The sequence below is a fragment of the Pseudophryne corroboree genome, chromosome 9, assembly GCF_028390025.1.
Source record: "Pseudophryne corroboree isolate aPseCor3 chromosome 9, aPseCor3.hap2, whole genome shotgun sequence".
In the NCBI taxonomy this organism is placed as follows: domain Eukaryota; kingdom Metazoa; phylum Chordata; class Amphibia; order Anura; family Myobatrachidae; genus Pseudophryne; species Pseudophryne corroboree.
In genome coordinates this window covers 246137254-246425611 of record NC_086452.1, presented here as the reverse complement: position 1 = coordinate 246425611, position 288358 = coordinate 246137254, and the positions used below count along the sequence as shown (strand labels likewise).

General features: G+C 44.9%; 1 long non-coding RNA gene across 2 annotated transcripts; it reads right to left on the bottom strand.

The window, feature by feature from the left end:
- Positions 1–93591: 93591 nt before the first annotated feature.
- Positions 93592–260188, bottom strand: LOC134956944 (uncharacterized). 2 transcript variants are annotated; one of them, XR_010186322.1, is made up of 3 exons: positions 260045–260188; positions 206348–206501; positions 93592–93830 (listed from the first exon to the last, which is right to left on the bottom strand). It is a non-coding gene; the product is annotated as an uncharacterized LOC134956944 (long non-coding RNA). The 2 variants fall into 2 exon arrangements; XR_010186323.1 differs by lacking the exon at positions 93592–93830 and adding an exon at positions 191652–192159.
- Positions 260189–288358: the final 28170 nt, after the last annotated feature.

Sequence of the window (288358 nt, the reverse complement as noted above, 5' to 3'; positions counted from 1 at the left end):
GCAGGTATGGGCTGAACAGGAGAGGACAACAAAGTTTTGAAACCTGGTTAGGTGGAAGGGGGCTAGGGAGGAGGAACCTGAACTAATAATAAGACATGGTGCATTGACTGTTTTGGAGGTGAAGTGAGGGGCAAAATTAAGTAAACTAAGAGAAGAGGAGGGTGAAGGGAGTTAAATGGAATGAAGGTTGGAGGCTGAAGAGGAAATGAGGGATGCAAATCAGTATTGTTTAGTGAATGAGAGAGTAGAGCTACTGTATTTGATGAAAGAATGAACTTGAAGTGAAGGAAGTCAGCAAGAGCATGTCACTTTTTTGAAAAGATGCCTAGCAGGCTAAAGCACTTTTGGAGAAGAGTGCCAGGATTTGGGATGGGACGATCAGAGATTTATGGTAACAGCTATGGCAGCAGATTCAAGGGCAGTAGTGAGGGCATGGTTATAAAAAGAAGACAGCTTGGCCATGGTAGGCGAGGGGGCAGAAGGGAAACTAGAATAAACTGGTGAGATCAAGGTCATCAAGATTTTGTTAGTAACAGTGGATTATGAGAAGTAGGTTGAGTAGCGTAAGGGTTTTGCTGAAGGAAACATACCAGTGAACTGTGCTCTACTGTACCTAAAAATATATGAAAAAGCAAGATATATGTGTATAAAAATATCTCAGCAATACTTTTGCACAAAATATGGGCTAGGACCCTTGGTCTGGTTCTTTTATCTCCAACTACGACACTGGGTACATAGCACTGCATACATCCAGTTTACCTTTCGTTCCCCCCACTCAGATTATTAGCTAGACAAACAACTCCCTCCTGCCATGGGGTTATATCTTTCTGGAATAGTTGTCTCTCCCCCACCCTTCCCCGGACCTTTAGACAAATCCCCAAAACATCTACAATAGGAAAAGGATCTCCAACACACATTCATACCTAAACAATGAGAAATAATCCCCCCTCACCTCTTTCTCAATGTCCTCTTGTATTAACATACTGAAATGCATATTAAACTTATACATAGACTATACTTGACCTCTACACAACTCCATATATTTTAGTTTACATGCTCTACATTTTGTTGGCACCTATGGCATCAGGAAGGAACAATAATACGCCCTTTTTGTGGGAGGTGTATGGCCTTATAAAAGATATATTGAGTATACTTCTCTCCCCAGATCTTACCTTAGCCTTACTTCCTAATATCCCCGGGCAGTCCCAAAGGATGAGTATTATCTACTTTACTTGGACTTATCTTGATTTCTGCCAGGGCTACCATTTCCCAACACTGGATTTCCTCTTCTCCTTCCCTGTTTGCTAAATTCATATCCAAAACTCAGTTTAACTTGAGATGAAAACCAGAGATGTTGCATACTCCATGTCCCACTACTCCCCCTTTTTTAACTGTTTTTTTTTTCTGCCATACATTACCTACAGTATGCAACAGAGGCTAAGGGTGCTCTTCCCATGGACTTGGTCACAAATTGTCCCTCTGTTCCACTCAACCTGAATTAGACTTCAGAAGCTGGATCTCCTACCTGAACGGCTATTGTTTATTCTCAAATGTTTCAGCTAGAGATGAGCGCCTGAAATTTTTCGGGTTTTGTGTTTTGGTTTTGGGTTCGGTTCCGCGGCCGTGTTTTGGGTTCGAACGCGTTTTGGCAAAACCTCACCGAATTATTTTTGTCGGATTCGGGTGTGTTTTGGATTCGGGTGTTTTTTTCCAAAAACACTAAAAAACAGCTTAAATCATAGAATTTGGGGGTCATTTTGATCCCAAAGTATTATTAACCTCAAAAACCATAATTTACACTCATTTTCAGTCTATTCTGAATACCTCACACCTCACAATATTATTTTTAGTCCTAAAATTTGCACTGAGGTCGTTGTGTGAGTAAGATAAGCGACCCTAGTGGCCGACACAAACACCGGGCCCATCTAGGAGTGGCACTGCAGTGTCACGCAGGATGTCCCTTCCAAAAAACCCTCCCCAAACAGCACATGACGCAAAGAAAAAAAGAGGCGCAATGAGGTAGCTGTGTGAGTAAGATTAGCGACCCTAGTGGCCGACACAAACACCGGGCCCATCTAGGAGTGGCACTGCAGTGTCACGCAGGATGGCCCTTCCAAAAAACCCTCCCCAAACAGCACATGACGCAAAGAAAAAAAGAGGCGCAATGAGGTAGCTGTGTGAGTAAGATTAGCGACCCTAGTGGCCGACACAAACACCGGGCCCATCTAGGAGTGGCACTGCAGTGTCACGCAGGATGGACCTTCCAAAAAACCCTCCCCAAACAGCACATGACGCAAAGAAAAAAAGAGGCGCAATGAGGTAGCTGTGTGAGTAAGATTAGCGACCCTAGTGGCCGACACAAACACCGGGCCCATCTAGGAGTGGCACTGCAGTGTCACGCAGGATGGCCCCTCCAAAAAACCCTCCCCAAACAGCACATGACGCAAAGAAAAAAAGAGGCGCAATGAGGTAGCTGTGTGAGTAAGATTAGCGACCCTAGTGGCCGACACAAACACCGGGCCCATCTAGGAGTGGCACTGCAGTGTCACGCAGGATGTCCCTTCCAAAAAACCCTCCCCAAACAGCACATGACGCAAAGAAAAAAAGAGGCTTTTTACTGATATTTGGTGTTTTGGATTTGACATGCTCTGTACTATGACATTGGGCATCGGCCTTGGCAGACGACGTTGCTGGCATTTCATCGTCTCGGCCATGACTAGTGGCAGCAGCTTCAGCACGAGGTGGAAGTGGATCTTGATCTTTCCCTAATTTTGGAACCTCAACATTTTTGTTCTCCATATTTTAATAGGCACAACTAAAAGGCACCTCAGGTAAACAATGGAGATGGATGGATTGGATACTAGTATACAATTATGGACGGGCTGCCGAGTGCCGACACAGAGGTAGCCACAGCCGTGAACTACCGCACTGTACTGTGTCTGCTGCTAATATATAGACTGGTTGATAAAGAGATAGTATACTCGTAACTAGTATGTATGTATAAAGAAAGAAAAAAAAACCACGGTTAGGTGGTATATACAATTATGGACGGGCTGCCGAGTGCCGACACAGAGGTAGCCACAGCCGTGAACTACCGCACTGTACTGTGTCTGCTGCTAATATATAGACTGGTTGATAAAGAGATAGTATACTCGTAACTAGTATGTATGTATAAAGAAAGAAAAAAAAACCACGGTTAGGTGGTATATACAATTATGGACGGGCTGCCGAGTGCCGACACAGAGGTAGCCACAGCCGTGAACTACCGCACTGTACTGTGTCTGCTGCTAATATATAGACTGGTTGATAAAGAGATAGTATACTCGTAACTAGTATGTATGTATAAAGAAAGAAAAAAAAACCACGGTTAGGTCACTGGTATATACAATTATGGACGGGCTGCCGAGTGCCGACACAGAGGTAGCCACAGCCGTGAACTACCGCACTGTACTGTGTCTGCTGCTAATATATAGACTGGTTGATAAAGAGATAGTATACTCGTAACTAGTATGTATGTATAAAGAAAGAAAAAAAAACCACGGTTAGGTCACTGGTATATACAATTATGGACGGGCTGCCGAGTGCCGACACAGAGGTAGCCACAGCCGTGAACTACCGCACTGTACTGTGTCTGCTGCTAATATAGACTGGTTGATAAAGAGATAGTATACTACTAATATTATATACTGGTGGTCAGGTCACTGGTCACTAGTCACACTGGCAGTGGCACTCCTGCAGCAAAAGTGTGCACTGTTTAATTTTAATATAATATTATGTACTCCTGGCTCCTGCTATAACCTATAACTGGCACTGCAGTAGTGCTCCCCAGTCTCCCCCACAATTATAAGCTGTGTGAGCTGAGCAGTCAGACAGATATATAATATATATAGATGATGCAGCACACTGGCCTGAGCCTGAGCAGTGCACACAGATATGGTATGTATGTGACTGAGTCACTGTGTGCTGTGTATCGCTTTTTTCAGGCAGAGAACGGATTATAAATAAAAGTGGTGGTCACTGGTCACTATCAGCAAAACTCTGCACTGTACACTACTGAGTACTCCTAATGCTCCCCAAAATTAGTAAATCAAGTGTCTAAACGGAGAGGACGCCAGCCACGTCCTCTCCCTATCAATCTCAATGCACGTGTGAAAATGGCGGCGACGCGCGGCTCCTTATATAGAATCCGAGTCTCGCGATAGAATCCGAGCCTCGCGAGAATCCGACAGCGTCATGATGACGTTCGGGCGCGCTCGGGTTAACCGAGCAAGGCGGGAAGATCCGAGTCGCTCGGACCCGTGAAAAAAAACATGAAGTTCTGGCGGGTTCGGATTCAGAGAAACCGAACCCGCTCATCTCTATGTTTCACCTCATACTATATTTTTACAAATTGTCTAAATAGTTTTAGTCTGATCAAATTTGTCTTCTTATACATTATATACTCGATGTTGTACGTTAGCATACATTGGTGCAGATGTAATAAGCCTGAAGAAGAGATAAAGAAGTGATAAGTGGAAGGTGATAATGCACAAGCCAATCATTACAGGTTTGAAAAATGACCATTAAGAGCTGAATGGCTGGTGCGTTATCACCTTCCACTTATCACTTCTTTATCACTGCTTTATCACATCTCCAGGCTTAACACATCTGCCCCATTATGCATTTTCCCTTCCCACTTTTACCCCATCTATTGTCTCCTTTTCATTTTTTGTGTGTACTCAGTAAAAATATGTTATTGGAAAAAAACATTTTCAGCAAGACCGATAATATAAAAAAGACATTTAGAGACATAATGTAACACATATAGATCAAATACAAGTCCAAAAATTATGATACAATAAGTATAAATTTACAGCTTCTTAGATGTAAATGTATCTTATAATGTCTCCACAAATAGTACTTCCAGTAAGGGGAGCAACCCCTTTAAGAAACAAGGTTTTAAAATCCTTTGTGTATAAAAACCTTTAAACAGGGGTTGCAATATTGCTACCCTCTTAAATCCAAGAGATCATATATATTCTAGTGATGTGCACCGGACATTTTTCGGGTTTTGTGTTTTGGTTTTGGATTCGGTTCTGCAGGCGTGTTTTGGATTCGGACGCGTTTTGGCAAAACCTCACTGAAAATATTTTATCGGATTCGGGTGTGTTTTGGATTCGGGTGTTTTTTACAAAAAACCCTAAAAAACTTCTTAAATAATAGAATTTGGGGGTCATTTTGATCCCATAGTATTATTAACCTCAATAACCATAATTTCCACTCATTTCCAGTCTATTCTGAACACCTCACACCTCACAATATTATTTTTAGTCCTAAAATTTGCACCGAGGTCGCTGGATGGCTAAGCTAAGCGACACAAGTGGCCGACACAAACACCTGGCCCATCTAGGAGTGGCACTGCAGTGTCAGGCAGGATGGCACTTCAAAAAAATTGTCCCCAAACAGCACATGATGCAAAGAAAAAAAGAGGCGCACCAAGGTCGCTGTGTGACTAAGCTAAGCGACACAAGTGGCCGACACAAACACCTGGCCCATCTAGGAGTGGCACTGCAGTGTTAGGCAGGATGGCACTTCAAAAAAATTGTCCCCAAACAGCACATGATGCAAAGAAAAAAAGAGGCGCACCAAGGTCGCTGTGTGACTAAGCTAAGCGACACAAGTGGCCGACACAAACACCTGGCCCATCTAGGAGTGGCACTGCAGTGTCCGGCAGGATGGCACTTTAAAAAAATTGTCCCCAAACAGCACATGATGCAAAGAAAAATTAAAGAAAAAAGAGGTGCAAGATGGAATTGTCCTTGGGCCCTCCCACCCACCCTTATGTTGTATAAACAGGACATGCACACTTTAACGAACCCATCATTTCAGCGACAGGGTCTGCCACACGACTGTGACTGAAATGACTGGTTGGTTTGGGCCCCCACCAAAAAAAGAAGCAATCAATCTCTCCTTGCACAAACTGGCTCTACAGAGGCAAGATGTCCACCTTATCATCATCCTCCGATTCCTCACCCCTTTCACTGTGTACATCCCCCTCCTCACAGATTATTAATTTGTCCCCAATGGAATCCACCATCTCAGGTCCCTGTGTACTTTGTGGAGGCAATTGCTGCTGGTGAATGTCTCCACGGAGGAATTGATTATAATTCATTTTGATGAACATCATCTTCTACACATTTTCTGGAAGTAACCTCGTACGCCGATTGCTGACAAGGTGAGCGGCTGCACTAAGCACTCTTTCGGAGTACACACTGGAGGGAGGGCAACTTAGGTAGAATAAAGCCAGTTTGTGCAAGGGCCTCCAAATTGCCTCTTTTTCCTGCCAGTATACGTACGGACTGTCTGACGTGCCTACTTGGATGCGGTCACTCATATAATCCTCCACCATTCTTTCAATGGTGAGAGAATCATATGAAGTGACAGTAGACGACATGTCAGTAATCATTGGCAGGTCCTTCAGTCCGGACCAGATGTCAGCACTCGCTCCAGACTGCCCTGCATCACCGCCAGCGGGTGGGCTCGGAATTCTTAGCCTTGTGAAGGAGGAGATGTTGACGGGTCACATTCCGCTTGACTTGACAATTTTCTCACCAGCAGGTCTTTGAACCTCTGCAGACTTGTGTCTGCCGGAAAGAGAGATACAACGTAGGTTTTAAATCTAGGATCGAGCACGGTGGCCAAAATGTAGTGCTCTGATTTCAACAGATTGACCACCCGTGAATCCTGGTTAAGCGAATTAAGGGCTCCATCCACAAGTCCCACATGCCTAGCGGAATCGCTCTGTTTTAGCTCCTTCTTCAATGTCTCCAGCTTCTTCTGCAAAAGCCTGATGAGGGGAATGACCTGACTCAGGCTGGCAGTGTCTGAACTGACTTCACGTGTGGCAAGTTCAAAGGGTTGCAGAACCTTTCACAACGTTGAAATCATTCTCCACTGCGCTTGAGTCAGGTGCATTCCCCCTCCTTTGCCTATATCGTGGGCAGATGTATAGGCTTGAATGGCCTTTTGCTGCTCCTCCATCCTCTGAAGCATATAGAGGGTTGAATTCCACCTCGTTACCACCTCTTGCTTCAGATGATGGCAGGGCAGGTTCAGGACTGTTTGGTGGTGCTCCAGTCTTCTGTACGCGGTGGCTGAATGCCGAAAGTGGCCCACAATTCTTCTGGCCACCGACAGCATCTCTTGCACGCCCCTGTCGTTTTTTTAAATAATTCTGCTCCACCAAATTCAATGTATGTGCAAAACATGGGACGTGCTGGAATTTGCCCAGATGTAATGCACGCACAGTATTGCTGGCGTTGTCCGATGTCACAAATCCCCAAGAGAGTCCAATTAGGGTAAGCCATTCTGCGATGATCTTCCTCAGTTGCCGTAAGAGGTTGTCAGCTGTGTGCCTCTTCTGGAAAGCGGTGATACAAAGCGTAGCCTGCCTAGGAACGAGTTGGCGTTTGCAAGATGCTGCTACTGGTGCCGCCGCTGCTGTTCTTGCTGCGGGAGGCAATACATCTACCCAGTGGGCTGTCACAGTCATATAGTCCTGAGTCTGCCCTGCTCCACTTGTCCACATGTCCGTGGTTAAGTGGACATTAGGTACAACTGCATTTTTTAGGACACTGGTGACTCTTTTTCTGAGGTCTGTGTACATTTTTGGTATCGCCTGCCTAGAGAAATGGAACCTAGATGGTATTTGGTACCGGGGACACAGTACCTCAATCAAGTCTCTAGTTGCCTCTGAATTAACGGTGGATACCGGAACCACGTTTCTCACCGCCCAGGCTGCCAAGGCCTGAGTTATCCGCTTTGCAGCAGGATGACTGCTGTGATATTTCATCTTCCTCGCAAAGGACTGTTGGACAGTCAATTGCTTACTGGAAGTAGTACAAGTGGTCTTCCGACTTCCCCTCTGGGATGACAATCGATTCCCAGCAGCTACAACAGCAGCGCCAGCAGCAGTAGGTGTTACACTCAAGGATGCATCGGAGGAATCCCAGGCAGGAGAGGACTCGTCAGAATTGCCAGTGACATGGCTTGCAGGACTATTGGCTTTCCTGGGTAAGGAGGAAATTGACACTGAGAGAATTGGTGGTGTGGTTTGCAGGAGCTTGGTTACAAGAGGAAGGGATTTAGTGGTCAGTGGACAGCTTCCGCTGTCACCCAAAGTTTTTGAACTTGTCACTGACTTATGATGAATGCGCTGCAGGTGACGTATAAGGGAAGATGTTCCGAGGTGGTTAACGTCCTTACCCCTACTTATTACAGCTTGACAAAGGCAACACACGGCTTGACACCTGTTGTCCGCATTTGTGTTGAAATAATTCCACACCGAAGAGTGGATTTTTTTTGTATTTTGACCAGGCATGTCAATGGCCATATTCGTCCCACGGACAACAGGTGTCTCCCCGGGTGCCTGACTTAAACAAACCACCTCACCATCAGAATCCTCCTTGTCAATTTCCTCCCCAGCGCCAGCAACACCCATATCCTCAGCCTGGTGTACTTCAACAGTGACATCTTCAATTTGACTATCAGGAACTGGACTGCGGGTGCTCCTTCCAGCACTTGCAGGGGGCGTGCAAATGGTGGAAGGCGCAAGCTCTTCCCGTCCAGTGTTGGGAAGGTCAGGCATCGCAATCGACACAATTGCACTCTCCTTGGGGATTTGTGATTTAGAAGAACGCACAGTTCTTTGCTGTGCTTTTGCCAGCTTAAGTCATTTCATTTTTCTAGCGAGAGGATGAGTGCTTCCATCCTCATGTGAATCTGAACCACTAGCCATGAACATAGGCCAGGGCCTCAACCGTTCCTTGCCACTCCATGTCGTAAATGGCATATTGGCAAGATTACGCTTCTCATCAGATGCTATCAATTTTGATTTATGGGTCATTTTACTGAACTATTGTTTTTTGGATTTTACATGCTCTCTACTATGACATTGGGCATCGGCCTTGGCAGACGACGTTGATGGCGTTTCATCGTCTCGGCCATGACTAGTGGCAGCAGCTTCAGCACGAGGTGGAAGTGGATCTTGATCTTTCCCTATTTTAACCTCCACATTTTTGTTCTCCATTTTTTAATGTGTGGAATTATATGCCAGTATCAATCGCAATGGCCTACTACTATATATACTGCGCACACCTGAAATGCACCACAGGTATGGATGGATAGTATACTTGACGACACAGAGGTAGGTTGAGCAGTGGCCTTCCGTACCGTACTGCTATATATACTGGTGGTCACTGTCAACAAACTGCAAAACTAAAATGCACCACAGGTATAGAATCTAGATGGATAGTATACTTGACGACACAGAGGTAGGTAGAGCAGTGGCCTTCCGTACCATACTGCTATATATACTGGTGGTCACTGTGTCAGCAAACTGCAAAACTAAAATGCACCACAGGTATAGAATCTAGATGGATAGTATACTTAATGACGACACAGAGGTAGGTACAGCAGTGGCCTTCCGTACCGTACTGCTATATATAGTATACTGGTGGTTACTGTGTCAGCAAACTGCAAAACTAAAATGCACCACAGGTATAGAATGTAGATGGATAGTATACTTAATGACGACACAGAGGTAGGTACAGCAGCGGCCTTCCATACCGTACTGCTATATATAGTATACTGGTGGTCACTGTGTCAGCAAACTGCACAACTGAAATGCACCACAGGTATAGAATCTAGATGGATAGTATACTTAATGACGACACAGAGGTAGGTACAGCAGTGGCCTACTGTACTGTAATGCTATATATTATATACTGGTGGTCACTGGTCAGCAAAACTCTGCACTGTACTCCTCCTATATAATATTATACTGGTGGTCCCCAGTCCCCACAATAAAGCAGCACACTGAGCACAGATATGGAGTGTTTTTCAGGCAGACAACGTATACTGGTGGTCACTGTTAGCAAAACTCTGCACTGTACTTCTGCTATATAATACAGCTGCTCCCCAGTCCCCACAATTAAGCAGTGTGAGCACAGATATATGCAGCACACTGAGCACAGATATGGAGTGTTTTTCAGGCAGACAACGTATACTGGTGGTCACTGGTCAGCTAAACTCTGCACTGTACTCCTGCTATATAATACAGCTGCTCCCCAGTCCCCACAATTAAGCAGTGTGAGCACAGATATATGCAGCACACTGAGCACAGATATGGAGCATTTTTTTCAGGCAGAGAACGGATAACTGGTGGTCACTGATCAGCAAAACTCTGCACTGTACTCCTCCTATATTATACTGCTGCTCCCCAGCCCTCCCCACAATTAAGCAATAATGCACAATCAAGTTCAACAATAATGGAGAGGACGCCAGCCACGTCCTCTCCCTAACAATTCCAATGCACGAGTGAAAATGGCGGCGAGGCGCGGCTGCTTATATAGAATCCGAATCTCGCGAGAATCTGACAGCGGGATGATGACGTTCGGGCGCGCTCGGGTTAAACGAGCCATACGGGAGAATCCGAGTATGGCTCGGACCCGTGTAAAAATTGTGAAGTTCGGGGGGGTTCGGTTTCCGAGAAACCAAACCCGCTCATCACTAATATATTCCCTACATTCAGTAGAGCCGTATATTAGCGTATAAGATACAAAGTTGCTAATAAAATTCCATATTACTAGCAGTGTTTTGTTTGACTGAATCATGCAGTCTTTTTTGCGCAGATAAAAAGTTAAAACACACAATATAGGCAATCGGGCTGACTGCAAGATGTAAAAGATTTTTAGGGACAGATTCAAATCAGATCGCACCTGCTATTATCCATCTAAAGTGATGGGAGATAGAAGGTTGATATTTAAATGTACCCTGTTATCGCGCTGATCACACTCATTACAGTCTGGTCGACTAAACCCAACTAAAGTAATGGGCGCGATCCTAACTCAAATGGGTCTCTTTACACGCATTTAAGCTCACTACCTCCAGGGGTAGTGAGCTGAAATGAAGTTGTCACACCTGTTGGCAGTAACATTATAATACTAACAGTGGGCGCGATCGTGGCCAGGAGTGGGGATGGAACATTTGAATCCTGCCCACATTGTTCAATCACACTTCCCCATTGGATACCAACATCAAACCCACTGTGTTACCTTTCCCGGTTGAATACAGTGCATCCGGAAAGAATTCACAGCACTTCACTTTTTCCACATTTTGTTATGTTACAGCCTTATTTCAAAATGGAATAAATTTATTTTTTCCCTCCAAATTCTACACACAATGCCCCATAATGACAATGTAAAAATTTTTTTTTTTGAGATTTTTGTAAATTCATTAAAAATAAAAGAAATCACATGTACATAAGTATTCATAGGCTTTGCCATTAATCTCAAAATTGAGCTCAGGTGCATCCTGATCATCCTTGAGATGTTCCTACAGCTTAATTGGAGTCCAACTGTGGTAAATTCAGTTGATTGGGCATGACTTGGAATGGCACACTCCTCTCTATATAAGATCCCACACTTGACAGTGCATGTCTGAGCACAAACCAAGCATGAAATCAAAGGAATTGTCTGTAGGCCTCTGAGAAAGGATTGTCTCGAGGCACAAATCTGGGGAAGGATACAGAAAAATATCTGCTGCTTTGAAAGTCCCAATATGCACAATGGATTCCATCATCCGTAAATGGAAGAAACTTGGAAACACCAGGATTCTTCTTAGAGCTGGCCGGCCATCTATATTGAGCGATTTGTGGAGAAGGGCCCTAGTCAGGAAGGTGACCAAGAACCCAATGGTCACTCTGTCAGAGCTACAGCATTCCTCTGTGGAGAGTGGAGAACCTTCCAGAAGGACAACCATCTCTGCAGCAATCCACTAATCAGGCCTGTATGGTAAAGTGGCCAGACAGAAGCCACTCCCTAGTAAAAAGCACATGGCAGCCCACCTGGAGTTTGCCAAAATGCACCTGAAGGACTCTCAGACCACGAGAAACAAAATTATCTGGTCTGATTAGACAAAGACTGAACTCTTTGGCCTGAATGCCAGGCGTCATGTTTGGAGGAAACCAGGTACCGCTCATCACCAGGCCAATACCATCACTACAGTGAAGCATGGTGTTGGCAGCATCATGCTGTGGTGATGTTTTTCAGCAGCAGGAACTAGGAGACTAGTCAGGATAGAGGGAAAGATGAATGCAACAATATACAGAGACATCCTGGATGAATACCTTCTCCAGAGCGCTCTAGACCTCAGACTGGAGTGACAGTTTATCTTTCAGCAGGACAACGATCCTAAGCACACAGCCAAGATATCAAAGGAGTGGCTTCAGGACAACTCTGTGAATGTCCTTGAGTGGGCCAGCCAGAGCCCATGCTTGAATCCAATTGAACATCTCTGGACCGATCTGAAAATGGCTGTGTACCGATGCTTTCCATTCAACCAGATGGAGCTTGAGAGATGCTGCAAAGAGAAATGGGCAAAACTGCCCAAAGATAGATGTGCCAAGCTTGTGGCATCATATTCAAAAAGACTTGAGGCTGTAATTGCTGCCAAAAATGGATCAACAAAGTATTGAGTATAGGCTGTGATTACTTGTGTACATGTGATTTCTTAGATTTTTATTTTTAATAAATTTGCAAAAATCTCAAAAAAAACTTTTTTTACGTTTTCATTATAAGGTATTGTGTGTACAATTTTGAGGGAAAAAGGAATTTATTCCAGTTTTGAATAAGACTGTAACATAACAAAATGTGGAAAAAGTGAAGCGCTGTGAATACTTTCCGGATGCACTGTATGCTTAAAATGTGTGGTGGTTGTGATTCATGGGTCTGATCACTCATACCACTTTCAGATCCCAAATGCCGGTTCGCACCTGGGAATTGGAAACGGGTCCTTCCCAGAGGTGCAACCTGGCATTGGACCCTGAGAACTGGCTTCTCGACCTGGCAATATGGCTGGTCGGGTTGCCATTGGTGGTGGGTGCAGAGTCAGCGCTGGGAGATGAGATCATCTCTGTGCCGCCTCTCCCTATGCTGTGAATGGTTACCGGGTTGCATCGACCCGGGTAACCCGTTCACACTGCACTTGACATAGTAATAACCCGCAAATAACCTTTATTTATTCCCTGGTTGAATTACCAGGTCAGATGACCCGTGAATTTGGTAGTGAACCTTTCACACTGCACAGTGACCTGTGTCGACCCGGCAATATACTGGGTTGATACCAGGCTATTTGTACGGTCTGAAAGGGGTATGAGAGTACTCTGCGTCCTGATGCTGTGATCAGTCTCTGTGGATGTCGGCTTTGCAAACCTGCTGTCAATGGTCTGCTCAAAGCAGATCTGCCTCTAATGTGTTTCTTCACTTTTGGTAATTTCCATTTCTCTGACGTCCTAGTGGATGCTGGGACTCCGTCAGGACCATGGGGATTAGCGGCTCCGCAGGAGACAGGGCACAAAAATAAAAGCTTTAGGACTAGGTGGTGTGCACTGGCTCCTCCCCCTATGACCCTCCTCCAAGCCTCAGTTAGGTTTTTGTGCCCGTCCGAGCAGGGTGCAATCTAGGTGGCTCTCCTAAAGAGCTGCTTAGAAAAAGTTATTAGGTTTTTTATTTTCAGTGAGTCCTGCTGGCAACAGGCTCACTGCAACGAGGGACTTAGGGGAGAAGAAGTGAACTCACCTGCGTGCAGGATGGATTGGCTTCTTAGGCTACTGGACACCATTAGCTCCAGAGGGATCGAACACAGGCCCAGCCATGGAGTCCGGTCCCGGAGCCGTGCCGCCGACCCCCTTGCAGATGCCGAAAAGTGAAGAGGTCCAGAAACCGGCGGCAGAAGACTTTTCAGTCTTCATGAGGTAGCGCACAGCACTGCAGCTGTGCGCCATTGTTGTCAGCACACTTCACACCAGCGGTCACTGAGGGTGCAGGGCGCTGGGGGGGGGGGGGGCGCCCTGGGCAGCAATGATAATACCTTGTTCTGGCTAAAAATACATCACATATAGCCCCTGGGGCTATATGGATGTATTTAACCCCTGCCAGGTCTCACAAACACCGGGAGAAGAGCCCGCCGAAATAGGGGGCGGGGCCTATCTCCTCAGCACACAGCGCCATTTCCCTGCACAGCTCCGCTGCGAGGAAGGCTCCCAGGACTCTCCTCTGCACTGCACTACAGAAACAGGGTAAAAAAACAGAGAGGGGGGGCACTTTTTTGGCGATATTGATATATTAAGCTGCTATAAAGGAAACAACACTTCTGTAGGGTTGTTCCTATATATTTATAGCGCTTGGGTGTGTGCTGGCAAACTCTCCCTCTGTCTCCCCAAAGGGCTAGTGGGGTCCTGTCTTCGATAAGAGCATTCCCTGTGTGTCTGCTGTGTGTCGGTACGTGTGTGTCGACATGTATGAGGACGATGTTGGTGTGGAGGCGGAGCAATTGCCGGTAATGGTGATGTCACCCCCTAGGGAGTCGACACCGGAATGGATGGCTTTGTTTATGGAATTACGTGATAATGTCAGCACGTTACAAAAATCAGTTGACGACATGAGACGGCCGGCAAACCAATTAGTACCTGTCCAGGCGTCTCAGACACCGTCAGGGGCTGTAAAACACCCTTTACCTCAGTCGGTCGACACAGACCCAGACACGGACACCGAATCTAGTGTCGACGGTGAAGAAACAAACGTATTTTCCAGTAGGGCCACACGTTATATGATCACGGCAATGAAGGAGGCTTTGCATATCTCTGATACTGCAAGTACCACAAAAAGGGGTATTATGTGGGGTCTGAAAAAACTACCTGTAGTTTTTCCTGAATCAGAGGAATTGAATGAAGTGTGTGATGAAGCGTGGGTTAACCCCGATAGAAAACTGCTAATTTCAAAGAAGTTATTGGCATTATATCCTTTCCCGCCAGAGGTTAGGGCGCGCTGGGAAACACCCCCTAGGGTGGATAAGGCACTCACACGCTTATCAAAACAAGTGGCGTTACCGTCTCCTGAAACGGCCGCCCTCAAGGATCCAGCTGATAGGAGGCTGGAAACTACCCTGAAAAGTATATACACTCATACTGGTGTTATACTGCGACCAGCCATCGCCTCAGCATGGATGTGCAGTGCTGGGGTGGTTTGGTCGGATTCCCTGACTGAAAATATTGATACCCTGGATAGGGACAGTATTTTATTGACTATAGAGCAATTAAAGGAAGCTTTTCTTTATATGCGAGATGCTCAGAGGGATATTTGCACTCTGGCATCGAGAGTAAGTGCGATGTCCATATCTGCCAGAAGAAGTTTATGGACGCGACAGTGGTCAGGTGATGCGGATTCCAAACGGCATATGGTAGTATTGCCGTATAAAGGGGAGGAATTATTTGGGGTCGGTCTATCGGATTTGGTGGCCACGGCAACAGCCGGGAAATCCACCTTTTTACCTCAGGTCCCCTCCCAACAGAAAAAGACACCTTCTTTTCAGCCGCAGTCCTTTCGTTCCTATAAGAACAAGCGGGCAAAAGGACAGTCATATCTGCCCCGAGGCAAAGGAAAGGGTAAGAGAGTGCACCAAGCAGCTCCCTCCCAGGAGCAGAAGCCCTCCCCGGCTTCTGCAAAGCCCTCAGCATGACGTTGGGGCTTTACAAGCGGACTCAGGGGCGGTGGGGGGTCGACTCAAGAATTTCAGCGCACAGTGGGCTCACTCACAGGTGGACCCCTGGATCCTGCAGGTAGTATCTCAGGGTTACAGGTTGGAATTCGAGAAGTCTCCCCCTCGCCGGTTCCTAAAGTCTGCTCTGCCAACGTCTCCCTCAGACAGGGCGACGGTATTGGAAGCCATTCACAAGCTGTATTCTCAGCAGGTGATAGTCAAGGTACCCCTCCTACAACAGGGAAAGGGGTATTATTCCACACTATTTGTGGTACCGAAGCCGGACGGCTCGGTAAGACCTATTCTAAATCTGAAATCTTTGAACCTGTACATACAAAAATTCAAGTTCAAGATGGAGTCACTCAGAGCAGTGATAGCGAATCTGGAAGAAGGGGACTTTATGGTGTCCCTGGACATCAAGGATGCTTACCTGCATGTCCCAATTTGCCCTTCACATCAAGGGTACCTCAGGTTCGTGGTGCAAAACTGTCATTATCAGTTTCAGACGCTGTCGTTTGGATTGTCCACGGCACCTCGGGTCTTTACCAAGGTAATGGCCGAAATGATGTTTCTTCTGCGAAGAAAAGGCGTATTAATTATCCCTTACTTGGACGATCTCCTGATAAGGGCAAGGTCCAGAGAACAGCTGGAGGACGTAGTAGCACTAACCCAAGTAGTGCTGCAACAGCACGGGTGGATTCTGAATTTTCCAAAATCTCAATTGACCCCGACGACACGTCTGCTGTTCCTGGGAATGATTCTGGACACGGTTCAGAAAAAGGTGTTTCTTCCGGAGGAGAAAGCCAGGGAGTTATCCGAACTTGTCAGGAACCTCCTAAAACCAGGAAAAGTGTCTGTGCATCAATGCACAAGAGTCCTGGGAAAAATGGTGGCTTCTTACGAAGCGATTCCATTCGGCAGATTCCACGCACAAACTTTTCAGTGGGATCTGCTGGACAAATGGTCCGGATCGCATCTGCAGATGCATCAGTGGATAACTTTGTCTCCACGGACAAGGGTGTCTCTTCTGTGGTGGTTGCAGAGTGCTCATCTGTTAGAGGGCCGCAGATTCGGCATACAGGACTGGGTCCTGGTGACCACGGATGCCAGTCTGAGAGGCTGGGGAGCGGTCACACAGGGAAGAAACTTCCAGGGAGTGTGGTCAAGCCTGGAGATGTCTCTTCACATAAATATACTGGAGCTAAGAGCGATTTACAATGCTCTAAGCCTGGCAAAACCCCTGCTTCAGGGTCAGCCGGTGTTGATCCAGTCGGACAACATCACGGCAGTCGCCCACGTAAACAGACAGGGCGGCACAAGAAGCAGGAGGGCAATGGCAGAAGCTGCAAGGATTCTTCGCTGGGCGGAAGATCATGTGATAGCACTGTCAGCAGTGTTCATTCCGGGAGTGGACAACTGGGAAGCGGACTTCCTCAGCAGACACGATCTACACCCGGGAGAGTGGGGACTTCATCCAGAAGTCTTCCACATGATTGTGAACCGTTGGGAAAAACCACAACAAAAAACTGGACAGGTATTGCGCCAGGTCAAGAGACCCTCAGGCAATAGCTGTGGACGCTCTGGTAACACCGTGGGTGTTCCAGTCAGTGTATGTGTTTCCTCCTCTGCCTCTCATACCAAAAGTACTGAGAATTATACGGCAAAGGGGAGTAAGAACGATACTCGTGGCTCCGGATTGGCCAAGAAGAACTTGGTACCCGGAACTTCAGGAGATGCTCACGGAAGATCCGTGGCCTCTACCTCTAAGACGGGACCTGCTTCAGCAGGGACCGTGTCTATTCCAAGACTTACCGCGGCTGCGTTTGACGGCATGGCGGTTGAACGCCGAATTCTAAGGGAAAAAGGCATTCCGGAAGAGGTCATCCCTACCCTGGTAAAAGCCAGGAAGGAGGTGACTGCACAACATTATCACCGCATTTGGAGAAAATATGTTGCGTGGTGTGAGGCCAGGAAGGCCCCGACGGAGGAATTTCAACTGGGTCGATTCCTACATTTCCTGCAAACAGGATTGTCTATGGGCCTCAAATTAGGGTCCATTAAGGTTCAAATTTCGGCCCTGTCGATTTTCTTGCAGAAAGAATTGGCTTCAGTTCCTGAAGTCCAGACTTTTGTAAAAGGAGTACTACATATACAGCCCCCGGTTGTGCCCCCAGTGGCTCCGTGGGATCTTAATGTAGTTTTGGATTTTCTCAAATCCCATTGGTTTGAGCCACTCAAATCGGTGGATTTGAAATATCTTACATGGAAAGTAACCATGCTACTGGCCCTGGCTTCAGCCAGGAGAGTGTCAGAATTGGCGGCTTTATCGTATAAAAGCCCATATCTGATTTTCCATTCGGACAGGGCAGAACTGCGGACGCGTCCTCAGTTTCTGCCTAAGGTGGTTTCAGCGTTTCACCTGAACCAGCCTATTGTGGTGCCTGCGGCTACTAGCGATTTGGAGGATTCCAAGTTGCTGGACGTTGTCAGGGCATTGAAAATATATATTTCAAGGACGGCTGGAGTCAGAAAATCTGACTCGCTGTTTATACTGTATGCACCCAACAAGCTGGGTGCTCCTGCTTCTAAGCAGACGATTGCTCGTTGGATTTGTAGCACAATTCAACTTGCACATTCTGTGGCAGGCCTGCCACAGCCTAAATCTATCAAGGCCCATTCCACAAGGAAGGTGGGCTCATCTTGGGCGGCTTCCCGAGGGGTCTCGGCATTACAACTCTGCCGAGCAGCTACGTGGTCGGGGGAGAACACGTTTGTAAAATTCTACAAATTTGATACCCTGGCTAAAGAGGACCTGGAGTTCTCTCATTCGGTGCTGCAGAGTCATCCGCACTCTCCCGCCCGTTTGGGAGCTTTGGTATAATCCCCATGGTCCTGACGGAGTCCCAGCATCCACTAGGACGTCAGAGAAAATAAGATTTTACTTACCGATAAATCTATTTCTCGTAGTCCGTAGTGGATGCTGGGCGCCCATCCCAAGTGCGGATTGTCTGCAATACTTGTACATAGTTATTGTTACAAAAAAATCGGGTTGTTATTGTTGTGAGCCGTCTGTTCAGAGGCTCCTACGTTTGTCATACTGTTAACTGGGTTCAGATCACAGGTTGTACGGTGTGATTGGTGTGGCTGGTATGAGTCTTACCCGGGATTCAAAATCCTTCCTTATTGTGTACGCTCGTCCGGGCACAGTATCCTAACTGAGGCTTGGAGGAGGGTCATAGGGGGAGGAGCCAGTGCACACCACCTAGTCCTAAAGCTTTTATTTTTGTGCCCTGTCTCCTGCGGAGCCGCTAATCCCCATGGTCCTGACGGAGTCCCAGCATCCACTACGGACTACGAGAAATAGATTTATCGGTAAGTAAAATCTTATTTTGTATCTTATGGCCAGCCCTGATTGCCTATTTTATGTGCCTGCAATTTTGAATTAGCACAAATAGACTGCAAGATTCATGAAAACTAAACACTGCCACTAATATGGAATATTATTTATCAGCAGCTTTATATCTTATACACCAACTTATGGCTCTACTGTGGAATATATAGAATCTCTTGGATTTAAGAGGGCAACAATAATAACCTGTGTACAAAGGTTTTTTTTCACACATAGGATTTAAAGACCTTTTTTTTTTTAAAGGGTTGCTCCCCTTATTAGAATTATTATTTGTGTAGATATTATAAGATACATTTACATCTAAAAAGCTGTAAATTTAAGATACTGTATTTTATCATTTTGGGAATCATAACTGATCTACTTATATTATTTGCACAGTATATTTTAGGTGATTTATTTTGAGTATTTTATTTTTAAATGTCTCTTATATTATTGGGCTCGCTGAGACATTGTTAAATACAGTACACATACAGTATATAGCTCTTTTTAATATTTGTGGCTACAGTAGAGCACAGTTTCCTAGTGTATTTTCTATGTTGTTTTCTACTTTAAAACTTACTGGACTTTTTTAGGTAACAGCTGCTAGTCTGACCTGATTTTCACTTATTTGCATTTAATAGATAGATAGATAGATAGATAGATAGATAGATAGATAGATAGATAGATAGATAGATAGATAGATAGATAGCATAGTTTTCAGTGGCTCAGTTTGGGTCATTTCTTTCTCTAATGCTGAAGGAGTGTTGGTGGTAAGAGAGAGGGATCGGGAATTATTTACATCAGAAACAGTACTGAAACGAGGGAAAGCAAGCTCAAGGGAGTAACCAATATTGTAATAGTAGGAGGAGGTAGGAGGAGTACAGAGAGATAAGTTTGGATGTAGCATGGCTGGAAGGATTGTAGCTTTGGATAAATTGTGAGAGCCATGCAGATAAACTATCATGAAATTGTACCAGGGAGATGGTCACTTATGACAATGTGAGGTGAATAATATGGAAGAGGCAGGTTGAGTAAAACTAAATGGAAGAGGATGAGAGTGATGATTCTGGGGTAATAACATGTAAGGTGCTATTGGGGATTGATAGGCCCCACCACTGATGATGGCGCTGGGGGTGTGGGAGAAGGAGAGGCCCCAATTGAATACAACAGTTGGTGAAGTCATAATATTAAGAGATAACCAGGTTTCTGTGATAGGAGGTTGTAGGACCCACACCCATGAACAGGTCATGAATGGGTGTCATCTTGTTACAAACAGTCCTAGCATTGCAGATGGCACATGAGAATGGGAGGATAAGAAGAGGAGATGTTGATGATATTAAGGGGGTCATTCCGACCCGATCGATCGCTGCAGTTTCTTGCAGCGCTGCGATCGGGTCAGAACTGCACATGCGCCAGTGCCACAGTGCGCCGGCGCATGCCAGCCATCATTGCCTAGCGATCGCCTCTGAGGCAGAGGTGGTTGCTGGGCGGGAGGGGGATGGATGGCGGCATTAAGCCGCCATTTAGGGGGCGTGGTCCGGCCAATGCAGGCATGGCTGGACCATTGGGGGGGCGGGCCGCGGTGGCTGCGTGATGTCACACGCAGCCGCTGCAGGCCGGGGAGCGATGAGTATCTCCCAGCCAGCACGCTAAAGCTGCGCTGGTCGGGAGCTACTCTTGAAGTGCAAAGGCATCGCCACTGTGTGATGCCTTTGCACTTCTGCGGGGAAGGGGGACGGCACTGACATGCGGGGCGGACTAGCCCTGTGCTGGGCGTCCCCCCGCATGTCAGTGTGAATTATCGTAGCTGTGCTAAATTTAACCCCCTAAAAGTAATGCAGGAGTATTTGTGAGGGTTTTGTTTGAGGTGTAGGGAGTAAAAGAGTGAGAGAGTGGGGGTAGGTTGGGGTTGGATATGGATATTGGGGATAAGAGAGGGGGAAATGGGAAAAGAAGTAGAGATACAGTAGAAAGGTCTAGTCAAGAGAGGGCAAGTCATGATGAGGCATAAGTAAATTAAAGATTATAGAAGGAGGGATGATATTGAAAATTGGTATTAAAGATAGTAATTTATAAGTACAGGTTGAGTATCCCTTATCCAAAATGCTTGGGACCAGAGGTATTTTGGATATCGGATTTTTCCGTATTTTGGAATAATTGCATACCATAATGAGATATCATGGTGATGGGACCTAAATCTAAGCACAGAATGCATTTATGTTACATATACACCTTGTACACACAGTGGGAAGGTAATTTTAGCCAATATTTTTTGTAAGTTTGTGCATTGAACAAAGTGTGTGTACATTTGCACAATTCATTTATGTTTCATATACACCTTATATACACAGCCTGAAGGTAATTTAATACAATATTTTTAATAACTGTGTGTATTAAACAAAGTTTGTATACATTGAGCCATCAGAAAACAAAGGTTTCTCTATCTCACTCTCACGCAAAAAAGTCTGTATTTCGGAATATTCCGTATTTCGGAATATTTGGATATGGGATACTCAACCTGTATTATTACATTGGGAACACAGTAATAATGTTTTTGGAGTTTGGGATTGATTCATATTAAAATCTATTGCTTAAATTATTTAACATCAGGCTATTGTTATATTAAGGAAAAGTCATGACATACAGTATATTATATGTCCTAATATATGTATTATTCTTTATAAAATTCCCCAACTTAAATGACTTATTTAATTTTCTATAATTGCGTCATTTTGTGTTATTTGGTTTAGGGAAATGAAGAGTAACAGGTTAATTGCACCAACATTGTAGGCCATTAAGAATGCTTACTAGCTGACTACTGGTGAACCCTTAAAAGTCTGAAGTCTGAAGATACTGTAGCTCAGGTGGAGGTACATCCAGCAAGATGATTAATTTTAAAAATTCCGTAATGTCTGGCATTGTAAGCCAATAAAATACCTAGTGAAGAAACAAGAAGTTAAGCAGGTTTTAAATATTCGTAGGCACCAATAGGCTTTGAACAAGCACTATCAGATTTTTTATCCGAAAGGAACAGGTAGTCAACTAGGGGTGTGCACCGGGCCATTTTTTAGGTTTTGTGTTTTGGTTTTGGAGCTGGATCTCCTTTGTGTTTTGGATATGGATTGGTTTTGCCAAAACCACCCTTGCGGGTTTTGGTTTTGGATCTGTACTTTTTTTTTAACTCATCAAAACAGCTAAAATAACAGGATTTGGGGGTGTTTTTGTTCCTACGGTATTATTAACCTCAATAACATTAATTTCCACTAATTTCCAGTCAATTTTGACCACCTCACTGCTCACAATATTGTTCACCAACATAGGCCAAAGCCTGGCTGGCTAAACTAAACAACAGAACAGCGGCCCAAACACACTGCAGTTATTTCTGCTTAAAAATGTTTTACAAATTAGCACTGTATTAGCAATAACCAATCAAACCAACTCACAAGAACTATCAACAGAAAACAATCCAACACAGAAATTTCCTGAGAATCGTGTGTACAATATTATTGCTCTAAAGTAGTTACCAAACAGCAAAGAAAAAAACCCAAAAACCATGTGTAAAATAGCAACAGCAGACATTGATGCCCCCTACATAAATGCACATGCCCCCAGCAGATGCCTATTCTCAGCGCCCAGTCTGTACCTCCCTACTGGGGCCCTGTGTCACTAATGACTGGCACTCTCTGCCCATGTAATGCACCGATCAATCAGCCTCTTTGTTGAGCATTCTGTACCTTCGTAGTACAGTGCGGAATACTTTGGGACACACAGTTAAATATTGACCTGGTTACAGTGATGGTCAGATACAATGCGGGTCAGACACATTGCGGGTTACAGTGCAGGTTGGATACACAGTGGGTCAGGTACAATGTAGGTTCAGTAGCGGATCTTGCCACGGGCAAGCAGTACTTTTGCCCGGGGCGCCGCCTTCCGGAGGGCGCCGCACCATGGCAAGATCCGCCACTGTGCCCCCCGCAGTTCACCCCACTGTGCCCGCCGCTGGTCCCCCGCTTTGAAGGGAACCAGACGCTAAGCGTCTAGTTTCCCTTCATGGAGAGGACTGTGCTGTGCGGTGCGTGATGACGTCATCGCGCACCGCACAGCAAAGGTCCTCTCCATGAAGGGAAACTAGACTCTAAGCATCTAGTTTCTCTTCATGGAGAGGACCTTTGCTGTGCGGTGCGCAATGACGTCATCGCGCACCACACAGCATAGTGGCACAGACACTAGGGGTCATAATTGAACTCTAGTTTCTATGCTGTGCTATGGGAGAGACGTAATGACGTCTCTCCCATAGATCCGAGGACAGACACAACCATCCAAGGACAGGAGAAGAGCGGCGCCGGCGGAGGAGGAGGTCTGGAATCAGGAGCGGGTATTGTAAGTATACTTTTATTTTTATTTTATTTTTTTTCCAGCTGCGCTACAGGGGGCACAAATGGGGGGTAACTGACCACGCCCCCATATGAAGCCACGCCCCTATTTTTGCCCGGGGCGCCACAAGGGCAAGATCCGGCCCTGTGTAGGTTACAGTGTGACTCAGATACAGTGCAGGTGGATACAGGGCAAGTCGGAAACAGTGTAGGTGGAATACATTGCAAGTTGTATACAGTGCAGGTTAGATACAGTGTGGGTTGGATACAGTGTGGACTGGATACAGTGCAGGTTACAGTGCAGGTTGGATACAGTGCAGGTCAGAGTGCGGGTTGTATATAGTGTGGGTTGGCTACAGTGCATGGTTGGATACAGTTCGAGATACAGTGCAGGTCAGATATAGTGCAGGATACAGTTTGGGTTTGATACAGTGCAGGTCAGAGTGCGGGTTAGATACAGTGTGGGTTGGATACAGTGTAGGCTATAGTGCAGGTTGGATACAGTGTGTGTCGCATAGAGTGAGGCTTGACTACAGTGCCAGGTCAGATACAGTGCACGTCAGATACAGTGCAGGTCAGATACAGTACGGGTCGCATAAACTGTGAGTTGTATATATTATGGGTCAGATACAGCATGGGCCGGATAAAGTGCAGGTTACAGTGCTGGTCAAATACAGTGTGGGTTGGATACAATGCAGGTCAGATACAGTGCGGGTTGGATACAGTGCAGGTCAAATACAGTGTGGGTTGGATACAGTGCAGGTCAAATACAATGCAGGTTGGATACAGTGTGGGTCGGATACATTGCGGGTTTCAGTGCAGGTTAAATACAATGTGGGTCGGATTCAGTGTGGGTCAGATACAGCATGGGTTACAGTGCAGGTTGGATACAGTACAGGATAGATACACCAATATTGCACTCACTGTGACAGAGGGTTCTCAGTGTGGGGCTGTCAGCGGTGTCTTCAGTGTGGTGGTGCCAGCGGTGCAGGGGTGCCAGCTGTGTCCTTAGAGTGGTAGTGCTGGCAGTGCAGAGGAGTCAGCGGTGTCCTCAGTGAGGTAGTGTCAGAAGTGCAGAGGTGCCAACGGTGTCCTCAGTGCGGTGGTGCCGGCAGTGTTGGCAGTGCAGGGGTGCCACCAGCATACTTGGTGTGGTGATTCTAGCAGTGTCTGCTGTGCAGGGGTGTCAGCGGTGTCTTCAATGCGGTGGTGCTGGCAGTGTCGGCAATGCAGGGGTGTCCTCATTGTGGTGGTGCCGGCAGCGTCGGCAGTGCAGGGGTGCCAGCGCTGTCCTCAGTGCAGGGGTGTCAATGGTGTCCTCAATGCAGCGGCACCAGCAGTTTCGGCAGAGCAGGGGTGCCAGCGGTGTCCTCAGTGCAGTGGTGTCAGCAGTGTCTGCAGTGTGGGAGTGCCGGATGTGTCCTCAGTGCGGGAGTGCCGGCAGTGTCCCCAGTGCTGGCAGTGCAGGTGGCAGTGTGGGCGGCAGTGTTATTAGCACTGTGGAGGAACCTTCTTGCCCATTGTAGCCTATGGAGACAAGCTGATTGACTGAGAGCCATGGTAGACGTCTCTCTCAGCAGTCTTCAATAGGTTACTATGGAGACCAGCATCCGAGCCAAAACCTCAGGATCCAACAGTGGGGTCCTGAGGTTTGCCTCGTTTTCGGATCTGAATCAGGTAGGGAGATCCAAGCCTGGCTCAGATCTGGGCTCAGATATCAAAGTTTGAGGGGTTGAGTTCTCAGAGAACCGAACCCGCTCATTCCTTGTAGTCACCATAACCAAGTCAAAAGTTTCCAAATTGTAATAATCTAAATAGAACTGATTGCATACAACTTACACAGCAAACAGATACTATCAGATTTCTATTCCACATGTAATATATACAAAGAAGTAAGTAATTGGTCACTCCGCTCAGCAGGTACAGTGCATCCGGAAAGTATTCACAGCGCTTCACTTTTTCCACAATTTGTTATGTTACAACTTTATTCCAAAATGGAATAAATTTATTTTTTCCCTCCAAATTATACACACCATACCCCATAATTACAACGTGAAAAAAGTTTTTTTGCGAATTTTGCTAATTTATTAAAAATAAAAAACTAAGAAATTACATGTACATAAATATTCATAGGCTTTGCCATGAAGCTTAAAATTGAGCTCAGGTGCATCCTGTTTCAACTGATCATCCTTGAGCTGTTCCTACAGCTTAATTGGAGTCCAACTGTGGTAAATTCAGTTGATTGGGCATGCTTTGGAAAGGCACACACCTGTCTATATAAGGTCTCACACTTGACAGTGCATGTCTGAGCACAAACCAAGCATGAAGTTAAAGGAATTGTATGTAGACCTCCGAGAGAGGATTGGCTCGAGGCACAAATCTGGGGAAGGGTACAGAAAAATATCTACTGCTTTCAAGGTCCTGATATGCACAGTGGCCTCCATCATCCGTAAATGGAAGAAGTTCAGAACCACCAGGACTCTGCTTAGAACTGTCCGGTCATCTAAATTGAGTGATCGGTGGAGAAGGGCCCTAGTCAGGGAGGTGACCAAGAACCCAATGGTCACTCTGTCAAAGCTACAGCATTCCTCTGTGGAGAGAGGAGACCCTTACAAAAGGACAACTATCTCTGCAGCAATCCACTAATCAGGCCTGTATGGTACAGTAGCCAGACGGAAGTCACTCCCTAGTAAAAAAGCAAATGGAAGCCCGCCTGGAGTTTGCCAAAATGCACATGAAGGACTCTCAGGCCACGAGATAAAAAATTATCTGGTCTGAAAAATAAACTCTTTGGCCTGAATGCCAGGCATCATGTTTAGAGGAAACCAGGCACCGCACATCACCAGGCCAATACCATCACTACAGTGAAGCATGGTATTGGCAGCATCATGCTGTGGCAATGTTTTTCAGCAGCAGGAACCTAACTTTTAATTAAAAACATTTAAATATCCTTTTATTTAATGAACCAAAAAATACATATTTAATAAATCCTTTATCCACTATACCATGAAGAATTCCATACTCATTTCATTTACATGTACATGGTAAACAGATAATCTAAAGGTATAATTAATATTAAGTCAAAAATAGACTAATATGCAGCAGGATACCAGTAAACCCTAAATTAGGGAGTGCAATGCCCTCGAAACATATTGCAAATCCTGTATTCCATAATTTGGAAATATTAGGCAATTTTTGACTTAATATTAATTATAATGAGAGCACCTAAGCTGGGTTATTTATTCAGTTTACGCTAGAGTGCTGGTTTATTTTGTGTATGTATGTATATATATATATATATATATATATATATATATACACACACACACTGTCGAAGTTGGAAAGAGAAGACAATACAAACTACGCACAGAGTGGCACTTCTCGGTGGTGGCATAAGGACACAATTGACGTATATGGATTCACCATGCTTCTTTACCATACATCATGCATAGAGTCACACAGCGTGCGTGTTGCAGTGTGGTGTGTGTATATACGGTAAAAGGCGCAATCACTGAGAAATGCCATAAAAATGCACACGGACACATATTCATGCAACACATAAACTACACATAGACAAAACATGTCCAGCACCAGACTTGTATTATATTGTATTTATATAATGAAGTGTAAAACCAGATATATATGTATTATTGGGACGGAACAAGTTAATTATATCCTGTTTAGTGTCAAAATGGTCAGGAGGATGTGTGGATTAATTTGATAGCTATGGGTAAATTGTAGCACATTGCAACAATTAGTTATGATCAAATGTATAAATGTAAAGTCACATTCTACAAGAACAAAGGACTTCCTGAGAAAGCATGTGGGCAGAAGCCCAGTGGTTAACCCCTGTACCTGCGTCTTGAAACTGGACATTGCTTACATATGAACTGACCAATAACACACAATGAATGAGAAACCTCCCTCTCCTGGACCAATGGAAGGAGACTGAAACCAACAACCTGTTAACTCCCACTGTTTGATATATGTAGTTTCTAGGGCTTACAGAGTTAGTTGCTGAGAGGAAGACATAGAGGAATATCCTATGGTATAGGGTGATGTATACTGGCTGTAACTGCTTCTTAGTTACTGTAACTCTGTACCACTCACTTAGGCTAATACATGTTATACTGAATGATATACTGTACATATGTTATTTTGTATGCATAACTTTTAATATCAAATACATCTCCTATATAATAGCCCTGCGACTCTGTGCCTGCATTTCTAATGCTGGGCGGAGTCACAGCGCCTGTCCATCACATGTGCAGGAAGTCTCTGCTCCTGCTGCCTGTCCATCTCCCCACTCCGAGTCCCCCATCAGCAACTCTCACTCACCGGCTGTGGTGCCGGGGAACAACAACTGCTGCCGCCGCTGCCATACACATTTCCGAGGGACGGGTGGTGCAGGAGAAGGGTTTCATAGCTCTCTCTGCACCACGTACACACACCCGCCGCCTCCTCCTCCTCCGCACACATGAAGTTACTCTGCTGCCTCCCACCATCGCCAGAGGCCCGGACTCCACAGCCTGCCCTGCCGCCCGAAAGCACTGAGACGGGGACACGGACAGCGTGCGTCCGACTGTGAGTGCAACACTGAGAGTGACAGGTACGAGCTGGGGGACAGGAGAGAGAGCTGCCACCCCGGTTAGGTGTCTGGGGTCACGCTGACAGCACTTCCACCACTGCCCACATCCACCAGCCCCCCCATACTTTACCTGTATCCCCGGGATCAGGAGCAGACTCGGGTCACTGCCCTATCTAGCCTGTGCAGTATCACTTCCTGTTCTCTGTTCCCTAGGTCTGTATCCCCTCCCCGCCGCCCCGCGTCTCTGTATCCCCTCCCCGCCGCCCTGTGTCTCTGTATCCCCTCCCTGCCGCCCCGCGTCTCAGTATCCCCTCCCCGCCGCCCCGCGTCTCTGTATCCCCTCCCTGCCGCCCCGCGTCTCTGTATCCCCTCCCTGCCGCCCCGCCTCTCTGTATCCCCTCCCTACCGCCCTGCGTCTCTGTATCCCCTGCCTACCGCCCGCGTCTCTGTATCCCCTCCCTACCGCCCCGCGTCTCTGTATCCCCTTCCTGCCGCCCCGCCTCTCTGTATCCCCTCCCTAACGCCCCGCGTTTCTGTATGCCCTCCCTACTGCCCCGCGTCTCTGTATCCCCTCCCTACCGCCCCGCGTCTCTGTATCTTCTCCCTGCTGCCAAGCGTCTCTGTATTCCCGCCACTCGTCTCTGTATCACCTCCCTGCCGCCCCGCGTCTCTGTATCACCTCCCTGCCGCCCCGCATCTCTGTATCCCCTCCCTACCGCCCCACGTCTCTGTATCCCCTCCCTGCGTCTCTGTATCCCCTCCCCGCCGCCCTGCGTCTCTGTATCCCCTCCCTACCGCCCCGCATCTCTGTATCCCCTTCCTACCGCCCCGCGTCTCTGTTTTCCCTCCCCGCCGCCCCGCGTCTCTGTATCCCCTCCCCGCCGCCCGAGTCTCTGTATCCCCTCCCCGCTGCCCCACATCTCTGTATCCCCTCCCCGCCGCCCCGCCTCTCTGTATCCCATCCCTACCGCCCTGCGTCTCTGTATCCCCTCCCCACCGCCCCGCGTCTCTGTATCCACTCCCTACCGCCCCGCGTCTCTGTATCCCCTCACCGCTGCCCCGCTTCTCTGTATCCCCTCCCTACCACCCCGTGTCTCTCTATCCCCTCCCTACCGCCCTGCGTCTCAGTATCCCCTCCCTGTATCTCTGTATACCCTCCCCGCCGCCCTGCATCTCTGTATCCCCTCCCTACCGCCCCGCATCTCTGTATCCCCTCCCATACCGCCCTGCATCTCTCTATCCCCTCCCTGCCGCCCTGCGTCTCTGTATCTCTCTCCCTAACGCCCGTGTCTCTCTATCACCTCCATACTGCCCTGCATCTCTGTATCCCCTCCCTGCGTCTCTGTATCACCGCCCGCATCTTTGTATCCCCTCCCTGCCACCCAGCCTCTGTGTATCCCCTCCCTACCGCCCCACGTCTCTGTATCCCCTCCCTACCGCTTTGCATCTCTGTATCTCCCCCCCTCATCTCTGTATCCCCTCCCTACCGCCCTGCGTCTCTGTATCCCCTCCCTACCGCCCCGCATCTCTGTATCACCTCCCTACTGCCCCGCGTCTCTGTATCACCTCCCTGCCAAAAAAAAGATACCCTGGGGTATTCGGGCGCTGTGAGGCGAGGTGCTTGGCTAAGCAGCAGCCAGTTTTTTAGGGGAGTCACTCCCTATATGGTAGCAAAGAAAAGAAAGGGAGGCTGCGCTGTTTAGAGGAAAGAACAGTACCAAACACTATGTGTGTATAATTATTAAAAAAACAATTTATTAAAAAGACAATAATAACTCTTTAAGAAAAGCAATTTTTCGTGCAGAATAAGCCAATTAAGCAGGAAATGATTTAGCCAATTATATAGGATGGATAGAGTTTACCCCTGGAGGTGATTCAGGACTGATGTTTTGTATTCTCAGGATCCGTTCCACATTTTGCCCATAGATGGTATGTCCAGTTAGATTCCACTGTAAAGAGTCCCTTTTAGATGGTAATGTAGAGAGTCCAATTTATAGTTCCATATGCCGCTAGAGGGTTGATGCAGAATCCCATGTATAGTGGGTACCTCATGCGTTGCGGAGATAGGATGGTGCCTCTCTGTGACTCCACTGGATATCTGGTGTGTAATATGGGCTGGTTCGGGTCCGGTTTAAGAATGTCCTGTTCCAAGGGAATATGCCTGACGCGTTTCGCTGCATAGACCTTGCAGCTTTTTCAAAGGTATACTTTACTGTCTGGGTTTGGGCTTTATATACCCTAGACAAGATGGTGGCTTAATTGGCACCTGGATGCACATTTCCTGTTTAGCACTAACATACCATTTTTTAATCATAAAAACAGCTAAAAAATGTATAGGAGACAGACCTACTTACATATAGAAACCTTTGGTAGTAATAAACCTTTGTTTTTTATTATTTTTTATTTTTTATTATTTGGAAATGGGATAAATTAATTCAATAGGGAGTTATGTTGTTACTGCGTAGTCATAGAGACCTTGCTCAAGATCATTTCATAGGTTGAGGGGGAGCCATGTGATCAGTATTGTCATGTGACTACTGATCATGTGATGGTTGAGATGTAGTCTCAGGAATATATATATGTGAGGGAAACAAAGACCCTTTCTCATTTTATTTTGTATACATATCATTTCTAAACATCGATTAGAGGACATTGGTGATCAGTGGACAGCCTCCCCATCTCCCATTCTGCCCTTTGGAGGCGTTATAAACATGAACGCATATGTCCAGGCCGTTGGTATGGTAACGGCTACCGGATATGACGTATCGTGTATGGGAACCAATGGTCTTCTCCGAGCCATCGCCATAGTAACGCGTCTCGGAGAAGGCGGATGTCCACTCTGCTGTGACGGGCGGAGGAGGTCCTTCCGCCCCCGTCCGTCTCCCTAGCGACGCGGCCCGGTTCGTCGCGTTCTCGTGGATCGTTGCTATGATGACGTGGCCCTGTTAACCACGCCTACCTTGGCCATCACCATGGCGACACGGCCCTATTGTCCACCTCCTCCTAGGCTGGGCGGCATGTTCTGTGTGTTTATATATACCGGGCCTATCCCCGTGGAAACCCCTAGTAGCACATCCTTAACAGCCAAGAGTTAGGATATGATATGCCAAAATATATGCATATTCTATCAGTCTAAGATCCGTAGCCACCATATAGAACTATAAACACTAGGTTCCATATGTTTCACACAGGAGAGAGTTTCATGTGGTACAGTGGCAGCTTATATACCATAAAAAAATGTTTTTCTTTCCTCAAAACCTGATCATTAATGGTAGGTATTTATACCACATATAAAATTACTGGTAGACTATATTTCTTCCACATGGAAAGAATGCAAGGGATAATTGATTGATTTAAATTGATGTATTGTGACTTTTAGTGCCCAAGGAAAGTTACTGCATTAAAATCAAGATTAATCCAGCAATGGCAATAAAATATTCCTATGGCTAACCGACCTATAGACACATATTATAGAGCTAAGGTTACTCGGTCTATGGGTGAAAGAGTTTTAATACAGAGAGAATAATAATCTAATAAATGTAATATTTGTAAAAAATTAAATAGAATTCATATTTCTCTATTAACGAGATTGGAACCATGTTGTACCGTTCCTATGTTAAATGATCATATTCAATTCCACTGCTTCGTTGAGGCCGTCTGGGTGTATAGAGCCCATCCTAAACATCCAGTAAACCTCCTGTTGGCACAGTTTTTTGAAGCGATCACCTCCCCTATTTGTCGTGGGGATGTGTTCTATCCCTATTACTTTAAGGCTTTTGGGATCGCCATTATGGTGGTCATTAAAATGTTGGGAGACACTATGTGTGGATACTCAATTTAAAATGTTCCTACGATGCTCGAGAAATCTAGTGCAGAGTTTTCTAGTAGTGCGGCCTACATAATAGAGGCTCAACCGCACTGTAAAATGTACACGACATATGTCGAGTTGCAATTAATGTGGCTCCTAATCTTGTATTGTTTTTCCCCTTTATCCGTTTTAACATATTGCGTTTTCTCTATGTATTGGCAAGTAATACATCTAGTGCCACCGCATCTATAAAAGCCCATTGTTGTAGAAAGCCAAGGGTCTTTAATACATGTAATTTCTTTCTCAGGCCTTAAATGACTCGGGGCTAGAGAGTTTTTAGGGATCGTCCCTTCTTAAAGACAAATGTGGGCTTACTTGGAAGAACGTCTCTCAATAGGTTGTCTTGTTTTAGTATATTATAGTTTTTCTTAATTATAGATTTTATCTTAGAGCAATGGTCGTTATAGGTAGTAATGAAAGCTAAGTGGTGCTCTTTATCTGTTTCTGGGTCATTATTTGATCTCTTTTTTATTTTTAGATAATAGTAGATCTCTATCTATCTCTCTCACTTCTTCTAATGTTTTATAGAGTAGGGGTGTGGGGTACCCACGATGTTCAAAAGAGTCCACCATGTGTTTCGCTTGTGGTTCAAAAGACTGTAGATCGGAGCAATTTCTTCTGAGACGAATTAATTGGCTCCGAGGTATACTTTTTTTCCATGGTGGATAATGTGCACTAGCGTAGTGGAGGTAGGCATTTGATCCTACTTCCTTAATATGATTGGTAGTGTGTATTTGTCCATTGCGTGCCTCTAAATTCAAATCCAAAAAATTAATGGAATGTGGGTGATACTGGTGCATGAATTTTAAATTATACGAATTGTGATTAAGTGAATCAACAAATACTTGTGCTGAAAATGCGTCCCCATCCCAAATAATAAATAAGTCGTCGATGTACCTACCATAGAGGACCAGGGACGCACCATGCCCGCCGCCCCACACATGTTGGTCCTCAAACTGACCCATGTAGAGGTTGGCATAGCTGGGCACGAACCTGGTCCCCATGGCGGTGCCCAAGATTTGCAGATAATATGAATCCATGAACAGAAAATAATTATGACGTAATATAAATGAGATGGAGTCTATGATGAATTTTTGATGATTATCAGGAAGATCTCCATCTTGATTGAGACAATTAGATATAGCTGACAAACCTTTTTGGTGCGGTATATTTGAATACAGACTCTGTACATCCATAGTAAGGAATGCGTACGAGTCTTTCCATTCAATATCTGCAATGAGTGATAAAAAGTGAGTGGTATCTTTAACATGAGATCGAAGAAAGGGGACCCGTGGCTGTAAATGTGAATCGACATAAAAGGAAAGATTGGAAGTGAGGGAGTGAATACCTGAAATAATAGGACGCCCTGGAGGTGAAGTGAGGGATTTGTGAATTTTGGGGAGGTGATAGTATATGGGGGTGACTGGATGTTCTATATAAAGAAACCGAAATTCTTCTTTGGAGATGATCTCAGAGGCTATCGCATTCTCTAATAGTTCTAGTAGCTCAGAGAGAAATTCTTTAGTAGGATTTTTAGATAATTTGATGTACGTGCAGGGGTCTTCTAGCTGTCTTTTTGCCTCTGCTATATAATCAATTCTGTTTTGAATTACGAGGCCCCCCCCCCCTATCTGCCTCTTTAATGATAATAGAGGTATCCTTGGTCAGGTTGGTTAGAGCTTTTCTTTCCCGTTTACTGAGATTGGATTTGTGTTTCTGGGACTGAGAATCAATGCAGAGTTTTTTGAAATCTTCCAGTGTGGTTTTGTAAAACATATCCACACTGGAACCTTTAGCTTTGATTGGATAAAATTCTGATTTTTGTTTGAAATTTTTCCTAGATATGTCAAATATTTTCTGTGGGGACTTGGGTGAGCTGGCATATAGCTCTTCTAAGATTTTCAAAGCTAATTCATCATCTTGGTCTAACAGAATCGGCATAGCTGATTCATCATTCCTCTTTAAGGTTGATTTAGCGAAATATCTTTTACGGCATAATGTCCGTATGTACCTGTTTAGTTCTACAAAGAGGTTAAATATATTTGGGGTGGATGTGGGAGAGAATTTTAAACCCTTATTGAGGAGAGTGATTTCTGCATCTGTTAATACTTTTGAGGAGAGATTAAATATCGAAGGTTTAGGGCTAACCCTATTTTTTTTTTTTTAAGTAGTTTTAATTTCTTGAGTTTTTCTTTTTTCCCCCCTCTTCTTCCTCTGAATCTAAACTTCTTCTTTCTCGTTTTTGCTGTGAATGGTGTGGAGTTCGGTTTTGAAGTGATCTGCGGGGTAGTGGTTCTAAAAAAACCTCTGACTCTGTCTCATGAGATCTTTGGGGAGGATCCACCATTTTGGGTCTCGCCCCCATCTCTAGCCTTTGTGTGGAGTATTTCTGTTGTCCCTGTTCTCTGTTAGTGTTGTAATGATGGGAGTATGTTCTCTGTCTGTTCATGGGTCCTCGTTGTCTTTCTGAGGGTGAGGGTCCATTTTTGGAGTATTGATCATTAACCCTAGACCCATACTTCCAGTCACTAGTTCTCTGTGAGTTTTTTCTGCCTTGTACTGGGTTATGTCCTAATTGGTAAGCTGTTCCTTCTTTATGTGTATCCCTAGTTTGCTTCATTCTCCTCTCTCTATTCTGTGTTTTGTAGGACCTAACTGTCCCACTTTGATAATCTTCCATATCTCGTTTGAATTTCCTGCACTTTGTGTCCAATATAAGATATTCAAATCTAGTAAGCTTTTCCATAATATTCTTATCCTTCTCCTTAAACTCATTAGTATTACTATATGGTTCCAATTTCTTTTTTAACGCCTCAATCTCTAGTTCAATATGTTTAGTTTTCTCAATACGATATTTTATAACCAATTCCATAAGGGTGTAAGAGCATTTATCTAAGATATCATTAAAGAGGCAGATAAGGGGGGGGGCCTCGTAATTCAAAACAGAATTGATTATATAGCAGAGGCAAAAAGACAGCTAGAAGACCCCTGCACGTACATCAAATTATCTAAAAATCCTACTAAAGAATTTCTCTCTGAGCTACTAGAACTATTAGAGAATGCGATAGCCTCTGAGATCATCTCCAAAGAAGAATTTCGGTTTCTTTATATAGAACATCCAGTCACCCCCATATACTATCACCTCCCCAAAATTCACAAATCCCTCACTTCACCTCCAGGGCGTCCTATTATTTCAGGTATTCACTCCCTCACTTCCAATCTTTCCTTTTATGTCGATTCACATTTACAGCCACGGGTCCCCTTTCTTCGATCTCATGTTAAAGATACCACTCACTTTTTATCACTCATTGCAGATATTGAATGGAAAGACTCGCACGCATTCCTTACTATGGATGTACAGAGTCTGTATTCAAATATACCGCACCAAAAAGGTTTGTCAGCTATATCTAATTGTCTCAATCAAGATGGAGATCTTCCTGATAATCATCAAAAATTCATCATAGACTCCATCTCATTTATATTACGTCATAATTATTTTCTGTTCATGGATTCATATTATCTGCAAATCTTGGGCACCGCCATGGGGACCAGGTTCGCGCCCAGCTATGCCAACCTCTACATGGGTCAGTTTGAGGACCAACATGTGTGGGGCGGCGGGCATGGCGCGTCCCTGGTCCTCTATGGTAGGTACATCGACGACTTATTTATTATTTGGGATGGGGACGCATTTTCAGCACAAGTATTTGTTGATTCACTTAATCACAATTCGTATAATTTAAAATTCACGCACCAGTATCACCCACATTCCATTAATTTTTTGGATTTGAATTTAGAGGCACGCAATGGACAAATACACACTACCAATCATATTAAGGAAGTAGGATCAAATGCCTACCTCCACTACGCTAGTGCACATTATCCACCATGGAAAAAAAGTATACCTCGGAGCCAATTAATTCGTCTCAGAAGAAATTGCTCCAATCTACAGTCTTTTGAACCACAAGCGAAACACATGGTGGACTCTTTTGAACATCGTGGGTACCCCACACCCCTACTCTATAAAACATTAGAAGAAGTGAGAGAGATAGATAGAGATCTACTATTATCTAAAAATAAAAAAAAGAGATCAAATAATGACCCAGAAACAGATAAAGAGCACCACTTAGCTTTCATTACTACCTATAACGACCATTGCTCTAAGATAAAATCTATAATTAAGAAAAACTATAATATACTAAAACAAGACAACCTATTGAGAGACGTTCTTCCAAGTAAGCCCACATTTGTCTTTAAGAAGGGACGATCCCTAAAAAACTCTCTAGCCCCGAGTCATTTAAGGCCTGAGAAAGAAATTACATGTATTAAAGACCCTTGGCTTTCTACAACAATGGGCTTTTATAGATGCGGTGGCACTAGATGTATTACTTGCCAATACATAGAGAAAACGCAATATGTTAAAACGGATAAAGGGGATAAACAATACAAGATTAGGAGCCACATTAATTGCAACTCGACATATGTCGTGTACATTTTACAGTGCGGTTGTGGCCTCTATTATGTAGGCCGCACTACTAGAAAACTCCGCACTAGATTTCTCGAGCATCGTAGGAACATTTTAAATCGAGTATCCACACATAGTGTCTCCCAACATTTTAATGACCACCATAATGGCGATCCCAAAAGCCTTAAAGTAATAGGGATAGAACACATCCCCACGACAAATAGGGGAGGTGATCGCTTCAAAAAACTGTGCCAACAGGAGGTTTACTGGATGTTTAGGATGGGCTCTATACACCCAGACGGCCTCAACGAAGCAGTGGAATTGAATATGATCATTTAACATAGGAACGGTACAACATGGTTCCAATCTCGTTAATACAGAAATATGAATTCTATTTAATTTTTTACAAATATTACATTTATTAGATTATTATTCTCTCTGTATTAAAACTCTTTCACCCATAGACCGAGTAACCTTAGCTCTATAATATGTGTCTATAGGTCGGTTAGCCATAGGAATATTTTATTGCCATTGCTGCATTAATCTTGATTTTAATGCAGTAACTTTCCTTGGGCACTAAAAGTCACAATACATCAATTTAAATCAATCAATTATCCCTTGCATTCTTTCCATGTGGAAGAAATATAGTCTACCAGTAATTTTATATGTGGTATAAATACCTACCATTAATGATCAGGTTTTGAGGAAAGAAAAACATTTTTTTATGGTATATAAGCTGCCACTGTACCACATGAAACTCTCTCCTGTGTGAAACATATGGAACCTAGTGTTTATAGTTCTATATGGTGGCTACGGATCTTAGACTGATAGAATATGCATATATTTTGGCATATCATATCCTAACTCTTGGCTGTTAAGGATGTGCTACTAGGGGTTTCCACGGGGATAGGCCCGGTATATATAAACACACAGAACATGCCGCCCAGCCTAGGAGGAGGTGGACAATAGGGCCGTGTCGCCATGGTGATGGCCAAGGTAGGCGTGGTGAACAGGGCCACGTCATCATAGCAACGATCCACGAGAACGCGACAAACAGGGCCGCGTCGCTAGGGAGACGGACGGGGGCGGAAGGACCTCCTCCGCCCGTCACAGCAGAGTGGACATCCGCCTTCTCCGAGACGCGTTACTATGGCGACGGCTCGGAGAAGACCATTGGTTCCCATACACGATACGTCATATCCGGTAGCCGTTACCATACCAACGGCCCGGACATATGCGTTCATGTTTATAACGCCTCCAAAGGGCAGAATGGGAGAGGGGGAGGCTGTCCACTGATCACCAATGTCCTCTAATCGATGTTTAGAAATGATATGTATACAAAATAAAAGGAGAAAGGGTCTTTGTTTCCCTCACATATATATTCCTGAGACTACATCTCAACCATCACATGATCAGTAGTCACATGACAATACTGATCACATGACTCCCCCTCAACCTATGAAATGATCTTGAGCAAGGTCTCTATGACTACGCAGTAACAACATAACTCCCTATTGAATTAATTTATCCCATTTCCAAATAATAAAAAATAAAAAATAATAAAAAACAAAGGTTTATTACTACCAAAGGTTTCTATATGTAAGTAGGTCTGTCTCCTATACATTTTTTAGCTGTTTTTATGATTAAAAAATGGTATGTTAGTGCTAAACAGGAAATGTGCATCCAGGTGCCAATTAAGCCACCATCTTGTCTAGGGTATATAAAGCCCAAACCCAGACAGTAAAGTATACCTTTGAAAAAGCTGCAAGGTCTATGCAGCGAAACGCGTCAGGCATATTCCCTTGGAACAGGACATTCTTAAACCGGACCCGAACCAGCCCATATTACACACCAGATATCCAGTGGAGTCACAGAGAGGCACCATCCTATCTCCGCAACGCATGAGGTACCCACTATACATGGGATTCTGCATCAACCCTCTAGCGGCATATGGAACTATAAATTGGACTCTCTACATTACCATCTAAAAGGGACTCTTTACAGTGGAATCTAACTGGACATACCATCTATGGGCAAAATGTGGAACGGATCCTGAGAATACAAAACATCAGTCCTGAATCACCTCCAGGGGTAAACTCTATCCATCCTATATAATTGGCTAAATCATTTCCTGCTTAATTGGCTTATTCTGCACGAAAAATTGCTTTTCTTAAAGAGTTATTATTGTCTTTTTAATAAATTGTTTTTTTAATAATTATACACACATAGTGTTTGGTACTGTTCTTTCCTCTAAACAGCGCAGCCTCCCTTTCTTTTCTTTATCACCTCCCTGCCACCCTGCATCTCTCTATCCCCTCCCTACCGCCCTGCGTCTCAGTATCCCCTCCCTGCATCTCTGTATCCCCTCCCCGCCGCCCTGCATCTCTGTATCCCCTCCCTACCGCCCCGCATCTCTGTATCCCCTCCCATACTGCCCTGCGTCTCTCTATCCCCTCCCTGCCGCCCTGCGTCTCTGTATCTCTCTCCCTAACGCCCGTGTCTCCCTATCACCTCCATACTGCCCTGCATCTCTGTATCCCCTCCCTGCGTCTCTGTATCACCGCCCCGCATCTCTGTATCCCCTCCCTGCCACCCAGCCTCTGTGTATCCCCTCCCTACCGCCCCACATCTCTGTATCCCCTCCCTACCGCTTTGCATCTCTGTATCTCCCCCCCTCATCTCTGTATCCCCTCCCTACCACCCTGTGTCTCTGTATCCCCTTCCTAACGCCCTGCGTCTCTCTATCCCCTCCACTACTTTCCTTCCTTTCTCCATCAGCTTCCTCACTGGGGATTACCCTACCTACCGCCGTGTGTCTCCTCCCTACTGCCCTGTGTCTGTGTGTCCCCTCCCTACCGCCCTGCATCTGTGTGTCCCCTCCCTACCGCCCTGTGTCTCTGTATCCACTCCCTGCCGCCCCATGTCTCTCTGTCCCCTCCCTACCGCCCTACACAATCATGTACAAAATATTTAGACAGCGCTGATCACACCACCATATCACTATCCACACACCCACCGTGCTGGTACACCCCCTACAGTGGCCCTTACTAGGCCCAGCAGAAATTTCAGATCCAGGCCTATGATGACATTAATCTGCTAGTGACACACACACCAGCACCACACAGCGCCCTCTCCTCCCCTCACACCGTGCCTGGCTCGCTGTGTGTCTGTGTGACCCTCACTGATGAGAACCCATCCAAACTCTACTCATCCCCTGTCTATGCTCTGCTGCTCCCATGCAGGGTCCATACCACCGGCTCCTGGATACCTCCCTGACAATCCGGCACCAGGAGGCCAGGAGCCGTAACCCCCTCCGGTCCCCCCCCCCTGTAATTACCAGAATATTGGTGATGCTCTGCCATCTCCTCCTTATCCCTCACACACTGAGCACGTGACTGCGCTGCCCACGCCCATTGTCCCTGGGAGCAGTGCGAGTCCCCACCCCCTCCTCATACTGCACCTCAGGGGGGCGCACAGATAGCGCATGCAGAGGGAACTGGTGCACCTGAGGCCTGCGGCTGCATGGAGGGCTCGCCTGCATCACGTGCCCGTGTTTCTCACCTGAAGGATCAGACGGTGTAGAGACAGGACACAGCTGCCTCTGTTCCTCATTGTACCAGCACTCCCCTCTGTGTCTAATAACACCACATACCTCTTCATGCGGGTATGTCTATACCACATACATCCTTATCCGTGTCCTATATATTGTTACACATACAATCACATAGTTATAGGTCCCGCCCCCCCCTCCATCTGCATCCACCCCCCCTCCACCCGCAGCATCTACAGACACCTAGCCTCATCCGCTTTCCCCCCCGCACACGCACTACAGTACATCGTGCCCTGCAGGCGCTGCTCACACCGTCTCAAGGGACTGCGCCCCCTTCAACATTGGACCCCCTTTCGTCCTCCAGTATTTTACCACTACCAAAATTAGCAACGCAGGTCATACGCAATATAATACAACTATTGAACCCCAGAGAGGCATGCAGGGGTTAAGGGGGCGTAGCCCCTTGCGACGGTGTGAAGAGCGCCCATAGAAGCAGGTGTAGAGGGGGCAGAGACACCAGTGGGGCGGGGGAAGAGATGCGGGTGGGGAGGGGGCAGAGACGCGAGTGGGGAGGGGGCAGAGATGCAGGAAGGGGCAGAGACACAGGTGGGGAGGGAGAAGAGAAGCTGGTGGAGAGGGGGCAGAGATGCAGGTGGAGAGGGGGCAGAGATGCAGGTGGAGAGGGGGCAAAGACACCGGTGGGGCGGGGAAAGAGATGCAGGAGGGGAAGGGGCAGAGATACGGTTGGGGCGGGGGAAGAGATGCGGGTGGGGAGGGGGCAGAGACGCGAGTGGGGAGGGGGCAGAGATGCAGGTGGAGAGGGGGCAAAGACACCGGTGGGGCGGGGAAAGAGATGCAGGAGGGGAAGGGGCAGAGATACGGGTGGAGACGAGGCAGAGAGACAGGTGGAGAGGAGGCAGTGAGGCAGGTGGAGAGGGGGTATAGATACAGGTGAGGAGGGGGCAGAGACGCAGGAGGAGAGGGGGCAGAGACGCAGGTGTGGTGGTGGCAGAGACACAGGAGCAACGGAGGCAAAGATACGGGTGGAGAGGGGGCAAAGAAGCAGGTTTAGAGGGGGCAGAGACACAGGAGGGGAAGGGGCATACTGTAGGTTGCTGCAGCCATATCTGACGTCACTGGCCATTTAGGGGAAAACTTAACCTGGTGGTACATAATCTCCACCACCCGGTCCAGTCACAGTGTGTCTCTGTATAATAGCATCTGGTGGGGAGAAAAGCAGTAGAAGACAGGGGGAGGAGCAGAAATGGGGTCAGGAGGTTCATGGGAAAATCTGCGACCCCTGTGGTAACTGCTGCAAAATTATTCACCCCGTTCCCACTGCCCACCAGCTCTAAGCCCCTGCTGCTGATAAAGCTGCTTACAAAGAAGCAGTGCAAAAGTACTCACAGCATGTGGGCTGAGCTTTGGACAGGTCCGGGAGGCGGGGCTTCCGACTGGTCTGGGAGGCGGGGCTTCCGACGGGTCCGGGAGGCGGAGCTATGGATGGGTCCAAGATTTGGAGCTTTTCTGAATCTCTCACGGCATGCGGACTGAGCTTCGAACAGGTTCGGGAGGCGGGGCTTCCGATGGATCTGGGAGGCGGGGCTTCTGACTGATCCGGGAGGCGGGGCTTCCGACGGGTCCGGGAGGCGGGGCTATGGATGGGTCCAGGATGTGGAGCTCCTCTGAATATCTGGCAGTACTCGATGGAGCATTTCACAGTGACGTTGTTGTTCTTCGGTGGGGTCCAGGGGCGGTGCTTCTGCATGCCCTTTGGCGCAGTAGGAGCTTCTGTTTGCCGGTTATGTTCTTTCCAGTGACCGGGAGGTGAGTGAGCTGTGCTGGTGGTGTCAGGATTTTTTTTTTTCCTGACAACACTGGCTGCGCTGAAGAGGTACCTGTAGGCCTATTTTCAATGGGGGGCCTGGAGCTGCAGCTCCATCCGCCCCATTGTTAATCCGGCCCTGGTGCCACAATGCAACTTGCACGCGTAAAACTAAGTACATCTGCTTAGTGTCTTGAACATTTGTGCCCACAGTGCTTTTCCAACTTTCACAGCAAGCATTTTAATCTGTCAAAGTCAGTTTTAGCTTAACTTTCTAGGTATGAAGCAATCTCAGATGTACTGTAAATGAAATATTTGTGTTATAAATACTGAGGACATTGGGCCTAATTCAGACCTGATCGCTAGGCTGCGTTTTCGTACAGAGGGCGATCAGGTCTAAACTGCTCATGCATATGCGCGCGTCACACAGGTTCAAAGCGGATTGCCGCTCAGCGATGGGTTTGTGCAAAGAATCCATTTGCACAGGCGTTCGCAAGGAGATTGACAGGACGAAGCCGTTTATATGTGTCAACTGACCGTTTTCTGGGAGTTGTTGGAAAAACGCAGGCGTGTCCATGCGTTTGCAGGGAGAGTTCCTGATGTCAATTCCGGTCCCGGACAGGCTAATGTGTTTGCAGAGGCTGAGTAAGTCCTGGGCTACTCAGAGACTGCACACAATCTGTCTGTACAGCTCTGCTACACATGCGTTTGCACACTTGCAAAGCAAAAATACACTACCCTGTGGGCGGCGACTATGCGAACACAGGACTGCAAAAAAAACCCTAGCGAGCAAACAGGACTGAATTAGGCCCATTTTTGTTTCTGAATGAGTACAGATGTAGCCGGACTCAGCTTGCAAACGAGTTGCAGTAAATGCAACTCATTTGCCACAATAAGTGTGCCTGCAAATGTTCATGGGTATGTGGATACACATTACTTCCATAGGGAAACATGGAGCTTATGCACATTGGGCCTCATCACAGCAAGCTGTGGGTAATCGCTGCCACAATGCATATGCACATGGCGGGCGATTACCAGCAGGATGAGAAAGGACACATCTGCATATACATAAATAGACATAAAAAATGTATTGTTTTTATTAGTGATGAGCGGGTTCTGTTCCTCGGGATCCGAACCCCCCCGAACTTCACCCATTTTACACTTGCTCAGTTAACCCGAGCGCGCCCGAACGTCATCATCCCGCTGTCGTATTCTCGCGAGATTCATATTCTATATAAGGAGCCGCGCGTCGCCACAATTTTCACTCATGCTTTGGAGATGATAGCGAGAGGACGTGGCTGCGTTCTCTCAGTTTCTGTGTTCAGTGTGCTGCAAATATCTGTGCTCAGTGTGCTGCAAATATCTGTGCTCAGTGTGCTGAAAATATCTACGTTCTCTGCCTGAAAAACGCTCCATATCTGTGCTGCATTGTATATAGTAGGAGGACAGTGCAGAATTTTGCTGTGACCACCAGTATATATATATATATATATATATATAGCAGTACGGTACAGTAGTCCACTGCTCTACCTCTGTGTCGTCAAGTATACTATGCATCCATACCTGTGATGCATTTTAGTTGTGCGCAGTATATAGTAGGAGGACAGTGCAGAATTTTGCTGACCATCAGTATATATATAGCAGTACGGTACAGTAGTCCACTGCTCTACCTCTGTGTCGTCAAGTATACTATGCATCCATACCTGTGATGCATTTTAGTTGTGTGCAGTATATAGTAGGAGGACAGTGCAGAATTTTGCTGACCACCAGTATATATATATATAGCAGTACGGTACAGTAGTCCACTGCTCTACCTCTGTGTTGTCAAGTATACTATGCATCCATACCTGTGCTGCATTTTAGTTGTGCGCAGTATATAGTAGGAGGACAGTGCAGAATTTTGCTGACCACCAGTATATATATAGCAGTACGGTACAGTAGTCCACTGCTCTACCTCTGTGTCGTCAAGTATACTATGCATCCATACCTGTGATGCATTTTAGTTGTGTGCAGTATATAGTAGGAGGACAGTGCAGAATTTTGCTGACCACCAGTATATATATATATAGCAGTACGGTACAGTAGTCCACTGCTCTACCTCTGTGTTGTCAAGTATACTATGCATCCATACCTGTGCTGCATTTTAGTTGTGCGCAGTATATAGTAGGAGGACAGTGCAGAATTTTGCTGACCACCAGTATATATATAGCAGTACGGTACAGTAGTCCACTGCTCTACCTCTGTGTCGTCAAGTATACTACTAAAGTTCAGTAAAATGACCCAAAAATCTAAATTAAAAGTGTCTGATGAGAAGCGTAAACTTGCCAATATGCCATTTACGACACGGAGTGGCAAGGAACGGCTGAGGCCCTGGCCTAAGTTCATGGCTAGTGGTTCAGATTCACATGAGGATGGAAGCAGTCATCCTCTCGCTAGAAAACTGCAGTGCCACTCCTAGATGGGCCAGGTGTTTGTGTCGGACACTTGGGTCGCTTAGCTTAGCCATCCAGCGACCTTGGTGCACCTCTTTTTTTCTTTGCATCATGTGCTGTTTGGGGACTATTTTTTAAATCTGCTATCCTGTCTGACACTGCAGTGCCACTCCTAGATGGGCAGGTGTTTGTGTCGGACACTTGGGTCGCTTAGCTTAGCCATCCAGCGACCTTGGTGCACCTCTTTTTTTCTTTGCATCATGTGCTATTTGGGGACTATTTTTTAAATCGGCCATCCTGTCTGACACTGCAGTGCCACTCCTAGATGGGCCAGGTGTTTGTGTCGGCCACTTGGGTCGCTTAGCTTAGCCATCCAGCGACCTTGGTGCACCTCTTTTTTTCTTTGCATCATGTGCTGTTTGGGGACTAATTTTTAAATCAGCCATCCTGTCTAACACTGCAGTGCCACTCCCAGATGGGCCAGGTGTTTGTGTCGGCCACTTGGGTCGCTTAGATTAGTCATCCAGCGACCTCGGTGCAAATTTTAGGACTAAAAATAGCGACCTTGGTGCGCCTCTTTTTTTCTTTGCATCATGTGCTATTTGGGGACTATTTTTTTGAAGTGCCATCCTGTCTGACACTGCAGTGCCACTCCTAGATGGGCCCGGTGTTTGTGTCGGCCACTTGTGTCGCTTAGCTTAGCCATCCAGCGACCTCGGTGCAAATTTTAGGACTAAAAATAATATTGTGAGGTGTGAGGTGTTCAGAATAGACTGGAAATGAGTGGAAATTATGGTTATTGAGGTTAATAATACTATGGGATCAAAATGACCCCCAAATTCAATGATTTAAGCTGTTTTTGAGGGGTTTTTGTAAAAAAACACCCGAATCCAAAACACACTCGAATCCGACAAAAAATTTTCAGGGAGGTTTTGCCAAAACGCGTCCGAATCCAAAACACGGCCGCGGAACCGAATCCAAAACCCGAAAAATTTCCGGTGCACATCTCTAGTTTTTATCTATCTTGAGAAAAATAATACAGTAAGCAACATGATAAGAACAATCTGGAACCATAACAGACATTTGAACATGTGTATAATTTCTTTAGTTTTATAAGTTAAAAAAAAAAACTTTTTTGTGTTTGTATAATCCCTGAAGACTAATAAATAACATTTTAAATAATCTTGCATAAGGTTATCATAATTCATACATGAAAAGGTTATATATTCAGATGTAGCAATGCTCATATTTGCCGTGATGCAGGCTATGAATAATCAAAGCAAGAGCTGCCATGCAGCATCACAGCAAAGATGAGCATAGCTACATTCGTATAAAGCAAAAACAGTCCAATTTACACAGTGCCGTAACTAGTTATTTTAGCACCGTGTACAAGAAACGGCATCGGCGCCCCCCTTTATGCAAAGTAGGGACAGTGCATGCCATATGCGCACGCAAAAAATATAGGGCCGTTGCTTCATGGGGAAGGGGTGTGGCCACAAAATAATACCAATTCCTATTACGGTGCACAGTAGTCTCCATTATTCAAATTACGCCACACAGTAGCGCCACTACACCAGGTAGAGTCCCTATTACACATTACGCCAGACAAAGTCCACCTTTTACACATTACGCCAGACAACGTCCCCTATTTACACATTACGGCAGACATAGGGGTATATTTACTAAGCTCCCGATTTTGACCGAGATGCCGTTTTTTCTTCAAAGTGTCATCTCGGTTAATCTCGGTCATTTACTAAACACTAATCACGGCAGTGATGAGGGCATTCGTAATTTTTTGCTAGTTCAGGTAAAAAATTACGAATGAATACACCATCGGTCAAATTACGCCTGTTTAGATATGAATCTCGGTCATTTACTAAGAAGTGCAAAGCAAAAAAACACAAAACACTGCCGTGAAAAATTACAACTCGTAAAAAAGTCCTAAAAAAAAACAGACCTGCTTTTTTTTTCCGTGATTTGAGATGCATGCAGGGATCCATGAGATCCGTGCATGTATATCAGTGGGAAGGGGTGGGAAAGTGCTTATTTTTGCCAAAAAAATTGCGTGGGGTCCCCCCTCCTAAGCATAACCAGCCTCGGGCTCTTTGAGCCGATCCTGGTTGCAGAAATATGGGGAAAAAAATGACAGGGGTTCCCCCATATTTAAGCAACCAGCATCGGGCTCTGCGCCTGGTCCTGGTCCCAAAAATACGGGGGACAAAAAGAGTAGGGGTCCCCCGTATTTTTAAAACCAGCACCGGGCTCCACTAGCTGGACAGATAATGCCACAGCCGGGGGTCACTTTTATACAGCGCCCTGCGGCCGTGGCATCAAAAATCCAACTAGTCACCCCTGGCCGGGGTACCCTGGGGGAGTGGGAACCCCTTCAATCAAGGGGTCCCCCCCCCCCCAGCCACCCAAGGGCCAGGGGTGAAGCCCGAGGCTGTCCCCCCCCCCAACCAATGGGCTGCGGATGGGAGGGCTGATAGCCTTTGTTGTAAAATAAAAGATATTGTTTTTAGTAGCAGTACTACAAGTCCCAGCAAGCCTCCCCCGCATGCTGGTACTTGGAGAACCACAAGTACCAGCATGCGGCGGAAAAACGGGCCCGCTGGTACCTGTAGTACTACCACTAAAAAAATACCCAAAAAAACACAAGACACACACACCGTGAAAGTATAATTTTATTACATACATACACACATACATACATACTTACCTTATGTTCTCACGCAGGTCGGTCCTCTTCTCCAGTAGAATCCAAGGGCTACCTGTTGAAGAAATTCTACTCACCAGATCCATGGGTCCAGGCTCCTCGGCAAATCCAGGGTTAATCCACGTACTTGAATAAATAAAAAAAAACGGTGTCCCGACCACGAACTGAAAGGGGACCCATGTTTGCACATGGGTCACCTTCCCACGAATGCCAGAAACCCACTTTGACTTCTGTCTAAGTGGGTTTCTTCAGCCAATCAGGGAGTGCCACGTTGTAGCACTCTCCTGATCAGCTGTGTGCTGCTGTCCTCACTGACAGGCGGCACACGGCAGTGTTACAATGTAGCGCCTATGCGCTCCATTGTAACCAATGCTGGGAACTTTCTGCTCAGCGGTGACGTCACTTTAGGTCAACCGCAGGGCAGAAAGTTCCCATCATTGGTTACAATGTAGCGCATAGGCGCTACATTGTAACACTGCCGCGTGCTGCCTGTCAGTGAGGACAGCAGCACACAGCTGATCAGGAGAGTGCTACAACGTGGCACTCCCTGATTGGCTGAAGAAACCCACTTAGACAGAAGTCAAAGTGGGTTTCTGGCATTCGTGGGAAGGTGACCCATGTGCAAACATGGGTCCCCTTTCAGTTCGTGGTCGGGACACCGTTTTTTTTTATTTATTCAAGTACGTGGATTAACCCTGGATTTGCCGAGGAGCCTGGACCCATGGATCTGGTGAGTAGAATTTCTTCAACAGGTAGCCCTTGGATTCTACTGGAGAAGAGGACCGACCTGCGTGAGAACATAAGGTAAGTATGTATGTATGTGTGTATGTATGTAATAAAATTATACTTTCACGGTGTGTGTGTCTTGTGTTTTTTTGGGTATTTTTTTAGTGGTAGTACTACAGGTACCAGCGGGCCCGTTTTTCCGCCGCATGCTGGTACTTGTAGTTCTCCAAGTACCAGCATGCGGGGGAGGCTTGCTGGGACTTGTAGTACTGCTACTAAAAACAATATCTTTTCATTATCACAAATGGCTATCAGCCTCCCCATCCGCAGCCCATTGGATGGGGGGGACAGCCTCGGGCTTCACCCCTGGCCCTTGGGTGGCTGGGGGGGGGGGACCCCTTGATTGAAGGGGTCCCCACTCCCCCAGGGTACCCCGGCCAGGGGTGACTAGTTGGATTTTTGATGCCACGGCCGCAGGGCACTGTATAAAAGTGACCCCCGGCTGTGGCATTATCTGTCCAGCTAGTGGAGCCCGGTGCTGGTTTTAAAAATACGGGGGACCCCTACTCTTTTTGTCCCCCGTATTTTTGGAACCAGGACCAGGCGCAGAGCCCGATGCTGGTTGCTTAAATATGGGGGAACCCCTGTCAATTTTTTCCCCATATTTCTGCAACCAGGATCGGCTCAAAGAGCCCGAGGCTGGTTATGCTTAGGAGGGGGGACCCCACGCATTTTTTTGGGGGATTTTACATTGTTTAATTAAAAAAAAAAATAAGAACCCCAGCACGGATCACACAGATCCGGCCGAGATTGATTGTAAAAAAAAACGGCAGTGTTTTGCTAATCACTGCCGTAAAAATAGGTAAAAAAAAACGAATGACATCGACATCGGAAGCCAAGAAAAATATGAATACGACAGCTTAGTTAATCCATCGTAATCAATTCAAAAAGTTGCAGTTTTACACTGTCGATGTCATTCGTGATTGAACTTTGACCTATTTTCGGAAATTACGAATCTTAGTAAATATACCCCATAGTCCCCTTTTTTACACATTATGGCAGACAGAGTACACCTTTTTACACATTACGGCAGACAGCGTCCCCTTTTTACACATTATGGCAAACAGTCCCCCTTTTTTCACATTACGGCATACAGTCCCCTTTTTACACAGTACGGCATACAGTGTCCCTTTTTTACACATTACAGCAGACAGTGTCCCCTTTTTTACACATTATGGCAGACAGTCCCCTTATTACAAATTACGGCAGACAGCATCCCCTTTTTTACACATTACGGTAGACAGTACCGCTTTTTACACATTACAGCAGACAGCATCCCCTTTGTACACATTACGGCAGACAGCGTCCCCTTTTTTACACATTACGGCAGACAGTCCCCCTTTTTACACATTATGGAGACAGCGTCTCCTTTTTTACACATTACGGCAGACAGTCCCCCTTTTTTTTACAAATTACTACAGACAGCATCCCCTTTTTTACACATTACGGCAGAGAGTCCACCTTTTTACACATTACGGCAGACAGACAGAATAGATTATACTTACTCTCTCCCGCTTGCTCAGGCAGTCAGGCTCCACGGTGCAGTAGCTGCTGGCAGATCCCAGGCAGGCAGGGAAGGAGGAGGAGGGACAGGGACTCAGGAGCCGCAGCAGTGCACTGTAATTGGTGGTGGCATCGCTGCAGCTGTTCCTCTTCTTCCACATTGGCTAGCCACCGCTGCTGTGAATGTTGGGATGAGGGAAGCGCAGCGGCACTACCACCAATTACAGTGCGCTGCTGCAGCTCCCAAGTCCCCCTCCCTCCTCCTTCTTCTCCCCTACCTTCGGCGCTGCTCCTCTCCTCTCAGGCGGCTTGTAATGGGTCAGTTTGACTCATTACCAGTGCCGTTTCTAGGGGCGGGCGAGCCGTGCAACTGCACGGGGCGCCCGCCGCGGTACTTAGTTACTCCTTCTTGCCTCTCCCGAGCGCTCCTGCTCGGGGGGCGGAGTTTCGCGGAATGACGCGTTGCGTCGTGACGTCACGACGCAAACGCGTCATTCCGCAAAGCCCCGCCCCCCGAGCAGGAGCGCTCGGGAGAGGCGAGAAGGAGAAGCAAGAAGGAGGAGGCGGCCGGCGCGGGACGTGAGGCGGCGGGACCGAAGAGCGGGAAGACGTAAGTATTCTCTCTCTCTCCCCCTTCCTTCTCCTCAGCTTGAAACCTGCCTGCCGCTGCCGCACTGTGTAAAATGGGGGCACCTGCCTATGGGGATACCTGCCTGCCACACTGTGTAATATGGGGGCACCTGCCTATGGGGATACCTGCCTGCCACACTGTGTAATATGGGGGCACCTGCCTATGGGGATACCTGCCTGCCACACTGTGTAATATGGGGGCACCTGCCTGCGTACTGTGTAATATGGGGGCACCTGCCTGCGTACTGTGTAATATGGGGGCACCTGCCTGCGTACTGTGTAATATGGGGGCACCTGCCTGCGTACTGTGTAATATGGGGGCATCTGCCTGCGTACTGTGTAATATGGGGGCACCTACCTGCGTACTGTGTAATATGGGGGCATCTGCCTGCGTACTGTGTAATATGGGGGCATCTGCCTGCGTACTGTGTAATATGGGGGCATCTGCCTGCGTACTGTGTAATATGGGGGCATCTGCCTGCGTACTGTGTAATATGGGGGCACCTGCCTGCGTACTGTGTAAAATGGGGATATCTGCCTGCCGTGCTGTGTAAAATGGGGATATCTGCCTGCCGCGCTGTGTAAAATGGGGATATCTGCCTGCTGCACTTTGTAAAATGGGGATACCTGCCTGCGTACTGTGTAAAATGGGGGCACCTGCCTGCGTACTGTGTAAAATGGGGATACCAGCCTTCCGTGCTGTGTAAAATGGGGACACCTGCCTGCCGCACTGTGTAAAATGGGGACACCTGCCTGCCGCGCTGTGTAATATGGGGACACTTGCCTGCTGTAATGTGTAAAAAGGGGACATTTTTATTTTTTCCGTACTGTGGTGGGTGTGATATCAGATGAGGCCATGCCCACTTTAATGAGACCACGCCCATTTTAATCAGGCCACACACCCTTGTGGGGAGCGCGCGAGCCTACGGCGCGCGCATGCTTTTTCTTTTTATGGCTATATGGGGGGGGCACACTTTTTTTTTTTTTTTTAGAGCAATAGGGGGGGGGAGGGCGCATTTTGAAATCTCGCACTGGGAGCCAAATTGTCTAGAAACGGCCCTGCTCATTACAATACCGCTGACTAAAGTCATGGGGATGCGGCCAGTTGCACCCTCAGGGCAACTGCACTGTGTGCCAGGCACACCTGGCACACATGTAGTTACGGCTCTGAACTTACAGCAACCCCGGTGCCTTCCAAAATGTTGATATAGATCAATGGGTTTTGGCGGCACTGGCAGGCTTTGACATCCAAATAAAGACACTGCTTCATTTGCTGTAAGTTGGACTGTGGAGTGCCAGGCATACTGCATGTATATTAGTATATATAAAAAATAACAATTATTTATTAAAATAAGAGACAGCAATGTTAAAATGCCAAAACAAGAGAAAATGAAACAAAGCAAATCAGAATAAAAAGACTGTTTAAAAAAGGGGAGGTATTACTTAGAAAATATAGATCGATATATAAATATCATGCCCTGTGAACAGAGCTAGTATACTGATCAAAATAAAGTGCTTATCTTTGTAGATGAAGTGTAGTCAGGATCCCCAACGCATTTCATCCAGCAGACTTTATCAAGGGGTAGAGAGGAGATGGGACTGTACTCATATTTATACCCAGTTCAATTAAAGACACAGGGAGTGACATCACTTCTTGTACAGGAGTGATGCTAGGAATAATGTTATTACCACTAATTAATTTAACAAAAAATATCCATATAGGGCAGGGTGTTACTGCGTTTTTGCATTGTGCATTATTGCCATGTGAATATTCCTTCTATACAAGATAAAAATGCAGTTAGATTAGGGAGGTCCGGGACTTCCTGTGTAAGTCCCAGGAACGTCATTTCCGCCTCACTTCCGGTGTCATGTAGCGCTAGATTGTACATGTCCAATATTCACATGGAAATAATACACAATGCAAAAAGCAGTAACACCATGCCCTATATGGATGTTTTTTGTTAAATTAATTAGTAGTAATAACATTATTCTCAGCATCACTCCTGTACATGAAGTGATGTCACTCCCTGTGTCTTTAATTGAACTGGGAATAAATATAAGTACAGTCCCATCTCCTCTCTACCCCTTAATAAAGTCCACTAGACGAAACGCGTTGGGGATTATGACTACACCTCATCTCTAAAGATAAGCACTTTATTTTGATCTGTATACTAGCTCTGTTCAGTGTATGATATTTATATATTGATCTATATTTTCTAAGTAATACCCCCCTTTTTTAAACAGTCTTTTTATTCTGATTTGCTTTGTTTCATTGTCTCTTGTTTTGGCATTTTAACTTTGCAGTCTCTTATTTTAATAAATAATTGTTATTTTTTTATATATACTATTTTAGTGTATTTATATAATTCATGACATCAGAGGTCGCCCACAATACCCTATCTGTGTTTACTCTCTCTCTCTCTCTCTCTCTCTCTCTCTATATATATATATATATATATATATCCTGTTGGTAGTATATGGAATGTTTTAGTTTTCAAATATTACAGTGTTGCCAAAGACAACACCAAATTTTAGTTTTTGACTATAAATTTTAAAAGTAATCATTGATGTAGTCTTCCCACTTTTAAGATATTTTCAAATAAAACGATTTTACTTTTTCAGCCATCATATCTATTGCACAGGATTTTAAAGGTAAGTGTAGGGACACACATACCAGCCAAGCGGGTCCCATTCAGCGGGACCCACTTGGACGGAAGGAGAGTGCACATGTTGCCCTATGCAGGTGCCCACACTTGTGCGGCATCCCGCCACAGTGGGATCCAACCGCAGCATGCTGTGGTTGGGCTGGATAGCAGGATGACAGGATTTCAGTGTGAACACATACATTTCAATGTATGTGTTCGCACAGTGTGGCTGTGCCCTATGAAATCCTGTGTGTCACTGACCGGATCCTGTTCTGCGGCATACCTCAGAACAGGATCCGTGTGAACACAAACCCCCCCTCCCGGCCAAGCGGGTCCCATTCCCATTTGAAGTGTGTTTCCTTAACACCTAAAATTATAAGGAAATGTACTGTATATATGCTTTAAAGCAAACAATTGTTAATATTTATTCAATGGCTACTTAAGGAAAAGTTTAAAGCTTTATTGAATAATCCAATTTGCTACATAGTGCGCTTTTTATGTTGGAAGATTTCTTTTTTTGGAAGATTTTTCTTTTATTTATCCTCTGTATGTGTGCATCTTACCAGATATCCACTTTTACTCTAGCTCTCAATTGAAAAACACATGAATATATGATGTAATGAAGGGACTAATATTATTTAGTGTTAGGACCACTTTAGCAGAATTGCCTTGTTGTAGCAGAAGGCTTACCATATATTTGTAAATGTATGTAACTGAGTTTTCTGTATTTATTATCATGTAGACTGCAAGCTCTCTTTCAATGGCTTATTGCAGTGTGCTGGGGAAATACATGGCTGGTGGCTACCATTATATTTTTACACAAATGTGTGTAACCGAGTCCTCTTCATTTTATTATCATGTAGTATGTAAGTTGCTTTTGCTGGCCCATTACAGTGTGCTGGGGGATTTTTTTCCTTATCTAAAGTAACTGTTTCCTTGTAAGCACATGTTGTAAGCTAATTCGCTGATTGAGGAATTAGATGGAATAACTTAGTCCATACAAATATTCACCAACTCCACTTTAACCAGTAATCAACCAAAAAGTTCCCAAACAGTACAGCAACACAATGTTGGAATCAACTTTATCACAATGAATTCTTTGTAGAAAAATGCCTGTGATGGCCTCTCTTTTTTTTTACTTCTGTTTTTAAAAATGATTTCTCTCTTTGCATTACTAGCTCAATTTATGAGTTATCTATTTAGGCATTTATAAGTTGTGCTTGTTGAAATAAAATGTAATTATTGTCACGATCCTAAAATGCAAATATTGTCTTTAGTGGATATTCAATATTTATATTAATTATTCATATTTCTCAATTACAGCATTTTTACATTTTAATTAAAAAAACATCTTTAAAATGGGTTATAGTATGAATAACAATCCACATCCCAAAATTTTACTCTAGTTAAATTATATGTAAATTAACAATATTGCACCACTTGTATATATATATATATATATACAAGTCCAGTAATAACGGCACTCGGAGATCATATAATGAGAAAAGAGTATATTCACGTCATTAACGTTTCGGGGCAGCAAGCCCCGTCCTCAGAATGAACACAGAAACACGTGTTTGTGTGTTCATTCTGAGGACGGGGCTTGCTGCCCCGAAATGTTAATGACGTGAATATACTCTTTTCTCATTATATGATCTCCGAGTGCCGTTATTACTGGACTTGCATCTTGTGTCATATACGGGCACCGGAGCAAGTTGGTGGTTGGTTTTGAGTGCCGGCTGACACTGGATATATATATATATATATAGATATATATATATATATATATATATATAACTGCAAGTAATGTATGAGTGAAAAATAAGTCCCCATGACCACCCCACAAATCTAAAGGTAATAGACCCCCTCAAAGGGAAAATGATTATACATTAAAATCAAAATGATGGAATAAAAAATCAATTGTTATTAATTAATTAATAAGTAGAGAGTTGTTATTACAGTATTTATATATATCCTAATATCATGAGTAATAATTGTGCATTGCGGATGTACATCAATTGTTACCAAAAGCTATTTAGATAACAAAATCATAGTTAAAAGTGTAGTTACAACAGAAAGGGTGTTTTTAAGATTAATTTTGTTATCTGCGCACTGAACGTCTGTCTTGTTCAGACAAGCAGCTGTACTACATAGGTGACCAACCTAAATATAGTAAAATGTATATTCAGAGCTGGCCATAGGCATAGGCAAACTAGGCAATTGCCTAGGGCATCTGGTATGCCTAGGGGCATCAGCAGCTTCTGCTGATTAAAATGATATGCGGCATGCCTATATTCTGTGTGTAGCATTTCATATGCAGATACAGCCACAGTCTCACACAGTATATAGGCATGCTGCATATCATTTTAATCAGCAGAAGCTGCTTGTGCAGCCTAGCCACATAGCAATGCAAATAAGATGCATTTTCATTAAAAAAAAATGTGCCTGACTTTAGCATTGAGGCAAGATTTATGAGGACACATCTGTATTCAAGCAGAGGCAGAGGTCACAGTGTTAGTGGCAGTGTGAGTGTTGTGTGCATGTGAGTAGGTTGGTTGTGCAGTAGTGTTCGGAATATGTGTAAGGAGCATTATGTGTGTCATGTAAAAATGCATTAATAATGTGCAACATATGTGTAAGGGGCACTATGTGTGTCATTATGTGTATAAGGGCATTAATAATGTGTGGCATATGTGTAACAGGGGACTACTGTATGTGTGTCATTATGTGTATAGGGGCACTAATAATGTGCCGCAAATGTGTAGGGGGCACTATGTGTGTCATTATGTGTATAAGGGCATTAATAATGTGCAGCATATGTGTAAGGGACATTACGTGTAAAAGGGCATTAATAAAGGTTGTCATAATGTGTAAGGTGCATTATGTTTATAAGGACATTAATAATGTGTCTTATATTTGTAAGGGGCATTACTGTGTGGCATTATGTGTATAAGGTGCTCTACTATGTGGCGTTGCGTATAGAAAGGGCACTATTGTGTCGTCTAATGTGAATAAAGAGCAATAGGGTGTGGTGTAATGTGAATAAGGAGCAATTCAGTGTGATGTAATGTGAATAAGGGGCTCTACTGTGAGGAGTAACGTTTATAAGGTAAAGTGATACTAATGTGGGATGTAATATGAATTATGGACACTATCGCATGATCAAATGTGAATACAGTTGCAGTACTGTGTGGCGTAATTGGAATTGGGGTTACTATTGTGTGGCCATGCCCCTTCCCAGCAAAAACACACCCCTTTTTGGGCTGTGCGCCAAATGTGCAAACTGTTCCTATTTAAAATATAGGGGGTACAAACCCCAAAATAAAGACTGCTATGGGTTGATGGTGCTGGGAAAGAGGTGCAAGGTCAGAGGCGGAACCAGCAGTGGTGCTAGGGGGCACCAGCCAAAATCTTGCCTAGGGCATCATATTGGCTAGGGCCGGCCCTGTGTATATTCCAGAGTACTGCGGTCAAGCCTATGTTTTATGGATATATATTGTGTGTAGAATAGTGTTGCATACAATGTGTTCAGTTTCTCACCCCGTTGTCACTCAGAAATACTACTAATAAATGTTGTAGCTTGGATAAATTTTGTGTAAATGCTTTACTTTTTCAAAACACAGTAATAAAACAATGTTAAACATGTTCATAAATAGTATGCAATACTATTTTTTAAGATTGATGCCTATTGTGATATTAATTGCTGAAAAAACTATAAACATGCTGTACTGTGAAAAACATGCCATGAGAGAACCTATCCCAAAGAAAATGTGGTAACCTGCATTATTCCTTTAATGCATCACATATTAAAGGAAAATTAACTTGGGGGTCACAGTCAATTTTCAGATCAATATGGAAATTAGCTTATTATGCTAGAACCTTCCTCAGAATACCCTTTCTCTTTGAAGTCTTAGTAAACATTATTTCAGATAGAAGGGGAAATGTCATCATTATCATCTACCTGACAGAATTGCATTAAAAAAAATCTTACTGTACAATGAAGTTAGGGTTTTAGTTATGGTTTTTAAGATATAAATCATTACATTTGTATACCCACAAATCAAATGGCCTTTTATTAGAAATAACACTAATTAAGACAACAATGATTGTGTAGCAGCCCAGAAGTTGTTTATATGATTATTTGGTAGTTCCAGCCACAGTTGTATTCAGTAAACTAGTTTGATGGCCATTTTCATGTTGAAGCTTCTGGGTTATATTAGAAAATGAATATTCTGAACTACACCTTGTATCATTGTAATTTCATGGTGAAGCATTTCAGCATTGCCCCCAATTATTACTTAAAGTGATACATTTCTAGAAGTTGGAAGCATTCATGGGAACCCCAACAAATTACTCTTGGGTCCCACTTAAAAAAAGGTGCATACAAGAAGCACCAGAAGACAGATAAAATGTAGCTGGGAATGCTGTATAATGCACACAGGGCCAAAAATGAGCAGAAAATCCATGTAAGCCAAACTGTATGTGCAAAATCATATTGAATTTCAGGAGGGGCAGATTTAAAATATGTAGGCTTATCATTTTGTGTATCCTAGTTTATCTGAAATTCATAGTATAAAACTTGTAGAAGCATGGAGTATTTTAACTGCGTTCAAAATAATTGCTTTTGCACCACTTGCATAACATTTTTATTTTACCAAGGTTATATATACACCATTTAACTGGATTTACTCCTGACTGAAATGCTGTCCATAGACCAAATGAAACTGCAAACAACAATGTCAACATTTGCTATACTGTAAATCTAGAGGACAAAAAGGAGTCCCAGCTCAAATTAAAAATGAGTGCCAACAGCACTTAGTTATGCCACTGAGTTTGCTTCAACTTTCATCTTGGGTTCAGAGAAAGAAAAGTTCTCTCTTTGTTGGGGCACAAACCTACTCAATTATAAATGATCAAATATTGTGTAAAACTTAATGTTTATTCTTATATGTTTAAAATAAATAAATTCAGAAAACATGACATATAAAACAAGACAATCACATATAAATAAAAAAAACCCACAGGGTTCCGGATGTAATGACGCCCGAGATCATCGGTGGTGCGAGATGCTGGCCGAACTTGGACTTTTTTTAAAGGGGCAATCACTTACAAGCCAAAACCATGCCATGCAAGTGATTGCCTCTTTAAAAAAACGTCTGAGATTGGCCGGCATCTCGCAATTCCGTTGATCTTGGGCATCATTATATTCGACCCAGGGTGTTGCACTTTGATCATCACATGTCAAAATTGACCACTGCAAATAATTACTGATTAAAGGTCAAGAGACCCTAATATTTTTTCTGGGATACTGACAATATGCACTCCCAATTGCAAGTGCACACACCAAAATACACAACCAAATAGTAACAGTAAATAAATAGATGCCATATCTATTAATGGGTGATAAATCATTGTCCCCTGGTGAAGATAATGTAAGTCATATCAATCTATATGGTTAATCCTAGATACATATCCTGACTGAATTACACAAATCTATGTTGAAACAAGACATAATAATGAAGATTCAATAGTCTCAACAAATATCAAACAGTGACACAATAAACCCGTAATAGGGGAGGTCATGTACATTTAAGAAGTGTATGACAATATAATGATCATGGTGTCAGCAGCGGATATGGAAAGGTTAAAATAATAGAGATCAGTATAAAGAGAAGTCAGGATTTGATACAGTTACTGTACCCTCCAGACTGTAAAGTACAGATGGTTGCTGCATATCATATGCATCTGCAGTGAATATTATGTGAATCAGTTGCTTGTAACAGAGGGTAGTAAATAAAGTCATGGACATCTGCTGTTGTTATCTCTCACAAATTGTGTCTGATACTTATGCATCATAGACATACATTTACTGGTAGCAAAAACAATGAGAGTGTCAGAAAGTTAGATGTAGTACAGTAGAGAGGCAGCTGGTCCGACAGAATGCTACTGCCCAGAGTGTGTGGTGAGAGAACATTGTACTCTGGGTGATAGATCCTGGAGAGGGCATGGACTGTCTCAGAAACAGTGAAGTGGATGGTCTTGTGAAACAGATCACCCTCAGATGGTCTGTTTGTTAACAGCAGTACAAACTGGAGCTGAGGGAGTGTACTCACATTGCATCAGAAAAGGAAATAGAGAGAATACCTGACTTATATGACCTTGGTGCTGCCTGGTGGGAGGGTGGATTCAGAGCCTGCTAACTATCCAAGTCATCCAGACGTACTGTATGTTTCACCACAAGGCTTTGTCAATGGTTGCCTCAGACACTACGATCATTATATTGTCATACACTACTTAAACGTACCTGACCTCACCTATTGCAGGTTTATTGTATCACTGTTTGATATATGCTAAAACTATTGAATCATCATTATTATGTCTTGTCGCAAAACAGATTTGTATAATTTGGTGCTTGTCGGCATTTGTATCTAGGATTAACCCTATGGATTGACACAATTAAACTTATCTTCGACAGCGGACAGTGATTCATCTCCCATAAGTTGGGGCCAATTTTGCCAGACTATATATGTGTTAACCACTGTTCCTGATATCATACAGTGTAATACATTGAAGTAAATTTTTCTATCAGTAGATACAGTATCAATATATTTACTGTGACTATTTGGTTGCGTATTTTGTGGAGTACACTGGCAACTGGAAGTGCATATTAGCAATACATATGAGCACTAAAAAGTGCCAAATAAGTATAAAAATTGTAACACCGGTAAAAAGAATATATTAAAAAGTGTTAATAATTATTAATACTTATAGATCCTCTGTGAGAAATTTCTTTATGTGGAGGCTTCCCAGGATTAATAGAGAGCAATATTACTATCTGACCTTACCTTGTAAGTTCTGATGGTGTTCTGTCTTCTCCTCCTGTACTGGACCAAGCAAGGTCCTTGGCATTGTCTGTAACAGGGCTGATGAAAAAAACATACGATTGTCTGTAACTGCAGCTACCACGCAATATATCCTAGCGGCATCTGCCACAACTGGTCGCTGCTGATGACATCACTCAGCAGTTGGATATCGGCAGATGGCTGGCAGCAGACAGAGGTTTGTCGCTGATGGTTAGCACTTGCTTCACACACTGGGGTATATTTACTAAGATTCGTATTTTGGCCAATTTCAGTCGAAATAGAAGTCGACTGACATCAGCTGTGAAAAATTGCAACTTTTTGTGTTTGTAATCGGTAATTTACTAAGCTAGCGTGTTTGTCATATTCATATTTTACGATGTCAATGTCATTTGTATTTCTGGATTGTATCTTCTGGCCATATGAGTTTGTGTCCAGCCGAACATGGATATTTGGATGCATGTATCGTAATTTTCAAGTGCAGCATTGTTTTGTGAACATTGCGGACGCATTTTTACATTTACTTTCAATTTTGAAGGTGATGCATGATTGGTTATGTAGAATACGTGGAAGTGTCAAAGCGCAGCCATATAAATATGCCCCCAACCATCCGCACCTCGTGGGTTTAGTTAGTGGAGAGGTGAGAGATAGTGGTTTGAGGAGTTAGTGAGTTTAGTGCTTTTAAATTTTACGAATTCTGATTGCTGTATTGTATTTGAAAGTTGTCTTGTCTTTATTGTTGTATTGTTAGTTATTAGTTTGTCATATTTTGTCAGTGTTTTTTTCATGTAGTCTCTTGTCAGTGTGTGTGTGTGTGTGTGTGTGTGTGTGTGTGTGTGTGTGTGTATGCTGTGTAGAGGTAGAGGAGGAGTGTGTTTTGTTTGTCTTTAGTTTTTAGTGTTTTGTGTTGTTTGTCTTAAGTATGTCATATGCAGAGGATAGTGAGGTGGAGGAGGTTAGGAAGGGAGGTGAGGTGGAGGAGGTTAGTGAGGGAGGTGAGGTGGAGGAGGTTAGTGAGGGAGTGAAGCAGAGGAGGTTAGTGAGGGGGTGGAGGTGCAAGGTTGGACTGGCCCACATGGGTACAGGGGAAACCACCGGTGGGCCCCACTGCCTGAGGGCCCACTCCTTCCTCTTGTGATCAGGTTCCAGACTGTGCACTTGTATTATACATGGTAAATATGTTGCATTACACTGCCCAAGACTATTGTGCATTTCAAGCCTCTGTGGAGGCTGGCCACACCCCCTTTGTAGGCTGGCCACACCCCTAAGTATGGACCCCTATCACTGCATTCCCCCGGTGGGCCCTTCATACCCCAGTCTGACACTGAGGAGGTGGCAGAGCATGCACCTGAGTCCTCGAGTGAGAGTGATGTGGCTCTGCAGCCATGCACCAGGACCAAGACATGGCGCAATGTTAAGTTTACTTTTGATGAAAATATGGCCCTGGTGTGTGAGATTATAAGGTACCATCAGCAGCTTTTTGGCCCAGAGGCTGCTAAGGTCTCATCCCGTAAGAAATTAGCAATCTGGAAGAAGGTGGTTGATACTGTTAATAGTGAGTGCTTGGTGGGACAAACCGAGGAGACATGTAGAAAGAGGATCTACGATATAAAGCGGCATGTGAAAGCGAAAATGGGCAAGGAGGCCCAGTCTGCACGCCAAATAGGAGGTGGACGTCTTTTTGTATTTTGTAGCCTCTTATTTAGGGTATGAGGAGCCCCTGCAGAACCTGATTCCTCCGGAAGTAGTGAGGGGGATTTATGTCCGGGACTCAGATCAGCCCAAGCAGCCTGGTAAGTTTTGTTTTTTTATTTATTCATTTTGAAGATGCACTAATTTTTAAATTGTTTTTAGTATGCTTTGTACTGTTTTTTTTTAAATGTATTAGTCAGTAATAATGAAGCATGTTTTTTAATAGACATTTTCTCATTGTGTATGCTGACAACACTGAAATGTATGATGTGAAGAGTTTTTTTCGTAGATTGTATTTTTTATGTATTTTATAGTGAGAGTGTGAATTATATTTCATGGATTTTGTGGTAGAATCATGCATAAATATGATTTCAACCATACTGTGTTTTCATCTGCATTGTATGTTTTCCAAATGAAAGAGAGGTGGTGTTTTTTTAATATATGATTAGTCACATTATGTGTTATAGTTGTTTAGAAAGTATGCAAACATTTTTGATAATGTATTTTTTTCATATACAGTACATTATTTTGAAATGTTGATAAACATGAGTTTTGAATTCATGTGTTGATTGAATTGTTTGGTTTAAAATGAAATGCTTGATATACATTTGCAGTCTCCAAAAAGTCACAAACAGCCTCTGGGCCAGTCTCCACTCCCACTAATGCTGAGGATGGTGATGATGCTGGAAAGTACATTAGCATTGGGTGTGTTTTTTTTTTTGTAAATAGATTTTATTGGTTTTCCAATAGAAATAAAGAAAATCAATTACAGTACCGAATAGGAATGAACAAGTACAATTAGGCTAGTGGATTGCATAGATAATGAAAACATCAACATAAAACAATCGTACCACATTAGCCGGAAGGTTAGGGGGAGATAGTTAAGGATAAATTCCGCAAACCTTTTGGCAAACGCAACATAGAATAATACGAGAGCTTAACAATAATCCTCATGTTGCAGTACAGTATGAATAGAAAACCCAAAGAAGAGGGGGAAAGACGAACAAGACAAAACACTATAAATAACATTAAAGGGAAGAAGGGTAGGGAACGGAAGGGGGGTGAAAAATCGTCATCGGAAATTAGGGGTTCATAACCATGTTATAAAGAACATCTATAATAATTATACAGGAGAATCACATCTAAGAATCGGCAGAGAGACTCCTAAGCAAATTCCAGGTAGTATTTTCGAATAATTTGAGGATATGATTTTGTGTCTGTATTTCCAAAGTGTTAATAAAAAATTCCCATTTACGGTAGAATTTCTCAACGCCCACATTAATGTCAGGAATAGTAGCCCTTCGCTCGTAATACAGTATTTGCAACAATTTTTGTTTGACCTCTGATAGTGAGGGAGAAGAAGAATGAATCCAATGAATGAGAATAATCTTTTTGGCAATCGTGATAACTAAAGACAGTAATTGGAGTTTAAATTTCTTATCGGGTCCTAAGTCCCAAGCTTTGAAATTCCCACAGAGACACGCCAAATGGTCAGGGTTTACATGAGTAGAAAACATAGCATTTATAAACTGAATTACTTTATTCCAAAACCGCTTAATCTTGCCACATTCCCAAACACAATGAATAAATGTCGCATGTGACATTTTGCATTTAACGCATGCACCAGATTCAAGGGGTGTCATATATCTTCGTTGTGCAGGAGCTATATATGCTCTGTGTAACATCCTAATATAAACTTCTTGCAAATAGGAAGAGAGTAGGAATCTAAGCGTGTTATCAAATGGAGATATTAGGTCTGGCAAAAGTTTGATACTAGGCACATCTAAAGACCATTTCTTCAGGGTGGGTTCCCAATGAGCCAAGGCTGACAAGGAAGCCAATGAGGTATACAATAAACTAATTTTATAAGGCACAGAAGCAATGAGCTTAAGCAAGGAAAGGAGCGTGTTCGTTCCATTATCAGTAGATGATGGGATACACAGGGATTGTATATAGTGACGTGCTTGAAGAAACATATAGAAATGTTGAGCAGGAATAGAATATCGGGTCTGAAGATCAGCAAATGAATATAGACGGCCACCAGGGTCGAATACCTTCGCTATTGAGGCTAAGCCTTTTTCCTTCCACTGAAGAAAACCCACATTAGATAGTGAAGGGGGAAAAGCCGGATTTCCGCATAATGCCACATACGGAGAATAGCTAGAATTACCATGAAATTTTTTATTAATATTAACCCAAGTCGGATAAGTATCTATGAATAAAGGATTGTCTTTAATAAATGGAGGAATATCTGTTAATCTGGAGTGTAACAGTGCATTGGGGGAGTAAGGGGCAAATAGAGCAGAGTCCAGTTGATTATCGGTGTAAGAGTTAGTCTCGAGCAACCAGTCACTGACATATCGAAAAAATATTGCGTCCGAATATAAGGCTAGATCAGGAAAACCCAGACCTCCTTCTCTACGGGGCAATCTTAGTTTAGCATATGCAATTCTTGGACGTTTCCCTTGCCATAGGAACCGGGAAAAGAGGGTATTTAAATGTTTGATATCTTTAGCGAGGAGTCTAAACGGGAGCATTTGCATAACATAGAAGATTTTGGGAATCAGGACACTCTTTATAGCTGCTATTCTGCCCAAGAGGGAAATAGGTAGGGATAGCCAATTTTCTAGATATGATTTTAGCTTGGCGATGATGGGGATAAAGTTAAGGGCATAAATGTCTGATAGTTTAGTCGATATATGAATACCTAAGTATTTAATAGAAGAATGGGCAATGTGGAAAGCTTGAAGAATAGGCAATGATTGAAAATAAGAGGGCGAGCCACTAATGGGGAGGATCGCTGATTTGTCTAAGTTGACTTTGTAGCCAGAAACAGAACCAAAAGAGGAAATTAGGTTTAGGACAGCTGGAAGAGAGGATGCCGGGTTGGAAAGAAAAAGCACCATATCGTCTGCATATAGGGAAACTTTGAGTAATTTGGAACGAATAGTAATACCTTCAATCGTAGCAGAAAGCCATATAGCAATCGCCAGAGGTTCCATGGCAATGGCAAAAAGAAGGGGGGATAAAGGGCAGCCCTGGCGTGTCCCACGTGAAATGGCAAAGGCAGACGATATGGAACCGTTACAGGAAATTTGTGAGAAGGGGGAATGGTACAGTGTTTGTAATATAGAAATAAAAGCGGGGGGGAAACCAAACCGGCGTTAAGCAGTGAAAAGGTATTTCTAACTAATTAAATCAAATGCTTTTTCGGCGTCAAAATAAACTATCAAACTAGGAGGGGTAGAAGAGCTCGAGTGGTGGATAGCTGCCAAAATTTTTCGGACATTAATTACTGAGTGCCTACCTAAAATGAAACCGGTCTGATCCGGATAAATAATTTGGGGTAGATATAATTTCAGTCTGTCAGCCAGAATTTTTGTAAATAATTTATAATCAAAGTTTAATAAAGAAATAGGTCTATAGGATCCAGGTAGAGATAAATCTTTGCCCTGGTTGGGGAGTAACTTAATGATCGCCGAATTAAAATAGAGTGGAACCGAATTGGAAGAAATAATACCATTATAAAAGGCAACCAAGCTTTCCCCAAACCTAGGCAATAGAATTTTGTAAAATTCCGCTGATAGACCATCTGGACCCGGAGCTTTTAATGGTTTTGATTGCTGAATAACCCTATTGACTTCTTCGATGGAGACAGGGGCCTCCAGCAGATGGGATAATTCTTCCGGAAATTGGGGAAGGGGTGGAAACGTCCAAGAACTGGGGGGAACCTCATCAGTAAAAGGATAATCAATACCTTGAGGGTCAGAGTATATGGTTTCATAGAAATTCTTCATAATATCAGTGATCTGGTCGCTCGAGTCCGCCACAGAACCGTCCTCTCGACGTAACGGGTGAACCAACATAGGTGGTTGTGTACCTTTTAGTAGATTGGAAAGGAGACGGCCAGTCTTGTTTCCAAATCTATGAAATTTATAATTAGTGGAAAAAAGGGAGCGATCACTTTTGATTTTAAAATATTCATCAAAATGAATCTTTGCAGTGCAGTTAACCGACTTATTGGAAGGGGTAGGGGCCGACTTAAAGGACTGATAAGATTCAGTCAATTTAGACTGTAAATTAAGATACATGGCAGCTAAGCGTCTATTCTCAGCTGCCAGGTAAGAGATTATGACACCTCGGAGGACCGCCTTGCCAGTTTGCCAAAACAATAGCGGGTCCGAAGCTTCACAATCAGCATTAGCATGTTTAAAGTCCATCCAGGCGGACTCTAGTTTTTGCCGGAAAGAAATGGACTGGGACAAATAGTTAGGGAATTTCCATAATCTATAAAGGCCCTTGTCTACTGTAGTTTGAAGCGACAACCATACTAACGCGTGGTCAGATAAACCTATGGGTTCAATAACAACATCTTGCACTCTGGGGAATAAGGAGGAAGATAGTAAAATAAAATCTATGCGGGAGAGGGTCTGGTGAGCTGCAGAGAGGCAAGTGAATTCTTTTTCTATTGGGTTCATAGCTCGCCAAACATCAATTAAGCTAAGTCGAAACAGGACAACTCGAGGACGGTTAGACGTAGATGAGGAATGTTGACCCACTCTGTGAACTCTTTCAATGATGAGATCACGGCATTCAGATTCAATTCCTAAGAGGGTTGGGAGAGTGTTACGAACAAAGTGAGCCAGAGCCGGGCCCTTGACTACTTCCGGGAGCCCCACTAGGCGGATGTTATTTCTCCTAGACTGATTTTCAAGGTCGTCTACCTTGTTCCAAAGATGGTATGTGTTCTTTTCCAATTTGGGAACTACTTGTGTGAGATGCGAGACGTCTTGAAACAGGGTACCGACCCTATGTTCTGTTTCAGCAACCCGGTGAGTGAGATGTTGCAATTGAGAAGTTATATCCGAAACTGCTTGTGAGAGTAGCGGCCCCATGGTTGCCTTAATAGCATCCACCACGTCATTATACGTAACATAAGAGTCCTGGGGGGCTACCAATTTTTTGGCGGCAGGAGATAGTGCAGCGATAGCAGAATCAGAAGACATGTTGGAATCCGCCCTTCTCTTTTCCTGGCGTGGTTGAAGAGGTTGTGCGGAAGCAGGAGGCGTAAGATATTTTTCCATATAAGCAGCAACCAGGTCAATAAAATATTCAGAAAAACCCCAATAGGTAATAACAGTGACAAGTGTAAATGTCTCTACTGAAGTAAGTCTGATGAGGCCGGTGAGAGACGCTATCAGCTCATTGCGTAGATGAAATCACATTGCAGAGTACATGAGTAGATATTCCTGTGAGAGAGCCTTCAGAAGCATATGTAAATACACGAACAATGCAGATGGACAAAGTAACAGCCTGACCAGCAGCGCTGCCGAGGTCCTCATCTAATACAGAGAGCTTCCGAGGCAAATTGTAGGCAACTCAAAAAATGTGGTAATGCAAATCACAGGAACCAGGGGGGTTAATGTGAAAGGTGACAAGCTTCACATGCAGCTACAGACCGGGAGCATAGGGGAACAGCAGAGGGTGCACCCAAAAATTATACTAAGGGATTGCTTATGACCTCCAGCAACATGGAGAAATAAGCCCCAGTAATGTAAGTAATAAGATAAGAGGCTAGGGAGATGATCCTGCAGTTATGAATAAAGTTAATAGTTCAGCAAAGTGTTCCCAGGCTAGGCTGCCATGCAATGTGCTGGGGAGAAAATGGCCACCGCAGTTATACACAGCCTGTGTACAGCAGAATCTGTTGTGTCTCTCACCTCACGTGTTGTGCAGAGAAGGGGGTATTAAGGCCCCTATCCATGGAGGTCATCAGGCCAGGAGAGAGGGCATGCAGCGTGTAGGCGAAGCTCTAATCAGAGCTGGTGTCCGCGGCTCCGTTCTCCCGCGATCCTCGCCGTGGAGCTCAGCCGGCGGGCCGGAGCGAGCACTCGAGTCCCCGGCTTTTCCGGCAGACAAGGCCGCAACCCGGAGAGACCCTTAATAGCGTCTCCCGGCGCCGCAGCTCACCCCACACTCAGCATTGGGTGTGTTTTCACATCAATTTGGATACAACATAATATTTGACTTTTTTTAGGTCCATCCACATACGTGTTGCTACCACGGAAACTCAGTCTGGGTGTGTTTTCATGGCTAGTACAGATCACAACACCACGTTGACGCATGTTGGAGGTATCAGCCATCCCACCAATGCAACTCCTCGACAGCCCGCAGCCATGCCATTGTTACCGACTTTCATCACACCTGTCTGGTGAGTAAAAAAAAAAAATTACACACACACACACACACACACACACACACACACACACACACACACACACACACTTTACCACTTTTTAGTTTCACAGTTTGAGCTAGCAGCTTAGTAACAAAGTGGTGATGTAAATAATGCACTGCTAACAAACATCATTATTGTTTTCAATTACTTAAACTAAAATAATTGATGGACATATGTTGACCATAGCCAGCAAACAAAATAAAAATATAATTTTGCAAATTATTTGTTGAACTGTTTGGGTCAATAAACAAAATGTGGATAAGTACAACATCCACTAATTAATAACATTAACATTTGTAGCCCTAGGAACATAACACATAGGATTTTCTTCATTAGTTAATACGCTTATACTTACACACAACTGGTCTCTCATTTCAGGGGAACCCATTCTTCACCCAACTCAGCCAGGTCAAGTGCAGGATCCTGACAATGAAGATACATTCACTTTAAATCTCACAACAATACCACCGCCTGACCCAACAATTAGACATTTGTCTACTCTGCCCACTCAAAGGACACCACAACAGGACATAAGCCCAACAGCACCACTACCACAGTCTCAGGAACAGGATTTTGGGGACAGCTGGTCCACCCAGCAAGCCAATAAAGATTGTTTGCATAGGCAAACCCAATTTATTGCTAGTCTGGCCTATCACATCCTAAGATTATGCAGAAGCAACACCAGACAAACCACAGAACTCACCAGAATGGCTAACACCCTGGAATTAATGTGGACAGACAATAGTAGGATGCTAGACACATACCAACGAATCATGGATGAGAATCACAGGCTCCATCAATCATACCTGCAGATATTAACTGCAATGCAAACACAAAATAGAGCAGGGTCCGAATAATGGAAACCCACACAGCAGCCACTAGAGACTTGAATGTCACTCTAACTACCTTAATCCAGCATCTCAGTCATCAATCTAGGCAAACAAGTACCAGTTCAACAGCCACAACCCCCTTAGTGTCATCTTTAACCTCACCACCAAGAAGTTCTGGCCGAACACGACCAGACACAAGTGGGAAAGGCCCATGCACATCCAGAGTACGACCTGCAAAATAATTGATCTTAATCATGTGTTTGAAATGGACATTGGTAATGTATGCAAGTAGCATTTTACATGTTCTTGACAAAATGAATGCCATGGTTTATTATTTGAAAACAAATGTTACTAATTAATATATCCAAAACTAAAACCAAGGCAAATAAAAAATGTCTCTCAATTATTTCTAGAGTAATTAGAGTACAGTTGTTTAAGTATACAGTATAATATGCATGGAGACATACAAGCAACATAGTTTACATATGCAGCAGAGGTTAAGTATTGATATAGAGAAGAGTGTCCTTAATAACAGTTAATTCTATTTTTAACAATAACCTTAGGGAGATGTGAAAGCATGGGCAAACATACACAAAGCTAACACAATTCCACATAGAATAGTGTGCTACTATAATGTTTATTCCAAATTTACTTGCATTTATTTTATATTCAAATCTATAATGCATACAGAAAAAAGTGTTATGTTGTTAAAAAGCTAACAATAACACAATAAAACTTAAACACGATCTTCAAAACCATACAGGGATATTATAACACTTACCTTAGCAATTGCACAGTAGTGAGAGATGTAAAACACGCCAGCCAAAAGCAGTTCTATTTGAAATGTCTTCATTTCTATGAATCGAGGCCTTTTGTGGCTGACTTGAAGGTATTTCCAACCGCATTCATAAAAATGAATCCTTGGTAATTACCGTGTTGTATGAAATAACAACCATATTTGACCAGTGGTCTATTTATTCATATTTGTGTAGACAGCCGTGAAAAAAAAATGCGAATGGCCCAAACACTGCTGAATTTAATGTTTAGTAAATTACCGAATGCCACTTAGAAAGAAAAAAACCCTCAAATGGATTTGAATCGAATCGGGACCTTAGTAAATTTCCCTTACTATCTCTGAACACATTTCTTGCACTTTACTGCCTTTTGTGAAGAACACTGCAGTCAAAACGGATCTTAACTTTTATTGATAAAACTTTTTTGGGTTCTTTAAAAACTGATTGAGCAAAAAAGGACAAGCACATGTCCCTAAAAATTACTTGCTTGGAAAGGCTAAAAATAAAAATAAAAAATAGTGCCACACTTGTCAATGTAATGTAAACATAAAAAACATACATACAGTAGATAGATAGATAGATAGATAGATAGATAGATACAATTTATAAATCGACATAAAATGCATGTATAAACACATAAAAGTCAATACAAAAGCAATAAAATTATCTTTGGATACATATGGTTCTATAATTGATTCTAAGAAGTAGTTTCAGAAAAAGGCATTTATTTCAATGTTGAGGTTAAGACCAAGAAGTTTTGGGGTTTAGAGTTGGAATGTCCATTTTGTTTCAATCTGCTTCAGATTGGCTGTTATATCTCCTCCCCTGCAGTTTCTTGAATTTTTTAAATTGCTATATGTTTTAGACAGATGGATTTTTAGTGTAAACACCCAGTCTGGACACACTATCAGTTATAAATCCCTGTTTATATTGAAAATGTGTTCAGACAATCTTATTTTTGTTTTCTTTATTTCTTTCCAATGTATTTAAGACCACATGGACATTCGAGCATATAAACCACTTCTTCTGTGTCACATAAAATATGATTTTTAATTTGATAGATTCTTCCAGTTTTATTTTATTTAAATGTCTGATTGGGCTTTGTGGTTAGTTTTTAATGATTTTTACAAGCCAGGTATTCAAGGCAATAATGGAAACCATTAGTTTCTTTGTACATAATATATTCTCTGGTGGTAAATAAAAAACCTCACTAGTTCTTGTTTAATATGTGTTGCCTTCTATAGACTATGCTGGGCTTTTCAGAGATATATGGTTTTAGATCATGGTCAAATTGTAGCACATGTCAGTGTTTTTTTTATTATTGTTTCTACATGTGTATGGTTACTGTTGAAATGTGAGAAGGTCTTTATCTTTTCTTCTTTTTTGCTAGCTTTTCTTTTATATTGGATTAGCAGTTTTCTGTTGAGTTGTCCTACATTTTCTATCTGTGTTTGTAGTTGGGTTTCTTTATAGCATTTTTTGATGAATTTCTGCTTTAGTTCTTCATTTTGCACTCAACATCTTTTGTCTTCTGTACAATTTCATCTTAATTCTTCTGAATTGGCCTGCAGTGATATTGGCAATAAGGTGTCATGGTGATTGCTGGAGCTGGGAAACATGTTGTTTCCACTTACTTATTTTATGTGGGTCCTACTGTAGTCTACTGTATATTGTGTTGTCTTTCACAAATATTGTCATGTCCAAAAAGCTCACCATAAGTTTGCCTGTTGATGATTTAATTTTCAGATTGATGTTGTTGTTGCTATTGTTGTAGTTGAGAAAGTTTTGTAAATCTTTCTTAGGGCCATCCCAGATAAATAAAAATACATAATCGATGTATCTACACCACCATCTAAGATTAGCTTTATAGCTGTTGTTGTTGTTGTTTAAGATCACTTCCTTTTTCCATCTTGTGATGAAAAGGTTCACATAGCTAGGCACAGAAGGTGTGACCATCTCTGATCCACAGTTTTGGTGGTAACATTTTTCTTACATACAAAAAATAGAGTGTAAAATGAAATCTATGTTTGACACAATAAAATTAATTTGCTCATTTGGAATTTTGATCAGGGATGAGAAATAGTGGTGGGTGTGGTCACAACCAGTATCATGGGCGATGCAGGTACATAAGGACCTCATATCACGTGTTCCAAGAATTAAACCTTCTGTCTATTTGAGTGCATCTAAAATTTGTAGTTTGCTTATTGTGGGTCTCAATAAACTTGTGTGTTGGTTGACTACCCTTTCCCTTGGTTTTTGATTCAACCTTAATATCACCAGAACCTTAACTCTAGACAATATTAAATTTCTTCCTGTTTGTTCATTTCTAAACAATTGCAACCTTAAACTCTACACTAAATATAGGCCTAAAGACTAATGTAGACCATGATTGTTATTCTAACAATTTTATCCTTTAATTCAAATATAAGATTTAATGTTTTTTTTTGTTTTGTTTTTTACAAATGAGAGCATAGATATCTATTTACTACATACATAGTGGCAGGGAACAAAACTTAGATGAATGGAGAGACCGTTTCAGGAATGCATATATACAGTATGCAAAGTATAAACATGATACTATCTGTCATCTTGTAGTATCCTGCCAGTTGTTGGATGGTGTAGTGGCATCTATCTCTTTATTACCTTGGAGCTTCCTAGCCATGCTACTGTAGTTCATCCTCTTTTATTCTGATGTCAATATGGGTGACTAAGGACACAAGAGCACCTTCAAATGCAGCTTTAGTAACAACAACATTCAGGTCTGGTTGATGCACCAAGAATTAGCAGTGTGCAATTGCTCTTTTGATTAAATAAATAATGATAATAGTTGTGGCTTAATTAGAGTCACTTACTTTACTCTCCTTCTGCACAGTTCAGATCAGTAACATGTAACTGACAAATTATACTTCCCTGAATGGGCGCACAAACTTCTTATGCACTCTTACATAGCAGCTCTTCTTACCAAGACTTCTTTCATCACCCTTGGGCTATTCAAGTCTCATCCCAAATTTTTCTCTGATAGTACCATTCTACTCCATCTTTCCCTTCAGATAATTGCTCAAACATGTTCACTACTGAACCTTGCACACACACATCACTAAATAATACAAATTCTCATTTTCAGTTCACATCAGTCACATTGTGAAAATGCTTGGAAGCTTTTATACACGTCTAAGTCATACTCTGGGACCATGCCCTCAAGGCTTTTCACAACATCTTTTTGGTGATGCCACCTAGCCCCCACACACCCGTCATGCTCAATTCATAATACTGCTTCACATGCAAATTCACCTACGTACCACAAGGAGTTCTGAATTTGTGTACTGACACCCAGTCCAACTCCATTTTACTTGAAAATTAAGGCTTTAATTAAATCAGTTCTTCAGAATAACACTTCTGTATCTATTTGGGGTCATAGACCACCTTGTCATTGGACAGAGCTGATGACTAAATTGCACAAAAATTGTCAAAAATGAAATTAAGAAAAATAGGATGATCAAGCCAGAGTATTATTGGTGTACATTTCTGTATTTGATATGCTGGTTACATCATTGGTTAGCAGCGTATAGCGGAAGATGTGCCAATATTCAAAAAGCAAAGTAAAGCTGAACCGGGTAATTATAGACTAGTTAGTCTTACATCTATAGTGGGGAAAGTACTGGAAGGTATTCTAAGGGATAGTATACAGAAGTTCATTGAAGCCAATAAGGTTATTAATAGGAACCAACTTGGATTTGTGAAGGATAGATCATGTCAAACAACTAGGCTTTTATGAAATGGTTAGGGCGAACCTTGATCAGGGTAATGAGGTGGATGTAATATTTTTAGACTTTGCTAAAGCTTTCAACACAGTACAGCACATTTGACTTATCTATAAATTACAAGAACTAGGGCTAGGGAGCACAATATTTACTTGGGTCAGAAATTGGTTAGATAATAGGGAACAGTGAATTGTGGTAAATGGATCTTTTTCAAATTGAACTGAAGTACTAAGTGGTGTTCCACAAGGGTCTGCACTTAGACCATTATTGTTCAACATTTTCATTAACAATCTAGAAGTAGATCTAGAGAGCTTGGTGTAAATTTTTGCAGATGATACCAAATTGTGTAAGGTTATAAATATGGAGGGAGATGCTGAGTCTCTTCAGAGTGACTTAGTTAAACTGGAAGCATGGCCAGCAAAATGGAGAATGAGCTTCAATACAGACAAGTGAAAGGTAATGCACTTTGGTAGCAAGAACAAAAATAACACCTTCATACTAAATGGGGTAAAAGTAGGGGATTCTGTACTGGAAAAAGACTTAGGTGTTCACATAGATTGCAAACTAAGCAGCAGTACCCAAAGTAGGATTGAGGCAAAGAAGGCAAACAAGGTATTAGCATGTATACAGCGGGGAATTGATGCAAGGGATGAGAGTGTTATACTCCCATTATATAAATCACTAGTGAGGCCACATCTCGAATTCTGTGCACAATTATGGGCACCATATTACAAAAAGGATACCCTGCAATTAGAAAAGGTTCAGAGGCGGGCACCAAACAAATTAAGGGGATGGAGACGCTGGAATGCGAGGAATGGTTTGCAAGGCTTGGCATGTTTACACTGGAAAAATGGAGACTAAGGGGACACGATCAACATTTACAAATATATAAAGGGACACTACACAGAGCTTGCGGGGAATCTGTTTTTGGTAAGATCAACAAAGAGGACTCGTGGACACCAGCTTAGGTTGGAGTAGAGGAGATTTCACACACAGAGACGTAAAGGTTTCTTCACAGTAAGGACAATACGTGTTTGGAATTCCCTGTCTGAGAGAATACTAATAGCGGACTTGGTCATCACTTTTAAGAATGGGCTAGATAAGTACCTAATGAATAAGGACATACAGAGTAATGGTGCGTAGTCACGCACTATAGTTATAAAAAAAAAGAGGAATAAACACAACGGCTGACATTAGCAACAGACAAAATTAGCCCCAAAAAATAATACAGTGTAGGAGATCACAAATAGGTTGACAAATTGTATTTTTTCAACATCAGAAACTATGTTACTATATTACTTTATTGATTTGTAGGAAACTGCTGGAGTGACCTATCATATACTGTATTTTAAATGAGGGCCCAAAAACCTTTAGACACATAATATCACTGAAACACTTTGAATACATTTGGAAAGACATCAGCATACTATAATTACAATTGCTTTCACATGCTTATTTTTAGAGATGAAAGGTTTAGTTCTCAGAGTGGAGTGTTTATTCTCATACAGTAGATGCTGTGAATTCATTTTTGATTACAAGCTTGCTTCAGGTAAAATGTAACAAAAGTAAAGAAAGTCACTGCTCTGCCAGAATACGTCTGGAATATGCTTTCAATTATGATGTGTGAAACCTAGTAAGCTGCCCTATTAAACAGTTCTTCAATTTCCTTAGTTTGCATCCAATATTCTCTTTCATCATCATATTCATTGAATGTCACATCAAACAGGTGCATTTTCTTTTATAAACAAAACATAATATAATTGCATAAGGAAAACACTTCTGTCTGTCATATTACAATGACATAAGTGAGGTATTGTGGCATAATCAATAACGACATATACCAGCCATGTGTACCATCAAATTATCATCCTGAGCCAACACAGAATAAAATATGTTATTAAAAAACAAAATATGTGGATGCAATTCATTAAACCTTAGAACAATATGTGCAATGTCTGTATTTGTAACAGTTTGTTCTGAGGCTTTTTGGTCTTATTAACAAAATACCATTTTGTTTAAACAAAAGTTGCTTTGAATTTATTTAAACATATTTAGTCGTATTTATAGTAAGTAGCACATCCAGCTAAAGGATGATTATTTGTACCTGGTCAAACCATGCTGCAATGCAAAGGGTAGAAAGCAATGTTTTTCCAGCCAACATACTTCAATATTTAGTTTGTAGCACAAAGATGTTGGGCAATGTATTTTTATACTACATTGTAAATGGTATAGGCACAAACTTCAGGGGTGCCATAGGCAATGCCCCTTCCCAACTTGGAAGCAGACCAGCGACACTCAGAAAGGCACCACCATCCCAGTTGACATGTACTTGCTGCTTTGAATTCATGTTGGTCTCATGCTTCTTGTGCGGGTGATTCAGACCTGACTGCATCTTCGCACAGCGGGCGATCAGCGATAGACTGCACATTAATGTGCACCACAATCGCAGGTGCGTCGGCAAGCAACAATATGCATTGCCGGAAAGCGACAGGCTGGTGCAAAAATTTCAATCGCACAGCCATTCGCAAGGTGATTGACAGGAAGAGGCTGTTTGAGGGTGGTAACTGATCGTTTTCAGGGAGTGTCAGGAAAACGCAGGCGTGCACAAGCGTTTTCAGGGAGAGTATGTGATGTCAGCTCCGGACCCGATCAGCCTGTTCTCATTGCACTGTAGGAGTAAGTCCAGGGCTGCACAGACACTGCACACAGTGGAAACATCTTTCAATGGTGGGTGAGGTGCAAACGGATTTGCAGCTGTCCGCCGACTGAGGATTTTTTTGCAGCTCGGCATCCAGAGACATGCATCAGCAAATAAAACTATCCTGCCTTGGGTGGAAATGTTCTGGCAAAAAGGGTCCGTGACATGCGATCGCACACTTGCACTGCAAATATACACTCCCCTTGGACGGCGACTATCTGAATGCAGCACAACAAATTCAGCAGCCCAGCAATCAGGTCTGAATCACCCCACAGTGAGGAAATAAAACACACTGCATGAATGACATTGTAGAGATTATTGGTGAATTAGGGCAATCTAATAAAAGGTATGGGAGCATTTGGTTCTATGCCAGATTTGGGGGATCACTTTTAAGTTGAAGCTTGGTCCTGCATTTTCCTGTCATGCTCCCCAGCCAGAATAAGCCACATTTAATTCTGTGTTTTTTCCTTTTATTTTGAAATTGTAACCCTTTTAATTTACATAATACTTACTATTATACCCTTTATTTAAATAAAATGTTTCTTTATTAGTCTATTTCAATTATGCTCCAGAACCCAGTCTTTAGGGAAGCTACAGTATTAGATCTCTAAGTTTGCACTATAACTATTATTGATTGCTAGATGCGGTGGGAGACCAACTAACAGAGTGCTAGTTTGTGTACCAGAGACTGTACAACTGTGATAGAGTGGTTAGAGTTCTATATCTCCATATTATTTCTGCAGGTGGTTGTAGAATAGAAGTAAGCAATAGCAGAGATGTCATCGGGTCTGGTGACATCTCATCTATACAGGTTCTCATCTATGGCAGGAGTCAATTGCGGCAGGAGAATGTCACCCCCTCCGTGGGTGACACTCGAATGCAGGGTGCACCCCCTTTGTGACACCACTGGTAATAGTATATTTATTGTATTATACAACAAGCCTTGGGGATCTGCGCAATTGCAGTTCTGACATTACTGTAGTAACAGGGTGAATCAATTAGAAGCTCTAACCATGTCAGTGTACAGATGTAGCCACCTTTATCTTGACTGTTTCTCCGCCGAGACGGGCGTTTAGTCACGCTAAGGCGATAGCTGAGTTTAATCACAGGTAGGCGCGTTGAGGCGATCTAGATACTCATCATGCATTACACATCTCCACCACTGTGTGGCTAATGCTCCACTAATCCAGTACTTTCGATCATACAGTATAGCGGCGGATTGATCTACAGCTCTGGCAATACTGTAGGCGTAACGGGAGGCGGTGGAAAAAGTATGGAGTACTGTATGTGTATGGAGACGCAACTACAGTAATTGTGTAAAAGGAAGAATGTACAGGACAATGTATAAACACCGTGCTTTTAAAATACATGAGCGTCTGGGAATGGAGGGCTACAGTAGCTAGCAGGAGGCGGTGGAAAATACCGTGCTTTACAAATGCGAGCGTCCGAGTCCTCTAAGGCATAAACCAACACCAATGGGGTGGGGGCCAGGCGCTGTTTGCAGTACTTTCACACATGAAATTGGGAGTCTCTCATGAGGCGTCGTGGGCTAGGGGTGAAGGCTCCCACCTCCCACGCTGGGGGTCCAGGGTTCGAGACGTGATGTGCCTTCTTTTTTTTTTTTTTTTAATTGTAATAATACACTGTATTATTTTATCTACATTGTAAGACAGTCAATGGAAAGGTGCACACAAGTTACATATAAATCAGAGTACATCTGCAGGAGCGATTCTTTACGCTAAATGCAACTAAACAGCGGGAATGAAATGAGGGTATTCTGACGCTACTAACTGAGCAAAACAGTACTGTAGATCTTCAGCGTTTGTGTATTGCACATGACCTGAATTCCCTCCCTGTGCAGGCTCCCAGGGGGGAAGGGTGATGGGGGTAGGGAGAGACGATGGGAAATACTGTACTGTGCCTTTGAAATGCAATTACATGAGCGTCCGAGTCCACTACGGCATACTGTAAACCAACACCAATGGGAAGGAAATGCCAACCATTTTTTTTATGTGTTCCCGTGACATTCATTTAAAAAAATTTTTTTTTCTTTCTAATACATCCAATGGAAGGATGCACACAGGTTTCACATAAATCAAAGTACATCTGCAGGAGCGATTCTTTACGCTAAATGCAACTGCACAACGGCAATGAGTAGAAATTAGTGTATTCTGACGCTACTAAGTGAGCAAAACAGTACTATACAGTAGATATTCGGCGTTTGTGTATTGCACATGACCTGAATTCCCTCCCTGTCTACTGCATGATCTGTGCAGGCTCCCAGGGGGGAAGGGCAATAGGCTAGCAGGAGGCGGTGGAAAATACCGTGCTTTACAAATGCGAGCGTCCGAGTCCTCTAAGGCATAAACCAACACCAATGGGGTGGGGGCCGGGCGCTGTTTGCAGTACTTTCACACATGAAATTGGGAGTCTCTCATGAGGCGTCGTGGGCTAGGGGTGAAGGCTCCCACCTCCCACGCTGAGGGTCCAGGGTTCGAGACGTGATGTGCCTTCTTTTTTTTTTTTATTGTAATAATACACTGTATTATTTTATCTACATTGTAAGACAGTCAATGGAAAGGTGCACAAAAGTTACATATAAATCAGAGTACATCTGCAGGAGCGATTCTTTACGCTAAATGCAACTAAACAGCGGGAATGAGTAGAAATGAGTGTATTCTGACGCTACTGTGAGCAAAACAGTACTATACAGTAGATATTCGGCGTTTGTGTATTGCACATGACCTGAATTCCCTCCCTGTCTACTGCATGATCTGTGCAGGCTCCCAGGGGGGAAGGGCAATAGTCTAGCAGGAGGCTACTGGGGACTCAGACTCATACAGTACTTGCATTTCAAAAGCACAGTATTTTCCGCCGCCTCCCGCTTGCCCATCGCCCTTCCCCCCTGGGATCCTGCACAGGTCATGCAGTAGACAGGGAGGGAGTTATTCACGTAAACTAGGGCAAAGCTGCAGGAGCAGTTGTACTGTTTAGGGTCTATGCACCATACGGTATACATACAATTCTATAGCAGGGCAGACTCAATTGAAATGGCTACCGCCTGTGTCTCCTCGCCCAATGGAGGCCCTCGGCTATGGAGCAAGTAACAGCACAGATTTGGTAGGTCACGGGGCAATGCTGAAGGAGCGTCAGAATCCCCTAGCTAAAATACACAGGGGTGATAGGGATAAGTGAGGTCTTTGCGCATAACGATACACCGCAAAGTTCCCTATGGTTTTGATTATGCCTTTTCTTTGAACACGGTATTTTCCACTGCCTCACCCTACCCCCATCCCACTTTCCCCTTCCCCCCCTGGGAGCCTGCAATGTACATGCAGTAGACAGGGAGGGAGTTCGGATCAGGTTACAAGACGTGCAACAGTATACTACTGTATGTAGGAAAATCCCCCGCCCACTCTGATTTATGTGAAACCTGTGTGCACCCTTCCATTGAATGTATAACAAAGAAAAAAAAATAATAATAAAGTAAATGTTACAGGAACACAGTAAAAAAAGGTTGGCACTTCCTTCCCATTGGTGTTGGTTTATGCCTTAGGGGACTCGGACGCAAATACTTGTATTTGAAAAGCACGTATTTTCCACTGCCTCTCCCTACCCCCATTGCCCTTCCCCCCTGGGAGCCTGCACAGGTCATGCAGTGGACAGGGAGGGAGTTCAGGTCAGGTACAATACACAAATGCTGACGATCTACAGTACTGTGTTGCTCAGTTAGTTGCGTTGGAATACACTAATTTATACTCATTACCGCTGTGTATTTGTATATAGCGGAATGAATCGCTGCTGCAGATTTACTTTGATTTATGTGAAACCTGTGTGCACCCTTTCATTGAATGTACAACAAAGAAAAAAAATAATAAAGTGAATGTCACGGGAACATAGAAAAAAAAAAGGTTGGCACTTTGTGACTCAGCATGGGAGGTGGGAGCCATCATCACTAGGTTGGTATGGAAGGGGAGACAATTAGCTACTGGAGGGTACCAACCCCAAGTTTCTGTGACCCCCACAAGGCTCATGGCAAGCGTCGGAACCTATGGTGGGTCTGAATTAACGGTCCCATTATAGTCTATGGGAAAATGGGTCCACTTTGCGTACTGATATCTCTGGTTCTGGGTGTTCCAGAGACTCAGGACTGGTACCATACAAAAGAGGAGACTCTTGGCTTTCGGGGCAGACCAACCACTAGTTTATGTGACACTGGAAAAGGAAACGGGAAGCAACCGTGTTTCGGGTCCCCTCCAGTTGTCCGCCTAGCTTGCACAGGATACAGGGTTTCTGGCTAGATAGGAAATACTGTACAGAAATGCTAAGCATGGTAATTTGACATCCAGGAACATAGGGAGGAGTTTTTATCTCACTCCATTATACTTAGAAAAACTACACTTGCCACTGTACGTTACAAGCTGTTCGTGCTAATTAGTACACTAGTAGAACATACTGTACAGAGATACTAAGTACAGTGATTTGGCATCCACAAACTTAGGGAGGAGCTTTATTCTCTCCATTGTAATCTTTCTAAGCATAATGGAGAGAGATAAAAGCTCCTCCCTAAGGTTCCTGGATGCCAAATCACTGTATGTAGTATCTCTGTACAGTATGTTCTACTAGTGTACTAATTAGCACGAACAGCTTGTAATGTACAGTGGCAAGATTAATCTTTCTATGTATAATGGAGAGAGATAAAAGCTCCTCAGTAAGTTCCTGGATGCCACATCACTGTACTTAGTATCTCTGTACAGTATTTTCTATTAGGGTACTAATTAGCTGTTCGTGCTAATTAGTACCCTAATAGAAAATACTATGCAGAGATACTAAGGACGGTGATTTGGCAACCAGGAACCTAGGGAGGAGCTTTTATCTCTCTATATTATACATAGAAAGATTAAACTTGCCACTGTACGTTACAAGCTGTTCGTGCTAATTAGTACACTAGTAGAACATACTGTACAGAGATACTAAGTACAGTGATTTGGCATCCACAAACTTAGGGAGGAGCTTTATTCTCTCCATTGTAATCTTTCTAAGCATAATGGAGAGAGATAAAAGCTCCTCCCTAAGGTTCCTGGATGCCAAATCACTGTATGTAGTATCTCTGTACAGTATGTTCTACTAGTGTACTAATTAGCACGAACAGCTTGTAACGTACAGTGGCAAGATTACTCTTTCTATGTATAATGGAGAGAGATAAAAGCTCCTCAGTAAGTTCCTGGATGCCACATCACTGTACTTAGTATCTCTGTACAGTATTTTCTATTAGGGTACTAATTAGCTGTTTGTGCTAATTAGTACCCTAATAGAAAATACTATACAGAGAAACTAAGGATGGTGATTTGGCAACCAGGAACTGAGGGAGGAGCTTTTATCTCTCTACATTATACATAGAAAGATCAAAACTGCCACTGTACGTTACAAGCTGCTCGTGCTAATTAGTACACTAGTAGAACATACTGTACAGAGATACTACAGACAGTGATTTGGCATCCAGGAACCTTAGGGAGGAGCTTTTATCTCTCTCCGCTGTAATCTTTCTAAGTATATTGGAGAGAGATAAAAGCTCTTCCCTAAGTTCCTGGATGCCAAATCACTGTCTGTAGTATCTCTGTACAGTATGTTCTATTAGGGTACTAATTAGCACGAACAGCTTGTAACATACAGCGGCAAGTTTAATCTTTCTATGTATAATGGACAGAGATAAAAGCTCCTCAGTAAGTTCCTGGATACCAAATCACCGTCCTTAGTATCTCTGTACAGTATGTTCTATTAGGGTACTAATTAGCACGAACAGCTAATTAGTACCCTAACAGAAAATACTGTACAGAGATACTAAGTACAGTGATGTGGCATCCAGGAACTTACTGAGGAGCTTTTATCTCTCTCCATTATACATAGAAAGATTAAACTTGCCACTGTATGTTACAAGCTGTTCGTGCTAATTAGTACACTAGTAGAACATAGAGTACAGCGATACTCTGGATGGCAATTTGGCATCCAGAAATTTAGGGAGGAGCTTTTATCTCTCTCCATTATGCTTAGAAAGATTACAATGGAGAGAGATTAAAGCTCCTCCCTAAGTTTGTGGATGCCAAATCACTGTACTTAGTATCTCTGTACAGTATGTTCTACTATTGTACTAATTAGCACAAACAGCTTGTAACGTACAGTGGCAAGTGTAATTTTTCTAAGTATAATGGAGAGAGATAAACTCCTCCCTATGTTCATGGATGTCAAATTACCATGCTTAGCATTTCTGTACAGTATTTCCTATCTAGCCAGAAACCCTGCATCCTGTGCAAGCTAGGCGGACAACTGGAGGGGACCCGATACACGGTTGCTTACTGTTTCCCTTTCCAGTGTCACATAAACTAGTCGTTGATCTGCCCTGAAAGCCAAGAGTCTCCTCTTTTAAATGGTACCAGTCCCGAGTTTCTGGGACACCCAGAACCAGAGATATCAGTACGCAAATTGGACTCATTTTCCCATAGACTATAATGGGCCCGTTAATTCAGACCCACCATGGGTTCCGACGCTTGCCATGAGCCTTGTGGGGGTCACAGAAACTTGGAGTTGGTACCCTCTGGTAGCTAATTGTCTCCTCTTCCATACCAACCTAGCGATGAAGGCTCTTACGTCCCACACTGAGAGTCCCAGCTTTGAGTCCCAAAGTACCAACCTTTTTTTTTTAATATGTTCCCGTGACATTCACTTTATTATTGTTTTTCTTTGTTATACATTCAATGAAAGGGTGCACACAGGTTTCACATAAATCAAAGTAAATCTGCAGCAGCGATTCATTCCGCTATATACAAATACACAGCGGTAATGAGTATAAACTAGTGTATTCCGACGCAACTAACTGAGCAACACAGTACTGTAGATTGTCGGCATTTGTGTATTGTACCTGACCTGAACTCCCTCCCTGTCCACTGCATGACCTGTGCAGGCTCCCAGGGGGGAAGGGCAATGGGGGTAGGGAGAGGCAGTGGAAAATACGTGCTTTTCAAATACAAGTATTTGCGTCCGAGTCCCCTAAGGCATAAACCAACACCAATGGGAAGGAAGTGCCAACCTTTTTTTACTGTGTTCCTGTAACATTTACTTTATTATTATTTTTTTTCTTTGTTATACATTCAATGGAAGGGTGCACACAGGTTTCACATAAATCAGAGTGGGCGGGGGATTTTCCTACATACAGTAGTATACTGTTGCACGTCTTGTAACCTGATCCGAACTCCCTCCCTGTCTACTGCATGTACATTGCAGGCTCCCAGGGGGGAAGGGGAAAGTGGGATGGGTGTAGGGCGAGGCAGTCGAAAATACTGTGTTCAAAGAAAAGGCATAATTAAAACCATGGGGAACTTTGCAGTGTATCGTTATGTGCATATACCTCGCTTAGTCCTATCGCCCCTGTGTATTTTAGCTAGGGGATTGTGACGCTCCTTCAGCATTGCCCCATAGCCTGCAAAATCTGGACTGTTACTTGCTCCATAGCCTAGGGCCTCCGTGGAGCAAGGAGTCATAGGTGGTAGCCATTTCAATTGAGTCTGCCCTGCTACAGAATTGTATGTGTACTGTACGGTGCATAGAACCTTAACAGAACCGCTCCTGCAGCTTTGCCCTGGTTTATGTGAATAAAAAAATAATAAAGTGTCTGGAAAAAACTAACATGCATTCGTACTTTAGAAATCGAACTCGGGACTCTGAGTATAGGAAGCGGAACACTTCACCACTTCGCCGCAAACAGATGAATAAATCCATTGGTTTTGATTATGCTGTAATGGCTATGGGATTAGGACGCTAACATACTGTACAAAATTCCTAATCTCAAGAGGCAATAGTGAACTTCTAACACGTCCATTTGCGACAGTGTACACTACTGGTTTTATGTTGTTTTGTCTGCGGGACTTGGACACTCACATATTCATAAAGTACTGTAGATGGATCATATACTGTATGCTGTACTATTTGCGTCTGTACCGTATATACTGTATTAAATAATGCAGCATAATGAGTATTTACTGTATTAAATAATGCAGCGTAATGAGTATTTACTGTATGCAGCGTAATGAGACGCTTAGTAAAGTAGTCCTTATTATATATTTCAGTATTGTATTTTACGGGAGACCACACGCATGCGCAGTGGTGAATGTAAAAGGTGACATCTGGTGGATGATCGCAGGTATTACACGTAAACGCTCTGTCTGCCTCCGTGCGATTAGGTACGCCTCTCTGTGACTAGGCGCGCCTCCCTACGCCCTGGTACGCTGCGTATGCTCGATCGGGACAAACGCCTCAGCCAGTCAAGATAAAGGTGGCTACATCTGTATGTACTTCTCTCCTAATGATCCATCTGATCATGCATTTAAAATATGTCTCAGACTGAATTATGACTCTTCTCATACAAAAAAAAGAGATTACACAAATATAAAAACTGAGCAAACTATCTAAAAACAAATCAAAGAAAATAACCCCACACGTTAAATCAGGTTTGGCACATTTTGATAAGAAAAAAATAAGAATTTACTTACCGATAATTCTATTTCTCGTAGTCCGTAGTGGATGCTGGGGACTCCGTAAGGACCATGGGGAATAGCGGCTCCGCAGGAGACTGGGCACATCTAAAGAAAGCTTTAGGACTATCTGGTGTGCACTGGCTCCTCCCCCCATGACCCTCCTCCAAGCCTCAGTTAGGATACTGTGCCCGGACGAGCGTACACAATAAGGAAGGATCTTGAATCCCGGGTAAGACTCATACCAGCCACACCAATCACACCGTACAACTTGTGATCTGAACCCAGTTAACAGCATGATAACAGAGGAGCCTCTAGAAAAGATGGCTCACTACAGCAATAACCCGATTTTTTGGTAACAATAACTATGTACCAGTATTGCAGACAATCCGCACTTGGGATGGGCGCCCAGCATCCACTACGGACTACGAGAAATAGAATTATCGGTAAGTAAATTCTTATTTTTTTCTTATCAAAATCTCTAACGTCCTAAGTGGATGCTGGGGACTCCGTAAGGACCATGGGGATTATACCAAAGCTCCCAAACGGGCGGGAGAGTGCGGATGACTCTGCAGCACCAAATGAGAGAACTCCAGGTCCTCCTCAGCCAGGGTATCAATTTTGTAGAATTTTACAAACGTATTTGCTCCTGACCAAGTAGCTGCTCGGCAAAGTTGTAAAGCCGAGACCCCTCGGGCAGCCTCCCAAGATGAGCCCACCTTCCTTGTGGAGTGGGCATTTACAGATTTTTGGCTGTGGCAGGCCTGCCACAGAATGTGCAAGCTGAATTGTACTACAAATCCAACGAACAATAGTCTGCTTAGAAGCAGGAGCACCCAGCTTGCTGGGTGCATACAGGATAAACAGCGAGTCAGTTTTCCTGACTCCAGCCGTCCTGGAAACATATATTTTCAGGGCCCTGACAACGTCTAGCAACTTGGAGTCCTCCAAGTCCCTAGTAGCCGCAGGCACCACAATAGGTTGGTTCAGGTGAAACGCTGAAACCACCTTAGGGAGAAACTGAGGACGAGTCCTCAATTCCGCCCTGTCCGAATGGAAAATCAGATAAGGGCTTTTACAGGATAAAGCCGCCAATTCTGACATGCGCCTGGCCCAGGCCAGGGCCAACAGCATGACCACTTTCCATGTGAGATATTTTAACTCCACAGATTTAAGTGGTTCAAACCAATGTGACTTTTGGAACCCAAAAAACTACATTGAGATCCCAAAGTGCCACTGGAGGCACAAAAGGAGGCTGTATATGCAGTACCCCTTTTACAAACGTCTGAACTTCAGGGACTGAAGCTAGTTCTTTTTGGAAGAAAATTGACAGGGCCGAAATTTGAACCTTAATGGACCCCAATTTCAGGCCCATAGACACTCCTGTTTGCAGGAAATGTAGGAATCGACCCAGTTGAATTTCCTCCGTCGGGCCTTACTGGCCTCGCACCACGCAACATATTTTCGCCAAATGCGGTGATAATGTTTTGCGGTTACATCCTTCCTGGCTTTGATCAGGATAGGGATGACTTCATCTGGAATGCCTTTTTTCCTTCAGGATCCGGCGTTCAACCGCCATGCCGTCAAACGCAGCAGCGGTAAGTCTTGGAACAGACAGGGTCCTTGCTGGAGCAGGTCCCTTCTTAGAGGTAGAGGCCACGGATCCTCCGTGAGCATCTCTTGAAGTTCCGGTTACCAAGTCCTTCTTGGCCAATCCGGAGCCACGAATATAGTGCTTACTCCTCTCCATCTTATCAATCTCAGTACCTTGGGTATGAGAGGCAGAGGAGGGAACACATACACTGACTGGTACACCCACGGTGTTACCAGAGCGTCTACAGCTATTGCCTGAGGTTCCCTTGACCTGGCGCAATACCTGTCGAGTTTTTCCCAATGGTTTATAATCATGTGGAAGACTTCTGGGTGAAGTCCCCACTCTCCCGGGTGGAGGTCGTGCTGAGGAAGTCTGCTTCCCAGTTGTCCACTCCCGGAATGAATACTGCTGACAGTGCTATCACATGATTTTCCGCCCAGCGAAGAATCCTTGCAGCTTCTGCCATTGCCCTCCTGCTTCTTGTGCCACCCTGTCTGTTTACGTGGGTGACTGCCGTGATGTTGTCCGACTGGATCAACACCGGCTGACCTTGAAGCAGAGGTCTTGCTAAGCTTAGAGCATTGTAAATGGCCCTTAGCTTCAGGATATTTATGTGAAGTGATGTCTCCAGGCTTGACCATAAGCCCTGGATATTCCTTCCCTGTGTGACTGCTCCCCAGCCTTGCAGGCTAGCATCCGTGGTCACCAGGACCCAGTCCTGAATGCCGAATCTGCGGCCCTCTAGAAGATGAGCACTCTGCAACCACCACAGGAGGGACACCCTTGTCCTTGGTGACAGGGTTATCCGCTGATGCATCTGAAGATGCGACCCGGACCATTTGTCCAGCAGGTCCCACTGGAAAGTTCTTGCGTGGAATCTGCCGAATGGGATTGCTTCGTAGGAAGCCACCATTTTACCCAGAACCCTTGTGCATTGATGCACTGAGACTTGGCTCGGTTTTAGGAGGTTCCTGACTAGCTCGGATAACTCCCTGGCTTTCTCCTCCGGGAGAAACACCTTTTTCTGGACTGTGTCCAGGATCATCCCTAGGAACAGAAGACAAGTCGTCGGAACCAGCTGCGATTTTTGAATATTGAGAATCCAATCGTGCTGCCGCAACACTACCTGAGATAGTGCTACACCGACCCCAACTGTTCCCTGGATCTTACCCTTATCAGGGAATCGTCCAAGTAAGGGATAACTAAAATTCCCTTCCTTCGAAGGAATATCATCATTTCGGCCATTACCTTGGTAAAGACCCGGGGTGCCGTGTACCATCCATACGGCAGCGTCTGAACTGATAGTGACAGTTCTGTACCATAAACCTGAGGTACCCTTGATGAGAAGGGTAAATTTTGACATGAAGGTAAGCATCCTTGATGTCCCGAGACATCATGTAGTCCCCTTCTTCCAGGTTCGCAATCACTGCTCTGAGTGATTCAATCTTGAATTTGAACCTCTGTATGTAAGTGTTCAAAGATTTTAGATTTAGAATCGGTCTCACCGAGCCGTCCGGCTTCGGTACCACAACAGTGTGGAATAATACCCCGTTCCCTGTTGCAGGAGGGGTACCTTGATTATCACCTGCTGGGAATACAGCTTGTGAATGGCTTCCAAAACTGTCTCCCTGTCAGAAGGAGACATCGGTAAAGCCGACTTTAGGAAACGGCGAGGGGGAGACGTCTCGAATTCTAATTTGTACCCCTGAGATATCACCTGAAGGATCCAGGGGTCTACTTGCGAGTGAGCCCACTGCGCGCTGAAATTCATTGAGACGGGCCCCCCACCGTGCCTGATTCTGCTTGTAAAGCCCCAGCGTCATACTGAGGGCTTGGCAGAGGCGGGAGAGGGTTTCTGTTCCTGGGAACTGGCTGATTTCTGCAGCCTTTTTCCTCTCCCTCTGTCACGGGGCAGAAATGAGGAACCTTTTGCCCGCTTATCCACGAAAAGACTGCGCCTGATAATACGGCGTCTTCTCATGTTGAGAGGCGACCTGGGGTACAAACGTGGATTTCCCAGCTGTTGCCGTGGCCACCAGGTCTGAAAGACCGACCCCAAATAACTCCTCCCTTTAATAAGGCAATACTTCCAAATGCCGTTTGGAATACGCATCACCTGACCACTGACGTGTCCATAACCTTCTACTGGTAGAAATGGACAACGCACTTAGACTTGATGCCAGTCGGCAAATATTCCGCTGTGCATCACGCATATATAGAAATGCATCTTTTAAATGCTCTATAGGCAAAAATATACTGTCCCTATCTAGGGTATCAATATTTTTAGTCAGGGAATCCGACCACGCCAACCCAGCACTGCACATCCAGGCTGAGGCGATTGCTGGTCGCAGTATAACACCAGTATGTGTGTAAATACATTTTAGGATACCCTCCTGCTTTCTATCAGCAGGATCCTTAAGGGCGGCCATCTCAGGAGAGGGTAGAGCCCTTACAAGCGTGTGAGCGCTTTATCCACCCTAGGGGGTGTTTCCCAACGCACCCTAACCTCTGGCGGGAAAGGATATAATGCCAATAACATTTTAGAAATTATCAGTTGTTATCGGGGGAAAACCACGCATCATCACACACCTCATTTAATTTCTCAGATTCAGGAAAACTACAGGTAGTTTTTCCTCACCGAACATAATACCCCTTTTTGGTGGTACTCGTATTATCAGAAATGTGTAAAACATTTTTCATTGCCTCAATCATGTAACGTGTGGCCCTACTGGAAGTCACATTTGTCTCTTCACCGTCGACACTGGAGTCAGTATCCGTGTCGGCGTCTATATCTGCCATCTGAGGTAACGGGCGCTTTAGAGCCCCTGACGGCCTATGAGACGTCTGGACAGGCACAAGCTGAGTAGCCGGCTGTCTCATGTCAACCACTGTCTTTTATACAGAGCTGACACTGTCACGTAATTCCTTCCAACAGTTCATCCACTCAGGTGTCGACCCCCTAGGGGGTGACATCACTATTACAGGCAACATCACTATTACAGGCAATCTGCTCCGTCTCCACATCATTTTTCTCCTCATACATGTCGACGCAAACGTACCGACATACAGCACACACACAGGGAATGCTCTGATAGAGGACAGGACCCCACTAGCCCTTTGGGGAGACAGAGGGAGAGTTTGCCAGCACACACCAGAGCGCTATATATATACAGGGATAACCTTATATAAGTGTTTTTCCCCTTATAGCTGCTGTATCTTTAATACTGCGCGTAATTAGTGCCCCCCCCTCTCTTTTTTAACCCTTTCTGTAGTGTAGTGACTGCAGGGGAGAGACAGGGAGCTTCCCTCCAACGGAGCTGTGAGGGAAAATGGCGCCAGTGTGCTGAGGAGATAGGCTCCGCCCCCTTATCGGCGGCCTTATCTCCCGTTTTTCTATGTATTCTGGCAGGGGTTAAATGCATCCATATAGCCCAGGAGCTATATGTGATGCATTTTTTGCCATCCAAGGTGTTTTTTTATTGCGTCTCAGGGTGCCCCCCCCCCCCAGCGCCCTGCACCCTCAGTGACCAGAGTGTTAAGTGTGCTGAGAGCAATGGCGCACAGCTGCAGTGCTGTGCGCTACCTTGTTGAAGACAGGACGTCTTCTGCCGCCGATTTTCCGGACCTCTTCTGCCTTCTGGCTCTGTAAGGGGGCCGGCGGCGCGGCTCTGGGACCCATCCAGGCTGGGCCTGTGATCGTCCCTCTGGAGCTAATGTCCAGTAGCCTAAGAAGCCCAATCCACTCTGCACGCAGGTGAGTTCGCTTCTTCTCCCCTTAGTCCCTCGATGCAGTGAGCCTGTTGCCAGCAGGTCTCACTGAAAATAAAAAACCTAAACTAAAACTTTCACTAAGAAGCTCAGGAGAGCCCCTAGTGTGCACCCTTCTCGTTCGGGCACAAAGATCTAACTGAGGCTTGGAGGAGGGTCATGGGGGGAGGAGCCAGTGCACACCAGATAGTCCTAAAGCTTTCTTTAGATGTGCCCAGTCTCCTGCGGAGCCGCTATTCCCCATGGTCCTTACGGAGTCCCCAGCATCCACTTAGGACGTTAGAGAAATAAAGATTTTGGAGGATACAATAATTTGTGAATTATAAAATATAAAAATGTGTATTTTATCACCACAATTAAAGATTTGTGTGGTCCACTGTGTTTTGGCTTTGGTTTAATTCATCATCGTGTTTTGGTTTTGGCAAAACCACCCTCAAGTGTTTTGGTTCAGATTCAGATTTTGGTCCACTCATTTAAAATTTTTTATAATTATTGATGAAAATTGATTAAAATCTATAAAACAGCTAAAATCATATAATTTCTGCAATCCAAAACCTGAAATTAAAATCCAAATTCTGAACTGGGACTTTGAATCAGATCTCTTTGGAGGATATGAACTGGGTTTAGGGCCTGATTCAGACCTGATCGTAGATGTGCAAAAAAAAAACAACCCACATATCTACAATCAAAATCTTTGACTTGCCCAGCACAGGGCAAGTCTGCCCCGCATGCTGGATCCAGCCCCCCACTCCCCACAGACATGCAAAAGCATCACACAGCAGTGACTTGCACCTGCCGAGTAGTTCTCTGTCTACGCGGCCTAGCTGCAAAGGCAGATGGCTGCCTGCTATGTTTTTGGTCGCAACAGCTGCGTGTGATGTCATGCAGCCCCCATGACACCTCCCTGCAACAGCCCCGCACCTGCCAATTCTGCTGCAATGCAGTCCCAATGTCGCCGACACATCACCAACCGCCCCGCGACAACCTCTGCCTGATTGTCAGGCAGAGGCGATTGCACAAGTGAGATGCCATCGCATCCCACTGCATGCACACGCACAGTACGGCTTATGTGCATATGCAGACTTTACTGGCCTTCAGCCCGCGAACGCTGCCGCTGCAGCGCCCAGGTCTGAATTACGCCCTTAGTTTGGTATGGATACACAAAACTCAGGTGGATTCGGATTTCTGGAGAACTGAACTGTACATCTCTAACCACAATACATATGTTTGTTGAGAAATGGAGACAAATATGTTTTGGCCATTATGGTTTTTCCTTGGGTGTTGCAAATCAATGTTGCAAATCAAAATAAAATTATATACATCGTACAAATGGAATTCCAGGACTTTATTATGTTTTACTCTTTACTAAAGGCTGTGTTCTTTGAGAACTGACACCACCTGAACTTGGGGAATCCGAGGGAATGCTTTGAGTTTTCCCGCCAGGCTTGGATTCCAAAATGAGGCAAAACTTTATCTTCTTGTATCTGATCTTGCATGTTTCGGATTCAGTATAAGTCCCTCCCGTGGTAATTTGGGACTCCAGATAGAGGGTACATCCACTACGCAGTGAGGGCATTATAGCAATTGTTATTATTAGGACCTTTACGGGGTACACTGCAGACAGCCCAAAGTTCTGCCTATGGGCTGCATTATTTTTTTAATGCCATTATTTGATTAACCCTTTATTGGTGCACAGTTATTCACACTGGTGCTGTAACTATCCGCAGTGCAGCCCAGAGCTCCTAATACAGGGGCAGCATTAACCCTTGCTGCACACCTGTGTTCTTTTTTTTTTTTCACTGCCCGCAATGCAGAATTAACCTTTTATTGGTCCACACCATTATTAAAATATGCACAGTGATTTGCTGCAGTGTGTAAAAAATAAATATAGAAAAAATTGTGTATATTCAGAGCCAAGCCATGCCACTATGTTAATAATATAAATGCTGTGAGTCGCAGTTTGAAGTTGTTGTCAACTGTACAAAAACTGAAAATAGTCAACACTTTTATGTGTTCAGGACCAGGCCATGACAGTGCATTAATAATATAAGCTCGGAGATCTGCAGCAGTGTGTAAAAAATAAAAATAACACCCCCTGAAAAAAAAATGTGTGTGTGTTCAGGGCCAGGCCATGCCTCACAGCAGTAATAAATATAAGCACTGGGAGTTTACAGTGCGAGTTGTAATTTGTGAAAAAAACTAAAAAATTGTTTGTATTTTAAGTGGTACAACTTGTGTGTGTTCAATAAAGCTCCGTAGGTGCCATGCCTGGCTGTGTTAATAAATATAAGAACTGTGGGAGGCATTCAGTTGCAGATGCAAAGCGCAGTTGCACACTTATCGATTGATGTTTCTGCACTGCACATGCACCTGAGCTGTAGTGCCTATGGGGGTCATTCCGACCTGATTGCACTCTAGCTATTTTTTTGCAGCGCTGCGATCAGGTCAAAACTCAGCAAAACTGTGCATCTTGGGAGATCAGTTCAGCCTGCACATCTTCAGAGGCACTCAGGCTCTGAATGGGCGACATGATATATGATGATGTGAAAAAAGAAAAAAGGGGATTTTGTACAACTTGTGTGTGTTCAGTAAAGCTCAGTTGGTGCCCTTCCCAATGTGTTAAAAAATATAAGCAGTCAATATGGGTCATGATCAATCAATAGAAAAGAAGGAGCAGCAACCAAGTACTAGTGCTGAGGCTGCTGCCAGTCATGAGAGTACTACACATATACTAAAGGTGGTCCAGGGGGGCAGAAAGTTTAGGAAAGGGTATACAGTATGAAGTATTTCACAATATAAAAAAAAAAATAGGTAGAAGTGTCACATTAAAAACCGACAAATCAGTGCCCCGAAAAGAAGAACTAAGGCTAAAGAATAAACTGTGTGTTCACAAATCCCTAAGGATAGTCTAGGGGTGTCAACTTTAGCTATATTTGAGTCTGACATTTCTCACACTGTACTTGTAGAGAAGCTTACTTCACCTATTTCCAACATTTCTGCACTATCTGCAAATGTGGGGATGAGCATTACATTACAAGTTAAGAACATGATGATGACAATAGAAATTAAGATACTAGTGTGAAAATAAAACAGAATGAGATGGATATTTGTGTACTATCTGACACTATTGAGGATATTTATGATGTTGTGTAAGATGTGTAAGTCAGTCACCAGTTGCATCAGTTCTTACCTGTGATAGAAAGAAAGCCATTGTGATGCCTGGGCATAAAACCAAAAAAAGCCACCTCTTGGGTGTGGGATTATTTTATCCCAATCCTGTCTATGGGCCTAATCCAGACTTTATCGCTCTTCTGCGATTTTGCAGAGGGCTGTGATCACATAGCTGTCACCCATAGAGAGTGAAAACCCAACCTGTGCAAGTGTGCAAATGCATGATTACGCCATGCGAGAACTTCGCCAGACAGTGGACATCTGCAAATCCATTCACAACTCACTCACCATCTAATAATTTTTCCAGTCTATGTAGTCTGTGCATAGCCCAGGACTTACTCCTACATTGTGTGATACAAACAGGCTGATCGGGGCCGGAGCTGACGTCACACACTCTCCCTGAAAACGCTTGGGCATGCCTGTGTTTTTCCTGACACTCCCAGAAAATGACCAGTTACCACAGCCAAATGTCCGCTTCCTGTCAATCAACATTGTACGCCCAGCGATCAAAAGTGTTGCATGATTCTTTCACAGCTTGCGTATGCTCATTGCGATCCATACACATTTGAAAATCGTCCGCTGTGCGATTTCACACAACAGCGATCAGGTCTGAATTAGGCCCTGTGTTTTTAAAGGTATCTGCTCCATTTGTGATGCTAAAGTTAGTTAACCATCTAGGCACCTCCTCCATGTTACGCAATTTGCGGGCAGTTCATGAAATGTATTTTACAAAATTATATAAATTTGTAAAATATTTACAAGCAGCCCAGTATCAGCCACCAGCAGTTTGGACCAGCCCATACAATCTCCACTACCAACATCCTCATAAGCAACCTCCCCATTAGGGATCAGAGGTAGTCCTTCTAAAAAAAATGGTTTGTTGGGGCCCATACATTACAAACCAAGCACTTTAGCCAGAAAAGTGGCAGTCCCTGTTACTGATAGGCCCAGTGTGTAAGAAACACTGCAATTTTGTTAACTCCGTTGTCCATCTGACAAAACTGTCCCATGCAGCTACTGTTCTACAGTTCACAAGAACATGTACTGTATAACAATACATTTAGAGTAATAGACACTATTAAATCTATTTAAAAGTTAATAGATTCTACAATTCATGACAAATCAAATTTGTGCAGCAGCAACTCAAAAGCAAACAGGCCAAACAAAACATTTACATACAATATTACAACATCCAGCAACCAAACTGAGATCCCACCTGTGTCGGACTGAGCATGAATGGCCCACTATTAGTGCATCAGGGAAAAAGAGTGCCAAACAACCAGTACAAAAACAATATAAATATATATTCTGTGTTTTTTATATATTCGGTTCGAATTGCGTGCATCACATCATAGATGCATGTGAACAAAGTGCCCAAATTAAGTGATTTTATCTTTTTTAGTAAATTTTTGAAAAAAATTTAAATCCAAATTCAAATCCAATACCAGTCATGGTGGTCTGGCAAATCCAAAGCTTGATGACGAATTAGAGTAAAATCCAAATCCAGCAAAAATGGTCCGGCACACATCTTAAATTGAATCCCATATCCTGAGTAACCTAAAATTACAACAAACAAATATGTTGAGATTAGTAACAGTGTATTGTAGTTTGTGTACAGTATATTAATTCGTTCTTTGAGAAAAAACAAAAACATACATACAATAGTAGCCAACTATCAGGCATCTGTCTACTCTCAAATTTGTCTCACTGGGCTACTTATTAGTCTTTAGTTTGCTTCACAGACCACCTGCACATTGAGGAAGTGGTAGTTATGTTAACAGAGGCTGGCTGTCAACTTTCAGCCTGGGGGGCAAACACACACAAACACGTGGCCCTGGGTTTTCTAACAGCAGGCTGCATTGGAAAAATGAGTGAAACAAAAATCAAGCAGGAGTGGTTTATCTAGGACACTTAAACAATCGGATAACAATATTATAGGATCAGAGCCATAAATAGACATCTTGGTGCCCTGTGCCTAGAAGAGAATTGGTGTAGAGCCGCTTATATACATTATTCCAAGGCAGAGCCCTTTATACATGTAATGCCATGGTAGAGCCCCTCATACACATTATGCCATGATAGTGCCCCTTATACATTTTATACCATGGTAGAGCCCCTTTTACACAATATGCTATAGTAGAGCCTCTTATACATAATTCCTGCTTCTCATTCCTCCAACACCCTGGGAGCAACTATGCTGCTTACATTTGTTGTTGTACCCAGCAGAAGTGCTGAAGAGAGTCAAGCGTTGGGTGCACACACTGTGCCCACATGCTGACTGGAGTGAGCAGGAAGCAGGCAGTGGGGCGGGCTATAGCTGCAGAGGGAGCCAGCCTGTGACACACTGAGAGTAGTGTCGGCCCCTGCAATGGAATTCCCATACACCCCTCGGCCCACTTTTGGCACTTGCAATGGAAACCCTACAGGTGGCTGGGAGACAGATGGAAGACACTGCTCAGCTGCTGTGACAAAATTGGAGCAGCCGGAGAGCTTCTTCTGCTTGTCTCCCGGCTAACAGGCATGTGATGATGCATGCACCTGCAGTTTGTTGGTGTCCCTAGATCTGTAAAATTGTAGTGATCAAGGGGGCAGGCAGCACCCTGCCCCCCCCCCCCCAAGCCCAGCCTGTCACTGGATGCGATATTGACATATACCTCTTGCCTTAAGTGAGGCACTCCCAGAACAATATATTTAATGGCTCCAAAGGAGATTAAGTAGTCCTGAAAGCTGATAGAATGCTCTCAGAACTTCCGCACTCTGACTTATGATTGAGGAAGGAGATATACTGCCACCAGGGCTGGTTCTAGACCTTATGGTGTCCAGGGAGAAAGTTTCCTTTGGCACCCACCCTCGGTACATAAAACAGGACACGCAAAAAAAAAAAAAAAAAAAAAATAGGGGCGTGGCTTCATAGGGAAGGGGCATGGCCACAGTGATGCCCCCTAGTTATGCCCCCAGTAGTTATGACCCCCTGTAGTTGTGCCCCTTGTAGTTGTGCCCCTATAATTATGCCCCCAGTAGATTTACCCCCAGTAGTTGTGCCCCCATAAGATTTGCCCCCTGTTGTTGTGCCCCCAGTAAATTTTCCTCAGTAGATGTGCCCCTTATTGTTGTGCCCCCATTAGATTTGCCTCAGTAGTTGTGCCCCCCGTAGATTTGCTCCAATAGTTGGGCCCCCTGTAGATGTGCCCCTGTAGTTATGCCCCATAGTAGCGCCGCTTACAAACACACACACACACAAAAAATACTCAAAAACCTCGCTGCTGCCCTCTGTCTCTGGCCACTCGCTCCTTGGATCTATGGGAGAGACGTCATGACATCTCTCCCATAGCACCGCACAGACACTAGAGGTCAATTATGACCTCTAGTGTCTGACAATGGTGCTGGCTGCACCGAGCACCCACACATCCCACAGCCCCTGCTGCAGCCGGAGTGTGGGGTGCGGGTGGGCTTCGGTCGCCTGTGGGTGACTGCAGCAGCATCCGCAGGCCGCAGAACCCCAGGGAACCCGCTCGGCTTGCCCATTCCTAGATCCGCTCCTGACTGCCCACTACACTGCTCCCCCAATAGATTGAGAATACATATTGTATTAAGGCAAACGGTTTTACAAACATAGCCATGACTACAGCCACACACAAGGAATATTATCTCTGAACTGGCTTATATAGGTTAATAATGTGTTGTAATACTGTAAATTGTCCTCAATAATACATGTACATTTTTTTCCTGATTAAAATAATATTTTGGCAACTTAAGAAATAATATTTGGCCCCTAATTAATAAGTCAGTGTTTGTTCCCTAATTATACATACTTAGGTTATTTGTTCTTTTATATAGCTCAAACAGATTGCAGTTCATATGATATCACCTACCAGAACCATGTCAAAAAAAAAAATTCTGACAGTTTTTCAAACTGCAGCCTAACATATTACACAAGTTGTATTCTATACATGTGTAAAAATTGCCAATATTTGTGACAGTACTTTGAAATAATGCAGTTTGAAGGGCAGTTTGCAGTTACAAAATCTTACAGTTTATAAATTGCACATACTGTAGAACTGCAAAAACATTCTGTTTTGCAAAACCGTGCTTTAGAATTCTTCCTTTAATTCTCTGTAATTTGAATATAAGAGGGAATTTACTGTAGTCAAACACTTTTGGATCTTTTTTTTATTTTCTTAATAAAGATATCATTCTGGATATATGTATATGATAGATAGATAGATAGATAGATAGATAGATAGATAGATAGATAGATAGATAGATAGATAGATAGATAGATAGATAGATAGATAGATAGATAGCTTAGTTGCATATGTCATTGTACAAATGACACTGCCATTTTCTCAAATCCAATTTTCTCTCAAACAGCAAGCACATTTTCAAAGTATGGTATTATACCTACCAAAGTGAGGAACATTTGATTCAGCTGTGAAAAATACATGTATTTAGACATTTGCTATTTCTGAGACAAGTTCACAATCATGATTGGGTTATTTCAGATTCATTGTAGCTTTTAGGCTAGCGGGTTAGATAAAGTAATTTTGTTCTGAGTATTTGGAGCTTAGGTAGCACATTTATATCTTGCCTAATTTCCAGTTAGATATAGTAAAGTGAGCAAACAAATGGAAAAAAAAAAAAAATGGTTATTAAAAACAAGTCAAGCAAAAGAATTCAGTCTTTTTTTTTTTGCAACTGCAATTTCTGATTTGTTGCATTCATTTATTGCATCTTCATATTGAAAATATTGTCTTATCTAACATTATATAAAATTGCCCTACAAATTGCAGAATAGAATATTAAAACAAAATACTGTACACACAGATGAACATGATGAAAATGCATATATGTATATATATATATATATATATATACAAATCCACTATGACCGGCACTCCATATATTTTGCTTTAATACCTGGGTGCCTTCCCACGATCCAAAAGGAACATGCAGAGAGAGAGCGAGACGGGTGGCACTCCACGGGTTCAAAAACGTGACAGCTACACAGGCTTGATTTCAACATTTCAGGTGCTACTTCATTGGCACCTTTCGTCAGGATACAAACATAACAATCAAAACATACCTTATATAGACCAAAATGCCCAGAACCAAATCACATTTTCCGCCCGTTTCCAGTCGCGGGCGCAGCCGCGTCACACGCCGGCCAGCAGCAGTAGGTGGATCCTGTTCCTATGACAACCACCAACACTGCTAGAAACCCTCGTGCGACGGGCATCCTGTCAACGGCCCGCCTCCGGAAGCGTGTCAAAATGCGTCTTCCAAATGGCTGCCGGGAGAGGGGCCCGTTACCAAGACAACTACAAAAACAATAACATTACATGGACTCATGGACTGAAAGGCTTATAGATCAATTGTAATAGCAAATCTAATTATAAAGGAAGCAAACAACATTGCAAATCGAGCAGGCTCTTACTGGAAATAAGCGTCAGATAATATAATGGTAGAAAGGTTGATTATAATCTTAAGCTAATGGTCATATTTACCATAATGCAATATGTAATCACTATACTAAAGGACAGTAATTATAAGATATTATCAACAAAAAATATACAGAGCCAATCCATTGCAATTAAATCAATTAGTGACAACAAGTAACTCCCGATGTAAAACACAATCAATCCCTGCATTCCAATACTTTAAGCATAACACAGAGAACCGTATCTCATAGAAAATAGCAAAAAGGTAAATTTTTCATAAAAAACAGAGAAATTATAAATTTTCATTAAGGCCCGCAGATGAGACGGTATTGAGGTCGAATATCCATCGCGCCTCCAGTTGTAGCAGCGTCTTGTCATGATCACACCCTCTCGCCATTGGAGGGACATCATCAACCAACTTGTAGCGCAGAGTTGCCATACTATGGCCTGCTTCCTTAAAGTGACGCGCCACTGTTTGTTCAGTAGGTTTTCCCTCTAAGGCCAATCTGATGGCGGACCTATGTTGTGCAGCTCGTTCCCGAATTGCACATATGGTCTTGCCTATATATGCCAACCCACATGGGCATTTAATGATGTAAATTACAAATCTTGAAGTGCATGTCAACACTAGCTTGATCACAATCTTTCTTCCGGAATGAGGATGGAGCACCGTTGGTCCAGCTTCTAGATATCTGCACGTCGTGCAACCTGTGCACTTGTAAGAACCAGGGGGTTTACTTAAGAAATGTGACCTTAGTTCTCTTTGTGGCAAGGTCACATCTGTATGGACAAGCCAGTCCTTCAGGTTTCTTCCTCTCCGGTGGCACTTGAGTAAGCGCTGTTATTTAATGCAGGAATAGTCCTGTCAGAGCTTACAATTGGCCATAGTGAATTGGCATTTTTCTTAATGATGTTGCTAGCCGCCGTGTATGTAGTCACCAATGGTAATAGCTTACGTTCAGCTTTCGTTTTTCTAAGTAAACTTTGTTCCCACGGCAAAGCAAGTGCTTTTTCCTTAGCTTATATGAGGTCATGTCTTCTATATCCTCGCTGGAGGAACTTAGCCGTCATATCATCAATTTATTTCTCTGCATCAATAATGTTACTTGAGATTCGTCTCGCTCTCAGGAACTGGGAGTAAGGAAGTCCTTTTTTCATAGCTTCTGGGTGGAAGCTTTTTGCATGAAGTAATGTATTTTTATCCGTGGATGTGTTATACATGGGCGTCAATAGCCCAGTTCCTTTTCTTGTAATTTGAACGTCCAAATAATGGATTTTGTCAGTACTCACATCATAAGTGAATTTGATGTTATTATCCATTTGATTAATTGATGTCATATGTTCCACAAAATCTTCTTGTTTACCGGCCCAAATTATGAGCAGGTCATCAATATAACGTAAAAATAAAATCACATCATTAGCAAAGGGTGCATTCTCCAAGAATAGCCTTTTCTCTACTGACAGCATTTACGCGTTTGCAAACGCCGGGGCCACGTTACTCCCCATGGCACACCCCAGGCGCTGCAGGTAGTATACCCCATCAAAAAGGATGAAGTTGCGTGTTAGAGTTTTCTCTAGTAGTAGTAGAAAAAATTCTATATCCGGGCCTTTATAGTGGGGATTATCAATCAGGAGATGTCTCATAGAGGAAATTCCCTCATTGTGTGGTATATTTGTGTATAGACTTACTACGTCTATACTACCTAAAACACATTCGTCGGGTAGCTGTGTGCACTCCTATAAACGAATCAGTAATTGTGTAGTGTCCATAAGTACAGATGGTTCAGCTTGAATCACAGGCTGTAAATAGAAGTCAAGATATCTGGATATCACATTATATAAAGATCCCCGTGCCGAGATTATCGGACGTCCTGGAGGGGCAGAAAGGCTCTTGTGGACATTTGGTAAAGTGTATAGAATTGGTACTATTGGGTGGTCCACCGTCAAAACTTTCAGAGTGATCTTATCTATTAACCTTTTTTGATGTGCATCAAGAAGTATTGCATCGATCTCCTTTTTAAATTGTACTGTTGGGTTTCCACCCAATTTTTCGTATACCACTTGATCATTGAGTTGACGGTAGATTTCTTCGACATAACGATGGCGATCTTGTAGCACAATGGCCCTGCCTTTTTCAGCCGCACGTACAACCACCTCTCTGTTGTTACTTAAACCCCTCATAGCCTCAAATTCACCATTAGTTAGATTAAACGGAATCTTAGTTAATTTATTGGTCTCCATATTTACAGTAGATTCAAGCATCCGTGAATAACTCTTAATAGATGCATTGTGTGTTTGAGGATCAAAATGTGAGACTGGTCTTAAAGGATGATCAGGATTTTCAGCCACTGCAGCTGTTGGATTCTTACCAAAATGTTCTTTGAGCTTTAAATTTCGCTGGTGTTTCCAGGCATCCACCTTCCATTCAAAACTGCTGAATCTTGTTGTAGGTACATATGTTAGTCCTTTATTCAACAAGCTGGTTTCATCCTTAGTTAATATATGGGAGGATAGATTGATAATAAGATTGTTGGGGGGAGCTAGCATCTTCCTCTCCCCTTGGCTGCCCCTCCGTGTTTGGGAGCGTGCTCTTTTCCTCGCGCACCTCTGGTGCGAGTGACAGTCCCTATAAGGGGTTTGTTAATATGGGTACTGGTTGAGGGTTCCTGTTCACTCGTGGAACTTTCCCCAGTGGAGGCCTCTGTGTCTGTCAAAAAACGTCTTGAGTTCCGTTTATTAAAGAACTGTTTCCTTCTTGTGGATACTGTCCCGTAGCCCAGGGGTATACTGTTTAATCTTCATAGTCTTTATTTACTGTTAATAATTTTGATTTTTTTTATATTTGATCATTTCCTGTTTATACAGCTCTAACTTCTGGTTCAGCTTTGTCATCCAATCTGTGCTAGCATCACCTGTCAAAAGATGTTTGGAGGACAATTCAAGATCTGCTATCTTGTTTTTAGTTTCATTCATAATTCTAGTTGACTCCTCTATTACCAGAAACATTAGTTCACAGGAGCATTTACTTAAAATCGCGACCCAGCGGCGGCAGAAATCTGAATTCATTCTTCCAATAGTTGGAACATTTCCAATTCTGAAGCCCCTCGGAATCTTACGTTCCCTGTAGTAATCAGAAATGGTAACACTGTGCAGGTGATAATCTATCTCTTTTTTCTTTAATTTAAGTAACAAAAAATATACTACTTCAGCAACCTCTACACCTACAGTGTTTTGAAAGGTGTCCTTAGTCAGGAGCGTCTCTGCCTCAGAGTCAGTGAAACTTAATAATTCACCTACAGGCAAACTGACAGCTTGAAACCCAGGTATACTTTTCAATTTACTTTGACTTGATCCTTCCATAATCAATATTGAGTCAAATTAGCAGCAAGTCCATGTAACCAAAAAACAAAACCAGTGCTCACAAATAAAACAAAAGCTAGTTAAGAGTGAAAATGTACTGATACAAATCCATATCAAAATTGCAGAATGGTTGCCATGTCCAATAAATATCTGTCAAGCAGACATTTAGTATACACAAATCCACTATGACCGGCACTCCATATATGTTGCTTTAATACCTGGGTGCCTTCCCACGATCCAAACGGAACATGCAGAGAGAGAGCGAGACAGGTGGCACTCCACGGGTTCAAAACATCTTATGACAGACACAGAGGCCTCAACTGGGGAAAGTTCTAATAGTGAACAGGAACCCTCAACCAGTACCCATATTAACAAACCCCCTTTAGGGACTGTTACGCGCACACGAGGTGCGCGAGGAAAAGAGCACGCTCCCAAACACGGAGGGGCGGCCAAGGGGAGAGGAAGAGGAAGACGCTAGTTCCCCCCAACAATCTTATTATCAATCTATCCTCCTATATATTAACTAAGGATGAAACCAGCTTGTTGACTAAAGGACTAACATATGTACCTACAACAAGATTCAGCAATTTTGAATGGAAGGTGGATGCCTGGAAACACCAGCGAAATTTAAAGCTCTAAGAAAATTTTGGTAAGAATCCAACAGCTGCAGAGGCTGAAAATCCTGATCATTCTTTAAGACCAGTCTCACATTTTGATCCTCAAACACACAATGCATCTATTAAGAGTTATTCACGGATGCTTGAATCTACTGTAAATATGGAGACCAAGAAAACAACTAAGATTCCATTTAATCTAACTAATGGTGAATTTGAGGCTATGAGGGGTTTAAGTGACAACAGAGAGGTGGTTGTACATGCGGCTGATAAAGGCAGGGCCATTGTGCTACAAGATCGCCATCGTTATGTCGAAGAAATCTACCGTCAACTCAATGATCAAGTGGTAAACGAAAAAGTGGGCGGAAACCCTACAGTACCATTTAAAAAGGAGATCGATGCAATACTTCTTGATGCACATCAAAAAAGGTTAATAGATAAGATCACTCTGAAAGCTTTGACGGTGGACCACCCAATAGTACCAATTCTATACACTTTACCAAATGTCCACAAGAGCCTTTCTGCCCCTCCAGGACGTCCGATAATCTCGGCACGGGGATCTTTATATAATGTGATATCCAGATATCTTGACTTCTATTTACAGCCTTTGATTCAAGCTGAACCATCTGTACTTATGGACACTACACAATTACTGATTCGTTTATAGGAGTGCACACAGCTACCCAACGAATGTGTTTTAGGTAGTATAGACGTAGTAAGTCTAAACACAAATATACCACACAATGAGGGAATTTCCTCTATGAGACATATCCTGATTGATAATCCCCACTATAAAGGCCCGGATATATAATTTTTTCTACTACTACTAGAGAAAACTCTAACACGCAACTTCATCCTTTTTGATGGGGTATACTACCTGCAGCGCCTGGGGTGTGCCATGGGGAGTAACGTGGCCCCGGCGTTTGCAAACGCGTACATGCTGTCAGTAGAGAAAAGGCTATTCTTGGAGAATGCACCCTTTGCTAATGATGTGATTTTATTTTTTACATTATATTGATGACCTGCTCATAATTTGGGCCGGTAAACAAGAAGATTTTGTGGAACATATGACATCAATTAATCAAATGGATAATAACATCAAATTCACTTATGACGTGAGTACTGACAAAATCCATTATTTGGACGTTCAAATTACAAGAAAAGGAACTGGGCTATTGACGTCCATGTACCACAAATCCAAGGATAAAAATACATTACTTCATGCAAAAAGCTTCCACCCAGAAGCTATGAAAAAAGGACTTCCTTACTCCCAGTTCCTGAGAGTGAGACGAATCTCAAGTAACATTATTGATGCAGAGAAAGAAATTGATGATATGACGGCTAAGTTCCTCCAGCAAGGATATAGAAGACATGACCTCATCAAAGCAAAGGAAAAAGCACTTGTTACTTAGAAAAACAAAAGCTCAACGTAAGGTATTACCATTGGTGACTACATACACGACGGCTAGCAACATCATTAAGAAAAATGCCAATTCACTATTGCGATCAAGCATGTGTTGACATGCACTTCAAGATTTGTAATTTACATCATTAAATGCCCATGTGGGTTGGCATATATAGGCAAGACCATATGTGCAATTCGGGAACGAGCTGCACAACATAGGTCCGCCATCAGATTGGCCTTAGAGGGAAAACCTACTGAACAAACAGTGGCGCGTCACTTTAAGGAAGCAGGACATAGTATGGCAACTCTGCGCTACAAGTTGGTTGATCACGTCCCTCCAATGGCGAGAGGGGGTGATCGTGACTAGAAGCTGTTACAACTGGAGGCGCGATGGATATTCGACCTCAGTACCGTCTCACCTGCGGGCCTTAAAGAAAATGTATAATTTCTCTGTTTTTTATGAAAAAGTTATCATTTCTATGTTTTCTATGAAAAATTCACCTTTTTTGCTATTTTCTATGAGATACGGTTCTCTGTGTCTTGCTTAAAGTATTGGAATGCAGGGATTGATTGTGTTTTACATCGGGAGTTACTTGTTGTCACTAATTGATTTAATTGCAATGGATTGGCTCTGTATATTTTTTGTTGATAATATCTTATAATTACTGTCCTTTAGTATAGTGATTACATATTGCATTATGGTATATATGACCATTAGCTTAAGATTATAATCAACCTTTCTACCATTATATTATCTGATGCTTATTTCCAGTAAGAGCCAGCTCGATTTACAATGTTGTTTGCTTCCTTTATAATTAGATTTGCTATTACAATTGATCTATAAGCCTTTCAGTCCGTGAGTCCATGTAATGTTATTGTTTTTGTAGTTGTCTTGGTTACAGGACCCTCTCCCGGCCGCCGATTGGAAGACGCATGCTTCCGGAGGCGGGCCGTTGACAGGAAGCCCGGCGCACGAGGGTTTCTAGCAGTGTTGGTGGTTGTCATAGGAACAGGATCCACCTCCTGCTGCTGGCTGGTGTGTGACGCGGCTGCGCTCGCGACCGGAAACGGGCGGGAAATGTGATTTGGTTCTGGGCACTTTGGTCTATATATGGTATGTTTTGATTGTTATGTTTGTATCCTGACGAAAGGTGCCAATAAAGTAGCACCTGAAACATTGAAATCAAGCCTCTGTTGCTGTCACGTTTTTGAACCCGTGGAGTGCCACCCGTGTCTTTCTCTCTCTCTTTCTCTCTCTCTCTCTCTCTCTCTATATATATAAATAGAGGAGGGCACTAGTAGTGACCAACTTCCTTTAGCCCTCAAAAAGTTTGCACCTCGCTCTCACTTCGAGGCGGGTGCTCAGTCCCAGCCCGGGAACCGCTGTTTTCTTGTTTGGTGGGCACTATAAAGGTATGTGTTTTAATTAATGTTGTAATCCTGATGACAATATTTTCAGATATTGAAACGTTGATTGATTAATACAGCCTCCGACTGTCATTTTTTGCTGCTATCTTGCTTGAGTGCCGCACCTGCACTTGTTTTATATATATATATATATATATATATATATATACACCTCGGTGTTCCTGTCCAATCAAGTATGCCGTGAAAACATAATCTCAATCAATGGGACGGCACTCACAGGTTTTGTTGAAGCAAGTATATTTTACATACACAATTCATTCAAGAAACATCATCAACGTTTCGGTGTCCATCCACCGTCATCAGGATGCATAAATGTGAAACAAATATATGTCACTTATTGGTATCACATTTATGCATCCTGATGACGGTGGATGGACAACAAAACGTTGATGATGTTTCTTGAATGAGTTGTGTATGGAAAATACACTTGCTTCAACAAAACCTGTGAGTGCCGTCCCACTGTTTGAGATTTTATATATATATATATATATATTTATAGTGATCGAAGTGGAAATTTTGAAGTGGGGGTATGGAAAAGTGTAGGTTGTATTTAGGTGCATGCCAAATACACGCGCGCTCCAGAAAAAAGGGGACGTGTCCACTCAAATGGGGGCATGTCCTTAAGTGTAGAGTACTACATCATATATTCCTTATACACATTATGCACCACAATAGTAGGACCCCTTATACTATCTTGTACTGGTGCCCTTATACATTATGCTACACTGAATGAGCCAAAATTCATATTACGCCACACAGAATGTGCCAAAATTAACAATATGGCACACAGTATGAGCCAAAATTCACATTCTGCAACACAGAATGTGCCAAAATTCGCAGTATGCTACACAATATGAGCCAAAATTCACATTATGCAACACAGTATGAGCCAAAATTCACATTATGCAACACAATATGATCCAAAATTCACATTAAGTCCCAAGGAATGAGCCAAAAATGAGTTTTATGGTAAGAACTTACCCTTGTTAAAACTCTTTCTGCGAGGTACACTGGGCTCCACAAGTATGGACAATGGCGTGTAGAGTAGGATCTTGATCCGAGGCACCAACAGGCTCAAAGCTTTGACCTTCTTCCCAAGATGCATAGCGCCGCCTCCTATATCACCCTGCCTCCCAGCACAGGAGCTCAGTTTAGTTAACCAGCCCAATTCAGTAGCAGGAAAAGAGATGACAACGGTTAGTTGCCACAAACACCACACTCTCACGACAAGAGAAGTGTCAGCGGCTAATGCCATATCAACCCAAAGAAGCTCAGTGTGCCAGGGTGGGCGCCTTGTGGAGCCCAATGTACCTCGCAGAAAGAGTTTTAACAAGGGTAAGTTCTTACCATAATACTCGTTTTCTGCCTCAGGTACACTGGGCTCCACAAGTCTGGACAATGGGGATGTCCTAAAGCAGTTCCATGTGGGAGGGGATGCACTGTAGCGGGCACAAGAACCCGGCGTCCAAAGGAAGCATCCTGGGAAGCAGCAGTATCGAAGGCATAGAACCTTATGAACGTGTTCCCGGAGGACCACGTAGCCGCCTTGCACAATTGATCAAGGGTCATACAATGTTGGGCCGCCCAAGAAGGTCCAACAGACCGAGTAGAATGGGGCATAATGTGAACAGGAGCTGACAGACCAGCCTTCACATAAGCATGCGCAATCACCATTCTGATCCACCTGGCCAGGGTCTGCTTGTGAGCAGGCCAGCCACGTTTGTGAAATCCAAACAAAACAAAGAGAGAGTCAGACTTTCGAATAGAAGCAGTTCTCTTCACATAGATACGGAGAGCCCGTACCACATCCAAAGATCGCTCTTTGGGAGACAAATCAGGAGAGACATAAGCTGGAACCACAATCTCCTGATTAAGGTGGAACGAAGAAACCACCTTAGGCAAATATCCGGGACGAGTCCTAAGAACCGCCCGGTCACGGTGAAAAATCAGATATGGGGAACTACAAGACAAGGCACCCAAATCCGACACTCTTCTAACAGAGGCAATAACCAACAGAAACACCACCTTAAGGGAAAGCCACTTAAGTTCAGCTGAACCAAGAGGTTCAAATGGAGACTCTTGTAACACCTCCAAAACCACCGACAAGTCCCAAGGAGCCACAGGCGGGGCATAGGGAGGTTGGATACGCAACACACCTTGAGTGAAAGTATGAACATCAGGTAAAGTCGCAATTTTTCTCTGAAACCACACCGACAAGGCAGAAATATGAACCTTGAGGGAGGCCAGACGCAGGCCTAAATCTAGGCCCTGCTGTAGAAAAGCCAAAAGTTTGGCTGTACTAAACTTGGAAGCGTCATAATGGTTAGATGCGCAACAAACAAAGTAGGAATGCCAGACCCGATGGTAAATCCGAGCAGAGGCCAGTTTCCGGGCCCGCAACATAGTTTTAATGAATTCTTCAGAAAAACCCTTAGCTCTTAAGACGGAAGCTTCAAGAGCCACGCCGTCAAAGACAGCCGGGCTAGGTCCTGGTAGGCACAGGGGCCCTGAACGAGGATGTCTGGGCATTGTGGAAGTAGAAGTGGACGCTCTGATGATAGGCCTTGCAGGTCTGAGAACCAGTGCCGTCTGGGCCACGCCGGAGCTATGAGAAGCAGATTTCCTTTATCTTGCTTGAACTTCCAAATTACCCTGGGCAGGAGTGACACCGGAGGGAACACGTACGGCAGCTGAAACCTCCACGGCACTGCCAGCGCATCCACGAATGCTGCTTGAGGATCCCTTGTCCTTGCTCCGAAGACCGGAACCTTGTGATTGTGTCGAGACGCCATCAGATCCACATCTGGAAGACCCCACCTTTCCACGAGGAGTTGAAAAACTTCTGGATGGAGGCCCCACTCGCCGGCATGCACGTCCTGACGACTGAGAAAGTCCGCTTCACAAATTCAGAACTCCCGGAATGAATATTGCCGATACTGCCGGTAGATGGTGTTCTGCCCAATGTAGAATCCGTGAGGCTTCCTTCATTGCCAAACGGCTTCGAGTGCCGCCTTGATGATTTATGTAAGCCACTGTGGTGGCGTTGTCCAACTGTACTTGAACAGGATGGTTCTGAATCAAATGCTGGGCTAGGTTCAATGCATTGAAGACCGCCCGCAATACCAGAATGTTGATCGAGAGGAGAGATTCCTCCTTGGTCCACCGACCCTGCAAGGAGTGCTGCTCCAGCACCGTGCCCCAACCGCTTAGACTGGCATCTGTCATCAACAGGACCCAGTTGGATTTCCAGAAGGGACGGCCTCTGCACAATTGTCGGTCCTGGAGCCACTAGAGCAGCGAAAGACGGACCTCCGGAGTCAAAGAGATCATTTGAGACCAGATCCGGTGAGGCAGGCTATCCCACTTGGCTAGAATCAGCTTCTGAAGGGGGCGGGAATGAAATTGAGCATACTCCACCATGTCGAATGCTGATACCATGAGCCCCAGCACCTGCATTGCCGAATGTATCAACACTTGCGGATGAGAAAGGAAGCAACGAATCCTGTCCTGAAGTTTCAGGACTTTCTCCTGAGACAAGAACAACCTCTGGTTGTGAGTGTCCAACAGCGCTCCCAGAAGCACCATGCTCTGAGCAGGGACCAGGGAGGATTTCTTCCAGTTGATGAGCCACCCGTGGGCTTGTAGAAACTGGACCATCATATCCAGATGACGCAGGAGATTAACAAATCGTCCAGATACAGCAGTATCCTGACCCCTTGACGGCGGAGTACCGCCTTAACTTTGGTGAAGACTCGCGGAGCCGTTGTTAAACCAAAAGGTAACGCCCGAAACTGGTAATGGAGGTTGCCAATAGCGAACCTCAGGTATTGTTGATGTGACACTGCTATAGGAATATGCAGGTAAGCATCCTGTATGTCCAGGGAGACCATGTAGTCCCCAGGTTCCAAGGCCAGAACTATAGAGCGAAGGGTTTCTGTCACAACTGAGGGCCTGAGCTGACGGAAGGCAGCCTCAGTTGTAGGGGCTGAGATGTACCGGAACCTGGGAGGTTGTATCAGACCCCTGGACATGTAAGTAACATGAAGAGAAACCGCCCGAAGGCGTGACCACGACAACTTGAGTAAAAGTCAATGATATTTATTTATGACAAACTCCATGCATCACAGTAGCAGTAAAAAGTAACATAAAAATCAGCAGAGAAATAATAATACAGTTCCTGGGTACTACAGGGTGGCAGGGGCCACAGAGCTCTGGTGGTATGAGACAGTTCTTATTATCTGCAAGTTGGAAAGTCCTTACCAGGCTCAACTGTAGCAATGAGGAAAGCCCAGGGTCGTACCAGCTGGTGTTCCAGGGAAAGCTGGACTGCTGTAGATAAAATGCTGCTGTGGGTACTGGTTAGAACTAGACAGGTGTTGGCACGGAGTGGATACTGGCTGGAACCAGTTAAATAATAAATAAAGCTTGAGAGCGATGCAATGTAGATGAAATGTAGAATTTGAGAGCGGAGAAATAATAATACCGGTGGAGAGTGGTAAACTGCAGAAAGGACACCGGCCCTTTAAGAGAAGCTGTACACTGCTGGAAGCTAAGCTGGAAGCAGGTGATGTTGTAGCTGGAAACAGGTGAGTCCAGAATGGATCGGAGAGTCAGGCTACACCGCAGATGGAATGCTGGTGCGGGTCTCTATAGCAGAAGTCTGGAGACAGGAGCTGGAACCTGGAAGACATTCACAGAAGAGAGACAAACTGGAACTAGGTTTGACAACCAAAGCACTGACGCCTTCCTTGCTCAGGCACAACCTATTTATACCTGCAGCAAGGAAGGCATTGGCTAGGCAATTATGCAAATTAATAATACTGACAACGGATTGGTAGGAATGATCAGCTGACAGAATCCAAGATGGCTGCGCCCATGCAGACACTTGGAGGGAAGTTTGGATTGTAATCCATGTGGTCTGGAAAACAGTAATGGCGGCGCCGGCCACCGGAGATAGGAGACGCCAGGCACATCCGACCATGCGGACACAGCGGAGGCCGCGGCTGACGTAATCGCCACTCTGAATGCAGAAGCTCAGGGACGGCGGCGGAGGCCGCGGGAGACGCCATGCCAGATGTATAAGGCGTTACTGTGACTGCGTCCAGAGAGACAGGAGAGGATGCGGGAATGTGCACATCAGGATAACAGATGGGATCCGGTCCTGGAGCGCTGAGCCAGCCTTAGGAGGCATCTGATAGGTAAGAAATGGCGTCCAGATACCCGGATCGTGACAGCACCCCCCCCTTTAGGAGTGGCCCCAGGACACTTCTTTGGCTTTTGAGGAAACTTGGAATGGAATCTCCGGACCAAGGCAGGAGCATGGACATCAGAAGCATTGGTCCATGAACGTTCCTCAGGGCCATAACCCTTCCAGTCAATAAGATACTGAAGTTGACCGTAACGGTGACGTGAGTCCAGGATCTTGGCTACTTCATACTCAACGCCTCGTTGAGTTTGGACTTTCGGAGTTGGAGGAAGTGAGGAATGAAACCGATTCAAGATTAGCGGTTTCAACAGGGAAACATGGAATGTCCTGGGTATCTTTAAGAAGGGAGGCAACTGGAGTCTGTAAGCAACAGGATTGATGACTTGATCAATTTTAAAAGGACCGATGTAGCGAGGTGCAAACTTCATACTGGGAACTCTTAACCTCAAATTCTTCGTGGATAACCATACCCGATCACCCACCTTGAGAGCAGGAACTGCTCGACGCTTCTTATCCGCAAACTTCTTGTACCTGAACGATGCCTTGAGCAGAGCTGATCGTACGCTCTTCCAGATATTGGCAAACTGATATCCACTGCGGGAACAGAAGTTGCTGGAAGCGGTTGGAACTCAGGGACTTTAGGGTGGAATCCAAAGTTGGTGAAGAATGGTGTTGAAGAAGATGAAGAATGATACTGGTTGTTATGACAGAACTCGGCCCAGGGAAGTAATTGAACCCAGTCATCTTGAGAGGAGGACACATAGATGCGGAGGAAGGACTCCAAGTCCTGAGTCACCCTCTCAGTTTGACCATTGGTCTGAGGATGGTAAGCCGTGGAAAACTTTAGCTTGACTTGGAGGGCTTGACATAAACTTCGCCAGAATTTGGCTGTGAATTGAACTCCTCGATCTGAGATAATTTCTTCTGGAAGACCGTGGAGTCGAAAGATCTCTTGTATGAATACTTGAGCCAACTTGGAAGCTGACGGAAGACCGGTGAGAGGAATGAAGTGTGCCATCTTGGTGAACCGGTCAACTACCACCCAGATGGTATTAAAGTTGTTGCACATGGGCAAATCTGTAATAAAATCCATCGACAAATGGGTCCATGGTCGACGGGGAACAGATAGTGGAACCAGTTGCCCCGCAGGCGACTGGCGGGATACTTTATGTTGAGCACACTTTGGGCAAGATGCAATAAACTCCAAAACGTCCTTTTTCAGAGTTGGCCACCAGTAAGACCTAGAGATAAACTCCAGGGTTTTTTGGATACCTGTATGTCCGGCAAAGCGGGAAGCATGGGCCCAATGCATGAGCTTCTTCCTTAGTGTCGGCTTCACAAAACTTTTCCCTGATGGGGGCGTAGAGTCCATCCCTACCGTGGAGAATGCCAACGGATTTATAATAGGATGCTTGTCTGAAGACTCTGACTCATTTTCTTGCTCCCATGAGCGGGAAAGGGCATCGGCCTTGCGATTCTGAGAGCCCGGACAGAACTGGAGTTTAAAGTCGAACCTGGAAAAGAAAAGTGCCCATCTGGCCTGACGAGGGTTGAGACATTGTGCGCCTTTCAGATATAGAAGGTTCTTGTGGTCTGTAAGGATGGTGATTGAATGAGAAGCTCCCTCCAACAGATATCTCCACTCCTCTAGAGCGAGCTTGATGGCTAGCAACTCCTGGTCGCCAATGGCATAGTTGCGCTCCGCTGGGGAGAACTTCCGTGAGAAGAAACTGCAAGGATGTAAATGGTCATCTTTAGCCCTCTGAGATAACACCGCTCCTACTCCAACGGAGGAGGCATCCACCTCTAGGATGAAAGGAGAGTCGATGTCAGGCTGTTTCAGGACAGGCGCAGAGATGAACCTCTGTTTTAAAAGATGAAAAGCTTGCATGGCTTCTTCAGACCACTTGGACGGGTTAGCACCCTTCTTGGTAAAAGCAGTAATAGGCGCCACAATGGTGGAAAAGTCTCGTATAAACTTTCGGTAATAATTGGCGAACCCTAAGAACCTCTGGACCCCTTTGAGGGTTAAGGGTACCGGCCAATTCTGGATTGCTTGTAGTTTCTCAGGATCCATCTCTAGTCCGGAACCGGACACAATGTACCCTAGAAACGGAATGGACTTGACTTCAAAGACGCATTTCTCTAATTTGCAATAGAGATGATTGACACGGAGACGGGACAGAACCTCCTTTACCCAAAAACGATGTTCCTCTAAATTGTTGGCAAAAATGAGGATATCGTCTAGATAGACCACGACATGACGGTATAGAATATCTCTGAAGATCTCATTGACGAAATGCTGGAAGACAGCTGGAGCATTGCTCAATCCGAAGGGCATGACGAGGTACTCATAATGTCCGTCACGGGTGTTAAATGCGGTCTTCCACTCGTCACCCTCACGGATCCGGATGAGATTGTATGCACCTCTCAAGTCCAGCTTAGTAAAGATGGTAGCTCCGCTAACTCTGTCAAAGAGCTCAGTAATCAGGGGTAAAGGATAGCGGTTCTTAATGGTAATGTCGTTCAAACCTCTGTAGTCGATGCACGGCCGCAGACCACCATCTTTCTTTTTTACAAAAAAGAAGCCTGCGCCGGCTGGAGAAGAAGAAGGTCGAATGAACCCCTTTGCTAGGTTCTCTTTAATGTATTCCTCCATAGAATGCGTCTCGGGCAGAGACAACGGATAAGTTCGGCCTCGAGGTGGAACCTTCCCTGGAACGAGATCAATCGGGCAGTCCCATTCTCTATGAGGAGGAAGGATATCAGCAGAAGCTTTACTGAACACATCCGTGAAATCTTGATATGGAGGAGGTGGAACATCAGACGACCTGGGGGAGGAAGAACAGACAGGCAACACTTTAAACAAACATGTCTCAGCACAGGAGGGACCCCATGCCAGGATTTGCGTAGTCGTCCAATCAATTGTAGGATTGTGAAGACGGAGCCATGGAAGGCCCAGGACCACAGGATGTGTGGCTCTTGGAATCACTAAAAGTGAAATAAGTTCGGAATGAAGAACTCCCACTCTCAGACGAACTGGTAGAGTCCTTAGAGCAATAACTGTATCAAAAATTTTACTGCCATCCACGGCAGTTAAGGAAAAGGAGGAAGGAAGTCTCTCGGTGGGTAGGGACCACCGTTTAACATAGGCTTCGGTAATAAAGTTCCCAGCTGCTCCGGAATCCAGGAGGGCAATGACGTTCTGATAACGTTGAGCAACTTGAAGCGAGACTGGGAGATTACAATCTTGAGGAGATGGAGAGGAGATCATTACTCCTAGCCGGCCCTCTCCTTGACGAGCTAGGACTTGGAGTCCCGGACGTTTGGGACAGGCATTAATGGTGTGAGACGGAGCTGCACAATAAAGACAGAGAGACTCGGAGAGACGTCTTCGGCGCTCAGCAGGAGTTAAACGGGAACGGCCAATTTGCATGGGTTCATCTTTAGTTGGTGACAGTTGGCGAGGAGGAGGAGCAGAAGATTTTGGAGCAGATGATCTTCCACGCTCAGTTGCTCTCTCTCTGAAACGTAAGTCAACTTTTGTACAAAGTGAGATTAGCTCATCTAACTTGGAGGGTAAGTCTCTGGTAGCTAACTCATCTTTAATACGCTCGGATAAACCATGCCAGAATGCAGCATACAGGGCCTCGTCGTTCCATGCCAGTTCAGATGCCAGGATCTGGAACTGTATAAGATATTGTCCTACAGTATGTGATCCCTGGCGTAAACGGAGAATCTCAGACAAAGCTGAAGTTACCCGGCCTGGCTCGTCGAAGATGCGCCTGAATGTTGACACGAATGCAGTGTAAGAAGATAGCAGGGTGTCGGACCTCTCCCATAACGGTGATGCCCAGTCAAGGGCTGAGCCACTGAGAAGTGAAATGATGTAGGCAATTTTTGTACGGTCACTGGGAAAATTGCCAGGTTGTAGCTCAAACTGAATCTCACACTGGTTGAGAAATCCCCTGCAGAATCTTGGAGATCCGTCAAATTTTGCTGGCGTTGGAAGATGAAGACGTGGAGCAGAAACGGGTAAGGTGGGTGGGGTTATAGTTGGAGTCACTGTGGTTGACGCCCCAGATGCGCCTGATCCACGGAGAGTTGTCTGAATCCCATCCAGCCGAGTAGAGAGATCCTGGAGACAGCGGATGATGTGGCCCTGTGCAGCCTCCTGATGTTCAAGTCGGGCTGCCAGTTCTTGCATCGGCCTGGCCGCTTGATCCTGGTCTCCGGCTGGATTCATTTGGTCAGTGCTTACTGTCACAACTGAGGGCCTGAGCTGACGGAAGGCAGCCTCAGTTGTAGGGGCTGAGATGTACCGGAACCTGGGAGGTTGTATCAGACCCCTGGACATGTAAGTAACATGAAGAGAAACCGCCCGAAGGCGTGACCACGACAACTTGAGTAAAAGTCAATGATATTTATTTATGACAAACTCCATGCATCACAGTAGCAGTAAAAAGTAACATAAAAATCAGCAGAGAAATAATAATACAGTTCCTGGGTACTACAGGGTGGCAGGGGCCACAGAGCTCTGGTGGTATGAGACAGTTCTTATTATCTGCAAGTTGGAAAGTCCTTACCAGGCTCAACTGTAGCAATGAGGAAAGCCCAGGGTCGTACCAGCTGGTGTTCCAGGGAAAGCTGGACTGCTGTAGATAAAATGCTGCTGTGGGTACTGGTTAGAACTAGACAGGTGTTGGCACGGAGTGGATACTGGCTGGAACCAGTTAAATAATAAATAAAGCTTGAGAGCGATGCAATGTAGATGAAATGTAGAATTTGAGAGCGGAGAAATAATAATACCGGTGGAGAGTGGTAAACTGCAGAAAGGACACCGGCCCTTTAAGAGAAGCTGTACACTGCTGGAAGCTAAGCTGGAAGCAGGTGATGTTGTAGCTGGAAACAGGTGAGTCCAGAATGGATCGGAGAGTCAGGCTACACCGCAGATGGAATGCTGGTGCGGGTCTCTATAGCAGTAGTCTGGAGACAGGAGCTGGAACCTGGAAGACATTCACAGAAGAGAGACAAACTGGAACTAGGTTTGACAACCAAAGCACTGACGCCTTCCTTGCTCAGGCACAACCTATTTATACCTGCAGCAAGGAAGGCATTGGCTAGGCAATTATGCAAATTAATAATACTGACAACGGATTGGTAGGAATGATCAGCTGACAGAATCCAAGATGGCTGCGCCCATGCAGACACTTGGAGGGAAGTTTGGATTGTAATCCATGTGGTCTGGAAAACAGTAATGGCGGCGCCGGCCACCGGAGATAGGAGACGCCAGGCACATCCGACCACGCGGACACAGCGGAGGCCGCGGCTGACGTAATCGCCACTCTGAATGCAGAAGCTCAGGGACGGCGGCGGAGGCCGCGGGAGACGCCATGCCAGATGTATAAGGCGTTACTGTGACTGCGTCCAGAGAGACAGGAGAGGATGCGGGAATGTGCACATCAGGATAACAGATGGGATCCGGTCCTGGAGCGCTGAGCCAGCCTTAGGAGGCATCTGATAGGTAAGAAATGGCGTCCAGATACCCGGATCGTGACAGTTTCCATACGGAACTTAGAAACCTTCACAAACTTGTTCAGTGCCTTGAGGTTGAGAATGGGCCAGGAGGACCCATTCGGTTTCGGGACTAGAAACAGCGGAGAATAGTACCCCCGGCCCTTCTGAGCAAGAGGCACCTGTACTACGACTCCTGTATCCAGGAGGGTCTGTACCACCGAATGCAGAGTGTTTGCCTTTGTCTGGTCCGACGGGACATCTGTCTGGCAAAATCGATGAGGGGGTCGGTTTTTGAGGCTATGGCGTAACCTCGAGTGAAGACTTCCCGTATCCAGGCATCTGAAGTGGTCTTCAACCATTCCTGAGTATACCCTAGAAGCCGGCCCCCCACCCTGGGATCCCCCAGGGGGAGGCCCACCCCATCATGCGGCAGGCTTATCGGTCTTGGCTGCTGGCTGACGGGCAGCCCAGGCTTTTTTGGGCTTCGGCTTACCAGGTTTGGAAGTGCGGGCCTGCTTATGGTACGTCTGACCTTTTGCTTTACCTGAAGGACGAAAGGGGCGAAAGGACGTGCCTTTGGCCTTCGACACAGAAGGAGCTGTATTAGGCAGACAGACAGTTTTGGCAGTAGCCAAGTCAGCCACTATCTTATTTAAGTCCTCCCCAAACAGAATATCCTCCTTGAAAGGGAGTACCTCCAGGGTTTTTCTAGAGTCCAGATCCACAGACCAGGATCTCAGCCACAATATCCGGCGAGCCAGGACTGACGTAGTAGAGGCCTTGGCTGCTAGGATACTGGCATCAGAAGCCGCCTCTTTAATATAGCGAGAAGCTGTGACAATATATGACAAGCATTGTCTAGCATGGTCAGAGGAGATTTCAGCTTCTAACTCCAAGGCCCATGCTTCATTAGCCTCTGCCGCCCATGTAGCTGCAATAGTGGGCCTTTGTGCAGCACCCGTGAGGGTGTAAACCGCTTTTAGACAACCCTCGACACGTTTATCCGTAGGCTCTTTTAGAGACATGACGGTAGTGACAGGTAGAGCTGAGGAAACCACCATCCTAGCCACATGTGAGTCTACTGGAGGAGGCGTTTCCCAATTCTTAGACAGCTCTGGTGCGAAGGGATAATGAGCCAGCATCTTCTTTTGAGGCACAAACTTCGTACCCGGGCTTTGCCAGGGTTCCTGACGTATATCCGCTAGGTGGTCAGAGTGAGGTAAAAATTGTTTAATCACCTTCTGACGCTTGAACTTATCTGGTTTCTTAGGAGGAACGGATGGCTCGGGATCATCCGTAATCTGCAGAATTAATTTAATAGCCTCCAAAAGATCAGGAACATCCACATGTGAACTACCCTCCCCATCAGCCGTATCTGAGTCAGAACCTGTGGGGTCAGTGTATGTGCTGTCTTCATCAGATGAGATGTCAGTGACAGCAGTGGATTGTGAGGAGACGAGTGCTCGCTTAGAGGACCTCTTGGACTTAGGCGAGCGTTGGTCAGACTTTTTAGTAGTCAGGGACTGGTTCAACTTCTTTAATTGAGCAGATAAATCGTCCGCCCACGGCGGGTTAGCTGCAGGGACCACATACGGTTGTACCGGCATTGGGTATCCCATAGGGGGTGTTAGTTTATGAACTAGCGTATGCAGAAGTGTGGAAAAAGCGGCCCACGGAGGGTCAGTATGTGCCTCCGTTGCCACAGTCCCACTGGGGGGCAAGGAGCCCCCAGAACCAGAGCCCACAGCTGCTATATTCTCCCCATATGTGCCTGTGGCTTCAGCAACACCAGCAGTGTGTTCCGCCCCAGAACCGTTACCCTCAGAAGCAGACATGATATAACTTGCAGTATGAGGTAACACAGTACAATTATTAGCAGCACTATATCCCTAAACCCAAACCCCTGCGCAGTGTAGTCAGCACCAGCAGAGATAAAGGAGAGATATGGTGACTAAATCACAGAGAAAAATACGTAATACAGTATATCTTTGTGAAAATCCTATATTAAATAACACCTGATGCACCAAGCCCCCTCAGGTTATAGAATATAGGGATAGCAAGTTGAGTGAAAGACACGAGATGGACACCAGTCAGCTATCAATGCACACACAAATAGTCACAGTTTGTACAATGCAGAGGTTATTACAGACAATAATACTGTACTGGACTAGCTTACACAGCTATATAACAGTAGATATAACACTACACAGTAAGAAAATGGATGTATATCACAGGGTAAGTGTACTATAAACCCCTGATTAAATGCACTCTTTCTTACTAACACTGACTAAAAAGGCAGGTAGAATACTTAAGTGTCATGTAAAGGCACAGCGCTGACAACCAGGCGGCTTTACATAGGAGGATTTGCCCAAGCAGTCCCAGGAACAGTGAGCTGAGGAGTAATGGCACCGCAGACACTAACAGGGAGTGGGGAAAAGACAGAGATGCAGCTCCAGGGCGGGAACACTTGCTGGAAATGGCGCCCTGGGGCTGGGGGAGGGGCTTCAGGTCTAAGTCTTATCCTCCTTGCTGGCAAAACCACTGGGTACTGTGGGCGATATTAAAATCGGTTTTAAGAGAAAACCTGACCTGCGCCCATGCCCTGGTGATCTAGTGGGATCGCCTGTATCCACAGTGTCCACCGCCAGCACACGTGGCCCGCCTCCCACTGACCGCGCCGGATCCTGATAAAGACCGGGTCCCATGAGCGGGACCCACTTACCATCTCCCGAAGCGCGGCCACACGATCCTGGAGAGCCCCAGCCGTGTGTGTCTAACATGAAGAAAACCGAAGCCTCCGCTGTAGGTACCCGGCAACCAGGGCTCGGGAGTGTATAGAGCCGCTGGGGAGAGCTGACGCTGCAGCAGAGAATGTCACAAACATTTACCACCGCTGCTGCCCTTGAAGTCTTCACTTTTTACCTCATAAAAAGCTTTTCTCAGGGCTGCTTGGAGCAGCCCCTCTGTTAAGTGCCTGCTTACAGCAGCACCAACTGACAAACTGAGCTCCTGTGCTGAGAGGCGGGGTGATATAGGAGGCGGCGCTATGCATCTTGGGAAGAAGGTCAAAGCTTTGAGCCTGTTGGTGCCTCGGATCAAGATCCTACTCTACACCCAATTGTCCAGACTTGTGGAGCCCAGTGTACCCCGCAGCAGAAATTCACATTATGCAACATGGAATGAGGCAAAATTCACATTATGCCCCACAAAAATTCAGGGACACAGAGAGTGACAGCAGGGACATAGTGACAGGAAGAGTGACAGCAGGGACAGTGACAGAGTGACAGCAGGGATAGTGACAGAGAGAGTGAAAGCAGGGAGAGTGACAGAGAGTGACAACAGGGACAGGGAGAGTGACAGCAGTGACAGAGTGACAGACAGAGTGACAGAGGGATAGTACCTAATGAGCAGCAGACTGGGCTGTGGTCGGTGATGATGCAGAGGCTGAAGTCAGCGGCGGTGAGAAGGCCCTGGGCAGCAGCAGTCACCAGGAGAAGGCCCTGGGCGGCGGTGCGGAGGATGACATGGATGGTAGTGGTGGAGATGTGGGTGGCTGTGGCAGCAGCGGTGAGTAGGATGTAGGCGGTGTTCGTGAAGAAAAGAAAGCCCAGGGCAGCGGCGCTGTGGAGATGGCCTTCGGTCCCTATGACTGCGGAGCCACCATTTGAAATCTCCCATGGATTGGCAGCCAATCAGGAGCAGCCGCAAAGCCGCTCCTGATTGTCTGCCGGTTCCAGGGCTTGACAGTGCAGAATTTAAAAGGTGGTGGCAGCGGGGGTCAGTGCTCAAAGTGCCGGTATGCCATACGGGTGTATACCGGCCCACTTCGAGCACTGTATATATACAGCCTACCTCCTCCTCCATGGACATCTCTTACTGTTATCTTCAGTTATAGTTAATAGAAAAATAGAAAATCACTTAGTGTGTAGCTCAGATACACCCTGATTGCCAGGATCACCAAATAATCAAACAGTGTGCACTTAGCTTTACTCTCTGCAAGTTTGTGTCTGTGTGTGTGTGTGTGTGTGTGTGTGTGTGTGTGTGTGTGTGTGTGTGTGTGTGTGTGTGTGTCTGAGATGGGGCAGTCTTACGTAGGCAAACGTGTGGGCTATGGAGACCCAGATGTAAGCAAAGATATATAGTTACAAATATGTACCCCTTTATCTATCCCACGAACTTGCCGCCACATTGTGATTGCCATGCGACCTTTCACGGGAATGTAGACAGCCATACAATCCTATGGATCACGGGTGAGGGCATGGTGCACCCGCATGGCCACACACATGCTAGTCGAGGAAATTGACTTTTGATTGCCACAGCTAGTGGCAAAAATGAGGGATGTCTCATCTGTAGGTCCATATATGCATATTTACTTCCAACTGTGCACCAGGTACTGTTTTAATTTATTCTTTGTACTTTTAATGTATAGATAGATCAATATTTATCACAACATATTCCCCATTTTCTACCTTATTCTGTGCAAAATTAATCTAATTTATACTTGTTATAAGAGTTGTACAGTAGTCTGAGGAGTAGGTTTGAAATATCCAGTAACGTTTAATTTTTCTATTTTAATATATGCTGTATATTTTGGGATATATACAGGTTTATTTGTAAATATTAAGATGTGAATCTGTAAAATGCATGTAGTTAGAACTGTTCTACAGTAATTCTACATAGATATATGCAGATTGTTTTGTGTGTGTTGGTGTGTGTGTGTGTGTGTGTGTATGTTTGGAATGCAGAGCCAGGCATTGTGGAGGTATTGGCGGTAGCTGCTTCACCTACTCCTATATCTCCTACTGTTTAAAGGCCAGTGGTAGTGTTTAGAAGAGGTGTGATACATGTGCCCAGTGATCGGGATGCTGGCAGTCACATTACCGACACTGGCATCCCAACCTACAGAATGCTGACAGGGGACAGGGTAATTATATTACCGCTCTCCTGTCCCCTACCGTAGCTCTAACCCACCTGGGGTGGTAGAAAGGGCTGAGATAGTGGCGGCTAAGGCACCAGGGTTAACGGTTAGGGCTAAGACACAGGGGGTGGTGGCTATGGCCCTATAGTGCCTAACCCTAACCCCTCCCCAGTCCTAACCCTAATAGACACCTTTTGGATGTCGGCATTCGGTGTTCCTGCACTGGGATTCCAAGTGGTGTTGGGATTTTGGGGTCAGTCACATGACCACTGGCATCCCGACTGCTGGGATGCTAACCACATCCCCTCAGGAGAGGCTAATTTCTCTGACATGGTTGTTTTGTTGTCTGCAGTTGTTTACTCCTTAATACTACACTCCAGCAGTAGCGTTCCCGACAAGGCAAGGACTTGAATGTTAAAAACTTTTTGTGTTATTGGCTGATACTGTAGCTTTAATTTTCTTTTCATGTACTGTAACTGTGATAGAGTCCAGTAAAAGAGAGCAAATGTAGTTGCTATCAGCCTGAGTGCTCCCACAATGGAATGATATCTCTATTGTCTACTGGCCATACACTGAGTGGGCTCTATTGCTATTGTACATTCTAACACAAGGAAATTGGTTCTATTGTGCAAAAAGCAACCAGAAAACCTAATGTAGTGTACCATTGAAGTGTGGGCTCTAGTTTATACTGGTTACAAATAAATAGTAATGTAATGTATACTGGGTAACATGGGTGATAAGATCTGTTTTATCTGCCTATTGTAAACTAGATGGCAGCAAATATTTTTTATAAAGAAAAAGCTACAGTACATTGGCCCTCATTCCAAGTTGTTCGCTCGCTAGCTGCTTTTAGCAGCATTGCACATGCTAGGCCGCCGCCCTCTGGGAGTGTATCTTAGCTTAGCAGAATAGCGAACGAAAGATTAGCAGAACTGCTAATAAATAATTCTTTGCAGTTTCTGAGTAGCTCCAGACCTACTCACAGATTGCGATCAACTCAGTCCGTTTAGTTCCTGGTTTGACGTCACAAACACGCCCTGCGTTCGGCCAGCCACTCCCTCGTTTCTCCAGACACTCCCGCGTTTTTCCCTAAAACGCCTGTGTTTTTTTAGCACACTCCCGGAAAACGCTCAGTTACCACCCAGAAACGCCCCTTTCCTGTCAGTCATTCACCGAACAGCAGTGCGACTGAAAAGCGCCGCAGGATCCACAGCAAAGCTGCTAACTTTTTAGTTAAATAACTAAGCGCATGCGCTCTGCATGCCTTGCGCATGCGCAATTAGCAACAAATCGCAGCATAACTAAAATCGGCAATGAGCGAACAACTTAGAATGACCCCCATTGTGTGCTGGTGACTAGGCAATGTGCTCTGTATTTTGCATAAATTCCTGGGTAATTGGCTTGGTAATCTATACTTGCCACCAAACAATGCTGTTTTCTATACTAGTCACAAGGAAATGGACTGTGTATTATATACATTGGACAAGGCAATAGGCTTTTTATTGCATGAAAGTCACCAGAATATGGCAAATAAATGATATACAGGTTGAGTATCCCATATCCAAATATTCCGAAATACGGAATATTCCGAAATACGGACTTTTTTGAGTGAGAGTGAGATAGTGAAACCTTTGTTTTTTGATGGCTCAATGATTACAAACTTTGTTTAATACACTAGAGATGAGCGCCGGAAATTTTTCGGGTTTTGTGTTTTGGTTTTGGGTTCGGTTCCGCGGCCGTGTTTTGGGTTCGACCGCGTTTTGGCAAAACCTAACCGAATTTTTTTTGTCGGATTCGGGTGTGTTTTGGATTCGGGTGTTTTTTTCCAAAAAACCTAAAAAACAGCTTAAATCATAGAATTTGGGGGTCATTTTGATCCCAAAGTATTATTAACCTCAAAAACCATCATTTCCACTCATTTTCAGTCTATTCTGAATACCTCACACCTCACAATATTATTTTTAGTCCTAAAATTTGCACCGAGGTCGCTGGATGACTAAGCTCAGCGACCCTAGTGGCCGACACAAACACCTGGCCCATCTAGGAGTGGCACTGCAGTGTCACGCAGGATGTCCCTTCCAAAAAACCCTCCCCAAACAGCACATGACGCAAAGAAAAAAAGAGGCGCAATGAGGTAGCTGTGTGAGTAAGATAAGCGACCCTAGTGGCCGACACAAACACCGGGCCCATCTAGGAGTGGCACTGCAGTGTCACGCAGGATGTCCCTTCCAAAAAACCCTCCCCAAACAGCACATGACACAAAGAAAAAAAGAGGCGCAATGAGGTAGCTGTGTGAGTAAGATAAGCGACCCTAGTGGCCGACACAAACACCGGGCCCATCTAGGAGTGGCACTGCAGTGTCACGCAGGATGGCCCTTCCAAAAAACCCTCCCCAAACAGCACATGACGCAAAGAAAAAAAGAGGCGCAATGAGGTAGCTGTGTGAGTAAGATAAGCGACCCTAGTGGCCGACACAAACACCGGGCCCATCTAGGAGTTTCACTGCAGTGTCACGCAGGATGGCCCTTCCAAAAAAAAACCCCCAAACAGCACATGACGCAAAGAAAAAAAGAGGCGCAATGAGGTAGCTGTGTGAGTAAGATAAGCGACCCTAGTGGCCGACACAAACACCGGGCCCATCTAGGAGTGTCACTGCAGTGTCACGCAGGATGTCCCTTCCAAAAAACCCTCCCCAAACAGCACATGACGCAAAGAAAAAAAGAGGCGCAATGAGGTAGCTGTGTGAGTAAGATAAGCGACCCTAGTGGCCGACACAAACACCGGGCCCATCTAGGAGTGTCACTGCAGTGTCACGCAGGATGTCCCTTCCAAAAAACCCTCCCCAAACAGCACATGACGCAAAGAAAAAAAGAGGCGCAATGAGGTAGCTGTGTGAGTAAGATAAGCGACCCTAGTGGCCGACACAAACACCGGGCCCATCTAGGAGTGGCACTGCAGTGTCACGCAGGATGGCCCTTCCAAAAAACCCTCCCCAAACAGCACATGACGCTAAGAAAAATTAAAGTAAAAAGAGGTGCAAGATGGAATTGTCCTTGGGCCCTCCCACCCACCCTTATGTTGTATAAACAGGACATGCACACTTTAACCAACCCATCATTTCAGTGACAGGGTCTGCTACACGACTGTGACTGATATGACGGGTTGGTTTGGACCCCCCCCAAAAAAGAAGCAATTAATCTCTCCTTGCACAAACTGGCTCTACAGAGGCAAGATGTCCACCTCATCATCATCCTCCGATATATCACCGTGTACATCCCGCTCCTCACAGATTATCAATTCGTCCCCACTGGAATCCACCATCTCAGCTCCCTGTGTACTTTGTGGAGGCAATTGCTGCTGGTCAATGTCTCCGCGGAGGAATTGATTATAATTCATTTTAATGAACATCATCTTCTCCACATTTTCTGGATGTAACCTTGTACGCCGATTGCTGACAAGGTGAGCGGCGGCACTAAACACTCTTTCGGAGTACACACTTGTGGGAGGGCAACTTAGGTAGAATAAAGCCAGTTTGTGCAAGGGCCTCCAAATTGCCTCTTTTTCCTGCCAGTATAAGTACGGACTGTGTGACGTGCCTACTTGGATGCGGTCACTCATATAATCCTCCACCATTCTTTCAATGTTGAGAGAATCATATGCAGTGACAGTAGACGACATGTCCGTAATCGTTGTCAGGTCCTTCAGTCCGGACCAGATGTCAGCATCAGCAGTCGCTCCAGACTGCCCTGCATCACCGCCAGCGGGTGGGCTCGGAATTCTGAGCCTTTTCCTCGCACCCCCAGTTGCGGGAGAATGTGAAGGAGGAGATGTTGACAGGTCGCGTTCCGCTTGACTTGACAATTTTCTCACCAGCAGGTCTTTCAACCCCAGCAGACTCGTGTCTGCCGGAAAGAGAGATCCAAGGTAGGTTTTAAATCTAGGATCGAGCACGGTGGCCAAAATGTAGTGCTCTGATTTCAACAGATTGACCACCCGTGAATCCTTGTTAAGCGAATTAAGGGCTCCATCCACAAGTCCCACATGCCTAGCGGAATCGCTCCGTGTTAGCTCCTCCTTCAATGTCTCCAGCTTCTTCTGCAAAAGCCTGATGAGGGGAATGACCTGACTCAGGCTGGCAGTGTCTGTACTGACTTCACGTGTGGCAAGTTCAAAGGACATCAGAACCTTGCACAACGTTGAAATCATTCTCCACTGCGCTTGAGACAGGTGCATTCCACCTCCTATATCGTGCTCAATTGTATAGGCTTGAATGGCCTTTTGCTGCTCCTCCAACCTCTGAAGCATATAGAGGGTTGAATTCCACCTCGTTACCACTTCTTGCTTCAGATGATGGCAGGGCAGGTTCAGTAGTTTTTGGTGGTGCTCCAGTCTTCTGTACGTGGTGCCTGTACGCCGAAAGTGTCCCGCAATTCTTCTGGCCACCGACAGCATCTCTTGCACGCCCCTCTCGTTTTTTAAATAATTCTGCACCACCAAATTCAAGGTATGTGCAAAACATGGGACGTGCTGGAATTTGCCCATATTTAATGCACACACAATATTGCTGGCGTTGTCCGATGCCACAAATCCACAGGAGAGTCCAATTGGGGTAAGCCATTCAGCGATGATCTTCCTCAGTTGCCGTAAGAGGTTTTTAGCTGTGTGCGTATTCTGGAAAGCGGTGATACAAAGCGTAGCCTGCCTAGGAAAGAGTTGGCGTTTGCGAGATGCTGCTACTGGTGCCGCCGCTGCTGTTCTTGCGGCGGGAGTCCATACATCTACCAAGTGGGCTGTCACAGTCATATAGTCCTGACCCTGCCCTGCTCCACTTGTCCACATGTCCGTGGTTAAGTGGACATTGGGTACAGCTGCATTTTTTAGGACACTGGTGACTCTTTTTCTGAGGTCTGTGTACATTTTCGGTATCGCCTGCCTAGAGAAATGGAACCTAGATGGTATTTGGTACCGGGGACACAGTACCTCCAACAAGTCTCTAGTTGGCTCTGCAGTAATGATGGATACCGGAACCACGTTTCTCACCACCCAGGATGCCAAGGCCTCAGTTATCCGCTTTGCAGTAGGATGACTGCTGTGATATTTCATCTTCCTCGCAAAGGACTGTTGAACAGTCAATTGCTTACTGGAAGTAGTACAAGTGGGCTTACGACTTCCCCTCTGGGATGACCATCGACTCCCAGCAGCAACAACAACAGCGCCAGCAGCAGTAGGCGTTACACGCAAGGATGCATCGGAGGAATCCCAGGCAGGAGAGGACTCGTCAGAATTGCCAGTGACATGGCCTGCAGGACTATTGGCATTCCTGGGGAAGGAGGAAATTGACACTGAGGGAGTTGGTGGGGTGGTTTGCGTGAGCTTGGTTACAAGAGGAAGGGATTTACTGGTCAGTGGACTGCTTCCGCTGTCGCCCAAAGTTTTTGAACTTGTCACTGACTTATTATGAATGCGCTGCAGGTGACGTATAAGGGAGGATGTTCCGAGGTGGTTAACGTCCTTACCCCTACTTATTACAGCTTGACAAAGGCAACACACGGCTTGACACCTGTTGTCCGCATTTCTGTTGAAATACTTCCACACCGAAGAGCTGATTTTTTTTGGTATTTTCACCAGGCATGTCAGTGGCCATATTCCTCCCACGGACAACAGGTGTCTCCCCGGGTGCCTGACTTAAACAAACCACCTCACCATCAGAATCCTCCTGGTCAATTTCCTCCCCAGCGCCAGCAACACCCATATCCTCCTCATCCTGGTGTACTTCAACACTGACATCTTCAATCTGACTATCAGGAACTGGACTGCGGGTGCTCCTTCCAGCACTTGCAGGGGGCGTGCAAATGGTGGAAGGTGCATGCTCTTCACGTCCAGTGTTGGGAAGGTCAGGCATCGCAACCGACACAATTGGACTCTCCTTGTGGATTTGGGATTTCGAAGAACGCACAGTTCTTTGCGGTGCTTTTGCCAGCTTGAGTCTTTTCAGTTTTCTAGCAAGAGGCTGAGTGCTTCCATCCTCATGTGAAGCTGAACCACTAGCCATGAACATAGGCCAGGGCCTCAGCCGTTCCTTGCCACTCCGTGTGGTAAATGGCATATTGGCAAGTTTACGCTTCTCCTCCGACAATTTTATTTTAGGTTTTGGAGTCCTTTTTTACTGATATTTGGTGTTTTGGATTTGACATGCTCTGTACTATGACATTGGGCATCGGCCTTGGCAGACGACGTTGCTGGCATTTCATCGTCTCGGCCATGACTAGTGGCAGCAGCTTCAGCACGAGGTGGAAGTGGATCTTGATCTTTCCCTAATTTTGGAACCTCAACATTTTTGTTCTCCATATTTTAATAGGCACAACTAAAAGGCACCTCAGGTAAACAATGGAGATGGATGGATACTAGTATACAATTATGGATGGACTGCCGAGTGCCGACACAGAGGTAGCTACAGCCGTGAACTACCGTACCGTGTCTGCTGCTAATATAGACTGGTTGATAATGAGATGTAGTATGTATAAAGAAGAAAGAAAAAAAAAACCACGGGTAGGTGGTATACAATTATGGATGGACTGCCGAGTGCCGACACAGAGGTAGCTACAGCCGTGGACTACCGTACTGTACTGTGTCTGCTGCTAATATAGACTGGATGATAATGAGATGTAGTATGTATGTATAAAGAAGAAAGAAAAAAAAAACACGGGTAGGTGGTATACAATTATGGACGGACTGCCGAGTGCCGACACAGAGGTAGCTACAGCCGTGGACTACCGTACTGTGTCTGCTGCTAATATAGACTGGTTGATAAAGAGATGTAGTATGTATGTATAAAGAAGAAAGAAAAAAAAACCACGGGTAGGTGGTATACAATTATGGACGGACTGCCGAGTGCCGACACAGAGGTAGCTACAGCCGTGGACTACCGTACTGTACTGTGTCTGCTGCTAATATAGACTGGATGATAATGAGATGTAGTATGTATAAAGAAGAAAAAAAAACCACGGGTAGGTGGTATACAATTATGGATAGACTGCCGAGTGCCGACACAGAGGTAGCTACAGCCGTGGACTACCGTACTGTACTGTGTCTGCTGCTAATATAGACTGGTTGATAATGAGATGTAGTATGTATGTATAAAGAAGAAAGAATAAAAAACCACGGGTAGGTGGTATACAATTATGGACGGACTGCCGAGAGCCGACACAGAGGTAGCTACAGCCGTGGACTACCGTACTGTACTGTGTCTGCTGCTAATATAGACTGGATGATAATGAGATGTAGTATGTATAAAGAAGAAAGAAAAAAAAACCACGGGTAGGTGGTATACAATTATGGACGGACTGCCGAGTGCCGACACAGAGGTAGCTACAGCCGTGGACTACCGTACTGTACTGTGTCTGCTGCTAATATAGACTGGTTGATAATGAGATGTAGTATGTATGTATAAAGAAGAAAGAAAAAAAAACCACGGGTAGGTGGTATACAATTATGGACGGACTGCCGAGTGCCGACACAGAGGTAGCTACAGCCGTGGACTACCGTACTGTACTGTGTCTGCTGCTAATATAGACTGGATGATAATGAGATGTAGTATGTATAAAGAAGAAAGAAAAAAAAACCACGGGTAGGTGATATACAATTATGGATGGACTGCCGAGTGCCGACACAGAGGTAGCTACAGCCGTGGACTACCGTACTGTACTGTGTCTGCTGCTAATATAGACTGGATGATAATGAGATGTAGTATGTATAAAGAAGAAAGAAAAAAAAACCACGGGTAGGTGGTATACAATTATGGACGGACTGCCGAGTGCCGACACAGAGGTAGCTACAGCCGTGGACTACCGTACTGTACTGTGTCTGCTGCTAATATAGACTGGATGATAATGAGATGTAATATGTATAAAGAAGAAAAAAAAAACCACGGGTAGGTGGTATACAATTATGGATGGACTGCCGAGTGCCGACACAGAGGTAGCTACAGCCGTGGACTACCGTACTGTACTGTGTCTGCTGCTAATATAGACTGGATGATAATGAGATGTAGTATGTATAAAGAAGAAAAAAAAAACCACGGGTAGGTGGTATACAATTATAGACGGACTGCCGAGTGCCGACACAGAGGTAGCTACAGCCGTGGACTACCGTATTGTACTGTGTCTGCTGCTAATATAGACTGGATGATAATGAGATGTAGTATGTATAAAGAAGAAAGAAAAAAAAACCACGGGTAGGTGGTATACAATTATGGATGGACTGCCGAGTGCCGACACAGAGGTAGCTACAGCCGTGGACTACCGTACTGTACTGTGTCTGCTGCTAATATAGACTGGATGATAATGAGATGTAGTATGTATAAAGAAGAAAAAAAAAACCACGGGTAGGTGGTATACAATTATAGACGGACTGCCGAGTGCCGACACAGAGGTAGCTACAGCCGTGGACTACCGTACTGTACTGTGTCTGCTGCTAATATAGACTGGATGATAATGAGATGTAGTATGTATAAAGAAGAAAGAAAAAAAAACCACGGGTTGGTTGGTATACAATTATGGATGGACTGCCGAGTGCCGACACAGAGGTAGCTACAGCCGTGGACTACCGTACTGTACTGTGTCTGCTGCTAATATAGACTGGATGATAATGAGATGTAGTATGTATAAAGAAGAAAAAAAAACCACGGGTAGGTGGTATACAATTATGGATGGACTGCCGAGTGCCGACACAGAGGTAGCTACAGCCGTGGACTACCGTACTGTACTGTGTCTGCTGCTAATATAGACTGGATGATAATGAGATGTAGTATGTATAAAGAAGAAAAAAAAACCACGGGTAGGTGGTATACAATTATGGATGGACTGCCGAGTGCCGACACAGAGGTAGCTACAGCCGTGGACTACCGTACTGTACTGTGTCTGCTGCTAATATAGACTGGATGATAATGAGATGTAGTATGTATAAAGAAGAAAAAAAAAACCACGGGTAGGTGGTATACAATTATGGATGGACTGCCGAGTGCCGACACAGAGGTAGCTACAGCCGTGAACTACCGTACTGTGTCTGCTGCGACTGGATGATAAATAATGATATAAAAAATATATATATATCACTACTGCAGCCGGACAGGTATATATTATATAATGACGGACCTGCTGGACACTGTCTGTCAGCAGAATGAGTTTTTTATAGAATAAAAAAACACCACACAAGTCACACGACGAGTGTTTAACTTTTTCAGGCAATCACAATATAGTATACTATACTGGTGGTCAGTGTGGTCAGGTCACTGGTCAGTCACACTGGCAGTGGCACTCCTGCAGCAAAAGTGTGCACTGTTTAATTTTAATAATATGTACTCCTGGCTCCTGCTATAACCTATAACTGCTCCCCAGTCTCCCCCACAATTAAGCTGTGTGAGCACAGTCAGATATTATACATAGATGATGCAGCACACTGGGCTGAGCACAGATATGGTATGTGACTGAGTCACTGTGTATCGTTTTTTTCAGGCAGAGAACGGATTATATTAAATAAAACTGCACTGGTGGTCACTGGTCAGTGGTCAGTCACTAGTAAACTCTGCACTCTCTAGTACTCCTAAGCTCCAGTAAATCAAGTGTCTCTGTCTCAATCTCACTCTCTCTCTTCTAATCTAAATGGAGAGGACGCCAGCCACGTCCTCTCCCTATCAATCTCAATGCACGTGTGAAAATGGCGGCGACGCGCGGCTCCTTATATAGAATCCGAGTCTCGCGATAGAATCCGAGCCTCGCGAGAATCCGACAGCGTCATGATGACGTTCGGGCGCGCTCGGGTTAACCGAGCAAGGCGGGAAGATCCGAGTCGCTCGGATCCGTGTAAAAAAAGCTGAAGTTCGGGCGGGTTCGGATTCCGAGGAACAGAACCCGCTCATCTCTATAATACACAAAGTTATTAAAAATATTGTATTACATAACCTTCAGGCTGTGTGTATAAGGTGTATATGAAACATAAATGAATTGTGTGAATGTAGACACACTTTGTTTAATGCACAAAGTTATAAAAAATATTGGCTAAAATTACCTTCAGGCTGTGTGTATAAGTTGTATATGAAACATAAATACATTCTGTGCATAGACTTAGGTCCCATCACCATGATATCTCATTATGGTATGCAATTATTCCAAAATGCGGAAAAATCCGTTATCCAAAATACCTCTGGTCCCAAGCATTTTGGATAAGGGATACTCAACCTGTACTAACTTTCAGACACTAGCCACCAGATAATATTGTATTATACACTGCTCAAAAAAATAAAGGGAACACTTAAACAACACATCGTAGATCTGAATGAATGAAATATTCTTATTAAATACTTTGTTCTTTACATAGTTGAATGTGCTGACTACAAAATCACACCAAAATTATCAATGGAAATCAAATTTATTAACCCATGGGGGTCTGGATTTGGAGTCACCCTCAATATCAAAGTGGAAAAACACACTACCGGCTGATCCAACTTTGATGTAAAGTCCTTAAAACAAGTCAAAATGAGGCTCAGTAGTGTGTGTGGCCTCCACGTGCCTGTATGACCTCCCTACAACCCAAACAAGTGGCTCATGTAGTGCAGCTCATCCAGGATGGCACATCAATGCGAGCTGTGGCAAGAAAGTTTGCTGTGTCTATCAGCGTAGTGTCCAGAGCATTGAGGTGCTACCAGGAGACAGGCCAGTACATCAGGAGACGAGGAGGAGGCCGTAAAAGGGCAACAACCCAGCAGCAGGACCGCTACCTCCGCCTTTGTGCAAGGAGGAACAGGAGGAGCACTGCCAGAGCCCTGCAAAATGACCTCCAGCAAGCCACAAATGTGCATGTGTCTACTCAAACGATCAGAAACAGACTCCATGAGGGTGGTATCAGGGCCCGTTGCCCACAGGTGGGGGTTGTGCTTACAGCCCAACACCGTGCAGGACGTTTGGCATTTGCCAGTGAACACCAAGATTGGCAAATTCGCCACTGGCGCCCTGTGCTCTTCACAGATGAAAGCAGGTTCTCACTGAGCACATGTGACAGACGTGACAGAGTCTGGAGACGCCAAGGAGAATGTTCTGCTGCCTGCAACATCCTCCAGCATGACCGATTTGGCAGTGGGTCAGTAATGGTGTGGGGTGGCATTTCTTTGGGGGGCCGCACAGCCCTCCATGTGCTCGCCAGAGGTAGCCTGACTGCCATTAGGTACCGAGATGAGATCCTCAGACCCCTTGTGAGACCATATGCTGGTGCGGTTGGCCCTGGGTTCCTCCTAATGCAAGACAATGCTAGACCTCATGAGGCTGGAGTGTGTCAGCAGTTCCTGCAAGACGAAGGCATTGATGCTATGGACTGGCCCGCCCGTTCCCCAGACCTGAATCCAATTGAGCACATCTGGGACATCATGTCTCGCTCCATCCACCAATGCCACGTTGCACCACAGACTGTCCAGGAGGTGGCGGATGCTTTAGTCCAGGTCTGGGAGGAGATCCCTCAGGAGACCATCTGCCACCTCATCACGAGCATGCCCAGGCATTGTAGGGAGGTCATACAGGCACAAGGAGGCCACAGACACTACTGAGCCTCATTTTGACTTGTTTTAAGGACATTACATCAAAGTTGGATCAGCCTGTAGTGTGTTTTTCCACTTTCATTTTGAGGGTGACTCCAAATCCAGACCTCCATGGGTTAATAAATTTGATTTCCATTGATAATTTTTGTGTGATTTTGTTGTCAGCACATTTAACTATGTAAAGAACAAAGTATTTAATAAGAATATTTCATTCATTCAGATGTAGGATGTGTTATTTTAGTGTTCCCTTTATTTTTTTGAGCAGTGTATATTAGAGATGAGCGGGTTCGGTTTCTCTGAAACCGAACCCGCACGAACTTCATGTTTTTTTCACGGGTCCGAGCAGACTCGGATCCTCCCGCCTTGCTCGGTTAACCCGAGCGCGCCCGAACGTCATCATGACGCTGTCGGATTCTCGCGAGACTCGGATTCTATATAAGGAGCCGCGCGTCGCCGCCATTTTCACACGTGCATTGAGATTGATAGGGAGAGGACGTGGCTGGCGTCCTCTCCATTAGAAATTAGATTAGAAGAGAGAGAGAGATTGTGCAGAGTCAGACAGAGTTTACCACAGTGACCAGTGCAGTTGTTGTTAGTTAACTTTTATTTATTTTAATATAATATATCCGTTCTCTGCTATATCCGTTCTCTGCCTGAAAAAAAACGATACACAGCAGCAGCCAGTCACACAGTGTGACTCAGTCTGTGTGCACTCAGCTCAGCCCAGTGTGCTGCACATCAATGTATAAAAGGCAAAGCTTATAATAATTGTGGGGGAGACTGGGGAGCACTGCAGGTTGTTATAGCAGGAGCCCCCAGGAGTACATAATATTATATTAATTTAAAATTAAACAGTGCACACTTTTGCTGCAGGAGTGCCACTGCCAGTGTGACTAGTGGTGACCAGTGCCTGACCACCAGTATAGTAGTATATTGTTGTATGTATTGTATACTATCTCTTTATCAACCAGTCTATATTAGCAGCAGACACAGTACAGTGCGGTAGTTCACGGCTGTGGCTACCTCTGTGTCGGCAGTCGGAACTCGGCAGGCAGTCCGTCCATCCATAATTGTATTACAATATATACCACCTAACCGTGGTATTTTTTTTTCTTTCTTTATACCGTCGTCATAGTGTCATACTAGTTGTTACGAGTATACTACTATCTCTTTATCAACCAGTGTACAGTGCGGTAGTTCACGGCTGTGGCTACCTCTGTGTCGGCAGTCGGCAGGCAGTCCGTCCATCCATAATTGTATTATTATTATAATATATACCACCTAACCGTGGTTTTTTTTTCATTCTTTATACCGTCATAGTGTCATACTAGTTGTTACGAGTATACTACTATCTCATTATCAACCAGTGTACAGTGCGGTAGTTCACGGCTGTGGCTACCTCTGTGTCGGCAGTCGGCAGGCAGTCCGTCCATCCATAATTGTATTATTATTATAATATATACCACCTAACCGTGGTTTTTTTTCCATTCTTTATACCGTCGTCATAGTGTCATACTAGTTGTTACGAGTATACTACTATCTCTTTATCAACCAGTGTACAGTGCGGTAGTTCACGGCTGTGGCTACCTCTGTGTCGGCAGTCGGCAGGCAGTCCGTCCATCCATAATTGTATTATTATTATAATATATACCACCTAACCGTGGTTTTTTTTTCATTCTTTATACCGTCGTCATAGTGTCATACTAGTTGTTACGAGTATACTACTATCTCTTTATCAACCAGTGTACAGTGCGGTAGTTCACGGCTGTGGCTACCTCTGTGTCGGCAGTCGGCAGGCAGTCCGTCCATCCATAATTGTATTATTATTATAATATATACCACCTAACTGTGGTATTTTTTTTTCTTTCTTTATACCGTCGTCATAGTGTCATACTAGTTGTTACGAGTATACTACTATCTCTTTATCAACCAGTGTACAGTGCGGTAGTTCACGGCTGTGGCTACCTCTGTGTCGGCAGTCGGCAGGCAGTCCGTCCATCCATAATTGTATTATTATTATAATATATACCACCTAACCGTGGTTTTTTTTTCATTCTTTATACCGTCGTCATAGTGTCATACTAGTTGTTACGAGTATACTACTATCTCTTTATCAACCAGTGTACAGTGCGGTAGTTCACGGCTGTGGCTACCTCTGTGTCGGCAGTCGGCAGGCAGTCCGTCCATCCATAATTGTATTATTATTATAATATATACCACCTAACCGTGGTTTTTTTTTCATTCTTTATACCGTCGTCATAGTGTCATACTAGTTGTTACGAGTATACTACTATCTCTTTATCAACCAGTGTACAGTGCGGTAGTTCACGGCTGTGGCTACCTCTGTGTCGGCAGTCGGCAGGCAGTCCGTCCATCCATAATTGTATTATTATTATAATATATACCACCTAACTGTGGTATTTTTTTTTCTTTCTTTATACCGTCGTCATAGTGTCATACTAGTTGTTACGAGTATACTACTATCTCTTTATCAACCAGTGTACAGTGCGGTAGTTCACGGCTGTGGCTACCTCTGTGTCGGCAGTCGGCAGGCAGTCCGTCCATCCATAATTGTATTATTATTATAATATATACCACCTAACCGTGGTTTTTTTTCCATTCTTTATACCGTCGTCATAGTGTCATACTAGTTGTTACGAGTATACTACTATCTCTTTATCAACCAGTGTACAGTGCGGTAGTTCACGGCTGTGGCTACCTCTGTGTCGGCAGTCGGCAGGCAGTCCGTCCATCCATAATTGTATTATTATTATAATATATACCACCTAACCGTGGTTTTTTTATACCACCTAACCGTGGCAGTCCGTCCATAATTGTATACTAGTATCCAATCCATCCATCTCCATTGTTTACCTGAGGTGCCTTTTAGTTCTGCCTATAAAATATGGAGAACAAAAAAGTTGAGGTTCCAAAATTAGGGAAAGATCAAGATCCACTTCCACCTCGTGCTGAAGCTGCTGCCACTAGTCATGGCCGAGACGATGAAATGCCAGCAACGTCGTCTGCCAAGGCCGATGCCCAATGTCATAGTACAGAGCATGTCAAATCCAAAACACCAAATATCAGAAAAAAAAGGACTCCAAAACCTAAAATAAAATTGTCGGAGGAGAAGCGTAAACTTGCCAATATGCCATTTACCACACGGAGTGGCAAGGAACGGCTGAGGCCCTGGCCTATGTTCATGGCTAGTGGTTCAGCTTCACATGAGGATGGAAGCACTCAGCCTCTCGCTAGAAAACTGAAAAGACTCAAGCTGGCAAAAGCACCGCAAAGAACTGTGCGTTCTTTGAAATCCCAAATCCACAAGGAGAGTCCAATTGTGTCGTTTGCGATGCCTGACCTTCCCAACACTGGACGTGAAGAGCATGCGCCTTCCACTATTTGCATGCCCCCTGCAAGTGCTGGAAGGAGCACCCGCAGTCCAGTTCCTGATAGTCAGATTGAAGATGTCAGTGTTGAAGTACACCAGGATGAGGAGGATATGGGTGTTGCTGGCGCTGGGGAGGAAATTGACCAGGAGGATTCTGATGGTGAGGTGGTTTGTTTAAGTCAGGCACCCGGGGAGACACCTGTTGTCCGTGGGAGGAATATGGCCGTTGACATGCCAGGTGAAAATACCAAAAAAATCAGCTCTTCGGTGTGGAGGTATTTCACCAGAAATGCGGACAACAGGTGTCAAGCCGTGTGTTCCCTTTGTCAAGCTGTAATAAGTAGGGGTAAGGACGTTAACCACCTCGGAACATCCTCCCTTATACGTCACCTGCAGCGCATTCATAATAAGTCAGTGACAAGTTCAAAAACTTTGGGTGACAGCGGAAGCAGTCCACTGACCAGTAAATCCCTTCCTCTTGTAACCAAGCTCACGCAAACCACCCCACCAACTCCCTCAGTGTCAATTTCCTCCTTCCCCAGGAATGCCAATAGTCCTGCAGGCCATGTCACTGGCAAGTCTGACGAGTCCTCTCCTGCCTGGGATTCCTCCGATGCATCCTTGCGTGTAACGCCTACTGCTGCTGGCGCTGCTGTTGTTGCCGCTGGGAGTCGATGGTCATCCCAGAGGGGAAGTCGTAAGCCCACTTGTACTACTTCCAGTAAGCAATTGACTGTTCAACAGTCCTTTGCGAGGAAGATGAAATATCACAGCAGTCATCCTACTGCAAAGCGGATAACTGAGTCCTTGACAACTATGTTGGTGTTAGACGTGCGTCCGGTATCCGCCGTTAGTTCACAGGGAACTAGACAATTTATTGAGGCAGTGTGCCCCCGTTACCAAATACCATCTAGGTTCCACTTCTCTAGGCAGGCGATACCGAGAATGTACACGGACGTCAGAAAAAGACTCACCAGTGTCCTAAAAAATGCAGTTGTACCCAATGTCCACTTAACCACGGACATGTGGACAAGTGGAGCAGGGCAGGGTCAGGACTATATGACTGTGACAGCCCACTGGGTAGATGTATGGACTCCCGCCGCAAGAACAGCAGCGGCGGCACCAGTAGCAGCATCTCGCAAACGCCAACTCTTTCCTAGGCAGGCTACGCTTTGTATCACCGCTTTCCAGAATACGCACACAGCTGAAAACCTCTTACGGCAACTGAGGAAGATCATCGCGGAATGGCTTACCCCAATTGGACTCTCCTGTGGATTTGTGGCATCGGACAACGCCAGCAATATTGTGTGTGCATTAAATATGGGCAAATTCCAGCACGTCCCATGTTTTGCACATACCTTGAATTTGGTGGTGCAGAATTTTTTAAAAAACGACAGGGGCGTGCAAGAGATGCTGTCGGTGGCCAGAAAAATTGCGGGACACTTTCGGCGTACAGGCACCACGTACAGAAGACTGGAGCACCACCAAAAACTACTGAACCTGCCCTGCCATCATCTGAAGCAAGAAGTGGTAACGAGGTGGAATTCAACCCTCTATATGCTTCAGAGGTTGGAGGAGCAGCAAAAGGCCATTCAAGCCTATACAATTGAGCACGATATAGGAGATGGAATGCACCTGTCTCAAGTGCAGTGGAGAATGATTTCAACGTTGTGCAAGGTTCTGATGCCCTTTGAACTTGCCACACGTGAAGTCAGTTCAGACACTGCCAGCCTGAGTCAGGTCATTCCCCTCATCAGGCTTTTGCAGAAGAAGCTGGAGGCATTGAAGAAGGAGCTAACACGGAGCGATTCCGCTAGGCATGTGGGACTTGTGGATGCAGCCCTTAATTCGCTTAACAAGGATTCACGGGTGGTCAATCTGTTGAAATCAGAGCACTACATTTTGGCCACCGTGCTCGATCCTAGATTTAAAGCCTACCTTGGATCTCTCTTTCCGGCAGACACAGGTCTGCTGGGGTTGAAAGACCTGCTGGTGACAAAATTGTCAAGTCAAGCGGAACGCGACCTGTCAACATCTCCTCCTTCACATTCTCCCGCAACTGGGGGTGCGAGGAAAAGGCTCAGAATTCCGAGCCCACCCGCTGGCGGTGATGCAGGGCAGTCTGGAGCGACTGCTGATGCTGACATCTGGTCCGGACTGAAGGACCTGACAACGATTACGGACATGTCGTCTACTGTCACTGCATATGATTCTCTCAACATTGATAGAATGGTGGAGGATTATATGAGTGACCGCATCCAAGTAGGCACGTCACACAGTCCGTACTTATACTGGCAGGAAAAAGAGGCAATTTGGAGGCCCTTGCACAAACTGGCTTTATTCTACCTAAGTTGCCCTCCCACAAGTGTGTACTCCGAAAGAGTGTTTAGTGCCGCCGCTCACCTTGTCAGCAATCGGCGTACGAGGTTACATCCAGAAAATGTGGAGAAGATGATGTTCATTAAAATGAATTATAATCAATTCCTCCGCGGAGACATTGACCAGCAGCAATTGCCTCCACAAAGTACACAGGGAGCTGAGATGGTGGATTCCAGTGGGGACGAATTGATAATCTGTGAGGAGGGGGATGTACACGGTGATATATCGGAGGGTGAAGATGAGGTGGACATCTTGCCTCTGTAGAGCCAGTTTGTGCAAGGAGAGATTAATTGCTTCTTTTTTGGGGGTGGTCCAAACCAACCCGTCATATCAGTCACAGTCGTGTGGCAGACCCTGTCACTGAAATGATGGGTTGGTTAAAGTGTGCATGTCCTGTTTTGTTTATACAACATAAGGGTGGGTGGGAGGGCCCAAGGATAATTCCATCTTGCACCTCTTTTTTCTTTTCTTTTTCTTTGCATCATGTGCTGATTGGGGAGGGTTTTTTGGAAGGGACATCCTGCGTGACACTGCAGTGCCACTCCTAGATGGGCCCGGTGTTTGTGTCGGCCACTAGGGTCGCTAATCTTACTCACACAGCTACCTCATTGCGCCTCTTTTTTTCTTTGCGTCATGTGCTGTTTGGGGAGGGTTTTTTGGAAGGGACATCCTGCGTGACACTGCAGTGCCACTCCTAGATGGGCCCGGTGTTTGTGTCGGCCACTAGGGTCGCTAATCTTACTCACACAGTCAGCTACCTCATTGCGCCTCTTTTTTTCTTTGCGTCATGTGCTGTTTGGGGAGGGTTTTTTGGAAGGGCCATCCTGCGTGACACTGCAGTGCCACTCCTAGATGGGCCCGGTGTTTGTGTCGGCCACTAGGGTCGCTAATCTTACTCACACAGCTACCTCATTGCGCCTCTTTTTTTCTTTGCGTCATGTGCTGTTTGGGGAGGGTTTTTTGGAAGGGACATCCTGCGTGACACTGCAGTGCCACTCCTAGATGGGCCCGGTGTTTGTGTCGGCCACTAGGGTCGCTTATCTTTCTCACACAGCTACCTCATTGCGCCTCTTTTTTTCTTTGCGTCATGTGCTGTTTGGGGAGGGTTTTTTGGAAGGGACATCCTGCGTGACACTGCAGTGCCACTCCTAGATGGGCCCGGTGTTTGTGTCGGCCACTAGGGTCGCTTATCTTTCTCACACAGTCAGCTACCTCATTGCGCCTCTTTTTTTCTTTGCGTCATGTGCTGTTTGGGGAGGGTTTTTTGGAAGGGACATCCTGCGTGACACTGCAGTGCCACTCCTAGATGGGCCCGGTGTTTGTGTCGGCCACTAGGGTCGCTTATCTTTCTCACACAGTCAGCTACCTCATTGCGCCTCTTTTTTTCTTTGCGTCATGTGCTGTTTGGGGAGGGTTTTTTGGAAGGGACATCCTGCGTGACACTGCAGTGCCACTCCTAGATGGGCCCGGTGTTTGTGTCGGCCACTAGGGTCGCTTATCTTTCTCACACAGTCAGCTACCTCATTGCGCCTCTTTTTTTCTTTGCGTCATGTGCTGTTTGGGGAGGGTTTTTTGGAAGGGACATCCTGCGTGACACTGCAGTGCCACTCCTAGATGGGCCCGGTGTTTGTGTCGGCCACTAGGGTCGCTAATCTTACTCACACAGCTACCTCATTGCGCCTCTTTTTTTCTTTGCGTCATGTGCTGTTTGGGGAGGGTTTTTTGGAAGGGACATCCTGCGTGACACTGCAGTGCCACTCCTAGATGGGCCCGGTGTTTGTGTCGGCCACTAGGGTCGCTTATCTTACTCACACAGCGACCTCGGTGCAAATTTTAGGACTAAAAATAATATTGTGAGGTGTGATGTGTTCAGAATAGGCTGAAAATGAGTGTAAATTATGTTTTTTGAGGTTAATAATACTTTGGGATCAAAATTACCCCCAAATTCTATGATTTAAGCTGTTTTTTAGGGTTTTTTGAAAAAAACACCCGAATCCAAAACACACCCGAATCCGACAAAAAAAATTCAGTGAGGTTTTGCCAAAACGCGGTCGAACCCAAAACACGGCCGCGGAACCGAACCCAAAACCAAAACACAAAACCCGAAAAATTTCCGGCGCTCATCTCTAGTGTATATTAGCCATCAAAAATAGGTCTGTATTTTATACTACTTATAGTAATAGCATTTGATGTCACTGTAGTTGTATTTTCAGTGCAAGTAAAGATATATAATGATGATGATGATGATGATGATGATGATATGCATTCTTTTGCTTGTATGATATTGTCTACATGCGTCACACTCTTGTGAGAAGCAATCTTAGCACACAGTGATTGGTTTTTACTATCAAGTAGTTTAACATTTATTTAAAATTACATTCACTATATACAGTAGATTGATTGAAACTGTGCTTTGCAGTAACAAATACTGGTGTATAAAGGTATTTAACCAGAAACTAAAAATCTCAAATACAGTAAAACAAGAGAATTCATGCTGTTAAGCTCTTTATATATTCAGAACCTCTACCAGAGTCCTGCTGAGTGCAATAAAGACCCTTCGTACACCCTGGTCTGAGCTATTGACACATGCACTGTCAATACTGGGACACACACTGGTAGGACAGAAACACACTCACTGGATTAGGAGGCACACCTTTCTAGAAGAAAGGTATGGTAGGCACACTGACAGTACTCATCCCTTTCCCCATGCAGTTTAGCTATTTATAGCTTCTTCTCATATCTTAGTGCAAGACCTCTAATGATGAGACAGGGAAGACACTCAGAATATCAATAGTCTATTTACATTTAGATAATGCTACTATATTATTTCATTATTTACTGTACATTCTGCATACAAAAAATGGTATTCCTGGGAGTTTCTGTAAACACATATGAGTACCTGTCAAGGTTTAAGCATACTTGTCTTCTCTTTAATGCCTCCTGAACTTCAGAGACCTCAAACGGCTTCCCAGGAGAGCCGTCCATCCTACCAGAGCCTGTGTATTTACCCAGTGAAGTGGGTAGGATAAGGTCATGATGATGCAATTCACAGCAATTAGTCATTAAGGAACACCACACTACACGCTGTGAATCACCATTTTGCAGGGTTGGGTAGAGCCATGATAGCATGAATTGCATCTCCATGCCCTTCACACTGGCCCTCCCTTTCTGACATTTCCTTGAGAGGAGCTTGAAAACCTTGTAATGATTACACGACCAATATACCGTATACAGGGGGTTATTCAGGTTTGTTAGCAAACCAAAAAACACTCTAATGGGCAAAACCAGAGAGATTTAGATTTGGGTGGGCTATATTGTTCTGTGCATGAAAAGTACCGGCTGCTTTATTTTTACAATACAATTTAAATTTCAGTTTAAACACAACCGCCCAAATCTAAATATCTCTTCACCACCTGCAGTGCAGCATATTTTTGCCCATTTGTGTACTTTTTTTGGTTTGCTAACAAACCTGAATAAGGCCCACTGTGTCTTGTGCCTACTCCTACTGTAGCTCCAAACACCCGTTCACTAGTCTAATTCAAACACTTATTCAAAATCTATTTTTAAGCTAAGAGTATAGGTTTGGAGACAGCACAGAATAACAATACTTCTTCCGAATAATGGAGACCAATTCCAAATTCCTGTTGCCCTTTAAAACTTTATCTTCAAGTACTTCTTTGTCATTCCAGTCATGTATTTTTTAAATGTGTTCCTTGCAATTTATCAGTTTTATTAATGAGGCTGAAAGGTTTCAAAGTTCAAGAACCTTTTTGGACCTTCAGGAACACCTGACACTTTTATTATACCGCCAATTAATGTAAGTACTACATTTGCTAATGAAGTGTTCACATGCTAAAATAGACAAAGAGCTGACAGTTTAACATTGATTGTGATTCTCTTTGAAAAAAAGAGATCTCTTAAAACCTTCAATTAGTGAATGAAGGAAAGTAATTCCTATTAAGTATAGCATTACATAGTCATTTAGAAATATAATAACCATGATTAAGATTGGGTTCCTTCAGGTTGAATTGCATCCTAATACCTTTATAACATTTCTAACTGAGCGTACATCTTCAGTGTAAAACCAAGCAAAGTGTTCTAAGTTCTGCTAGTTTTTTATTTTCCTGGCAACCACAAAAAGTCCAAATGTTCTGAAAACACATTGGGCCTAATTCAAACCTGATCGTAGCCCAGGGCTAGTCCTTACACATGTCAGCCCCCCCCCCCCCACGCCCCCGACAAGTACAAAAGCATTGCATGGCGGCAATGCTTATGCACTTAAGGAGTAGCTCACGGCCAGTGCAGCTTTTGTGTGCTGGCTGGGAGCTACTCGTTGCTGCCCAGTTTGCAGTGGCTGCGTGTGACATCACGCAGCCGATGCGGACCCCCCCATGGTTTGGCCACATCTGCGTTGGCTGGAGTATGCCCACAAAACGGTTGTCAAACGCCACCGTGCCGCCCTCTCCCACCCAGCAACCGCCTCTGCCTGTCAATCAGGTAGAGGCGATCATTAGGCAACGACAGCCGTCGGCTATCAGCCATGCACCGGAGCACTGCAGCGGCTGTGCATGCGCACTTCTGACCTGATCACTGCACTGCGATGAACGGCAGCATGCGATCAGGTCAGAATGACCCCCATAGTTCAAATCACAGATGTAGATTAGCAAGGTAAACATTTCTAGTAAAAGCTGTCATTTAGAATATTAATATATTTTAGAGATGAGCGGGTTCGGTTCCTCGAGATCCGAACCCCCCCGAACTTCACGTGGTTTACATGGTTCCGAGGCAGCCTCGGATCTTACCGCCTTGCTCGGTTAACACGAACGCGCCCGAACGTCATTATCCCGCTGTCGTATTCTCGCGTGATTCGTATTGCATATAAAGAGCCACGCGTTGCCGCCATTTTCACTCGTGCATTGGAGATGATAGCGAGAGGACGTGGCTGCGTTCTCTCAGTTTCTGTGTTCAGTGTGCTGCAAATATCTGTGCTTAGTGTGCTGCAAATATCTGTGCTCAGTGTGCTGCAAATATGTACATTCTCTGCCTGAAAACGCTCCATATCTGTGCTGCATTGTAGTTGTGCGCAGTATATAGTAGGAGGACAGTGCAGAATTTTGCTGACCACCAGTATATATATATAGCAGTATGGTACAGTAGTTCATTGCTCTACCTCTGTGTCGTCAAGTATACTATCCATATCTGTGCTGCATTGTAGTTGTGTGCAGTATATAGTAGGAGGAAAGTGCAGAATTTTGCTGACCACCAGTATATATATAGCAGTACGGTACAGTAGTCCATTGCTCTACCTCTGTGTCGTCAATTATACTATCCATATCTGTGCTGCATTGTAGTTGTGCGCAGTATATAGTAGGAGCACAGTGCAGAATTTTGCTGACCACCAGTATATATATAGCAGTACGGTAGAGTAGTCCATTGCTCTACCTCTGTGTCGTCAAGTATACTATCCATATCTGTGCTGCATTGTAGTTGTGTGCAGTATATAGTAGGAGGACAGTGCAGAATTTTGCTGACCACCAGTATATATATATATATATATATATATATATAGCAGTACGGTAAAGTAGTCCATTGCTCTACCTCTGTGTCGTCAAGTTTACTATCCATATCTGTGCTGCATTGTAGTTGTGCACAATATATAGTAGGAGGACAGTGCAGAATTTTGCTGACCACCAGTATATATATATATATATATATATATATATATATACATATATATAGCAGTGCGGTACAGTAGTCCATTGCTCTACCTCTGTGTCGTCAAGTATACTATCCATATCTGTGCTGCTTTGTAGTTGTGCACAGTATATAGTAGGAGGAGTGTGCAGAATTTTGCTGACCACCAGTATATATATAGCAGTATGGTACAGTAGTCCATTGGTCTACCTCTGAGTTGTCAAGTATACTATGCATATCTGTGCTGCATTGTAGTTGTGCACAGTATATAGTAGGAGGACAGTGCAGAATTTTGCTGACCACCAGTGTATATATATAGCAGTACGGTACAGTAGTCCATTGCTCTACCTCTGTGTCGTCAAGTATACTATCTATATCTGTGCTGCATTGTAGTTGTGCCCAGTATATAGTAGGAGGACAGTGCAGAATTTTGCTGACCACCAGTACATATATAGCAGTACGGTAAAGAAGTCCATTGCTCTACCTCTGTGTCATCAAGTATACTATTCATATCTGTTCTGCATTGTAGTTGTGTGCAGTATATAGTAGGAGGACAGTGCAGAATTTTGCTAACCACCAGTATATATATATATATATATATATATAGCAGTACAGTACAGTAGTCCATTGCTCTACCTCTGTGTCGTCAAGTATACTATCCATATCTGTGCTGCATTGTAGTTGTGCGTAGTATATAGTAGGAGGACCGTGCAGAATTTTGCTGACCACCAGTATATATATATATATATATATATATATATAGCAGTACAGTACAGTAGGCCATTGCTATTGATATATTACTGGCATATAATTCCACACATTAAAATATGGAGAACAAAAATGTGGATGGTAAAGTAGGGAAAGATAAATATCCACTTCCACCTCATGCTGAAGCTGCTGCCACTAGTCATGGCCGAGATGATGAAATGCCATCAATGTCGTCTGCCAAGGCCGATGCCCAATGTCATAGTAGAGAGCATGTGAAATCCAAAAAACAAAAGTTCAGTAAAATGACCCAAAAATCTAAATTAAAAGCGTCTGAGGAGAAGCGTAAACTTGCCAATATGCCATTTACGACACGGAGTGGTAAGGAACGGCTGAGGCCCTGGCCTATGTTCATGGCTAGTGGTTCAGCTTCACATAAGGATGGAAGCACTCATCCTCCCGCTAGAAAAATGAAAAGACTTAAGCTGGCAAAAGCACAGCAAAGAACTGTGCGTTCTTCTAAATCACAAATCCCCAAGGAGAGTCCAATTGTGTCAGTTGCGAAGCCTGACCTTCCCAACACTGGACGGGGAGAGGTGGCGCCTTCCACCATTTGCACGCCCCCTGCAAGTGCTGGAAGGATCATCCACAGTCCAGTTTCTGATATTGAAATTGAAGATGTCACTGTTGAAGTACAACAGGTGTCAAGCCGTGTGTTGCCTTTGTCACGCTGTAATAAGTAGGGGTAAGGACATTAACAACCTAGGAACATCCTCCCTTAAACGTCACCTGGAGCGCATTCATCAGAAGTCATTGAAAGGTTCAAAAACTTTGGTTGACAGCGGAAGCAGTCCACTGACAACTAAATCCCTTCTTCCTCTAATACCCAAGCTCCTGCAAACCACACCACCAACTCCCTCAATGTTAATTTCCCCCTTAGACAGGAACACCAATAGTCCTGCAGGCCATGTCACTGGCAAGTCTGACGAGTCCTCTCCTGCCTGGGATTCCTCTTATGGATCCTTGAATGGAACGCCTACTGCTGCTGTTGTTACTGCTGGCGCTGCTGTTGTTGCTGCTGGGAGTCGATCGTCACCCCAGAAAGGAAGTCGGAAGACCACTTGTACTACTTCCAGTAAGCAATTGACTGTCCAATAGTCCTTTGCGAGGAAGATAAAATATCACAGCAGTCATCTTGTTGCAAAGCGGATAACTCAGGCCTTGGCAGCTGTGTTGGTGTTAGACGTGCGTCCGGTATCCGGCGTTAGTTCACAGGCAATTAGAGAATTTCTTGAGGTAGTGTGTCCCCGGTACCAAATACCATCTAGGTTCCACTTCTCTAGGTAGGCGATACCGAGAATGTACACAGACCTCAGAAAAAGACTCACCAGTGTCCTAAAAAATGCAGTTGTACCCAGTGTCCACTTAACCACGGACATGTGGACAAGTGGAGCAGGGCAGATTAAGGACTATATGACTGTGACAGCCCACTGGTAGATGTATTGCCTCCCGCAGCAACAACAGCGGCGGCACCAGTAGCAGCATCTCACAAACGCCAACTCATTCCTAGGCAGGCTATGCTTTGTATCACCACTTTACATAAGAGGCACACAGCGGACAACCTTTTACGGAAACTGAGGAACATCATCGCAGATTGGCTTACCAAATCGGGCGATTTGTGATATCAGACAATGCCACCAATATTGTGCGTGCATTACATGTGGGCAAATTCCAGCACGTCCCATGTTTTGCACATACAATTAATTTGGTGGTGCATAATTTTTTGAAAAACGACAGGGGCGTGCAGGAGATGCTGTCGGTGGCCCAAAAAATTGCGGGCCACTTTCGGCATTCAGCCACCGTGTGCCGAAGACTGGAGCGCCAGCAAACACACCTGAACATGACATGCCATCAGCTGAAGCAAAAGGTTTTAACGTTGTGGAATTCAACCCTCTACATGCTTCAGAGGATGGAGGATGTTATGCACACCAGTGCCAGCAGGAATGTACTGGTGTCTGAATGGTGAGGGATGTGTCAAAGTCAAAAATATTACATAGAGAGACCATATAAACTGCACACATATAAGTCGCTATACTTGCAAATATGCGCAGCGAGCACAGCAATATATGGAAACACACGCATTTGCTCGGACATGGCACTGAGATGGATTCGGCACTTGTTTCATACAGTACATGGTTATAATAATGAACAGCACCAGACATCATGGAGATTTAGAATTGGCTAATGAATTAATGTCATGGATGTGTATCATTCGAACCGAACCAGATAAACACATCATGTTTGGTATTGAAGCAAGCAGAATGAGGTGTGGGTTAGTTTGAGGCCTGTTGTGTTGTTGTGGGACATTGCAGCGGATAGATATGATTATATGTATAAAAGCTAAGATCACATTGTTAGAACAATGGATGCTCAAGACAACCTTTTACTAAGTTTTCAGGGCTGAACCTGATTAGCATATACAAAGAGAATAGTGACTCAATACAAAGGAGAAAGAAAGACCCCTCCCCCAGGTACTGGTCAAACAGGAAGGTAGTGGTCAGGTGTGGCCTCAGAGAACAGATGTAATGTAGCTACACTCACACACACAGCTACCTGGCACCCAGCAGCATGGCAGCTAAATCCCCAGGACATCTTCCAAACTAAAGGCTAAGTATTGAATTTCACATGGCTAGATAAGGAAACAGACAGATTGCTTTCTGGTTTAAATAGGATATTGTAACTTGGTTGTGTGATTGTTGGGTGTTTGTGGATACTCTGTGAAGTCTGTGATAAATTGGAACAGTATACAATCTGTAGCATAGTATTTGTGGTATTTGTTTGCCTATGGAGATTTAAAATAGATTGTGCTGGTTAGTTATAATATATATCCTGTTAATCATAAATACCACCATGCAGTTACGTTTGTGTTAATTACATTGTGATCTGGTCTTGTGATGAATATGCTCTGGTTATTGAGATACTGAAGTTGTTTGGGATGTGAAATTATGAGATGGTTCTAGGAAGTTGGATTACATTGTGAAAGGTGATTTAGATGGTTTGGAATTGTAAAATCAGAACATATGCATTGTTTTGAGGCTTGGACATTTTGGAATAAAGTGCCATGTGTTTGGACCTGCAAATCTAAAATGGCTGCTGCTGGATGTCTTCCCCTCCCCCTTTCAGCCATGTGGTGTGGTCTTTGGAATCAAGTGGAGGTTTCTCAAAATGGAGTCTAGCTTCCATCCCATGCTGTATTCAGCATTGACTAACTGCGCAGCGATTGTCTCTCACATGTGTAGTTTTATCTGCAACCATGTTGTCTCTTATTTAATGTTATCATTGTCTTACTGTGAGCCAATTTCTCTCATCTCTCTCCGTCTCTCTCTCTCTCTCTCTCTCTCTCTCTCTCTCTCCTCTTTTCTCTTATATCTCTCATAGTATTATAGTATTGTATTGTATTGCATTTAGGTCAGTGTAGTATTGTCTTTTTGTATTTATTGTTTAGTTCTGTGGTTAGGAAGTCTTTGTTATATTGTAGTGTATCATTTGTACTGTGATTCTCTTTTACAAGTATATTAGATATAATACAGTTAATAGGCTTTGGACCCTAAACCAGTATCTGTGTATTTCCTATAGTGTTAAGTGTTCACTTGAGCGTCGGTGACGCACAAGCAGCTTTGTAGTTAGTCAGGTTACACAAGGTTGCACTTACACCCTGTATTCACATTAAGGTATTCTGTGTATTTCATTGTTAAAAGGTTTAGACATAAAGGTATAGCGTTGTGAGTGTCTGCGCCGCTGGTGATCTCCTCGTGGTCTCGCCATAGCGAATCATTACGTTAGTCAACAGCCAATAAAGTGTCCTGTGATCACTGGGCCGTGAGCGAACGTGACGCTTGAGCGTCTCGCCTACGGCTGAGCGATCATTACGCAACCAGCGTACCCTTGCGATACTTCTTAAGTAAACAGCGTACAGTGTTCTTAGACCTCATAAAGGGTTGTTTATACGACAAAAGTATTTAGTATTGTCAATTGGGGGCCGTCCAGTCCTTCACATATCTGCACTAGGTAGATCAGCAGACATTATCCCCCAGCAAAGGGTGGGAGGTTGTCTCGCAGTGCTGACGGGATAAGCGTCTGTTTCGCTTAGTAAAGGGTGCTGAGGGAATCCGGGACCGGAGGTAAGAACAGTACGCTGTTGTCTTTGAAAATCTGGTTTTTATTTCAATTTGGTGCCAACTACACACTCAGGCCTAGAATAACTTTAGGAGTTTTGAATGATGACTTTCTTTGTGACAAGAGGCCGCATGGTCTGTCCACCATTTTGTGTGACCCTCATGGAGGTGGAAGGGGGAGGAGCAGCGGCCATTTTGGGAAGGTCAAATTTTTTTTTTTTTTTTTCTGAGCGGCTGGTTTTCAGTTGACTCAGGAAACAATCAGCCATCCACTGTCAAAAAGAAATCATCATTTAATGAGTTTTTTTTTTTTATGCATTTATTTAATCTATATCATAGTCAATCATAAGTAATAGTGATTGGTACTTATATGTAATATCTATATGCGTGTGCTTACATCAATGTATGTTATTAGATTAAATTTAGAATTGCATTTTCATCTGTGTAAGTTTCACATCTCACCTTCCTGTTTGCCATTTGCATTGATAACGTGCTGAGAAAATTTGCTGCTATAAAAAAAAAAGGTAAGGGAGTAACTGGAAAAAAAAAAAAAACAAGCACACAGCATAGAAGATACTGTGTGGTGTTTGGTAAGCGTTTATATAGTGAAATATCGCTTATAGTAAGGCGATACAGAAGCCACAAGACAATAGCACACATTTGTTCAGTTTCCAAAATTTAGTTTAAATACCTTACTTTACTGTAACGCCTCTGGGGAGAGCTATCAGACTACGGGAAATGATTTTTCTGATCAGAAAACTATAAGAATGATAGTGGGTTGAAAACGGTATGAGTGTATTGAATCCCGCTTTGTGGACTTTGTGATCTATGTGATAAAACGGTATTGAATTCCGCTTTGTGGACTTTGTGATCTGTGTGATCTATGTGGAACGTGATGAGCACGATCTGAGTGAAAACGTGCAACAGAGTGTGATAAAGTTTTCGTTGTATTACGCTCTGGCTGTTTTGGAGCACAGTAGGGAGACTCCAATGATCCTACCATTTATGGGCAACAAGTGTCTATAAGTGGTACGATTGGACCGCACGGTTGTATGTGTGACCAATAACGCAACGTGATATGAGGTCGTATATCCATGCGTAAATCTTGCCCTCATACGTGTTGTAGGGAGCACATGCAAGCGTGATTTGTGTAAAAGAAAAAGGAAGGGAATTTTCTCAGGAAAATCTCTAGAGATAGGGCCTGCAACGGCTACACGTGTCTGCTAGAAGGCGGAACGGGGATACCCGGAGCAGAAGAAGTTCAGTGGAAGAGCTTTAAGGATTTCCAACGAAGTTCTGTGTTTGGTGCATTTTAGGAAGTTTTTCTGTGTTAAAAAGGTCCACAATGGCAGCCAAGTGCACAACACAGAGACGGTCGGAGGTCAGGATTCAGACTCCAGAGGCTTGCAGACCCCGAGGGTCTGCTCGGTTAGTAATGTGGGGGAAATATGGTCCCCACACTGAGACCTTTTGTGATGAATGGACACGAATGACTGCAGGGGATAAGGCACCATTTCCCGGGATAGGTAGTTTTGACTCAGAGGTGTTGCATAATTTAAGGCAAAGGATCAGTCTCATAAAATCCTGGAAACAACGAGTTAAACATGATGATTGTTTGCAGTTATGGCAACAGGAAAGTGAAATGCAAAGAAATGTAACTTACATATCTAACTTTCATCTTGAGAGGAGAGACATGGCATTGAAGAGGATTATGGTTGCAGAGAAATGGCACAATGTTGTACGATAAAAATGCACTTAGTAACTGTATTAAGAATGAAAGTGTTAAATGTAATAATGTTTATGAAAATGAAAGTGTAAAAATTACAAATGTTAACCTGTACAAGTCGCACCCCATGTTAAACTTCCCTCAGGATTACCAACAAGAAAGTGAGCCCAGAACGATGTCGGCACCTCTTCCAGAAGCCATCCTACAAGACATCCAGGTGGACGCGACCAAATTGGTAAAGGCAATAATCAAACCCCCTAACGGAGGGTCAGGTGAGGTCGTGTCCACAGGTACGTACAATGTTTTATATCACGCACAAACAAATGTACCCCATATTATAAGACCAAAACAAGGTGATGTAATTGAGTTTAGTCCTGTCAGGGTGATCAGTCCCCAATGGGAAGACTGACGATCAGGGAACCATTCCCGTCAAGGACAGTGCAATGCGCCATCCCTGGTCCCGGACAGAATTGAGATCAGTCATGTCTGATTACCCAGATCCTAGGAAAGATCTAACTGTATGATCAAAGATTCACAGAAGGTATATCAACTCCCTAGACAACGACATAATCATGGTATCCAAGGAATCAGGTAGGTACAGGGAAAGCGGTTGATGGTGATGAGCATCCAAGCGTTTGAGGAGGCATCAAATCAACCAAAACCCCAGGCCATTGGCACATGGAGGAACTTAAGGATTTGTGATCTGTGCAAAAGAGAAGGGCATTATGCCAGTAACTGCAACAGCCCACATAAAATCAGACCCCCTAGACATGAAAATGAGCAAAAGTTATGACACACCAAATTATAATCAGGGATCATATAGGAAGAATTTTGGGCCACACCCATAATATATAGTCAGGAAAGGTGATCATTAGGACTGATGGTAAGCCTGAGGTAACGGTTAATAAATTGGGAGGTCATTCCCTGAAGACACAGGAATGACCAGGTGAAACGTTGTAAATGTATCTGTGAAATGTTTTTTTTCTCTCTCTCTCTCTATCCCCATCTCTGACGAGTATTGGTAAGAATTCACACATTGCATATCCGCTTGGTCCTTGCAGAAGTCTACCAAACCCCAGCATGACCTCCGCCACAATGTATTTCTGGCCAGATACAGACAGTGGAGTAATGCAGGTGCTGGTGGGGAGGGACTGCTCAAGGAGACCAGTAGACACATAGATATGACAGCCTAATAAGTCTGACAATGTTTTTCTAATGCTAACAATGTTTTCTTAATGTTGACAATGTTTTAAAAATGCTTTTTCTCTTTTCCTATTGATGGTTAATGTCGAGTTATGTAATATATATATGCATATGAATTGTTCTCTATCTCTTGTTTTTTTCTTTTTTTTTTTTCTCTCTCTTCTCACTCATGTTTTCATGGTTTAAAGATGGTATGTCACCCCTCAGTTGGACCAATGGTAATGCCAGATTTTTGCTCCTTACAGAAAGATCGCCGGTTAGGAAGGAATATTGCATCACCAGAATGTTCGTTTGGAAGACTGAGAGACAGCACCTTTGAGAGGACAGCAGAACAAGAAGAACAACAAGACGAGAGAACTTATTATCGTAACAAGTTCTCTCCCCCCTCAAACTGATTTCTTATACCCCCTTTACAAATTTCTTCTTTTCTCATCCTGTAAGATGGACTTGCCCCAAGAGACTGTGATATGGATTTTCCTGTTGACCATGATGTTGACCAGAACAGTCTGTTTCGGTGAGAGTACCAGTGAGGTCGAGAAAGGATCCAGAAAGGTCCTGATGACTGAGACGGAGGTGTAAATTTCCAATAGCAACCCAATCACCAAGCAAAGGCGAGTACCGGGCACGATCTAACAACCATGTTATTTGTAAACAATTGTGAAGGATTGTTAGTTCAAAAAAGAAAATTGTATCTGTAGGCTCTGTGACAATCTGGTAGAGGATGGATGCATAAAGAAATGCATATCCAGTTTTAATGTCCATATGGACCGGCATCCATTGAGTGACTATCACTCCTTAGTGGGTAGTGTGTTAAATAAAACAGATTGTTGGGTATGCTCTCAAGTACCTCAGGGTCATAGTAAATCAGGGCTAGTACCATTTCCTTTAACGGTAGGGGAGGTACTTGAGCTAAAGGGTGGGAGACCGGTGGACAGGAGGTTTAATATCTCCAGCCCTCCTAGTTTGAAGCTCCACCAATACCATGTGGATAGGTCCCTATTATGTTTTAACATCTCCAATCCCCGAAAGCCGGGAAATTGGGAAGTGTCATGGAGCAACCAAACCATGACCTTTTCGCATAGAGCAGATAGAATGCCTACAGATACAGAGCTTGTACGCCACATAGCCAGTAGAGGAAAATCTTTCCGGTATAGGTATACCTTAGGAAATAGGATTACGAGAGTTGGAGAAGTATCACCAGGATACTGTGCACATATCGTACAAACTGATACGTGTACTAAACAGATGGGAGAATTAGGGTTAGGAGAGTTCACACGGAAAATGTGTAACATGGTAATGACATATTCCGTCCCATATGTTCTCCCCGATGATGCATATTTCATATGCGGGAGAAAGGCGTATGAGCGGCTTGCCCCAAACTCTGAAGGATTGTGTTGTATTGGAAAAGTACTACCTGAGGTAATGAGTCTAAGGAGTGAGGAAACTGTAATTAACCTGGATTTGGTATATGACTCAATGATAGAAACCATGATGTGATGAAAATGCGATTATACGGTCCGTTTCTTTCACCTGTTTTTCTGTTTTTCTCCAAGATACAAAGACCCCCTTGGACGAGGAAGTTGATGAGACGCTATACAGACAACAGACAAGAACCAAAGATGAAGTTTTGACGACCTATGATATGGACACTTGATGAACTTTGCCATGGATCCCCAGTTTCCCTAGTATTTTAAACTCACGCTAGCCCAACATTTTTTGTAAATCTGATGGCACTGACAAAGCTATTTGCTCATGCCCAAAGAGCAATACAGCGCAAAGAAGACGACTCTCAACAGATACCGAACACAACTTCAACGACAGATGTACATTTCCCTGACATAGAATATCATTGCATTTTCCATAAGTGTTCTTTATCTTCATCTCTACAACCCTCAGGTAATGACACACATAGTCGATAGGGAATACAGGCACAGATATCAGCAACCACATACCTCCCCCATTCATGTATCATCAACTAAAATGTGCTCCCCCATTTTGTTACAACCACAGCCGAAATGAGCTCGGTAAAGTTTGACAGCCCATCCACAGACCCTTAGTACGGGATAAGAAGGAATTCAAATGTATACTTCGCAATACCTCGAAGCTTGATGTACAACACGTACGGCACGATGATACATGACCCCCCAAACATGGATTCATACACACATGCTTCTGCTATCTCACTAGGTCATACCCTCTTCACACCTTCTCCTCTCTCCTCCCTTACCCAACCATGGAAATGTATTAACCCCTGACATATATTTTTCTCTTTTTGAAATGTTTTAGGAAGTGGCAGTTATTGGTGACTGCCAAAGGGTGGACTGTCAAAGTCAAAAATATTACATAGAGAGACCATATAAACTGCACACATATAAGTCGCTATACTTGCAAATATGCGCAGCGAGCACAGCAATATATGGAAACACACGCATTTGCTCGGACATGGCACTGAGATGGATTCGGCACTTGTTTCATACAGTACATGGTTATAATAATGAACAGCACCAGACATCATGGAGATTTAGAATTGGCTAATGAATTAATGTCATGGATGTGTATCATTCGAACCGAACCAGATAAACACATCATGTTTGGTATTGAAGCAAGCAGAATGAGGTGTGGGTTAGTTTGAGGCCTGTTGTGTTGTTGTGGGACATTGCAGCGGATAGATATGATTATATGTATAAAAGCTAAGATCACATTGTTAGAACAATGGATGCTCAAGACAACCTTTTACTAAGTTTTCAGGGCTGAACCTGATTAGCATATACAAAGAGAATAGTGACTCAATACAAAGGAGAAAGAAAGACCCCTCCCCCAGGTACTGGTCAAACAGGAAGGTAGTGGTCAGGTGTGGCCTCAGAGAACAGATGTAATGTAGCTACACTCACACACACAGCTACCTGGCACCCAGCAGCATGGCAGCTAAATCCCCAGGACATCTTCCAAACTAAAGGCTAAGTATTGAATTTCACATGGCTAGATAAGGAAACAGACAGATTGCTTTCTGGTTTAAATAGGATATTGTAACTTGGTTGTGTGATTGTTGGGTGTTTGTGGATACTCTGTGAAGTCTGTGATAAATTGGAACAGTATACAATCTGTAGCATAGTATTTGTGGTATTTGTTTGCCTATGGAGATTTAAAATAGATTGTGCTGGTTAGTTATAATATATATCCTGTTAATCATAAATACCACCATGCAGTTACGTTTGTGTTAATTACATTGTGATCTGGTCTTGTGATGAATATGCTCTGGTTATTGAGATACTGAAGTTGTTTGGGATGTGAAATTATGAGATGGTTCTAGGAAGTTGGATTACATTGTGAAAGGTGATTTAGATGGTTTGGAATTGTAAAATCAGAACATATGCATTGTTTTGAGGCTTGGACATTTTGGAATAAAGTGCCATGTGTTTGGACCTGCAAATCTAAAATGGCTGCTGCTGGATGTCTTCCCCTCCCCCTTTCAGCCATGTGGTGTGGTCTTTGGAATCAAGTGGAGGTTTCTCAAAATGGAGTCTAGCTTCCATCCCATGCTGTATTCAGCATTGACTAACTGCGCAGCGATTGTCTCTCACATGTGTAGTTTTATCTGCAACCATGTTGTCTCTTATTTAATGTTATCATTGTCTTACTGTGAGCCAATTTCTCTCATCTCTCTCTCTCTCTCTCTCTCTCTCTCTCTCTCCTCTTTTCTCTTATATCTCTCATAGTATTATAGTATTGTATTGTATTGCATTTAGGTCAGTGTAGTATTGTCTTTTTGTATTTATTGTTTAGTTCTGTGGTTAGGAAGTCTTTGTTATATTGTAGTGTATCATTTGTACTGTGATTCTCTTTTACAAGTATATTAGATATAATACAGTTAATAGGCTTTGGACCCTAAACCAGTATCTGTGTATTTCCTATAGTGTTAAGTGTTCACTTGAGCGTCGGTGACGCACAAGCAGCTTTGTAGTTAGTCAGGTTACACAAGGTTGCACTTACACCCTGTATTCACATTAAGGTATTCTGTGTATTTCATTGTTAAAAGGTTTAGACATAAAGGTATAGCGTTGTGAGCGTCTGCGCCGCTGGTGATCTCCTCGTGGTCTCGAGCGTCTGCTACGCCATAGCGAATCATTACGTTAGTCAACAGCCAATAAAGTGTCCTGTGATCACTGGGCCGTGAGCGAACGTGACGCTTGAGCGTCTCGCCTACGGCTGAGCGATCGTTACGCAACCAGCGTACCCTTGCGATACTTCTTAAGTAAACAGCGTACAGTGTTCTTAGACCTCATAAAGGGTTGTTTATACGACAAAAGTATTTAGTATTGTCAGATGCAAAACAAATGAACTCACAGACAGACTGGGGAATATGACATTACATACACAGAAGGTGATAGGGTAACAAAATAAACACAAAGTGAACAGAGAAGCCCAAAGGCTAAGAAACTGGGTGTCTCCCTAGTATTAGGAATGCTCAGATGGAAAGAAGCGAGATGTAGTGATTTAATACGTAGAGAACCCGAAATGCTGTTGCTAAGGACAACAGCAAAACCCTAAAGGGTTACCAACGGGTGTGGCAGTAAACTCCTTGGTCAGAGATGGAATAATAGACACAAGGAGAGTCTCCACAATCCTAGTCCTCACTTGCAGTGCACTGGTTCAGCTTACTGCCAGTAAACTGACACCTGAACACCTTGCACAGTGAGAAAGGATTTTGGCAGGCAAGTCTGAGAATACAGCCGCAAACTTGCTAGGTTCACAGAGTAGCAAAAGAACCCCAGCAGGTTAAACGACTGACTCCAGTCTTACTGCTAGGTCTGGATTGGCAGAGTGTAATACCAAATCCCAAGGCCTATTTGCAGTAAGCAACAAACAAATACAAAGTTTACACAGTACTAGCTAGCTTTCAGGAACTGACTAACCAACAAAGATTCAGCAGCATCTGCCTAACCTGAGAAGAGGGTTTATATAGCAGGTGCTGTCCACGCCCCACTCAGACCTCACAGACTGTGAGCACAAAAACCAGCACCGGATCCCTTGCCGTGCACAGAGCCTGTAACCACTGCACAGCAAAAGACCCGAACCGGAGTATCAGCTACGCTCAGGTAACTCCGCTAGCACTTGTCTCCCGGTTGCCATGACGACGTGGCAGCACAGAGCAGGAGACCCTAACAGTACCCCCCCTCTGACGAGGGGTCAAAGAACCCCTACCACCGGGTTTATCGGGGAACTGCGAGAAGAAAGAGCGTAACAGTCTGGGGGCATGAAGATCACAAATGCGCACCCACGACCGCTCCTTCCGGCCATACCCCTTCCAGTGCACCAAAAATGACAGTCGACCCCGAACCATCTTGGAGTCAAGAATCCTTTCAACAACAAACTCCCTCTGGCCACGTATCAGAAGAGGGGAAGGTCTTCCACTGGAAGAAGGATTACTAATCGCCCGTTTTAAAAGGGAACAATGAAATGTTTTATTGATACCCAAAGAACGGGGTAGATCTAACTGAAATGCCACCGGATTGATAACCCTAGTGATCTTATAAGGACCGATGAACCGGGGGCCTAACTTATGAGATGGCTGTCTCAACTTCAAATTCTTGGTAGACAACCAGACGAAGTCTCCTAATTTGAAGCTGCAGGGTCTTTTCCGCTTATCAAAAACCCTTTTGGTCACTAATGAAACAGACACAAGGGCTTTCTTCACTTTCCTCCATATACCTCTGAGGACCGAAACCACAGAGGAACCACCAGGCGTGGAGTCCAGGGGATCAAAAGAATTTGCCTTAGGATGATGCCCATACACACAAAGGAAGGGAGAGATCCCTGTAGCAGAGTGAGCCGCGTTGTTATAGGCAAACTCCGCCATGGACAGATGAGCCACCCTGTCAGTCTGACACTTGGAGACATAACACCTGAGGAACTGCTCCAAGGACTGGTTCACTCTTTCAGTCTGCCCATTAGACTGTGGATGGTAGCCTGACGACAAGCTGACAGAAATCTGGAGATCGGAAAAAAATGCCCTCCAGAATTTGGCCACAAACTGGGATCCGCGGTCAGAGACCACATCAAGTGGCAACCCGTGGAGGCGCACAACATGCAGCATAAATAATTCAGACAGGTGTCTGGCCGATGGCAGCCCAACTAATGGAACGAAGTGCGCCATCTTCGAAAACCTGTCAACGACAACCCAGATGGCTGTCATCCCCGAGGATTTGGGCAAGTCCACCACAAAATCCATTGAAATGTGGGTCCATGGCTTAGATGGAATAGAGAGTGGATGTAATGGGCCAACAGGAACCCCTCTAGGAGTCTTATTTCGGGCACAGATGTCACATGCCCGAACCCACTGATCCACATCCCTAGCCACCGAGGGCCACAACACCGCCCTAGATAGCAACTCCCGAGTTCTGGCAATACCCGGGTGACCTGCCGACTTCTTGGCATGGAATTCCAGGAACACTCGCTGTCTTAACCTAGGAGGCACAAACAAAAGACCTACCGGAAGGTCTGGAGGAGCCTGCTCCTGTGCTCTAAGGACTAATGACAAGAGATCCTGGGTAATTCCCACTTTAATACATGATGGGGACACAATGGGCAATGGCTCCTCGGTGGTCTCCTGGATTGGAGCAAAACTCAGCGAGAGCGCATCAGCCTTGATGTTTTTTGACCCAGGGCTATATGTTATCAAAAAATTAAAGCGAGCAAAAAACAAAGCCCATCGTGCCTGCCTGGCATTGAGGCGCCTCGCTGACTCTAAATATGCCAAATTCTTATGGTCGGTGAGAATTGAGACCACAAACTTAGCCCCCTCAAGCCAGTGTCTCCACTCCTCGAGTGCATCCTTAATAGCCAACAATTCCCGGTTACCCACGTCATAATTCATCTCGGCAGGCGAAAATTTACGGGAAAAGTAAGCACAGGGATGAAGGCGATTATCAGACACCCCCAACTGAGAGAGCACTGCCCCAATACCCATCTCAGAGGCATCCACCTCCACCACAAAAGGACGCTCTGGATCTGGGTGTCGCAGCACCTTGGCCGAGACAAATGCCCTTTTGAGACGGGCAAAAGCCGCTTTGGCCTCACAAGACCAGTGAGCAACATCCGCCCCTTTCTTAGTGAGTGCCACCAAGGGCGCCACTATAGACGAAAATCCAGCGATAAATCGTCTATAAAAATTTGCAAAGCCCAGGAAACGCTGAAGCGCTTTCAAACTAGTGGGCTGCACCCAATCCAGGACTGCCTGTACCTTGGAACCCTCCATTTGGAAACCTTCTGGGGAGATAATATATCCTAGAAATGCGATTTGCTGAACTTCAAATTTGCACTTCTCCAGCTTCGCCCCAAGCCGGTGGTCTCTGAGTTTCTGGAGGACTAAGCGTACATGCTTCCGATGTTCCTCCAGGGAATGGGAGAAGATTAGGATGTCATCTAAGTATACAACTAAGAATCTATCCAAATATTCCCTGAGCACATCGTTCATGAAGTCCTGGAAGACTGCCGGGGCATTACAGAGCCCAAAAGGCATCACCAAATATTCATAATGCCCTGAGTGGGTATTAAAGGCAGTCTTCCATTCATCCCCCTCTCTTATTCGGATTAGATTGTACGCACCGCGTAGGTCAATCTTAGAAAAAATGGTGGCAGTACGAAGCTGGTCAAACAAGACCGAAATGAGAGGCAGTGGGTATGAGTTTTTAATCATGATACGGTTCAATTCCCTGAAGTCGATGCAGGGTCGCAACGAACCGTCCTTTTTACCCACGAAGAAGAACCCCGACCCAACTGGAGACTGTGAAGGTCTGATAAATCCCTTAGCCAAGTTCTCCTGAATGTACTCTGCCATAGCCTGAGTCTCAGGACGTGACATGGAGTACAATCTGCTCTTGGGAAGCTTAGCATTCGGCAACAAATCAATGGCACAGTCATACGGGCGATGGGGAGGTAGTACCTCTGCAACTGTTTTGGAGAACACGTCCGCAAAATCTGCATAACATCCTGGCAATCCTGGCAAACTTAGCTGCGAAAGCCTGACTGGAAGGCTCAAGCTACTCCTGAAACAATCAGCACCCCAACTAAGAATCTCCCCAGAGACCCAGTCAAATTGTGGATTGTGGGCCCTTAACCAGGGTAACCCCAACACCAATGGGGCAAAAGTACAGACAGTCACATAAAAGGACAATTTTTCAGAGTATGTGGCTCCAATAAACAAAGAAATCTGGCTAGTGCAAGAGGTAATTTTACCCTGGGATAATGGTTCCCCGTTTAACCCACAAATCTCAATTTCCGATGCCAAGGGTACTAAGGAAACAGAGTGTTTCAGGGCGAATTGGCGGTCCATAAAAACCCCGTTGGCCCCACTGTCCACAAAGGCCTCAGTCTTGACAGTTTGACCGAGGATCTTCAAGGTCACAGGAATGATAAAAGTCTTCTCGGGAAATTCCGACTTCTGACCTGACAGGATATTTCCCATCACCCTCAGGCCCTGAAGTTTTCCGGCTTTTCTGGGCATGATACTACCACATGACCTTTATTCCCACAGTACAAACATAACCCCTGCTGTCTCCTCCGCGTCTTCTCACGCGAGGAGAGGCGGGTAGCCCCAATCAGCATAGGCTCCTCGGAAAATTCCTCAGAGTCTGAGGTTCCCTTGGGAAAGAAGGAAACCTCGGTCTCCCTTTCAAGCCTGCGCTCTCTCAGCCGTCTATCCACCCAAATGGATAACTGCATGATCTGATCCAAGCTATCAGGCAAGGGATATTGTACCAGTTGGTCTTTTAACTGGTTAGAAAGACCTCTTCGGTACTGGTGTCTCAGGGCTGGGTCATTCCACTGGGTATCATGGGCCAACCTCCGAAACTCCGTACAATAAACCTCAACTGGCCTTCGCCCTGGCTTAAGGATCGAAATCTGAGCGTCGGCTGAGGCCGTCTTGTCAGGGTCATCATACAACAAGCCCAGTGCCGTAAAAAAGCATCAACACTTTTAAGCGACGGACAGTCAGGCTGCAACCCATATGCCCAGACTTGTGGGTCTCCTTGTAGCAAGGAAATCACTATGCCCACCCGCTGAATCTCCGACCCAGAAGACTGAGGCCTAAGCTGGAAATATAGCTTGCAGCTCTCCTTGAAACAAAAGAACTGCGAGCGATCTCCAGAAAAACGATCCGGGAGATTTACTTTCGGCTCCTTAACCCCTGAAGGTACTGCTGCTGCGGGAGCTCCGCCAGCGGCCTGCGAGGTGTGCATTTTAATGGACAAATCATTAAATTGTCGAGTCAGGACCTGCACCTGATCGACCACCTGTTGCAAAGTATTTTGAGGGGTATGCTCCATATTCCCACAAAATTTCAACAGGAGTATTAGGCTGCTGAATATGTTATGCACACCAGTGCCAGCAGGAATGTACTGGTGTCTGAACGGTGAGGGATGCAAAACAAATGAACTCACAGACAGACTGGGGAATATGACATTACATACACAGAAGGTGATAGGGTAACAAAATAAACACAAAGTGAACAGAGAAGCCCAAAGGTTAAGAAACTGGGTGTCTCCCTAGTATTAGGAATGCTCAGATGGAAAGAAGCGAGATGTAGTGATTTAATACGTAGAGAACCCGAAATGCTGTTGCTAAGGACAACAGCAAAACCCTAAAGGGTTACCAACGAGTGTGGCAGTAAACTCCTTGGTCAGAGATGGAATAATAGACACAAGGAGAGTCTCCACAATCCTAGTCCTCACTTGCAGTGCACTGGTTCAGCTTACTGCCACTAAACTGACACCTGAATACCTTGCACAGTGAGAAAGGATTTTGGCAGGCAAGTCTGAGAATACAGCCGCAAACTTGCTAGGTTCACAGAGTAGCAAAAGAACCCCAGCAGGTTAAACGACTGACTCCAGTCTTACTGCTAGGTCTGGATTGGCAGAGTGTAATACCAAATCCCAAGGCCTATTTGCAGTAAGCAACAAACAAATACAAAGTTTACACAGTACTAGCTAGCTTTCAGGAACTGACTAACCAACAAAGATTCAGCAGCATCTGCCTAACCTGAGAAGAGGGTTTATATAACAGGTGCTGTCCACGCCCCACTCAGACCTCACAGACTGTGAGCACAAAAACCAGCACCGGATCCCCTGCCGTGCACAGAGCCTGTAACCACTGCACAGCAAAAGACCCGAACCGGAGTATCAGCTACGCTCAGGTTACTCCGCTAGCACTTGTCTCCCGGTTGCCATGACGATGTGGCAGCACAGAGCAGGAGACCCTAACAGAGGAGCAGCAAAAGGCCATTCAAGCCTAAACATCTGCCTACGATATAGGCAAAGGAGGGGGAATGCACCTGACTCAAGCGCAGTGGAGAATGATTTCAACGTTGTGCAAGGTTCTGCAACCCTTTGAACTTGCCACACGTGAAGTCAGTTCAGACACTGCCAGCCTGAGTCAGGTCATTCCCCTCATCAGGCTTTTGCAGAAGCAGCTGGAGAGTTTTAAGGAGGAGCTAAAACGGAGTGATTCTGCTAGGCATGTGGGACTTGTGGATGGAGCCCTTCATTCGCTTTACCAGGATTCACGGGTGGTCAATCTGTTGAAATCAGAGCACTAACTTTTGGCCACCGTGCTCGATCCTAGGTTTAAAGCCTACATTGTATCTCTCTTTCCGGCAGACACAAGTCTGCAGATGTTCAAAGACCTGCTGGTGAGACACTTGTCAAGTCAAGCGGAACGTGACCCGCCAACAGCTCCTCCTTCATTTTCTCCTACCACTGGAGCTGCCAGGAAAAGGATCAGATTTCCAAAACCAGCTGCTGGCGGTGATGCAGGGCAGTCAGGAGCAAGTGCTGACATCTGGTCCGGACTGAAAGACCTGCCAACGATTACTGACATGTCATCTGCTGACACTGCATATGATTCTGTCACCATTGAAAAAATGGTGGAGGATTATATGAGTGACCGCATCCAAGTAGGCACGTCAGACAGTCCGTACGTATACTGGCAGGAAAAAGAGGCAATTTGGAGGCCCTTGCGCAAACTGGCTTTATTTTACCTAAGTTGCCCCCCCCTCCAGGGTGTACTCCGAAAGAGTGTTTAGTACAGCCAGTCACCTATCAGCAATCAGCGTACGAGGTTACTTCCACAAAATGTGGAGAAGATGATGTTCATTAAAATTAATTATGATCAATTCCTCCGTGGAGACATTCACCAGCAATTGCCTCCAGAAAGTACACAGGGACCTGAGATGGTGGATTCCAGTGGGGACGAATTAATACTCTGTGAGGAGGGGGATGTACACAGTGAAAAGGGTGATGAATCGAAAGATGAGGAGGAGGTGGACATCTTGCATGTGTAGAGCCAGTTTGTGCAAGGAGAGATTGATTGCTTCTTTTTTGGTGGGGGCCCAAACCAACCAGTCATTTCAGCCACAGTCGTGTGGCAGACCCTGTCGCTGAAATGATGGGTTTGTTAAAGTGTGCATGTCCTGTTTATACAAAATAAGTGTGGGTGGGAGGGGGTGGGAGGGCCCAAGGACAATTCCATCTTGCACCTCTTTTTTTATTTATCTTTGCATCATGTGATTATTGGGGCTAATTTTTTTAAGTGCCATCCTGTCTGACACTGCAGTGCCACTCCTAGATGGGCCAGGTGTTTGTGCCGGCCACTTGGGTCGCTTAGCTTAGTCATCCAGTGACCTCGGTGCAATTTTTAGGACTAAAAATTATATTGTGAGGTGTGAGGTGTTCAGAATAGACTGGAAATGAGTGGAAATTGTGGGTATTGAGGTTAATAATACCATGGGATCAAAATTACCCCCAAATTCTATAATTTAAGCTGTTTTTAAGGGTTTTTTGTAAAAAAACCACCGGAATCCAAAACACACCCGAATCCGACAAAAAATTTTCAGGGAGGTTTTGCCAAAATGCGTCCGAATCCAAAACACGGCCGCGGAACCAAATCCAAAATCATAACACAAATCCCGAAAAATTTCCGGTGCATATCTCTAATATATTTACAATCTTTGCTGGTTTTGGTTCTAATTTGCCACTGGGATGTGGTTTTGCACTTTGCTAAACCTGCCTCATTGGATTTGGTTTTAGTTTTGGATCTGTATTTTTTTTTAATAATTAAAAAAACTAAAATCACAGAATTTGGTCCTTTTTTGTTGCTTAGGGTATTTTACCCTCAATAACATTCTTTCTGGTCCTTTCGAGTAATTTTTGACCACTTCACAACTCACAATGGGGTACATTTACTAACATTCGTAATTTCCGAAAATAGGTCAAAGTTCAATCACGAATGACATCGACAGTGTAAAACTGCAACTTTTTGAATTTATTACGATGGATTTACTAAGCTGTCGTATTCGGGTTTTTCTTTTCTTCCGATGTCGATGTCATTCGTTTTTTTTTACCTAATTTTACGGCAGTGATTAGCAAAACACTGCCGTTTTTTTTAACAATCAATCTCGGCCGGATCTGTGTGATCCGTGCTGGGGTTCTTTTTTTTTTTTTTTTTTAATTAAACAATGTAAAATCCCAAAAAAAAAATGCGTGGGGTCCCCCCTCCTAAGCATAACCAGCCTCGGGCTCTTTGAGCCGATCCTGGTTGCAGAAATATGGTAAAAAAAATGACAGGGGTTCCCCCATATTTAAGCAACCAGCATCGGGCTCTGCGCCTGGTCCTGGTCCCAAAAATACGGGGGACAAAAAGAGTAGGGGTCCCCCGTATTTTTAAAACCAGCACCGGGCTCCACTAGCTGGACAGATAATGCCACAGCCGGGGGTCACTTTTATACAGCGCCCTGCGGCCGTGGCATCAAAAATCCAACTAGTCACCCCTGGCCGGGGTACCCTGGGGGAGTGGGAACCCCTTCAATCAAGGGGTCCCCCCCCCCCCAGCCACCCAAGGGCCAGGGGTGGGAGGGCTGATAGCCTTTGTTGTAAAATAAAAGATATTGTTTTTAGTAGCAGTACTACAAGTCCCAGCAAGCCTCCCCCGCATGCTGGTACTTGGAGAACCACAAGTACCAGCATGCGGCGGAAAAACGGGCCCGCTGGTACCTGTAGTACTACCACTAAAAAAATACCCAAAAAAACACAAGACACACACACCGTGAAAGTATAATTTTATTACATACATACACACATACATACATACATACTTACCTTATGTTCCCACGCAGGTCGGTCCTCTTCTCCAGTAGAATCCAAGGGGTACCTGTTGAAGAAATTCTACTCACCAGATCCAGTGGTCCAGGCTCCTCGGCAAATCCAGGGTTAATCCACGTACTTGAATAAAACAAAAAAACGGTTGCCCGACCACGAACTGAAAGGTGACCCATGTTTGCACATGGGTCACCTTCCCACGAATGCCAGAAACCCACTTTGCCTTCTGGCTAAGTGGGTTTCTTCAGCCAATCAGGGAGTGCCACGTTGTAGCACTCTCCTGATCAGCTGTGTGCTCCTGTCTTCACTGACAGGCAGCACGCGGCAGTGTTACAATGTAGCGCCTATGCGCTACATTGTAACCAATGATGGGAACTTTCTGCTCAGCGGTGACGTCACTTTAGGTCAACCGCAGGGCACAAAGTTCACATCATTGGTTACAATGTAGCGCATAGGCGCTACATTGTAACACTGCCGTGTGCCGCCTGTCAGTGAGGACAGGAGCACACAGCTGATCAGTAGAGTGCTACAACGTGGCACTCCCTGATTGGCTGAAGAAACCCACTTAGCCAGAAGGCAAAGTGGGTTTCTGGCATTCGTGGGAAGGTGACCCATGTGCAAACATGGGTCACCTTTCAGTTCGTGGTCGGGCAACCGTTTTTTTGTTTTATTCAAGTACGTGGATTAACCCTGGATTTGCCGAGGAGCCTGGACCACTGGATCTGGTGAGTAGAATTTCTTCAACAGGTACCCCTTGGATTCTACTGGAGAAGAGGACCGACCTGCGTGGGAACATAAGGTAAGTATGTATGTATGTGTGTATGTATGTAATAAAATTATACTTTCACGGTGTGTGTGTCTTGTGTTTTTTTGGGTATTTTTTTAGTGGTAGTACTACAGGTACCAGCGGGCCCGTTTTTCCGCCGCATGCTGGTACTTGTGGTTCTCCAAGTACCAGCATGCGGGGGAGGCTTGCTGGGACTTGTAGTACTGCTACTAAAAACAATATCTTTTATTTTACAACAAAGGCTATCAGCCCTCCCATCCGCAGCCCATTGGATGGGGGGGGGACAGCCTCGGGCTTCACCCCTGGCCCTTGGGTGGCTGGGGGGGGGGGACCCCTTGATTGAAGGGGTTCCCACTCCCCCAGGGTACCCCGGCCAGGGGTGACTAGTTGGATTTTTGATGCCACGGCCGCAGGGCGCTGTATAAAAGTGACCCCCGGCTGTGGCATTATCTGTCCAGCTAGTGGAGCCCGGTGCTGGTTTTAAAAATATGGGGGACCCCTACTCTTTTTGTCCCCCGTATTTTTGGGACCAGGACCAGGCGCAGAGCCCGATGCTGGTTGCTTAAATATGGGGGAACCCCTGTCATTTTTTTCACCATATTTCTGCAACCAGGATCGGCTCAAAGAGCCCGAGGCTGGTTATGCTTAGGAGGGGGGACCCCACGCAATTTTTTTTGAAAAAATAAGCACTTTCCCACCCCTTCCCACTGATATACATGCACGGATCTCATGGATCCGTGCATGCCTATCCAATCACGAATAAAAAAAAAAGGTCTGTTTTTTTTTAGCACTTTTTTACGAGTTGTAATTTTTCACGGCAGTGTTTGTTCTTTTTTGGCTTTGCACTTCTTAGTAAATGACCGAGATTCATACTTAAACAGCCGCGTTTTGACCGATGGTGTATTCATTCGTAATTTTTTACCTGAACTTGCAAAAAATTACGAATGCCCTCATCACTGCCGTGATTAGTGTTTAGTAAATGACCGAGATTAACCGAGATGACACTTTGAAGAAAAAACGGCATCTCGGTCAAAATCGGGAGCTTAGTAAATATACCCCAATATTGTTTTCATCCAGTTTAAGTGAAAGGCTGCAGTGAGCTGGCTGGTTACTAAGTGACAGAGCAGTGGCACAAACACGGGGCAGTTTATAGCACATTTCTGAAACATTGCCACACAGCAGTGGCAGGCAAGAAAGGTGGTGCAAGATGCGATTGTCCTTGGACCTTTGTGACCCACCCTTATGTTGGATATTAAAAAGGACATGCAGTTTAAGAAACAAAACACTTCAGTGTAAGGGACTGCCACTTTTGTGGCTGCAGTACTTGGTTTGTTTGGGCCCCCAAAAAACAAGCCACCAATGGGCTTAAAGCAGCTAAGCTAACAGCTGTACAGTGGCATAATGTCTTCATCATTACCATTCTTATCCTCACGCTCATCAGTGTATACATTATCCTCATATTATATCAATTCACCCCTGCTGGAAACTACCATTACAGAAGTTTCTATATTTTGATGTATCTAGTAAAGGTCTTCCTTGTGGAATTTGTAGTTCATTTTGAGGAGCATAATCTTTTCCACATTTTCAGGAAGTTGCCTTCTATGCAGACAACTAACAAGGTTCCCGGCTGTGCTGAAAACCCTTTCTGAGTACACACTATAGGGTGGAAAGCTTGAGTAATGCTAAGCCAGTTTGTACAAGGGCCTACAAATTCCCTTTTTTACCAGTAAGCAAAGGGACTCTATGACATACCTGTTTGTATGCTGTTATTAAAATAACCCTCCACAATTCTTTGGATGGTGACCATATTAGATGGAGTTATGGTAGAGGTGTCACTAGTTTTGGGCAATTATTTTAGAACTGACCAGATGTCAAAATATAGTGTTGATTAGTCTGCATCATTACTGGGAAAGGTGATTTTTTTCCTGGCAACAGCAGTTACCAGAGAAAATGAAAGAGGAGATGTCATAGGGCCATGTGTTACTTGAGCTGCCAACTTGCTCAACATGACCTCTGTGCATTTCTTAAGATCTGGGTACATTGGAAAGAAAGATACAATCTATGACTTAAATCTAGGAGCACTGTCACAAAATGAAGTGATCCGATTTTAAGATATTGCCAACCCTTGGATCCTGGCAAAGCAAATAAAGCACTTGATCTAGAATTCTGACATACTTAGAGGAATCCCTTTGTTTCATCTCCTCCTTCAATTTCTCGAGTTGAGATTCAAACAGTCTAATTAGAGGAATCACCTGACTTAAGATAGCAGTGTCTGAATTCACTTCACAGGTGACTACAAAGGGTTTCAGCAATTTGCAAAAGATGTAAAGTATTCTCCATGGTGCTGGACAAAGGTGCACTTCCCCTACTCTACCAATGTCATGACTTGTCGTGTACTTTGGATGGCTTTTTGGTATTCCTTCATCCGCTGAAGCATATAAAAATGGAATTTTACCTTGTTACCACCTCTTGCTTCAGTTGGTGGCAGGGCAGATTGAACTGTTCTTGCAGCTGCTTCAATCTCCTGCATCCTGTTGCTGAATGCTGAAAATGCTGAAAATTTCCCAACATTTTTCGGACTACAGACAGCATCTCCTGCATACCCCTGTCATTTAAAAAACAACACCCTGTACAATCAAGTTGATTGTGTGAGAAAAGCATGGGATGTGTTGGAATTCACCCAGTTATAATGCTTTCACAATATTTGTGGTGTTATCAGAAATCACAAATAATGCAGAGAGTGCAAGTGGGGTAAGGCATTTTGCTATGACATCCCTTAGTTTTTCTAAGAGGTCGTCAGTGGTATGCCTCTTAGTGAAGCTTGTTATACACAGAGTAGCCTGCCTCTGAATGGGCTAGCATTATTTGATAGATACTGCTGCTGCTGCTGAAGGTGATCCACCCATCAAGTTGATTGTCACAGTCATGTAATCTTTAGTTTGCCCATTTCCACTTGTCCACATATCTGTGGTTAAGTGGACAGTGGATACAATGGGGGCCAATAATTATTTTTTTCTAACATACTGGTACAGGTGAAGTATTGCTTGTCTAGTAAAATGGAATCGAGATGGAAATTGGTAGCGGGGATACAACACCTCAATTAACTGTATTAATGTTGGATATTAGCTGCAGATCTAATACTAACATAGCCATCATGGTGTCAGTGATCCATTGTGCGACTGGGTGATGGCTCTCATACTTGCTTCCTCTTTCAAAGGATTGTTTAACAGTCAATTGTTTTTCAGTTTTTTTAATACTAGTCTTTTTGGACCCCCTTCGGGAGATGTAGGTCCATACACAGTAGTAGCAGCAGGCCTGGTGCTGAAGGACTCTTCTGAGGAGTTCTGATATTGGACAAGTCACATAGCCCTATAAAATTGGATGCAGGACTAACACCGATCATTAGTGAGGATATTGGGCTGAAAGTGTTGGTAGTGGATTGCAGGTGCTGGGATCACGTTGAGAGAAGGAAGCTAGCTAGCTAGCTGATGCTGGACTGTTTGTTCATCTTTGCTGCAATGCAGTATGCTGCATCGTGGCCTAATGCATGGTGTGCCGGGCTGTGACACAGCCGCCAATCGCTCCATTAATTCCAAAAATAGTCACTCATGAGTTGCAGCATGTGTCTAGATTTCAGAGATTTAGCCATGAGAATTAAAGCACAATTAATTTAAGGTTCATTTTGTGATTTATAAAATTGCAGTTTTAAATCTCATGGTTATATTGCCAAATCTCAGGACTTACAGGCTATTACATGTGGCCCTAGGACTCCATGTCCTGAGACCAAGATGTGGATGAATCTACATACAGAATTATGCATATATTAGATATTTTTTTATTATATAAAGTGCTAACACAAAATGGTTTTGCAAACAGATGACACATAGGGGGTCATTCCGACCAGATCGCACGCTGCAACTGTTCGCAGCACAACGATCGGGTAGGAACTGCGCCTGCATTGCAGTGCGCAGGCGCATGCCAGATGGCCGAAGGCGTGGCCGGACCATGCGGGGGCGGGCCGCAGTGGCTGCATGACATCACACACAGCCGCTGCGACCCGGGGAAGCGACGAGTAACTCCCAGCCAGCCGCAGGAGCTGCGATGGCTGGGAATTACTCTTCAAGTACAAAAGCACTTTTGTACTTGTGCGGGGGGGGGGGGGGGGCAGACTGACATGCAGGGCAGACTAGCCCTGCGCTGGGCGTCCACCCGCATGTCTGGAAAGTAGAGATGTGCGGCTGGCACTTTTCGTGTTTTGTGTTTTGGTTCTAATTCTACTTCTGTGTTTTGGTTTTGGTTTGGTTTTGCCAAAACCACCCTTTCGTGTTTTGGTTTTGGATCTGGATGATTTTTGAAAAAAACATAAAAACAGCTAAAATCACAGAATGTGTGGGTAATTTTGATCCTACAGTATTATTAACCTCAATAACATTCATTTCCACTCACTTCCAGTCTATTCTGAACACCTCACAGCTCACAATATTGTTTTTAGGCCAAAAGGTTGCACCGAGGTGGCTGTGTGACTAAGCTAAATGACACAAGTGTGTGGCACAAACACCTGGCCCATCTAGAAGTGGCACTGCAGTGTCAGACAGGAGGGCAGATATAAAAAGGGCCCCCAAACAGCACATGATGCAAAGAAAAAAAAGAGATGCACCGAGGCTGCTGTATGACTAAGCCAAGTGACACAAGTGTGCGGCACAAACACCTGGCCCATCAAGGAGTGGCACTGCAGTGTCAGACAGTGATGGCATTTATCAAAAACTAGGCCCCAAACAGCACCTCATGCAAAGATGTAGAAGACGTGCAATGAGATTGCTGTATGACTAAGCCAAGTGACACAAACAATTGGCCCATCTAATGCAAATGGTTCTTGACCTTAATGCGCTCATCCCCTACAGTTCTAAATGATTGTGAAATAATACAGCTCAGTAAACTAGATACTATAAGGAAAAAGTTTTACTTGCATAACACAATGATAATAATCACACTCAAAGATAAAGTGAAATAAGAATTAAATAATAAAATGAAATAAAATGCATGAAACGGAATTCACGATCCTGTGCTCCAATGGGGAGCACTTAGCATATAACTCAGTCCTTGTGCCACTGATCTTAATAATAAATTCCTTGTAGTATTTAGCATGTGTGCAATAGCACACAGACTAATATGCTGGAAATAGTTGATAAGTCAATTTGTGGTTCCTTAGGAGTCTAATAAGGCTCACGGGTATAGGATAACCCCGGTCTTGACCGGTCTGTAAAAGTTCCTTTCAATGTCTGTCTTTATAACAGAGGACGGCATCCCTTACCTCTGTAAGTGAAAGCAGGTGTGAGTGCACTCTCGTTGCGGCCGTAGTGATAAGGGTTACAGCTGCGGGGGACAGCGAGATCTCTCGGTGGCTCCGGACAGACTTGCCGCTTGGTTTGTGTGCCCGCTCTGCCGGTTCGTCCTGTTACGGATTTCCCCGTGAGCCCGCAACACTCGCCGGGCAGGTCGTGGTCACGAGGGAGCTTAGCCGCAGGGTCTGTTTGGAGCAGACAAACCCTGCGGCTAAGCTCCCTCGTGACCACAACCAGCAAGTCTGTCCGCACACATGCTAAATACTACAAGGAATTGATTATTAAGATCAGTGGCACAAGGACTGAGTTATATGCTAAGTGCTCCCCATTGGAGCACAGGATCGTGAATTCCGTTTCATGCATTTTATTTCATTTTATTATTTAATTCTTATTTCACTTTATCTTTGAGTGTGATTATTATCATTGTGTTATGCAAGTAAAACTTTTTCTTTATAGTATCTAGTTTACTGAGCTGTATTATTTCACAATCATTTAGAACTGTAGGGGATGAGCGCAGTCAGGTCAAGAACCATTTGCATTACGTTGTTCAATTTAAGGGCAAGGACACCCTTTTGATTAGCAGCACATCCCAAACAGTCAAACTACCCCAGTGCGCAGATTCCCCCCCATTTGTCGAAATTGGCCTATCTAGGAGTGGCACTGCAGTGACAGACAGGAGGGCAGATATCCCAAAAAAGGCCCCAAACAGCACATGATGCTAAGAAGAAAAAGAGGTGCACTGAGGTTGCTGTATGACAGAGCTAAGTGACACAACCATCTGGCCCATCTAGTAGTGTCACGCAGTGGCTGAATGTCAAAAGTGGCCCGCAATTGCTAAGTCCATTGACAGCATCTCCTGTACGCCCCTGTCATTTTTCAAAAATTCTGCAATTGGTGGACTTACACGGCAGTATCCCAGGACTAATACAGCAGTACCCCTGGACTCATACGGCAGTGTCAGACAGGATGGCACTTTTCAAAAACTAGGCCCCAAACAGCACCTCATGCAAAGATGTTGAAGAGGTGCAGTGAGGTAGCTGTATGACTAAGCCAAGCGACACAAACAATTCCCACTGGAATTATACATCACTGGATTTATATGTCCAAATCACTGGAATTCTACGCTCAAATCACTGGAATTATACGTCCAAATCACTGGAATTAAATGGCAAAATCACTCGAATTATATGCCCAAATCACTGGAATTAATTGACAAAACCACTGGAATTATAGGTCCAAAACACTGGAATTATACGTCTAAATCACTGGAATAATACGTCCAAATCACTAGAATAAAATGGCAAAATCACTGGCATTGTACATCCAAATAACTGGAATTATATGTTCAAATCACTGGAATTATACGGCAAAATCACTGGAATTAAATGGCAGTACCACTGGACATATACAGAAGTGAAGGGAATCCAAATTGCCTCTTTTTCCTGCCAGTATACATACGGACTGTCTGATATGCCTACTTGGATGCTGTCACTCATATAATCCTCCACCATTCTTCCAATGGTGACAGAATCATATGCAGTGACAGTAGACATGTCAGTAATCATTGGCAGGTCCTTCAGTCCAGACCAGATGTCAGCTTTCGCTCCTGACTGCCCTGCATCACCACCAGCGGGTGGGCTACGAAATCTTATCCTTTTCCTTGCAGCCCCAGTGGTGGGAGAAATTGAAGGAGGAGCTGTTGATGGGTCACGTTCCGCTTGAGTTGACAATTTACTCATTAGCAGGTCTTTGTACCTCTGCACACTTGTGTCTGCCAGAAAGAGAGATACAAAGTAGGCTTTAAACCTAGGATCGAGCACGGTGGCCAAAATGTAGTGCTCTGATTTCAACAGATTGACCACCCTTGAATCCTGGCAAAGTGAATGAAGGGCTCCATCCACAAGTCCAACATACTTCCCGGAATCGCTCCGTCTTAGCTCCTTCTTCAATTTCTCCAGCTGCTTCTGCAAAAGCCTGATGAGGGGAATGACCTGAATTCATCTAGCAGTGTCTGAACTGACTTCACGTGTGGCAAGTTCGAAGGGTTGGAGAACCTTGCACAACGTTGAAATCATTCTCCACTGCGCTTGAGTCAGGTGCATTCCCCCTTCTTTGCCTATATCGTAGGTGGATGTATAGGATTGAATGTCCTTTTGCTGCTCCTCCATCCTCTGAAGCATATAGAGTGTTGAATTCCACCTCATTACCACCTCTTGCTTCAGGTGATGGCATGTCATGTTCAGGAGTGTTTGATGGAGCTCCAGTCTACGGCACGCAGTGGCTGAATGCCGAAAGCGGCCAGAATCTCCTGCACGTCCCTGTCAGATATTGTATATTGTAGCCTGCATAGGAACGAGTTGGTGTTTGCGAGATGCTGCTACTGGTGCCGCTGCTGTTGTTGCTGCGGGAGGCCATACATCTACCCAGTGGGCTGTCACAGTCATATAGTCCTTAGTCTGCCCTGTTCCACTTGTCCATGGTTAAGTAGACAGTGGATACAACTTCATTTTGTAGGTTACTAAGGACACTTTTTCTGATGTCTCTGTACATTCTCGGTATCGCCTACATAGAGAAGTGGAACCTAGATGAGATTTGATACCGGGGACACAGTACCTCAAACAATTCTCTAAGTCCCACTGAACTAATGGCAGATACTGGACGAACGTCTAACACCAACATAGCTGTCAAGGCCTCAGTTATCCGCTTTGCAAAAGGATGACTGATGTCATATTTCATCTTCCTCACAAAGGACTGTTGGACAGTCAATTGCTTATTGGAAGTAGTACAAGTGGTCTTCCGACTTCCCCTCGGGGATGACGGTCGACTCCCAGCAGCAACAACAGCAGCGGCAGCAACCAGAGCTGGCCCTAGGCATAGGCAAACTAGGCAATTGCCTAGTGCATCTGGTATGCCTAGGGGCACAAGCAGCTTCTGGTGATTAAAATGATATGTGGCATGCCTATATTCTGTGTGTAGCATTTCGTATGCAGATACAGTTACAGTCGCACACAGTATATAGGCATGCCGCATATCATTTTAATCAGCAGTAGCTGCTTGTGCATTCTAGCCACATAGCAATGCAAATAAGATGCATTTTCATAAAAAATAAGCACCCGACGTTAGCAGAGCTGCCAGATGACATGCCAACTATATGTGTCATTATGTGTAAAAGGGCATTAATAATGTGTAACATATGTGTAAGGGGCACAGTGTGTCATGTGTATAAGGGCACTAATAATGTGCGGCATATGTGTAAGGGACATTATGTGTGTCATTATGTGTATAAGGGCATTAACAATGTGTGGCATATGTGTAAGGGAAATCATGTGTATAAGGGCATTAATAAGGGTTGGCATAATGTGTAAGGAGCATTATGTTTAACACATACCTTTTTGGGCTGTGCACCGAATGTGCACACTGTTCTTATTTAAATTACAGGGGGTAGGGAAAAAAAAGGACTGCTATGGGTGGGAGGTAATGGTGCTGGGAAAGGGGTGCAGGGTCAGAGGTGGAACTAGCGGTGGTGCTAGGGGGCACCAGCCAAAATCTTGCCTAGGGCATCATATTGGTTAGGGCCGGCTCTGGCAGCAACAGCAGGCGTACCACTCAAGGATCCTACAGAGGAATCCCGGTTTGGAAAGGACTCCTCAGTCTTGACAGTGACATGGCCTGCAGGACTACTGACATTCCTGACTGGAGGAGAAAGATGAGGTTGAGGGAGTTGGTGGTGTGGCTTGCAGGAGCTTGGGTACAAGAGGAAGAAGGGATTTAGGTGTCAGTGGACTGCTTGCGCTCTTACCCAAAGTTCACAACTTGACACTGACTTATGATGAATGCACAGAAGGTGATGTATAAGGGAGGATGTTCCTTGGTGGTTAACATCCTTACCCCTACTTATTACAGATTGACAGAGGCAACTGATGACTTTACACCTGTTGTCAGGATTTGTGGAGAAATAATTCCACACCGAAGAGGTGGCTTTTTTGGTAGTTTGCCCAGGCATCACAATGGGCTTCTTCATCCCACGGACAACAGGTGTCTCCCTCGGTGCCTGACTTAAACAAACCACATCATTATCAGAATACTAATTGTCAACTTCCTCCTCAGAGCCAGCAACACCCATATCCTCATCCTGGTGTACTTTAACAGTGACATCTTCAATTTCAATATCAGGAATTGGACTGTGGGTGCTACTTCCAGCACTTGCAGGGGGGCGTGCAAATGGTGGAAGGAGCCAACTCTTCCCATCCAGTGTTGGGAAGGTCAGGCATCGCAACTGCTGACAGACTTGGACTCTCCTTGGGGATTTGTGATACCATCTCAGAACGCACAGTTCTTTTCTGTGCTTTTTCCAGCTTAACTCTTTTAATTTTTCTAGCGGGAAGATGAGGGCTTCCATCGTCATGTGAAGCTGAACCACTAGTCATGAACATAGGCCAGGGCCCCAGCCGTTCCTTGTCACTCTGTATTATAAATGGCATATTGGCAAGTTTACGTTTCTCCTCAGACGATTTAAATTTCTTTTTTGGGGGGTCTTTGTACTGAACTTTGGATTTTGGGATTTTACATGCCCTCTACTATCACATTGGGCATCGGCCTTGACAGACGACGATGGCATTTCATCGTCTATGCCATGGCTAGTGGCAGCAGCTTCAGCACTAGGAGGAAGTGGTTCTTGATTTTTCCCTATTTTATCCTCCACATTTTTGTTCTCCATTATTTTTCTGGAGTTATATAACACAATATGCGGCACAGGAATGATTGATGGCTGATGCACAGGACACTACAACTGGTCTGATGCATGACAACACAGCAACACTGTAAGGGACTTGTTGTTATTGTTGTTATTATTATTATTATTATACAGCAGCACTGGACATATGGCAGCAGAGTATACCACTGTGACTGCCTGGTCACTGGAATGACTGATGGCTGATGCACAGGACACTACCACTGGACTGATGCAGGACAACATAGCAACACTCTTAGGGGCTTGTTATTATTGTTATACGGCAGCACTGGACATATGGCAGAAGAGTATACCACTGTGACTGCCTGGTCACTGGAATGACTGATGCACAGGACACTACCACAGGTCTGATGCAGGACAACACAGCAACACTCTAAGGGACTTGTTGTTGTTATTATTATTATTATACGGCAGCACTGGACATATGGCAGCAGAGTATACCACTGTGACTGCCTGGTCACTGGAATGACTGATGGCTGATGCACAGGACACTACCACAGGTCTGATGCAGGACAACGCAGGAACACTGTAAGGGAATTGTTGTTATTATTATTATTATTATTATACAGCAGCACTGGACATATGGCAGCAGAGTATACCACTGTGACTGCCTGGTCACTGGAATGACTGATGGCTGATGCCATTGGCAAGCATTTATCAACAAAATAGTCCCTGCCAATTCGATAACCCTAAAAAACGGAATGAGTCCGGATACACGGGAAGCAAATGAAAAGAAGATTCCACATCTATCTTAGCCATGAGGGCCCTGGAGCCATAAGCCTGCACCAAGTCCAGAGCATCATCAAATGACTGATATCCTACAGAACAATGTTATGGGGATATTGCATCATTAACCGAGGACCCTGATGGGTAAGGCAGGTGCTGAATCAGCCGAATCTTGCCTGGAGTTTTCTTAGGGACTACCCGTATGGGTGATATGATCAAATTCTCCAACGGAGCTCGTGGAAAGGGACCCGCCATCCAACCTAACCTAACTTCCCCGTTGACTTTTTCCCAAAGAACTTTAGGAAAATCCCAGGCCGACTGCAAGTTTCTGGGGGAATGAACCACCACCTCCCTTTCAACTGGAAGATGAAAACCAAAACGAAAAACAGACAACAAAAATTCAGCATCAACATGGTTCGGGTACCAATCCAACCACTTGGTCATAGCTGCCAATCGTACTGGGGTAGGGGCCCCACTTAGAGACAACGCCGCTGGTTGGCTTAGTTGCTGTGGCAACTCCAGGCTTAGAAGCCTGCTTACCTGAGCAAAAGCAGTTGGAAGCGGGATGGGCCCTGCTGCAATTCAGACAGATGTGTCAAAAATGACAACGCTGCCCCAGGGCACAGGAGGAGTTGTTAAACGCATAACATTTACCCTTCGCTGTCAGTGGAAAAACTGCACGGCGCACCCCGGCTGCGCGGCGAGACAAAAAATTCTCAGATGATGCACGGGAATTGCCAGAAGGTGACTGCTGCACTTCAGAGGCTGCTGACAGCGCCTCCTTACTACCCTGTGCGGATCTCGTAATGTCCAACCAGACTTCGACATCCTTACAGCCAAGCTCAATGACTTCCAAACAATCCTGTTTGCGCCTGAATTCCTCATCGTACACTTTCCACTCGGTATCTTTGTATTTGCGTTGCATCTCATGCACGAGGTGGATATATCTAATAATATTTAAAAATTCACCTTGCTGATCTTCTAAATAGCAAGCTGCAAATACGCAAAATCCAGCCAACCAGTTGTCATATGACTGGAAGGCATCAACCCCTATACCTCCTTTTGCATTCGCTGTGCGAGACTCCTTCTTCGCTGTATTAGTAAACATGTTGACATACTCTCCCCTGCGGATCCACTTCAGACAGCTATCCCGCAGCCCCTGCAGCACCGCAGTATATTCGCAATGCACCACGCCCGGCAAATTGCGACGCATCCTAACCCGACGCACACTAGAAGACAAACTTCGCCACTTGCCATCCCTCCTGTGAGCCTCACATCGCGCATACCACCCCACCCGCTTCTTAGCCTTGGTTGCGCTATTTGCAGACTCCAATGACATGGATGACGACGCCGTTGACGAAGACCTGCTGTCAAAACTACGGGACCCCGATGGCAACGAATCCTGGCTAGAAACAGATCTCGACATAGACTCATCAACTGAACCAGGAGGATCACCTTGCGCTGACCCCGATGAGGACGATAGCAATTCATCTTCCTCGGCATCTCTGTCATCACCGCTCGAAGCACCTGTAACAGAGGGGACAAAAACCGGAGCCGAAGCCCCTCTAGCAGAATATAAGGCATCAGACACAGTATCTAGCCTCTGAACCACTGGACCTGGCACCGGCGCACCAGCACCCATCTGAGATGCGGCTGCGCTAATGTCCTGCAGGCCCGAAGCAACAGAGCCATAGCATCACCAGAAGAGCTGGGTTTGGAAACTATGCCCCCTGCGCCGGCCGAAGTCAACAGCCCATCCGCAGCCATAGCCGCCACCATTGGGGACAGCACAGAATCCACGGCCGCCATGGCTGATGCCAGCGCCGTAGGATCGACACTGGGTACACTGCTAACCCCAGCACTTCCTTGACTACTCCTAGTCCTCCTCCTTGCCCGCAGCAGTCCCTGCATGAGACAATATCCCTGTGTGCCTGCACCCAGTCTGCTGTGTCCCTGAGGAAACTGCGAGCTCTGTCCCGCAGCAGCAGTACTATTCACACAGCCAGCACCCCCCCCATGTGCCCTGCCCGAGCTGCGGGCACCAACACTGCCCCCCAATTGATCCAGACCACATAAACCCCCCCCCCCCGGGACCGCAGCACCTCTGCCTAACACACCAGCTCCAGTGCCTACTCCCCGGCAGTTCATAGCTGTACTAGATTCCACTGAGCTGGGCGCCGCATCCTGCCCCAGCTGCGCTGAGCAAGGAGCAGGACGACTGCGGACCATGGCTGCCCTGCTCTCTCCCGCCCACTGCCTTGCTAGCATTGCTATGGGCTGATCGTGTACCGGCCGCAGGCCAGGCATGTCAGCTCCATGATGCTCCCCCCTCACATCGCGCACCCTCTGGCCATGAGGAGGAGACATGTCCAGCGATGAGGGGGAAGGAGCCGCTGGAAGCCTCTGCTCCATGCGACCCCTCCACCACCCGCCGCTAGCAACCACAGGGGGGAATGCATTAACAATGGGGGCTATCAATGGCTCAGAGACCCGGGCAGCATCGGCATCCTCCTCATCGCGATACCGCGCCGGGGTCCTGAGATCATGGTGAGGATGGGGCATACAGGCTGTCAATACTACACTGCCTGACAAGTGTAAAAACTGACAAATTAAAACTGACAAGCAGTCTAAATTAAACATTAAGGACACTGCACCCTAAGTAAGTGACAAGTAGGCCTAAACCCCTGGGAATAGGGAGAAAAAGCTCTTACCAGTCCAAAACTTCTAGAAAAGAGGCTGATCCAAACTGACCAGCACCCTGAGCTAACATAGATGCCACCCCTACTCTCTGCACCCATAGGCTAAAACACTCTCTTCTGTTTTCCAAGCCCATCCCCAGCCTGAGGGGTTTAACCCACTCCTGTCCTATTCTGTCCCTTCGTTTCACAAATGGAAAAACATTAAATGGTGAGTGTGATGCAAACAGTTTTGCAGCTGTCCGCTGACTGAGGGTCATTTTTGCACAGTGTACACATGCAATCGCACACTTGCACGGGGGGGGGGGGAATTTTCACTTCCCCTGAGCGGTGACTATCTGATCACAGGACAGTGCAATTTGCAACACAGCGATCAGGTCTGAATTAGGCCCATAGTCTTACTGGTGCATACTGTACTACTGTGCTACTAAGGGCATACTGTAAGACTGTGCTACTAGGGCATACTCTTACTGAGGCATAATGTAATACTGTGCTACTAGGGCATACTCTTATTGGGGCATACTGTAATAGTGTTCTACTGGGGCATACTGTAATACTGTGCTACTGGGACATACTCAGTCTTTTACTGGGGCACACTGTAATACTGTGCTGCTGGGGCATACTGTTAAACTGCTACTGGGACATACTCAGTCTTTTATTGGGGCATACTGTAATATTGTACTGCTGGGGCATACTGTAATACTGTGGTACTGGAGCGTACTCATACTCGGGCATACTGTAATATTGTGCTGCTGGGGCATACTGTAATACTGTGGTACTGGAGCATATTCTTACTGGGGCATACTGTAATACTGTGCTACTGGGGCATACTCTTACTGGGGCATACTGTAATACTGTGCTACTGGGGCATACTCTTACTGGGGCACACTGTAATACTGTTCTGCTGGGGCATACTCTTATTGGGACATACTGTAATACTGTTCTACTGGGGCATACTGTAATACTGTGCTGCTGGGGCATACTGTAATACTGTGCTACTGGGGCATACTCTTACTGGGGCATACTGTAATACTGTGCTACTGGGGCATACTCTTACTGGAGCATACTGTAATAATGTGCTGCTGGGGCATACTCTTACTGGGGCATACTCTTACTAGAGATGTGCACCGAAAATATTTCGGGTTTTGTGTTTTGGTTTTGGATTCGGTTCCGCGGCCGTGTTTTGGATTCGGACGCATTTTGCCAAAACCTCCCTGAAATTTTTTTGTCGGATTCGGGTGTTGTTTTTTTTTTTTAAAAACCCTCAAAAACAGCTTAAATCATAGAATTTGGGGGTAATTTTGATCCCATAGTATTACTAACATCAATAACCAAAATTTCCACTCCTTTCCAGTCTATTCTGAACACCTCATACCTCACAATATTATTTTTAGTCCTAAAATTTGCACCGAGGTTGCTGGATGACAGAGGAAAGATGTCCACCTCCTCCTTATCATCCGATTCATCACCCCTTTCACTGTGTACGTCCCCCTCCTCACAGAGTATTAATTCATCCCCACTGGAATCCACCATCTCAAGTCCCTGTGTACTTTCTGGAGGCAATTGCTGGTGAATGTCTCCACGGAGGAATTGATTATAATTCATTTTGATGAACATCATCTTCTCCACATTTTCTGGAAGTAACCTCGTACGCCGATTGCTGACAAGGTGACCGGCTGCACTAAACACTCTTTCGGAGTACACACTGGAGGGGGGGTAACTTAGGTAAAATAAAGCCAGTTTGTGCAAGGGCCTCCAAATTGCCTCTTTTTCCTGCCAGTATACGTACGGACTGTCTGACGTGCCTACTTGGATGCTGTCACTCATATAATCCTCCACCATTCTTTCAATGGTGACAGAATCATATGCAGTGACAGTACACGACATGTCAGTAATCGTTGGCAGGTCCTTCAATCCGGACCAGATGTCAGCACTCGCTCCAGACTGCCTTACATCACCACCAGCAGGTGGGCTCGGAATTCTTAGCCTTTTCATCGCAGCCCCAGTTGCGGGAGAATGTGAAGGAGGAGCTGTTGATGGGTCACGTTCCGCTTGAGTTGACAAGTGTCTCACCAGCAGGTCTTTAAATACGTGCAGACTTGTGTCTGCCAGAAAGAGAGATACAACGTAGGCTTTAAACCTAGGATCGAGCACGGTGGCCAAAATGTAGTGCTCTGATTTCAACAGATTGACCACCCGTGAATCCTGGTTAAGCAAATTAAGGGCTCCATCCACAAGTCCCACATGCCTAGCGGAATCGCTCCATTTTGGCTCCTCCTTCAATCTCTCCAGCTTCTTCTGCAAAAGCCTGATGAGGGGAATGACCTGACTCAGGCTGGCAGTGTCTCAACTGACTTCACGTGTGGCAAGTTCAAAGGGTTGCAGAACCTTGCACAACGTTGAAATCATTCTCCACTGCGCTTGAGTAAGGTGCATTCCCCCTTCTTTGCCTATATCATAGGTAGATGTATAGGCTTGAATGGCCTTTTGCTGCTCCTCCATCCTCTGAAGCATATAGAGGGTTGAATTCCACCTCGTTACCACCTCTTGCTTCAGATGATGGCGGGGCAGGTTCAGGAGTGTTTGCTGGTGCTCCAGTCTTCGGCACGCAGTGGCTGAATGCCAAGAGTGACCTGAAATACTTCGGGCCACCGACAACATCTCTTGCATGCCCCTGTCATTTTTCAAACAATTCTGCACCACCAAATTCAATGTATGTGCAAAACATGGGACGTGCTGGATTTTGCCCACATGTAATGCACGCACAATATTGGTGGCGTTGTCCGATGTCACAAATCCCCAGGAGAGTCCAATTGGGGTAAGCCATTCTGCAATGATGTTCCTCAGTTTCCGTAAGAGGTTGTGAGCTGTATGCCTCTAATGGAAAGCGGTGATACAAAGCGTAGCCTGCCTAGGAATGAGTTGGTGTTTGTGAGATGCTGCTACTGGTGCCGCCGCTGCTGTTCTTGCTGCGGGAGGCAATACATCTACCCAGTGGGCTGTCACAGTCATATAGTCCTGAGTCTGCCCTGCTCCACTTGTCCACATATCCATGGTTAAGTGGACATTGTGTACAATTGCATTTTTTAGGACACTGGTGACTCTTTTTCTGACGTCTGTGTACATTCTCGATATCGCCTGCCTAGAGAAGTGGAACCTAGATGGTATTTGGTACCGGAGACACACTACCTCAAGCAATTCTCTAATTCCCTGTGAATTAACGGTGGATACCGGACACACGTTTAACACCACCACTGCTGTCAAGGCCTGAGTTATCCGCTTTGCAGCAGGATGACTGCTGTGATATTTCATCTTCCTCGCAAAGGACTATTGGACAGTCAATTGCTTACTGGAAGTAGTACAAGTGGTCTTCTGACTTCCCCTCTGGGATGACAATCGACTCCCAGCAGCAACAACAGCAGCGCCAGCAGCAGTAGGCGTTACACTCAAGGATCCATCGGAGGAATCCCAGTTAGGAGAGGACTCGTCAGACTTGCCAGTGACATGGCCTGCAGGACTATTGGCTTTCCTGTCTAAGGAGGAAATTGACACTGGGGGAGTAGGTGGTGTGGTTTGCAGGAGCATGGTTACAAGAGGAAGGGATTTAGTGGTCAGTGGACTGCTTCCGCTGTCATCCAAAGTTTTTGAACTTGTCACTGTCTTCTGATGAATGCGGTCCAGGTGACGTATAAGGGAGGATGTTCCTAGGTGGTTAACGTCCTTACCCCTACTTATTACAGCTTGACAAAGGCAACACACGGCTTGACACCAGTTGTCCGCATTTCTGTTGAAATAATTCCACACCGAAGAGCTGATTTTTTTTGTATTTTGACCAGGCATGTCAATGGCCATATTCGTCCCACGGACAACAGGTGTCTCCCCGGGTGCCTGACTTAAACAAACCACCTCACCATCAGAATTCTCCTTGTCAATTTCCTCCCCAGCGCCAGCAATACCCATATCCTCATCCTGGTGTACTTCAACAGTGACATCCTCAATTTGACTATCAGGAACTGGACTGCAGGTGCTCCTTCCAGCACTTGCAGGGGGCGTGCAAATGGTGGAAGGCACAACCTCTTCCCGTCCAGTGTTGGGAAGGTTAGGCATCGCAACCGACACAATTGCACTGTCCTTGGGGATTTGTGATTTAGAAGAACGCACAGTTCTTTGCTGTGCTATTGCCATCTTAACTCTTTTAAGTTTTCTAGCAGGAGGATGAGTGCTTCCATCCTCAGGTGAAGCTGAACCACTAGCCTTGAACATAGGCCAGGGCCTCAGCCGTTCCTTGCCACTTCGTGTCGTAAATGGCACATTGGCAAGTTTACGCTTCTCCTCAGACGATTTTGATTTAGATTTTTGGGTCATTTTACTGAGCTTTATTTTTTTGGATTTTACATGCTCTCTACTATGACATTGGGCATCGGCCTTGGCAGACGACGTTGATGGCATTTCATCATCTCGGCCATGACTAGTGGCAGCAGCTTCAGCATGAGGTGGAAGTGGATCTTGATCTTTCCCTATTTTACCCTCCACATATTTGTTCTCCATTTTTTAATGTGTGGAATTATATGCCAGTAATATATCAATAGCAATGGCATACTACTATATATACTGCGCACAACTGAAATGCACCACACGTGTTGATGGATAGTATACTTGACGACACAGAGGTAGGTAGAGCAGTGGCCTACTGTACCGTACTGCTATATATTATATATACTGGTGGTCAGCAAACTGTGCAAAACTGAAATGCACTACAGGTATGGATAGATAGTATACTTGATGACACAGAGGTAGGTAGAGCAGTGGCCTACTGTACCGTACTGCTATATATTATATCTACTGGTGGTCATCAAACTGTGCAAAACTGAAATGCACCACAGGTATGGATGGATAGTAAACTTGACGACACAGAGGTAGGTAGAGCAGTGGCCTACTGTACCGTACTGCTATATATTATATATACTGGTGGTCAGCAAACTGTGCAAAACTGAAATGCACCACAGGTATGGATGGATAGTATACTTGACGACACAGAGGTAGGTAGAGCAGTGGCCTACTGTACCGTACTGCTATTTATTATATATACTGGTGGTCAGCAAACTGCAAAACTAAAATGCACCACAGGTATGGATGGATAGTATACTTGATGACACAGAGGTAGGTAGAGCAGTGGCCTACTGTACCGTACTGCTATATATTATATATACTGGTGGTCAGCAAACTGTGCAAAACTGAAATGCACCACAGGTATGGATGGATAGTATACTTGATGATACAGAGGTAGGTAGAGCAGTGGCCTACTGTACCGTACTGCTATATATTATATATGGTGGTGGTCAGCAAACTGTGCAAAACTGAAATGCACCACAGGTATGGATGGATAGTATACTTGACGACACAGAGGTAGGTAGAGCAGTGGCCTTCTGTACCGTACTGCTATATATTATATATACTGGTGGTCAGCAAACTGTGCAAAACTGAAATACACCACAGGTATGGATGGTATAGTATACTTGATGACACAGAGGTAGAGCAGTGGACTACTGTACCGTACTGCTATATATATATAGTTATACTGGTGGTCAGCAAAATTCTGCACTGTCCTCCTACTATATACTACAATGCAGCACAGATATGGAGCGTTTTTTAGGCAGAGAACGTGTAATACTGGTGGTCACTGGTCAGCAAAACTCTGCACTGTCCTCCTACTATATAATACTGCTGGTCCCCAGTCCCCACAATAAAGCAATTAGCACACTGAGCACAGATATTTGCAGCACACTGAGCACAGATATGGAGCGTTTTTCAGGCAAAGAACGTAGATATTTGCACTTGCAGCACACTGAGCACAGATATGTGCAGCACACTGAGCACAGATATTTGCAGCCCACTGAACATAGAAACTGAGAGGACGCCAGCCACGTCCTCTCACGATCATCTCCAATGCACGAGTGAAAAATGGCGGCGACGCGCGGCTCCTTATATAGAATACGAATCTCGCGAGAATCCGACCGCGGGATGATGACGTTCGGGCGCGCTCGGGTTAATTGAGCAAGGCGGGAGGATCCGAGTTGCTCTGATCCGTGGAAAAAAAAAGGTGATCCCGAGGATCCGAACCCGCTCATCACTAATATATATATATGTTGCGATTGGCTGGCACTCTAAACTTACACCAACTCCCACGGTGCACGCAAAAGGGAATTTAAACAGCAAACAAATCAGGGCACTCGTGGTGTATAACTCCAAAAGAACAACTCTGTAAGCAGAAAGACTAGCAACGTTTCGGGCTTTAATTGCCCGTCGTCAGGCAGAAGAGACTCTTCTGCCTGACGATGGGCAATTAAAGCCCGAAACGTTGCTAGTTGTTCTTTTGGAGTTATACACCACGAGTGCCCTGATTTGTTTGCTATATATATATATATATATATATATTATTTCTTTTGTTGGTGCTAAATCCCAGTGTACTATACTTTTTTAGTTTTCTGTGACACTGCTAGCCAGACCACAGTGCAGTCAGTCATACACGTATTGTGCAAAACTGTTGGTGAAACATTTTATGTACAAATTTGAGTGTGTGCTGTACTCCACTTCATGTTTGTTGATAGTTATGGAGGACGAACATTTGAGAGAAGAGCAGGACCATCTATGCTATGCTATGCTGAGCTGAAAACTCTGAGTACACACTGGAGGGTGGACAACTTAAGTAAAACAAAGCCAATTTGTGAAAAGTCCTCCAAATTGCTTTTTTTTCCTGCCACAATTGAAACAGACTGTTCCAATACTGACCTACCACATGCACACACACACATTCATGCTAGGGTTCATTTTTGTTGGAGCCAATTAACCTACTAGTATATTTTTGGAGTGTGGGAGGAAACCGGAGTTCCCAAGGTAACCCATGCAAGCACCGGGAGAATATACAAACTCCACACAGTTAGAGCCATGGTTGGAATTGAACCCATGACTTCAGTGCTGTGAGGCAGTAATGCTTGGTTACTTTATGGAGTCATACAGTTTATTAAACTGCCATCCTGTCTGCCACTGCAGTGTCATTTTATTTCCTAGATGTGCCATGTTTGAACTTGAACTGCCACATTTGTGCAATCCACTGCTGTCACTTAGCTTAGTCAGCCAGCTATAGTAGTTTGGTGCAACCTTTAGGCCTAAAGCGGATAAAAACAATATTGTGAGCTGCGAAGTGTTCAAAATTGACTGGAAATGATTGGACATTAATGTTATTGAAGTTAATAATAATGTAGGAACAAAAACAGGCCCAAATTATGTTATTTTAGCTATTTTTATGATTTTTCTAAAAAAAAATACAGATCCAAAACAAATACAGATACAAAACAAATATAGATACAAAACTCACAAGGGTGATTTTGGCAAAATCAATCCAGATCCAAAACACGAAGGAGATACAGATCCAAAACAAAAAAAGAAAACCAGAGAAAAGGACTGGAGCACATCTCTACTTGTTAACATGGGCAATAGAATTATGAATTGTCTCTAAAGTCTCCTATGTACTGAATCAGATAATAAAAACTCACACTTTATGATTCGGCTTCTATTCTCCGTGAATAGCCTTTAAAAAGACTTTATTTGCGAGATAGGTCCTAGGCGGGTGTGGTATGGTATGCCGGCGGTCGGGCTCCCGGCGAGCAGCATACCGGACCGCCGGCTTACTGACAGTGTGGCGAGCACAAATGAGCCCCTTGCAGGCTCGCTGCGCTCGCCACGCTGCGCTGCGGACATGGTGGCGCGTTATGCGCGCCACGCTATTTTATTCTCCCTCCAGGGGGGTCGTGGACCCCCACAAGGGAGAATAAGTGTCGGTATGCCGGCTGTCGGGATTCCGGCGCCGGTATACTGTGCGCCGGGATCCCGACAGCCGGCATACTGAAGACCACCCGTCCTAGACTGACTGAATTTTCTCTCTCTGCTATCTGGTATTATTATGGGTTTATCATCAACTCTTTTTCCAACTGCTGGTATATACTGTAGCAGTGCAGCACTGGACAGCTCCCAGACACAAAGAAAGGCTCAGCCCTGTTGGTTTCCCATAGGGTAGGGAGTCAAGTTCGGTCTTTCTGTCACTCCCGTAACATTGCGCAGCTGCCCTAAGAGGTGGGTGGTGATTGCTTGTAATCTTCCCTTTCTACCTGTGAGTCACAGGAGGCTGTCATCCTCCAAGAGTCACCTCACCGAAAAGAAGTCATCTTACTCAAAGAAGACTAACTCCCTGCAGTTTAATAGCTCACCCTTTCATATAATATATAGCAGTGATTGCCTACCAATTCACCAGGGCACCAATACTTCTCCCTCCCTTATGGTTCCCCTAGCAACACACAGTACTTCTCGAGTCTTGCACCAGGGTCATGACTTCAGCTGAGCCCAGGTGCCATAGGAACACTCTCAATCTGAGCATGGAAACTCAGCAGCTGCAGCTCAGGTAGTAGGGGCACTGCATTGTAAATCTCCATCTGCAAGTATCTTTTCTCCCACTGCTTCTCAAGAAATATTGGCACCACAGTATGATACGCCACATTGGTGGGGTATCATATGTGCTTCAGCCATCATAATTAGTATTTGTTCTTGCACCATCCCCTTTCCGGGTGCAAGAGATCCATCCGAAACAGGCATCCCAAATGCGTATGAATACCTTTAGCAAGCTGGAAGTTGCAATGGACACACAATGACACTCCCATGACACTCTTATCAGACAGAGCCACTCTGTCTGTCTCAATACTCACTGCCCAGAAATGCTGACTTGACATAAGTCTCTCTCTGTGTACATGATATCTGACACATCTCATGGTACATGTGCACACCATATTTTCTGCTTTAGGTGCTTTGGTGAATGCTCATTCAGCTAGAAATAGGGAGATGCATGTGTTTCTTCAGATGAGTCCTACTCAGAATCATCCCACTGTGGCCCTAATTCATATCCCAAAGGATCTAAGGCACATTGTGCAAACAACTGATGCACATGAGCAGTATGGGTCTTGCACCATTGGACACATTACAGCAGCAGACATCAAGAGAGTGACAGTCTGATGCCATTTGGGGGCAGGAAGGGGGTGTAGATTGGTTCCATTTCCCAAAATGGAAGCATGGTGCCAATGTTTTGGGGGAGTGCTGAGGCAAGTATCTCTGTAGGAGCTTTGGCGGACAGCCAATGGTGTTACAGGAGATCCGATGGATCACTAATGCAGGCAGAAGGCGTCTACCTATACAAGGTGATTCCTGCTGCACTACCATATTAGAGCATTGCTGATGCTCAGTCCAACCACATAAGAAATAGGCCTTATATGCAAATGGAAAACTGCAAAAGAAATGTGGCAGAGACTGCATTAAAGAGTACAGATGGCCTTCAACCCCTATGTTTTGGTTTTGTATTGTTTGTTTTTGTTGTGTTTCTAATTGTACAAAATCACCATCACGTGTTTTGGATCTATATATATTTTTTTAAATATGCTAAAAAAAATGCTACAATGATGTAACTCGGCACTTTTTTATTCCTCCAGTATTATTTACATCAATAACATTAATTTCTAGTCAATTTTGATAACCTCACAGCTCATAATATTGTTTTCACCAATATTGGCCAAAGGCTGCAATGAGTTGGCTGGTTGCTAAGTGACAGAGCAGTGACACAAACACGCGGCACTTTAAAACACATCCACTGTATCTTATGAAACATTGCCACACGGCAGTGGTAGAAAAGAAAAGTGGTGAAACAAGGAATTGTTCTTGTTCTTTTATTGCCAAAAATGCGTGTGATGACACAGCTTATGCTGGTTAAAATGATATGCGGCATGTTTATGTGCTGTGTGCACCCGCGGTTGTATCTGCATTCAAAATGCTATGTAAAGTAGCAGTTCGTATGCAGATACTGCCACGGTCGCACACAGAATATAGGCATGACACATATAATTTTAATCAACATAAGCTGCTTGTGTACCTTATTCACATCGTTTTGTTAATAAGAAGCATTTTAATGGAAAAAGTTGCATGCAAAGATACTCATTGCCACTGAACCATGCCATGGCATGACTAGAATGGCTGTTTAATGTGCAGGGAGGCTAGATGTAAGTGGACACGTGTACTTTGAATGGTTTCAGTACCTTGCATAAAATGAAAAGAATTCTGTGCTATACTGGACTAACAACCACAATAATCACTGCGCTTGGTGTCCTTTTTTTGCAAAAATAATATCTATAATGAAAAACCTTTATGCTTCTGCTTTCTATTAATAAAGAGGAGGCTTGTAATATATTTAAAAATACCCCACAATAAAACTATACAAACATATAATGACACACATCACAAATATACCTGCATGAAATGAATGTATAATTACACCATTCTATTTAGAATATCCACACTCTTGCTAAATTGCAACACTGTTGGTTTACTATGGTGCATACATACATACGTGATGATATCGTGTATGATGAGTCTGACTCATACCCATCGTCCACAATATCGTCCAGCGTGAATGCACTATGTCGCTGATGATGCGCATCACTGTGCTTTGTCAGCGACATCCTCCGTCGGACCTGCATGAAGGTTCGACAGTTGTTATCACCAGTAAGGGACCATGCTGCCGAATGCAACATGGCACCCGCTCCCACCGGCCATCGTTCATCGCTGCCGGCATTGGCAAGTATGTATGCACTTGCCAATGCCGGGTCCCGTTGCTGACGACATCACATCATATGTTATGTCATCCTAGTGTGTGTATAGCATTAGATATTTATTTAGCTCTGTAGATCATTTGTTGCCAATCCTTAACTAGTAACAAGTAGCAGCAGACAGCAAGCAGCTTTGTAAAAGTTGCTAGTATACTGGCGTCCCTGTTTTATGTACACTTTGCAGCAGAATTTCCTATTAATCTCCAGCAGAAATATGAGCAGTTGGCAATAACATTTTGCTCAGATATGTCCAAATATCATATTTGCGCCGGCTGAAATCGAATATGAGATGAATGACTCAATTTGTAAAATTTAAAAATTATATTTGATAAACATTCATCAAAGAGAGGATATCCCACCCCTCAGAAATAAAACACAAGCAATTGCTGTACAATAAAAAAAAAAAACACTTTGTAGGATCCCACTAGGTAAACCCTTTTAGATGTAATGTCCACAATTTCTGGCTAGGACACTGTTCCACATTTGCCCACAAGTTCAATTAGGTATGAGGTAATTTACCAGACTGGATTCCAGATAAGTCCCCTAGGTCTCTCTTGCAGTTGAGAACCAAATGGCAGAAGGGGATGAGTCCAAGTCAAATGAAGAACTTGTGTCAGAATTTCATCCTAGTGGAAGCTGATAGGTCCAAAAGTTTGCCAGGAGGTGGATTGGGATGCTGGTGCTTGTGGTCCTACAAGCTGAAGCTCAACGCGTTTCGCTGGTCTGATGGGTGCCAGCTTCCTCAGGAGCATTTTTTATTGTACAGCAATTGCTTGTGTTTTATTTCTGAGGGGTGGGATATCCTCTCTTTGATGAATGTTTATTAAATATAATTTTTAAATTTTACAAATTGAGTCATTCATCTCATATTCGATTTCAGCCGGCGCCAGTACCTATTTTTCCTCTTTACCCGTATTATTTAGGGAACTGACCTTCCCAGTACAGGCTGCCGCTGACAGCGCACTTCATCTGTGTATTTTCAAATATCATATTTACTTGGATAGTAAGGATCCTTGACGCAAGCATGGCCATGCAAACTGGATGGTACAAGATGTTTCCTGGGGATTACGGACAGCAGTGGCTGAGCTAGCCAGGAGATGTAAGTTTCAAGTAAAGTACTGCTGCTCATTGCTGCTGCACTGCTGGGTACTGCCAGACAATGGAGCTGATGATCACTCTGACTCTCAGTATGCAAGCAGTGTGACAGTGGCGGGGGGTATGATGTCAACGCGATTCATCCTGTACAAACCCGGGACTTTCTCAAGACTTTTATTGCTGAAAATGCATGCAATGTGAATAAGATACATAAGCAGCTTATGTTGATTAAAACGATATGCGCATGCCTATATTCTCTGTGCATCTACGGCTGTATCTACATACAAAACGCTATGTATCATAGCATTTCATATTCATATACAGCCACAGTAACACACAGAATATAGGCATGCCACATATCATTTTAATCAGCATAAGCTGCTTGTGTTTTTGTATTTTATTCACACTGTTTTGTGAATAAGAAGCATTTTAATAGAAATAGTCGCACGCAAAGACGCTCATCCCTGCCAAGTCATGCCATGGCATGGTGTGACTAGAAGTACTGTTTAACGTGCATTGAGGCTAGATATAGGTGAACACATCTACACTTTGAATGCTTTCAGTACCATGCATAAAATAAAAGAATTCTGCACTCTACTGGACTAAGCCTCTCCCTATGTCATGGCATGTTGTGTATGCTTTAATGGTTTGCTACTATTCCTCCATTCGCAGAAGAATTTAAAGGGTGGAATTCCACCTTGCTACAGTTGGTGGCATGCCAAATTTGACTGTTCTTGCAGTTGCTACAATCTCCTACATGCTGTTGCTGAATGCCAAAAATGTCCTGAAGATTTTTTACCACAGACGGCATCTTCTGCATGCCCCTGTCATATTTGAAGAATTCTGTACCACCAAGTTTACAGTGTGCACAAAACATGGGGTGTATTCAAATTCACCCCATTTAAATGCTTTCACAATATTATTGATGTCATTAGAAATGACAAATCTTTAGGTGAGTCCTAGCAGGGTAAGCCATTATGCTATTACATCTCTTCGCATTTCTAACAGGTTGCCAGTGATACAAAGGGGTCGATTCAATTCGGCAACTTAAGAATAGCACCGGGAATTAGCTCCCGACGCTATTCAATTCAGCTGCTAGTTACCCGCAATTGTCGGGAATTCTTCTCTCATCTCCGGGGGGTGAGAGAAGAAAAACAACAAAAGTGCAGCCGCGCGGCCGGCGCGAGGCTGATTCTGTCAGGAATCAGCATCGCCGCGGGTAGTTAAGTCGGAGAATGCCCGTTCTCCCAACAAAACTACCTGTTAAGTCGGCGAAAACGGGCTTTTGACGACTTAACTTTAGCTGAATTGAATAGCGTCGGGAGCTAATTCCCGGCGCTATTCTTAAGTTGCCGAATTGAATCGACCCCAAAGAGTATCCTGTCTGTGAATGAGCTAGCGTTTTGTGTTACATACTGATGCTGCTGAAGGTGATACACCCACCCAGGAGGTGGTCGCAGTCATGCAATCTTTAGTTTGACCAGTACCACTTGTCCACATATCCGTTGTTACGTGGACAGTGGGTATAATGGCATTTTGTAGGACCTATAATTTTTTTCTTTACATCCTGGTACAGACGAGGAATTGTTTTTCGGGTAAAATGGACTTGAGATGGAATTTGGTAGTGGGTATAGAGGACCTCAATTAACTGTTTAAAACCAGACGCTTTAATAGCAGATATTGGCTACAGATCTAATACTAGCATAGCTGACATGGATTCAGTGATCTGTTGTGCAACTGGATGGCAGGCTTTATACTTGCTTCCTCTTGCAGAGGGCTGTTTTACAGTCAATTGTTGTTTGAAACTACTACTATTCTTCTTGGTCCCCTTCTGCAATGAAGAGTCACAGCAGCATCTGCAGCAGGCCTTGTGCTAAAGAATTCTTCTGAGGAATCCTGGATAGGGGAAGAGTCAGTTAACCATAGCAAATTAGATGCAAGAGAACTACTTTTGATCATTAATGAGGATATTGACAATGAAGGTGTTAAGGTGGAGATTGCATGTGCTGAGATCTAGCTGATGCTGGGCTGTATGGTATTATTTTGGCAGATTTTTTTAGATTTTGACATAAAGGTTTCATGAACTTGCTGCAAATCACATAAAAAGGAAAAGGTTCATAGATGGTGTACATCATTACCTCTCTAATGGCTTAAGGATCAGGTTTTAGGTAAAGATAATTCCACACATTTGTTGGTCTTTTGCCCAGGCATAACAATGGACTTCTTCCCATCATGTGCATGAACTGCTGCCACTTGTGCCTGACTTGCACAAACAACACCCTCGTCATCATTAACATCCTCATTAATGACATCAGCTACACACATATCCCCCTTATACTAATGCACTTCCACAATGACATCCTCAATTTCTTTGTCAACAGCTATATTTGTCTGCTCATCCCCACATTTGTAGAGGGTGCAGAAATGGTGGAAGGAGGCTTCTCTATGAGTAAAGAACCAGAAATGTAAGAATCACACATAGCTAACATGGATGCCCTTAGATTCTCCTAACATTTGTGACGTTTCTGAGCAGTTTGTTCTTCATCCTTGGTGTTTTTTCTGCACTGATTTGCCTGTTTTACATTTGACACCTCCTCTAGACTCTGAGTGAGAAGGTGTTGCATCATCATGTGAGGTTACAGAAGAAGATGCCTGACTGACAGCAGCTCCAGAACCACCAATCACAAATAAAGGCCATGGCCTGAGCCCTTTCTTGCCACTGTGTGTGGTGAGTGCCATGTTGGCAATTTTATGTTTTTTTGCATTAAGCTTTAATTGTACTTTGTAATATTGTTGTGATTTCAGGTGCCCTTTCTTAAACATGGCCTTGAGCACGGGCTTCAGTAGATGATAATGAAGGACTAGTATCACCATGACTGGGGGCAGGAGCTGCAGTGCTAGTACTTGGTTGTTGCTCCAGCTGTTCTATTGATTCTATTGATTCATCATGATCCTTATTAACTCACTGTGCAGATATTAGTAACACAGTGGCCCTGAACCTACTGAGCGTTAGTGTTTTATTCTAGTTTTTTAAAACAAGTGACCAGTGACAACCGTGACCACCACAAACAGTAGATGGCATTTTTTTGGGTTTTTAAAAGTGATTAGTGATGCCAGTGACCTCCACAAATAGTATATGGCCTTTTTTTAAAGCTTTCTTTTTTAAACCTGTGACACCAGTGACCTCCACAAACAGTAGATGGCTTTTTTTTTATAGTGTGACACAAAGTGCCCACTGCTCCTGCTTGAGCCTTGAACTTACTGTAGCTCCCTCTCTAAGTCCACTCCACACAGACACAGTGCCATAGCTTATATACAGACTTGTGCAGTAGTATGTAACTGTTTAAACAAGTGACTAGTGAAACTAGTGATCATCACAAACAGTAGCTGGCCTTTTTTATAACTTTTTCAGACAAGTGAGCAGTGACACCAGTGGCCACCACAAACAGTGAATGGCTTTTTTACAGTGTGACACAGACAAAGTGCCCACCGCACCTGCTTGAGACACAACCATAGCTCCCTTGCCGAGTCCACTCCACACAGACACAGTGCCCCTGACCTATATACAGACTTGTGCAGTAGTGTGAGACTGTGCAGTAGTTTAGAGGCTGTTAAGCTAAATAAACTTGCTTTCACGAAGAGTCCTGCCTGCCTACACCCAAACTGTGGTATCTCGAGTGTGACATGGAACCTGAATCATCATGGGAGGGACTTATATCAAATCTAAAACATGCATGTTATCCAACACCAAAAAATGTGATGTTTTGGAATCAGAGCAAGGCAGGAAAACCTGGGCCAGTGCTCATATTCTCTTGGAAACCGGAAGTTCAGGTGGGTCCAGTTTTCCGAGAACTCGGCTCACACAATTGCATTGAAGAATAAATCTGAACAATAAAATGTAATAAATATAAAAAAATATAGTACATCTATGTGATTTAGGTTAGTATATGTTAAACTATATGAAAAGTGCCATATCATTTATATAGTACCAATGTTTTATTAAAGAACAAATAAATTACTTCCATGAAGCGACCTTGCTACTTAGTATATTCCCTGAGAGCTAAGATCTGTTTCTGACTGTACTTGATGTTCAACCAGACAATCCAGTCATATAATATGCAAATGGCAAGCTTCAAGTTAAATAGAAGCAGAAAACTGAGTGCAAGCCATGGCAATGTGCCCAGAGCAAATGCATCATTAAAGAAACAAGGTTTGGGTAAAAGCTATAATCAGAATCATATAAAGTTTGACTGCTAAGTTTGGAAAGCTAGAATGACTCAACTGATTTCTAATCAAAAGTAATACAAATTCCTTTAACACCTTTTAAACCAGAGTGGATTTGTCATTAATGTTTGCGCGGTATCATGAGATTTGGAACCTTATGGCTAATGACATAAACTTCTGTCACATGTATAAAAGTAAGACAGAAAGCTAATGTACAGTCCATGATCTCAAATAATACCATCATTGCTGCAAATAGCATTCATTGGCCAGTCGCCCCTATATTACCAGTAAATAATATACTGCATGAACCTAGTCTTCAAAGCCACTATGTCAATAAATAAACTAATGACTGCCAAAGACTCAAAACAAGTAAATGTTGTGACATACTGTATAAGGATGACTGATGCATTATCTTAATAGGTATCCCACTTTGCAAGAAAAGTTCAACAAAGTGGTCAGGACCAAACACTACATTCATATGAGTTGCCAACATTAGGACATGCTAAAATTGTGGCAGGGCATACTTGCCTACCTTGCGACCCCCTCCTCGGGGAGGAGGCAGCATTGTAGGCGCATGGGGGCGTGGCCGACGGCATGATGGGCCGTCTAAGGGGCATGATGATGGGGAAGTGGGCAGTCTGGGGGGCGTGAAAAAGTTTGAAAGGACCCCTACTAACCACCCAATGGTGAAAAATGTATGTAATGCGTAACTTTCACAAGGAAGGTGGGCCCCTCTCAGCTCTTGGCCCCATAACAGCTGCTCTGTAGGTAGCTACGACCTTGGTTATGACTATTGTGATTTGCCAGTTAGTCACCTAATGGGAGCTGGAGCTAGGCTTTAGGAGTTTTTATGTGTCTTATGTGTTTGGACTCAGGCCTCTTTTTATGCTGATGACTAGACAGGGAAATAATCACTATTCACTATTCTGCTGGGTCTCGGCACTAGATTGTTGTAGTTGTATTGCTGCTTTCTCTCCTCCTAGTTCTCCTGTTTTCTTTAATTTCTACCCTTTTCTTTATTCTCCATATCCACGCTGCACCCTTTTCCCCTCCTGTTTCTTTCCCTCTGGTGCTTAATCCCATGATCCAGCCATCCACCTGCTGCTTAGAAGTTTGTTGAAAACCAAATACACTAGAACTTTGGGGTTTCGAGTCGAACCGAGTCCCGACTCTGGACATTTTGGGCTCAGATCTAAAAAACAAATTTCACACCTTTCTGCACAGGGTACACTGGGTTCCACAGGGAAAACATCGGGTGTAGAGTGGATCTTGATCCAGAGGCACCAACAGGCTAAAGCTTTAGGCTGTCCCAGGATGCATTGGGGCCTCCTCTGTAACCCCACCTCCAGGCACAGTGAGCTCAGTTTTTCAGTTGGTGCTGCAGCAGCAACCATAACAGGAGGGCTGCACTGGGCAGCCCTGAAAAAGCTTTTTCTGACAGAAAATGTCTTCAAAACTGGGATGTCAGCGCTGTATGTCATGGTGACTCTTCAGCGCTGCAGCTCCATAACCTCCCAAGCGGCATCGCATACTCCCATGGCCTGTTCCCGGGTACTTGCGGCATAGACTCTCCGGCTTTAGGCACACGGTCGCAGCGTTCCAATTGCATGTCTAGAGAGACAGACTGCAACGCTGACGTGGACACTGTCACCAAGCAGGGACCCCACTATACCCGCCATGGCATAGGAGTATAGGAGTACAGGTCGGGTGTACTAACGCCTCTGTTGATAAGGCTCCATAGTACCAGTGGTGAGGCCCAGCCTAGGAGAGTTGGCGCTTGACCTGTAGCCCCTCCTCGGCCCAGGGCAACAGCTACAGGAGCTTCTCCCGCCCTGTAGCTGCCTCACACTCTACCTCACAGTACCTGGCAAAAAAGAAATTTTGCCTGTGGGTTCTCTCTTTAATTTTGCTACATCTGTTTTCACTAATAAATCCCGTAAATTTTGGCCTCATGCATAACAGGGTATCAATTTTGTGTCTCTCAAATTCAAATTGGTGTCTGAGGCCAAAGTTTTTAGATATGGTATTAATGTCTGTAGATCTAACATTAATCTTGTTAACCCATGGTAGAAAAGACTTGGCTTCCTTTGTTCTTTTATTTGTAGTTAACAACACCTCTCTATCCAAAGCCATCACTCTATTTTTAGAGCCTTTTAGTGTTTTTAGAGTATCCACTGCCTACCAATTTGTCAATTAAGTAATCTTCAACAACAGTGTATTCTCCTGCAACAGACAAACAGTAAGTACCAAATATAAAAAAAAAACAGCTACACTTAATCTAATAGGCAATTCTTCTACCTTTTTATTTGGCTGGAGGTGCTCCCGGAATTATGAGACAAACTCATCAACATATTACTAGGTGGGGATTCACCCCGAAGAAAATTCATTTTTGGAGCACACTTTTAATAATGATTATGATCCATACAATAAGTTATGATGTATTATTTAAAACTTAACTTTTAATCTTTACCCAGTTAATATAAAGAAGGGGGAGCAGAACGAAAGCCAAAAAATAAACAAACCAAGGAAGAATTTATTTAAACAGTGTACTGAAAAAATCTACTTAATTAATAGATAATGAATAAATACCCCTTCATAACTTTTTAAAAAAAGATACTTTACATAATTTTTGGGGAAAGTATATTATAGTATGTCTTCCCCTGATAATGTGCAAATAGCACGCAATTGAATTAAAGTCTATTATGTAGCTCCTATATAGGGTTGTGAGATATGATATAATCTCTGAACCGGATTATTTATATCATAAGTTAGTAGATATCATTGGGGGCCAGAAACACCCATTGAACATATTCCCAAAAATCATATCAAACAAATTATTTGCAATAAATATGTAGATTGTCACCTATACTCTCACCATCTCAATTTTTACAATGCAACAATAATAATACCACATAATTTATTTATCATTGAAAATAATTCAGAAGATTATAAAGATACGGAATAGATTTGTACAGCATATATTGTAGTTTCCCCCATCTGCTGCCCATCCTCATCCGTTGGAGCGGAGGACGGGTGAGAGTAGGATCACTACTATGCTGATGGAATTAAAGCAACAGTGTCCCCTCGTACCCCCGTAATCGGGGGACCCTTCGCTAGATTTGATACAGAATCTTCACAAGAGACCAACAGTGACACAGAAAGATCCGATCAAGCTGCTGCCCCTTTAGGGGTAAAAACAAGAGGAATAAGAAACCCAGGCAAAGATGGCGCACTAGGAGAAGTGGCCAAAATGAAAGGCAGAGGAAGAGCAGGGCGTCCACCGATATCCAAGAAGACATCATAGTTAATTTATCATCATATGAACTGACTTCTACAGAAACCAGGCTGTTAAATAAGAGTTTGTCCTTCATCCCGTCAGTCCCTTTCGATCAACTACAATGGAACGTTGAAAAACACTCTCTGCAAAGAAAGATCAAGCTCAAAGAACATTTTAAAGATAGTACGGGACAGTTACCAGCAGAAAAACACACAGTTCCCAAACAATTAAAACCTTTTCTTCCTAAATCGGTTTTTGAACCAGTTTCATACAATCCTAGCATTAAGACTTTTATGAGGTTGTTAGAGCAGGATGTTGAAGCAGTCACTCATAGTGATGTTTCTAGTCATCCTAATTTAACCATACAAGAAAGAGAGGCATTGAAATCTCTTTCTAATAATCATAATTTAATTATTTGATCAGCCAATAAAGGAGGAGCAATCGTCCACCAAGATTTTTCTGATTACAATAAAGAGTCTTTAAGACAATTGTGTGACCCTCAGGTTTACATTAAGCTACAATCTAATCCCACGGGGCTCTGCAAAAAAAGATTACAAGGGATTTTACAACAAGCTTTAGTGGTAGACTTAATTTCTGAAGATATATTTAATATTTTGATTGCTGACTACCCTTTGTTACCTATATTTTATCTGATACCAAAAATACACAAAGGTTTAGACTAGAGATGAGCGGGTTCGGTTCCTCGGAATCCGAACCCGCCCGAACTTCAGGTTTTTTTACACGGGGCCGAGCGACTCGGATCTTCCCGCCTTGCTCGATTAACCCGAGCGCGCCCGAACGTCATCATCCCGCTGTCGGAATCTCGCGAGGCTCGTATTCTATCGCGAGACTCGGATTCTATATAAGGAGCCGCGCGTCGCCGCCATTTTCACACGTGCATTGAGATTGATAGGGAGAGGACGTGGCTGGCGTCCTCTCCGTTTAGACTAGAGTACTAGAGAGAGACACAAATTTTGGGGAGCATATTATTAGGAGGAGTACTACTTGCTGCTGATAGTGTGACCAGTGACTGACCACCAGTTTAATTAATCCGTTCTCTGCCTGATAAAAAACGATACACAGTGTGACACAGTCACATACCATATCTGTGCTCAGCCCAGTGTGCTGCATCATATGTAATACTGTATATCATTATCTGACTGTGCTGAGTGCTCAGTGCTCACACAGCTTAATTGTGGGGGAGACTGGGGAGCAGTTATAGCAGGAGTACATATTTTAAGTACAGTGCACACTTTTGCTGCCAGAGTGCCACTGCCAGTGTGACTGACCAGTGACCACTGACCACCAGTATTGTGATTGTCTGCTGACCACCAGTATAATTGTGATTGTCTGCCTGAAAAAGTTAAACACTCGTCGTGTGGTGTTTTTATAAACGCATTCTGCAGACAGTGTCCAGCAGGTCCGTCATTACATAATATATACCTGTCCGGCTGCAGTACTAGTGTGATATATATATATATATATATATATATATATTTTAATTTTATCTCATTATCATCAAGTCTATATTAGCAGCAGACACAGTACGGTAGTCCACGGCTATAGCTACCTCTGTGTCGGCAGTCGCTCGTCCATCCATAATTGTATACCACCTACCCGTGTTTTTTTTTTTTTTCTATCTTCTTGATACTAGTAGCTTACTTTAGGAGTCTGCAGTGCTGACAGACAGTGTCCAGCAGGTCCGTCATTACATAATATATACCTGTCCGGCTGCAGTACTAGTGTGATATATATATATTTTAATTTTATCTCATTATCATCCAGTCTATACTAGCAGCAGACACAGTACGGTAGTCCACGGCTGTAGCTACCTCTGTGTCGGCAGTCGCTCGTCCATCCATAATTGTATACCACCTACCCGTGTTTTTTTTCTTTTTCTATCTTCTTGATACTAGTAGCTTACTTTAGGAGTCTGCAGTGCTGACAGACAGTGTCCAGCAGGTCCGTCATTACATAATATATACCTGTCCGGCTGCAGTACTAGTGTGATATATATATATATATTTTAATTTTATCTCATTATCATCCAGTCTATATTAGCAGAAGACACAGTACGGTAGTCCACGGCTGTAGCTACCTCTGTGTCGGCAGTCGCTCGTCCATCCATAATTGTATACCACCTACCAGTGGTTTTTTTTTTCTATCTTCTTGATACTAGTAGCTTACTTTAGGAGTCTGCAGTGCTGACAGACAGTGTCCAGCAGGTCCGTCATTACATAATATATACATGTCCGGCTGCAGTACTAGTGTGATATATATATATATTTTAATTTTATCTCATTATCATCCAGTCTATATTAGCAGCAGACACAGTACGGTAGTCCACGGCTGTAGCTACCTCTGAGTCGGCAGTCGCTCGTCCATCCATAATTGTATACCACCTACCCGTGGTTTTTTTTTTTCTATCTTCTTGATACTAGTAGCTTGCTTTAGGAGTCTGCAGTGCTGACAGACAGTGTCCAGCAGGTCCGTCATTACATAATATATACCTGTCCGGCTGCAGTACTAGTGTGATATATATATATATTTTAATTTTATCTCATTATCATCCAGTCTATATTAGCAGCAGACACAGTACGGTAGTCCACGGCTGTAGCTACCTCTGTGTCGGCAGTCGCTCGTCCATCCATAATTGTATACCACCTACCCGTGGTTTTTTTTTTTCTATCTTCTTGATACTAGTAGCTTACTTTAGGAGTCTGCAGTGCTGACAGACAGTGTCCAGCAGGTCCGTCATTACATAATATATACCTGTCCGGCTGCAGTACTAGTGTGATATATATATATATTTTAATTTTATCTCATTATCATCCAGTCTATATTAGCAGCAGACACAGTACGGTAGTCCACGGCTGTAGCTACCTCTGTGTCGGCAGTCGCTCGTCATCCATAAGTATACTAGTATCCATCCATCTCCATTGTTTTTCCTGAGGTGCCTTTTAGTTGTGCCTATTAAAATATGGAGAACAAAAATGTTGAGGTTCCAAAAATAGGGAAAGATCAAGATCGACTTCCACCTCGTGCTGAAGCTGCTGCCACTAGTCATGGCCGAGACGATGAAATGCCAGCAACGTCGTCTGCCAAGGCCGATGCTCAATGTCATAGTACAGAGCATGTAAAATCCAAAACACCAAATATCAGTAAAAAAAGGACTCAAAAATCTAAAATAAAATTGTCTGAGGAGAAGCGTAAACTTGCCAATATGCCATTTACCACACGGAGTGGCAAGGAACGGCTGAGGCCCTGGCCTATGTTCATGGCTAGTGGTTCAGCTTCACATGAGGATGGAAGCACTCAGCCTCTCGCTAGAAAAATGAAAAGACTCAAGCTGGCAAAAGCACAGCAAAGAACTGTGCATTCTTCGAAATCCCAAATCCACAAGGAGAGTCCAATTGTGTCGGTTGCGATGCCTGACCTTCCCAACACTGGACGTGAAGAGCATGCGCCTTCCACCATTTGCACGCCCCCTGCAAGTGCTGGAAGGAGCTCCCGCAGTCCAGTTCCTGATAGTCAGATTGAAGATGTCAGTGTTGAAGTACACCAGGATGAGGAGGATATGGGTGTTGCTGGTGCTGGGGAGGAAATTGACAAGGAGGATTCTGATGGTGAGGTGGTTTGTTTAAGTCAGGCACCCGGGGAGACACCTGTTGTCCGTGGGAGGAATATGGCCATTGACATGCCTGGTGAAAATACCAAAAAAATCAGCTCTTCGGTGTGGAAGTATTGATGAAATATCACAGCAGTCATCCTGTTGCAAAGCAGATAACTGAGGCCTTGACAACTATGTTGGTGTTAGACGTGCGTCCGGTATCCGCCGTTAGTTCACAGGGAACTAGACAATTTCTTGAGGTAGTGTGCCCCCGTTACCAAATACCATCTAGGTTCCACTTCTCTAGGCAGGCGATACCGAGAATGTACACGGACATCAGAAAAAGACTCACCAGTGTCCTAAAAAATGCAGTTGTACCCAATGTCCACTTAACCACGGACATGTGGACAAGTGGAGCAGGGCAGGGTCAGGACTATATGACTGTGACAGCCCACTGGGTAGATGTATGGAATCCCGCCGCAAGAACAGCAGCGGCGGCACCAGTAGCAGCATCTCGCAAACGCCAACTCTTTCCTAGGCAGGCTACGCTTTGTATCACCGGTTTCCAGAATACGCACACAGCTGAAAACCTCTTACGGCAACTGAGGAAGATCATCGCAGAATGGCTTACCCCAATTGGACTCTCCTGTGGATTTGTGGCATCGGACAACGCCAGCAATATTGTGTGTGCATTAAATATGGGCAAATTCCAGCACGTCCCATGTTTTGCACATACCTTGAATTTGGTGGTGCAGAATTATTTAAAAAACGACAGGGGCGTGCAAGAGATGCTGTCGGTGGCCAGAAGAATTGCGGGACACTTTCGGCGTACAGGCACCACGTACAGAAGACTGGAGCACCACCAAAAACGCCTGAACCTGCCCTGCCATCATCTGAAGCAAGAAGTGGTAACGAGGTGGAATTCAACCCTATATATGCTTCAGAGGTTGGAGGAGCAGCAAAAGGCCATTCAAGCCTATACAATTGAGCACGATATAGGAGGTGGAATGCACCTGTCTCAAGTGCAGTGGAGAATGATTTCAACGTTGTGCAAGGTTCTGCTGCCCTTTGAACTTGCCACACGTGAAGTCAGTTCAGACACTGCCAGCCTGAGTCAGGTCATTCCCCTCATCAGGCTTTTGCAGAAGAAGCTGGAGACATTGAAGGAGGAGCTAACACAGAGCGATTCCGCTAGGCATGTGGGACTTGTGGATGGAGCCCTTAATTCGCTTAACAAGGATTCACGGGTGGTCAATCTGTTGAAATCAGAGCACTACATTTTGGCCACCGTGCTCGATCCTAGATTTAAAACCTACCTTGGATCTCTCTTTCCGGCACACACAAGTCTGCTGGGGTTTCAAAGACCTGCTGGTGAGAAAATTGTCAAGTCAAGCGGAACGCGACCTGTCAACATCTCCTCCTTCACATTCTCCCGCAACTGGGGGTGCGAGGAAAAGGCTCAGAATTCCGAGCCCACCCGCTGGCGGTGATGCAGGGCAGTCTGGAGCGACTGCTGATGCTGACATCTGGTCCGGACTGAAGGACCTGCCAACGATTACGGATACGGACATGTCGTCTACTGGCACTGCATATGATTCTCTCCCCATTGAAAGAATGGTGGAGGATTATATGAGTGACAGCATCCAAGTAGGCACGTCAGACAGTCCGTACTTATACTTGCAGGAAAAAGAGGCAATTTGGAGGCCCTTGCACAAACTGGCTTTATTCTACCTAAGTTGCCCTCCCACAAGTGTGTACTCCGAAAGAGTGTTTAGTGCCGCCGCTCACCTTGTCAGCAATCGGCGTACGAGGTTACTTCCAGAAAATGTGGAGAAGATGATGTTCATTAAAATGAATTATAATCAATTCCTCCGTGGAGACATTGACCAGCAGCAATTGCCTCCACAAAGTACACAGGGAGCTGAGATGGTGGATTCCAGTGGGGACGAATTGATAATCTGTGAGGAGGGGGATGTACACGGTGATATATCGGAGGATGATGATGAGGTGGACATCTTGCCTCTGTAGAGCCAGTTTGTGCAAGGAGAGATTAATTGCTTCTTTTTTGGTGGGGGTCCAAACCAACCCGTCATTTCAGTCACAGTCGTGTGGCAGACCCTGTCACTGAAATGATGGGTTGGTTAAAGTGTGCATGTCCTGTTTATACAACATAAGGGTGGGTGGGAGGGCCCAAGGACAATTCCATCTTGCACCTCTTTTTTCTTTCATTTTTCTTTGCGTCATGTGCTGTTTGGGGAGTATTTTTTTGAAGGGCCATCCTGCGTGACACTGCAGTGCCACTCCTAGATGGGCCAGGTGTTTGTGTCGGCCACTAGGGTCGCTTATCTTACTCACACAGCTACCTCATTGCGCCTCTTTTTTTCTTTGCGTCATGTGCTGTTTGGGGAGTGTTTTTTGGAAGGGCCATCCTGCGTGACACTGCAGTGCCACTCCTAGATGGGCCAGGTGTTTGTGTCGGCCACTAGGGTCGCTTATCTTACTCACACAGCTACCGCATTGCGCCTCTTTTTTTCTTTGCGTCATGTGCTGTTTGGGGAGTGTTTTTTGGAAGGGCCATCCTGCGTGACACTGCAGTGCCACTCCTAGATGGGCCAGGTGTTTGTGTCGGCCACTAGGGTCGCTTATCTTACTCACACAGCTACCTCATTGCGCCTCTTTTTTTCTTTGCGTCATGTGCTGTTTGGGGAGTGTTTTTTGGAAGGGCCATCCTGCGTGACACTGCAGTGCCACTCCTAGATGGGCCAGGTGTTTGTGTCGGCCACTAGGGTCGCTTATCTTACTCACACAGCTACCTCATTGCGCCTCTTTTTTTCTTTGCGTCATGTGCTGTTTGGGAAGTGTTTTTTGGAAGGGCCATCCTGCGTAACACTGCAGTGCCACTCCTAGATGGGCCAGGTGTTTGTGTCGGCCACTAGGGTCGCTTAGCTTACTCACACAGCTACCTCATTGCGCCTCTTTTTTTCTTTGCGTCATGTGCTGTTTGGGGAGTGTTTTTTGGAAGGGCCATCCTGCGTGACACTGCAGTGCCACTCCTAGATGGGCCAGGTGTTTGTGTCGGCCACTAGGGTCGCTTAGCTTACTCACACAGCTACCTCATTGCGCCTCTTTTTTTCTTTGCGTCATGTGCTGTTTGGGGAGTGTTTTTTGGAAGGGCCATCCTGCGTGACACTGCAGTGCCACTCCTAGATGGGCCAGGTGTTTGTGTCGGCCACTAGGGTCGCTTATCTTACTCACACAGCTACCTCATTGCGCCTCTTTTTTTCTTTGCGTCATGTGCTGTTTGGGGAGTGTTTTTTGGAAGGGCCATCCTGCGTGACACTGCAGTGCCACTCCTAGATGGGCCAGGTGTTTGTGTCGGCCACTAGGGTCGCTTATCTTACTCACACAGCTACCTCATTGCGCCTCTTTTTTTCTTTGCGTCATGTGCTGTTTGGGAAGTGTTTTTTGGAAGGGCCATCCTGCGTGACACTGCAGTGCCACTCCTAGATGGGCCAGGTGTTTGTGTCGGCCACTAGGGTCGCTTAGCTTACTCACACAGCTACCTCATTGCGCCTCTTTTTTTCTTTGCGTCATGTGCTGTTTGGGGAGTGTTTTTTGGAAGGGCCATCCTGCGTGACACTGCAGTGCCACTCCTAGATGGGCCAGGTGTTTGTGTCGGCCACTAGGGTCGCTTAGCTTAGTCATCCAGCGACCTCGGTGCAAATTTTAGGACTAAAAATAATATTGTGAGGTGTGAGGTGTTCAGAATAGACTGAAAATGAGTGGAAATTATGGTTTTTGAGGTTAATAATACTTTGGGATCAAAATGACCCCCAAATTCTATGATTTAAGCTGTTTTTTAGTGTTTTTTGAAAAAACACCCGAATCCAAAACACACCCGAATCCGACAAAAAAAATTCGGTGAGGTTTTGCCAAAACGCGGTCGAACCCAAAACACGGCCGCGGAACCGAACCCAAAACCAAAACACAAAACCCGAAAAATTTCAAGTGCACATCTCTAGTTTAGACCCTCCCCCAGGCCGCCCAATTGTGTCAGCTAGGGGCTCATTGCTGCAACCTAGATTCCTTGTTGCCGCCTTTCATACATAATGAGCCAAGCTTTTTGTTAGATACAACTAGTCTGTTGTTGCAGCCTTTCATACATAATGAGTCAAGCTTTTTGTTAGATACAACTAGTCTGTTAAATAATTTGAATAAATTGACATCGATTCCAGACGATACATGGTTGGTGGGTTTAGTAAGTCTGTATACATCAATCCCGCACCAGTTTGAGTTAGCTGCTGTCAAAGGGTTTTTACTGAGAAAGAAGATGTTCAATTTGGCTAAAATTGATGTGATATTACAATTACTTGAATTTATTTTGACAATGAATTTCTTTCTATATGATAAGCAATTTTATATGCAAATACAAGGGTGTGCGATGGGTTCCTCTGTGGCTCCAGTATACACAAACATAGTAATGTCTCTGAGAATGATAATACATCCCCCACAGGGAATTTGAAATGTCCAAATTGGTCATCCATTTGTTCCATATTAACAGTATATATTGTGAATATCCACAGTGTAATCACAGCGCAGCCAGCAGGTGTGACCTCTTTCAGAAAACTGCACCAAACACCAACCTGTTTATACTGTTAAACCCAATTTATCTAAACAGTCTAGAAATGCAGGAATCACCCGGTGACAAAATAGAACCTTTTCTCAATAGCTGGGTGCCACAACAGAAATTTTCACTGTTATGTGATAATTCCAAATATATAGTGTGCAAATTTTGGCACTCCCAAAGCAAATACTTAGCTGCAGCCGGTGCCCTCATAGATATGTAAATAAAAATGACAAGGATGTGGCACTCTAGGCTTTAATAACCCACGTAATGCAAGCTGTTATTGCAACGTTTCAGTAGTCTCTCCTACTGTCATCAGGTTTATTCAAGATTAAAACAATGTACATACCTTTATATCATCACCCTGTGTGCATTCCCGCCAGCTCGTCCGGGACCACTCACCCGCCGAACCGTGCAGGCTGTGACATCATCGCCCACTGACGGCGCCGTGTAACTGACACCCATCACCATAGCAACCAGGACTCCGTGAAGTGTAGCGTTGGCTGAAACAATGTAATACAATATCCTTAACAGATACATGGTTATCTTCAGCTATTAGTTGGGACTGTTTCCAAGCATCAAAACCATAATACAAACGAACACATCCATCAAGATGCTAACTATTCTATAACCAATTAGTATGTATCTTACTATTTGTAATAACATCTTAAAGATATCACTACCTGTTTCACTTTAAAAAACACGTATATGAGACAGATTCATTTAACCCTTTAGGGTATATTACTCTTAGGCGCAAAATCCATTTTGTTTCTAGTTGTAACAATTTTGCACCTCTGTTACCTCCTCTCATATCTGCAGGGACACAGTCTATCATTCTATATCTAATACTGGCCCTCATTCCGAGTTGTTCGCTCGCTAGCTGCTTTTAGCAGCATTGCACACGCTAGGCCGCCGCCCTCTGGGAGTGTATCTTAGCTTAGCAGAATAGCGAACGAAAGATTAGCAGGACTGCTAATAAATAATTCTTTGCAGTTTCTGAGTAGTTCCAGACCTACTCACAGATTGCGATCAGCTCAGTCCGTTTAGTTCCTGGTTTGATGTCACAAACACGCCCTGCGTTCAGCCAGCCACTCCCCTGTTTCCCCAGACACTCCCGCGTTTTTCCCTGGCACGCCTGCATTTTTTAGCATACTCCCGGAAAACGCTCAGTTACCACCCAGAAATGCCCCTTTCCTGTCAATCATTCACCGATCAGCAGTGCAACTGAAAAGCGCCGCAGGATCCACAGCAAAACTGCTATGTTTTTAGTTAAATAACTAAGCGCATGCGCCCTGTGTGCCTTGCGCATGCGCAATTAGCAACAAATCTCAGCATAGCGAAAATCGGCAACGAGCGAACAACTCGGAATGACCCCCACTGTGTATTGGATGTTTGAATTGGATAAAATGCAGAGCCACGGGCTGTTCACTATCTCCCGTGTCCAAGGCATAATGGATTACTGACCTATGGGCTGACATTCTTTCTTTAAATTTTCGCTCGGTTTTGCCGATGTAGCTCTAGCCACATGGGCAAACAATTTGATAAATTACAAAGGATAAAGGAGGAGCAATCGTCCTCCAAGACTTTGCAGATTACGATAAAGAGGCTTTAAGACAATTGCGTGACCCTCAGGTTTACATTAAGCTACAATCTAATCCCACAGGGCTCTGCAAAAAAAGATTACAAGGGATTTTACAACAAGCTTTAGTGGTAGACTTAATTTCTGAAGATATATTTAATATTTTGATTCCTGACTACCCTTTGGTACCTATATTTTATCTGATACCAAAGATACACAAAGGTTTAGACCCTCCCCCAGGACGCCCAATTGTGTCAGCTAGGGGCTCATTGCTGCAACCTAGAGCATGTTTGCTAGATTCCTTATTGCAATCTTTAATACATAATGAGCCAAGCTTTTTGTTAGCTCTAACTAGTCTGTTGAATAATTTGAATAAATTGACCAGACGATACATGGTTGGTAACGGTAGATGTAGTAAATCTGTATACATCAATCCCGCACCAATTTGGGTTAGCTGCTGTCAAAAGGTTTTTACTGAGAAAGAAGGTGTTCAATTTGGCTAAAATTGATGTGATATTACAATTACTTGAATTGATTTTGACGATAAATTTCTTTCTACATGATAAGCAATTTTATATGCAAATACAAGGGTGTGCGATGGGTTCCTCTGTGGCTCCAGGATATGCAAACATAGTAATGTTTGCGGTAGAAGAGGATTTATTTTACAGTAATCCCCAATTAACGTCCCAGGTACTATTACTTAACAGGTATATAGATGATTTAATCATCTTATGGAAGGGTAATCATTTAATATTGGAAAATATGATTATCAAACACAATGCCACAGAGGGACCCATCAAGTTCACCCATCTTATGAATCAAGATGTGATTAATTTTTTGGATGTTCAAATCCAGATTAAGAATTCTGTCCTTACTACTACAGTATTTGTAAAGCCAACAGATAACCATCAGCTGTTATATGCCAGAAGTTGTCATCCAAAATCTATGACGAGAGGACTTCCATACTCCCAAATGATCAGAATTAGACGCATTAATAGCAATAGGGAGACAGCAAAAAAACAGTTAGATTCCTTAATTGACAAATTGGTAGGCAGAGTATACGCTCTAAAAACACTAAAAGGCTCTAAAGATAGAGTGATGGCTTTGGATAGAGAGGTGTTATTAACTACAAATAAAAGTACAAAGGAAGCCAAGTCTTTTCTACCATGGGTTAACAAGTTTAATGTTAGATCTACAGACATTAATACCATATCTAAAAAACATTGGCCTATTATAGTCTCAGGCAACAATTTGAATTTGAGAGACACAAAATTGATACCCTGTTATGCACGAGGCCAAAATTTACGGGATTTATTAGTGAAATAGATGTAGCAAAATTAAAGAGAGAACCCACAGGTAAAATGTCTCTTTTGCCAGGTACTGTGAAGCTTGGTAATATTAAGTGTTCATGTGTCACTTGCCAATATTTACTCACAGGCGATTCCTTTAATCACCCTCACACTGGGCAAAAAATCCTTATTAAACATCAACTGACATGCAATTCTAACTTTGTAATTTATCAAATTGTTTGCACATGTGCCTTGAGCTACATCGGCAAAACCGAGCAAAAATTTTAAGAAAGATTGTCAGCCCATAGGTCAGCAATCCGTAATGCCTTGGACACGTGAGATAGTGAACAACTCGGCACTTTGTCCAATTCAAACATCCAATACACAGTATTAGATATAGAATGATAAACTGTGTCCCTGCAGATATGAGAGGAGGTAACAGAGGTGCAAAATTGTTACAACTAGAAACAAAATGGATTTTGCGCCTAGGAGTAATATACCCTAAAGGGTTAAATGAATCCGTCTCATATACGTGTTTTTTAAAGTGAAACAGGTAGTGATATCTTTAAGATGTGATTACAAATAGTAAGATACACACTAATTGGTTACAGAATAGTTAGCATCTTGATGGATGTGTTCATTTGTATTATGGTTGGAAACAGTCCCAACTAATAGCTGAAGATAACCATGTATCTGTTAAGGATATTGTATTACATTATTTCAGCCAGCGCTACACTTCACGGAGTCCTGGTTGCTATGGTGATGGGTGTCAGTTACACGGCGCCGTCGGTGGGTGATGACGTCACAGCCTGTGCGGCTCAGCGGGTGAGCGGTCCCAGAATGCACACAGGGTGATGATATAAAGGTATGTACATTGTTTTAATCTTGAATAAAGCCTGATGACAGTAGGAGAAACTACTGAAACGTTGCAATAACAGCTTGCATTACGTGGGTTATTGAAGCCTAGAGTGCCGTATCCTTGTCATTTGTAAATATACACTGCTCAAAAAAATAAAGGGAACACTAAAATAACACATCCTAGATCTGAATGAATGAAATATTCTTATTAAATACTTTGTTCTTTACATAGTTGAATGTGCTGACAACAAAATCACACAAAAATGATCAATGGAAATCAAATTTATTAACCCATGGAGGTCTGGATTTGGAGTCACACTCAAAATTAAAGTGGAAAAACACACTACAGGCTGATCCAACTTTGATGTAATGTCCTTAAAACAAGTCAAATTGAGGCTCAGTAGTGTGTGTGGCCTCCACGTGCCTGAATGACCTCCTTACAACGCCTGGGCATGCTCCTGATGAGGTGACGGATGGTCTCCTGAGGGATCTCCTCCCAGACCTGGACTAAAGCATCCGCCAACTCCTGGACAGTCTATGGTGCAACGTGGCGTTGGTGGATGGAGCGAGACATGATGTCCCAGATGTGCTCAACTGGATTCAGGTCGGGGGAACGGGTGGGCCAGTCCATAGCATCAATGCCTTTGTCTTGCAGGAACTGCTGACACACTCCAGCCACATGAGGTCTAGCATTGTCTTGCATTAGGAGGAACCCAGGGCAAACCGCACCAGCGTATGGTCTGAGGATCTCATCTCGGTACCTAATGGCAGTCAGGCTACCTCTGGCGAGGCACATGGAGGGCTGTGCGGCCCCCCAAAGAAATGCCACCCCACACCATTACTGACCCACTGCCAAACCAGTCATGCTGGAGGATGTTGCAGGCAGCAGAACGTTCTCCTTGGCGTCTCCAGACTCTGTCACGTCTGTCACATGTGCTCAGTGAGAACCTGCTTTCATCTGTGAAGAGCACAGGGCACCAGTGGCGAATTTGCCAATCTTGGTGTTCTCTGGCAAATGCCAAACGACCTGCACGGTGTTGGGCTGTAAGCACAACTCCCATCTGTGGATGTCGGGCCCTCATACCACCCTCATGGAGTCTGTTTCTGATCATTTGAGTAGACACATGCACATTTGTGGCTTGCTGGAGGTCATTTTGCAGGGCTCTGGCAGTGCTCCTCCTGTTCCTCCTTGCACAAAGGCGGAGCTAGCACTCCTGCTGCTGGGTTGTTGCCCTCCTACGGCCTCCTCCACGTCTCCAGATGTACTGGCCTGTCTCCTGGTAGCACCTCCATGCTCTGGACACTACGCTGACAGACACAGCAAACCTTCTTGCCACAGCTCACATTGATGTGCCATCCTAGATGAGCTGACTACCTGAGCCACTTGTATAGGTTATAGACTCCGTCTCATGCTACCACTAGAGTGAAAGCACCGCCAGCTTTCAACAGTGACCAAAACATCAGCCAGAAAGCATAGGAGCTGAGAAGTGGTCTTGATTTCACAGAAGTGTGATTAACTTGGAGTTACATTGTGTTGTTTAAGTGTTCCCTTTATTTTTTTGAGCAGTGTATATATATATATATATATATATATATATATATATCAGTTCAGTGCAGTTTTATTGTAATATAATAATTATCTGCATTGCTAATATGACTGTGTGTGCCTGTATCTGCTGTGAGGTTTCACTTTCAGTGTTTCCCAGAGATCTATCACTATATTCTGTACCCTAGGGGACTAGGTGCGTCAGGGTTGTTTATATTGTGCGTCACAGTATTTACCTATTACGTGTATTCTACTGTGTACTCAGTCACATAATACCGGATTTATTTGCAGGTGTTGTATACTAGGGACTCAGTCACATACTGTTGGATTTATTTGCAGATATTATACTCTGTCTGGCTTCATCCTACTAAACCGCTCTGTGTTGCATGTGTGTACAATGTCTAACAGAAAGGGCAGTAACTCTGTGAATGCTCATGCATCATGCAGAGCATGCGCCAAGGATTTACCAGAGGGGGAAGCTGTGTATGATGGTCTGTGTACTATGTGCCATACACTCCCTAGTCAGTCCGCGGTTCCTGTAACCAATCAAGAGCCACCCTGGGCCGCATTCTCAAACCTACTGGGTACTTTAGTGGAACGCCTAACGCCCCCTATGGGACCACCTGTACCATTACAGCATCAAATAGTCCCTACAGTCAACCTGCCTAACCAGTTGCAACAGATGGCTCATTCCTTGGTCAGACAAAAACCTACCCCAGGTCAATCCCGTGTCTCTGGGTCATCTAAGCGGGCTCTTTCTGTTAGGGTCTCCTGCCCTGTGCTGCCACGTCGTCATGGCAACCGGGAGACAAGTGCTAGTGGAGTAACCTGAGCGCAGCTGATACTCCGGTTCGGGTCTTTTGCTGTGCAGTGGTTATAGGCTCTGTGCACGGCAGGGGATCCGGTGCTGGTTTTTGTGCTCACAGTCTGTGAGGTCTGAGTGGGGCGTGGACAGCACCTGCTTTATAAGGCCTCTTTTCAGGGTAAGCAGATGCTGCTGAATCTTTGTTGGTTAGTCAGTTCATGAACGTTAGCCAGTACTGTGTAGCTTTGTATTTGTTTGTTGCTTACTGCAAATAGGCCTGGGAATTTGGTATTACACTCTGCCAATCCAGACCTAGCAGTAAGACTGGAGTCAGTCGTTTAGCTTGCTGGGGTTCTGTTACTACTCTGTGAACTTAGCAAGTTTGCGGCTGTATTCTAAGACTTGCCTGTCTAATCCTGTCTCACTGTGCTAGGTGTCAGGGGTCAGTTTAGTGGCAGTAAGCTAAAACCTGTGCACTGCAAGTGAGAATTTGGATTGTGGAGATTCTCCTTGTGTCTATCATTCCATCTCTGACCAAGGAGTTTACTGCCACACCCGTTGGTAACCCTTTAGGGTTTTGCTGTTGCCCTTAGCAACAGCATTTCGGGTACTCTACGTATTAAAACACAACATCTTGCTTTTTCCATCTTAGCAGTTCTAATACAAGGGAGATACCCAGTTCCTTAGCCTCTGGGCTTCTCTGTTCACTTTGTGTGTATTTTGTTACCCTATCACCTTCTGTGTACGTTATGTCATATTCCCCAGTTTGTCTGTGAGTCCATCTGTTTTGCATAACAGTTCAAACACCAGTACATTCCTGCAGACACTGGAGTGCATAACAGTTCTGACACCAGTACTTTCCTGCTGGCACTGGTGTGCATAACATATTCAGCAGCCTAATACTCCTGTTGAAATTTTGTGGGAATATGGAGCATACCCCTCAAAATACGTTGCAACAGGTGGTCGATCAGGTGCAGGTCCTGACTCGACAATTTAATGATTTGTCCATTAAAATGCACACCTCCCAGGCTGCTGGCGGAGCTCCCGCAGCAGCAGCACCTGCAGGGGTTAAGGAGCCGAAAGTAAATCTCCCGGATCGTTTTTCTGGAGATCGCTCGCAGTTCTTTTGTTTCAAGGAGAGCTGCAAGCTATACTTCCGGCTTAGGCCTCAGTCTTCTGGGTCGGAGATTCAGCGGGTGGGCATAGTGATTTCCTTGCTACAAGGAGACCCACAGGTCTGGGCATATGGGTTGCAGCCTGACTGTCCGTCGCTTAAAAGTGTTGATGCTTTTTTTACGGCACTGGGCATGTTGTATGATGACCCTGACAAGACGGCCTCAGCCGAGGCTCAGATTTCGATCCTTAAGCAAGGGCGCAGGCCAGTTGAGGTTTACTGTACGGAGTTTCGGAGGTTGGCCCATGATACCCAGTGGAATGACCCAGCCCTGAGACACCAGTACCGAAGAGGTCTTTCTAACCAGATAAAGGACCAACTGGTACAATATCCCTTGCCTGATAGCTTGGATCAGCTCATGCAGTTATCCATCCGGGTGGATAGACGGCTGAGAGAGCGTAGGCTTGAAAGGGAGACTGAGATTTCCTTCCTTCCCAAGGGAACCTCAGACTCTGAGGAATTTTCTGAGGAGCCTATGCAGATTGGGGCTACCCGCCTCTCCTCGCGTGAGAAGACGCGGAGGAGACAGCAGGGGTTGTGTTTGTACTGTGGGAATAAAGGTCATGTGGTAGTATCATGCCCAGAAAAGCCGGAAAACTTCAGGGCCTGAGGGTGATGGGAAATATCCTGTCAGGCCAGAAGTCAGAATTTCCCAAGAAGACTTTTATCATTCCGGTGACCTTGAAGATCCTCGGTCAAACTGTCAAGACTGAGGCCTTTGTGGACAGTGGGGCCGACGGGGTTTTTATGGACCGCCAATTCGCCCTGAAACACTCTGTTCCCTTAGTACCCTTGGCATCGGAAATTGAGATTTGTGGGTTAAACGGGGAACCATTATCCCAAGGTAAAATTACCTCTTGCACTAGCCAGATTTCTTTGTTTATTGGAGCCACACACTCTGAAAAATTGTCCTTTTATGTGACTGTCTGTACTTTTGCCCCATTGGTGTTGGGGTTACCCTGGTTAAGGGCCCACAATCCTCAATTTGACTGGGTCTCTGGGGAGATTCTTAGTTGGGGTACTGATTGTTTCAGGAGTTGCTTGAGCCTTCCAGTCAGGCTCTCGCAGCTAAGTTTGCCAGGATTGCCAGGGTGTTATGCAGATTTTGCGGACGTGTTCTCCAAAAAAGTTGCAGAGGTACTACCTCCCCATCGCCCCTATGACTGTGCCATTGATTTGTTGCCAAATGCTAAGCTTCCCAAGAGCAGGTTGTACTCCCTGTCACGTCCTGAGACTCAGGCTATGGCAGAGTACATTCAGGAGAACTTGGCTAAGGGATTTATCAGACCTTCACAGTCTCCAGTTGGGTCGGGGTTCTTCTTCGTGGGTAAAAAGGACGGTTCGTTGCGACCCTGCATCGACTTCAGGGAATTGAACCGTATCACGATTAAAAACTCATACCCACTGCCTCTCATTTCGGTCTTGTTTGACCAGCTTCGTACTGCCACCATTTTTTCTAAGATTGACCTACGCGGTGCGTACAATCTAATCCGAATAAGAGAGGGGGATGAATGGAAGACTGCCTTTAATACCCACTCAGGGCATTATGAATATTTGGTGATGCCTTTTGGGCTCTGTAATGCCCCGGCAGTCTTCCAGGATTTCATGAATGATGTGCTCAGGGAATATTTGGATAGATTCTTAGTTGTATACTTAGATGACATCCTAATCTTCTCCCATTCCCTGGAGGAACATCGGAAGCATGTACGCTTAGTCCTCCAGAAACTCAGAGACCACCGGCTTGGGGCAAAGCTGGAGAAGTGCGAATTTGAAGTTCAGCAAATCGCATTTCTAGGATATATTATCTCCCCAGAAGGTTTCCAAATGGAGGGTTCCAAGGTACAGGCAGTCCTGGATTGGGTGCAGCCCACTAGTTTGAAGGCGCTTCAGCGTTTCCTGGGCTTTGCGAATTTTTATAGACGATTTATCGCTGGATTTTCGTCTATAGTGGCGCCCTTGGTGGCACTCACTAAGAAAGGGGCGGATGTTGCTCACTGGTCTTGTGAGGCTAAAGCGGCTTTTGCCCGTCTCAAAAGGGCATTTGTTTCGGCCAAGGTGCTGCGACACCCAGATCCAGAGCGTCCTTTTGTGGTGGAGGTGGATGCCTCTCAGATGGGTATTGGGGCAGTGCTTTCTCAGATGGGAGTGTCTGATAATCGCCTTCATCCCTGTGCTTACTTTTCCCGTAAATTTTCGCCTGCCGAGATGAATTATGACGTGGGTAACCGGGAATTGTTGGCTATTAAGGATGCACTCGAGGAGTGGAGACACTGGCTTGAGGGGGCTAAGTTTGTGGTCTCAATTCTCACTGACCATAAGAATCTGGCATATTTAGAGTCAGCGAAGCGTCTCAATGCCAGGCAGGCACGATGGGCTTTGTTTTTTGCTCGCTTTAATTTTTTGATAACATATCGCCCTGGGTCAAAAAACATCAAGGCTGATGCGCTCTCGCAGAGTTTTGCTCCAATCCAGGAGACCACCGAGGAGCCGTTGCCCATTGTTTCCCCATCATGTATTAAAGTGGGCATTACCCAGGACCTCTTATCATTAGTCCTTAGAGCACAGGAGCAGGCTCCTCCAGACCTTCCGGTAGGTCTTTTGTTTGTGCCTCCTAGGTTAAGACAGCGAGTGTTCCTGGAATTCCATGCCAAGAAGTCGGCAGGTCACCCGGGTATTGCCAGAACTCGGGAGTTGCTATCTAGAGCGGTGTGGTGGCCCTCGGTGGCTAAGGATGTGGATCAGTGGGTTCGGGCATGTGACATCTGTGCCCGAAATAAGACTCCTAGAGGGGTTCCTGTTGGCCCATTACATCCACTCTCTATCCCATCTAAGCCATGGACCAACATTTCAATGGATTTTGTGGTGGACTTGCCCAAATCCTCGGGGATGACAGCCATCTGGGTTGTCGTTGACAGGTTTTCGAAGATGGCGCACTTCGTTCCACTGGTTGGGCTGCCATCAGCCAGACGCCTGTCTGAATTATTTATGCTGCATGTTGTGCGTCTCCACGGGTTGCCACTTGATGTGGTCTCTGACCGCGGATCCCAGTTTGTGGCCAAATTCTGGAGGGCATTTTGTTCCGATCTCCAGATTTCTGTCAGCTTGTCGTCAGGCTACCATCCGCAGTCTAATGGGCAGACTGAAAGGGTGAACCAGTCCTTGGAGCAGTTCCTCAGGTGTTATGTCTCCAAGTGTCTGACTGACTGGGTTGCTCATCTGTCCATGGCGGAGTTTGCCTATAACAACGCGGCTCACTCTGCTACAGGGATCTCTCCCTTCCTTTGTGTGTATGGGCATCATCCTAAGGCCAATTCTTTTGACCCCGTGGACTCCACGCCTGGTGGTTCCTCTGTGGTTTCGGTCCTTAGAGGTATTTGGCGGAAAGTGAAGAAAGCCCTTGTGTCTGTGTCATTAGTGACCAAAAGGGTTTTTGATAAGCGGAAAAGACCCTGCAGCTTCAAATTAGGAGACTTCGTCTGGTTGTCTACCAAGAATTTGAAGTTGAGACAGCCATCTCATAAGTTAGGGCCCCGGTTCATCGGCCCTTATAAGATCACCAGGGTTATCAATCCGGTGGCATTTCAGTTAGATCTGCCCCGTTCTTTGGGTATCAATAAAACATTTCATTGTTTCCTTTTAAAACGGGCGATTAGTAATCCTTCTACCAGTGGAAGACCTTCCCCTCTTCTGATACGTGGCCAGAGGGAGTTTGTTGTTGAAAGGATTCTTGACTCCAAGGTGGTTCGGAGTCGGCTGTCATTTTTGGTGCACTGGAAGGGGTATGGCCCGGAGGAGCGGTCGTGGGTGCGCAGTTGTGATCTTCATGCCCCCAGACTGATACGCTCTTTCTTCTCGCAGTTCCCCGATAAACCCGGTGGTAGGGGTTCTTTGACCCCTCGTCAGAGGGGGGGTACTGTTAGGGTCTCCTGCCCTGTGCTGCCACGTCATCATGGCAACCGGGAGACAAGTGCTAGTGGAGTAACCTGAGCGCAGCTGATACTCCGGTTCGGGTCTTTTGCTGTGCAGTGGTTATAGGCTCTGTGCACGGCAGGGGATCCGGTGCTGGTTTTTGTGCTCACAGTCTGTGAGGTCTGAGTGGGGCGTGGACAGCACCTGCTTTATAAGGCCTCTTTTCAGGGTAAGCAGATGCTGCTGAATCTTTGTTGGTTAGTCAGTTCATGAACGTTAGCCAGTACTGTGTAGCTTTGTATTTGTTTGTTGCTTACTGCAAATAGGCCTGGGAATTTGGTATTACACTCTGCCAATCCAGACCTAGCAGTAAGACTGGAGTCAGTCGTTTAGCTTGCTGGGGTTCTGTTACTACTCTGTGAACTTAGCAAGTTTGCGGCTGTATTCTAAGACTTGCCTGTCTAATCCTGTCTCACTGTGCTAGGTGTCAGGGGTCAGTTTAGTGGCAGTAAGCTAAAACCTGTGCACTGCAAGTGAGAATTTGGATTGTGGAGATTCTCCTTGTGTCTATCATTCCATCTCTGACCAAGGAGTTTACTGCCACACCCGTTGGTAACCCTTTAGGGTTTTGCTGTTGCCCTTAGCAACAGCATTTCGGGTACTCTACGTATTAAAACACAACATCTTGCTTTTTCCATCTTAGCAGTTCTAATACAAGGGAGATACCCAGTTCCTTAGCCTCTGGGCTTCTCTGTTCACTTTGTGTGTATTTTGTTACCCTATCACCTTCTGTGTACGTTATGTCATATCCCCCAGTTTGTCTGTGAGTCCATCTGTTTTGCATAACAGTTCAAACACCAGTACATTCCTGCAGACACTGGAGTGCATAACAGTTCTGACACCAGTACTTTCCTGCTGGCACTGGTGTGCATAACACTTTCCTCCTCACAATCCAAAAATCTCTCAGATGTTTAATCTGAAGAGGAGGGGGAACATACTGTCCTGTCAGACACTGAATCAGGCGTTTCTGACGAGGATTCTAAATTGCAAATTGATGTCCCTGCTCTAGTGGTTTCTATTAAGCAGATCCTACAAATCACTGATGATGAGGATTTCACTACTGTCACCAAGAAAACTGACATGTTTAAACGGCAGAAGGTGGCTAAAAATCTATTACCCCATTCTGACCATTTGGCAGACATCAGGCAGGAACCCTGGACTAATCCAGGGAAGAAAACCCCTCTCTCCAAACGGGCCTTAGCTCGCTATCCTCTCCCGGCAGAGTTATGTAACAAGTGGGAAGATTCACCGTTCATCTATTTTGCACAGCCACAGTCCAGAAATATACTTATGTGAGATGGAAGTGATTACCAACTTGAATTGGTGGAGGAGCTGGGTAATACACCTTTACATCTATTGAAAGGAAAAGCCTAGAAGTCAGATAAAGGAAACGTTCATTTGCAGTTTGGACATGCATAAATGGACCTGAGCTTTTAAAGGACTAGCTGACATTCAGAACTGAGCTGAGACAAGGTCAACTATTCCAATTTAAGTTGGTAATCATTTCCATCTCGCATAAGTATATTCCTGGACTATGGCTGTGCAAAATAAATGAACTTGGGGGTCTTTCTGAGTTGTTCGCTCGTTGACGATTTTCGCTATGCTGCAATTTGTTGCTAATTGCATATGCGCAAGGCACGCAGGGCGCATGCGCTTAGTTATTTAACTAAAAACTTAGCAGTTTTGTGTGGATTCTGCAGCGCTTTTCAGTCGCTCTGCTGATCGGTAAATGATTGACAGGAAAGGGGCGTTTCTGGGAGGTAACTGACCGTTTTTCAGGAGTGTGCTAAAAAACGCAGGTGTGTCAGGGAAAAACGTGGGAGTGTCTGGAGAAACGGGGGAGTGGCTGGCCGAATGCAGGGCGTGTTTGTGACGTCAAACCAGGAACTAAACGGACTGAGCTGATCTCAATCTGTGAGTAGGTCTGGAGCTACTCAGAAACTGCAAAGAATTATTTAGTAGCAGTTCTGCTAATCTTTCGTTCGCTATTCTGCTAAACTAAGATACACTCCCAGAGGGCGGCGGCCTAGCGTGTGCAATGCTGCTAAAAGCAGCTAGCGAGCAAACAACTTGGAATGAGGGCCTTGGTGCAAAATGCCCAGCTTATATACAACGAGTTTTAACTATATTTTTTTTTTTCTTAAAATTCATTCAAATGCAGTGCTGTGTTATGCCCTTGATACCAAATTTTTGAATTATGGGGGTCATTCCGAGTTGTTCGCTCGTTATTTTTTTCTCGCAACGGAGCGATTAGTCGCTTATGCGCATGCGCAATGTCCGCAGTGCGACTGCGCCAAGTAAATTTGCTATGCAGTTAGGAATTTTACTCACGGCATTACGATGTTTTTTCTTCGTTCTGGTGTTCGTAATGTGATTGACAGGAAGTGGGTGTTTCTGGGCGGAAACTGGCCGTTTTATGGGTGTGTGCGAAAAAACGCTACCGTTTCTGGGAAATACGCGGGAGTGGCTGGAGAAACGGAGGAGTGTCTGGGCGAACGCTGGGTGTGTTTGTGACGTCAAACCAGGAACGACAAGCACTGAACTGATCGCACTGGCAGAGTAAGTTTCGAGCTACTCAGAAACTGCACAGAGAAGTCTTTTCGCAATATTGCGAAACTTTCGTTCGCAATTTTGATAAGCTAAGATTCACTCCCAGTAGGCGGCGGCTTAGCGTGTGCAAAGCTGCTAAAAGCAGCTTGCGAGCGAACAACTCGGAATGACCACCTATGTTTTTATGATGTTGCAACAATTGATTTATTGTATAACATGTTAATACATTTGTGAATACATTTTTATACATTCAGCTCCTTAGTGCTAATTTATTTCTTGTTATATTAGAGGAAGAGCTGCCCGAGGATATATCTGACAATGCCAGACAATACCTGTCTCACATCACCACCGCCTCTTATTATATTCAAGTGGCATCCTTTGAGGCAGGTGTGTTGGCGGCAAGGCGTTGACTACGTCTGTCCTGGCTCATCGCAATCTGTGGTTGAGGTCATGGAAGGTGGACCTGGACTCCAAAAATACCTTGGAGGTACTCCCTTTTAAGGGAGACTTCTTGTTTGGGGAAGACTTAAATAAAATTGTGTCTGAACTGGCAGCTGCTAAGATTGCCTATCTCCCAAATACTACTCCTTCTGCACAGAAGGCAAAAGGAACAACTTTTCTTTCCTTTCAACCTCAAGGGAAAGTAAAAGGTCAGGCATACTCGAGACAATCTTGTGCTTCCAAAACCACTAAGCCCAAGACAAAGTAGTCCTGGGCGGCTCATCAGCCTGCTTCTAAACAAGACAAGCCTGCCGCATGATAGGGCGGGCCTCCCCCTGGAGGACCCCAAGGTGGGAGGCGGACTTCTGCAGTTCACCCAAGTCTGGTTAAAGACCACTTCAGATGCATGGGCGTGAGAAGTTGTCTGTCACGGGTAAGCAGTCTCATTTAAGAGACGTCCCCCTCGCCAGCTTTGCATTACGGTGATCCCTTCGGATCCACTAAAGGCGCAAACTCTGCAACAGGTTGTGAATTCCCTCCTGGATACAGGAGTGGTAATGCAGGTACCTTTGTCCCAAAGGGGCAGTGGTTACTACTCGACCCTGTTTCTAGTCCCGGAACCCAATGGGTCATTCCAGCCTATACTCAACCTCAAATAACTAAACAAGTTTGTGAGAGTGTCCAAGTTCCGTATGGAGATGCTGTGCTCAATTGTGCTAGCGATGGAACCCAGAGACTATATGGTATCCCTGGATATTCAGGATTCGTACCTGCATATACCTATTACCAAGTTACATCAGCAGTATCTGCAGTTTGCTATTGGCAACCTACACTATCAGTTCCAGACTCTGCCATTTGTATTGGCTACGGCTGTTCAGATCTTCACCAAAGTCATGGCCATAATGACTGCACATCTCCGTCGCCATGGAGTCAGGATCCTGCCATATCTGGACGACTTGCTGATCCTGGCAAACTCCCATGATGTCCTCCTCAGTCATCTACAACTGACGGTAAGCTTCCTACAAGCCCACGGGTGGCTCATCAATTGGAAGAAATCCTTGCTGGTCCCAGCTCAGAGCATGGTGCACCTGGGGGCACTCCTGGACACACGCAGTTAACGTCTGTTCCTGTCTCCAGAGAAAGGCCTGAAGCTTCAGGAAAGGATAAGATGCTTCCTCTGTTGCCCCAGAGTGTTGATACACTCGGCGATGCAAGTACTTGACGTGATGGTGTCGGCATTTGACATGGTAGAGTACGCTCAATTTCATTACCACCCTCTGCAGAGGTTAATCATTTCCAAGTTTTATGGCCTACCTCATCGGATCAGATCTCACATGATTACCTTACCTCTGGAGGTTCGTCAATCGCTGACCTGGTTGCTCCAGAACCAGTGATTGAGCAGGGGCCGTCCCTTCTGGATCCCCGACTGGGTCCTGTTGATGACGGATGCCAGTCTGTAGGGATGGGGTGCAGTGTAGAAGCAACACTCTTTCCAGGGTCATTGGACCAAGGAGGAGTCCCTCCTCCGGATAAACATTCTGGAACTGCGGGCAGTGTTCAATGCGTTAACTCTCACCCTGCCTTTGGTACAGAACAGGCCTGTTCAAGTATGGTCAGACAATGCCACCATGGTGGCATACATCAACCATCAAGGCAGCACTCAAAGCCGCATGGCAATGTTGGAAGTGTAATAAATCTTTCAATGGGCAGATTGCCATCTGCCAGCAATATCAGCAGTGTTCATTCCGGGGGTCCTAAACTGGGAAGCGGACTACCTCAGTTGCCAGGACATACACGCCGGAGAGTGGAGTCTTCATCCAGAAGCCTTTCAACCCCTAGTGGACACGTGGGGCCTACCAGATGTAGACCTGATGGCATCTCGACACAATCACAAAGTTCCGATCTTTGGCTCAAGGACCAGGGATCCTCAAGCAGCGTTTGTGGATGCACTAGCCATTCCATTAAACTTTTGGCTGCCTTACATGTTCCCTCCAGTGGCACTCCTGCCAAGGGTCCTGCGGAAGTTCAAGCAAGGAGGAGGAATACTACTTGTAGTCGCTCCTGCGTAGCGCAGATGGCATTGGTTCTCAGACCTGCAGGGTTTGTCCACAGAGCGTCTTCTTATTCTTCCTCAATGACCAGACCTCCTCGTATAGGGCCCATGTCTCTATCCAGACTTGGCCAGACTGGCTTTGACAGTGTTGCTCTTGAAGCACCACTCCAGAGGGCCAAAGGATTCTCTGAGGTGGACATTCAAACTATGCTGAAAGCCCATAAGCCGACGTTTGCTCGGATATATTACAGGGTCTTAAATTCTTACTTTACCTGGTGTGCTGATAAGAACTATGATGCATACAGATTCAAAACATCCAGAATCCTGGCTTTCCTGTAACAAGGTCTGGATTTATGCCTTAGTCTGGCCTCCTTCAAGGTTCACATATCTATCGGTGTGGTTTCAGTGAAAAATTGCGACTATACCTGACGTTCATACATTCACTCAGGGTGTGTTATGGATTCAGCCTCCCTATGTCCCTCCTGTGGCTCCATGGGATCTGTCTGTTGTCCTGAATGCCCTACAAGAGTTGACTTGAACCTCTTGAGTCAGTGGATCTTAAATGGCTCACAGCCAAGGTCCTGTTTCTGCTGGCTATTGCCTCTGCTATAAGGGTGTCGGACTTAGACGCTTTGTCCTGTCGTCCACCCTTTCTAATATTCCATCATGACCAGGCAGTTCTGAGAACTCACCCAGGTTACTTACGGTACCTGAAGTGGTGTCATTTTTTCACCTTAAACAAGAGAATGTGGTTCCAGCCTTTATCTCTTGTGACTTGTCCCCCAAAGAACGGTTTTTGGATGTGGTAAGGGCTCTCCGTATATATGTGGAGAGGACTGTCTCTATTAGGAGGTCAGATACCCTTTTTGTACTGTTTGGGTTCCACAAACGTGGCTAGCCTGTGCATAAGCAAACCTTGGCCAGATGGATTAGAATGGTTATTGCACAAGTTTATGCGCAGGCTGGACTCTCAGCTCCTGTTGCTATTAAAGCCCATTCTACTCAGTTTGTTGGACCTTCTTGGGCGGTCCGCCATGGTGTGTCCGCAGAACAATTGTGCAAGGCGGCTATGTGGTCCTCAGTGAACACGTTCATTAGGTTATATGCCTTTGATACTTCCACCTCCCAGGATGCTTCCTTTGGACGGCGGGTTCTCATACCCGCTTAGACACATCCCCTCCTTTGATGAACTGCTCTAGGACATCACCTGTTATTTTCCCAGTGGAACACAGTGTACCCTGCTGCAGAAAAGCAGCGTTATGGTAGATTTACCATGGTTAACTCTCTTTCTGGGAGGTACACTGGGTTCCACAGGGCGCCCACCCTGATGCACCTAGATTCTATGAGTTTGTACAGCATTAGTCGCTGGTCCCTTCTCCTGTCGTGAGAATGTGGTTCTAAGGGACTAACATCTGCCTTCTCTCTTACCTACTCCTACATTGGACTGGTTAACGAAACTGAGCTCACATTGCCTGGAGGCTGGGTTACAGCGGAGGCCCCAATGCATCCTGGAACAGCCTAAAGCTTTAGCCTGTTGGTGCCTCTGGATCAAGATCCACTCTACACCAGATGTTTTCCTTGTGGAACCCAGTGTACCTCACAGAAAGAGAGTTAATCATGGTAAGTCTACCATAACGCTCCTTTTTTGACAGCATGGAAGTCCCTCTCTTGTGATTTAAAATGCCATTTCACAGTGGAAATGACTGGAAATCAATGTGATAATAATAATGTAGGTTCAATAACAGGTCTAAAAATTACATGGTTTTAGCTGTTTTTATAAATTTTCAAGATATCCAAAACCAAAACCAATACTGAACCAAAACACTTGAGGGTAGTTTTGCAAAAATAAAGAAAAAAAACAATATACAGGGGCCGCACACATCAATACTAAGTAGACCCTAGAGGCCTTTGCTGCTTGCACTGCTTTTTGACCTGGGCACATGCTTCTGTGTTGTGCCAGACCTGTCTGCTATCTGTCTCACCTGCTGGCCAGGTGTGTTTGGTAAGCTGCCAAGTGACTCAGCACAGTGACACTTCCCTGCCCTACCCACCTTGTGGTTCCCTTCACCTCCCATCTGCCCTCCAGCATCTTCAGGGCTCTAGCCAGATGCTTGTGTCCTGGCCAGGAGACCCCTTTGTGTGTGCAGGCAGCTTGTCTTCTGCGGGCACACTGGTGAATGTGCTGCTCGGTTTTCGTGAGCCCCTATGGATGGTGAGAGTATGCTATCTTGGTGGTCCCAGGGGCTCTGTTCACTTTCTCTGGGACCCTGGCACTGTGCAACATAATAATTGATGCCCCTGAATAGAAGCAATCAATAATTAAAAAACATACAACCCCCCACAAACACACACACCAGGAGTCTTCTAAGTAAAGATGTGCGTGAAGCCCCATGTTTTGGTTTTGTATTGGCAAAACAACCCTAAATATTTTTTATTTTTTTTTACTACACACAACAATGCCTGACAATGATAACTGGCTCTGCTACAGGCAGGGTTTGGTCCTGTGCCCCCCTTTTTCTGCCCCCAGAGGATCCCTGTCTCTGTAGGTTCCTCTGGGGTCCCACTTGGCACCTCTTCCTTAGTGTGCCCACTGTTGGTTCTCCTCTAGCTGGGGTCACAGTACACTATGTTATAGTGCTACCTGCTCCATCAGCACCTCTGTATCCCATGCTCCACTTTTGTACCGCAATCTGGGGGCCAGTTTTGCTTTGCAGGTTTCCTATAATAAAGCCAGCAGGTGCCTTTTTTGTGCCTGCCCCCATGGAGTTTCCCAGGACTTAGACCCCCATTCAGCTGTCATCAGGGGCGGATTGGCCATAGGGCTCACCAGGAAGATTCCTTGTATTCCAATGTCTCTGTGGGACCTGTTTTGTGTGTCATGTCAGCCCAACTCCCACATGACAGGCAGCATACCACACTCACCACTCGGCATTGCCCTACTCATTCTGTTATTCCATCTCTTCAATACAGCAAATCTGACATCCAGTGAAGCTGCCATGGCTACACGGCATGTTATACCTCTTGTGCTGCTTATGTCAGGCCACTAATACAAATTTTACAGGATTGCTTTTAGTTCCCATTCTGCCCCTGGTCTACAAGGAAGGCCACAATTGTGTACAATCGGTTCCTATGAGGAGGGATCCTGCCCACCTCAACAGACCCTATCCCTTCATCAGACATCTCCCCCACTATGGCTGCTTCCATAAATTTCCTGGGCTTGTTCTCAATCCCAATCCATACCTGGCTGTCATTTGACCTGTTTTCCATATTGTACCCTCATAGAACCCTCTACATTATAATTTTGTATGAGCAGAACCTTCACCGTTTGTGTTCGCTACATAACTATGGTAACTGCATACTATATGTATCTATGGAATTTACAATATATACTACAGTATGTGTATTAGGATGTTGTTTCCCTTTGTACTGCACAACAGATCCCTTGTGGCATCTAATAACAATAATAATAATAATAATAATAATAATAATATATGAAGAGTACCATGGGTTTATTAAGCTGCCATGTTGTGTGAAAATTAAGTTGTTGCTGGTGTGTATACTGCTTTAAAAAATTGTTCTGTAATAAAAACATATTTAGATTCAACACACTGGAACTGAAATATACTGTATGCACTGTAATGCTGTGAACTTCACTAGTTTTATATCATTCTAGATCATGCTACTGTGATGCACTGAGCAGTTTGTTTTATAGAGTACAGATTTGTGTGTTGAATTTGTAGTTCTACTTGTCTGCACTGTTTCAAATAGTATCTCATGTGTGACCATGACAAACAATCAAACAATAGAACAGATTAGTGGCTCTGTTAGCTTGATTTATAAGAATCAGATTGCATACTACCACAATAGCTATCGTTAAATCTTTCCTTAATTCTTAACTATGTGCTTGTGGCTTTATAAGTAGATAGTTCTTAATCAAAAGGGCTGCAAATATTTAATAAAAAAATATTCACTCTTAAGTTAGTTAAACTAATGTACACTCTTGTTCACAGCAGTTGGTTGTGACCTCCTCCCGTAATGAAATTCAACATAACATGAAATACTTGTATAATATGCAGATATTAATGCTGTGACCAATTTTCACACTGCGCAATTTATAGTAAATTGGTGTTGGATGAAATGCAGTAATGGTTTTAATAGCAACACTTTGACAAGTATTAAGCATAGTAAAAAACGAGAGTTATGGTAGTTATGTTAGACTTTCTTCCACAGGGAACATTGGGGTTGTAGGTGGTGGATGAGAGTCCAGGCACCAAACAGTTAAGCTTTTAGTGTATCCCAGAATACTTGACTCCTCTCCCCTATAACCCCGCCTCCATGCTCAGGCATTCAGTTTTGTTAACCAGCTCAAAGCAGGAAGTGGAAAGGAGAGAAGGAAGATGTTCGGCACATAAGAACACATTCTCTCAGACAAGAGAAAGGAACCAGAACCAGGGCCATCTTTAAGTATGGACTCAATGGGCAGTTGCCCAAGGGCCCCAGGAGAATAAGGATCCTAGGCTGATAGCTGAGGGTCGCCTTTTTCCAGGGGTTCCAGATTTTTTCTAATCGGCCCTGTGGAACCGGGAGATATCCGACTTCAAAGCAGGGGTCCTCATCTGAGCCTGTTAATTGACCTTCCTAGCCAGCTATATCACAGGATCTGTCTGACTTAGAGATTTTCTGAGGGTATACTCCAAAAGCTGGTTTTATTCCCTTTTGGTGGACACAGGGAGCTTGTCTCTACTATGCCCAGAACTAGAGGTACATTATCAGCCTTCCAGCAGCTGGTCCCTGCTCCAGCTCCCCATTCCTGGTATGCAGTTTTATATTTTCGTTGGTAAATTGCTCTGGCTCCTGAACTCTGACCCCCACTCTCTAGTACCTTTTGAAAGGTGGGACTCTAGTTTTTTATCCTATTGAAAGCTAAGAAATCTATTTCTAGGAACTGGAGATATCTGGATTCAAGCAAGCTGCCCTACCACTGGCTAATGATGAATATTAAGCGCACTCCACTATCCACCCCTGTCCTGCGTATTAAACACACCCTACCACCCTGGATGTTATGTTCCAGGGCAACTTCATTCAGCCCAATGCCCCATTCTACAGTTTAGTGTTCTCCCTCCCACCTCATCTCCCACCATTGGTGCAGTAAAGGAGTACTTATCAGAAAATACTGCTCCAGGTCCTATATGCTGAGCGGAAGATAGAACAACCCCTACTGCCCATATGACATAATTTCTGTTGCCAATAGCACCCCCCACTGCTACTGCTGGAGGATGGGTAGGGGCCCCGGCGCATTGCTTTGCATAGGGGCCTACACTGCTGTTAAGACTGCCCTGCCATTGGCAATGTTGTACAACCCCAGAGAGGCCAGGTGCATCAGAGTGGGTGCCCTGTGTGACCCTATGAACTTCGAAGGAAGAGAGTTACTGTAACCAAGTTAAGTCTACCATAACTCTCATTTTCTTCATCAGGATTCATAGAGGTTCCACAGAGAACAGCAGGGAAATGTACAAAAGCAGTATTTTAAGGGAGGGGATGCACCTGAGAGGATAAAAGAATCCAGCATCCAAAAGAAGCATCCTGGGAGGTGAGTGTATCAAATGCATAAAACATAAGAAAAGTGTAGACAGAAGACCACAAAGCCGCCTTGCACAATTGTTCGGTGGATGTGCCATGGCATGCCGCCTATGAAGGTCCTACAGACCGAATAGAATGTGCAGAAATTGAAACTGGAACAGGTAGGTATGCGATGGCCATTCTAATCCATCTGGCAGTCCAACCATGCTTGTGAAATCCATACAGGATGAACAGAGCATCAGAGCATATGAGAGCACTACTGCTGTCCACATAAATACGTAGAGCATGTACCACATCCAAAGAACATTCCTTTGTTAACAAATCAGGTGAGACAAAAGCCGGAACCACAATTTCCGGATTAAGTTGGAATTTGGAAACCACTTTAGGAACGTGACAAGGCCAGGTCCCTGTCATTTGCTCAGAGGAGCAGCATGTAACAACAAATGCTGCTCCTCAGTCTGAGATGGTTCGGTATGGCGATTTTATGTTTTGTTAACCCTGTGGATGCCTACATGAACCCAAAAGAATAGAACTTCACTAGACATAGGCAAGTATATACAAGTGCCCTATAGATTCTACCAGACAAGTGGACGTGAATGGCTGCGTGGGATGTAGGTAAGTATATGTGAGTGTGAGTGTGCAGGAGAGATTTATTAAAGTTTTACTTTTACGGTGTGCGTGTCATATCTTTATTTGAATATTTATTTTGTTGTGGAACTACAGGTACCAGTGGGCCTTGTAATGCCCCGCATGCTGATACTTGTGATTCTCCAAGTACCAGCATGCAGGGGAGCCTTCCACAGCAAAAAAAAAATATTTATTTATTTTTTATCACAATTTAAGGCTATCAGCCTGCCATCCACAGCCCACGGATGGCAGGGACAGCCCCGAGCTACATCCCTAGCCCTTGGGTGCCAGTTGGGGGGGGACCCCTTTATTATAGATGTCCCCATTTGCCCAGGGAACCTCAGACAGATGTGACTAGTTGGGGATGGGGGGTGATGTTGCAGCCGCAGAGACCTGTATAAAAGTGTCCACTGGCTGCAGCATTACCTCCATGGTTAGTGGAGCCCGGTGCTGGTTCCAAAAATACAGGGGACCCCTACATCCTTTCCCCCCATAATTTTGGAACCAGGACCAGTCTAAGAGCCCAGTGTTGGTTGTTAAAATAAGCGGAACCCTAGACATTTTTTTCTCATGTATTTTTGCAACCAGGACCAGCTCAAAGAGCCCGGAGCTGGTTATCCTTTGGTAGGGACCTGCACGTCTTTTTTAAAGAATTTTGTAACTATTTCTTTACTTTTACAGTCATAAGCATGACAGGATCTCACTTATCTGTGAATGCTTCTGGCTAAATCGCCAGTCTGAACCTGGTCTATTATTCCAGCGATTTTTGGTAATGTTTCATGTGCAAGTGGAAAAATTGCACCCTATTACATTTGCGGTTTTGATTGTTTTCAATTGGAAAAAATCTGGATGTAATTTTTCCCTTGCAATTTTTAGTACAGGCTGAAAACGTGTGATTTTGCCAATGTTGCCTATTACATTTGCGATTTGCAGAAAATGTGCGATTTTTCTGTAAAAATCCCATGTTCCACAAAATTGCGACCTGATACATTTAGCCCGAAGTGTGTCTGCGGGTGCCATGTATGAGCCTGACATTTACAAAGAGGAGACTCCTTCCACCATTTGCATGCCTTCTGCAAGTGTTGGGAGGAACAGCTCAAGTCAACATGCTGACATTGAAATTGAGGATTTCACTGTAGAAGTACACCAGGATGAGGAGGATATTTGTGTAGCTTGCACTAATAAGACTGTTGATAATGAGGATGTTGATGATGAGGATGATGTTTGTTTAAATAATGCCCCAGTGGAGACAGTTGTTGCCCATGCTATGAAAATGCCCATTATCATGCCTGGGCAAAAGACAAAAAAATCCACCTCTTCTGTGTGGAAATATTTCTACTCAAATCTGCACAACAAGTGTCAAGCCATCTGCAGCCTTTGTAAAGCCATAGTAAGTAGGGGTAAGGATCTTAACCACCTAGGAACATCCTCACTTATACGTCACTTGCATCGCTTCAAAAGTCATTTTCAAATTCAGAAACTTTGGCTAAAAATGTAACAGCCAGTCCAGTGTCACCTAGCTGCTCCCTTCTGTCTGTTAGAGCCAAGGGCCTGCAATCTCCACCACCAACACCTGCATCATCAACATTCTCAGTCATGATCTGAAGTAGTCCTGCATCCAATTTCATGACTGACTCCTCTCCTATCCGGGCTTCCTCAGAAGCATCCTTGAGTGCTATGCCTGTTGCTGCTGCTGTCCAGAAGGGGACCAGGAAGACTACTTGCAGTAATTTAACAAAACAATTGACTGTTAAACAATCCTTTGCAGGGGGAAGCAAACATGACAGCAGTCACCCAGTTGCACAGCAGATTACTGATGCCATAACAACTATGCCGATACTGCATCCAGTATCTGCCATTAATGCTGTGAGTTTCGGACAGTTAATTGAGGTATTCTGTCGACGGTACCAAAGCCCATCTAGAGTCCACTTCACTAGAAAAGCAATTCCCAGCCTGTACAAGGACAATAAAAAAGTGTTATTACTGTCCTCAGAAATGCCGTTGTACCCACTGTGCACTTAACCATGGATATGTGTACAAGCGGAACAGGGCAAACCTAAGACTACATGACTGTGACAGCCCACTGGGTAGATGTATTGCCTTCAGCAGCACCAACAGCAGCATCTCACAAATGCCAGCTCATTCAGAGGCAGGCTACTCTGTGTATCACCGATTTCACTAAGAGGCATACCACTGACAACCTCTTAGAAAAAATCAGGGAAATCATTGCAAAATGGCTTTCCCCATTTTGACTCTCCCCGGGATTTGTGATATCTGACAATCTCACCAATATTGTGAGAGCATTACAGCTGTGCAAATTCCAACATGTCCCCTGTTTTGCTCACACAATTAACTTGGTGGTGTCAAATTTTTCAAACTATGACAGGGATGTGCAGGAGATGCTGTCCTTGGCCCGAAAAATTTCGGGATATGTTCGCCATTCTGCAAGTGCATGTAGTAGATTTCAGCACTTGCAAAAACAGTTGAACTTGCCCTGCCATCAGCTGAAGCAAGAGGTAGATGAGGTGGAATTCAACCCTCTCTTCAGTGGATGACTGGGGAGCAAAAGGTCATCCAAAGTTACACAACAACCTATGACATAGGGAAAAAAGAGCGTGAATGCACCTTAGACAAGTGCAGTGGAGAATAATTTCTGTGTTGTGCAAGGTTCTCAAACCCTTCAAATTTGCCACATGTGAAGTTAATGCAGACATTGCCAGCTTGAGTCAGGTCATTCCTCTTTTTAGACTCTTAGAAAAGAAGCTGAACAAATTGAAGGAGGAGCTTAAAGGAAATGAGTACGCTAAGCATGTTGGACTTGTAGATCAAGCCCTTCATTGGCTTTGCCAGGATTCAAGGGTCATCAATCTCTTGAAATCAGATCACTCTATTGTTGCGCCCATACTTGATCCTAGGTTTAAATCCTACATTGTATCTTTCTTTCCGACAGACACAAATCTGAAGAGATGCAAAGAGCTGTTGGTGAGAAAATTCTCAGCTCAAGCAGCACGTGACACGGCAACATCTCTTCCTTCAGTTTCTCCGGCAACTGCGGCTGCAAGGAAAAAACTTACTTTTTCTAGGAGACCCGCTGTTGGTGATGCAGATCCAGTCAGGAACAAGTTTTGACATCTGGTCCAGACTGAAGGAGCTGCCTACAATTACTGACATGTGTACTGTCACTGCATATGATATGGTCACCATTCAAAGAATGGTTGATGATTATTTCAGTTATAGCATCCAAATAGGCATGTCAGACAGTCGGTTTAAATACTGGCAGGAAAAAAAGGCAATTTGCAGGCCCATGCACACACTGGCTTTGCTTTACTTAAGTTGCCCACCCTCCGGTGTGTACTCAGAAAGAGTTTTCAGTGCAGTCAGGAACCTTGTCAGCGATTGGCGTAGGAGGTTACTTCCCCAAAATGTGGAAAAGAGGATGTTCATCAAAATGAATTACCAATTCCACGAGGAAGACCTTTACCGACAATTACGTCCAAAAAATAAAGAGGCACCTAATACAGTGGATTCCAGTGGGGAATTGATATTGTGTGAAGAAGAGGATGTATACACTGATGGGGATGAGGAATCGGATGCTGATGATGACATCTTGCCTATCTAGAGACAGTTTGGGCACTGCCCAATTTCACTTTGCCAGCTTGTTTTGTGGGGGCCCAAACAAACCTCTCAGTTACAAGTGGCAGTCCTTGTTGCTGAAATGATTGGTTTGTTAAACTGTGCATGCCCTGTTTAATATATATAACATAAGGGTGGGTGGGAGGGCCCAAGGACAATTTTATCTTGCACAGCATTTCTTTGCATTATGCGCTATTTGGAGCATTGCTGACTGGTTTTTTTTTGCATAGTTTATTAAACTGCCACCCTGTCTGCCACTGCAGTGCCACTCCTAGATGTGCCATGTGTTTGTGCCGCACACTGCTGTCACTTAGCTTATTCATCCAGCTACCTCTCTGCAACCTTTAGGCCTAAAGTGGATGAAAACAAAATTGTGAGCTTTGAGGTGGTCAAAATTTACTGAAAATGATTGGACATTAATGTTACTGAGGTTAATAATACAGTAGGACGTCGGAACTAAAATAGGACAAAATTCTGTGATGTTAGCTGTTTTTATAATTTAAAAAAAAAATACAGATCCAAAACCAACTAGTGATGTGCACCGGACATTTTTCGGTTTTTGTGTTTTGGTTTTGGATTCGGTTCCGCGGCCGTGTTTTGGATTCGGACTCGTTTTGGCAAAACCTCACCGAAATTTTTTTGTCGGATTCGGGTGTGTTTTGGATTCGGGTGTTTTTTTCAAAAACCCCTAAAAAACAGCTTAAATCATAGAATTCGGGGGTCATTTTGATCCCATAGTATTATTAACCTCAATTACCATAATTTCCACTAATTTCCAGTCTATTCTGAACACCTCACATCTCACAATATTATTTTTAGTCCTACAATTTGCACCGAGGTCGCTGGATGGCTAAGCCAAGCGACCCAAGTGGCCGACACAAACACCTGGCCCATCTAGGAGTGGCACTGCAGTGTCAGGCAGGATGGCCGATTTAAAAAATAGTCCCCAAACAGCACATGATGCAAAGAAAAAAAGAGGCGCACCAAGGTGGCTGTTTGACTAAGCTAAGTGACACAAGTGGCCGACACAAACACCTGGCCCATCTAGGAGTGGCACTGCAGTGTCAATCAAGACAGGATGGCACTTCCAAAAAATTGTCCCCAAACAGCACATGATGCAAAGAAAAAAAGAGGCGCACCAAGGTGGCTGTTTGACTAAGCTAAGCGACACAAGTGGGCGACAAAAACACCTGGCCCATCTAGGAGTGGCACTGCAGTGTCAATCAAGACAGGATGGCACTTCCAAAAAATTGTCCCCAAACAGCACATGATGCAAAGAAAAAAAGAGGCGCACCAAGGTGGCTGTGTGACTAAGCTAAGCGACACAAGTGGCCGACACAAACACCTGGCCCATCTAGGAGTGGCAGTGCAGTGTCAATCAAGACAGGATGGCACTTCCAAAAAATTGTCCCCAAACAGCACATGATGCAAAGAAAAAAAGAGGCGCACCAAGGTTGCTGTGTGACTAAGCTAAGTGACACAAGTGGCCGACACAAACACCTGGCCCATTAGGAGTGGCACTGCAGTGTCAATCAAGACAGGATGGCACTTCCAAAAAATTGTCCCCAAACAGCACATGATGCAAAGAAAAAAAGAGGCGCACCAAGGTGGCTGTGTGACTAAGCTAAGCGACACAAGTGGCCGACACAAACACCTGGCCCATCTAGGAGTGGCACTGCAGTGTCAATCAAGACAGGATGGCACTTCCAAAAAATTGTCCCCAAACAGCACATGATGCAAAGAAAAAAAGAGGCGCACCAAGGTGGCTGTGTTACTAAGCTAAGCGACACAAGTGGCCGACACAAACACCTGGCCCATCTAGGAGTGGCACTGCAGTGTCAATCAAGACAGGATGGCACTTCCAAAAAATTGTCCCCAAACAGCACATGATGCAAAGAAAAAAAGAGGCGCACCAAGGTGGCTGTGTGACTAAGCTAAGCGACACAAGTGGCCGACACAAACACCTGGCCCATCTAGGAGTGGCACTGCAGTGTCAATCAAGACAGGATGGCACTTCCAAAAAATTGTCCCCAAACAGCACATGATGCAAAGAAAAAAAGAGGCGCACCAAGGTGGCTGTGTGACTAAGCTAAGCGACACAAGTGGCCGACACAAACACCTGGCCCATCTAGGAGTGGCACTGCAGTGTCAATCAAGACAGGATGGCACTTCCAAAAAAATGTCCCCAAACAGCAAATGATGCAAAGAAAAAAAGAGGCGCACCAAGGTGGCTGTGTGACTAAGCTAAGCGACACAAGTGGCCGACACAAACACCTGGCCGATCTAGGAGTGGCACTGCAGTGTCAATCAAGACAGGATGGCACTTCCAAAAAATTGTCCCCAAACAGCACATGATGCAAAGAAAAAAAGAGGCGCACCAAGGTGGCTGTTTGACTAAGCTAAGCGACACAAGTGGCCGACACAAACACCTGGCCCATCTAGGAGTGGCACTGCAGTGTCAATCAAGACAGGATGGCACTTCCAAAAAATTGTCCCCAAACAGCACATGATGCAAAGAAAAATTAAAGAAAAAAGAGGTGCAAGATGGAATTGTCCTTGGGCCCTTCCACCCACCCTTATGTTGTATAAACAGGACATGCACACTTTAACGAACCCATCATTTCATCGACAGGGTCTGCCACACGACTGTGACTGAAATGACTGGTTGGTTTGTGCCCCCACCAAAAAAAGAAGCAATCAATCTCTCCTTGCACAAACTGGCTCTACAGAGGCAAGATGTCCACCTCATCATCATCATCCTCCGATTCCTCACCCCTTTCACTGTGTACACCCCCCTCTTCACAGATTATTAATTCGTCCCCACTGGAATCCACCATCTCAGGTCCCCGTGTACTTTCTGGAGGCAATTGCTGCTGGTGAATGTCTCCACGGAGGAATTGATTATAATTAATTTTGATGAACATCATCTTCACCACATTTTCTGGAAGTAACCTCGTACGCCGATTGCTGACAAGGTGAGCGGATGCACTAAACACTCTTTCGGAGTACACACTGGAGGGTGGGCAACTTAGGTAGAATAAAGCCAGTTTGTGCAAGGGCCTCCAAATTGCCTCTTTTTCCTGCCAGTATACGTACGGACTGTCTGACGTGCCTACTTGGATGCGGTCACTCATATAATCCTCCACCATTCTTTCCATGGTGAGAGAATCATATGCAGTGACAGTAGACGACATGTCAGTAATCATTGGCAGGTCCTTCAGTCCGGACCAGATGTCAGCACTCGCTCCAGACTGCCCTGCATCACCGCCAGCGGGTGGGCTAGGAATTCTTAGCCTTTTCCTCGCACCCCCAGTTGCGGGAGAATGTGAAGGAGGAGATGTTGACGGGTCACGTTCCGCTTGACTTGACAATTTTCTCACCAGCAGGTCCTTGAACCTTTGCAGACTTGTGTCTGCCGGAAAAAGAGATACAACGTAGGTTTTAAATCTAGGATCGAGCACGGTGGCCAAAATGTAGTGCTCTGATTTCAACAGATTGACCACCCGTGAATCCTGGTTAAGCAAATTAAGGGCTCCATCCACAAGTTCCACATGCCTAGCGAAATCGCTCTGTTTTAGCTCCTCCTTCAATGTCTCCAGCTTCTTCTGCAAAAGCCTGATGAGGGGAATGACCTGACTCAGGCTGGCAGTGTCTGAACTGACTTCACGTGTGGCAAGTTCAAAGGGCAGCAGAACCTTGCACAACGTTGAAATCATTCTCCACTGCGCTTGAGTCAGGTGCATTCCCCCTCCTTTGCCTATATCGTGGGCAGATGTATAGGCTTGAATGGCCTTTTGCTGCTCCTCCATCCTGTGAAGCATATAGATGGTTGAATTCCACCTCGTTACCACCTCTTCCTTCAGATGATGGCAGGGCAGGTTCAGGAATGTTTGGTGGTGCTCCAGTCTTCTGTACGCGGTGCCTGAATGCCGAAAGTGGCCCGCAATTCTTCGGGCCACCGACAGCATCTCTTGCACGCCCCGGTCGTTTTTTAAATAATTCTGCACCACCAAATTCAATGTATGTGCAAAACATGGGACGTGCTGGAATTTGCCCAGATGTAATGCACGCACAATATTGCTGGCGTTGTCCGATGTCACAAATCCCTAGGAGAGTCCAATTGGGGTAAGCCATTCTGCGATGATCTTCCTCAGTTGCTGTAAGAGGTTTTCAGCTGTGTGCCTATTCTGGAAAGCGGTGATACAAAGCGTAGCCTGCCTAGGAATGAGTTAGCGTTTGCGAGATGCTGCTACTGGTGCCGCCGCTGCTGTTCTTGCTGCGGGAGGCAATACATCTACCCAGTGGGCTGTCACAGTCATATAGTCCTGAGTCTGCCCTGCTCCACTTGTCCACATGTCCGTGGTTAAGTGGACATTGGGTACAACTGCATTTTTTAGGACACTGGTGAGTCTTTTTCTGAGGTCTGTGTACATTTTCGGTATCGCCTGCCTAGAGAAATGGAACCTAGATGGTATTTGGTACCGGGGACACAGTACCTCAATCAAGTCTATAGTTGCCTCTGAATTAACGATGGATACTGGAACCACGTTTCTCACCGCCCAGGCTGCCAAGGCCTGAGTTATCTGCTTTGCAGCAGGATGACTGCTGTGATATTTCATCTTCCTCGCAAAGGACTGTTGGACAGTCAATTGCTTACTGGAAGTAGTACAAGTGGTCTTCCGACTTCCCCTCTTGGATGACGATAGACTCCCAGCAGCAACAACAGCAGCGCCAGCAGCAGTAGGCGTTACACTCAAGGATGCATCGGAGGAATCCCAGGCAGGAGAGGACTCGTCAGACTTGACAGTGACATGGCCTGCAGGACTATTGGCTTTCCTGGGTAAGGAGGAAATTGACACTGAGGGAGTTGGTGGTGTGGTTTGCAGGAGCTTGGTTACAAGAGGAAGGGATTTAGTGGTCAGTGGACTGCTTCCGCTGTCACCCAAAGTTTTTGAACTTGTCAATGACTTATGATGAATGCGCTGCAGGTGACGTATAAGGGAGGATGTTCTGAGGTGGTTAACGTCCTTACCCCTACTTATTACAGCTTGACAAAGGCAACACACGGCTTGACACCTGTTGTCCGCATTTGTGTTGAAATAATTCCACACCGAAGAGCTGATTTTTTTTGTATTTTGACCAGGCATGAAAATGGCCATATTCCTACCACAGACAACAGGTGTCTCCCCGGGTGCCTGACTTAAACAAACCACCTCACCATCAGAATCCTCCTTGTCAATTTCCTCCCCAGCGCCAGCAACACCCATATCCTCATCCTGGTGTACTTCAACAATGACATCTTCAATTTGACTATCAGGAACTGGACTGCGGGTGCTCCTTCCAGCACTTGCAGGGGGCGTGCAAATGGTGGAAGGCGCAACCTCTTCCCGTCCAGTGTTGGGAAGGTCAGGCAAAGCAACCGACACAATTGGACTCTCCTTGGGGATTTGTGGTTTAGAAGAATGCACACTTCTTTGCTGTGCTTTTGCCAGCTTAAGTCTTTTCTTTTTTCTAGCGAGAGGATGAGTGCTTCCATCCTCATGTGAAGCTGAACCACTAGCCATGAACATAGGCCAGGGCCTCAGCCGTTCCTTGCCACTCCGTGTCGTAAATGGCATATTGGCAAGTTTACGCTTCTCCTCAGATGATTTTAATTTTGATTTTTGGGTCATTTTACTGAACTTTTAGTTTTTGGATTTTACATGCTCTCTACTATGACATTGGGCATCGGCCTTGGCAGACGACGTTGATGGCATTTCATCGTCTCGGCCATGACTAGTGGCAGCAGCTTCAGCACGAGGTGGAAGTGGATCTTGATCTTTCCCTATTTTAACCTCCACATTTTTGTTCTCCATTTTTTAATGTGTGGATTTATATGCCAGTATCAATAGCAATGGCCTACTACTATATTTACTACACACAACTAAAATGCACCACAGGTATAGAATGTAGATGGATAGTATACTTAATGGATGACGACACAGAGGTAGGTAGAGCAGTGGCCTACCGTACTGCTATATATAGTATACTGGTGGACACTGTCAGCAAACTGCAAAACTAAAATGCACCACAGGTATAGAATGTAGATGGATAGTATACTTAATGGATGACGAGTGACGACACAGAGGTAGGTACAGCAGTGGCCTACCGTACTGCTATATATAGTATACTGGTGGACACTGTCAGCAAACTGCAAAACTAAATTGCACCACAGGTATAGAATGTAGATGGATAGTATACTTAATGGATGACGAGTGACGACACAGAGGTAGGTACAGCAGTGGCCTACCGTACTGCTATATATAGTATACTGGTGGACACTGTCAGCAAACTGCAAAACTAAAATGCACCACAGGTATAGAATGTAGATGGATAGTATACTTAATGGATGACGAGTGACGACACAGAGGTAGGTACAGCAGTGGCCTACCGTACTGCTATATATAGTATACTGGTGGACACTGTCAGCAAACTGCAAAACTAAAATGCACCACAGGTATAGAATGTAGATGGATAGTATACTTAATGGATGACGAGTGATGACACAGAGGTAGGTACAGCAGTGGCCTACCGTACTGCTATATATAGTATACTGGTGGACACTGTCAGCAAACTGCAAAACTAAAATGCACCACAGGTATAGAATGTAGATGGATAGTATACTTAATGGATGATGAGTGACGACACAGAGGTAGGTACAGCAGTGGCCTACCGTACTGCTATATATAGTATACTGGTGGACACTGTCAGCAAACTGCAAAACTAAATTGCACCACAGGTATAGAATGTAGATGGATAGTATACTTAATGGATGACGAGTGACGACACAGAGGTAGGTACAGCAGTGGCCTACCGTACTGCTATATATAGTATACTGGTGGACATTGTCAGCAAACTGCAAAACTAAAATGCACCACAGGTATAGAATGTAGATGGATAGTATACTTAATGGATGACGAGTGACGACACAGAGGTAGGTACAGCAGTGGCCTACCGTACTGCTATATATAGTATACTGGTGGACACTGTCAGCAAACTGCAAAACTAAAATGCACCACAGGTATAGAATGTAGATGGATAGTATACTTAATGGATGACGAGTGACGACACAGAGGTAGGTACAGCAGTGGTCTACCGTACTGCTATATATAGTATACTGGTGGACACTGTCAGCAAACTGCAAAACTAAAATGCACCACAGGTATAGAATGTAGATGGATAGTATACTTAATGGATGATGACACAGAGGTAGGTACAGCAGTGGCCTACCGTACTGCTATAAGTATATATAGTATACTGGTGGACACTGTCAGCAAACTGCAAAACTAAAATGCACCACAGGTATAGAATGTAGATGGATAGTATACTTAATGGAAGACGAGTGACGACACAGAGGTAGGCACAGCAGTGGCCTACCGTACTGCTATATATAGTATACTGGTGGACACTGTCAGCAAACTGCAAAACTAAAATGCACCACAGGTATAGAATGTAGATGGATAGTATACTTAATGGATGACGAGTGACGACACAGAGGTAGGTACAGCAGTGGCCTACCGTACTGCTATATATAGTATACTGGTGGACACTGTGTCAGCAAACTGCAAAACTAAAATGCACCACAGGTATAGAATGTAGATGGATAGTATACTTAATGGATGACGAGTGACGACACAGAGGTAGGTACAGCAGTGGCCTACCGTACTGCTATAAGTATATATAGTATACTGGTGGACACTGTCAGCAAACTGCAAAACTAAAATGCACCACAGAATGTAGATGGATAGTATACTTAATGGATGACGAGTGACGACACAGAGGTAGGTACAGCAGTGCACTCTGCACTGTACTCCTCCTATATAATATTAATTATACTGGTGGTCCCCAGTCCCCACAATAAAGCAGCACACTGAGCACAGATATGGAGTGTTTTTCAGGCAGACAACGTATACTGGTGGTCACTGTCAGCAAAACTCTGCACTGTACTCCTGCTATATAATACAGCTGCTCCCCAGTCCCCACAATTAAGCAGTGTGAGCACTCAGCACAGATATATTATGCAGCACACTGAGCACAGATATGGTATGGAGCGTTTTTTTCAGGCAGAGAACAGATAAAAACTGGTGGTCACTTATCAGCAAAACTCTGCACTGTACTCCTCCTAACAGCTGCTCCCCAATCCTCCCCACAATTAAGCAATAAACCAATCAACTTCTACAATAAACGGAGAGGACGCCAGCCACGTCCTCTCCCTATCATCTCCAATGCACGAGTGAAAATGGCGGCGACGCGTGGCTGCTTATATAGAATCCGAATCTCGCGAGAATCCGACAGCGGGATGATGACGTTCGGGCGTGCTCGGGTTAGCCGAGCAAGGCTGGAAGGTTCTAACCTGCCTCGGACCCGTGTAAAAAAGGTGAAGTTCTGGGGGGTTACGTTTCCGAGAAACCGAACCCGCTCATCACTAAAACCAACACAGATACAAAACATGCAAGGGCGGTTTTGGCAAAACCAATACAGATACAAAACATAAAGGAGATACAGATCCAAAACCAAAACACAAAACCTGAGAAAAGGCCTGGTGCACATCTCTAATAAATATACAATATCACTGCAATGAATAGCTGAATTAACTTCTCAGCTTGTTTGTTAAGCAGGCTGGATATAAGTGAATGTAAAATCCTGGCCTCTGCAGATGTTTTTTCAGGGAGCCCAGCATTCCAGGAGACCTGCTTGCCTCCTTGTGTCTAAAATGGCTGCTAGGGTGGTACCCAGAGCTGGGGGAGGGGCTTTAGGTTAACTGCCACCAACCCTATGCTGGTCTTCCACCTCAGGTAAAGAAAGGGCATTTTGAATAGGTGTTTTACTTTTAACACCTTAACCTGTTCCCCATAGAGATCTGGGGTTCTAGTGGTGTCCCTGCCCGCAGACAGTGTCCACACCAGCACCGCAGTCCATCTACCCTGACACATGGTGGACAGCAATTTAATAGCGGTTCCCTAAGGTGACCCACTGACTTGCCCCCCTGTTGCCAGCCACACAGTCTCGGGATCCCCACAGCAAGTGGAGCTACACGCGGAGTGGGGTCCCCTGCCACAAGTTCCCATCTGAGGCACTGGCCTTGCGGGAGTTTTGGCGCCGGCGAGGGAGGGGGTGATGGAGCTGCAGCACTGAAGTCTGTCAGACTTTCAGTGCTGTCAGCCCAGTGAAGAAAACTAGTAAAAAAAAAATTATTAGAAAGCTTGTAATAGTGCACCTGCTACGTTCTCCCATGATTTCAGGTGCAAGTTGTCAGAAGAGTTTCTTATGGTACATATGGGTCAAAAATTAACCAGTTTAATGGTTTCAAGGATACATTTAATGCTGTAATTCAGGAATTCCTAACCTCGGTCCCTTTTCCACTAGTTAAATTTACCCGTGTTTTTGCATGGGGGCGCGCATCGACGTGGGTTTTTAGTAGTGATGAGCGGGTTCGGTTCCTCGGGATCCGAACCCCCCCGAACTTCACCCATTTTACACGGTTCCGAGGCAGCCTCGGATCTTCCCGCCTTGCTCGGTTAACCCGAGTGCGTCCGAACGTCATCATTCCGCTGTCGGATTCTCGCGAGATTCGTATTCTATATAAGGAGCCGCGCGTCGCCTCCATTTTCACTCCTGCTTTGGAGATGATAGCGAGAGGATGTGGCAGCCAGCAGGTGCCTATTTTTGTGCCTGCCCCCATAGAGTTTCCCAGGACTTAGACCCCCATTCAGCTGTCATCAGGGGCGGATTGGCCATAGGGCTCACCATTCTGTTATTCCATCTCTTCAATACAGCAAATCTGATATCCAGTGAAGCTGCCATGGCTACACGGCATGTTATACCTCTTGTGCTGCTTATGTCAGGCCACTAATACAAATTTTACAGGATTGCTTTTAGTTCCCATTCTGCCCCTGGTCTGCAAGGAAGGCCGCAATTGTGTACAATCGGTTCCTATGAGGAGGGATCCTGCCCACCTCAGCAGACCCTATCCCTTCATCAGATATCTCCCCCATTATGGCTGCTTCCATAAATTTCCTGGGCTTGTTCTCAATCCCAATCCATACCTGGCTGTCATTTGCCCTGTTTTCCATATTGAACCCTCATAGAACCCTTTACATTATAATTTTGTATGAGCAGAACCATCACCGTTTGTGTTCACTACATAACTATGGTAACTGCATACTATATTTATGTATCTATGGAATTTACAATATATACTACAGTATGTGTATTAGGTTGTTGTTTCCCTTTGTATTGCACAACAGATCCCTTGGGGCATCTAATAATAATAATAATAATAATAATAATATATGAAGAGTACCATAGGTTTATTAAGCTGCCATGTTGTGTGAAAATTAAGTTGTTGCTGGTGTGTATACTGCTTTAAAAAAAAATTCTGTAATAAAAATATATTTAGATTCAACACACTGGAACTGAAATATACTGTATGTACTGTAATGCTGTGAACTTCACTAGTTTTATTATCATTCTAGATCATGCTACTGTGATGCACTGAGCAGTTTTGTTTTATAGAGTACAGATTTGTGTGTTGAATTTGTAGTTCTACTTGTCTGCACTATTTCAAATAGTATCTCATGTGTGACCATGACAATCAAACAATAGAACAGATTAGTGGCTCTGTTAGCTTGATTTATAAGAATCAGATTGCATACTACCACAATAGCTATCGTTAAAGCTTTCTTAATTCTTAACTATGTGCTTGTGGCTTTATAAGTAGATAGTTCTTAATCAAAAGGGCTGCAAATATTTAATAAAAAAATATTCACTCTTAAGTTAGTTAGACTAATGTACACTCTTGCTCACAGCAGTTGGTTGTGACCTCCTCCCGTAATAAAATTCAACATAACATGAAATACTTGTATAATATGCAGATATTAATGCTGTGACCAATTTTTACACTGCGCAATTTATAGTAAATTGGTGTTGGATGAAATGCAGTAATGGTTTTAATAGCAACACTTTGACAAGTATTAAGCATAGTAAAAAACGAGAGTTATGGTAGTTATGGTAGACTTTCTTCCACAGGGAGCATTGGGGTTGTTGGTGGTGGATGACAGTCCAGGCACCAAACAGATAAGCTTTTAGTGTATCCCAGAATACTCGACTCCTCTCCCCTATAACCCCGCCTCCCTGCTCAGGCATTCAGTTTTGTTAACCAGCTCAAAGCAGGAAGTGGAAAGGAGAGAAGGAAGATGTTCGGCACATTCTAACACATTCTCACAGACAAGAGAAAGGAACCAGAACCAGGGCCATCGTTAAGTATTGACTCAATGGGCAGTTGCCCAAGGGCCCCAGGAGTATAAGGGTCCTAGGCTGATAGCTGAGGGCCGCCTTTTTCCAGGGGTTCCAGATTTTTTCTAATCGGCCCTGGGGAACCGGGAGATATCCGACTTCAAAGCAGGGGTCCTCATCTGAGCCTGTAAATTGACCTTCCTAGCCAGCTATATCACAGGATCTTTCTGACTTAGAGATTTTCTGAGGGTATACTCCAAAAGCTGGTTTTATTCCCTTTTGGTGGACACTGGGAGCTTGTCTACTATGCCCAGAACTAGAGGTACATTATCAGCCTTCCAGCAGCTGGTCCCTGCTTCAGCTCCCCATTCCTGGTATGCAGTTTTATATTTTCATTGGTAAATTGCTCTGACTCCTGAACTCTGACCCCCACTCTCTAGTACCTTTTGAAAGGTGGGACTCTAGTTTTTTATCCTATTGAAAGCTAAGAAATCTATTTCTAGGAACTGGAGATATCTGGATTCAAGCAAGCTGCCCTACCACTGGCTAATGATGAATATTAAGCGCACTCCACTATCCACCCCTGTCCTGTGTATTAAACACACCCTACCACCCTGGATGTTATGTACCAGGGCAACTTCATTCAGCCCAATGCCCCTTTCTACAGTTTAGTTTTCTCCCTCCCACCCCATCTCCCACCATTGGTGCAGTAAAGGAGTACTTATCAGAAAATACTGCTCCAGGTCCTATATGCTGAGCGGAAGATAGAGCAATCCCTACTGCCCATATGACATAATTTCTGTTGCCAATAGCACCCCCCACTGCTACTGCTGGAGGATGGGTAGGGGCCCCAGCGCATTGCTTTGCATAGGGGCCTACACTGCTGTTAAGACAGCCCTGCCATTGGCAATGTTGTACAAACCCAGAGAGGCCAGGTGCATCAGAGTGGGTGCCCTGTGTGACCCTATGAACTTTGAAGGAAGAGAGTTACTGTAACCAAGTTAAGTCTACCATAACTCTCATTTTCTTCATCAGGATTCATAGAGTTTCCACAGAGAACAGCGGGGATGTCCAAAAGCAGTATTTTAAGGGAGGGGATGCACCTGAGAGGATATAAGAATCCAGCGTCCAAAAGAAGCATCCTGGGAGGTGAGTGTATCAAATGCATAAAACATAAGAAAAGTGTAGACAGAAGACCACATAGCCGCCTTGCACAATTGTTCGGTGAATGTGCCATTTCGTGCCACCCATGAAGGTCCTACAGGCTGAATAGAATGTGCAGAAATTGAAACTGGAACAGGTAGGTATGCGATGGCTATTCTAATCCATCTGGCAGTCCAACCATGCTTGTGAAATCCATATAGGATGAACAGAGTATCAGAGCATATGAGAGCGCTACTGCTGTCCACATAAATACGTAGAGCATGTACCACATCCAAAGAACATTCCTTTGTTAACAAATCAGGTGAGACAAAAGCCGGAACCACAATTTCCTGATTAAGTTGGAATTTGGAAACCACTTTAGGAACGTGACAAGGCCGGGTCCCTGTCATTTGCTCAGAGGAGCAGCATGTAACAACAAATGCTGCTCCTCAGTCTGAGATGGTTCGGTATGGCGATTTTATGTTTTGTTAACTCTGTAGATGCCTACATGAACCCAAAAGAATAGAACTTCACTAGACATAGGCAAGTATATACAAGTGCCCTATGGATTCTACCAGACAAGTGGACGTAAATGGCTGCGTGGGATGTAGGTAAGTATATGTGAGTGTGAGTGTGCAGGAGAGATTTATTAAAGTTTTACTTTTACAGTGTGCGTGTCATATCTTTATTTGAATATTTATTTTGTTGTGGAACTACAGGTACCAGTGGGCCTTGTAATGCCCCACATGCTGATACTTGTGATTCTCCAAGTACCAGCATGCAGGGGAGCCTTCCACAGCAAAAAAAATATTTATTTATTTATTTTTTATCACAATTTAAGGCTATCAGCCTGCCATCCACAGCCCACGGATGGCAGGGACAGCCCCGAGCTACATCCCTAGCCCTTGGGTGCCAGTTGGGGGGGACCCCTTTATTATAGATGTCCCCATTCCCCCAGATATGACTAGTTGGGGATGGGGGGTGACGTTGCAGCCGCAGAGACCTGTATAAAAGTGTCCACTGGCTGCAGCATTACCTCCGTGGCTAGCGGAGCCCGGTGCTGGTTCCAAAAATACAGGGGACCCCTACATCCTTTCCCCCCCATATTTTTGGAACCAGGACCAGTCCAAGAGCCCAGTGCTGGTTGTTAAAATAAGAGGAATCCTAGACATTTTTTCTCATGTATTTTTGCAACAAGGACCAGCTCAAAGAGACCGGAGCTGGTTATCCTTTGGTAGGAACCTGCACGTCTTTTTTAAAGAATTTTTTAAACTATTTTTTTACATTTACAGTCATAAGCATGACAGGATCTCACTGATCTGTGAATGCTTCTGGCTTAATCGCCAGTCTGAACCTGGTCTATTATTCCAGCGATTTTTGGTAATGTTTCATGTGCAAGTGGAAAAATTGCACCCTATTACATTTGCGGTTTTGATTGTTTTCAATTGGAAAAAATCTGGAGGTAATTTTTCCCTTGCAATTTTAAGTACAGGCTGAAAACGTGTTATTTTGCCAATTTTGCCTATTACATTCGCGATTTGCAGAAAATGTGCGATTTTGCGGTAAAAATTCCATGTTCCACAAAATTGCGACCTGATACATTTAGCCCGAAGTGTGTCTGCGGGTGCCATGTATGAGCCTGACATTTACAAAGAGGAGACTCCTTCCACCATTTGCACGCCTTCTGCAAGTGTTGGGAGGAGCAGCTCAAGTCAACATGCTGACATTGAAATTGAGGATTTCACTGTAGAAGTACACCAGGATGAGGAGGATATTTGTGTAGCTTGCACTAATAAGACTGTTGATAATGAGGATGTTGATGATGAGGATGATGTTTGTTTAAATAATGCACCAGCATAGACAGTCGTTGCCCATGCTATGAAAATGCCCATTATTATGCCTGGGCAAAAGACAAAAAAAATCCACCTCTTCTGTGTGGAAATATTTCTACTCAAATCTGCACAACAAGTGTCAAGCCATCTGCAGCCTTTGTAAAGCCATAGTAAGTAGGGGTAAGGATCTTAACCACCTAGGAACATCCTCACTTATACGTCACTTGCATCGCTTCAAAAGTCATTTTCAAATTCAGAAACTTTGGCTAAAAATGTAACAGCCAGTCCAGTGTCACCTAGCTGCTCCCTTCTGTCTGTTACAGCCAAGGGCCTGCAATCTCCACCACCAACACAACGCCTGCATCATCAAGATTCTCAGTCATGATCTGAAGTAGTCCTGCATCCAATTTCATGACTGACTCCTCTCCTATCCGGGCTTCCTCAGAAGCATCCTTGAGTGCTATGCCTGTTGCTGCTGCTGTCCAGAAGGGGACCAGGAAGACTACCTGCAGTAATTTAACAAAACAATCGACTGTTAAACAATCCTTTGCAGGGGGAAGCAAACATGACAGCAGTCACCCAGTTGCACAGCAGATTACTGATGCCATAACAACTATGCCGATACTGCATCCAGTATCTGCCATTAATGCTGTGAGTTTCGGACAGTTAATTGAGGTATTCTGTCGACGGTACCAAAGCCCATCTAGATTCCACTTCACTAGAAAAGCAATTCCCAGCCTGTACAAGGACAATAAAAAAGTGTTATTACTGTCCTCATAAATGCTGTTGTACCCACTGTGCACTTAACCATGGATATGTGTACAAGCGGAACAGGGCAAACTAAAGACTACATGACTGTGACAGCCCACTGGGTAGATGTATTGCCTTCAGCAGCACCAACAGCAGCATCTCACAAATGCCAGCTCATTCAGAGGCAGGCTACTCTGTGTATCACCGATTTCACTAAGAGGCATACCACTGACAACCTCTTAGAAAAACTCAGGGAAATCATTGCAAAATGGCTTTCCCCATTTTGACTCTCCCCGGGATTTGTGATATCTGACAATCTCACCAATATTGTGAGAGCATTACAGCTGTGCAAATTCCAACATGTCCCCTGTTTTGCTCACACAATTAACTTGGCGGTGTCAAATTTTTCAAACTATGACAGGTATGTGCAGGAGATGCCGTCCTTGGCCTGAAAAATTTCGGGACATGTTCGCCATTCTGCAAGTGCATGTAGTAGAATTCAGCACTTGCAAAAACAGTTGACCTTGCCCTGCCATCAGCTGAAGCAAGAGGTAGTAACGAGGTGGAATTCAACCCTCTCTTCAGTGGATGGCTGGGCAGCAAAAGGTCATCCAAAGTTACACAACAACCTATGACATAGGGAAAAGAGCGTGAATGCACCTTAGACAAGCGCAGTGGAGAATAATTTCTGTTTTGTGCAAGGTTCTCAAACCCTCCAAATTTGCCACATGTGAAGTTAGTGCAGACATTGCCAGCTTGAGTCAGGTCATTCCTCTTTTTAGACTCTTAGAAAAGAAGCTGAACAAATTGAAGGAGGAGCTGAAAGGAAGCGAGTATGCTAAGCATGTTGGACTTGTAGATTAAGCCCTTCATTGGCTTTGCCAGGATTCAACGGTCGTCAATCTCTTGAAATCAGATCACTCTATTGTTGCGCCCATACTTGATCCTAGGTTTAAATCCTACATTGTATCTTTCTTTCCGACAGACACAAATCTGAAGAGATGTAAAGAGCTGTTGGTGAGAAAATTCTCAGCTCAAGCAGCACGTGACACGGCAACATCTCCTCCTTCAGTTTCTCCGGCAACTGCGGCTGCAAGGAAAAAACTTACTTTTTCTAAGAGACCCGAAGGAACAAGTTTTGACATCTGAAGGAGCTGCCTACAATTACTGACATGTGTCCTGTCCCTGCATATGATATGGTCACCATTCAAAGAATGGTTGATGATTATTTCAGTGATAGCATCCAAATAGGCATGTCAGACGGTCGGTTTCAATACTGGCAGGAAAAAAAGGCAATTTGCAGGCCCATGCACACACTGGCTTTGCTTTACTTAAGTAGCCCACCCTCCGGTGTGTACTCAGAAAGAGTTTTCAGTGCAGTCAGGAACCTTGTCAGCGATTGGCGTAGGAGGTTACTTCCCCAAAATGTGGAAAAGATGATGTTCATCAAAATGAATTACCAATTCCACGAGGAAGACCTTTACCGACAATTACGTCCAAAAAATAAAGAGGCACCTAATACAGTGGATTCCAGTGGGGAATTGATATTGTGTTAAGAAAAGGATGTATACACTGATGGGGATGAGGAATCGGATGCTGATGATGACATCTTGCCTATCTAGAGACAGTTTGTGCACTGCCCATTGTCACTTTGCCAGCTTGTTTTGTGGGGGCCCAAACAAACCTCTCAGTTACAAGTGGCAGTCCTTGTTGCTGAAATGATTGGTTTGTTAAACTGTGCATGCCCTGTTTAATATATATAACATAAGGGTGGGTGGGATGGGAGGGCCCAAGGACAATTTTATCTTGCACAGCATTTCTTTGCATTATGCGCTATTTGGAGCATTGCTGACTATTATTTTTTTGCATAGTTTATTAAACTGCCACCCTGTCTGCCACTGCAGTGCCACTCCTAAATGTGCCATGTGTTTGTGCCGCACACTGCTGTCACTTAGCTTATTCATCCAGCTACCTCTCTGCAACCTTTAGGCCTAAAGTGGATGAAAACAATATTGTGAGCTTTGAGGTGGTCAATATTGACTGAAAATGATTGGTCATTAATGTTATTGAGGTTAATAAATAATACAGTAGGACGTCGGAACTAAAATAGGACAAAATTCTGTGATGTTAGCTGTTTTTATGATTTAAAAAAAAAATACAGATCCAAAACCAACACAGATACAAAACATGCAAGGGCGGTTTTGGCAAAACCAATACAGATACAAAACATAAAGGAGATACAGATCCAAAACCAAAACACAAAACCTGAGAAAAGGCCTGGTGCACATCTCTAATAAATATTAGGGATGAGCGGGTTCGGTTCCTCGGAATCCGAACCCGCCCGAACTTCATGTTTTTTTACACGGGGCCGAGCGACTCGGATCTTCCCGCCTTGCTCGGTTAACCTGAGCGCGCCCGAACGTCATCATCCCGCTGTCGGATTCTCGCGAGGCTCGGATTCTATCGTGAGACTCGGATTCTATATAAGGAGCCGCGCGTCGCCGCCATTTTCACACGTGCATTGAGATTCATAGGGAGAGGACGTGGCTGGCGTCCTCTCCGTTTATAGAGAAGAGAGTGAGACAGTAGAGAGAGACACAGTAGTAATTTTGGGGAGCATTAGGAGGAGTACTAGTTACTTGCTGAAGTGATAGATAGTGTGACTGTATATTATCTGACTTGTGGGGGAGACACTGACAGTGGGGAGCAGTTAGAGTCTGAGAGCCGGACTCAGGAGTACATATAACGTACAGTGCACACTTTTGCTGCCAGAGTGCCACACTGCCATTGTGACCACACTGACCACCAGTATAATATATATTGTGATTGTCTGCTTAGGAGTACTACTTGCAAGTTGCTGATAGTGTGACCAGTGACCTGACCACCAGTCACCACCAGTTTAATATATATATATATATATATATATAATTGTATATAATATATATATAATATTGTATACCACCTACCCGTGTTTTTTTTTTTTTCTTTCTTCTTTATACATACTACTATAGTAGCTTACTGTAGCAGTCTGCGGTGCTGCTGAGCTGACTGTGTCCAGCAGGTCCGTCATCAGTCATTACATAATAAATATATATACCTGTCCGGCTGCAGTACTAGTGATATTATATATATATATATTGATTTAATCTCATTATCATCCAGTCTATATTAGCAGCAGACACAGTACGGTAGTCCACGGCTGTAGCTACCTCTGTGTCGGCAGTCGCTCGTCCATCCATAATTGTATACCACCTACCCGTGGTTTTTTTTTTCTTTCTTCTTTATACATACTACTATAGTAGCTTACTGTAGCAGTCTGCGGTGCTGCTGAGCTGACAGTATCCAGCAGGTCCGTCATCAGTCATTACATAATAAATATATCTACCTGTCCGGCTGCAGTACTAGTGTGATATAATATATATTGATTTCATCTCATTATCATCCAGTCTATATTAGCAGCAGACACAGTACGGTAGTCCACGGCTGTAGCTACCTCTGTGTCGGCAGTCGCTCGTCCATCCATAATTGTATACCACCTACCCGTGGTTTTTTTTTTCTTTCTTCTTTATACATACTACTATAGTAGCTTACTGTAGCAGTCTGCGGTGCTGCTGAGCTGACAGTGTCCAGCAGGTCCGTCATCAGTCATTACATAATAAATATATATACCTGTCCGGCTGCAGTACTAGTGTGATATAATATATATTGATTTCATCTCATTATCATCCAGTCTATATTAGCAGCAGACACAGTATGGTAGTCCACGGCTGTAGCTACCTCTGTGTCGGCAGTTGCTCGTCCATCCATAATTGTATACCACCTACCCGTGGTTTTTTTTTTCTTTCTTCTTTATACATACTACTATAGTAGCTTACTGTAGCAGTCTGCGGTGCTGCTGAGCTGACAGTGTCCAGCAGGTCCGTCATCAGTCATTACATAATAAATATATATACCTGTCCGGCTGCAGTACTAGTGATATTATATATATATATATATATTAATTTCATCTCCTTATCATCCATTCTATATTAGCAGCAGACACAGTACGGTAGTCCACGGCTGTAGCTACCTCTGTGTCGGCAGTCGCTCGTCCATCCATAATTGTATACCACCTACCCGTGGTTTTTTTTTTTTTCTTTCTTCTTTATACATACTACTATAGTAGCTTACTGTAGCAGTCTGCGGTGCTGCTGAGCTGACAGTGTCCAGCAGGTCCGTCATCAGTCATTACATAATAAATATATATACCTGTCCGGCTGCAGTACTAGTGATATTATATATATATATATATATATATTAATTTCATCTCCTTATCATCCAGTCTATATTAGCAGCAGACACAGTACGGTAGTCCATGGCTGTAGCTACCTCTGTGTCGGCAGTCGCTCGTCCATCCATAAGTATACTAGTATCCATCCATCTCCATTGTTTACCTGAGGTGCCTTTTAGTTGTGCCTATTAAAATATGGAGAACAAAAATGTTGAGGTTCCAAAATTAGGGAAAGATCAAGATCCACTTCCACCTCGTGCTGAAGCTGCTGCCACTAGTCATGGCCGAGACGATGAAATGCCAGCAACGTCGTCTGCCAAGGCCGATGCCCAATGTCATAGTACAGAGCATGTAAAATCCAAAACACCAAATATCAGTAAAAAAAGGACTCCAAAATCTAAAATAAAATTGTCGGAGGAGAAGCGTAAACTTTCCAATATGCCATTTACCACACGGAGTGGCAAGGAACGGCTGAGGCCCTGGCCTATGTTCATGGCTAGTGGTTCAGCTTCACATGAGGATGGAAGCACTCAGCCTCTCGCTAGAAAACTGAAAAGACTCAAGCTGGCAAAAGCACCGCAAAGAACTGTGCGTTCTTCGAAATCCCAAATCCACAAGGAGAGTCCAATTGTGTCGGTTGCGATGCCTGACCTTCCCAACACTGGACGTGAAGAGCATGCGCCTTCCACCATTTGCACGCCCCCTGCAAGTGCTGGAAGGAGCACCCGCAGTCCAGTTCCTGATAGTCAGATTGAAGATGTCAGTGATGAAGTACACCAGGATGAGGAGGATATGGGTGTTGCTGGCGCTGGGGAGGAAATTGACAAGGAGGATTCTGATGGTGAGGTGGTTTGTTTAAGTCAGGCACCCGGGGAGACACCTGTTGTCCGTGGGAGGAATAGGGCCGTTGACATGCCTGGTGAAAATACCAAAAAAATCAGCTCTTCGGTGTGGAAGTATTTCACCAGAAATGCGGACAACATTTGTCAAGCCGTGTGTTGCCTTTGTCAAGCTGTAATAAGTAGGGGTAAGGACGTTAACCACCTCGGAACATCCTCCCTTATACGTCACCTGCAGCGCATTCATAATAAGTCAGTGACAAGTTCAAAAACTTTTGGCGACAGCGGAAGCAGTCCACTGACCAGTAAATCCCTTCCTCTTGTAACCAAGCTCACGCAAACCACCCCACCAACTCCCTCAGTGTCAATTTCCTCCTTCCCCAGGAATGCCAATAGTCCTGCATGCCATGTCACTGGCAATTCTGACGAGTCCTCTCCTGCCTGGGATTCCTCCGATGCATCCTTGCGTGTAACGCCTACTGCTGCTGGCGCTGCTGTTGTTGCTGCTGGGAGTCGATGGTCATCCCAGAGGGGAAGTCGTAAGCCCACTTTTACTACTTCCACCAAGCAATTGACTGTCCAACAGTCCTTTGCGAGGAAGATGAAATATCACAGCAGTCATCCTGTTGCAAAGCGGATAACTGAGGCCTTGACAACTATGTTGGTGTTAGACGTGCGTCCGGTATCCGCCGTTAGTTCACAGGGAACTAGACAATTTATTGAGGCAGTGTGCCCCCGTTACCAAATACCATCTAGGTTCCACTTCTCTAGGCAGGCGATACCGAGAATGTACACGGACGTCAGAAAAAGTCTCACCAGTGTCCTAAAAAATGCAGTTGTACCCAATGTCCACTTAACCACGGACATGTGGACAAGTGGAGCAGGGCAGGGTCAGGACTATATGACTGTGACAGCCCACTGGGTAGATGTATGGACTCCCGCCGCAAGAACAGCAGCGGCGGCACCAGTAGCAGCATCTCGCAAACGCCAACTCTTTCCTAGGCAGGCTACGCTTTGTATCACCGGTTTCCAGAATACGCACACAGCTGAAAACCTCTTACGGCAACTGAGGAAGATCATCGCGGAATGGCTTACCCCAATTGGACTCTCCTGTGGATTTGTGGCATCGGACAACGCCAGCAATATTGTGTGTGCATTAAATATGGGCAAATTCCAGCACGTCCCATGTTTTGCACATACCTTGAATTTGGTGGTGCAGAATTTTTTAAAAAACGACAGGGGCGTGCAAGAGATGCTGTCGGTGGCCAGAAGAATTGCGGGACACTTTCGGCGTACAGGCACCACGTACAGAAGACTGGAGCACCACCAAAAACGCCTGAACCTGCCCTGCCATCATCTGAAGCAAGAAGTGGTAACGAGGTGGAATTCAACCCTCTATATGCTTCAGAGGTTGGAGGAGCAGCAAAAGGCCATTCAAGCCTATACAATTGAGCACGATATAGGAGGTGGAATGTACCTGTCTCAAGCGCAGTGGAGAATGATTTCAACGTTGTGCAAGGTTCTGCAACCTTTTGAACTTGCCACACGTGAAGTCAGTTCAGACACTGCCAGCCTGAGTCAGGTCATTCACCTCATCAGGCTTTTGCAGAAGAAGCTGGAGGCATTGAAGGAGGAGCTAAAAGGGAGCGATTCCGCTAGGCATGTGGGACTTGTGGATGGAGCCCTTAATTCGCTTAACAAGGATTCACGGGTGGTCAATCTGTTGAAATCAGAGCACTACATTTTGGCCACCGTGCTCGATCCTAGATTTAAAAACTTCCTTGGATCTCTCTTTCCGGCAGACACAAGTCTGCTGGGGTTCAAAGACCTGCTGGTGACAAAATTGTCAAGTCAAGCGGAACGCGACCTGTCAACATCTCCTCCTTCACATTCTCCCGCAACTGGGGGTGCGAGGAAAAGGCTCAGAATTCCGAGCCCACCCGCTGGCGGTGATGCAGGGCAGTCTGGAGCGACTGCTGATGCTGACATCTGGTCCGGACTGAAGGACCTGACAACGATTACGGACATGTCGTCTACTGTCACTGCATATGATTCTCTCACCATTGAAAGAATGGTGGAGGATTATATGAGTGACCGCATCCAAGTAGGCACGTCAGACAGTCCGTACTTATACTGGCAGGAAAAAGAGGCAATTTGGAGGCCCTTGCACAAACTGGCTTTATTCTACCTAAGTTGCCCTCCCACAAGTGTGTATTCCGAAAGAGTGTTTAGTGCCGCCGCTCACCTTGTCAGCAATCTGCGTACGAGGTTACTTCCAGAAAATGTGGAGAAGATGATGTTCATTAAAATGAATTATAATCAATTCCTCCGTGGAGACATTGACCAGCAGCAATTGCCTCCACAAAGTACACAGGGAGCTGAGATGGTGGATTCCAGTGGGGACGAATTGATAATCTGTGAGGAGCGGGATGTACACGGTGATATATCGGAGGATGATGATGAGGTGGACATCTTGCCTCTGTAGAGCCAGTTTGTGCAAGGAGAGATTAATTGCTTCTTTTTCGGTGGGGGTCCAAACCAACCCGTCATTTCAGTCACAGTCGTGTGGCAGACCCTGTCACTGAAATGATGGGTTGGTTAAAGTGTGCATGTCCTGTTTATACAACATAAGAGTGGGTGGGAGGGCCCAAGGACAATTCCTTCTTGCACCTCTTTTTTCTTTCATTTTTATTTGCGTCATGTGCTGTTTGGGGAGTGTTTTTTGGAAGGGCCATCCTGCGTGACACTGCAGTGCCACTCCTAGATGGGCCAGGTGTTTGTGTCGGCCACTAGGGTCGCTTAGCTTACTCACACAGCTACCTCATTGCGCCTCTTTTTTTCTTCTTTGCGTCATGTGCTGTTTGGGGAGTGTTTTTTGGAAGGGCCATCCTGCGTGACACTGCAGTGCCACTCCTAGATGGGCCAGGTGTTTGTGTCGGCCACTAGGGTCGCTTATCTTACTCACACAGCTACCTCATTGCGCCTCTTTTTTTCTTCTTTGCGTCATGTGCTGTTTGGGGAGTGTTTTTTGGAAGGGCCATCCTGCGTGACACTGCAGTGCCACTCCTAGATGGGCCAGGTGTTTGTGTCGGCCACTAGGGTCGCTTATCTTACTCACACAGCTACCTCATTGCGCCTCTTTTTTTCTTCTTTGCGTCATGTGCTGTTTGGGGAGTGTTTTTTGGAAGGGCCATCCTGCGTGACACTGCAGTGCCACTCCTAGATGGGCCAGGTGTTTGTGTCGGCCACTAGGGTCGCTTAGCTTAGTCATCCAGCGACCTCGGTGCAAATTTTAGGACTAAAAATAATATTGTGAGGTGTGAGGTATTCAGAATAGACTGAAAATGAGTGGAAATTATGGTTTTTGAGGTTAATAATACTTTGGGATCAAAATGACCCCCAAATTCTATGATTTAAGCTGTTTTTTAGTGTTTTTTGAAAAAAACACCCGAATCCAAAACACACCCGAATCCGACAAAAAAAATTCGGTGAGGTTTTGCCAAAACGCGGTCGAACCCAAAACACGGCCGCGGAACCGAACCCAAAACCAAAACACAAAACCCGAAAAATTTCAAGTGCACATCCCTAATAAATATACAATATCACTGCAATGAATAGCTGAATTAACTTCTCAGCTTGTTTGTTAAGCAGGCTGGATATAAGTGAATGTAAAATCCTGGCCTCTGCAGATGTTTTTACAGGGAGCCCAGCATTCCAGGAGACCTGCTTGCCTCCTTGTGTCTAAAATGGCTGCTAGGGTGGTGCCCAGAGCTGGGGGAGGGGCTTTAGGTTAACTGCCACCAACCCTATGCTGGTCTTCCACCTCAGGTAAAGAAAGGGCATTTTGAATAGGTGTTTTAACACCTTAACCTGTTCCCCATAGAGATCTGGGGTTCTAGTGGTGTCCCTGCCCGCAGACAGTGTCCACACCAGCACCGCAGTCCATCTACCCTGACACATGGTGGACAGCAATTTAATAGCGGTTCCCTAAGGTGACCCACTGACTTGCCCCCCTGTTGCCAGCCACACAGTCTCGGGATCCCCACAGCAAGTGGAGCTACACGCGGAGTGGGGTCCCCTGCCACAAGTTCCCATCTGAGGCACTGGCCTTGCGGGAGTTTTGGCGCCAGCGAGGGAGGGGGTGATGGAGCTGCAGCACTGAAGTCTGTCAGACTTTCAGTGCTGTCAGCCCAGTGAAGAAAACTAGTAAAAAAAAAATTATTAGAAAGCTTGTAATAGTGCACCTGCTACGTTCTCCCATGATTTCAGGTGCAAGTTATCAGAAGAGTTTCTTATGGTACATATGGGTCAAAATTAACCAGTTTAATGGTTTCAAGGATACATTTAATGCTGTAATTCAGGAATTCCTAACCTCGGTCCCTTTTCCACTAGCTAAATTTACACGTGTTTTTGCATGGGGGCACGCATCAACGTGGGTTTTTAGTAGTGATGAGCGGGTTCGGTTCCTCGGGATCCGAACCCCCCCGAACTTCATTCATTTTACACGGTTCCAAGGCAGCCTCGGATCTTCCCGCCTTGCTCGGTTAACCCGAGTGCGTCCGAACGTCATCATCCCGCTGTCGGATTCTCGCGAGATTCGTATTCTATATAAGGAGCAGCGCGTCGCCGCCTTTTTCACTCGTGCTTTGGAGATGATAGCGAGAGGACGTAGCTGCGTTCTCTCAGTTTCTGTGTTCAGTGTGCTGCAAATATCTGTGCTCAGTGTGCTGCAAATATCTGTGCTCAGTGTGCTTGCAAATATCTGTGCTCAGTGTGCGGAAAATATCCACGTTCTCTGCCTGAAAAATGCTCCATATCTGTGCTGCATTGTAGTATATAGTAGGATCACATCATGTGCTGTTTAGGGACTATTTTTTAAATCTGCCATCCTGTCTGACACTGCAGTGCCACTCCTAGATGGGCCAGGTGTTTGTGTCGGCCACTTGGGTCGCTTTGCTTAGTCACAAAGCTACCTCATTGCACCTCTTTTTTCTTTGCATCATGTGCTGTTTGGGGACTATTTTTTAAATCTGCCATCCTGTCTGACATTGCAGTGCCACTCCTAGATGGGCCAGGTGTTTGTGTCGGCCACTTGGGTCGCTAAGCTTAGTCACACAGCTACCTCATTGCACCTCTTTTTTTCTTTGCATCATGTGCTGTTTGGGGACTATTTTTTAAATCTGCCTCCTGTCTGACACTGCAGTGCAACTCCTAGATGAGCAATGTGTTTGTTTCGGCCACTTGGGTCGCTTAGCTTAGTCACACAGCTACCTCATTGCACCTCTTTTTTTCTTTGCAGCATGTGCTGTTTGGGGACTATTTTTTAAATCTGCCATCCTGTCTAACACTGCAGTGACACTCCTAGATGGGCCAGGTGTTTGTGTCGGCCACTTGGGTCACTTAGCTTAGTCACACAGCTACCTCACTGCACCTCTTTTTTTCTTTGCATCATGTGCTGTTTGGGGACTATTTTTTAAATCTGCCATCCTGTCTGACACTGCAGTGCCACTCCTAGATGGGCCAGGTGTTTGTGTCGGCCACAATGTTCGCACTGCGACTGCGCCAAGTAAATTTGCTAAGAAATTTGGTATTTTACTCATGGCATTACGAGGTTTTTTCTTCGTTCTGGTGATCGGAGTGTGATTGACAGGAAGTGGGTGTTTCTGGGCGGAAACTGGCCGTTTTAATGGGAGTGTGTGAAAAAACGCTGCCGTTTCTGGTAAAAATGCGGGAATGGCTGAAGAAACGGGGGAGTGCCTGGGCGAACGCTGGGTGTGTTTGTGACATCAAACCAGGAACGACAAGCACTGAACTGATCGCACTGGAAGAGTAAGTCTCGAGCTACTCAGAAACTGCACAGAAATTTCTATTCGCAATTTTGAGAATCTTTCGTTCGCTATTTTGCTAAGCTAAGTTTCACTCCCAGTAGGCGGCGGCTTAGCGTGTGTAATGCTGCTAAAAGCAGCTTGCGAGCGAACAACTCGGAATGAGGGCCAAAGTTCCTGCTGCGATCAACTCAGAATTACCCCCTTTGTTAGCAGTTGGGCAAAACCATGTGCACTGCAGGGGAGGCAGATATAACATGTGCAGAGAGAGTTAGATTTGGGTGGGGTATGTTCAATCTGCAATCTAAATTGCAGTGTAAAAATAAAGCAGCCAGTATTTACCCTGCACAGAAACAAAATAACCCACCCAAATCTAACTCTCTCTGCACATGTTATATCTGCCTCCCCTGCAGTGCACATGGTTTAGCCTAATTGCTAACAAAGTTCCTGCTGTGATCAACTCAGAATGACCCCCAATATCCACACTTGACAATCCTTACACACTAATATAAAGTTTTAAGCAATCACCTGAAAATACATTTATAATTGGGGCCCTGTAAAAACCTTTAGTTTTGTAGGAAGCTACATTGAGTATCGTGCACCTTTCTAGGAAAGTTATATCCTGAGAATAGTTAATACAAGTCTTGAATGAAGGTATCAATGTATGGATTACAACAAATGAAGTGTAGCTGGTTCTGTCCAACCAGGCAGTTTTGCAATTTCTAATATGGTGCAGCACACTATTTTTAGGCAACTGTGAGTCTGTCTTGCTAGTCTAGATGTAATATATATTAACTGATTGTACTGTAGGTGCTATTTTCTTAAAGGAGGATCTCTGCGATATCCAGTCCACATGGCTGTGTCAAGCAATAACTAGGTTTACAACTGTGCCACTTGATCCTGTCTCATCCTTAAATGCAATATAGGCAGCTAAGGTGTCTCTGTCCCTGTTATGAGCAGTCTCTCTATCTCTGGAAGGGCTTGCGATGAGTAGTTGGTGAAACAGGGTTACTGACCTGTACTCCAAAAAGGTTACTGTACTCAATTGTTACATTTACACTGTCTGACTGAGAGCAGTACATCAGCTGCAGGCCCCTGTGATATTGAGTCCTGAATCCTTTAAGCTGTCTGTGTAACTAAGACAGTATTGGGGGTCATTCCGAGTTGTTAGCTCGCTAGCAGATTTTAGCAGCATTGCACACGCTAGGCCGCCGCCCTCTGGGAGTGTATCTTAGCTTAGCAGAATTGCGAACGAAAGATTAGCAGAATTGCGAATAGAAAATTCTTAGCAGTTTCTGAGTAGCTCCACACTTACTCCTACACTGCGATCAGCTCAGCCCGTTTCGTTCCTGGTTTTGATGTCACAAACACGCCCTGCATTCGGCCAGCCACTCCCCCATTTCTCCAGACACTCCCGCGTTTTATCCTGGCACACCTGCGTTTTTCCGCACACTCCCAGAAAACGTCCAGTTTTCTGGAAACACCCACTTCCTGTTAATCACACTCCGATCACTTCAACGATGGAAATTCTTCGGTCGGACGTGAGTAAATTTACTAAGTTATGAGCTAAAATACTTAGCGCATGCGCACTGCGTACCATGCGCATGCGCATTTTCGCCTTAATCGCTCCGTTGCGAAAATCGGCAACGAGCGAACAACTCGGAAATACCCCCATTGTTCCTTACTGCGTTACAAAGTTCTGGCTGTGTGCTGAGAAAACTGCAGCACGTGACTGTCTGATTCTGCACAGAGGTGTTTACTGCTATTTGATGGCTCTTATCAGTCTCACAAAGGGTGTTGGTACTATATAAACTGGCTAATTTACTGTATAAAACTGTGATCTCTTGTATACCGGGGTATTTCAGCAGGGAGTCTGTGACAGTCAATTAGATCATTTAGCAATTACTGAGACTGCTACTATGGAGTGTGAGAATGTATAATCTGCAATGGGGCTCCTGGATCTCACTAGAAGTGTCTATTTTGCCTCAGGGCTGACATAATTTGCTTACCACTCCATAGACACTCTGTCAGCTGCTGGACTCTGATTTATTGAAGATCAGATAAGGAGTCTCCTTTGGTCACCATGTACACCACCAAATCAGCTCAGCACCTTCTGCTCCTAGGTCCTGTTCCACTCTGCCCATCCTCCTAAAATGGCCGCCGCCCAACTGCCAACAGACTCGGCACACGGCTGTTAACTGTCCAAGCGCATGACAACTATAGCATAGAAAATGTTCTTTTCTCTAACGTCCTAAGTGGATGCTGGGGACTCCGTAAGGACCATGGGGAATAGCGGCTCCGCAGGAGACTGGGCACATCTAAAGAAAGCTTTAGGACTATCTGGTGTGCACTGGCTCCTCCCCCTATGACCCTCCTCCAAGCCTCAGTTAGATCTCTGTGCCCGAACGAGAAGGGTGCACACTAGGGGCTCTCCTGAGCTTCTTAGTGAAAGTTTTAGTTTAGGTTTTTTATTTTCAGTGAGACCTGCTGGCAACAGGCTCACTGCATCGAGGGACTAAGGGGAGAAGAAGCGAACTCACCTGCGTGCAGAGTGGATTGGGCTTCTTAGGCTACTGGACATTAGCTCCAGAGGGACGATCACAGGCCCAGCCATGGATGGGTCCCAGAGCCGCGCCTCCGGCCCCCTTACAGAGCCAGAAGACAGAAGAGGTCCGGAAAATCGGCGGCAGAAGACATCCTGTCTTCACCAAGGTAGCGCACAGCACTGCAGCTGTGCGCCATTGCTCCTCAGCACACTTCACACTTCGGTCACTGAGGGTGCAGGGCGCTAGGGGGGGGCGCCCTGAGCAGCAATAAAAACACCTTGGCGGGCGAAAATACATCACATATAGCCCCCAGGGCTATATGGATGAATTTTAACCCCTGCCAGAATCCATAAAAAAGCAGGAGAAAAGTCCGCGAAAAAGGGGCGGAGCCTATCTCCTCAGCACACTGGCGCCATTTTCCCTCACAGCTCAGTTGGAGGGAAGCTCCCCTGGCTCTCCCCTGCAGTCACTACACTACAGAAAGGGTTAAAAAAGAGAGGGGGGCACTAATTAGGCGCATTATTAACAATACAGCAGCTATAAGGGGAAAAACACTTATATAAGGTTATCCCTGTATATATATAGCGCTTTGGTGTGTTCTGGCAATCTCTCCCTCTGTCTCCCCAAAGGGCTAGTGGGGTCCTGTCCTCTATCAGAGCATTCCCTGTGTGTGTGCTGTATGTCGGTACGTTTGTGTCGACATGTATGAGGAGAAAAATGATGTGGAGACGGAGCAGATTGCCTGTAATAGTGATGTCACCCCCTAGGGGGTCGACACCTGAGTGGATGAACTGTTGGAAGGAATTACGTGACAGTGTCAGCTCTGTATAAAAGACAGTGGTTGACATGAGACAGCCGGCTACTCAGCTTGTGCCTGTCCAGACGTCTCCTAGGCCGTCAGGGGCTCTAAAGCGCCCGTTACCTCAGATGGTAGATATAGACGCCGACACGGATACTGACTCCAGTGTCGACGGTGAAGAGACAAATGTGACTTCCAGTAGGGCCACACGTTACATGATTGAGGCAATGAAAAATGTTTTACACATTTCTGATAATACGAGTACCACCAAAAAGGGGTATTATGTTCGGTGAGGAAAAACTACCTGTAGTTTTCCTGAATCTGAGAAATTAAATGAGGTGTGTGATGATGCGTGGTTTTCCCCCGATAACAACTGATAATTTCTAAAATGTTATTGGCATTATATCCTTTCCCGCCAGAGGTTAGGGTGCGTTGGGAAACACCCCCTAGGGTGGATAAAGCGCTCACACGCTTGTAAGGGCTCTACCCTCTCCTGAGATGGCCGCCCTTAAGGATCCTGCTGATAGAAAGCAGGAGGGTATCCTAAAATGTATTTACACACATACTGGTGTTATACTGCGACCAGCAATCGCCTCAGCTTGGATGTGCAGTGCTGGGTTGGCGTGGTCGGATTCCCTGACTGAAAATATTGATACCCTAGATAGGGACAGTATATTTTTGCCTATAGAGCATTTAAAAGATGCATTTCTATATATGCGTGATGCACAGCGGAATATTTGCCGACTGGCATCAAGTCTAAGTGCGTTGTCCATTTCTACTAGTAGAGGGTTATGGACACGTCAGTGGTCAGGTGATGCGTATTCCAAACGGCATTTGGAAGTATTGCCTTAATAAGGGGAGGAGTTATTTGGGGTCGGTCTTTCAGACCTGGTGGCCACGGCAACAGCTGGGAAATCCACGTTTGTACCCCAGGTCGCCTCTCAACATGAGAAGACGCCGTATTATCAGGCGCAGTCTTTTCGTGGACAAGCGGGCAAAATGTTCCTCATTTCTGCCCCGTGACAGAGGGAGATTAAAAAGGCTGCAGAAATCAGCCAGTTCCCAGGAACAGAAACCCTCTCCCGCCTCTGCCAAGCCCTCAGTATGACGCTGGGGCTTTACAAGCAGAATCAGGCACGGTGGGGGGCCCGTCTCAATGAATTTCAGCGCGCAGTGGGCTCACTCGCAAGTAGACCCCTGGATCCTTCAGGTGATATCTCAGGGGTACAAATTAGAATTCGAGACGTCTCCCCCTCGCCGTTTTCCTAAAGTCGGCTTTACCGATGTCTCCTTCTGACAGGGAGACAGTTTTGGAAGCCATTCACAAGCTGTATTCCCAGCAGGTGATAATCAAGGTACCCCTCCTGCAACAGGGAACGGGGTATTATTCCACACTGTTGTGGTACCGAAGCCGGACGGCTCGGTGAGACCGATTCTAAATCTAAAATCTTTGAACACTTATATACAGAGGTTCAAATTCAAGATTGAGTCACTCAGAGCAGTGATTGCGAACCTGGAAGAAGGGGACTACATGATGTCTCGGGACATCAAGGATGCTTACCTTCATGTCAAAATTTACCCTTCTCACCAAGGGTACCTCAGGTTTATGGTACAGAACTGTCACTATCAGTTCAGACGCTGCCGTATGGATGGTCCACGGCACCCCGGGTCTTTACCAAGGTAATGGCCGAAATGATGATATTCCTTCGAAGGAAGGGAATTTTAGTTATCCCTTACTTGGACGATTCCATGATAAGGGTAAGATCCAGGGAACAGTTGGAGGTCGGTGTAGCACTATCTCAGGTAGTGTTGCGGCAGCACGATTGGATTCTCAATATTCCAAAATCGCAGCTGGTTCCGACGACTTGTCTTCTGTTCCTAGGGATGATCCTGGACACAGTCCAGAAAAAGGTGTTTCTCCCGGAGGGGAAAGACAGGGAGTTATCCGAGCTAGTCAGGAACCTCCTTAAACCGAGCCAAGTCTCAGTGCATCAATGCACAAGGGTTCTGGGTAAAATGGTGGCTTCCTACGAAGCAATCCCATTCGGCAGATTCCACGCAAGAACTTTCCAGTGGGACCTGCTGGACAAATGGTCCGGGTCGCATCTTCAGATGCTTCAGCGGATAACCCTGTCACCAAGGACAAGGGTGTCCCTCCTGTGGTGGTTGCAGAGTGCTCATCTTCTAGAGGGCCGCAGATTCGGCATTCAGGACTGGGTCCTGGTGACCACGGATGCCAGCCTGCGAGGCTGGGGAGCAGTCACACAGGGAAGGAATATCCAGGGCTTATGGTCAAGCCTGGAGACATCACTTCACATAAATATCCTGAAGCTAAGGGCCATTTACAATGCTCTAAGCTTAGCAAGACCTCTGCTTCAAGGTCAGCCGGTGTTGATCCAGTCGGACAACATCACGGCAGTCACCCACGTAAACAGACAGGGTGGCACAAGAAGCAGGAGGGCAATGGCAGAAGCTGCAAGGATTCTTCGCTGGGTGGAAAATCATGTGATAGCACTGTCAGCAGTATTCATTCCGGGAGTGGACAACTGGGAAGCAGACTTCCTCAGCACGACCTCCACCCGGGAGAGTGGGGACTTCACCCAGAAGTCTTCCACATGATTATAAACCGTTGGGAAAAACTCGACAGGTATTGCGCCAGGTCAAGGGACCCTCAGGCAATTGCTATAGACGCTCTGGTAACACCGTGGGTGTACCAGTCAGTGTATGTGTTCCCTCCTCTGCCTCTCATACCCAAGGTACTGAGATTGATAAGATGGAGAGGAGTAAGCACTATATTCGTGGCTCCGGATTGGCCAAGAAGGACTTGGTAACCGGAACTTCAAGAGATGCTCACGGAGGATCCTTGGCCTCTACCTCTAAGAAGGGACCTGCTCCAACAAGGACCCTGTCTGTTCCAAGACTTACCGCGGCTGCGTTTGACGGCATGGCGGTTGAACGCCGGATCCTGAAGGAAAAAAGGCATTCCGGATGAAGTCATCCCTATCCTGATCAAAGCCAGGAAGGATGTAACCGCAAAACATTATCACCGCATTTGGCGAAAATATGTTGCGTGGTGCGAGGCCAGTAAGGCCCGACGGAGGAAATTCAACTGGGTCGATTCCTACATTTCCTGCAAACAGGAGTGTCTATGGGCCTGAAATTGGGGTCCATTAAGGTTCAAATTTCGGCCCTGTCAATTTTCTTCCAAAAAGAACTAGCTTCAGTCCCTGAAGTTCAGACGTTTGTAAAAGGGGTACTGCATATACAGCCTCCTTTTGTGCCTCCAGTGGCACTTTGGGATCTCAATGTAGTTTTTTGGGTTCCAAAAGTCACATTGGTTTGAACCACTTAAATCTGTGGAGTTAAAATATCTCACATGGAAAGTGGTCATGCTGTTGGCCCTGGCCTGGGCCAGGCACGTGTCAGAATTGGCGGCTTTATCCTGTAAAAGCCCTTATCTGATTTTCCATTCGGACAGGGCGGAATTGAGGACTCGTCCTCAGTTTCTCCCTAAGGTGGTTTCAGCGTTTCACCTGAACCAACCTATTGTGGTGCCTGCGGCTACTAGGGACTTGGAGGACTCCAAGTTGCTAGACATTGTCAGGGCCCTGAAAATATATGTTTCCAGGACGGCTGGAGTCAGAAAATCTGACTCGCTGTTTATCCTGTATGCACCCAACAAGCTGGGTGCTCCTGCTTCTAAGCAGACTATTGCTCGTTGGATTTGTAGTACAATTCAGCTTGCACATTCTGTGGCAGGCCTGCCACAGCCAAAAATCTGTAAATGCCCACTCCACAAGGAAGGTGGGCTCATCTTGGGCGGCTGCCCGAGGGGTCTCGGCTTTACAACTTTGCCGAGCAGCTACTTGGTCAGGAGCAAATACGTTTGTAAAATTCTACAAAATTGATACCCTGGCTGAGGAGGACCTGGAGTTCTCTCAATTGGTGCTGCAGAGTCATCCGCACTCTCCCGCCCATTTGGGAGCTTTGGTATAATCCCCATGGTTCTTACGGAGTCCCCAGCATCCACTTAGGACGTTAGAGAAAATAAGAATTTACTTACCGATAATTCTATTTCTCGTAGTCCGTAGTGGATGCTGGGCGCCCATCCCAAGTGCGGATTGTCTGCAATACTGGTACATAGTTATTGTTACCAAAAAATCGGGTTATTGCTGTAGTGAGCCATCTTTTCTAGAGGCTCCTCTGTTATCATGCTGTTAACTGGGTTCAGATCACAAGTTGTACAGTGTGATTGGTGTGGCTGGTATGAGTCTTACCCGGGATTCAAAATCCTTCCTTATTGTGTACGCTCGTCCGGGCACAGTATCCTAACTGAGGCTTGGAGGAGGGTCATAGGGGGAGGAGCCAGTGCACACCAGATAGTCCAAAAGCTTTCTTTAGATGTGCCCAGTCTCCTGCGGAGCCGCTATTCCCCATGGTCCTTACGGAGTCCCCAGCATCCACTACGGACTACGAGAAATAGAATTATCGGTAAGTAAATTCTTATTATCCCTTTCCTTGCTGAAGTCTCAAAGCATTTAGCCAGGCTGCATTTTGTAGAGGGGGGAAAAAGAGCGCAGAAATAGGTTAAATGTCCGTGGCAACTCTGATGGGGTGTCACATACATACAAACCACTGTACAGCAGGGTGGTAAAAACTCCAGGCCATCCAGCTTATGAAGAACTACACATCCTAGCATGCCATGCCACAATTACTGCAGTCCCTACACAAACTCTATGTAAAGGCATTGATAAAGCTAAATATTTATCGTATATAATACCCTTTATGAGGTCTAAGAACACTGTACGCTATTTATGTATGAAGTACCGTAAGGGTACGCTAGTTGCGTAACAATCGCTTTGCCGTGATCGAGACTCTCAAGCGTCACGTTCACTCACGGCCAATAGATCACAGGCAGGCACGTTATTGGCTGTTAACTAAAGTAATGATTCGCTATAGCGTAGCGAATGCTCGGGACCACGAGGAGATCACCAGCGGAGCTGACGCTCACTATATTAAACCTTTGTATCTAAACCATAAACAGTGTATTGTGCAGTAAAACCTTAGTGTAATATTAGAGAGTAAATGCAACACAGTATAACCTTATTACCTTAAAAGCTGTTTGAGCGTCACCGACACTCTGAGAATACTTAATACTATAAGAAACACACAGATACCGTGCTCAGGGTCCAACGCCTAAAATATATATTATGAATGCTATACTTGCAAAAGAGTTAAACACAATACAAGTCATACACTACAATATAACATAGACTACCTAACCAGATAACTACACAGGAAATACAATACAATTTAAGGGAAAATGAGTGAGAAAGAGAAGGAGAGAGAGAGAGAGAGAATTTGAGAGAGATTGGCCCACAATAACAAGAAGATCAATATAGTTGCGGAGAAACACTTACGCACAAGGGGAAACGATCGCATGCGCCTCGATATCCAGCTCCCGATTATCAGCAATGAGAACCGTTGAAGAGAGTGACCTGGATATGGTCGGCCTGCCTATTTATGCCCCACACACAATGCAATTCAATGGTCCCTACAATCTTATTGTTCATTGGACACAGGAATTCGGCTTCGCATTATAACAAAAGGTCATAGGTTGATTCATACAGGTGGGCTGTGACTATTTCCAACTGCTCAGGTGGGAGGGAAACTGGGTTTCCCGCCGCATGGGTAATAAAGTGCAAATAAAGTAAATGTTCATAAACTTCTTATGTCCATAACTATTCGCACGAGCGATTGATCTGCTTCAAACCAACACCGGAATATTTCTAATTAAATATTCTTCCGATGGATACTAAACACCACTGTATTACTCCTGTCTGACCCTTCGTATCAAACAAAGAGGGATTTCTCTGTTCATGAACATTCTATATTAACCAAACTTTCAGAATCTATCAAAGGGACCATGATCTACAAAATACATTATTAGTGAAAATATGTAATGATTGAGTCGCACGCTACGATTGCATAAACTCTACCGTAAATACGCATACCATGCGCCTGCGGGTGCCCGCGACTGTGAGTATGCGCACGTACGGGAGAGCGTACGCATGCGCAGCACGGACCAGTATGAGGTGCAAATATGGCAGTGTGTGTAGAGATATTTTTCTGACTTTGACAGTCCACCCTTTGGCAGTCAATAATAACTGCCACCTTCTAAAACATTTCAAAAGGAGAAAAATATATGTCAGGGGTTAATTCATTTCCATGGTTGGGTAAGGGAGGAGTGAGGAGTAGGTGGGAAGAGGGTATGACCTAGTGAGATAGCAGAAGCATGTGTGTATGAGTCCATGTTTGGGGGGTCATGTATCATCGTGCCGTACGTGTTGTAAATCAAGCTTCGAGGTATTGCGAAGTATACATTTGAATTCCTTCTTATCCCGTGGTACGGGTCTGTGGATGGGCTGTCAAACTTTACCGAGCTCTTTTCGGTTTTGGTTGTAACAAAATGGGGAAGCACATTTTAGTTGATGATACATGAATAGGGGAGGTATGTGGTTGCTGATATCTGTGCCTGTATTTCCTATCGACTATGTGTGTTATTACCTGAGGGTTGTAGAGATGAAGATAAAGAACACTTATGGAAAATGCAGTGGTATTCTATGTCAGGTTAATGTACATCTGTCGGTTGAAGTTTTGTTCGGTATCAGTTGAAAGTCGTCTTCTTTGCGCTGTTTTGCCCATTAGGTGCGAGCAAAAAGCTTTGTCAATGCCAATAGATTTACAAAAATGTTGGGCTAGCGTGAGTTTAAGAATTCTAGGGAAACTGGGGATCCATGGCAAAGTTCATCAAATGTCCGTATCTAAAGTGGTCAAAACTTCTTCTTTGGTCAATCCGTTGTCTGTATAGTGTCTTGTCAACTTCCTCGTCCAAGGGGGTCTTTTTATCTTGGAGAAAAACAGAAAAACAGGTGAAAGAAACGGACCGTAGAAATCGCATTTTCATCACATCATTGTTTCTACATTTGGGTCATAAATCAAGTCCAGGTTAATTACAGTTTCCTCACTCCTTAAACTCATTACCCTAGTACGATGATTGCACTTCATTAAAACCTGACCGCATCTAAATATCAATCCAATCGATATGACAACACCTAAGATACATAGGAGAAACTTCCCAACATCCATTATGACTCCTTGAGCCCAGTCTCCTAAACCGGAGAACCAATTTCGCGGGTTCAACCATGACACCCAACCAGTCAGCTCATTACCTACAGCAGCAAGAGTGAGATTGTGTTTTCGGCGAAATTCCCACTTCAATTGGAGAATATCGTCCATCTTTTGGTCTATGACCTCGACCGGATCCTCGGTGCTATTCGTGATATACGTGCAACACTTCACGCCATACTGTGTTGCCAATGTAACACAATATCCGCCTGTCACTGCTGTGAGGTAATTAAGAACCTTTCTATGCTGCACCAGTTCTGTTTTATAAGCTTGAAGTTCCCTTCCAGTATATCTAAACGTGTCATCATACATTTCAGTGATATTATCTAACAAATTTGCGAGCGCCGATATGTATTTATAATTCAGCACTCCTCTAGCGGTGCGGGTGAAATCTAACGCGATTAAGAATTGAATCCCGGTGGATTCACTTATCAGATCAGAGGCCGGATGCTCTGTCTTCTCTATCAGGTGCCTTTTAACAACGTGCTCGTAATGGGTGTGAGTATAAGGAGCTTGGGCACCACGGTGTATGTCTTTCATTTTGTCATGTGATACAGTCATTACTTCAGGCAATACTTTTCCAATATAACACAATCCTTCAGAGTTTGGGGCAAGCCACTTGTACGCCTTTCTCCCGCATATGAAATATGCATCATCGGGGAGAACATATGGGACGGAGTAGGACATAACCATATTACACACCTTCCATGTGAAATCTCCTAACCCTAATTCTTCCATCTGCTTAGTACACGTATCAGGTTGTACGATATGTGCACAGTATCCTGGTGATACCTCTCCAACTTTAGTAATCCTATTTCCTAAGGTATACCTATACCGGAAAGATTTTCCTCTACTGGCTATGTGGCGTACAAGCTCTGTATCTGTAGGCATTCTATCTGCTCTATGCGAAAAGGTCATGGTGTGGTTACTCCATGACACTTCCCAATTTCCCGGTTTTCGGGGATTGGAGATGTTGAAACATAATAGGGACCTATCCACATGGTATTGGTGGAGCTTCAAACTAGGAGGGCTGGAGATATTAAACCTCCGGTCCACCGGTCTCCCACCATTTAACTCAAGTACCTCCTCTATCGTTAAAGGAAATGGTACTAGCCCTGATTTGCTATGACCCTGAGGTACTTGAGAGCATACCCAACAATCTGTTTTGTTTAACACATTACCCACTAAGGAGTGATAGTCACTCAATGGATGCCGGTCCATATGGATATTAAAACTGGATAGGCATTTCTTAATGCACCCATCCTCAATGACATTGTTACAGAGCCTACAGATACAGTTTTCTTCAGCTAACAATCCTTCACAATTCCTTCTATGGTCAATGCTATCGGATCGTTTTCTGATACTCGCCTTTGCTTGTTGATTATGTTGTTCTCGGAAAACTACGCCTCCATCTCTGTCATCAGAACCCATTCCAGAACCTCTCTCGACCTCCATGGTACTCTCGCCGGAACAGACTGCTCTGGTCAACATCATGGTTAACAGGAAAATCCGGATCACAGTCTCTTGGGGCAAGTCCATCTTATAGGAGGAAACGGAGAAGAATGAGAAGGGGGAAAAAAAGAAATTTTAGGGAGAGGGGATGGGAAGTGGAGAAAAACAATAAAAGGGAGTGGGGAGTCGACAACAGCTCTTGGTCTTGAGATTTTCACGGCTCAGGTGCCGCCTCAGTCCTCCTGGAACAGACACTCCAGTGATACAACCTCTACCGTCTGTTCCTTATCACGGGACTTCTCTGGATCAGCAACCTTCTTGCAGTTGGATGAATGAACCCAAGTCTCTCTCTCAGCAACCTTCAATGCTGTAGTGCTAGTCAATAAGACCTGGTATGGTCCTTCCCATCTGTCAATAAGGCAACCTGAGCGTAGAAAATTCCGTATCATTACATAATCCCCAGGTTCAATGTCATGACAATTACTATCTGGTAAATCAGGAATCACCAACTTCAGATTATCATTTTGATTCCTCAACTGTTTACTCATGTTAATCAAGTATTTTACAGTTACTTCATTGTTACACTTCAAATCATCCTGAGGGTTAATCATAACATGCGGTTGTCGACCAAACAAGATTTCAAAGGGAGACAGATTAAGAGGGGACCTGGGAGTGGTTCTGATGCTGTACAGTACAATGGGTAAAGCTTCTGGCCATGTCAATCCTGTCTCTGCCATCACTTTACTCAGTTTATTTTTAATAGTGCTGTTCACTCTTTCCACTTTCGCACTCGCCTGTGGACGGTATGGAGTGTGCAGCTTGCTATCAATTCCCATCAACTTACACATTCCTTGAAAGACATCACCTGTAAAATGGGTACCCCTATCACTTTCGATAATTCTAGGGATACCATATCTACATACAAATTCCTGCACAATTTTCTTCGCAGTAAACATAGCGGTATTTGTGGCCGCTGGAAATGCTTCGACCCAATTTGAGAAAACATCTATACAAACAAGTACATATTTCAAATTTCGACAAGGGGGTAATTGAATGAAGTCAATCTGTATTACCTGGAAAGGGCCGCCGGCAGGTGGGATATGGGATGGTTCTGTAGGTATTGCCTTTCCAATATTCTTTCTCAAACAGGTAAGGCACGACATGGCTCTTTTACTCGCATGAGAGGAGAATCCTGGGGCGCACCAATATGCTCTTACCAACTTGCACATCCCTTCCTTGCCTAGATGAGTCAGCCCGTGAGCTGCTTCAGCCAAACATGGAAGGTATGTTCTGGGGGCCACCGGTTTACCTTGTCCATCCGTCCAGAGTCCTGAGGACTCCTGGCCATATCCCTTTGCCCTCCAGACTGCCTTTTCCTGTGTGGAACACAAATTTTGCATCTCACACAACTTCTGTGTGTTGATGGTATTAAATACCATCAGTTGTGTGGTGTCTGTCTGTCTGGGGGTAGCGGCTGCTAACTTAGCTGCTTCGTCTGCTCGGCTGTTACCAAGCGATACTGGGTCTTGGCTATATGTATGTGCTTTACATTTGATAACAGCCACTCTGTCGGGTTCCTGTATCGCTGTTAGAAGCCTTTTTATGTGAGCTGCATGCGCTACCGGTGTACCAGCTGCCGTCATGAAATTTCTGAGGCGCCATAGGGCTCCGAAATCATGGACTACCCCAAATGCGTATCTAGAATCGGTGTAGATATTGGCTGATTTGCCCTTAGCCAATTCACATGCTCTGGTTAGGGCGACCAGTTCAGCAACCTGGGCTGAGTGAGGTGGGCCTAGTGGTTCCGCTTCTATGGTGCCTTGGTCATCTACGACTGCGTATCCAGTACACAAGTCTCCCGAGTCTGACTGTCTATGACAACTACCGTCCGTGTAGAACGTAAGTTCTGCATCTTCCAGTGGGTTGTCACTGATGTCAGGCCTTGCGGTAAAATTTTGGGTCAAATATTCTATACAATCATGAGTATCTTCCTTTGTATTAAATCCTCCTTCCCCAGTACTCTCATCCTCCACCCTTTGGGTCTGTCCAGACACACTTGGGAGATATGTTGCAGGATTTAATGCACTGCATCTCCTTATGGTGATGTTTACGGGGGCCATTAGTGCCAATTCCCATCTTGTAAACCGCGCTGATGAGACGTGCCTGGTTTGGGCAGAATTTAACAAGGCTGACACTGCATGCGGTGTATGAATTGTGAGGTTGTGACCTAGCACGACGTCTTCGCTTTTCGTTACTAGCAATGCTATCGCAGCAACGCTTCGCAAGCATGTGGGGAGGGATCGCGCTACCGTGTCTAGCTGAGCGCTGTAATATGCTACTGGCCTGCTGGCATCACCGTGCTTTTGGGTTAGTACGCCTGCCACGCAACCAGCACTTTCTGTTCCGTATAGTTCAAAGGGTTTCCCATAGTCCGGCATACCTAATGCTGGTGCCTGCGTTAGGCACTGTTTAAGTCTCTCAAATGCTGCCTCAGACTCGTCTGTATGCGAAATCCGATCAGGTTTGTTTGAGGAGACCATTTCCTGCAAAGGTAACGCTAACATGGAAAACCCTGGGATCCAATTACGGCAATACCCACACATTCCTAAAAATGTTCTGATCTGTTGCTGGGTTTGTGGCAGAGTCATGTCTCTAATTGCTTGAATTCTATCAGCGGTCAGGTGTCTCAGTCCTTGTGTTAAACAGTGTCCCAAATATTTTACCTTAGTTTGGCATAATTGCAACTTGTCTTTGGAAACCTTGTGTCCTGTGTCTGAAAGATGAAACAGGAGCTGTTTCGTATCCTTCAGGGATGCCTCCAATGAATCAGAACACAGTAGTAGATCATCCACGTACTGTATTAATACTGATCCACTCACTGGTTGGAAAGACTGTAAACAATCATGCAAAGCCTGAGAAAATATACTTGGGCTATCTATGAATCCTTGTGGTAATCGAGTCCATGTGTATTGGACTCCTCTGTATGTAAATGCGAACAAATATTGACTGTCAGGGTGCAGAGGTACCGAAAAGAAAGCGGAGCAGAGGTCAATAACAGTGAAAAATTTCGCAGTGGGAGGGATTTGCATTAGGATGACAGCTGGATTTGGCACTACGGGGAACTGACTCTCAACTATTTTGTTAATCCCCCTTAGATCCTGCACTAGCTGGTAACCCCTCCCCCCACTCTTTTTCACAGGGAAGATGGGACTATTAGCAGTGCTGGACGTTCTTACCAGAATGCCCTGTTGTAGCAAGCGCTCTATTACTGGGTAAACTCCTAACTCCACCTCTGGCTTCAGAGGGTACTGTGGGATTTTTGGAGCTATCCTACCATCTTTTACTTGTACAACTACCGGAGCTACGTTTGCCATTAATCCTGTGTCCTGTCCATCTTTAGTCCAAAGTGACTCTGGTATCTGAGATGTCATTTCTTCTACTTGGGAGGGAGTCCTATTTGTCATAGTGGTATGTGACATTAATTTTGACGGGGAGTCTAACATGTCTCGTACTTCCTGAGCGTGATTCTCAGGTATGTCCAAGAATACACCTTCAGGAGTACAATAAATGACACACCCCATTTTACACAGTAAGTCTCTTCCCAGGAGATTGGTCGGTGCCGATGCAGCCAGCAAAAAGGAATGCTTGGTATGTAAAGGCCCTATTGTAATCTCTGCTGGTTTGCTAACAGGGTAATGCTGGACTACACCTGTTACTCCCACGGCTGGAATTGTCCTACCAGTGGTCCTCATGCCAACTGTCGAATTTATCACTGATTTGGCCGCCCCTGTGTCTACAAGAAAGTTTAATGATTTACCAGCTACATTGATTGCAATTTCTGGTTCACTTCCAAGACTTGCAATCAATTTTACTGGCTGCAGATTACAGGTATGGCCACACCCCTATTGGGTATGGTGACCTCCCTGAATCCCGCTGGCAGCAACTACTTGTGAGGGAGTTAGCTGGGAACTACCAGAGGTTTGCCAATCTCTGTTTGGGGGGTATCTTTTTGTTTCCCCTGCATGTGGCTCATAACTCCGTTTCTGCGGACCTTGCTCCCAATGTCGTGTGTCGTGTCGTTGTCTAGGGGGTTGGTATGAGTTTCGTACATTCTTTACTCTACAATCTCGTGCCATGTGTCCCTGTTTATGACAAGAATAACAAGTAACCACACTTGACTTACCCACAGGGTTTGGTGATACAAACAAAGGCTGCCTTGTGGTCAGGGCCTGTATACTTACGGCCATTAACTTATCACTTTGTTGTTCCCTGTGTCTGGTGATGTTCCTATCGTGATCAATAGCAGCCTCTCTCAAAGTAGCCACAGACAGACCTCGCCAACATGGTTGTGTGGTCTGTACCCTAGTCTTTAATGATTCTTTTAAACCATCCATCAGTACCGATACTGCTACTTCTCGATGGTTTATGTTTGTTTTAATGTCCTCTATGCCTGTGTATTTTGCCATTTCTGATAATGCTCTGTGAAAATACTCTGCAGCTGTCTCTGACTCCTTCTGTTTAATGGAGAATATCTTGTTCCATCTGACTACCGCTGGGAAATATTCTTTTAACTGTAAGTTTATTCTTTTTACATTGTCTTTGTTGTACACATCTGTAAGAGGTACATCCTGATCTAATCCGCAAACAGCTAAAAATTGAGTTGCGTCAACATTGGAGGGTAAACATGCTCTCAGCAATATCTGCCAGTCTTTATTGTTGGGCTCTACAGTGTTACCTAAGTCTCTGATGTATTTTTGACTGGCAACTAAATCTTTTCTAGGGTCAGGGAATTCAGACACGATGGTCCTTAATTCCATTCTGGAAAATGGGCTATACATGGCAATGTTCCTCACAGGGGTGACCCCTGTTGTGTCAGTTTTCCCATTTGGAACAGCTATTACCCTAACAGGATTAACTCTAACAACATCACTCTGTGTGGGTTCTACAGCCTGTGGTGAAATGGCTTCAGCATAGTGTATGGTGCCGTACTTACCTGTAGACACGACCTCACCTATCCCTCCGCTAGGGGCCTTTGTTACTAATCTCGTGGGTGGAGCTGTGCCTACTGTGGTCTCTGCTATGGTGGCTGCCAGAGAGAGCGCTGAAATTGTTGCCGATTCGTCTTCTTGATCACACTCCTGAGGAAAGTTCAAAACAGGGTACAACTTGCACGGGTTAATACTTGTATTGGTTAATTGGTTAACATTATCTTTAACATTTACACAGTTGCTAAGTGTTTGTGTGTTACACCTTAGTGCGTCATTCTCCGCAACCAATTTCTCTCCTGATATGTATGGTGGCGGTGGGGCCGTGGCTATCAGTTTTCTGATTGAGCCAGATCCCGCCGCCTGAGCCAATCCTCTCTGTATGTCACCTTCCTGCTGCCACAACTGCAAATAATCGTAATGTTTGATTCGTCTCTTTGTTGATTTAATGAGACATATCCTTCTCCTTAAATTCGTTAACACTTCTGTGCTGAAGCTACCTACTCTTGGGAATTTCTCCCCGTCATGTACTGTCATTCTCTCCCATTCATCACATAAAGCTTCTGTGTGACTTCCGTATTTCTCACACATTACATACCTTGCCGACCCAATTGGTCGGTTCACTGAATCAACCCGAACCGAGGTTGATCGCCCCCTACCTGAACAAGTGGCCCCCATAGTTCGAAGGTGTTGCTTTATTTAACCAACCCTTACGCAAACCAAATGTCCAAAATAGGCTGACGGTGGCGGTTTACCGAGTACCCCACTCACTCGCCCACGCCGACCAATACGACCTGATCACACCGATATGGTGCTGGCGTACTCGACCTAGGGCCCCTGCGACCTGAACCTCTATTTACTGGAACCTGTGAGGGTGCTCCGAAGAACACTTACTCTTTCCAGTAACTATTGGTTGCTGGATAGTTCCTGAGTGAGCAGCGAACTTCCCTTAAAATAAAAAAAATTACACAAATCACGTTAGAATGTACAAATAGCGTTTATGACCTTCGTACACAAATAGTACCAGTCAGGTTTACTAATGCACACAATTACGTGCGGTACAATCGTTTAGTACACAAGCAACTAATCTTATGTACTGAGCGACCAGTGGAATCGAAAATTTCGGCTGCGAATTCCTTCAGCCAGAGCTTATATGGCCTATATGGGTGTTGCACCAACCCTTTCTTGGTGTTGTGCCTATGGACTGTATAGCGGACTTCCTTGTCTGCTGTACCTGAACCTGTTGGTCTGTTATGACCTCCTGGTCTGTTACAGTATGACCTCCTGGTCTGCTACACTCTAATGCTCAAATTGTATATTTAACCAGGGATGCCTCCCTAGCCACCATGTACGTCACTTACACGCATGTACCTCACGAGTACTCGACTTTTCTTGTGGTTCAACCTTAAAAATTGTAAAAACAAACACTCACTCACCGCATATACACTTTTGTTTCTATTTCTATTTCTGCGCAGAAATTTCTCTTTAGACCAGATGTGTTACAAATTAGGAAAAGGATCTATTAATTTAAATTTGGAATTTAAAAAAAAAAAAAAAAAATTTGCGCGATTTATCGCTGGGCGTTATTTACCGCGTTGAGAGGAGAGAGAGAAAAAAAAAACTTGTGATTTGAGTTACGTGGGCGTACCCGTACGCTCCGTTGCGTAATATACGCTGCGTGCGTCGGCCCTTGGATTGCGTACGCAAGTCTCAGTCTTTTGTTAGAGACACGTGTACGCAAAGCAAAGATCCACCGTAACACAATTTATACGTTTATCAACTATAGAACTGGCAAACAGGAGAGTGACATACGAAAATACACCAATGAAAAGGAAATGCAGATATATATGTGTGCGTGCGTGTGTACGCAAGACAGAAAAATAAACAGTTTTAAAAAGACACTATTGTTTTGTTCTTACCTCCGGTTCCCGGATTCCTTCAGCACCCTTTACTAAGAGAAGCAGACGCTTATCCAAACAGCACTACGAGGAATATGATCTCCCGCCCTTTGCTGCTGGATAATGTCTGCTGAAATTACCTAGTGCAGATATGTGAAGGACAGGGCGAGCCGCCAATTGATAAAGCTAAATATTTATCGTATATAATACCCTTTATGAGGTCTAAGAACACTGTACGCTATTTATGTATGAAGTACCGTAAGGGTACGCTAGTTGCGTAACAATCGCTTTGCCGTGATCGAGACTCTCAAGCGTCACGTTCACTCACGGCCAAGAGATCACAGGCAGGCACGTTATTGGCTGTTAACTAAAGTAATGATTCGCTATAGCGTAGCGAATGCTCGGGACCACGAGGAGATCACCAGCGGAGCTGACGCTCACTATATTAAACCTTTGTATCTAAACCATAAACAGTGTATTGTGCAGTAAAACCTTAGTGTAATATTAGAAAGTAAATGCAACACAGTATAACCTTATTACCTTAAAAGCTGTTTGAGCGTCACCGACACTCTGAGAATACTTAATACTATAAGAAACACACAGATACCGTGCTCAGGGTCCAACGCCTAAAATATATATTATGAATGCTATACTTGCAAAAGAGTTAAACACAATACAAGTCATACACTACAATATAACATAGACTACCTAACCAGATAACTACACAGGAAATACAATACAATTTAAGGGAAAATGAGTGAGAAAGAGAAGGAGAGAGAGAGAGAGAATTTGAGAGAGATTGGCCCACAATAACAAGAAGATCAATATAGTTGCGGAGAAACACTTACGCACAAGGGGAAACGATCGCATGCGCCTCGATATCCAGCTCCCGATTATCAGCAATGAGAACCATTGAAGAGAGTGACCTGGATATGGTCGGCCTGCCTATTTATGCCCCACACACAATGCAATTCAATGGTCCCTACAATCTTATTGTTCATTGGACACAGGAATTCGGCTTCGCATTATAACAAAAGGTCATAGGTTGATTCATACAGGTGGGCTGTAACTATTTCCAACTGCTCAGGTGGGAGGGAAACTGGGTTTCCCGCCGCATGGGTAATAAAGTGCAAATAAAGTAAATGTTCATAAACTTCTTATGTCCATAACTATTCGCACGAGCGATTGATCTGCTTCAAACCAACACCGGAATATTTCTAATTAAATATTCTTCCGATGGATACTAAACACCACTGTATTACTCCTGTCTGACCCTTCGTATCAAACAAAGAGGGATTTCTCTGTTCATGAACATTCTATATTAACCAAACTTTCAGAATCTATCAAAGGGACCATGATCTACAAAATACATTATTAGTGAAAATATGTAATGATTGAGTCGCACGCTACGATCGCATAAACTCTACCGTAAATACGCATACCATGCGCCTGCGGGTGCCCGCGACTGTGAGTATGCGCACGTACGGGAGAGCGTACGCATGCGCAGCACGGACCAGTATGAGGTGCAAATATGGCAGTGTGTGTAGAGATATTTTTCTGACTTTGACAGCATGCTGAGATGTGTGGTTCCACAACAGCTGGAGGGCTGCGAGTTTTACACTCCAGCCCTACAGGCTCATTTCTCAACACGTTTTAGCTATTTCAGTAGCAGTGAGGGTGCTCCAGTCAATACTGTGGTTTTGCATTGTCAATAATCCTGGTAATGTTGCAGAGTATAGATAGTGTGCAGGTGGGAGAAGGCCACAAACACTTATATGCTACCACTGCTATTTTTATATATAATCATTGTTGATTAATTTTTTTTCCATCCCCTTCACAGTCTACAACGTTCCACAGCGAAAAAAGAAACTGAACAAAACAGAACAAACGGTCAGAGCAATGACGTCCATTATCGTGGAGCACCTGCGTGAGGCGGATAGTGAGCTGAATTCTCAGGAATATGCACAAATTGAGAGATATCTTGTGTCCGAAAAGGAAATGCATCAATCATTTATGTCGCAGTTAATGGCCATTCATGATAGGCAGATGTAATTTTTTCAATGCACGTTTGCACGTACTCTAGGGAATACCACACATGCCCAACAGTAAGACCCAGCCTACCCACAGCACCCATATGGTCCATACAACTATGAGCCTCTCTCAAATCCCACAACACAAATCCCACAATCTTCACAATATCAGGTGTATAGACGACTGCCTTAAATAAGGGCAGCTGTTGTAAAAAATGTTTGTGTGTTAAGGTTTCTGTTAGCATTTTACTATGTTATATTGTTACCTCAAAACTGTGCGGCAGTGGGATCCAAATATTGGGGTTACCCTGATACCTAGAAAGCCAAACGTTATGGGGATTTTAACAGAGTGTTCTGTTTGCACTTTACTCTTTTATAATGTTACCTCAAGAATGTGCGGCAGTGGGATTCAAATATTGGGGTTAACCTGATACCTGCCAAACATTAGGGCAGGAGTCTTCAACATGTGGTCCTCTAGCTGTTTTGGAAATACATAGCAAGGCATGCTGGGACGTGTAGTTCCACAACAGCTGGAGGACCACATGTTGAAGCCCCCCTGCGTTATGGGGAGTTTTCTGTTTGCACTTCAATATTTTATATTGTTAGCTCAGAAAATGTGTGCCAACTGTTTAAAAGCAAACATATACAACTAATAGCTTTTGAACAATTTTTATAACTGAGAAATTGTAAAAAACAAAATAAACACAAAACTGCACACAAAAACTTGTCTGTCTTCTCTACCTACTGCAACATTGAGGGAAGATTGGCTGCAATCAATGGAGTCAGAATGGGGGGGGGGGGGCAGCTCGCTCCCCCCAAATATGAGAGAGGCACTGATACTGGAGGAGCAGGGGAGCGGTCAGGTGAAATGCCGCTGCTGCACCTTACACCACCTCCTCCTCCGTAGTGCAGTGGCTCCTGCAGCTGCTTCCCCATGGTCCCTGTGGCCGGACTTCGGACTCACCACGGCTATCCCATGGTGCTGTATCCAGGCCCGGCCCAACGCATATACTGACTATGCAGCTGTGTAGAGCGCTAGACCTATGAGGGCACTCCGGCGCTGATGAAGTCACTCTATCTCTGCCGTGCGCCGCCCGCATCCTGCCGCTCCCCACCCGCCTCTCACCGCTTAGCACCTGCCGCCCGCCACTCATCTCTCAGTACCCGCCGCTCACCTCTCTCCACCCACCGCGGCGCTCACCACCCGCATTCTACCAGGGACAGTAACAAGCAGGCTCCTCTGACAAGCGCACAGAGGGGACCTGCAATGATCCACCTACCGAGTGACTGTTCTGTCTCCACAGCCCTCCAGGGAACAGGGGGAGGGAGACAGTACAGCATCTACAAACGAGGGGGAGCTGGAGCTATGACCTACAGATCAAAGGTATGTGCAGCTCCCCTGTACAATGTGTCAGCGTGTCTCTGGTTGCTGCAATATGTATGTGTGTGTGTCAGTGTGCCCTTTATGCAATATATGTAATGTGTATAAGCGGCACTTCTGTGGTGTAACATGTATAAGCGGCTCCTTTGTGGTGTAACATGTGTAAGCGTCTCCTCTGCGGTGTAATGTGTGTAAGTGTATAAGCGTCTCCTCTGAGGTGTAACGTGTATTAGCGGCTCCTCTGTGGTGTAATGCGTATAAGCGGCTCTTCTGTGGTGTAACGTGTATAAGCGTCTCCTCTGGCGTAACGTGTATAAGCGACTCCTCTGTGGTGTAACGCGTATAAGCGGCTCTTCTGTGATGTAACGCGTATAAGGGGCTCTACAGTGGTGTAACGCGTATAAGCGGTTCTACTGTGGTGTAACATGGATAAGCGGCTCTACTGTGGTGTAATGTGTATAAGCGGCTCCTCTGTGGTGTAACGCGTATAAGCTGCTCTACTGGGGTGTGACATGTATAAGCGGCTCTTCTGTGGTGTTATGTGTATAAGCGGCTCTATTTATTCCACTAACCACTAAGGGGCACCAAAATATATACTCGCATACCAAAAAAATGAGGCTCGGGTCGGCCCTGGCAGTACCATTTCCGGCCACCTCTTCTCCTCCCACCGTACCGCCTCTTTCCATCTCCTGCGGCTGAAGACTCCTGGCCTCCTCCATAGTACTCCTCGAGGTAGGGGTGCCAAACTGAGATTCTAGCTTGGCCCCCCCCAACCAAAAAACGTTCCGACACCCCTGGCTGCAATGGTGGCCCTAATGCACTCCCCACCCATGACATGCCCCCACCCACCCAGTCTGATGCATCATGTACAGTGACCCCTGCCCCAAGATCATGCACATTCCACTCAGGGAGAAAGTTTTACTTTTGTATCTCACATATATTGTGGAGAATGCAGCAGGCTGCTACTTTACCTGGCATGATTTTCAATAGAGATGAGCGGGTTCGGTTCCCTGAGAAACGAAACCCCCCAAACTTCACTGCCCGAGCCCGGATCCGAGTCAGGCTCGGGCTTTCCTGCCTGACTCGTAAACCAAAACGAGGCAAAATATCATCATCCCACTGTCGGATTCTCGCTGGGTTTGGATTCCATATTAGGAGCGGTGTGTCGTTGCCATTTTCACTCCGGCATTAGAGAGTGTAGTGAGAGGACGTGTCTCCGTCCTCAGTGTCCTGCTTCAGTACAGTGGTAGTGTCTAGTGCTGCACCAGTACAGTCACAGTGGTGGTGTCCTCTGCTGCCAAATGTCCAGTGCTGCTGTATAAGTCCAGTCCAGTCGTGCTGTGTTGTGCTGCATCAGTCCAGTGGTGGTGTATTGTGCTGCATCAGTCCAGTCACAGTGGTGGTGTCCTCTGCTGCCATATGTCCAGCGCTGCTGTATAAGTTCAGTCCATTGCAGTGGTTCTGTGTTATCCTGCATCAGTACAGTGGTAGTGTCTTGTTCTGCATCAGTCCAGTCACAGTGGTGGTGCCCTCTGCTGCCATATGTCCAGTGCTGCTATATAAATCCAGTCCATTGCAGTGGTGCTGTGTTGTCCTCCAACAGTCCAATGGTGGTGTCCCTGTGCTGCTGTATATGTCCAGTGGTACTGCTGTATATGTCCAGTGATAATGCTGTATATGTCCAGCGGTACTGCCATATAAATCCAGTGGTACTGCCATATATATGTCAAGTGGTACTGCCATATAATTCCATTAATACTGCCATATATGTTCAGTGGTACTGCCGTATAAATCCAGTAATACTGCCATATATGTCCAGTGGTACTGGTGTATAAACCCATTGGTATTGGCATATAAATACAGTGATACTGCTGTATAATTCCAGTGATACTGCAGTATAATTCCAGTGGTACTGGCGTATAAGTCCAGTGATACTGCCATATAAATCCAGTCCAGTGATACTGCTGTATAATTCCAGTGGTACTGCCATATAATTCCAGTGATACTGCCATATAATTCCAGTGGTAGTGGTGTATAAGTCCAGTGATATTGCCATATAAGTCCAGTGGTGCTGCCGTATAAGTCCAGTGGTACTGCCGTATAATTCCAGTGATACTGCCGTATAATTCCAGTGGTACTGGCGTATAAGTCCAGTGATACTGCCATATTAATCCAGTCCAGTGGTACTGCCATATAAGTCCAGTGGTACTGCCGTATAATTCTAATGATACTGCCGTATAATTCCAGTGATACTGCTGTATAATTCCAGTGGTACTGCTGTATAATTCCAATGATACTGCTGTATAATTGCAGTGGTACTGGTGTATTTGTCCAGTGATACTACCATATAAATCCAGTCCAGTGGTATTGCAGAAAAAGTCCAGTGATACTGCCATATAATTCCAGTGGTACTGCCGTATAAGTCCAGTCCAGTGGTGCTGCCATATAAGTTCAGTGATGCTGTCCTGTGCTGTATATTATTTACTCTAAATAAAGGGGTTATTAATATTTAATGCAAATAGATTTCACAGGGTTTGTCCTGTGTGGTGTAGAGGTACGCTCTCCTGTGCCGCATATTGTTATATAACTCCAGAAAAATAATGGAGAACAAAAATTTGGAGGATAAAATAGGGAAAGAACAAGAACCACTTCCTCCTAGTGCTGAAACTGCTGCCACTAGTCATGATGACATAGACGATGAAATGCCATCAACGTCGTCTGCCAAGGCCGATGCCCAATGTCATAGTAGAGGGCATGTAAAATCCAAAAAGCCAAAGTAAAATACACAGTAAAATGGCCCAAAAAAAATAAATGTAAATTGTCTGAGGAGCAACATAAACTTGCCAATATGCCATATATGACACGGAGTGGCAAGGAACGGCTAAGGCCCTGGCCTATGTTCATTACTAGTGGTTCAGCTTCACATGACGATAGAAGTCCTCATCCTCCCACTAGAAACATTATAAGAGTTAAGCTGGCAAAAGCACAGCAAAGAACTGTGCGTTATAAGATGGTATCACAAATCCCCAAGGAGAGTCCAAGTGTAACAGTGGTTGCAATGCCTGACCTTCCCAACACTGGACAGGAAGAGGTGGCTGCTTCCACCATTTGCATGCCCTCTGCAAGTGCTGGAAGTAGCATCCACAGTCCAGTTTCTGATATTCAAATTGAAGATGTCACTGTTGAAGTACACCAGGATGAGGATATGGGAGTTGCTGGTCCTGAGGAGGAAGTTGACGATGAGAATTCTGATGGTGATGTGGTTTGTTTAAATCAGGCACCGGGGAAGACACCTGTTGCCCGTGGAATGAATAAGCCCATTGTGATGCCTGGGCAAAATATCAAAAAAGCCACCTCTTCGGTGTGGAATTATTTATCCACAAATCCAGACAACAAGTGTCAAGCCATGTGTTGCCTCTGTCAATCTGTAATAAGTAGGGGTAAGGACGTTAACAACCTAGTAACATCCTCCCTTATATGTCACCTGCTGCGCATTCATTAGAAGTCAGTGTGAAGTTGTGAAACTTTGGGTAAGAGCGTAAGCAGTCCACTGACACCTAAATCCCTTCTTTCTCTTGTACCCAAGCTCCTGCAAGCCACACTACCAACTCCCTCAACGTCAACTTCCTCCTCAATCAGGAATGTTAGTAGTCCCGCAGGCCATGTCACTGGCAAGACTGAGGCATCCTCTCCTAACTAGGATTTCTCCAGAGGATCCTTGGGTGGTACGCCTACTGCTGCTGTTGCTGGCGCTGCTGTTGTTGCTGTTGGGAGTCGATCCTCATCCCAGTGGGGAAGTTGGAAGATCACTTGTACTACTTCAACTAAGCCATTGACTATCCAACAGGCCTTTGTGAGGAAGATGAAATATGATAGCAGTCATCCTGTTGCAAAGCGGATAACTGAGGCCTCGACAGCTATGTTGGTGTTAGACGTGCGTCCGGTATCCGCCATTAGTTCAGTGGGACTTAGAGAATTGATAAAGGTAGTGTGTCCCTGGTACCAAATCCGATCTTGGTTCCACTTCACTGGGCAGGCGACACCAAGAATGTACAGAGATGACAGAAAAAGTGTCCTCAGTGTCCTAAAAAATGCAGTTGTACCCAATGACCTCTTAACCACGGACATGTGGACAAGTGCAACAGGGCAGACTAAGGACTATATGACTGTGACAGCCCACTGGGTAGATGTATTGCCTCCCGCAGCAACAACAGCAGCGACACCAGTAGCAGCATCTCGCAAATGCCAACTCGTTCCTACGCAGGCTACGCTATGTATCACCGCTTTCCTTAAGAGGCACACAGCTGACAACCTCTTACGGAAACTGAGGGACATCATCGCACAATGGCTTACCCCAATTAGAATCTCCTGGGGATTTGTGATATCAGACGACGCCACCAATATTTTGCGTGCATTACATGTGGGCAAATTCCAGCATGTCCCGTGTTTTGCACATACAAATAATTTGGTGGTGCAGAATTTTTTTTCAAAATGACAGGGGCGTGCAGGAGATGCTGTCGGTGGCCCGAAAAATTGCGGGCCACTTTCAACATTCAGCCACTGCTTGCCGAATACTGGAACACCAGCAAACACTCCTGAACCTGCCCTGCCATCACCTGAAGCAAGAGGTGGTAACAAGGTGGAATTCAACACTCTATATGCTTCAGAGGATGGAGGAGCAGCAAAAGTCCATTCAAGCCTATACATCCACCTACGATATAGGCAAAGGAAGAGTAATGCACCTGACTCAAGCGCAGTGGAGAATGATTTCCGTCTTGTGCAAGGTTCTCCAACCCTTCGAACTTGCCACACGTGAAGTCAGTTCAGACACTGCCAGCTTGAGTCAGGTCATTACCCTCATCAGTCTTTTGCAGAAGAAGCTGGAGAAATTGAAGAGGAGATAAGATGGAGCGATTCTGCTAAGTCTGTGGGACTTGTGGATGGAGCCCTTCATTCGCTTTGCCAGGATTCATGAGTGGTCAATCTGTTGAAATCAGAGCACTACATTTTGACCACCGCGCTCGATCCTAGGTTTAAAGCCTACGTTATATCTCTCTTTCCGGCAGGCACAAGTCTGCAGAGGTTCAAAGACCTGCTGGTGAGAAAATTGTCAACTCAAGCGGAAAGTGACCCATCAACAGCTCCTCCTCCATTTTCTACCGCAACTGGGGCTGCGAGGAAAAGGATAAGATTTCCTAGCCCACCTGCTGGCAGTGATGCAGGGCAGTCTGAGCGAGTGCTGACATCTGGTTCAGACTGAAGGACCTACCAATGATTACTGACATGTCTAGTGTCACTGCATATGATTCTGTCACCATTGAAAGAATGGTGGAGGATTATATGAGTGACAGCATCACTGTAGGCATGTCAGAGAGTCCGTATGTATACTGGCAGGAAAAAGAGGCAATTTGGATGCCCTTGCACAAAACTGGCTTTATTTTACCTAACTTGCCCCCCTCCAGTGTGTACTCCAAAAGAGTGTTTAGTGCAGCCGGTAACCTTGTCAGTGATCGGCGTAGGAGGTTACTTCCACAAAATGTGGAGAAAATGATGTTTATCAAAATGAATTATAAATTCTTCCAGGAAGAACTTTACCAGCAATTGCCTCAAGAGAGTACACAGGGAGCTGTGATGGTGGATTCCAGTGGAAACAAATTAATACTATGTGAGGAGGAGGATGTACACACTGAAAGGGGTAAGGAATCAGAGGATGAGGTCGACATCTTGCCTATGTAGAGCCAGTTTGTACAAGGAGAGATTAATTGCTTCTTTTTTGGTGGGGGCCCAAACAAACCAGTCATTTCAGCCACAGTCATGTGGCAGACCCTGTTGCTGAAATGATTGGTTTGTTAAAGTGTGCATGTCCTGTTTCTACAACATATGGGTGGGTGGGAGGGCCCAAGGACAATTCCATCTTGCACCTCTTTTTTTTCTTTGCATCATGTGCTGTTTGGGGATTAGTTTTTTAAAGTGCCATCTTGTCTGACACTGCTGTACAAGTCCAGGGGTACTGCCATATAAATCCAGGGGTACTGCTGTATAAGTCCAGTTCAGTGGTGCTGTCTTGTTTTGCATCAGTTCAGTGGTGGTATCTTGTGCTACCATAAGTCCAGTGGTGGTGTCCAGTGCTGTATATTATTTACTCCAAATAAAATGGTTATATACAGTACTTATTTTTTATCCAAATAATTTTTACAGGGTTTGCCCTGTGTGGTGTAGGAGTACACTCACCTGTGCTACATATTATTATAATAGCTCCAAATAAAAGGCTTATTATTATCCAAATTAATTTTACAGGCTTTGCCGTGTGTGTGTGTGGTTTAGGGGTACGCTTTCCTGTGCCACCAATATTGTGCATGTATTACATCTCGGCAAATTCCAGCACGTCCCATGTTGTTTTTGCCGCACACTTGTGTCGCTTATCTTAGTCATACAGCTACCTCATTGCACCTCTTTTTCTTCTTTGCATGATGTGCTGTTTGTGTTTCGTTTTTTTAAGTGCCATCCTGTCTGCAACTGCAATGCCAATCCTAGATAGGCCATGTGTTTGTCCCACACACTTGTTTCGCTTAGCTTAATCATACAGCTACCTCATTGCATCTCTTTTTCTTCTTTGCATCATGTGCTGTTCGGGGCCTAGATTTTTTAAGTGCCATCCTGTCTGCCATACCAGTGCCACTCCTAGATGGGCCAGGTGTTGGTGCCGCACACTTGTATCGCTTAGCTTAGCCATCCAGCTACCTAATTGCACCTCTTTTTCTTCTTTGCATCATGTGCTGTTTGGGGCCTATTTTTTAAAATCTGCCATCCTGTCTGCCACTGCAGTGCCACTCCTCTTCATGAGGCAGCACCAGCATCCTTTTAAACGCCCAAATGCATTCTCAACTGCCATATGGGCCGAATTTAGGGCATGGGTGTATGATATCTGTTTGGGAGATAACTGAACATGCTGGGTGTAGCCCTTCATCAGCCAGCACTGTAACAGGTTTGCTGCATCACCAATGAGGTGGACCGGGATGTCCACACCATCTACAATCACCAATTTCTGTTAATAAAATATTATTATTATTCCAGGGTGTGACAGGACGATACCGTACGGAAGCACTCGCAGCTTCCGCGTCCCGTTGACTGCACACAGAATGGAAGGTCAAGCCGCACGAGGCCTGACCACATAGGGGATTCCCGCTTACCGTCAGTAACCGCCTGTTACTGACTCCACCCACTGCGCTGTGGGCGGGTTCTCGCTGCCACCACCAAACTCCTAACCTGCCGTGGCGTTTGGAACCACGGTTCTGCTCTGTATGTGCCGACGCACTGCTTTACCACAGCTGTGTGGTGCTGACGAATCCCCACTAGCCACTTGCTAGGCCTCTACCGGTAGCTGGCGGAAGGCGGAGCTTGGAGACGTCAGGTGCTTCCCTGGACAGCCGGAGGACGGGGCTAGGTTTGGCCTAACCCTGTTGGTCACAAGATGAAGCAGTCTTCTTGAGGCAAAGGTGTTTATTGCTCAAATAACCTTTAAAAAGGCTCCTCCCTATTGCTAGGGGCAACAGCATACAATTAAGATGTTTCAGCAGAAGAAGATGTTACAATACACACTCCTATGGGCCAACTGCCCTTCTTTTATCCCTCTCCAAGACCCCTTACCACAGGGGGTAAGCCCGCCCTGTGGTGTACAACCAATCAATGTTTACCCATGAGCTGTGCATGCTCTGGTCTCATGCACACCTAACATTGTTCCCTATGGACAGTGGGGAGTGGTCGGTCTCCTTTGTCTCTCCCATCTGGGAGAGCAGGGTACTCCCACGGTGCCGTTCAGTCTGGCTGGGGGGAGGTTTTCCCTCCTAAACTGACTTCCAGAAACCTGCCCGGGACCCCTCTCACTGCCTGCAGCCTGGATTTGGGCTCCAGAGCTGGGCAGCCTGGCTCCCCGGTCCAGGTTTCTTGGCACTACGGCTGATCTCCATGGAGCTCCAAGAAACCACTCAGCTTGTTTTATAGCTAAGCTGCTTCTCTTTCTCCCTGTGCCCATTGGAACTGTGAG